General features: G+C 38.5%; 7 protein-coding genes and 2 long non-coding RNA genes across 13 annotated transcripts; 4 read left to right on the top strand and 5 right to left on the bottom strand.

The window, feature by feature from the left end:
* Positions 1-951: 951 nt before the first annotated feature.
* Positions 952-104,071, top strand: LOC137176924 (uncharacterized). Of its 4 annotated transcripts, XR_010925893.1 has the most exons (5): positions 954-1,147; positions 1,222-1,366; positions 91,655-91,798; positions 91,890-92,239; positions 103,523-104,068. It is a non-coding gene; the product is annotated as an uncharacterized lncRNA (long non-coding RNA). The 4 variants fall into 4 exon arrangements; XR_010925894.1 differs by lacking the exon at positions 103,523-104,068 and adding an exon at positions 92,382-94,914 and having other exon boundaries at positions 952-1,147; positions 91,655-92,239; XR_010925892.1 differs by having other exon boundaries at positions 953-1,147; positions 91,655-92,239; positions 103,523-104,071.
* Positions 43,686-45,672, bottom strand: sox1b (SRY-box transcription factor 1b). Its single transcript, XM_067582958.1, has one exon. It carries the CDS (start codon positions 45,285-45,287, stop codon positions 44,235-44,237), a length of 1,053 nt encoding a protein of 350 aa, XP_067439059.1. The 5' UTR covers positions 45,288-45,672; the 3' UTR covers positions 43,686-44,234.
* Positions 48,689-205,502, bottom strand: LOC137176923 (uncharacterized). Its single transcript, XR_010925891.1, has 4 exons — positions 205,339-205,502; positions 205,107-205,264; positions 80,977-81,067; positions 48,689-49,091 (listed from the first exon to the last, which is right to left on the bottom strand). It is a non-coding gene; the product is annotated as an uncharacterized lncRNA (long non-coding RNA).
* On the bottom strand, positions 59,453-64,943 carry LOC137177306 (restin homolog). Its single transcript, XM_067583484.1, has one exon. The coding sequence runs from the start codon at positions 62,472-62,474 to the stop codon at positions 60,018-60,020; it is 2,457 nt and encodes an 818-aa protein (XP_067439585.1). The 5' UTR covers positions 62,475-64,943; the 3' UTR covers positions 59,453-60,017.
* LOC137176920 (arachidonate 12-lipoxygenase, 12R-type-like) lies at positions 161,769-170,182 on the top strand. Its single transcript, XM_067582956.1, has 14 exons — positions 161,769-162,435; positions 162,747-162,951; positions 163,705-163,786; positions 163,939-164,061; positions 164,166-164,269; positions 164,681-164,847; positions 165,961-166,104; positions 167,333-167,536; positions 167,624-167,710; positions 167,812-167,981; positions 168,533-168,654; positions 168,752-168,852; positions 169,114-169,284; positions 169,461-170,182. The coding sequence occupies exons 1-14, from the start codon at positions 162,277-162,279 to the stop codon at positions 169,638-169,640; spliced, it is 2,019 nt and encodes a 672-aa protein (XP_067439057.1). The 5' UTR covers positions 161,769-162,276; the 3' UTR covers positions 169,641-170,182.
* Positions 177,719-185,660, top strand: LOC137176919 (hydroperoxide isomerase ALOXE3-like). The gene is made up of 15 exons (XM_067582955.1): positions 177,719-177,749; positions 178,759-178,957; positions 179,345-179,546; positions 179,686-179,767; positions 179,878-180,000; positions 180,092-180,195; positions 181,048-181,214; positions 181,445-181,588; positions 181,796-181,999; positions 182,251-182,337; positions 182,552-182,721; positions 182,866-182,987; positions 183,549-183,649; positions 184,301-184,471; positions 185,227-185,660. The coding sequence occupies exons 2-15, from the start codon at positions 178,778-178,780 to the stop codon at positions 185,404-185,406; spliced, it is 2,037 nt and encodes a 678-aa protein (XP_067439056.1). The 5' UTR covers positions 177,719-177,749; positions 178,759-178,777; the 3' UTR covers positions 185,407-185,660.
* On the top strand, positions 194,713-203,052 carry LOC137176922 (hydroperoxide isomerase ALOXE3-like). Its single transcript, XM_067582959.1, has 15 exons — positions 194,713-194,858; positions 195,868-196,066; positions 196,454-196,655; positions 196,795-196,876; positions 196,987-197,106; positions 197,196-197,299; positions 197,788-197,954; positions 198,193-198,336; positions 198,537-198,740; positions 198,999-199,085; positions 199,300-199,469; positions 200,365-200,486; positions 201,724-201,824; positions 202,073-202,243; positions 202,394-203,052. Exons 2-15 carry the CDS (start codon positions 195,887-195,889, stop codon positions 202,571-202,573), a joined length of 2,034 nt encoding a protein of 677 aa, XP_067439060.1. The 5' UTR covers positions 194,713-194,858; positions 195,868-195,886; the 3' UTR covers positions 202,574-203,052.
* A 732-nt stretch (positions 205,503-206,234) lies between the features above and the next one.
* LOC137176898 (1-phosphatidylinositol 4,5-bisphosphate phosphodiesterase delta-1-like) lies at positions 206,235-213,584 on the bottom strand. Its single transcript, XM_067582927.1, has 14 exons — positions 213,415-213,584; positions 212,529-212,757; positions 212,249-212,378; positions 211,657-211,885; positions 210,739-210,940; positions 209,943-210,087; positions 209,689-209,841; positions 209,327-209,578; positions 209,073-209,217; positions 208,303-208,419; positions 208,011-208,162; positions 207,749-207,881; positions 207,074-207,223; positions 206,235-206,882 (listed from the first exon to the last, which is right to left on the bottom strand). Exons 1-14 carry the CDS (start codon positions 213,569-213,571, stop codon positions 206,794-206,796), a joined length of 2,283 nt encoding a protein of 760 aa, XP_067439028.1. The 5' UTR covers positions 213,572-213,584; the 3' UTR covers positions 206,235-206,793.
* A 2,434-nt stretch (positions 213,585-216,018) lies between these two features.
* LOC137176897 (rho guanine nucleotide exchange factor 7-like) lies at positions 216,019-240,039 on the bottom strand. Of its 2 annotated transcripts, XM_067582926.1 has the most exons (22): positions 239,622-240,039; positions 236,971-237,054; positions 232,478-232,562; positions 231,958-232,082; positions 231,481-231,685; positions 229,249-229,340; positions 226,782-226,876; positions 226,403-226,498; positions 225,420-225,542; positions 225,143-225,281; positions 224,862-224,921; positions 224,244-224,390; positions 223,988-224,074; positions 223,350-223,428; positions 222,681-222,817; positions 222,322-222,546; positions 222,084-222,177; positions 221,601-221,690; positions 220,918-221,076; positions 219,448-219,544; positions 219,190-219,244; positions 216,019-218,769 (listed from the first exon to the last, which is right to left on the bottom strand). In XM_067582926.1, the coding sequence occupies exons 1-22, from the start codon at positions 239,784-239,786 to the stop codon at positions 218,647-218,649; spliced, it is 2,562 nt and encodes an 853-aa protein (XP_067439027.1). In that variant the 5' UTR covers positions 239,787-240,039; the 3' UTR covers positions 216,019-218,646. The 2 variants fall into 2 exon arrangements, with proteins under 2 accessions (XP_067439027.1, XP_067439026.1); XM_067582925.1 differs by lacking the exon at positions 220,918-221,076 and having other exon boundaries at positions 239,622-240,029.
* Positions 240,040-240,443: the final 404 nt, after the last annotated feature.

Raw genomic sequence — 240,443 nt, forward strand, 5'->3', positions numbered from 1 at the left:
CATTTAAACTAACACCACCGGATGGTTGCATGTCTAGGAACAAAAAAAACACACTTTTATTAAAAATGATTATTGTAGATTTGACACATGATAACTGCTATGCAATTAAAATACTCTTTCAGTTTTTTTCTGCTGTTTACTATACAATCATATGTTAATATATGTAAATACAGGCAAATAATGTATGTAAAAAGAGTGGATAAACATATGTAAATACTGTAAATTACCATTCAATTTCCAGCTGTGTTTCTTGAGCAAGAATAAAACTATGCGAGATGGTGCCGTATTGTCATGTATGTGGCTATTATGCTGGCACTAATGCCATCTCTGTTAATTTTCTTTATGTTAATAAGGTGTGTTTGAATATGACAGTATCTGGTACATTAACTGTTATCATGACTGTTTTGTGGAGTTTTCCCTCATCTGAATCAAGCATCTTATTATAGAGAGTGTCATATGTTGTTCACATAGTTAAAAAAAAAAAAAAAAGTGAAATAAATATGTGATTCTGCACTGTGTAAAATAAAATTGACTTGACTTGAGGTATCAAAGGCTGGTGTGAAACACATAATTTTCATATTGGACAATTCTTTACTAAATTTATGTCCAGTGACACTGCTCTGAGCCCATGTAAGAAGTAGTCAGGCATACATATAGCACAACGTTTAGAGATTGGAGAATTGTCCAATATCTGTTTGGTGAGTATCAGACAATTGGGATGAAACCAGTGTGACCCAAATTGAAAACGACCACTACCTGGACTCCCTTGTGGCCCCTTAAAATGCAGTAATTTTTTTTCAAGCATCAAGCAAGACAAGACTAATTCACTGTCCATGTCTTTGCAACACAAGAGACACTGAACAGACAGTATATTCCCCCTTTTCATTGAGTTTCCCCAAATGAGTGAAACAGCGCCCCTCTGGGTTGTAACGGCTGTTGCGTGTCAGCCAGTGTAAGCGGTCAAAAAGAGTATTGCACCCTTACCGACGCTTACAGAAAGGTAAACCAGGTGAAAGTTAACAACCTTTGATTAAAAATGAGCCAAGTATCAAACATTTCGATGCGGGCATTGTCATGGCACGACGACAACTGTGAATGGACACGTCTCTGGAAGAAGAAACGGAACTGTGAAGCTTGAAACACTCTGGTAAGACGACAAACAATAGAAATTTAACTTAATTTAAACAGAAAACAAAGTTAAGCTAGCTTGTTTTCCACCAGCTCACCTGCCGTTTGACTGAAAGAGAGGACATGAAGGACGTCTGTCAACAAGCAAACAAAAAGACTGTCAACGCAACAAGTGCAGTGGGACATTCATTCACGAAACTTCATTTCTGTGAAAGACGAGAACATGGACTTCAAAAACGTGAGTCAAATACACCCTCTCTATCTTTGTGTCTGTATCTTTGTCTCTTCGCTCGCTTCGGTTTCTTTCCTGCTGGTTAAATGTCCCGCCGTGGCTCTCTGTGTGTGTTTAACTCTTTGCTGTGTTGTTGTTGATGGTTTGGAGCTTGTTGTTTATTGTTTGTCTGGACGCTGAAGCTGTTGTGTTGTTGTTTATGGTTTGGAGCTTGTTGTTTATTGTTTGTCTGGACGCTGAAGCTGTTGTGTTGTTGTTGCTGCTGTCTGTGGAGCCCGCCGAGGCTTTGAATAAGTTGTGTTTGCTGGTTGTTAAATCACATGTTGCTGCTGCTGCTTGTCTGTGATTTGTGTTTGTTTGGGGCCTGTGCAGAAGCTCTGCTGGTTGGTCCTGAAAATGTCTTCATTCATGACTTGTTTTCAAGCTGTGTTGTATACATTTTAATAACTTAAGTAACTTACTATAGTGTTGCAGGCCTTGAGGGATATTTTTTGCAGGTCAAGCATAAATGAGGGTGTGTAAGTCATGTGTTTGATACATGCATTGATACTGTACTTTATGATGTCAGCGTAAGGTATCCTAGTATAAGCTTTGTTGGTCTGTATATATTTTGTATGCTACAAGTAAATAAGAGAATTGTGCAATAGCTTACATATGATATGTCGATTGCGTCTTTTTAATGTGAACATAAATCTATAGTCTGGACGTTTTCTCAACCACTCCACTACTAAAATGAGCACTTCTAGTTTCAAGGTTCATTTATCAGACCCCTTTTAAAAAGAACAGCTGGCCCTAGACTGGCCCCTGTGGTTCAAATGGGGCCACTGAAAAGAAGAGAAGTATGGCTTGTTTCATGTTGTGCAGAGGCGAAATAGGCTGTGGGACACAGACTGAATCACACCGCTGACTGTCTCCTTTTTATAAGTGGAGAAACAAACTAATCTGATTAGCGTGCATCCCCCCTTTTTCAGTACTGAATGGAGTCCAAGTGCCAGTGGCAGGAAGCCAATGTTTTTCTACTGTTCTTCCAAGCAGCTATGAACTTATTTCTTTTTTCTCAACAATAACTAATATACGATTAGTGATTTTCAAGTGTTTGTGAACTACCACAGAGAAACAGTGTGTTCGTACTCTCTCGTACAGTCAGCACTTTCTCCTATCAAGCTCCCATCTCCTCTTTTTTTTTTCTTTTTTATATTTAGCTGCCTTTTTCTGCTCTATGACATCCACTCCAGCCCTCTGTACTCTCTTCCTCCTCCTCCACTCTCAACCAATCAGGTTGATTGATTTTATGCCTCTTCTTATCAAGCAGAACAGCCGTTGTCAATAAATGTCGCCTGCCCTCTCCCCCTGCTTTCACACAAACACACTCACACGTACGGCAGGGTGAACAGCAGAATTCAGTCGTCTTGCTTTTCAGACTTCTCTAGTCGTCCATAATTTCCTTCGGATCATATTGCCTTTATCACCAATCGAACACAACTGAGCAGTGGTGAGGTGTAGTGATTAGAGACTACATATCTGTCAATCAGTTGATCAATAACATGTAACAAGTGTTCATGGAAAGACACTGAATGTAGCATCTCATAAGAAATTCCTTGAGTTTGCTTAATCATGTGGAACAATTTTTAAATCAATAATTTGGAGAAATTGTCAGATTTGAAGAAAGTCTATCAAAAACATTGATCTATACGTTTAGCAAAGTGGCTTGATGTTGTCCAGAATCATCTTCATATTAATCACACACTGTGCAGCAGGTGTAGTTCTTCTTCTTCTTCTTTTTTTTAGCATAAACAGCATTTGCTTTAAATAATAATGTAAATAATCTCATGAGAGTTGAGTTGTCATGGCTGAATATTTAGCTAATTTCAACAACAACTCTCATGAGATTTCAGAGCGAGACTTCTCCTACAGCCAATCCAAACAGACTGGATCAAGCAGAAAAGTAAATTTAAAATGTTTTATTTCTCTGTATGGTCCTTCCCATAATGTTGTCAGACCACGATCTGAGCCTGTCGTACATTGACAGGGCGCTATTGCCCCGTTGGATTACGTTGCAGCCCATTTAGCAGCTGCCAGCTGTAGCACTCTTGCCCAATACTGGACTGTTTTGAAAAATTGTTGTCCCCATTAGCACACTGATGTCAGAAGGCTGTGATTGGTTGATCACAATGTTGATCCAGGACTGCAATGTGGATGTTGATCCAGGAACGCGTTCTACTTGGCTAAATCACGTTGTGCTTAGTCACTTAGACACAAAAAGATTGGAAAACAGTGTCCAGGTTGAAAAAAACCAGAAGTTTCCCTTTTAAATTATAATTGTTAAGATTTTCATGAACTCAAACCCCATTTTTACATTATTTGTGGTCAACATTTTTGCTGCAATAGCCATTTAATATATTCACATTTAGCACTTATCTCCCTATATAGTAGTTTTTATTGTTTGTGGTGGAGTTCATGCTGGATTTAGATTGCCTACCTAAGCATGAGGGATTCACAGGAAAACACATGCCTGTATGTGTCCAGTGCAACTTTGTCTCATTGATAACAGCCTCACTATTCACTGTTTCTTCTCTTTACACCATATCAGAGGTGTATTGATTTTATTGCTAATGCAAACAGAACATCCCTCTGCCGCAGCTTCACATTAAACGTGTTCTACTGGTGGAACATGGGGCGACTTTATTGTGAAGCAGCCACAGGAAATGCACTATGTTCGTCACTGTGGTTAGTGCTGACTGTGACCGTGTGCAGCATGAAATCAGATTGTGGTTGTATTTATTATTATTGACTGACTTCTTTATTGACATGTTGTGAGTTTGCTTGGTTGCGGTGTAAACAGATAAACCACCATACTGCTCTTCTGTTTTATTTCTGACAAAGTAGCTGCTCAAGGAGAATTGGCTTTAGTCTTAAACTGCACTTACGGTTACCATGGCAACACTGTCATAGCTAAATCAACCAGGACTGAAATCTAAAGGATTACAACTTTCTTCATTGTTGACCGTTAAATATATTAATCAATCTATGTTGCATTTGTCTCAGATGATATCAGTGTTAGTCATGACTTCTATTTGGTTCCATTAGCATTTTGCTAATCTACACACCCACCACCAGTGGCATCTTGTCTCACAAACTGTAGTTTTATAAAACAGATGAATGTGCCTGTAAACATGTGGAGGGAGAAAATACTCATTAACCATCTTACAGTAACTGTAACCAAGCCAGAAACTGGGAATGATTGACGTAACATTTAGAAAACCCTACGTCTGTTCATTGTGTTCTGCAGCTTCTGTTGTCATGTGGTTCAAGGATGTTTCCACTCCAGTTTCTGTTAAAATGATTATGCTGCTACCAAACTGTCTGCTACCAAGACCCCTTTAGTTTGTCGGTAAAAAAATATAAACAACAAGATGTGGCCACATGCTGAGATAATGTTTTAAATCACCAAATAAATCCAGTTGCTGAATTTCACCTGAAGCTCTGCACACTGTCATTCAAATGAGTTCAGATATTTTACTATTTGAAAATGTGCCAATTGTTTCCCCTGCCAGGGTCTTTTCCTCAATTTCACACAACCACAGACAGAAAGAAAACATCATTTAGGTTTTTTTGTGGATTGCATTCCTGGTGGTAGCTTTTCAAAAGGTAAAACTACATTTTCAAAAAAAAAAATTGACAAAGAAGAGTAGCATGCTGAGAGTAAACCACCAAGCTGCAGAAAAACAAACAAAAGAACGCACTTGTTTGTGAGTGTGTTGGTTTATAAATTTCAAATGATTTCAGTAGAAAACCAAGTCAACACGTTGTTACACACACTCATCAGGGATCACAAAGGTTTTTAGCTGTAATGTGACATCGGCTTTTAAGCACAACTGCTCAACAAACCTCATGCTAACCTTAGCTACAGTGTCACCACACAGTTGCTGTCAAACATACCAATGATAAATAGACCAAGACACATGAGACACACTGTATCTCTATCCATGAGTACTCTGTCAGTCTCACTCTGTGTGTTTAAGTGTAGCTGCTATCGATCTCATATAATTGCTCTAACCCGCCTCACTGTTCAAAGGCCAGAGCTGTCACAAGGCCTGCTGATGGATGTTTGTGTGTGTGTTCTGGATTAAAATAGCTCGTACTTTAGCTACTAATATAACACAATGTTCTCTGTTTTTATTTTTATTTAAGCCAAGTAATTATTTTATGAGTCAAATGTATTAAACATTTGCATAGGCAACAATACAATGTAATATTTTTATTGTGTCATTATCAGTATTAAAGGAAAGCCCTTTTGTTCGACATACCAAAATTAAGTGCCTTCATGCCTATGAAGTGCATACTTTAAATTCCAGTTTAGCTTAAAAAAATGTGATTCATTTCATTATCAATGAATCTGGACATTATTATTATTTGATTAATTTATTAATTCTTTTATCTATGAAATGTCACAAGAGTCCCAGCTGATGTCCTCTAATGTAGAGCTGCAACAATTAGTTGATTATTTGCCAACTAGTAAATTAATTACCCACTATTTTGATAATCGATTCATTGTTTTGAGTCATTTTGTAACATAAAAAGTCAAAATGCTCTGATTCCAGCTTCTCAAATGTGAACATTTTCTGGTTTAATTAGGCTTCTATGACAGTAAACTGAATATCTTTTGGAAACAGTGATCAACATTCTTTCACCTTACATTTTATAGACCAAACAAGTAATCCATTAATCGAGAAAACCAATAATGAAAATAATCGTTAGCTGCAGCCCTACTATAATGTCTTGTTTTGTCTGACCAACAGTCCAAGACCCGAATATATTTACCTCACAGTGACATAAAACAGAGGAAATGAATGAAAGTTACGCCTTTTTTCACAATTTTTGCTTAAACTATGGCATAAAAGATTATTCAGTTATCAAAACAGTTGAAAAATATTATGTCAATCAACTAATTGATGGTGTTTCAGCTTTAAGCGAAAGTCTAAAGCCCTGATAACAGATTATAGAGGCTGCAAAGTTCAGTTTTCAGCTGACAATACAAAAAGTGGAAAGAACAAAATTTTTACTCTTCGTAGAGCTTCACTAAAAATATAACTGTGCAGTAGTGTACACGACAGGAAAAGACTCATATGTTCATTAGTATCGAAAGGGTTCATTAGATCATTGTTTGATCTACTGATTACATTATGAGTTGTATTGTTCAACATTTTGGCCTACAGGTGGAGCAACAGGAAAGGTCTTGAGGTCATGAAATGATTAACAATCATACTCGGGTGACCATGCATATTCACAATTTTCACAGAAGTTGTCAAGATATCTTGCTCTGGACCAAAGTCTGTGATGCATGAAACAAGTTGGAAAATACAGAACATTCTCATATATCTATCTACTAAAGGAAGGAATCTCTGTCTGTATGTTTGTATGTATGTCCTTTGCGTATCTCTTGAACTGTTCATCTGATTGACTCCACACTTGGCGGGTGCATTGCTGGGGACCCAAGGGAGTGCAGTGTTGAATTTGGTGCAATTTGTACAGGTGATATATTTAATATGTATAAACTTTGAATAAACCAATGATCAGTGAGTCGCTCCACTCTGTTCAGGGGCAGGACGGAGCTTCAGGGCTCTGCTGACTGACTCCAGTACATCAGGGAGAGACCAGACACGAAGCGCGACACGAGTCAGAGAAAAGTGCTCTAAAAAGGGAAAAGTAGGCAGCGAAAACAGAGCTTTTAGTCAAGAATGGACACACCCCATGTCTTGACGGAAAATGCAGCGTTAGCAGCATGTTTAGCAGATCAGCAAGTGACTACACAGGTGGCGTTCAGGTACATTGTTGAGTGTAGGTCACCCGCGTTTTGGAAGCACTCAGAGCCCAATACACAATGACTCTACATGCGTAAAACGGAACAAATACTTACAAAGGCAGTTCAAAACCAGTTTGTCTCATATGCTGCAAGACTGTGGCAATTGTGAAGCACCACTACAGACAATACACAAATCTTTGGAGCAAACATACATAAATGAGAAAATGACATGTATTTACTAGTAGAGTACTATTAGAGTGTATTATTTCTATAATCTGTGTATAATAGAGGTAAGTTTCTTTCATGTGGTTGGTGTATAGACTTATTCACACCTCACATTGACTGTATTCATTTTTCTATGAGTTGAAGTAGCGGCCAGAGGCCAAACAGTCGGCATGTTTTGAATAGGCACTGCACTAGTTTACGTAGAGTGGGTTCTTTAGTAAAAGGTATTTCTGGTATTTCTTGACAAGAGAATTAGCGAAATTTCCCAACTCCTGAATACAGAAACAAGCAAGAGGCTCCTGAACCCAGACCTCATTCTTCAGTTTGGTTTATTGACAACATATCAGATTTGTAAGGGATAGAACAATAAGTCCTGGGCTAACTTCTTGTCCTTGGTGTTTACAGTCAAGCAGCCTTCATCATGACGGTGACAAACATTCAGTGTCTCACATAAAGAAATATTAGAGAGTAGTATCTTAAAAAAATGAGAATTCTTTTTACAACAAGTGTACATTTTTTCAGGCAGCAGACATGGAGATAAAGTATCAAAGGAGCCAAAGTACCGAAGGTCTTGGCAGGAACAGCACATTTGTCTGTCGTATCACACTGCAGCTGTGACGCCATTTCAAGGTATAAGGCCATTTATCTGGTCGTTCTCCATTTACTGAAGCATCATTGTCTGTTTTGGAAATGGTTTGTGGCATATGAAAGGACTTATGCACACATTAACTTTTTTTTGGACAGACCGTACCGTTTCTATTCTATGATATTCTGTTCTAAAGGCCGCGTTGTTTCCACGTTGTGAATACAAGGCTGGGTCAAGTCTAATTAGTGGGTGAAATTCATTCCCTGCCGTCGCTTCTTTCAGCAGGAGGCTTTCTGGTCTTCTGTGGGAATGGGGAGGCCCAGTTTATTTGTGCGTGTGTGTGAGAGAGACAGAGGGAGATCCCCTTTCCCCCCAGGGTTATATCATTACATGGATAATTAGGCCAGGTCGACCAGAGAAAGAAGAAAGCAAGAGAGCAATTCAGTGAATTCAAGAGGACCTCTGTCTGAATCATACTGGTTTTGAAAAACGTCTATTACACACACACACACCAGTCATCAGTTCATGCCTCTAGACTCACTGATACCAAAACTATCAGTCTGTTTAGTCACTCTTTGTCCACTTGTACAGTCGGACATTTTAAGTTGACCAATTTTGGCAAGTTTCAAGATACTCGATGTTATGAGTCATGATGTCTTATGTCAACACATGATAGATAACTAAGGTAACTACAAATCTACATTATTCATATACTTTCCATTTCTCAGTCATGTTCGTACGCAGATTTTATCTTAAACCTGCATTCACTGATTGTTTTGCCACTTGGGAGCAGTGGAAACAAGTTGTAAACACCGACAAATCATCGCCTTTTTAAGTTGATATATTGAACTTGTTAGCAAACAGTTGCTTATTTATGGAACATTACCATTCATTTGGAGTCATGTCTCCGTCCACCTGGTGAATATAAGTCCAATATTTACTATCTTCTAGTTCTGATTTTGTTCTCTATCAACTCCTGAGGGAAATATCTGGCTTTTTAGGTGCTAAATGTTCCACTATTTTCACCAGCTAGTTTACAGCTAACTATGTCTGTTTGCTGTTTGGTGCTGAGCAGGTAGTGCACAGTGGGTGTTTAGAGCTTTGTCTCTGAAAACAGCTGCCTGCTGTGGCTAAAAGTGATGCTATGAGAGCGCTGAGAGTGAACTGAAAGAGTAAAGTTGCAACCAGACAGCTAAACAATGAACTGAAACTCACCATAAAGCTCTGTAAAGAGAGGAGCTGCAGAGTTGCTTATAATTCTCTATAGATTAATCACTACGAGCCACATCTCTGACATTACACATTGTCATTTCATACATTCTTATTATTAAAAATATTGATTGTAGCCACTTTAACTTGCATGCACAAACAAATTAAGAGCTTTTTGTGGGATTTTTTGATGTTTTTGGCAAAATGTGTTCAAGTACTTAGAGTATAAACTTCGCAGTTTGTTGGTAACTTTATTCTTGACGAGAAACTGGTACGTGCAGATTCTTATTGTGATTTGTGGTGGATCTTTGGCCCAAAATAAACTAGACTGGTTTCTTATCGAGCATTAGATGAGAAGATTGATACCAATCTGGTTATGTTAGCATAAAGACTGGAAACAAGGGGAAACAGCTAGCCTGGCTCTGTCCAAAGGTAACACGATTCATCTAAAGCTCAGTAATTAACACACTATATCTCATTGGTTACCTGTTGTTTATGAACTGTTTCCTGAAGTCCTGTTGTCACCAGGTGCAAAATGTAAAAATTTTAACAGCCTATGTAGTGATGAAGAGCAAAGAGTGACTTGTGGCTTTTTTACTAGATAATATGTTCATGTGACTGAACCTAAAGAATTGTTCGTCTCCTCCAAATCTGAAAAGATGATGACCACATTTCATGGATGAGCCTTGAGAATGAGACAGCCTGTTGTGGTGTGTGTCGTCTTGACATTTGGACTTTGAAGACCTCGAGCTACAAAGTCACAAGTCGAACTCATAGGAGAAGAGCTTGAAGTAGGCTGTTTTCTGACATCAGAACATTAAGATTTAGATTTGAGAAGTAACTGTACTGCAGAGGACAGTTTTGTACTGCAAAAGCACCTAATTGATTGATAAATAACTTTTTTTAATTGCTTTTTAAAGGACTTCAAAGGGGAAGAAATGAATATCAGCAGAATCTTTATTCACAATAATCCAAGACAGTAACATAGAAATGTGTGAAGGAGCAAGGACGCACAACCAGAGAACAGAGGATCTTGATATCATTGTTTTTCCTGTCTGTTTACCAGTCTGGCTATCTTAGATAATATGTCACTAACCTTGCATGTAATCAATTGGTTTGGACTTATATTGTTCATCCTCCCTCCATTTAACCGGGTTCACTTGAAGACAAAGACCACACTGACTGAATTCAAACTCCTACACTCTCTCTCTCACACTCACACACACACACACATATACCATCTAACATGTTTACCTCTCTTCACAGTTCCTCGCTCACTGTTGAATTGATCCAATCTGAGCAGCCTTGGAAAACTGTATTCACTTTTGTTAGCATTCGTTCTCGTTTTCCTCCACTCTCTACCTCTCCAGCTCTGTTTTTTTTTTTTTTCTCTTCCAACCTTGGATGCTTCTCAAAGCCGCTTTTCTCAAGTGGAGCTGTTGACAATAGGACACGTCTGGGAACCTGTGGTACTTGGTAAAGTTTTCTAGCCTTCAGGGAGTTTTCAAGGATTGCAGAGTTGAATAGTGTGAACACAGGCTGAACTGATAATTAGAACCAATTGGTGTCATCCGCTTCTTTATCGCAGAGCTTCCTCTTTGACCACAGCACATAGTATGTTTACTTTTACCAAATGTATAGACATATAATGTAAGTTTAAAGTGACTACAATACAGGTGTGGGAAGTAATAAAGGCCTTAAATCATTTCATACAAGTTCCACGTCTTCCACCTTTTCCACTGTTGCACTGTAAGACTAAAGTTCAAATCAAGTTGATCACTAAATGTGTCATTTTATAATAATAATAATAATAATAATAATAATAATAATGTTTGAAGAAGGATTTTCTTTCTGTTTCTTGGGGTCTGTGTTTTTGCAAAGATATACTGTGTATGACATTTTGATAAAATTTTGATATTTAGGGCTACAACTAACAATTATTTCAATTTCATTTAATCGCACAATTATTTTCTCAATTAATCCGTTAATCATTTGGTTTATAAAATGTCAGAAAATGGTAAATGATGCCGGTTACAGTTTCCTAAAGCCTATGTTCATGTCTTCAAATAGCTTGTTGTGTCTGAACAACAGCCCATTACCACAAAAATAATCGATTGTCAATCATGTAAGGTAAGAAAAAAAGAAGAAATCCTCGCTATTGAAAATGTTTGATGTTTTTGCTTGAAAAATGACTTAAACTACTGTATCAATTAACAATAGTTGCTGACTCATTTTCTGTCAAGTAGCTAATTACCCAATAGATTAATTGTTTCAGCTCTAATGGTATTTATGATGTATCTCTACATATATATCGAGGCAGACTTTACTCTGCGTTAGTGGTGGAAAGTGGTTGAGTACTGTACTTGAATAAGTTTTAGTTTTAAACTCTCCACTTGTTTTTCTTCCGCCTCTTCCCTTCCTGTCCTCGTCATTCATCCAATCATTGATTGTTTCCAAACATAGACTCCTCTCTATCCTTGAGCAGAAGTGAGCATTTGTATTTTTTTTTTTTTTATTGCACTTCTCGCCTGCAAGGACAACTCAATGCGCTTAAACGGTAGAAAACAAAATAATCTCCCTCGTTCCTTTCCCTCCGCCACAACTCCCTCCTCTCCTCTCAGCAGTCATCTGATAGGGGATGAAAGTTGCCTCTTTGATTTGGCATTCAGTCAGGCTCACTGGCAAAGACACACACACACACACACGGGTTCTGATGGATAGGGCAGTATTATGAGGACAATAAAGGTGAATAATTACAGCTTTAAACTCAGGACATTAATACGGCCCCACGCCCTGCCCTACATATACAGGTTGTAAGATGAGTTTAAGAGCCATCCTTGAACCATTCTTCAAGCAATGTGCATTGTCTTGCTTTTGGCATAACTCCAATGAAAATGAAACATGAAAATCTTTAAGTTTCTGAAGGTAAACCAAATTTGTGTTTGGGTTTTCTGTATTTTTGAACATTTGAATGTGGTCAAATGTCTCTGTGACCTTGGTGTATTTGATTACATTTTCCAGGAACAAAATTACAATATCCACAATATTGCATGCAACATGTAACACAGATGTTGTTCATTCATCATTTTTCATTTTATACGGACATAGAAACAACTGAAAACTTTTGGATAGTGTTGACAAAAAGAGGATATAACAGATGAGAGAAAAGGTAGTTGTTGTAATCACTATGTGTTTGTACAGATCTATTGAATTGTGCCGCAACATTTTAGACTCATGAAAGATGAGAATATTTTATATCTGTTTAAATTCCAGTCTTGTCCAAAAAAGTAGTCTTGGTAGCAGACTAACTCTCTCCATTTACCAGAAAAGATCCCCCAACATAGTGGGACATGGTGGAATAAAAGTCCCACTCTTGTTCTTCTGGATTTTCTTTTCATTTTGATAAACATTGCATTGGTTTCTTGTATTTGGATAACACATTTACATGCACTGTAATCATCTGGTTACCGTAAAATTTGCATAATTGCATTATGTTGGACTCACAGTATAGAGGCCTCTTAGAGTCTGTTTCTCTTCTAGTTGGATTATGAATTGAATTATTTTGAATAAGAGGATGCATTGCTACGTGTAATGATCTTCCCTTCCATTCCAACACGCTGTTGTCACAGCAGTAGCCCATTTCTGCCTGTAGTGCATACACATGTGCAGCAATCCAGAAAAAGAGCTCTACTTTTTCTTTCTTACACTGTTGTTGTTGCCTATTTTCACTTCCTAAGTCCTCAAACTGAATACATAAGTCATTTATCAGTGTCGTACCTTCCAAAAAGACCCATCTGACCCTTTCAAATGTGACTTATTTGAGCTTTTAGCTAGGGGTTTGTGATATGACAATATTAGATCGTGAACGTTTAAATGTCTCCACAATCTGCCTTTACAGAGAGATTGTTAGTATCGTGCTACAGTGCACATTGTATCAGTTCAGCTCAGTGACAGAGTGCAGTCTGCTAGCAGGAGGCTAACGGGTAACAGTACCGACATGGCGAGCACCTCACACCACATCTCCAATCTGCTGGAGAAAATGACCTCCAGCAACAAGGATTTCAGGTAAAAACAAACTCAAAGCAGAGCAAACTATCTGCACGGTTCACATCAGGAGCCCAAACTATTTGTTTTTAATGGTAAATGCTGAGCATCGTCACGTCACCAGCTCACCAGTTAGATGCTTGGTAGTGTGTTTGTGAAATCTAGAGCATGTCTTGTAAGGAAGCTCACTTGTTGCACATCATGTTAAACTGACAGCTGGGCTGCAGGTAAACACCATCGTTTAGCGGTTAGCTCGCCTGCTAACTGGCAGCACTAACTTCTGTCATGTGGCAAGCCAGTGTGATGTCAGCTCAGGTGTACTGTGTTGGTGTCTTTTTTTTAATGGTGCACATCCTGCTAGTTATCCGAACCGACACACTAATGCCTCTACACAACATCAACTGTTTGCTTTTCAGCTGTGAAATTAGTTTGGTTGAACTGTTAGTTTGGTTTCTCACTGCAATATCCATTTAAAACAAGGCCAAACAGACTCACTACTTTTAGATGCAGCTTTTTTAACGTCATTTTATGAGAGTCTTTCATGGGTGTATGTTTTTATGTTGTTTGTGAGCCCCTAACCTAAGACAAATTTCTATCATTATGGGATAGACAATAAACTTTTTTGAATCTTGAATGTTGAGTACTTTCAGTAACTTGCAAAATAGTCTTAAAAACCAACATGAAAATAATTGTGATAAGATTGTGGATCGAGATCCTGCCTGAAAGAAATTGTGATATGATATTTTTGCCATATTGCCCACCCCTACTTTTAGTGATCTGCCACCCCCAGTGGTTACATTTTGGGAACTAAAGTTACTTGTTTAAGCTTTGGGAAAGATTGCCTTCATGGTTAGAATAAACATTGGACTGTTTGTAGGGGACAAGTTGGTAGGATGCAAACTACAGTTTCATACATACTTTTTGTGACATGAAAATTTCATTTTATTTCGGCCGTTGCAAAGTGAAAATCAGCAAATGTTTCAGTGACTAATGCTATCGTTTTTCGGCGGTTTTATCATCCCATCGACTTCTAGTCAACCTGAGCTCCTTGAAGTCAGAGCTTAGTAGTGTCGGTGGTTGATTCCACACACACACACATTGACTCACACACATACACACTCAGATCCCCAAGAGACTGAACTTGATCCCTGGCTCTACTGGCTCGTCAATCGCTTGTGGGATTGGCTTACGGATAATTGACAGTTGTTGGAGCCGATCCCAGTGGCAGGTAAAGAACGCTGGAGGAGCTCGACAGGTGAGAGCTTGAGTGGGTGTGTTTGTGTGGACAAGTGAGTCCTGGGTACAGTGCAGGGCTGTGTTATCTGATAACAGTCAAACCTAGAGGTTAAGAGTGTTTCTATGAATGAGTAGGAAACACTTTAATGTACGCTACAGTAATTTTGTTTTAAGAGCACCTGAAGTGTTTACAAAAAGCACCTTTTCTGAAACGACATTCTGGGGAATATGCTCATTGGTTTTCTTGCTGTGAGTTAGATGAGAGGGCGGATAGCACTCTAATGTCAATACAATAAATATGAAGCTAGAGCCAGGAGACGTTTAGCTCTGTCAATCAGTTATTTTCATGCCAGTCATGAGTGCAAGAAGTGAGATGAATAAACCAGAGAGAGTTGAACTTTGATGCTGTACTGGCCCAAAAAACATGAAAGCCTAAAAAAACTTTTTTTGGCAAATGTGCCTAATGAGCAGCTTTCATTGAAATAAATCTTGGAACAAAATATCCAAATCCATACGTCTGTGTCACCACGCTACATACATTGTTTCCTGTATTTTCCAAAAAAAGCCAAATATTATCTTGTTCCAGCTTCCTAAATAGAAATATTTATTGCTTTTCTTTGTAACAACAGCAACACCATTATTTTCATTAATGATTAATCTGGTGATTATTTTCTTGATAAACTGATTAGTTGTTTGGTCTTTAAAATGTCAGAAAATGGTGAAAAATGTTAAAGCCTAAGGTGACGTCCTCAGATGTCTTCTTTTGTCTTGACTCCTGTCCAACAACTACAACCCAAAGATATTCAGTTTTCTGTCATCGACCAAAGAAACAAGAAAATATTCATGTTTGAGAAGCTGAAAACAGAGAACTTGGGCATTATTAAAAAAAGAAACCCTCAAAACTATTAACCAGTCATAAAAATAGTTGCCAATTCATTTTCCGTCAATTAACTAATCCACTAATCGTTGTAGATAGAATATTTTTGTCAGACAATAATAAGACGTTGGAAGGTGACACCTTGAGCTTTTTTTTTTTTTTTTAACATTTCATAGACCAGATGATTAATCAATTAGTGGGGAAAATAATCAGATTAACCGATAATGAAAATAATCTTTAGTTGCAGCTTTATTGTGAATTTTCTCTTTTAAGATGCTTTTGGGAGACAGTCGTCAGAGCAGTAGGTGAAGTATTTATTTCTACTGATAGACTTAAAGTTGTGGGGGCTTTCTTTGTCATGCCAGCTTTCAGTGGCAGTACGGAGCGTTGCAGGTGTGACAGATAAATAGCTCTGCAGAAAACCATTTTGAGAGTGACAGAACAAGAAATGAGTGCAGTTCATAAACTTCTGATTTCTTTGCAAGAAACTACCTATTTAATGTGTGAGTGCTCCTTCTGCCACAACTTTGTATACAGTAAATCAGGGTCCAGACAAACCTGTGAGGGAAATATAAAACGGCTTATTTTTTGGAAATAAACCGTTCAGACATCTCAAAATCAAAGTATTCACACTACAAATAGTTCAAACTTCTAACATTGACAGAGGAAACAGCATCACATTGACGGGTGGAGAAGCAACATTAATCAGAAACACACAAAGATCTTTTCATTTACAGTTTACGACTAAATGTTTGGAAAAGTACATCAAGCACTTACCAGTCCCTCCAGAAATTTCCTGCAATTTCTCAGCATTAAATGTGCTACTAGGAAGGTTTTGACATCAATATATCATCGGAAATTTAATGTCCATACCTTGCGATGAGAATGAAAGACAATTGCAAGTCCATCATTGGCAGGCATTATGGCACAAATTAAGCCTTTGCAAATAAAATCGCTTCATCAACAAAAATAACTCCTCATATACAGTTAGCAAGACTCTTCAACCTTTTCTCTCATCATCAAACAAACCCCTATGACGGTGGACCGGAAAAAACAAAAATGGCAAAACAGGATGTGACAGGGTTTATGAGAAATGTGGCCTTATCATGGTTCTTTAAGTTCAGAAAATAAAAAAAAAAGATGAGAACTGAAATACTTCCAGCTATTTATGTGATATACAGTATGCTTATTATCATAGCAAGTGATTACATATGATGCTTTCTTCATTAGGTATTAGTTTAAAAAAAAGTCGTAATTTTTTTCCTTGACTTGCAATTTTCGCCAATTTTAGAATTTTTACTGGCAAAAAAAAAAAAAAAAAAATCACATAAAACTGGAGAAAAGCCACTACAAAATCAAGCATTTTTGATTGCCACACTCATAAAAAAAACTCTGCGTAATTCTGACTTTCTGAGGGACTGACTTTCAAGGCAATCTATTCCTTTTCAAAATCTTATATTATTTTCTCAAAGCCAACAAACCTGCAAGGTTGTTCAAACCCAGCAGGTCTTTACTGACCAACTCTTCATTATAACGGTTAATAACAAGGTTATGTAGAGTCTTTTATGCTCTATAGATTTGGAGGTCAGTGGAAATCTTGCAGATATTTACCTCTTTACCTCTTGAACGCACAACTTTCTATAGTCTTCCTTTTCTTTTCTGGTAAATTCCCTTAAACCACAGTGCTCATCATTGCTCATGTTTGACCTACAGTGGATGAAGACAGTTACTGGCCTCCTATGAAACACATGCAATCAGCAGCAGCTTTCTCTCACCGGTCAGTTAGGAATTTTACAGACGAGGAATGTAGCAACAGGAACATCATCCCACTTGCAAACACTGCCAGTTATGTTTGGATAGGGTGGAAGTGGGAATTGAACTGTCCCCTGTGCCCAATGTTAAGGGTTGATGTGGCTTATTCATGGTCTAAATATAGTTTAAATTGATTTCTTTTTATTAATTGTATTGTATGTAGTATTTCTGTCCTCCTTGAAATAAATGTTACTTTACTACCTCAAAAAGCTACAATTAGTAATTTAGAGGAGATAAGTTGCATCAGAGCTCTATGGTTATCTGAAAATAATGCATACCCTGCAGCCAAAAAAATCAGCTTGTATCCCCATCCTCAAGACCAGACCTGACTGAACCTGACTGGTAGTGTAATAGGTTAAAATGTCAAACCCTGTAGTAAACTCTGGGGAGAGCTGGGGAGTTTAATTGAGCAACGTTAGCCTGAATGGGTGAACTGATAAAAACTGTAGAAACATGTAGATGCAGGGCCAAAAATACACCATGTGCCATCACTACGTGTGTGCCAAAATCGAGAAAACCAAAAATCTGAACAACAGTCACCTCTGATATTGGAATACAAATGTACTATAGGTAACACTCCAATGTTGAATAAGGTCTTCAGCAAGGTATTTTAACTGAGAAGCTACAACTAAACATGTCAGTGCGGACTCTTGTTACTCTTCGGAGACTTTTTTTTTATTTTTATTGATTGTTAGAAAGCACAGTGAGACTCTCACCCATTTCTCTTTCTTTTTCTCAGTCTCTCCCTCCTCCCTCCTACTCTATTGCTCAGCTATCTTCAAAGCAGCAGCATACATTAGTGTCAGTGTGTGAATGTTCCCAACAGCGTCTTGAAGAAACACTCAATGTGTGTATGTGTGTGTGTGTGTGTGTGTGTGTGTATGTGAGATGCAGCATGGAGAAATTTTCTTAAGAGCTTCGGTACACATATTATCTCACCCCAAATACACAACTGGAAATGTGTTCATCAACAAAATCAGTGCTAAGTGTTGTTGTTTATGCTTTTCCTTGTGGGAATAACATTTGATTTTTCACCTCAGTAAACAATTAACAAGTAGGCTACATGTGTACTTATTTTAGGCTACAGCTACTTACTAATTAAATGGTTTAATCATAGAATATGATAAACTTGGTGGAGGAAACATCTATCTGCTTCACAGTGTGCCTCCAGTTCATCATTTATCTGCTTCTATTGGATCATTTTCTTGTGTTTTATCATATTTTTCAGATGTTTTGTGGTGGGCAAAAAGGCGCAGGTGACAGGTGTTTATTGCAGTCTGGACAAACCAGAAATCCTCAAAATGTGATTACAGTAAGCAATGTTTTATGCCATTCCTATCATGCCTAACAAACTGGCGCCAAGCCCACATCAGGGCTTCTGGCCATGTCAGCTCAGTGTAGAATACATGTGTGTATTTCAAAGTAATGGAAATTTGACGGTATAGCCTATATGGAGCTGTGGTTCTCAAAGCAAAACATCGGTAGTGAATATTCTGGTTAAATGGTTTTGATTTTGGTTGGTCATGGCTCCTCACAGAGCCCTCAAAGATACCTCTGGTGCGATTCACGAACAGCTAAAAAAGCAGCTTTTTGGCTATCGGTTGTAAACCAACTGGTTTCAGATGAGGAACCAGTGATGTCAGGGGCAGAGAGAGCATCCAAGGTGTTGGTATGAGAGGACATGGACAAAACCTGAAGCTAAAATAATTAAGCAGATCATCAGCCAGAAAAGATATCCATAAATATGGAAATCTGAAAAGAATCTTTTCAGCATTTTGGGACACTATCCGGTTTGCATTTTTTCAAGTCTGTCAATACTCTCACATGCCTGTATGTACATTGAAATAGTTTTTGGTGGCTGTAATCATTCCTCTTGTTCATACTGGCCTCTCTTTATGCAATTTTCTTGTAATTAAAAGGGGCTACAAAATCCACAGACCTTGTTCAGTGTAAAAAAAGCATTCTGAAGTTTGGCTGAAGCTAATATAAAGCTTCAGTAGTCTAAGTTACACAAAAAACGTGGGAATCTTTTTAAATTTGCAGTCTTTTTTAGTATCACATTCCCTCTCTTTTTTGTTCTGTCCCCCCTACTGCAGCTCACATAAACAGGAAATATGGTACTAAAAAGACTGTGAAAGATGTCCACTTGATTTATCTAACACAGACTTTGTGTCGCTCTGGATGGCAGGGACCAAATTTTATGTCAATTGTGGATTTTGTCCCCCATCTCTTACATAAGAGTCATGTCAGGAATGGATCTCTTGATAGCCATTATGGAGAGGAGAAATGATGAGACATAAATCTCAAAATAACTGCAATAAACATACATGCATGTGAGAATTGTATTTAGATAGACTTGAAAAATGCGAACCTAAAATTCATCAGTTACAACTAATCCTAGAATGTATTAAAACTTAAACAAAAGCACAGTACATATAATGCCAAGGTTATTGTTTTACAATACAGTTGTTTGTTGTGTTACATTTGGTTACATGTAAGAGTAAGCTCTACAGCACTTGCAGCAGAGCTGGTGCCAAATCAAGTTTGTTTAAAACTCCTAATATTGATTAAAATAGAGAACTTCCAACTCAAACTATTGTGTAAGTGTTTTCTTTAAGTATAAAGTTTCTGTGTACAGCCATCACTGTACAGCGGCTGCTACATGTAGAGGTTCTTTGTAGAAGTGTATGATTGTATAAACCTAAAGAAATATTTTTAGGCATTGTATAGAACTTGTGCTGCCCGTCGTTCACTTAAAGGTTGCCCTCCTCTATTCATCTTCCTCTAATCTTCCCTCTTTCCCTGTAGTTGTCCATCTCCCTCCGTCTCACCCCCCCCCCCCCCCCCCCCCCCCATCTCTCTCTTCTCCTCCTTCAGTGACAGTAAACTGCCCTCCCGCTGCGTGGCTCCTATTACAGCCTCCATCCTGATTCCCGTCTTTCTTCCGTCCTTTCCCTCCTTTTTATCCCCTTTTCTCTCTAACCATCAGTTGCTCAGCCTAAAAGCTAAAGGCCCTCTCCAGACGCTGGCTAAAAAGATACAAGAGGTCCAGAACAATCAGCGGCCAAAAAGAGGAAAGTGACGACGAGGTCAGGATGATCAAGGGGACGACAACAGCAGTGATGATGATGATGATGATGAGGATGATAGTAAAGGTGCAGGTGATCACGACGATGGCAGTGGTGATAACGGCAGAAAGAAACCGCTGATGATGATGATGTTTATCATGATAAATGCAGCAATAATATAAAGATGAGTGATTTAAGTAGCACTAAAGCAGATCTTTTTATAAGCCACATGTTCCTAATGAAAAAACATGGATTTGGAATTTAAAAAACTGGTGATATAAACTGATTTTGTTGCCATTTGTGTAACAAGTCCTCCTAAAATTTGGTCCTTGCCCTCCTGAACAACACATATAAGCATTTTCTGATGTTACACGACATCGCCGTTTCAAATATAAAATCATTTTCTGATCTTAGACCACTGTGGTTAAGATTCAAGCACAAAAACAAACTGGTTAGAGTTAAGGCAAGGTATGGTTTGGGCTGAAATAACCACTTTGTTAGGGGACCTTTGTTGTCATGGTTACAATAATAAACACTTGATGTAACAGCTATGAATGTCCACGGACCTGGTTAAAAGAAACCAACGTTTTCCATTGGTTTGAAATGGGAAAGGAACAGCAGTCCTTCTTTTTAGCCAGACAAACGCGTCCACATGTGATTCTGTGGAGAAATGTGAAATGTAAAAATCTGTCGTACAGTTAAATATACCAATAATTTAAAGATTATATTTCCATATGGACTATTTTAGGCAGCATGTGGACGTTTTTGTCTCTCTGGCAAATATCAAAACAGATACCCATCTAGTCCACTGTGTTTGGTTCTGTAGCTATATGCGAACCTCACCTGGCTGTAACATTTAGATTAGGTGGCTGTAAATGGTCCTGCCTAGAAATTTATTACGACAAAGCCATTCCTGTACAGACTTAGTTCATCATTCTTCTTGACATCTGAATTGGTCCTCTGTATAACTGCTCACCTTGGATTACGCCACCATGATTTCCACATCAAATTCTGTGTATTAGGAAATGATTGATGGTTAACACTCCCCGTTCATTTTGCGCTGACTGGAATTGGAAACTGGAATTTTGGCAAAGGAAGAAAAGCTTTCCACAGAGCTGCAGTCTGCCTGAACCATCACAAAGATAATGTGTCCTGGATGCCTTTGCTACTGTATCGGTGTGCTGAACTAAACCATATTATAACAGCACAGGATGCTTCCATTCTTTTTTTTTTAACCATGACTCTCTAATACAGCATCCTTGTATGTCTGATAGCGTCTCTTTCTAGGGATATTAATATTATCAAGGCAGCATTGAGAAGTTTGTAGCTAGTTTCTTCCAGCGTCTGCTTTCAGTTTGGATTCACAACAGCTGCAATAGATTTCAATAGAGACGTATCAAAATGTATCAGTGTTCATAGAAACTTCTCAAACCACTCTTGCAACATTATCTTCTTCTCTTGTATTGGTCCATAACCTTCGCTTTGCTAATTAATCACTTATTCAGCCACTTTGGTTATTATTTTCAATATTAATTCATCTGTTATTGTCTTGATTAATTGTTTAGTCTATAATATGTCAGATAGTATGAAAAATTCCCCTTGTAATTTTTCCACGGCCCAAGCTGATGTCTTCAAATGTCTTGTTTTTTTCTGACCAACAGCCCAAATCCCAACATTCAATAACAAATACTCAATTTACAATTATATTAATCACAGAAAAGCAGCAAATATTCACATTTAAGAAGCTGAAACCAGCAAATGTGTGGCATTTTTTCTTAAAGAATGACTGAAACAATTAAATGACTATTAAAATAGTTGCCAATTAATTTTCTGTCAATTAACTGACTAATGGTTGCAGCTTGACTTACTGTAGGTGAAGCTTTGGAGCTTTGAAGAGCGATAACGAGACATTAAAGTGTTTTAAGGAAAACCGACATTAAGTGTGTCAGTAAGGTGTTTCCAGGAGGGTTGAATTTAGAGCAACTGGACCTGTAGATTCTTGAGGATGTTTTAACTTCTTCAGACTGACTGGTGGGGAGTCCCAGGTTGAGGCAAAATGTTTTCAAGAATCTACAAGAAGTCCAGTTGCTCTTGACTCAACTGTTTTTGATACACCATGAACTGGATGACTGAGAATCTTTAGACACTCAGTAAGATGTTGTTCCTGTTTTGGAGCATCTACTTTTGTTATGTTTTTCCACTCATTTGTTCAGGTTTTTTTCTTGTAATTTGTTATCTGTCTGTTTTTACTGTGGAGAAACTCTGAGTGTTTGGAACAAACAAACAGCGGAGAAGCAGATCATACTGCAGGAGTTGTTCAAGAAGTCTTAATAAATGACGCAGGAGCAAGCTACAAACTTTACAAACACCACTCAAGCCCAAAGGAGGGGGATTTCATACTTGTAAGACTTTGGAGTATGTGTTTAAGTACAAACTGAAAACACTGAAACTGCATGAAACAGTAATGAGCATCACATTATGGTGCTGATGAACAATGAAAATTCTGCCTTTTCTCCACCTCTGTCGTTTCCTGTTTTCCTCCTCCAAAGACTTACCAGTATGATGTTGATTAACTATTGATTGTGATCTCGAGCAATATTTGATGTTTATAGTAACACACAGATCCGGTTCTCATTTTTAAGTGTATTAGTTGTTCGATCTCACCTACTTTGACAAATTTACCACATACCAGGCGTGTGCATGTGTGTGTTTGTATGCATGTGCATATCAAAGCGTATGCAGTAGAAATGTAAAATGTGTGGCATTGCTCTTCAGAGGGGGAAAAAAGTCAGAACTCTGTGAGGGAAAATTACTCTTAATTCTCCTCATCTCACACTCTGTGGGACTGGAAGACATCCTGCAGGGCTCATGTACACGCACGCACACACACACACACACACACAGCACAACACAACACACGACCAGGTCAAAGCCCCGAAGCTTCTGTGGCAACTTGGAGGGCCAGAATAATGACTTCCATAATGTCTTCCTACAGCGAAGGAGAGAGAGAGAGTTACTGAGGAAGAAGGTGAGGGAGAGAAGAGAGAGGGAGCACTTTCCTTTCCTTGGCTGTAGGAGTTCTATTGTCGCTCGCCCTGCGGGAGCTTTTAGTCCTCGGCTCCAACTTATCGGCTGTCCAACCATGTGGGGTGGGTGGCTGAGAGGGTCGCAGGAGCTGGGGGGCGATTGATACAGTAAAACGCCCTAGACTCGGAGGGCTCAGAGGCTTTTTTTTTTTTTTTTGAAGGGAGGGGGGTGTTGGCTTTGTGTGTGCCGAGAGGTCAAAGCTACAGTCGATCGCCTCCCTTCCTCTTTCTGCCTTTCTTTTCATCTCTTTTTTCTCTCTCTCCCATCGGCATGATTGATCTATTTTTCAGCTCTCTCACTGTCGCGTGTTGACTGAGGTTCAATATGTGATTTTTAATATCATAGGCACCTGTCAATTGAGCACTATGTTGACAAGACACAAACACATACCTCTTTAAGTTGCCGAAAATTAAATTATATAAATAATTTGCTGTTTTTATGGCATGCATATAATGAAGAGTGAGATGGGGCCTTTCAGTGCGAGACCAACAGAGAGCTGAAATACGTTCACCAATGTGTCTTTCTGTGTGTGTGTGTGTGTATGTGTGTTAACTTTATTAATCATTTTTTGGGGATATAAGTCTGTTCACACAATCACATGATGCTTTTGGCACCATAAATCTTTAAATATAAGTCACAAATGTATAGTTTCACTTTTAAATTGATTTCCTGAAACAGCTGGGCACTGTAGTGTTTAGCAAATGTTACTCAAACAGAAGTTAATAGTGCATATGTTGGGGACTATTTTTTCCGCTGTGGATCAATAATAGTGCTCAAGTGACTATTTACAACAGCAGGAAAGTTTATGTGGGATTGATTCATGCTGGCAAAAAAAAATGAACCAACAAACGTTTTCTGTTAATACTTTTGTTTGGTGTATATAGGGTCTGACTTGGTCCACACTGCTTCCTGAAAAATAGCTACAGCCACGCACTCTGAGTCTGACAATGAAAAAGCTCAAAATGGAAGCATAACCACCTCAAATGCTGTTATGAAGTCACTGAAGTACCTTGTGATAATGAGCAGCTGTATGCGCTCGCTGCTGAGATCATTCAGCAAACCTGTATATTTAACGCAACATGACTTAGCTGCTGGTGGTTCCAGCCCCCGTATTTACTGACCGCTCACGACACTTCCTGTACGTGCAGAACTGTTACCTGCATAACGAAGGTTTCAGGGTTTGCCATATTTGTTTTAATACTTGAGTCAGAAAGTAGACTCACTGCTTGTTTGCCTGTGGATATTATTTCTGGCTGCCAAGGAGTTTTGCAAGACTCAATGCGGCAGTTTGATCGATCGATTACCTGTAGTGTGTGTGTATGTGTGTGTGATAGTGTTAATATTTGTTCTGTGTATTGATTTAACACATTAATTGCTACTGCTACTGACATGATTCAACATACAAATTTGTTTTGTAGAGTTTTGTTTATTTACACAAGTAGAATCAACACAATATCAATAAAAAGGAAATTAAAATACTCTATGATTTCTCTATGAAGTGGTCTGCCTGATGTAGACGACAACTTAATGTTATGGAAGGAAAATGAGGCATAAGTTGTACCTACACAACCTGTTTGCATTCCCTGCGCTCCTGTGGCCTAAAAGGTGCATCGCACATAATTCTAGAAAATGCCCAAAACTCTAAAGTTGAATATATTTAAAAGTCTGGACCCGGTGTATAACAAAGCAACATAACACTTGAACTTTGTGGCACTACTAGGATTGATTCAAAATAAACTACATAAATAAACTCAACAGGTTTCATATCAAAGAATTGCTGTTTTTTGTTTTTTCATGGGATTTCTTAATAAAAAATTAAATGTATGTGTGTGTGTGTTGTGCTCTTTGCATACATTATATGCAGAGAAGTTGTGTGTTGCGTGTGTGTGTTGCATTTTAATGTGTGCGTGTGTTTGTGTGCGTGCGTGTGTGTGTGTGTGTGCGCACGCCTGATTAGATGATTATTTCTAGACGAGATAAGTGGGTGAAACAGAGACTCTGTTGACTGTTGTTCAGGTAATCAACACACACACACACACACACACACACACACACACACACACGCACACACACACAAGTCATGCCACGCCATGCCAGATTGCATTACCTGTCCCTTTTCATAGGCACATAATGAGATCATGGAAACCCTAAACGGATGGATGGATGGAAGGAGAAAGAAAGACAGAGCGCCATAGAGACATAGTGTGTGAGAGAGAGAGAGAGAGCAGAAATGACAAACAATTATGAAAGTTTTATATTACATTTATATTCTTGAATCCAGAAAAATAAAAGAGAAACAGGCACAATACCTATCAAACTGTAGAGCTAAACAAATATTTAAAATGTCTAAAAAAATATGTTTCCATCATTAATTTTGTCCTCATCTCTTCACTGATAGAATATTTTTTTCCTCTTTTTATATGTACCTTTTCTGTTTTATAATCATCATAATAACATAGAGAGAAAGTGAGTGATGGGTAAACAGAAAAGGAGAGAGATGGAGATAAACAGAGAGGGAAATCTGGCTGCCTGTCAGCTCGGTTCACTGTGTCAATTTGTCCAAACAGAGGAGGCTCAGGTTGCAGTGGAGGGTCAGGTAACAGGAGATCTAACAGACCACACCTATGCAACAGGTATTAGCCTTATCCCCTTGCTTCACATGCACACACTTGCATACATACTGACTGTATAGACACCGGCTGGTTTATCTGTTTCATGAAGCTCAATAGATTTTAAAGAAATCAATGAAAAGTGAGTTTTATCTCCATTAACCTCAACTGTGTACGTCAGAAAAATAAAAACAGTTTCCCTTTATTTTGTGCATTCCAGACAGTTCAAGATGTCAGATTGATATTTGTTTGGTTTTTCTCAAGTGCATTTATGCGACTCTTGATATATTGAATTAGACAAGCTGAATGGGTGATGACATACATTAGATTTAGTTTGAGATGGGAAGTTTGAGATTTGCCTGATAAATAACAATGACCTCAGCTTGATTCAAGTATCTGTCTCTGCTTTTCACTTATTTCTCAGCCACTCATCATAGTTGCACAGCCATTAGTCGGTATGTTACAGCAGGAAATATGGCCAATATTAGTTGAAATTAAAGAACAAATTTGCTGATCTACTATTGAAAGAATTTTTAGAATTTATTGTCAATTAATTGTTTGACTCTAAAAAGCCAAACGAATCACTAAAGCGATGGACACAATTCTTAGTGGACTTTCAGGTACCACTTTCTGATAAGTCAACCTTTATAGCTTTAAGTTAATAAATCATAAGTCATTAAGAAAAATAACTCCTCCAGCATCAAACTTGCTTTTTCCTTTTGACAATGTATAAAGCTTTAGTCAATTATTAATTAACCATAAAGAAAGTCTTGAATTAATGCTTATAAACTGTAAACGTTGCAATGGTGAAATTTTCTGTGCCCTGTAACATTGTGGCCCTTGATTTTCCTGTTTTACACACATATTCTACATGTTTTTGGCATTTTAAGGTTGCAAATGCACAGAAGGTCCAACCCCGAATAGTCTATAGCTTAATTTATAAAAATCTTGACAGAGCAGTTAAACACCTGACTGTCCGAGTTGAAAAGAAAAATCTCCATCGCTGCCGGAGCCCCCAATCTGAGCCTCATGTCGTCAGTTTGCAGTCATTGTAAACAGAATCACACTAGATAACATCACAGCAGGCTAACAAAGTTTTACAAAGGTAGTCTTGTCTCAAAGTCACCCAACTGCAAATCTAACTGTGATGTAAAGAAGGTGAAGAGTGATGGAAAAGTATTTAGTTTCTTTTAGCCGTGACCAGGATCTTTCCCAAACCTTCGCCATTGTTCCCTAACCACAAAGAGCTCTGACTGTCAGTACAGAGAGAGCTACAGACAGCAGCTTCAGTGTCAAATAAAAACAAAAGTATATCCGAAAAAAAGCATAAAAAAGCACATGAATAAAGAAGAAGCTGTTATATTTAATTTCTGCAACACCCTCATCTGGATGATAATCTGTTCTACTCCTTATTACTGATTGATCTGCTGTTTTTTTTTTTGTTTGTGTGCTTGGAGTTAACAAAAGAAAAATAGACTGTCCTCCCAAGAAATGCAAACTAGAGCTGCAACTAACAGTTGTTTTAATTATTTATTAATCAATCAATTCTCAGCAACCAATGTGACATCTTCAAATGTCTTGTTTTGTCCGACCAAAAGTCCAAAACCAAAAGATATTCAGTTTTATTTTCAAATATGACAAAAAGAAGTAGCAAATCTTGTCATTTGAGATGCTGGAACCTGAGATTGTGTTGCATGTTTTTTAAAAATATTTTAACTTGGGAAAATGACTGAAAAAACACATCGATTATCAAAAATAGTTGCTGATTATTTTTCTGTCAATCGACTGGTCGATTAATGGACTCATCATTGCATTAAAGAGATATGTTTATGTTCAAGTCGCTGTAGAAATGATCTCATCTGTCTGGAGCAAACAAGAAGATAGTGTGACGTTGTTGACGGACGGGTCAACAAAAACATCTTCACGTCCCGCCAACAGTCGACGTTGGTTACTTAAACCCACACGCTGACCTTTCCTTAACCCTAACCTCGTCATTTTTGCGCATAAATCTAAAAACAGAAAATCCAGGAGACGTCACACATCTGATTGACAGCTGATTTTCTGTCGAAGTGCAGCGCAGAAACATCACACCATAAATAAACCGGGATCTCGAAGATTAGCAGTTTCAGCCGCCTGTGCGTCTTTTTAATCTTCAGTGTCGTGTGAACCGGGATGCCAAAACCTGCCAGACTTGCTGCTCTGATAGATTTTTTTTCAAACATCACACCAGAGGAGACAAGGTGGCTTCCTGGACACATTTCTACAGCTGCCTCCACGCTTCATTATACAGCTTATTCTCATCATATTGCCTTCGGTTAACAGGCTGACGCAACAGTCAGCAAGCTCACTCTTTCACTCCCTTCCTCTTCTTTCTTTCTTCTCACTCTTTCTTCCTCTGTTCCCTCCTTCTCTTTCTTTCCTCACTTCTGCTCCCTCGTTTTCCTCCTCTTTTAATAATCACCCCTTCCCCCCATCTCTCCTCTTGTTCCCACACTCATTGTTTCCCCTTCTCTTTACTTTCTTGTCATTTTACCTCTCCTTCTTCCTCCTTTTTTTTTCTTTCCCCGATCCTTCTGTCGCTTCTTTCCTTCCCTGCACTAATCAATTCTTTGCCCTTTTTTTCTAATTTTCAGGCCTCTTCCTTTTTCTTTTTTCCATCTCTCATTCCTTCTTTCCACGTTTCCTGTTGTCTTTTTTTCCTCAGCCCTGCCCCATCTTTTTTTTTCTGCTCATTTTCTTCTTTCAGTTTTTCTTTCTTTATTCCCTCTTTCCATCCTTCTTTTCTTCCCTTCATCTATCCATTTTTTTTCAAGTCCTTCTTTCCTTCCTTTCATTATTTTTCTTTCTTCCTTCATTTTTCTGTTTTTCGAGTCTCTCCTTCATTTTTCATCTTTCCACCTTTCTTTCATCTTTTGTTCTTTGTCTTCTTTCATTCATGTCTTTCTTGCTGTTTTTCCAGTCTTTCCTTCATTTCTTTTTCCAGTTTTCCCTTCATTTTTTCATGACTCTTTCCTTCCTTTTTTCATCTTTCTCGCTTTCTTCCTTTTATTTATTTCTGTCTATCTCTCTCTTTCTCCCTGTACTTTTTTTTTTCTGTTATGGAATGTGTGATGAGCCTCCAGCTAATCCCATCCCTAAAGCACCTTAGCAACGCTCGCTAAGGGAATTTGGAGGGAGCTACAAAAAAAAAGAAAAAAAAAAAAAGAAAAATTGCACACACACATACAAACAGACATGCACAAAGCCCAGTGAGCAGCCCCCTATTGGCAGCAAGTGGATTCAGGGATGCACTAATACATCTTCAAATGTGCTTTTTAAAGCATTTGGAAAGGCTCTGTCGTTGGGCGATAACTCCCCACCGGTTAAAGGATGGATGCTCCCGTTGTGTTTCAGCGCCGCTCTTTCCTCCCTCTGTTTTTTCTCATCCTTCCACATCCCTCGCCATCTCCTCTCCACCAACCAAGTTGTCTACTTTCAAAAAAACAAGAAAAAGTTTGTGTCTAAACAGCAACGGCATTGTGTAAAGTTTCCTCCCGAGGATGTTTGACATGAGTGCAGAGCCTGAAAAGTTGGGTTTGATCTGCCGCTTCTCTTCCGTGGCTTAAAATGAACACTGACATTTTACATCATGGTCTTTTAACACACAGCTGACTCATAACGGTGATCACATCCTGAAAGGGTTCAGTCGATGTTTGTTTTAGGAGGATGTCTGTTGTGAATAATTTGTGATATTCAGTATCTTTCAGTAAAATCGTTTCCAAGTTAAAAAGTTGAAGCTGGACTAATTAATATTTTTACATTAACAATGAATCAAATAACTACATGTCATGTCTCATCGCTCTTATTAATCTTGTTTCCAGCAGCGGCAGACAGCTGTTTTCATTGAAAAAGCTCTGATAAACTCGCTTTACGTTACCTGCCCAGCACCAAACAGCAGACGACAGACAGACAAAGTTAGCGACTAGCAGGCGAACATAGTGGAGCATTTAGCTCCTAAAGAGCCAGAAATTTACCTCTGGAGCTGGTGGAGACAAAAATAGTGAATATTGGGCAATTTACATGAACAGAAACACGGCTCCATGTTGCGAATAACTTTAAGATAGATTTATAAGTATCATAACACATCAGTGTTTTGTTTTCAGCTTGTTTTGCTGCCCCCAGGTGTCCAAACAATAATACTGCATTATAGAATAATTCCATTTTATTTCAACTCGTCTTATTTTCACAGTTTTTTCACATTATTTTTTATCAAGAATAATAATAAGATGTTCAACTTAATGTAATAACTGAGTTTGAACGTGGTGACATCTTCGTTAATATCTCTGCAACAATGGAGCGATCATGTAACAAAAGATGATATACTTAATTTTAAAGGTGCAGTGTGTAGAATTTAGTGGCATCTAGCAGAATGGACTTGCCAGAAATGGAATATAATATTCATAAGTATGTTTTAATTAGTGTGTAATCACTTGAAAATAAGAATCGTTGTGTTTTCGTTAGCTTAGAATGAGCCCTTTGTATCTACAGAGGGAGCAGGTCCACAAGAGGCCGCCATATTGCACCGACATGTTTCTACAGTAGCCCAGAATGGACAAACCAAACACTGGCTCTAGAGAGGGCCTTTTGCGTTTTTTTTTTTTTGCAAGTTTCACAGCCATCATAGGTTCTCTTACACGCTTGGAAGGGGAGGGGGAGTCCTATACACTGCACCTTTTAAGAAGCGGCTGCGACACAAGTGACATAGTTCATACTTTATAGTTGCCTGTGTACTGTGTATCCACTAGGGAACAGATCAGTGATGAATCATTCCTTGCCAACATGACTGTATTTTCCTTGTGATCTTTGGATTCTGCACATTAAAATAGCTAAACACGGTGACGTGTTGTTGTTTATATGTTGAGACGTCATATAAGTAAGAATAGAGGGCAAGCTCCATGAGATTATGATTAAAACTTTCCTCCGTTCCGTTTCCTTCCTCCTCCTCCAGTTTGTTCAGAGCCTGCTGCATACTGATATACCGTCGCCACCTTTTATGTACTTAGTTGCATCTTGCGGACCTGTAGTGATAATTTCTTAGGACGTGCACGACCAAAACTCAGAAGAAACACAGGATAGGATCTTGTGCCTGCAAATGCATAGCTAAGAGCAAGTGTATAAGCACTCGCAAGGCTCTAATATATTTCAAAACGGACACACAGTAGACATGCATGCAGCTCTGAACAGTGAAAGTATAATTTGAGTTTAAGAGTGAGATGAAAGACAAAAAAATTATATAATTGACAGAAACATTATGTATCAAATTGAGTAAGTAATTCCTATTTAATTATAAAAGCTGAAAGAAGGAGGACAAACTTATAAAAAGGTTCCTTCAGAACGATTTGAGATGAGAGGTCAGATGAGGTGCACAAATTATGTATTTGGAAGAAACAGGAATGTCATATGAAGTCATTTATTCATTGTTTTCTTGTTCAGGGCACTGGAGGACAGTAGAGTACAGACAGTAGACAGTAGAGTACATTGAACTTCAAGCAAAGAGACCTGGTTAAAAAAGTAAAAATATGTTACATTCAAATTCGGTCTAATCACGGTAAACAGATTAAGCTATATAGGTGATAAGATTAGTGTGTGTGTGTGTGTGTGTGTGTGTGTGTGTGTGTGTGTGTGTGCTCTCAGATTCGGAGGCTATAATGAGAATCTGTAAATACCCTCAGACTGAATCCCTCTTCATGTTTAATCTGAGTCCACAACTACTGGCTGCCAACACAGATCATCCTGCTGTACACACACACACACACACACACACACACACACACACACACACGTAGACACACACCTACACACACACACACACACCAAACACGGGGATATCAATATTCAATATGCAACATCCAAAAATGACACAGAAACAGGAAAAGCATGCATAGATGAAACCATATATCCCGACAGATCATACTCATTTACACACAAACACAAACAAACACACACACACACACACTAGCAGGCCTATATAAGTGGATCAGGGAGGTGGGTGTGTGTAGGAATCTTCAGCCAGGCTATCGCTAACAAGCATGCTCCTCTCTCTCTCCTTTATACAGCAAATCCCTCCACTCCACGCCGGAGATTAGCATATTGTTTTATCCAAACACACACACACACACACTCTCACACACACACACACACACACACACACACACACACACACACACAATCTACTACACGAACACTTAAAGCTACATTTCCCAAATGAAAATTTGGAGTCTGTATGGTCACTGGTGGGAAATCTTCAGTCAGAAAAGGATGAATTAAAACTCCATCGAGTGAGCACTCTGTCCAGGAAAAAGCTGAACTCACCTGCATTCGATCTTTTCTTCTTCTTTCTGGGTAGCGAAGTTCTTGAACTTCAAGCAGTTTCCTCTCGCTGCCATTTGGAGGTGCTAACTTACAAAGTAAACAGCTTTAATTGAACAGTAATAGTTTTAAAAGGAAAATTTGGCCTTTGTTTTGTAGTTTTGGCCATAATTATCAGTTGCTGAGACATTCGCTTAAAAGCACGACGGGGCAAGAAACACCAGCAGAGATGCGACGAGGTTGTAAACAAACCAGGTTAGAGAAACGTACTTGAAACAGAAAATGAAGGTGAGCAGTGAAATTATTACCCAGACTACCCAAACATCCATCACAAGTTACAGACTGACTGTGACCCACTGTGCTTACCTTACTGGCACTGTGTGCAGACAGTTATCTTCGGCAGGGAGGGATTTATCACTAACACTTCAGGTATACTCACTTTCAGTTTTACCTCCAAATGAAGTGAACTTTCCTGATGGTGCAGTAGCAGAGTCACTATGTTTCCAGATCTTAGCAAGTACTTTGGTGAGTACAATGTTATCATAACTGATGGAAATGACGGCCCAAACTACAGTGGTTTCAGATCAGTCTGAAACAGTATATTTTCTCTTAGTTACAAGTAAAAGAATAGAAGAATTATCATTAAAAGTGACAAAAGTGAAAGTACTCAATGCAGAATATCCACTTTATATAAATGTCATTATTGAATTATTATTATTAACAATACGGGTTAGGCAGCATTCTAAGTGTGGTTAGTTAAGTGTTGGTGAATATACTTAGTTACTTTCCACCACTGCCAAACTACCAAAGTAAGACCCAAGTCAAAATAAACTGGAATTGTCTTTTAGGGGAAAGCTAAAAGGCCATTTAGTGTTTTTTAAGTGACCAAACATGTCTAACTTTAACAGTTGTAGCTGTAAACAGAGTAATATTTCATTGTAACATGTACAGAAAGGGAGCGATCATGTACTGTACTGCAAGATGGAAGTATTTAGGATGTTGTGATGTTTGCTGCAAAAAACAAGCTGTTTATTCATTCTGCCTCCCTCTTTCTTACTTCTCTCTTTTTCCTTCCGTGTAAAACACACACACACACACACATACACACACACACACACACACACACACACATTCTTCTGCACTACACTGACAGACAGCTTAAGCAGTGTGACTAATGGCTCTCTGCCCTGTGCCTTGCCTTGGCTTCTCTTAGGATGAAAGTAGGTGACGCCATATTTGGTGCATCTATGGGGAGATACCCCAAGTATTACTGAGGAGGTAATAGGAAAAGTGTGCCCCTTTACTTCAGCTAACTATGAAAACACACAAACAAAAACTTCTCTATATAGTAGCTTGCATTGTCATGTCATTTTTTTGCATGTGCATATGTTACATGAAATGAAAGAGTGGAACAGCTGGTTCAGGGCATTTTGAAGAGAATATAAAATAGACTAAAACCTGCACAAAAAAAGTGTGGTTGTTTTAGAATCAGATATCAGTCTTGTCCACAATTCATGTGATAAATCTTCCTCCACAATCATAGCTGCAGACAATTTTCTTTATTGCCGTTACTAATTAATTTTTTGCTTGTTTCACTTGCTTGTAGAAAGTGCAACTCAAAATTCAACACTGTAGGTCCTTAGAAGCTGCTAATTTCACTAATCTGATTTCTAATGTGAGGATTAATCTAAATGTTGAGATGTCAATGAAACACTGAACACAGTCTATTTTTTATCATTTAAAACATCATTTAAAGTCACTGAGTTATGGCTTTTTGAAATTTCAGCACAGAATATGTCCGCATTTCCTGTTTAAAAACTCAGATCCGTTAAATATAACAATGCACGCACACACAGATCTCCCCATGTCAAACATCACTAAATAATTATTGCACCATAGCAGATGATTGGCACTAATTGACCAGTGTTTTTGGCGGCCAGACTAGTGGGAGGTTGGAGAGACGTGAACCAGATCTCACCTGCAATCTGCAAATGACAGAGTTCCCCTCCGCAGAGGTGAAAGGGAGCGAGCGGTTCGTTGGCCTCTGGGCTGGCAGGAGACCTTTTAACTCCAGTGATTACCTGAGCCTGAGCTACAGTTGTAATCATGTTAGTGTTTCCTGTTCTCTTCAGTTCCTTTCTCTTTTCTCTCCCTCTCTTTTCTTTCTTTATTTCTTCTCATAAGTGCCTTAACCCTCCTGGAAAAGTAGCATGTTGTTTGAGGTAATTGGTTTGAGGAGACCTCACTTTTGCTCCTGCATTTATAATTGGTTTAAATGCAGAAACACTGAAGCTTTTCTTGCTTTCCATTATCCAATATTATGTTTTCTCTTAGAACACTTGCTGGTACATTCATATCCTTGAAATAGTTAATTTCCCACACTTTATGTTCAATTTGTCTACATTTCAGATTTTCATTGGACATTAATAAATTTAAAATGAGATAAATATTCAGCTATCTCACTTTAGTGTCGGTTTTCAGGATTGAATACTCTCTGAAACAGAATTGAGACCATCATGGCACATCGCACTGGATTTGTTATGTTATGATGGGTTCAAGAGTTTTTCATGCCTTGAAAATACTGACATTTTTTAAAATTGAGGAACAGTGTCAATGAAAATGTTCATCCTTGAAACATGGTCTAAAGGTGGAGTAAATGACATTCTGTGAGATCCATGAGAACGTGTAGCAGTGGAAATATCATCTCAGCTTAACTTCTGGCATGTTGGAATTTGCTCATTTCAGCACCTGGACAGCTCCCAGTGAAAATGCCACAGGCTACATTCAGACCAAAAACAGCCCTGCGTTAAAACAGTGCAAGGGGCTGCATTGGTGGGGGCGTGTTGTAAGGTGCCGTTGAGACAATGTATTACAATCCAGGGTGTCGAGTTGGAGCCGCAGATTAATGCGTTTAAAGGTTTATCAAAAGCCAGAACACCGTTCAGCGGTTTGTAAAACTCAGACAGGATCTTACAACTCTGGAAAGTTATTGTGGTGGTGAGTATTTTATCTTTCATCGCAATGATTGCGAGGTAAGCAGTCAAAGACTCTGTTCACATTACAAAGTAATCCACCGGGAATGTGTGCTTGCATGTATGTCACAACCCTGTGTTGCCAGATGACGTCACAACCCTGCGTTGTTTTGCTGAGCCTTCTGCGTTGGCAGCCCTGCTGCGTCAATGCACTGCCTCCATTCAAATGAATGAGAGGGCTGCGTTCTTTCACACAGAGCTAATGTCGGTCTGAACGTTGCCTTAAGCTAGGCTCATGTTCTGTGCAGTGTCCCCGGCGCGATGGTGCGTGCACCAAAAATGATGTAATGGCGTCTTTTGCGTTGAGCATGAGGGCCCCACAAGTTGTTGTGGCACTTGGTCGTGCACCTCTCAATTTTATAACCAGGCGTGCGCTGCTAAAAAGGGACCTCCTAACGGAATAAAACAGACAGCTGCTCTTTTGTACATAGTTTTGATATTATTTTTTATTTATGTGTGTAAACACCTCTGTGCGTGCTCGTAGCTTGCACGCTGTCTGCAGAGGCCCACGCCAGGGTGTCTCGTGCAAGTATAAACAAGGCTTTACACCAGCTAGAATATCTCAACTGTCAGCACTAATGCTACATTACAACGTGGATCTGGGAACATGGCAACATTGCTAAAACATCTCTGCCTGTGCAAGAAACGTGATAGATGCAAACCCAACATTGTAATTGTTTGATCGTAAGGTTTTGGAGGGTAGGGAGGACAAGAGAAGTGTAGTTGTACAAGAGCTGTTGAAATTTTGATTAATTTCTGCAGTGAAACACAACCTCGAACTGTACAATCACTGGCTGCACTGGCCACTCTTTCACACACACGCCCCTCCTAATCTCACCCATCCTCCCTGCCCTGAAGCCCTTTAGGGTTTCAGGCAGGTCTTTTTGGGTGGCTCCCCCTTTGTCCCATGATCGGCTACAGATGCCTTGGGTGAGATGGGCAGGCAGAGGGCTCAGCATAGAAACTTTATTCACAAAGCTGTGAAGTGGGTTAATACTGGAAGATAGCGATCATTTGTTAATCCTGGATGGAAGAACATGGAAATCTGTGGAGACAGGGTTGCTTAAAGATGGAAGTAATATAATTTATTTCAAGGAGGATTTTCCTTGGTTATGATTTGATGCTGCAAAAAGTCAAAGTAACTGCCAACCAGAATGTCCTTGTTCAAATACCTATAATAGAAAGCATGCAGCCCTCTATAGCAGTCTTCAGCAAAAATTACTACTGGACCTTGGGTGCTGTTGAATACATCTATGAGCTGTTTAACCAAAGTTTTTTTTCTAAACTTCATATTGTTTCACTTGAATAACTGTTAAAGCCCTGAAGAAGCTTCCAGTATTTTGCAAAGAGCAAAGATTAGAGAAGAACCTGAGATTTATCCTGCACCTTCATTAGGGCACAAGGAAAAAGATTTTTTTAAAATTTATATTAATTATTTATTTTTGAATCCGTGATAATGCAGTTAGACGCAGATGCTGATGTCTTTACTAACAGTTACATAATGAAGTGGACTCCAGGCTCCTTGAGGTATTTCCCCATAAACCTGAGGAGGAATAGTGTTAATTAAATGCGAGACAAACCAAACCATCTGAGAACCCACATGTCTTTACAAAACCCTCATCTTCACTGGAGTAATCTAACTGTCCCTAATCAGGGAAAAAAATGAAGGAAATTGTGATTTTCTGGCACAAATCAACAGCTAACATGATGCAACAGACCTCCTCTGCTGTCATTGGAATAGATAATGAAATCCCATGTAAAATTAGAATCTGTACATTTTCCATCTTCTTTTTAGCTGCTCCTAAATTAGCCTAAATACCGGTTGCTCTTTCAGTGTAAGCTGTATGGTTTAATACAGTATGTAAATAATATTAAGCCTAGTTCTAGACTAATGTGGCCTTTTAACCCAGCTTAATTCAAATGGTCTCTCAGGGTTTTTGGCCTAGTTTTGATCATTTTCGACCATTTTTCTCATCTTTTGTGTGTTTCTCTTCCATTTAAATCTATAATTCAGCCCCAGGTTTTTACATTTTCATTTCATTCATTGAAGGAGAAGAAACCCTAATCCAAATGTGTTTCAGTAGTCCACTTTTTAAGTAACTATTCTAGATCAAGGTATAGTTGTGGTTTAATTTATACCCTGTTTAGCGGTTAACCGGCTCATAATCTAGGTTTCTTGTTTTGGGTGAAACCTGATATGAACACTAGTTATTTACTTAATATTCCTGTGTGAAACAGAGTAAGACACAGTGCAAAAAGGCACTTAGTTTGCACTCTAAATACACTGATCAATGCAGTTCCAGTCAATGCTTTAACCTCTGGATGTGATTACCAGCTAAAGGAATTAACCAAAAACATAAAAAAAAAAGCCTCAGTGTCTTCCTGGTAAACTGTAAATATGCAGGAAAATGGAGCAGACGAGCAAAATATAAAGGGGGGAAATCTACATTTAGTGCACATCCGCTACTGAAAAAAGAGCATAATTTGGAGTAAAATGCCTCGAAATAAACCACAAACTGTCTCTTCATGGCTCCCAGTTGCCCCATTACATTGCACTGAAGCGTCCTTGCTACTTGTGGGCGGGTCTCCCCAGTGCCCGTCTGAGCAGACGGTGTGTGATGATTATAGGCCCCCGGGGAGATCCAGGGGGTACTCCCTAATTGATTGTCATGAAAGGCTCTAATTGAATTGAGAAGCATGGTAGAACAACACACCATGCAGTCCGTTTGATGCCTGGTGACTTGGTTAAAAAACCTCGAGGCAGTGGAAACTGTTAAGTCTACATGGAGGTTTATATATGGAAAATGATTTAAGTTTTTACATCAGCTGTAAGTGAATCAGAGCTAAGTCATCTTTGACTTTTATTAGCTGCTATCGGAAACCAAGGAAATGCAAAAAAAACAAACAAAAACAACCAAAAAAAACCAAAACAACAAAACTAGACTGATCAGTTTATCATTGTCTTAATCACAATAATCAATGTATATGAGAAGCCAGTATATCATTACGCTAAATAGTGCTTTGTCATCTGCTTTGCCTGGCTCTGTTTCCTGCCTTTGAGCAGTTAAAAGTATATGAAGTTGAGGACCTATTATAGTGAGTTAATTCTATATATTTTTTTTATGCACAGTGAAATATTACATATAACTACATAATCAACAGAGGTCATGTCTTCAGTATTTTTAGCCACTTTATTGGTGCTAGTGGCTCTAGGGTATGGCAGTGTCAGTCGGACCACCAGATTGGTTCAGACTGAAATATCTATTGGATTGATTGCTGTAACGTTTGATACTTACAGTCATGGTCCCCAGCAGATGAATCCCATTGACTTTGGTGACTTTTCCTCTACAGTGCCATCAGCAGGTTGACATTTTTAGACTTTTGGTGACATGTCACTATTGGATGGATTTTGGTACCGACGTTCATGGTTCCCAGATCAGGTATCTTGATGTGTTTGGTGATCCCATAATTTTTCCTTTAGGGCCACCATGATATTTGGTTTTTTTGCCTTAACAACTATTGAATGGATAGCCATGAAATTTACACATTCATGTCCACTTCAGGATGAATTGTAATAACTTTGGTGATCCCTTAACTTTTCATTGTTGCGCCACCATCAGGTCCAAATTTTAGTTTGTCCAATAGTTTGATTTAGAGCTAAATACCTGGTCCTTCATGTTTAGTGCTAATTAGCAAATTTTTGCATGCTAACACTGCTAAACTAAGACAGTGAACATGGTAAACTTCAGCTTGCTCACTTCACAGAGCTGCCAGCATGGCTGTACACTCATACTTTACGTTGTACAACTAAAAACTTAAACATGGTGAGAATCTAAGATGCAGAGTCCAGTATTTTTAGGACATATATATTTGAATTTGACTACTTTTAGACCAACAAAATAAATAGGTAAATGCATAAATGATTCAGTAATTCTCTACCAGAAATGTGAAAAAATCTTGGCTATGGCCCTGGTGCCAAAACTGACAAAAGACAGTGGAACAATGTCGATACATAAGTCCCCTTTGAAATCCACCTACAGTATTTACACGTTTGTCGTCACAAAATAGGTTTATGGGAAAATAGTCATATACACACTGTTCTATTCATTATTTTACTTAACGTTTACTTTCTACAATGCTAAAAAAACAACCAGATGAAATTTAGACTGTTATCTGAGTTCAGTTAGATCCACATGACCTGAAGGCACGTATCAGTGTCTAATTTCCCTTTTTTAATGTAGCTATCAAAATTCATTTTTTATTCACAGCTCATATTTTAATGACCTTGTTAGACTTTGTAACTCTATGCTTGAGTAAACTTTCAACATTTATCTTCCTAATTTAAAGTTTGTAAATAGAAACAGAGAGACAGATTGAGACAAACTACGAACAACTCTGGTATATTTTCCTCTTTTTAAAGGTTGTGAAATATTTACAGTCGCTGATAAAAAGAGAAAATGAGGCCGACTTTTCAGACAGCAGCAGAGTGATGGAGAGAGTCAGACAGAGAGCAGCGAGGCTCCCTCAGCACCAATAGGTCTGCTTTTGGAAAGAGAAGGGGAGGGGAGGAGAGGAGGGGGCCCTCGGATTAAGAGGCTGAAAAATGGTTAAAACGTGTCAACGTGTAATTGCACGATAAGGCCCCCTCGCGAGGAATCCGTTGGCCCCGTTGCTATTTTCTATGGCGTCCCGGCTAATCTCCTCGCGCCACATTCGGTCTTGTGCAATCGGTCCCCCGTAATCTCCCATGACAGAACCGGGTCCAACGACGGAGGTGAGGGTTTTTATAGGAGGAGAGGGAGGGAAATATGCGGAGGCGTGATAAACTGACGCCGATTAGCCACGTTTAGGACACCGGGAGCACGCGGGATGGGGGGCGTGGGGGTGCACGGGGTTATGGGAGTGGGAAGTGCCAGAGCAGCGGTGTCCAAGCATGTGCTAAGCAGAACATGAGGAGAGGATGAAAACCTGCAGACACATGGCTGTGGATGGGTCCAGCCTCTAGCCTCCCTGATGGGACTATGGGAGCATCTGGGGCTACTGGGTACACTATGTTGACCAGACTGAACTGTATTTTTGACTGATCAGTCCCCAAAATCGCAGAACAGACACTGATATGTGTAGATATTTGTCCTTTGGGTATATTTTGTCTTACCTGAGCTTCAGTGAGTCCAAATCTCCTCCTGTCATCATCAAGTCACATCAGGACTTGATAATAAACCTCATAATTTGACTCATAACACTGATCACTTGATAATATCTTTTATTCACTCACTGTCTTCCCAGACACTTGATTTTTTTTGGGGGGGGGGAAGAAATCTCTAATCGTACCTTGAGGCTCCATGAATTGATGTTCCTCACAGTATTTGTTATAAATATGTGTTTCTGTGACAGAATCTGTAGCTGAAGGGATCATCTTTGATCTTCCAGTTTAGTATCATCGTACTGAAGAGCAGAGATCAAGCGCAGAGATACTTGTGATCAAGAAGTCAGTAATCAGATACAATGATCCTTCGGTGGTGATAAGTTTGGTAACTACATTGAGCAAAGAACATCCTTCAGAAAATTTGTTTTTCATCTTTTGATGGTTTAAATTCCTTTTTTTTTCCTCACTCTGAAATGTCTAAATTTCCTTTTCCTACTCAATAACCCTTAATAGGTGAAGAGAGATGAATCTTTAAACATCTCTTCCCTCTTTCTGTTTGATATGCACTTTGGTTAATGGTAAGATTAAATTTAGCGTTTTACAAATATTACCTGACACTCTTCAGTGCCAGTTTATGAATTACTAAGTCTGAGCAACAAATCTTTTTTCCAATCTTTCCAGAAATTTCCTCACCTCCACGTCCGATGAATCTATTGCATCGGTCAGTTTGCTGATTAATAAGCAGCCATAACTACTGACTGCTACCTAAGTTAGTCTTTTAAATAGTAGGAGATATGAATATAATGGAAAATCATCTAAAAACAATGAGAAAACAAGAATTCACATTTATTAATAGTGATCAGCCATGCAGTATTAAAATGCAGTGGTAAATAAAAGGTGGTTAAATATATCTTTACAACCACCACAAATCAGAAAATAACATATTTATGCATTTGAATTGAACCCTATTCATATTTATACAGGGTTATTTTTTCTGCTATGTTAATTTATAGATTATAGTTTTATATATTAAGGTAGTAAAATAATAAAAAAAGCATTAAGTAGAAGGTAACCCCCTCACACATTAATACAAATGTTATCTGTTCTTTTTTTTTTTTTTTAATAAAAGAGCAAAGACAATCCCGAGCAACCTGACATGAAATTAAACTAAAAAAAAACAAAAAACATCTGGGAACATTCAGGACAGGCGTCTAATAAATACCTTCAGTTTAAACACCTGACATCCCTGGAAACAGCTTTATTTAAAGCCTGTCTGATTTGCATCCAGTTGCCCTCTTGTTTTTAAGTCCAGGCCCGAGTGGGAATTAGTCTGATAAAACCAGGGGTGTTGTTTGCTGGGCTTTTTGTTGGGGGTGACCCCCGGGCTGCCCCAGCTTACACCAGGACTAATCCCCATTCTCCTCAACACAAAAACCTCCTCTCCTCGCCTTCTCCCTCCTCCTCCTCCTCCTCCTATTCCTCTGCTCTCCGCTCATTCATTCCTCCCTTTCCCACCCTGGGGGCCTCCAGTGATTCAGCCATCAAATTTAAAGAAGGAAATAATGTAACAACCAGGAGAGTTACACACAGATGAAGCCGTTTGATGCTGGGGAGGGGGGTGGAGGGGGGTCAGGAATGGGGGAAGATTTGAGGACCTGTGCGGATGTAGAGAAGGACCCAGGTGGAGGTGGGGTTTAAGTGGGCCCAACTGAGGCCAGATGAAGAATTAGTAGTTCATTGAGCACCGGATACTCTTGTTGTCGGATTTACTTTTGCTTGAGATCTAGATTACTGAGGTCATGACCCTGATGGCAGGTAAAAAAAAAAGAAAGGAAACTTTGCATGTTTGCATATGATTAAAACAGATAGAACCATAATATTTTAGCATATTAAAGTGGATCTGATTAAGGTTATAAATTTCAGATGATGCATGATCAAGTTGGCCAGAATGACAAAGCAGATGATAAATAATTGTGCCAGAATTTGAGGGGCAAAAAAAAACATCAATGAAGATGAAAGAAAGGCCTGAAGCTCTCATATTTGCAGGTGATTTAAAAATACAGGATACATTGAGGCTAACTCTCGTGGGAAATGTGATTTTAACTTTTAAAAAATATCCTACATGCATTTTCACAATTTTACTGCAAGAAACAGAAAATAAGAAACCAGCACATAACAGAAAGTAATACCTGAACATTTAACATATCCCTCATATAACTGGCTTGTTTTTTTATTTTGCATGTACATTATTTTGTATGTTTTGGCATTAATAGTAATAATAATGAAAAAAAAATGTGATAAAATGCTTTGTTTTTAAATCATAGGAGTAATTGAGAATGTGGCCCTATTTCATATTTTAAAAAATCCACAAAGGTGGTAAATTATTAACATTATTAGGTGATTATTTTGTGCATTACTCTGCTAGGAGAGAAGAGACCAACAAGTGTCAGAGCCACTGATAATATGTGACCATATGCTGTGTTATTAGCGCCTGGAAATATTAAGACTGTATTAAACATCATGCTACAATTATAGAGATCATAAACCCTAAGGCAGGAAAACTCAAATACGGACAAAAAAACTGTAATTTCAGGGACAAATGACCAATATCCATGAAAAGATCCTATTTTCAAAGAACTATTATCATCTTAATATAACATATTACTCACTATGTGAAGCACAACATGCATTTATAGTGATGCAATGCATATTATCACGAGTTATTCAAGCTTAAAAGATTGATAATTAAGCTGATTTTTTTTTAACTGAAAAAATAAATAAGATTGATCAGAATGGAAAAGGAAAAAGAGGATGGAAACATGATGACAAGAGAAATAATCAATTAAGAGCCCGACTGATAAATATCCTCTTTTCAAGGGCATCATGGTGGAAAAATGAAAACATATCCGCCTGCATTTGCATTTTGAGCAGATTTTTACTGTTTCACTGCTCTCACTAAACTCGTATTCAGCGACAATGAGCCTGTCGGCATTTATACTGTAGCCTAAATATATTTAAGAATAGATGTAAATAAACAGCAAACATTGGAGGTACAGGTCACCCAAGCCTACTTAAACCTCTTGCAAAAATAATTATCCCACAAACATTTTCTCCAAGAAAGAAGAAATTCTGCCAAATGAATCAAACTCAGCGCAAAATTGTTTCATCTTCAACCCGAAAATGGGGCTTGGTATTTTGTAAATTATGTACAATTGCATAAAAGCGTTTTCAGTAGGCCTATTTATTCACAATTTACAAGATTTTACAACAACAAAAACAAATTCAAATTACACCGACTGACTCACATGTTTACAAGCATTAAAACTGGAAATCAATTTAAATTGCAGCCTAGAAACTTTTTTTTTATTATTTAAAACACATCTTCCACACCGCCCTCCATTTATTATACGGCTCCCTCTTAAAACAGCTTTTTCAGGATGCCTCAAACACACAGCTGGTGCCTTTAATTCCACAGAAAAGTCGGAAAAAAAACCCTTCAAAATGCACCAGCCTTCACGGATTATAATTTAAATCGTGTCAAAACTTGGCATGCTCTGTTCCTGAGAGCAAAAGTAAATCAAATGCGCTTTTCCTTTAGCTCGGACAGACAAAAAAAATCCATCACTGAAAGAAAATAAAAATAATAATAACAATAAAAAAAGTTTGTTCAAAGTGATTGCATTTTTATGGCTATAACCGCCTATAATTTACATTTCATCAGCAGCCTGCGCCCACATCTAAGAGTTTAAATATTTGGTTGTGGTTTGTAGTGCTTATCGTACATTTAGAGATTTAAATATGAGTCAGAGGAACCGTCCCGTTTACCGGAGTGGAGCCGCTGCTCTGGTAGTGCTGCGGGTGGAGCACATGCAGTCTGCTCTGAACGGAGGAGTCCCCCGCTGCCTCGCCGGTCGGCAAATACATGCTGATCATGTCCCGCAGGTCCCCCGTAGGGCACGGCGGTGCGCGCGCCGTTGAGACCGGGGGGCTCACGCTAGGCTCAGATTTCACAAGGGACCCCAAAGTCCCTCCGATTGCTCCAGACACCGGGGAGACACCGGAGCTTTGGTGCTGGTGAGTGTAGCCGGTGATCCCGCCGTAGCCCGGCGGAGAGGCGCTCATGTAGCTCTGAGAGTTTGAGATGGGGCTGTAAGATAAGGCGCTCATGTCGTACCTGTGCACGGGCTGCGGGTTGTGCGGGTGGTGATGCGGGTGATGGTGCGGATGCGGGTGGTGCGGGTGAGCCCCGGTGCCCGGGTGTTGCGTGTATGCCAGCTGCGCCTCTTGCATCATGGCGTGAGCCGCCGCCGCCGCAGCCGCCACCTGGCCCGAGTAGGTGCCGTTTGCCCAGCCGTTCACGTGCGTGGCGTAGCCCGCGTTCGCCCCTGCGTGGCCCCCTCCGGGGCTCTCGAGCCGCTGCCCGCCGCCCATCCCTACACCCGCAGAGGAGCCGAGGAGCCCGCCGGCCAGCGAGTACTTGTCCTTCTTCAGCAGCGTCTTGGTCTTCCTCCGCGGCCGGTACTTGTAGTCCGGGTGTTCCTTCATGTGCATGGCCCGGAGCCGCTTCGCCTCGTCGATGAACGGTCTCTTCTCCGCCTCGGTCATCACCTTCCACTCTGCGCCCAGCCGCTTGCTGATCTCAGAGTTGTGCATCTTGGGGTTCTCCTGTGCCATTTTCCGCCTCTGGCCCCGGGACCAGACCATGAAGGCGTTCATGGGTCTCTTGATTCTCTCCTGGGGGATTTTGCCGCCGCCTCCTCCTCCCGCGTGTCCCCCCGGGTTGGATGGGTTGGTTTGGGGCACCACGGGGGAATGTAAGTCCGTTTCCATCATGATGCTGTACATTCACCTTGTCTTGGTAGAACAACACTTCTCAGTCAAACACACAGAAACATTCAGGCTGGCCCGCGCGCAGCTAAACCCTCCGAGGAAGCGACAGATAAAGAGTGAAAGAAACGGAGAGAGGGATGAAAAGGTGCTGTAGTCTCAGGATGAAATCCTCTCACAGGTAAACTTGCTCCTCACTTCCCCTTTTCGCCTTTTTCCTGTCATCCGCGGGCGCTGAGAAGAATAGAAACGCTTGTTTGAGCGCACTTTGGTTGAAGCTGTAGCCTACTGGGAAAAGTTACCGGAGCGTGCCCGGGCCGCGCGCTTTGACAGCAGCTAAATGAGCGAGAGACGGCCAATGGAGAGGCTCGAGCGCAGACGTGATTTGCATGCAGGGGCTCGAGGTTCTGGTGACGTCGGAGCGCGAGACCTAAAAATTACTCCCTCTGTCATCTGTTTTGTGTGTGTGTGTGTGTGTGTGTGTGTGTGTGTGTGTGTGTGTGTGTGTGTGTGTAGCTGAAAAAAAAAATACACACATGTAAACAGTTTATTTCCAATAATTTTACGCACGTCTTCTGTTTTAAACTGCAACATAAAATCAGTGTTTCCAATATTTTAACATTTTAGAATAGAAAAAAAAAATCCTATCACAGTAAATAAGTTTTTTTAAAAACTATATTTGCTCCTTGCACCAACAGAAAACAAGTAGACTACAACAAAGACACATTTTTAATGACAATCATGATGAAACGATCATTTAAAATGCGGCACGTGATTCCTAATTACCATCGTCATCATAACAATAATAAACAGGCTACAAAAAGCGCTGAACTGGGTATAAACAATAAGCTATTTTAGTTTTAAAAACATTCATTTCGCAATGAACAGACAACTTTTGGAGCATTAATGTTTGGAGTATTAATTAGGTTAGTATTAACCTAGGCCTAATCTAATTAGCGCGGGCTATAAAGTGATAAATACAAAATTAAACGTCATACAGGCTCTATGATTTCCAGATTGAATTATTTGGGGCGTTTTACTCCTATATATAAAAAACCTATATTTTTAATTAATCCATGTTTTTTTGGAAACCTATAGGCTACCCAGCCTCCCTATTCAGAGCCACAGGTGCTTTTCTGTTGTGCCCGTTGCTAGGAAACAGGTGACTGACGCCCGGAGCACGTGCCATTCAAAGCGCCCCTTTTGTTTGTTTCAGCAGCGCTGCAGAGCACAAGAGAGACACACAGAGAGATTTAACCCCCATGCAAAAAAACTACTGTAATCCTTTAATACATGTTAGAAATGTTTTAATAACACATTTTAATAATAAGTAAACTGGTGTAATGCGGCCGCTATAAAGCAGCTGCAGGCCTGCTGCAATAGGCCCGAGGATGCTTACAGGCTCCTGCTCTTATAACAAAAAAAAAAAAGGATCAAGGACAATTCTGCAAAGCAATTTTCCTGAAAGGTTTAATTTTATTGAGCCTGTCATGATCTGTAAAGGAGAGACTGCTGTTTTTCAAATGAACAATGCCTGGTTGAATTTAATATTTTGTTCATTCTTTCTTGGCATATTTTATTAAATTATTATTAAATAGTTGCGACATAATAACAAAATTAATGTTAATGCATGTTAACCTTATTTTAAATAGTAGACATGTGTTAATTTCTTTGCATTTGGCTCAGTATTTGCATCATGAAGCTATAGATGGATATATTTCATTTATTTGATGAAATTTGTCATTCAGTATTCCAGTCTCCTCCCCGCTTCCCGTCATGTGGAGGATCTCTTCAGCCCTCTGGGATTATGCTCCCAAGTGGCATCTGTCAGGTGCTGCCTGCCTCTCAGCGAGCTGGTAAACTATTGGCACGCTGGCACGGGTGGATTTTCCTCTCGCTCCCTTGTACTAGTTGGCTATAGTGCTGCTAAGTGGCTTATATGATCTGTTTTTTTGCGCACGCTGTGACAGTCTCGTCTCTCTGCCTCTTTGCATCCAGCACAGAAACATACGGAGACGAGCGCGTTGCCTGTTTGACACACAGAAACCAAATCACAGAATTGACAGACATATTTTCACATTGGCCAAATAATAATATCTTGTCAGTGATCGCACTTTGCTCTATTTTCTAATGCAGTTTCTGTTCATCTATTGATTTCATGGCAAACAGTACGGGGACTTACACATTCTAAGTAAATTATCTGTTGTTCAGTCTTGAGCTTTTTCATAAAGGATTCAGTTGACAGCTAATAAGGAGAATCAATTTTTTCAGAGACATTTGGTTTCATTTACAATACTGTCCAGAACATTGACCTTTTGTGAGAGACAAGCGCTTGTGTTGGCTTTTTGTTTGATAAGTGAACAGAAAGAGGGACACCACTCCCATCCTGTCTATCCTGTTACACCATCATCATCATCATCATCATCATCATCGTCAGACCATAGCTCTTAGTGTTTTATCGTTTCCTGTGCAAGGCTTTCTGCAGGTGACTCTTTAGATATTGATGGGACCACCTCTCCCAAAAATGGCTCCATATAAGGTGAATAAATTGTATCCATTTCTGAATTTTGACACCAGGCGGTTTACTAGAAACAATCACCCAAACCAGTGTAGTTGTGTGTTTTTAACACAGTCTTGAACAACCCTGCATGTTTCAGGATGCTAATGGCCTAATTAAAGCTTGTTTACATGCATATCAAAAGTGCAATTGTAAAATGATTTAAGGCAATAATGCAGATAAACAATATTCAGTAAAAACATGGGAATTACTCAGATTATAGCATCAAGTTTAGACATGTAAACGCTTTCATTTTTAAAAAGTTGATAAAATGCTCAACTTTGCAGTCAAAAACAATGACAGCCTTTTTTAAAATTTAAATTTATTGCAATTAGGTTTTTATTATTTAAAAAAAGACATTTGTCTCAGTGGCTAAAGGGGCGTGTCTGTGTTTGATTGACATGTCAGGGGAACAAGAGACAAAGTAAACAAACTTGCGCTGTAGCCTACAAGTCATGAACAGACGATGTGCTTTTAGGAGTGGCATTAATGACACACGCAGGTTCGTTTACATGTTGTTTAATGAGCTGAGCAGCTAATTAACTTTCTAACCTGCTGAGTAACTTTAGTGGTGCACTTTTCCCCACTGAAAGTTTGTTTGGTCCAACAAGAGAATGGTGCAGGACAAGGTGTGTGTTCATGTTTGTTTTTAGCAGGAAAGCTAACGTGGGTTGTTGTGTTGTGTAGCAGGACTGTTAGTACGGTGACATTGCTGCTTTATGGAAATATGGTGTAAAATGAAGTGAGTTGAGTCTCCATCTACGTAGACAAGGCATCATAATGACACCATAACATGTAAAATATAAATTTCTCAAAGGAGAACACAGGACATGTGATTTGAAGAACAGAAAAAAACATGCAGTTTGATTTCAGTTGGACTTTATGACCATATTAATCCGATGTTTGTCATCCACAAGCTGCTTCGATGATGTATGAAGGGCTTTTTCCTTTTAGCTGACAGAAGCTCAGGACACAGTGGTTTGTTCACAGTTTTTAAGTGGAGGTTTGTGTTGTGTAAGTACTCCAACTGGCTGTTGGTTGTAACCAAGGAAGGCTTTTCAGCACAGTGTCTGAGTTTGTCCGTTCAGTGCCATGGTCTTCATCATGGACTCAGTAGATGAACGGTGACACATCAGCTCCTCCTCTAGATAGCTGAAAGTCTGCAGAGCTGATCGTTTCCAACAATTCCGAAAAACACTGTGCTGCTGGGGAGGCTTTCTTCTTTCCAAGAGGTTTTCCAAACGAGGCCGGTACAGCAGAGGTTTCTGTAACAGCAACAAATAACAGTTTTGATAAAGCAAAGCTATAGCAGTGGGACAGGAATCAGTACTATCGAAAAACAAACAAAATTTCATTTCATTGGTACAATTTATTCATTATCCAATTTATACCATTATTTCTGGCTCAATGCTACCAACTTTGGAAGTCATTAAATTAAAGAACAATAGTTTTTTCCCTACTTTTTGAAATACATTTAGCTTTTTTCTTGAGAAATACTGAATATTTAAACATCTTCAGGCCTGAAATCACATTTAGTCGTTCCTTTTTGCAGTCAAACATAATGCCAATGTGTTTTTTAAAATGTACTGTTAATTGTTTTTTTAATATTAAAAGGAAAAGAAAAGAGGTTTTTGGGGAAATATTAGTCTCAGCCGACTGGAGCGTGGTGTTTGTGTTTGTTTGACAGTGGCTGGCAGGCTGTCAGAGAGCCGGTGTTACATAGTAGCGGGAAAAAAGTTTCACTGTAGCTACAAGTCACAGGCAGACAGTGTGTTGTTGTTACTATTGGTATTGAAGAGTATGGACTGTACTGAAGTGACATTTGCAGATACATTTACATGCTGTTTAATGTGCTGCAGCTGAGCAGCTAATTAGTTAGACTTCAGCAGGAAAGCTAATGTGGGTTGTTATTGAGTCTATGGCTCTAGTGTTGTGTAGGAGGATGTTGTTTGGCTCAGTGTGACTATCTGCTCTGCCTGTGATAGAGCGCTCACCTTACTGCTTTATGCAACGATTTGATTGGCTGGATTGAAATAAGGTCTTCATCTATGTAGACAGATAATTTACAGTATTCTGTCAAATAGGTTTCTGATTTATTTATTTTCTTTTCAAAAGAGAACAAGTGATATCCAGAGCAGATATGTATGTTGTAGCATATTAAAAAAAGCAATTTCATTTCATTTGGACTTTTAAATTTAGTTGAAAACTGGATACCTTCACCTCTTCAAACCTCTAGAAATCCTTAAAAAAAAGTTCAATAAAGCCCTTTTTGGTCAAAAAGTTCCAGGAACTATGAAACCAGAGAAACTAAATTAGCGGCTAAAAATCCTTTTTGTGCGTTCTGGATACTTTCACCTCTTCAAACCTCTACAGGTACATGTAAATGAGAAGGTTCAGGGTGTTTCCACTGCGGGAACTTTGTCTAAGAGACTAAGAACCTTTTGAAGAGCTAAACTGGCATTTCAACTGGAGGAATGAGAGGCTAAATTCAGTCCCGGTACGATGGTTTCAGGTGCTAAAAAAGTCCCTGCTGTGGGGGTGGTACTTTTAAAAGGTGGATGGAGGTTGGCGGGACTGACTGTTGCAGATTGGTCAAACACAGACACTACAGCTTCTTCAACTTGTGTACCACTTTATTCATAAAACGAGGATTTATCCTAGTATTGATTTTGGGATGAGACATTTCTTGTTGTTGGCTGTCTGACTCCTCATGACCTGAGAGCAAAGAAGAGAAGATACATAGTTTCATAGAAAGTTTCATTTAAAGCATAAATAACCATCAAACCCTCAGCAGGTTGTCTAGTGTGGAGATAGGCACGCTGGAGTTTGCAGTCTCATTTTCCATCTCTGCATTTCTCCTTCTCATCTAACTCAAGCAGCAGAGTCACACAACAGTAAATAGAAAGAGAAACAGGACGACTGTTGTTTCTAATGTGCTGTCCATTTTTAATTCACCAGTGGTCTAATTTTCCTAATATTGATGGTTCTTCAGATGCGGTGAAAATGCAAATAGGAATGCGCAAAAGAGAGTTCCTAGTTTAGATCTTCTGGGTCTTTAGTTCCTGCAGCTTTTTGGTTGAAAAGGGCTGGTTGGTGATTTTCTTTTCCATGAGTTAAAGCTGCACAGACGACAGGGACTTCTGACTCCTGTGTAGCTAACATTTTGTAGAGTTTCAGCGGACAGCGGTGTTGAGCAAGCCTGGTCTAACTGGAAATACCTAGAGTACACTGTGACATTGTTTGGAAGAGGACGGGACGGTGCTGGAAACACTGTCTGTACCTCTGCTGGCCTCGTTTACTGAGGTTTGTACTCGGGGTAGAGATGTTTGAGATAGGATTTTAATTGGTTATTTGGCTTTTTATGCTTATGACTGAGAAAGTAGAATAATGTAACATTGCCTACTCGCTTGAGCTACAGTGAAGTTATGAGTATATTGTTATGACATACAGATTTGATGAGAAACTGTAGTATGAGATAACAGCTTTTTATTGAAATCCCAAATTCTTATCAAATAAATTCACTTTACATTATGTGCAACACCGAAATCACATAAGACAAAAGATTAGAAGACATATTGCTTTTAGATAAGATTAACGGTCTGGATGCAATTTGAGAAGCTTTGGAAGGTGCTGTCCTAAAAATGATTTGTATCGCATAAAAAATATTCGCAGCTTCAGTGCAAACATTTAAAGTACAATAATCCATTTGAGTCAAATCATTGTTTCCATACATCAATAATCGCTTTTGACCTTTAGGAATAATGTATAGTAGGGATGCAAATTTCCTTAATTGTTGTCTGCCGCATTAACAATTAATAATTGATTAATCAGTAGTAATTTAAGAAATACGATGGATGTTTTTCCATAATAAAACCATTTTTTAACCACTGACGTGACCTATGTTGGCTGCAAAATCAGAGTACATTAAGAATTTAAAGAGCAGATTAGAAAAACATCAAGTTACTATATATATTAAATAACACAAAATAAGGAATTTATTTAATAGACGACATAAATGAGATCAAACTAAACAACAAACATGACCCATTTTTCCTTCAGAATTGCTGCAGCCTTCAACAGTAAATAACCTGTAATGTGATTGAATAAATATGAAACAGTCACCCTAAATCTCCCCAAAATGGACTTCACTCTGACTGTTTTTATATAGAATAAGATGCATATGCAGATCTACATGGTGGTGATGTGTATTGTTAAAAGTAGCTAACGTGAGTCCAGCTGCTGGAAACAGCTGCTCAGCTGGGACAGATGTTCACAAATACTGTCGCTCCAACTTCATCCGTCCAGGAAACCTTTCAGCATTTACTGCCAAATCAGGGGAGCATCACCTATACAGTCTAACACTTTAGTTTTAATTTGGTTGGAAACATGTAATTAGTGTCCTGCTTGTCCTGAACATTAGCTCTCTGCTGTCTGAAGCTCGTACTGTCTCACTGCTTCTATTGATAATAGTACGAGCCTCAGATAGCTAGCTAAACCAGACAGCTGGCAGACAACAACTCAGTGGAATTTTCACAGTGTTATGCTGCTGCGTTCATCAACACGATCGCCTCACTGAGCAGAGTGAGGCACGCTGCGACTTATTTCTTCCTTGGAAGTGCGTTTGTTTTACAGTTTGTGCGTTCTTTTTACAGGCGGTCAGCAAACACACCATATCAGACAGTAAGAGGCTCCACCTAGTGGAACAACCAAGTGCTGCATTTCTGACAGTTACGCCGCATGTGCTCGTCTTCTGTACTATTGGTTAATATATTTTTAATCAATTAAATTATTAACAGCGTGTAATTGATTATTGATTGATCACTGACATCCCTAATGTATGTTTAGAAAATCTAGACTCATGGTCTTCATTCAGTAAGTAAGTGATCCTTTTAGCTTCGATGCTGTAGTAACAATATATAGTCTTACATGACAGTATCAATTAATTACTGCTCATAATGTATCTATAATCCAACAATTAATCTACTAAAAATATATTAAGCGACAATGCAGAAAACGATGGACATGCAGTGTAACGGTCAGAAAATGTACGATAGTTTTGCTGTAGTACCCAGATGAACCACTAGGTGGTGCGTCAAATTTACAAATTGTAAAACAACGTCCTTGGTGTCCAATTGCAGCGTGCCTGGCTCTGCTCTCTGTGGCAATCGTCTTAATGAACACTGCAGCGTAAAGTTGTGAAAATGCCAGAGTTGTTGTCTGGTTTAGCAGCTATCTGAGGCTCGTATTGTCATCAGGAACAGAAGCAGCGGGCAGCTGCTCAGTTAACGCAGGCTGGGAGCCGAGTGTCAGACAGCAGAGAGCAGCGCTGTAGTTCAGGACAAGTAGGACTCAAGTTTTGATTTTGCTGGAAATGTATAATTAAAGTTTTGAACGGTATAGGTGACACTCTCCTGATTTGAGTTCAAATGCATTTTAGCGGCGGCAGTAAATGTTGAAAGATTTCCTGGACTGATGAAGTTGGAGCGACAGTATTTGGGGACATCTGTCCCAGCTGAGCAGCTGTTTCCAACAGCTGGTCTCATGATAGCTACAGTGAACAACACACATCACTTCACCATGTTGATAAAATATGCGTATTATTTTATATAAAACCACTCAGACTGAAGTGCGTTGTGGGAAGATTTGGAGTTTTATATTTATTCAATAACGTTACGAGTTATTTACTTTTGAAGGCTGCAGATCTATAGAAGAAAATTTGATTGAAATTGTCAGATATGTCCAACACGTTTAGTCTGATCTAATTTATATCCTGCAGTGAAGCTATGTTTAATACTTTGGAATTTGTCGCCAATTGTTGAAAAGCAACAGATGGGAACGGCGGCGACACAGATTTAAATGAAGTTATTATTTTGTGTCATTTCATTTATAATCTAAGTAGCTTAGTGTTGACTTTCTCTGTACTTCAAATTCCTAAATTGATTTTGCTGCAAGCATAGATCACATCAGAGGTTAAAAAACACTTATTATGGCAAAACATCTACTTTATTTCATTAACTGATATTGATTAACCGTCAATTGATTTGTGATGTGGCTGACTAATGATTAAGAAAAACGTTTAAAAATTTGCATCCGTAGACCAAACTAAATTGACAAGCAGAAGAACTTAACAGGTCATAATGCATAAAATATTACAACACACACTAATAGACAGAGCAGAAGATCAAAGACACAGCAGCAAGGATGTTATTCACATCTTCACCCTGCTATTAGGCCTGAAGTCTCCAACACAACAGGCATCGAACACACACACACGCACACACAGGCCTAATAGAATCAAAGGCATTTCTCCTGTGCAGCAGCCGACCCAGTGAGTTTGTTTAAGGCTCTCTGTCACAGCAAGCTGTCAACTCTACTGGAGTTCAGCCGCACTAACTGAGCAGACAGTGCACACACACGCACACGTATGCATGCATACAGTACAAATATACAACAGCAAGCCATGACATATGTCACATTAAACCAGAAAAACCGTTACTACATTCCTGTCAAGCCTAGATATGATTGCAGGACACATGGTTGATGAAAATAAAATAGTAACTTAAGACTTGCATTACTAAATTACTGTATTTTCTTACAGTGAATGAAGACTTTCTAGCATAATACAGCAGTAATACAGGTATTACCTAATCATATGAATATAGCTGTGATGACTTTTTATATAAAATGAGCTCAGTCATAAAGCCTCCTTTTCTCTCCATTTATAAAGGAAAGAAATATGCTGGACCTAATGCTGGATATTATAATGCTTTCAATACAGACACTCGAGTATTTCTGCTTTTTTCCTTCTGTAAAAGAACTGTTGAATGGTTGAAATGAATGTAAAGTGTAGATGTGACATCAGTGAATAGGAGAGGAAAGAAAAATTATAGTGAAAGAAAAGATTAGGGGACAAAAATTAGTTGTAACTTGATTAAAGGACGGGTTCACAATTTTTCAAGTCTGTCTCAAAACAACAGTCAGGAGCCCAAATGAACATTGAAATGTGTTTTTCTTGCTGTAATCATTCCTCATGTTCATATTGACCATTAGAAGATGCCTTCATAATACACTTACAGTGTAAGTGATGGGGGACAAAATCCACAGTCCTCCTCCTGTGCAAAAACGTATTTAAACGTTTATCTGAAGCTAATATTAAGCTTCAGCTGTCCAAAAGAGTCAAATCAAGTAGATATGTTTCAATGTTGCAGTCTTTTTAGTACCAAAGTCCCTCTTTTTGTTACTATACTTCAACCACAGCTCAACAAAACACAAAGAGGGAATTTGATGCTAAAAAGATGTAAATGTGGCAGATATTCACTTGATATGACTAACTCAGTCATATCAAGCCTCATATAAGCTTCACATCAACTTTTAAATGACTGTGTGGACACACTGTGGGTTTTAGCCTCCATCATTTACATTGAAAGCACATTTGAAGGGAATCTTTTAATAACCAGTATGAGCAAGAGGAATGATTACAGTGAGGAAAACCTCTTTCACTGTTCATATGGGCACCTGATTGTTGTTTTAAGATAGTCAAGATAGAAAAACAAACTAACATTAGATTCTCCTCATTTTTATGTAAGGAAATGTAAATCATGCAGTGTTGTGCATATTTTTCAAAAGAAGGTTAAAACTTTTTGAACATATTTGTGTAAATGGTGTTGGTGGGTGGGTGTTTCCCACAGCAGAGGTTAACTGACATGTGAGAGTCGGTGTTGCGAGAAGACACGTGGTCAACTTCTGTGGTGTGCTACTTACTATAGCATGTCACAGTTCTGTTATACCTATGAACGCTGATATGAGATGTTTTTGAGGGGAGGGAATCTGAGGATTCAATAAAAAGAAAAGGGGATACTACTAGTTTCAGGCTCTTACTACAATGAAGGCTGCAGATCTGCAGAAGAAAATACACCTGTGTGCCTTTGTTGACTGAAATGCAATATGAAACATAACTGGAGTTAACTGGTTGATGAAGGTCAGTGCAACTCTTTGATAACGTGGAAGCATCTTACAGTCGTCTGCCTGTATGAAAGTGTCATTTATTGTCTAACATATTCTGAAGTATGAGGGAAAAGACAAAAAAAACAGAGAGCTCTACAGTGGTGTTGTTCTGCTGCAATGTTAGTACCAGTGAAACTCAGTTATCTACAGCTCTGTATGTATGCAGGGATTTTGAAATGAAACAGACTTATAATTATTTTTTCTGCACCTGAATAGAGTTGGCAGAAAGTTTTGTAAAGTGTTACAGTGTTTCTTGGTTGGTACTGGAGTTCAGTGCTCCACGGTCTCGGTGATGACGTTAGAATAAAATATTTCACTTTCATTTATTATTAAATCCAACATGTGTGTCATCTTCTTTGACAAGATAACTCGTGTGTGTATGGCTGCTACACTGTGCTATTGAGTTCTGCCTTTGTTGTCCCGTCAACCTAATTTTTATTAACATACAAAAATATATATTTTTTAAAATCTGTGAATCAATTCAGGAGCACAGAAGATAAGAATCAAGTAAGATTCTCCCACCCCCTAACGTTTGTTCCCTTTTCAATAAGCCCACAGTTATGTACCTTCAGTGATTTAAGGCAACTGTCCCTTTTACAACATTTGAAAGAGCTCATGGTCACATTGTGGTTCTGAAAAGGATAACGCACATAGAAAATGGATGTACAGTATTCATTGATAAAGGACAATGTTGACAGTGCATACCAGATCCAAAACTTGGTTTTGGATTTTCACTTTTTGAGTGAGCCTACTAAATGCCTACTGATACTTACTGAGCTGTGTCATAGGAACAAAGCCTGTGAATTCCTAAATTGAGTATAATTTCACTATGATTACTGAGAGCCAACGCGTGCACTCTGAATTCCCTTTGCTCCACCAGCAGTGGAGACATCATCAAGCTTTGACTTCGAGGTATTTGAAATTCACTTTCTTTAATAACTTCCATGAATAAATTAACCAGTTGCAGCCATCCAGTTCCAGCCAGTTCCAGCCATCTACATGGAGCCTAACATCATCTTTCTTCCATCCATTTTCCCCCATTTTCAAGTGTCAGAGTAAAGTGGCCTGGTGTACCGAACACTGTTAAGCATTTGCACTCATCATTTAATCATCACACCTCGTCCTTTGATTGATGCCTAATGAATGCCCGGGGTCTCAGTTTACAAGACGATCGCTAACAGAGCCTTGCTAATGGGTTTTGCCTGTCTGCCAGAAAGCCCAGGCTTCAGGCAGAGAGGGCTGTGTTCACCCTGAAGCTTCAAGGCCATTTATTCTATCATTTCTCATACAGATGTGGCATATCTACAGCGTTCCTAACAGACCTAACCACCCCAAAAATACATATTCTGAGTTGTTCTTTCCTTATATGGACAGCAGTGACACGTTCACACCTGTTCCATGAATATGAAAAATGAAAAATTCAGCATTGAGCTCATAGTGTAAACAAGTAAATAAAAAAAATCTGTAAAAAGACTCAAAACGAATTCTCTGAATGCAGCTTCTCAAATGTGAATATTTTCTTGTTTCTTCAGTCTTGTATGACAGTAAACTGAATGTCTTTGGGTTGTGGACTGTTGGTCGGGACAAAACAACATAATGAGGATGTCACCTCGGACTTTAGGAAACAGTGATCGACATTTTTCACCTTTTACTGACATTTCATGGACTAAACAACTGATCGATTAATTGATAATGATAGTTATCATTAGTTGCAGCCCCAGTTATGAATGAAAAATAAAGATGTACGGCAGTGATTTTAGGGCTGCAACTAATAAGTATTTTCTTGATTAGTTGTTTGGTCCAGAAAATGTCAGCAAGTGGTGAAATATGTTGATCACGGTTTCACAAACCTCGAGGTGATGTCATCAAATGTCTTGTTTTGTCCACAACAATCCACAATTCAAAGATATTCAGTTTACTGTCATGCAAGACTAAATAAACAAGAAAATATTCACATTTGAGAAGCTGAAATCAGAGAATTCGGACATATTTTTCTTAAAAAAGAACTCAAAACAATTAGCCTAATCAATTCTAAAAATAGTTGGCGATTAATAGTTGGCAACTAATCGACTAATTGTTGCAGCTCTAATGTTTTTGCTATAACAACACATCTTCAGAACATATCTGGGGAAAAAGACAGCGGGCCCTGGCAGTTGTTCTGTAAAAACAGATCATTTAAAAAGTGAGTAATGATGATGATAATGCAGCGGTGATGATCAACGTCCTGCTTTGACCTTTAATACTTTCAGCTGAGCTCTTCACATCAAACCTTTGTTTCCCATCATTCTTCCATCTGCTGCCGGCAGGTCAACCGGTGTTGACGCCACAGCTACATTTTATTTGTGCCTCCCCGTCCTTCGTCACACACCCCCACCACACACACACATTTAATTTAATTAGAGCATATGCGGCCTCCCTCTCTGCCAGAATTGTCAAGGCGCTCGGGAGCAGCCAACACTATCACTGATTGCTTCTAGATAGGAAGAAATATGATTAGACCACGTGTTTGAGTTTGCCTGTTAATGTGAGTGTGTGTGTGTAGGAACTGGGGGGAAATCTGATTGTGGTTGGGTTAGTGGTGAGAGTGGAGGTAAGCTGAAGGGTTGAAAAGCATGAGGAGATGATTGGATAGAAGGAGGACATGAGGAGAGGAAAGGTGGAGGAAGGAGGAGTGAGACGATATATCTACAGTATTTTGGTGATGGATGTTGTCTTTTTTGGCTTCCTTTTTTTGGCATATATTGGTCATTTTATAGGAATACTTAAAACATTTAGACACTATGTTGCTCTCTGTTCAAGAGTGAAATTAGAGGATTGATATCAATTGCATGTTTGTGCTTTAAGTAAGGAGCTGAAGTCTGGATGTGGTTTGCCTAGCTTAGATTAAAGACTAAGGTTTTCTTAAGATTAAGTAAGGTTATAATGTTCTAAAAGTGATCAGACTGATTTTTAGAAGTGGTGCAATTTCATATAAAATCAATGCAAAGACGCAAATTTGCTTTGGGGCAAGTTAAAAACTGTTGAAATGATCCCAAATTGACAGGAACATGATGTGAAAAATAACAAACTTCCGTTCCTGGCGAATACAATTGGTTAATTGCGGCCAATAAACAGACCTCCAAAACACTCAAAGCAGTCAAATTTGTGTGAATAATACTTTTGTGTTCACTCTGAACACATATTAAAGGTGACTAATTAACACGTTGCATCTTGTTTATTTATTTATTTTTTTCAGAGAGATTACATTTATCTGACAGCTTTATAAAATATGATGAATTATAGATTAAACTACCCCAAAGTATATAAAGCAATTATAATGCAACAACATTAATACTGCTTACATTTCAATGTGTCATGATCCAATAATATAATACATACAGGGGACACTCTGTCTAAAGAGTACTTTTACTTGAGTTGAATTAATTAACCAATTAGGTCTGTTTGGTCTATAAAATGTCAGAAAATGGTGAAAAATCTTGATCACTGCTTTTCAAAGCCCAAGATGCAACCTAAAATGTCTTGTTTGGTCCTGACCGAACACTCAACAACCCAAAGATATTAAGTTTATTATTAGAGGACTAAAGAAACCAGAAAATATTCACATTTGAGAGAATTTTATCATTTTTCCTTAAAAATGACTTAAAATGGTGATTACATTTCTGTCGATTGAATAATCATTGCAACTCTATTAGTGTGGTATTTGTACTTTCACTTATATAAATGATCTGAATCCAGCAGTGGAAATAGGTCTAATAAACTAAGGAATCACTGTGTCCAAGAAGTAGCATTGCTGTATTTTTATTGATTCATGACAAGACAGTTACAAGCTATTGACATAGACATTGTTTACAATATTTAGCCTACTTTGAAAATATTGTAAACAATGTCTACTACACAATCACAAACAAACAATGTCAATGTCTACAACACAATTACAAACTAAACAATGTCTACTACACATACACACACAAAGAAAGAACTAAATGGGTGGCATGGCACTTAAAGAGTGGAGTACAGTGTGTGTAAAGCTGATTAAGTCTTGAGTGTGTGTTGAAAGTATTTGAGTTAGCTATGCATTTAAGTAAAGCTATTGAACATTCTACTGAAAACTTTTCTTATTGCTATTGATGAATTGTCTATTGCCTGCACATATATCTATCATTTTATCGCCCGGTCCTAATTTGAGATTAAACAGTGAATGATTCTACTGGGCGACTGAACATATTCCCATGGTAGCTGCTGTACTGAGGTGGGTTGAATCTCCTCTGGGGGTTGCTTTGTGTGTAGCTGAACGGAGGTGGGTTGAACTCTGGCCGAGGGTTTCCTTGTGCGTAGCTGAGCCGCTCGTATCTCACTCGGAGGTCGCTGTGACTTTTTAACAGTTCGCGATAGTTGGAATTGACGTCACTGTGCCTCCTCGCTAGATCGGCGTAGTCTTGTTGCAGCCCATTCAGAGCTGTTTTACTCTCGTCCAGGGCAGTTTTCTGCTGTTCACACTTGAGCTCAGTGTCGTTGAGTTGTCTGAACTGGTACGTTGCCTCTGCCTGCTGTTGTTCATGAAGCCTGGCATTGCTGTCTTGAGCTCGCTGGAGAGCCACGGACAATTTCTGCCGTTCTTCCATTAGTTCTATTTGCTTGGTCAAAGCTTCCTTGAGCTCAGCACGGTGCTTCTCAGAGGTGGTCTGTTGCTTTTGGAGAGCAGTGGCAATTTCATCAACTCTCTGCTGCAACTTTGAGTTTCTTCCCCTCTCTCGATTCAGGGTGTCTTCAAGCTCCTTCTCTCTCATCTTGCTCTCTGACTGGCACGCTTTGAGCTCATTCACTGTGATCTCAAACTTAACAATGGCGGCTTGATTCTCAGAGATGATGGCATTTTTTTTTGACACCAGTTCTTCATATTGGTCAGTAAGAGAGTGGTTTTTAGCCCTAATTTTGTCATATTCGGTCTCCATGGCCCTGTATTTAGCCCGGATATCTGCATTTTCCATCTGCAGTGTCTGCATGTCGTACATCATGCGCTCTGAGGATGCAGGGGCTCCTCCTAGTTGGTTACTGAGGAACATTGGAGGATTTGTTGCAGCCGGCATTTGTGAAACTATCTGCTCGAAGCGCTTCTTCTCATTTTCGAGGGAGGACTTCAAATATTTTTCAGCCACCAGGCTCTTTTCTAAAGCCACATTCTTCTCCTGGAGCTCTGCTTCCAGCATCTGCAGCTTGTTAAACGCTCTCTTGAACCGGAGCTTTTCCTTGTTAATGGCCTCTTTATTGCCATTGCAACCTTCTCTGGCTTCCTGAAGCTGATTTACAGCAATCTCCTTCTCATTTAGAGCGGCCTCAAGATCACTCTGCAGCTTCTTCTTCTCAGAAACCAGTTGTTGTTCTTTTTGAGTCAGGTGCTGCAGTTCCTCTGCCCCCTTCTGCTGCTGGGAGACTGCATTGTCACACTTCCTCTGGAGTCTACAGATCTTTGACTGGTTCTCCTTGAGGTCTGATTCCAACCGGGTGACCTTCTGTTGCAGTGAGGAAACAATGTTGTCCTTGGTTTCAATATCACCTTGAAGATTCTGAATACTGAGGTGCAAGGATTGAATTTCATTGTCTTTGCACAGGCTTTCATTCTCCATCTGGATGAGATGCTCCTCAAGTTCCTTGATTTGGAGAAGACACTTCTCCTCACACTCATCTTTTTCTTTGTCATGCTGACTACAGGACAACTCCAAATTATGATTGAGCTCCTCAAGCTTTTCAGTCCTTTTACTGTCCTCCTCATGATCAGCCACCATTTTACTAATTTTTGCTTGCAGCTTTTTGTTGCTGTGCTGGTGGTGTTCAAGTGACTTTGAAAGATCAGCCATTTGTGTCTTCAATTGCTCCATTTCATCATGAAGAGAAGCTTTTTCAGCTTTCTCCTTCTGCACAGCCTTTTGAAAAGTATCATTTGCTTTTACCACCTGCTCCAGAGCTTCTTTTAATTGAGATGTAACTTGTTTTTCTTGCTTTAAGGCCTCCTCAAGAGCAGCATTTCCTTTTTGCTCCCGCTCTAGAGCTGCTTTTATTTCAGATGTAACTTGTTTTTCTTGCTTTAAGGCCTCCTCAAGAGCAGCATTTCCTTTTTGCTCCCACTCCAGAGCTGCTTTTATTTCAGATGTAACTTGTTGTTCCTCTTCTAAGGCCTCCTCAAGAGCAGCCTTTGCTTTTTGCTCCCGCTCCAGAGCTGCTTTTATTTGAGATGTAGTTTGTTGTTCCTGCTCTAAGGCCTCCTCAACAGCAGTGTTTGCTATTTGCTCGTCTTCCTCCTCTAGATCTATACATAAATTGATACCTTTTTCCTGAAGCCAGTCATATTCCTGACTATTTTCAGCTTCCTCACCGGAGGGAGTGTAAGAGTAGTTTTCTCTGTTGGATGCAATGGACTGCTCCTGAATGCCCTCTTCAAGCATCAAAAGTTCATCCAACTGTGCTCTCTCTTTTCCCGTGAGGTATTTCAAGCCCTTCTTGATCTCTTCATCGATCTCTTCCTCGATCTCTTCCTCAATCTCTTCCTCGATCTCTTCTTCATTGTCCTCCACAAGGTAATCCCTTGTTTCTTTTGGTTGCCACATAGAGCCCAGGGCCTGCATAGTGAAACCTCTTCCTCTGTTCATTTTCTTATCGTTAAGAAATGATGACACCTTACTGATAATTTTGCTAGACGTTCGTTTAGACGAGTCGTTTGGCTAAAACCTGGCGTTTCGTAATCTTGCACTAACCAACTAGTGTCTGTCTTAAGACCTTAGAGTAAAGAATGAGAGCAAGCTATTAGCCTTTGTGACATCACAAAGTGACATGACAGTTGTCTTTGATCATTCTGATGTCATCATTCTGGAACCAGTTCAGGTTTGTTTTTATTTATTTATTTATTTTTAAATGTGTTTACATTCATCTTTCTCACAAAAACTTACTATAGCAACAAACAACTGTTAATTGTTTAACAGTCAGTGTGAATCTACAATAAGTAAAGTCAGCATAAGTCTTAATATCAAGACAAAGTGGCTTTAAATTCACACTGCAGAGAAAGAGTGAAGAACAAATAAATAGAGAAACAAATGAAATTCCCTAATCAATCACAGGCTGTTGATTATGTGTAATTAATCTATTGTTCTTCCTAAAGGACATTAATTAATATTAAAAATAAAAACATGTCTTGGTTAACTATTTGCCAGCTTATCAATAAATGTGAATATTTTGGGTTTTTTTTAGTCTTCTATAGTAATAAATTCTATCTTTGGTTTGTGGACTGTTGGTCGGAACAAAACAAGTTGCATCTTGTGCTTTGGGAAACAATGATCAACACTTTATAGATCATATGACTAAATGAGGATGCAAATAATCATTAGTTGCAGGCCTAAAATCAACACTTCATCTTTCCTCATAATATTGGTTGTTTCTCCCAATATACTCAATTTAGGACAGACAGAATTAACAATATTCAGATGTTTTATAATATGCAGAAAGGACTCTTTGTTTAATTTATCTGGGGTAAAGTAAAGTCAGTTTAATATTTTAAATTGTAGCAATTTATTGCTAGTGGACCCAAAAGGCTTCCTAAAATTGTTCCAAATCACAGTCCAGTTCAAATCTCCCTCATTTAAAAGAAGATCCAGTATTCTGCACATCTTTTAATAAACTGTGGTTTGTGGAGTTGAACAGATTGTAAAAAATCAAGTTTCACAATACTAATTTAATGATTCGACAACAAAGCTTCATATGAACTTTATTTACCTGTGTCTCTGTTTGTGCATATTTTAAATGTTATTTTAAAGTTCATAGTTGAAACTGCATACTTAGGCTATTGACTGAAGTATAAAATGGCAAAGAGTTATTATCCCTAATCACATCCTTAAGGTGGTAAATGCCTTTTGGCTTCCAGGAAGTCCAGTGTTGTGTTTTGTTATTATTTGAAAATGCAGAGATGTTTTTTATTTCTCCATATTAAACAAGTTAAATAACTATGAAGTGTTGAAAACCACTTCTTAGATATTACAGCAGGTAAAATTTTCAGTATATAGTTTATCTTAACAGTATCATCATTTTGATTACATTTATCCAACCCACAGAGATATCTGCTTGTCTTAAGCTATAAAGGAGCTGAGAACATTTTCCAAATTGTAGGAAATGTAATTTATGGCAGTCAGTTTCTCATAGATATACTTCCTGAAGAAAGCATGTCAGCTTTTAGATAAATGATATGATACCAACACATCAATAAAGATTATTGGCCATTTTCCAGTAAGAGTTTCCTCTTTGGGAAAAGTTTTTTGTGCCTGTTGAGAAATGTTCAGGGTTTGTTTCTTCTGTTTAGCTTTAGCAAGATCTTTGTGTTTGTAACGTTTGAATTTAGCAACAGTTGGCCGTGGCTGAATGCTTTTGCTGTTCCTGGCTCCTAAAGTATGCGCTGCACTCGCTGGAAAGTTAAGTCTTTTCTGTTGGTATTTTTAGCTGTGACTGCATTAAGTTTTTGATGGCCTTCTCAGGGCCGTCAGATGTGTGTTCTGGGATTCTGTGAAGTATTAGGCCTAGATTGATTGAGGATTGTTACTTTAATGTCCTTGTTATCTTTTTCTAGGGTTGATATATTAGTGATGAGTGTTTTTTGGGTTCGGGTTTAATCTGTGAGTGAAGCGACCTGTTCCTAGCTGAATTCCAGGCCTTCTTGTATCGACAGCATAATCAGTAGAAAAAATAATCATTAGTTTCAGTTCCTAGTAATTCCTGCCCTGCCAACGGTAGCATTAGCGTAGCCTCATCGGCTGCTATAGGAAATGAGAATGTACTTTAACGTACAGGCCAAAAACTGCAGACTGATTGGCTGTTGTCACGTTTATTTCTGCTGTGTGATAGGCTGTTAGATCTATCCATATCAATCTTCCTCCTCACATCCTATCATCTCTTCTTTCCTCCACCTGAACTCTGATAGTTTGAACATGGATCCAAACACACTAAAAGAATGTCTATTCTGAGCATTTTGTGCTGTTGTTAACCAATAAATAGCTTCTCCTAAAACCAAATATTTTAATTTTTACTTGGATTTACTAGGAACTGCAACTAATGATATCAATAAATATCAACCCTAGAGAAAGATAACAAGGACATTAAAGTAACAATCCTCAATCAATCTAGGCCTAATACTTCACAGAATCCCAGAACACACATCTGACGGCCCTGAGAAGGCCATCAAAAACTTAATGCAGTCACAGCTAAAAATACCAACAGAAAAGACTTAACTTTCCAGCGAGTGCAGCGCATACTTTAGGAGCCAGGAACAGCAAAAGCATTCAGCCACGGCCAACTGTTGCTAAAGCTAAAGAGAAGAAACTTAAAAAGGAACAAACCCTGAACATTTCTCAACAGGTGCAAAAAAATTTTCCCAAAGAGGAAACTCTTACTGGAAAATGGGCAATAATCTTTATTGATGTGTTGGTAAGCAAGCAAAAATAAAATCCTGAAGTTAGCAGGGCTACGACTATCTGGAGTGCCCGTCGTGTCTAAAGCAACATGACCCAAAAAAAGCTGCTCTAACTCACAGACACGTTTCTCTAGTAGAGACATCCTGTCTACAACTGCGGAACAGTCATCACACGCCATCATTTTCATGCACAAAGCTAACCGCTAAACTAGGCTAAGCTTGAAGCTAGTAACAGAGTAGTAACAAAAGGCTAGTTACCCACTAACACTAGTGCCGTTTCACAAAGAAAACTAGCAAATCTAATGAGATGTGAACTAAGCACAGAAACAGTGAGTAGGATAAATGAAGAGGTTACAGCACAATATATATAATGACTACATTACAATTTTGCACTTTTTACAAGATTTCTACCTTGAAAAAACATTTGAGATGTAAAACCAGTCTATAATTAAGATCTCTTAATCTTACAGTTGATTGTATGAATGTGCCAGGACCTTTGTGATTCACTTGTTTATTTACTATTTTTGTCATGTTTGCACTTCTACAAACATTTGAGATGTTTGCTGCCCTGCCAAAGGAAGTTAATGTGATAGTAATCACAGCTTTTAGTTTTATTTACATTATTTAAGTTAAAAGGCAAGCTAACTTGTTTTGTTACAGCAGATAGTTTGCACAGTTAAATGTTTATATTATGTTATTCTGTTTTTTATGCTAATAAATTACTCTAAAGTTTAAGTTCAAGCTTCAGTTGTTATCAGGATACTCTTCAAATAGCAGCATTATCAATTTATATATATTGTGAAAAATTATCTTGATCACATTTTTTTGCCTTATCGCCCAGCCCTTCTCCCATTATTAGTTTGATTTTCAAATGGACGGGAGGTAAACACGAAAGCTTTGATTCTCTGTGTAATAAGATTAGTGTTATTAAAGGGAGAAGGGCAGCTAGAGAGGGAGGGAGGGGAAGGAAGGGAGGATGGAAGAATGAAAGAGTAACCTTTTACGGACAGAGGCAAGGAGAGAGCCTGCTGAGTAGTGGTGAAAAGAAAAAAAAAAGGGAGAGAGGTGAGACAGAGAGAGGAGGGAGAGGTGGGGTGGGATGGAGTGACCCCGGCGAAAACAGATTAGCAGACCATGAAGAGGATTACCAGCGATGATAGTCCCTCTGAGGGAGCAGAGTCAGTCCGAGCCAATGCAAACACACACACACACACACACATAATGAACACATCAAAGTGATCAGCTGTCCAACCTGTCTGGCTAATGCAAACACACACATACCTGTCAGAATACACAAAGCACATTTTCCTCCAGCACAGTACAGATTTAATGTTGGTATACTACTGGCCAGGTTTTTGACTGTATACACTCGTATTTCCCTCTCCTCTCCCTCGTACCCATAATACTGCTGCATGAGATTATATTCCTGGTGATTAGCAGCTTTTTCCCCACAAAAGAATTATATATATTCCTCCTCTTGAAACTGTCTGCGCTCCAGTTTCTTTAAGGTGCAGAAAGCGACATTTTGGGGTGAGGTATGCTGAGGTATAGCTTAAGTTTTTATGTTTTATTAAATTGTGTAGTTAGGTGGAGCTTGTTCAAAGTTAAATATTATTTTTTTTTAAAACTCTCCAATTTAGCAGTCTTGATAGGGATGGGGGAAAATTATAATTTGCTGGCTGGATGAAGCAATAACTTCTTGGCCTTATGAAAATGGTAACAGTAGTTTGAAACCCTCAATCTAATAATCAGATTTACTGTTCTCGGTGCTGTTTGGATCAACTACAACATTAAAATGTGGTCATTATAAACCCAAATGTTGTGTTTGAATCTTATCACCTTGATGCTTCATGACTTTTCCTAATTTTACAATTACTGTTTAAAGGTATAAACATGATTTTGAACTGATGACATGTTTTAGAAATCTGAAAATGACACATTACCTCTCTGCTAGTCTCGCGATACCAGACAATCAGAGATCTCTGCCTACTGAAGTCTGGGGATTTCTAAATGCACGGTAGTAGCTTGACGGCAGCGATAACAAACCTACGCCCCTTACATTTGTCAAGGACACGCCTTACCAGAAATGATGCTCACCGCCCCAATATGAAGGGCCGCCCTAAAGACTTTGGATTGGTTCTGCTATGCAAGGTTGTTCTTTTTTTAACTCTCACTTGTTTCTACACAGTTTTAACAACAATAATTGGGAGATTGTCCTCAGTCTCTATGAGTGAAGCGTTTGCAGACTGACCTGTGAGTCTACCTCTCGGCTGTAAAACTGCTCTACCCTTCACAAATCACAAACAAGGCTATTTAGACTATATTTCTGTTATTTAAAACTCTCCCAAGAGAAGTAACATTACCTTCATCAAATGTTCAAGCCCAGTTTGTCTACATATTGGGTTTGAATGAGGTCAATAGAAAAGGAAAAAAGGTATTTGCAGGTAAAAATGAATAGATTTTACAATTATTATTACTACATAAACAGCAGTTGGGTCTATGATACCCCAAACAATGAGGAAGTAAAGCCAATATCAACTGAACACAAGGGTTAAAGAAATATTTATGTTTAACACATCAATAACTCTCTTTAAGGGACCATTCTTTGTAATGAGCACACAAAACCTAAAATTGCAGTGGGTTATTTTTCTATTGAGGTATTATTACTTTTACTTAAAGGGTACAATCAGAAATCTAGTTGAGAGACATTTTAGCCACACACACACACGCAGAAATTCAAAGCACAACCACCATTCTACTGGCAAGGACGGATAGAGAAGGAAGGACTAAGATCCTCGCTGCACTCCAAACAAGCCAAGTCTGATAAACATCAATCTATAGAAAACAAGGAACAACACAAACTGAGTCACACTCCCGAGGTGAAGAAGTTTAACCACAGACATGAAAACCAACTTCCTTTGCTCTCGGCCTTGTCCACTTAGACAGAAGTGTAACTTTTTTCAACTCACAAACACTGAACGGGGCTGATTCTTTCTGCTAATAATGACTAATCAAGGAAATTACCTGGTGAAAAGCTCAACACAGGAAACTAGTCTGCAAAAAGTGAATTATCTGCAAGTGTAAGGCAACATTCAGCACAACAAAAAATACTAAACAGACAAAAAACATCATGCCATCACACAAAAATGATTTTTATAACTATTTTACATAATGTTTGCATGGCTGTGAGCATCTGTTTCTGTCTCTCAAACACACACGCACACACACCACTCCTACATTTTTGCCATTTTGCACAACAGCAGAGAAAACAGCTGACTGTCAACTAAAGAGGTTAAACGTGCTGGGCTGACGTGTGTATGTGTGTGTGTGTCTTTGTCCAAAAGCAGCTAATCCCACTTCAACCACCACGGCTGATTTCAACTGACACATCTGAAAACATCTCTGCAGGGCAAAAAGTTCTGTCAGCTGAGACAAAGATTTATCAGCTCATGAAAACACAGAAGCTAAAGTCATAAATAAAGACAACAAATGTTCTCTGATGTTTCTTTTTTGCACACAAGACAAGGAACAGTATATTAGCTTCCTTCCACTGCAGCCAGTCTAGTCAAGCGTCTTTCTTGTGCGATTCACTTAATTTCCTCCTGAGATATTTACATTTTAGGTGTCCTAATAGACAAACTGAGTTTTTGAAGTTGTAGCAATCATATGTTAACATTTACTTACACAAGCAGTGCTAATGAAACTGGAAGCAATTAACACAATTGTATCAGGATTATTTTTTAAATAAAACCCAGCTCTGTATTCTGTACAACTTGTGTGTTTTAGATAATACGGCTACAAGCAGGGACTCATTTAAAACTTGTCTCATCGCTCGGGTTCAGGTCAGGGAGGGAGTTTACTGGCATTTTATCAGATCCGCTTATCAAATCTGAATCTTTGAATCCCTTATCAACTCTAACTCGGTTTAGCTTTTAACATTTATAAGTAACTAAAAACAAAACTCAAAGATTTAGTCTTCAAACTATAATTTTTAGTAACAGCCAGATTAAATACATGAACTATTGATTAGATCTGTAAGCTAGCATGATATTAGAATAACAGAAGAAGCCCCACTTACTTTTACACCTTTTATATCAAATATTGATATGATATGCATAAAGTTTAACAGGGAGATTCTCCTAAAATTGACGCTTGAAGGTCCTGATTCAGAATTATTAAACTTTAACTGAGAGATTCTTAAAGTGACGTGAGATGATCAGCTGATCATTTCTCTGGAGAAGAGTTTCCACTCTCTACAAAAACATACAGTGGACAAACTTTGGCTCAGTACAGACACCCTCCACTCCACCCTAAAGCCAAAAGTTTCATTTTAGCCGTTGTGGAATTAATGTTAAATAGCTATTATAATCTGCTGTTTCTACCACAACAGCGATGGTCAGTACTGCGTAACAATAAGAAGTTTGCAACTTGAATATTTACTACTTTGCTAATTAAAAAAAGAGGACGGAGAAATATGAGGTTTCCCCTTGCGTCTGAGCTCAACAAATCTAGCTATTTTACAGATTTGGAACTTGATACTAAATCTGAACCCAACCTGAGTTCAAATTGACTCTTTTTATAACTCTGTCTAGTGGTCTCACCATGTCTCTTATCATAAACAATAGGAATGATGGCCAAAACTAGGATGACAGGACGTTGACACCGTGTAACAAGCATATACACGCACACAAGTACTGAAAAGAAAAACTGTATGCAGACAGACTCGATATTTAGGCACTAAAATGCCGTGGTGGAAGAATAATTCAGATCCTTGTAAAAGTAAAAGTGCTGCATTCAAAATCCTACTTAAGTAAAAATAGAGTAATAAGTATTATCAGCAGAGTGTAGATAAAGTATCAATAGTTATGGAGAAAATTATTGTTATTATTATTATTACTGATGATAAATATGTACACAGTATTTTAATATTGTAGTTGGTTGAGGTGGAGCTAATTATAACTATTTTATATTTGATTGGGCAGCTTAATCTGATTTGAAAAACAAAATTCTACAAAGTAAGTAGCTGTTAAATAACTGTAGTGGAGTGAAAGTACAACGTTCTTCTGAAATAGTGGAGTAGAAGAGTAAATAGCAGAAAGTAAAGTTCAAGTACCTGAAAATTGTACTTTTTTTGCATCCTAACACTGCTGAGTTCAAGTGTCAAAGCCTTTAAAAAGATTTATTAGGAGGAAATGTTTCTAATATTTTACACTTTCACTGTATATATTTTGTTCTTATGACTAATCAGCACCATCTAAACTCTGCTCAAGTTGTGGAGACGTTTTTGAGAAAATTTAACGGTACCTGTCAATTAATAACAAACAACAGGTTGCGTAATTTTAAATTCAAGCTGCAACGCCACAAAATGCCAGAAAGGTCAAACGGGTGGATTACAAGCTTTGCTCACAAAATCAATATACAAGATAAAATGATAAAAGACACTAAACCTTTCCTTGTTGCTGACATTTCTCTCCATCCCTCTGAGGGCGAGGTTTGATATCAGGACCCCTCCCCCCCTAAGAGGAGGATAGGGGTCCTCTCCCTCTCTCTCTCTCTCTCTCTCCCCTCCACTCATCCTAAATGAGGGCTTTTTCCTGGTTTTTTGGTGCTGTTGGTGGGGGGGCGCCAGGCTCCTGGAAGAATGAGGACTTCCTGTGGAGGGCCTTTAAGTGCCTCTCTCTCTCTCTCTCTCTCTCTCTCTTTTACAGTTCCTCTCCAAGTCTCTCGCTCATCCTAAATGGGGTCAAGCTCCCAGCCAGGACCTGCTGCTTTCAAAGACCCTAAAGAGCAGCTTTCCTCCACCTGCCCTTTCCTCCTCACCCTCCACAACCTTTGCTGCCGCTTCTTCCTTTTTTCTACTCCATTCCTGTCCCCCACTTCCTCTTGTCTGCCTCCCATCTTTCTTCTTCTCTATCCTCACATCCTTCTTTTCTCTTTCTCATTTAGGTCTGAGGAAGAGATTGTGTGATTTTATACACCAGAGCCATGCCAACATCTTTTGCAGGTGCACTTTTCCAAAGATACCTGTGCTCACCTACAGTACTGTATCCATCTATCTGTCCATCAATGCAATGTTTTGGGTGAATAAAAATGTATATTTCCACGTGACGCAGGTCCAAACTGCACTCTGAAATATAGTCTTTCAACCAGTTTTGATCTAGGAATCTGGAGTGTTTAACCCTGGGGGTCGGGACACCCCCCAAAAGGTTCACAAGGTGATTAACAAGAAAAAAATAGGAAGAAAAAACATTTCTGGTAAGCAAAATGTTATTTTTTCTGAAATTTTACCTCTTGAGCAATAAAAATCTATTCAAATGACACAGTGTGAGAACTTTTTGATTGAACTGCTCACAGCTCATTGGCGTGCAATCTATGATGAGGGGTCACAAGTAGGCATGGCTCGTGGTCAAGACGCATTTTTGACCTGGAAAGCCCCAAAATAAGTCCTAACAAAAAATCTAGTCCTGTGAGGGTCAAAAGGCGTCTGAAAGCCCAGTACATGAGACTAAAACTATCCACTGAAACCAGAATCGAGACACCAGTTGTGTTAATAAAACATATTCATGCATTCACATGAGACCAACCAGGTAAAGAGCTTCCGCAAGGAAACATGTAACCAAGTCATCCAACTAAACCTGACGAGTGTTTTTCCAGCTAACAGACAGAAAATTCTCAATCAGCCATCAAACAGCCGAACTGCCCACAACATTTCTTCGGCTGCACATTCAGGTTGCACAGTAGCTCCGTGAAGAGCACCGCTGCTACAAGTGGATGCAATTATGTTATTATTTTTCCACCGATATTCAAATGACGTGCAATCTTTTTTTAATGGTTTCTGTGCACATGTAGTGGAAATTAGTCTGCGTCATGGTCAGAAGAGAACTCGTCTATTTTTTTCTAAAGCAGCGACGCTAACAGTGAAGGCCGATTTTCAGAGAGACGAAAATTTTCAGCTTCAGGTTAAACGTACAGGCTGATTTCTTGCATTAACTCCTAAAGAAACAGCAAAGTTTACAGTAAATACAGCTGATCAGTAGCCAGTGAACCTCAGCCACCTAACACACACAGACACACACCTTCATGCCTCAAAGGGCCCTCCCTTTTTCAGAAGTAGCAACATACCTTCCCTCCTTTTACTAGGCCTCCATCTATCCATGGGAGAGAGCAGTAGATGGGCAGGTTGAGAGCTTTTCCTCTACTTATCCATCATCCAGCATGAGATAAGCTCAGTCATTTCTACATTGCAGGAGAAAGGATGAGCAGAAGAAATGGATGCCACGCGTATAATCTCCAAGTGATCCAAGTTTCCCCTGACTCTTCATAAATTATCGCTCCTAGGTGCACATATTCTCCACTCACTGTCTCGGCCTAGCAGTGGCAGATAGTCCCATAGAATCACATCTTTAGTTTCATTCCTGCAGAACTCAATACGTCCATCACCAGCTCAAACTGAAGCCCTACCTGATGCCTGAACCCTCTCCCATCAGCATCTATGTCTTCTACTTTTTTGCCTTCCTTCCACCTTCCACCTGCGTCCCTTCCTGCCTTCCTCAAGCCTCCTCTGGCTTTCTCTTGTATCTATTCCTCTGGCTTTCCCTCCATGGCGTTCCTCCCATCCCAGACTCTCTCCAACGCCACCGTCGATGGCCAGCGTGGCTCTCTGCTCCCCTCCGACCCATACTGGGTTTTATTTAATTTGTCCGTATAATGGACGTGAATGAACCCCGGGGTTTAGGGCTACACAGGCAGAGAAAGCGACAGAGGAGGGAGGGGCAGGCCGCTCAGCAATGTGTGTCAAAAGAGAAACAATAAGTGCCATTATTTTTGATTGGCTTCCCCTTTTTGAAAATTACTTCCAAAGTGTGATGTCCCATTGTGGGGGAAGAATAACGCTGAACAATGCAGCAGGGGGCAGGGGGGGTAGTCTTATATATCCAGGCTAATATTCAAGGGGGCTTTGGCCAATGCCGGCTGGCCTGCACTGGATAACCCTGCAGCGCAGCGACTGGGCCCGGGGTTAGGCTCATAATGGGAGGCATTGGGAGGCCTTTAGTTCCCATTGTGGCGGCTGTGTCAACAGAGAGGCCGCTGGGAGTTGGCTGGCATGTGGAACGGAGAAAAGGCCCTTTATCCCTTTCTTTTTAGAGGGAAAGAGGGATAGAGAGAGACGTTATCACAGCAGCCCGTTGCACCATCTCTCTCTCTCTCTCTCATCTGCCTGTTTACCCTGTTAGAGTTTTTGGTAGATTGTATAAAGAGAACAAAATGTACCCATGGTGATTCCTTAGTTTCTTTGCTACATGCTAACACTTTCACATACTCTGTCTATAATGAGTGATAGCACCAAATATACAGTCTGGCTGTACTAAAAGAAACACAGCGACATCACTAAAAAGAAGTCACACAGAGCAAGAAACATGATCAGACAGGTTGTAAACAGACCCCGGGGTGAGCTTAACTAATCTGGAAGAGAAAATGAAGGCGAGCAGTAAAATTATTGCCCAAACTGTCCATCATAAAGTTTACAAACTGATTTCCTGCCTCAGATCTGAGCTACTGTGGTTTCCTGTGCAATGAGACATTTCAGGTCCTCTTACTTTCAGTTTTAAATATTAATTCATAAAGTGGTTCAGATAATCTTCATAAACTGTTGTGTTTAAAACCTGTGTGATCATCTGACCACTCCTGTTTCTCGACTCTTTAGACCTAGTTGGAGCAATGTTGTCATGTTCCTCAACAGTCTTTATTTCCTATCTTAAAGACAAGTTCACAATTTTTCAAGTCTGTCTTAAAACAACAGTCAAACAGGTTTTGCTTGCTCTAATCATTCCTCCAGTTCATACTGGACATTAAAAGATCCCTCCTAAAGCAATTTCAATGTAATGATGATGGGGGCCAAAATCTACAATCCTCATTATGTGCAAAAATCAGTGTGCAAAGTTTATGTGAAGCTGATATGAGGCTTCTGCTGTCTGTGTTAACCAAACCAAGTGGTTATCTCCCAACAGTTCAAATCCTCCTCTTTGTATCATTAAAGCCCCCCATCACAGCTCAGCATGGAAACACTGTTTGTGGAAAGACAAAGAGGACATTTTTTACTAAAATGACTATAGCTTTGGAAGACAAACATAATTTCACTAACATAGACAGCTGAAGTCTCATAGTAGCTTCAGATAAACTTTTAAATAAGTTTTGCACAGAATAAAGACAGTTGAGTTTGTCCCCCACTCTCACATATTGAAAGTACATTAGGAAAGGACCTTTTAATGTCCAGTATGAACAGGAGGAATGATTTCAGCAAGCAAAACCTGTTTCAATGTTCACCTGACTATTCATTTAAGACACTGTTGAAAAAGTGTGAACCTGAACCTAGCTGGTTAGTGAAAAAATTCCATGGCTATCCATAGGGTAAACTGTAGTGTAGAGCTGCAACAATTAGTCAAATAATCAATTAGCTGCCAACTATTAAATTAATCAACAACTGTTTTGATAATCGATTAACTGGTTTCAGGATTTTGTAACAAAAAAAGTAAAAATTCTTCGATTCTCTGATTCTCAAATGTAAATATTCTCTGGTTTCTTTAGTCCTCCATGACAGTAAACTGAATATCTTTGGGTTGTGGACTGTTGGTCGGGGAAAAACAAGACATTTGAGGACGTCATCTTGGGCTTTGAGAAAGAGTGATAGACATTTTTCACCATTCTCTGACATTTTATGGACCAAACAACGAATTAATCGAGAAAATAATTGATAGATTAATCGAAAATAATCATCAGTTGCAGCCCTACTGTAGTGTTGTTGAGCTTAAAACTGCAATATGGCTCAAAGGACAGAAAAAACATTTCAGTGCAAACAATGCATCGCATCTTTAGTGCATCACTTGAGAGCCCAACATACTGGTGTTAAAAAGACTTCAGTTGTTAGACAATAATCCTGATCCTTTTTCTAGTTTTAGCACACTGGACAAAAAATGTAAATAAACACTTGAAAAGACTGAAAAACTACTTGTTAGAGGTAATGTCTGAAAGAACATGACATCTAAATTTGGTAACATTTTCATTTGTGTTAACCCTCTACAGTAAGTGTTTTAAGTTCAACTTATTATTTACTCACATTTAAAACAACCTTTGTGCAGCACAGTTTTTTGTTTTTTTAATTACAATGTTGATTTAACTTGGCTTTTGGGGAAATATAATTTTCCCTTGTGATTCATTAAGTGATTAAGAGTAAAGCAAGTTACAGTTGTGAGATAATTATAAATGTTCAAACATAGTGTAAAAGTTGCACAGCTAGAGAAGAGTCAGTCAGTAACGTGTCAGTAATGTCAGTTTTACAGTAATATCCAAAGCTGCTGGTCACACCAGACCGAGTAAGGCTGCACAATAAGCACATGGTTCTCTGGTCTTTTGCCCAAAATGACTACAGTGTATTACACATATTTGGAAGCTGCTAAGATTTCTTATCAATAAGACTGAATCAACAACTGCAATTTCTGTATCAGAAACCCACTTTCTGATAAACTTTGAAACATTCATTCATCACCTCTAGGACTTTAATGACACACCTAAAATGTCAGTAATTGGCAGGTTCAGTCCAGAAAAAAATATGAGTAATGGTCTTAATAATGCATCTGTTATTTGTTTGACTGACAACTGTTGCTGGTGAAATAAAGAGCAGAAATGTGTACAAGCTAAACTGTGTGTGTCTATTCAGATCCCTCCCTTCTCTCTTTAAGACCAACACACACACACACACACACACACACACACACACACACACACACACACACACACACACACACACACACACACACACACACACATCCACACACATCCACACACATCCACATTAGCAGTGGCTCAGCTTGTCAATATCACTATCGGCCCATTCATTCATCCAACTCCACCTGGGAAAGAGATGGACACGCGTGTTTACTCTAGATTCTATTCCCCCAGGCAAACACACACACACACACACACCACTATTATACTTGTCTCCTGGCTGCAATGAGGCAACCTTGAGAAAGCAGGCGAAGCTGAACAAATAGTGGCATCCACACACACATGCGCGCACACGTACACATGTATGTAAATACACACACGCGCAGAACACCAGCACCTAAACAAACAGGCGCAGCGATGGTAGCAGCACAAGCCAAGCAGCTCTCATTACCAGCCAGCACAATAAGCTGATGTCCAGACACACACACACACACACACACACACACACAGAAAAGCTACACGGTCAATACCCAGCGAGAGTTTCATTCCACAATGAACTGGAGGGACAGGCGAGCGAGCTATTCAGCGCGGTGTCTGGAAATACACACTAAAACACACACACACACACACACACACACACACACATCCAGAGTCTAAAAACATCATGTACTTTAACCTTAGTTTAATTCCCTTTTTCTAAGCTAAAATTCATACAGGTTTTTAATATTTTTAAACATCGTAGAGGCTCACTGAAGATAGAAATGTCCATATTTAACCAGGCAAGACGAGACATTAGGAGAGGAGGGCGGTAAGTGATAAAATGGGAGGCTGGTGGACAGCTCTGGATGCCGTTTGTTTACTACAACCAGAGCAGCATCAGCAGTTTCCTATTGGTGCCTATTGTTGGGCTGACAGATAAAGCACGAGAGAGAGAGAGAGAGAGAGAGAGACAGAGCAACTAGTCAGCATAGAAAGCAACAGAAAGAAGGAAAAGCCTGGCAGTGTAACTCCATGTGTCAGGAAAAAAAAACCCCAAACTATAAATATCTCCATTTATATGGCATTTTAAATCTATGCAAAGTTATTTTTTATGATTTCCTTCCACTTTTAGAGCTCAATGCATATTCCTGTGCTGCTCTTCCCAGAGGTCATCTGTCAATCAAATAACTTTAGTTTTAATATGATGTCTCCTGTGCTGATTATCTGTAGGTGGCGCTCTGTTTAGTCTATGCTGGACAAAATAGTAGAAACACCTCTCAGTATGAGCCAATACAGTTCAACAGCACCACAAAATGACCATAAATTACACCAAAACCTCTCTAAAACAGATTAAACTGAAACACTGTTGTATTATACTGCATTAGTTTTATCAAAGTGTACCTAATAAACTGGCGTACTCACCATATTCTCATAATAGTAAATTCTTCCAGTTATTTTGCACATTATTTAATTTATATGTTTTACTTTTCCTTCTATTGTATCTTCTTAATTTGAATGATTTGTTCTCTTCCCCCTCTCTGCTACAATTTCCTCACAGTGATCATTAAAGGGCCTTGTTATCTTGTGTACACATGTACACACTTCACACGTGTGCACACATACGCGCACACTCCCAGCTAATGACAAGCCCTCCAGCTGACCCGCTGACCCTCATCAGAGCGACAAAGAGACAGATAGTAGCGGCAGGACAATAAGATGGAGAGGTTGCTCAGGGTGACGAGATAAAAGCAGTGACACGGCAGCGATGGAGGGATCAAGAGCATGACAGGAGGACAACGGGAGGAGTGAAGGGGTGGGAGGGAGTGATGGCACTGAACTCAGTCTGGTGTGACTCTATCCAGGTTGAAAGTGAAACGCTAAGGAGACGTTTGTTTCCTTTTTGGACCAACCACAAATAACAAAACTTTAACAAGGATGTGAGGTCAGTGCTTGAGGTACTACCCAAACAACCCGCTGCCAGCCAGCCTTCAACTTCTTCCATTTAGTCATTTTCTTCCACACACACACACTTCATGTTAGAGAGTAATCAGAACCTACAGAAGACACTAATAAAGAGCTGACAGTCTTTCCTGTAACACCAGCCATTCACTAGGTGAGAAAGTAGATGCTAAATTATGAATTATTGGTTCCAGTGGGTCATGTCCATTAAGATGCAGATTCTGTAATTTCAACAAAATGCTTTTGGCTCCAGAAAAACACACTATATTGAATTTAAACAATTACAATTACCTCATGAAGTCCTTACAGATTTAAAAACTCTCAACTCTCAACCCTCAAGTTTGGCTAACTTGAGGGTTTGTTTACAACCTGTTTTATTGTCTCACTGCTCGTGTTTGCTGCCCTTTTCTGACTTTTTTTTTTAAAGTGATGTCACTGCTTTCCCAGATCTCTGCAATTACACCTCGGTGAGTACATTACATTTCCACTGATAGAAATGATGGCCAAAACTATGAAAATAATCATATCTGTCTTTTTCGAACTACACTACTGCACCTGAGAAGAAACTGCGTACATCCACAAGCAAACATCTGGCCTGATGCCCTTGAACCATCAAACAAAGGTGTGACAATGTGCCCTGATGTTCATTAGCCTCAAAATGTCTAATTCTGCTCTTCAAGCATGTTTTTAGCAAGTACGTTTTCTCTGAAGACCACCATTTTGAGTTACTCTAACACATAATCTCTTCCTCTCCATCCCTTCCTACTGAGGTTGACTGTGGTGCATGCAGGGTGAAGACTGCAGAGCGTCAGCGCTCAGTCAGTCTAACTGGACAGATGATCAGGATAAGAGCAAGAAACATCATTCTGTCTGTCTTCAGCATGAAGAACATACATTATCATCTCATCATTGTGCTGTCAGCAGTCTATTCCATCTGGGCCTCTCACACACACACACACACACACACCGTTCTATGTAGTTGCTCATACTGTCACTCTGCACTGATAAAATGTCCATTACGCTTCTTTCAGTGTGACAGACAACATAAAGGTATTTTTAGGAGTCCTAGCACCGCTTTAGCATCCCTGCGTCGGCAGACAGATTACATATCTGAGCTGATCATTCATATTCTGATTAAACATGGACCCACTAAATGCTATTTCTGATCAAGTAGATGCACCACAGCAAAAAAAATCTTCCCTTCCATCAAAATAACACGTTGAATATTTTGTTATGTTTAAATTTGCTACTATTTCACGTTCAGTGAAGTTGGTATTTAGGAGCCACAATCACACATCTCAACTCAACTGAATATCAAGAACACGTCTTTAGTAAGCAGCATTTTCCTCTTTCATTCTTGTGAATAACTAAAGAGTACGTTTTTTGATGATTCATTTATTTATATTATTAATTTATTAAGCTAAAACTTACTGTAAAATACCTGATAAAGACAAGATTACCACAAGATATCTGAAAACATTAAAAGCAACTGCAACAAATGTAACTGTCTGTTGTCACATACTCTGTGGAGTTTACGATGGAAAAGAGGTCTTAACATGTTGTATGTTGTTGTTATAGCTGAAGTAGTCAATTAATTGATAAATTGATAAAAAGACAGAGATAGACATTAATCTGGAAGTATTTTGATAATCAGTAAATCTATTCAGTCATTTTTCAAGCAAAAATGACAAATATTTGCTTTTTGCAGCTTTTCAAAAGTCAGGATTATATACTTTACTTTACTTTATACAGTATGATTATAAATTGAATATCTTTGGGTTGTTGATCAGATACAACAAGCAGTCTGAATACGTCACCTTGGGGTTTTTCTGTTTTCTGACTTTTATAGACAAAACAAGTAATCGATTAATGGAGAAAATAATGTGCAGATTCATTTTTTTGAAGATGATTGTTAATTGCAGCCCTAATTGTCTTCTATTTCAATTGATAAAATAAAAGTTTGATGTTTTATATTAAAGTTTATCATGTCTTTATGGGATTTATTGAGAAATATAGTAAGAAAAATAGAGAATATAACTAAAGCTTACGTGTTTGCAGGTGTCTAAAGTCCTCAGACAAACAAAACATGCAGAAATTTCAGCCTCAACCAAACACGACTTAGAGACGTTCTCATTCAAAGGATCTCGAGTTATTAGCTGCTGATTTAAGGTGCAGATGGAGGTATTGACACTTCACCTCATCCATGCTGCGTGCACACATTCAGCTGCAGGGTTTGATTGGAAACTTTCCTCACTGAGGGGGAACAGAATACTCCTATTGTGGCAGAGCGTACAGAAAGAGTGAGAGAAACAATAACTCTGACCTTGGTATTAACCATTATAGATTTGCTTTAGTACAGAATCTGTAGCTCAAGTGTTTATCTCATTGAAAGCTCAAAAGACACACACATGTACACACACACACACACACACACACACATACATACTGGGGATCAGCCTTGGGAAGGTTGAAGGAGATGGAAAAAACTTTTGGTAAAGGGACGAATCAAAGCAAAGAATGACCACAGATGCATATAAATGCTTTTATATTAATGAGTTTGAGATGGTTATGATTTAGCTTCTTCAGCCAAAACTAGACCATTTTAATGTTAAAGTGAAGTTACTACTAGAACTTTTATAATACCAAAGTCCACAATTTATGCAAGGCTAATATTTATCTTTAATGGCCTTGGGGCCTGGTTATGCCAGAAAATAACTATTTCTTTCTAAAGCAGAGTGAAAAGCCAGTCGTCACATAAAGAAAGACGCTATAATCATTTAAATATGGAGATAACGGCGCATATTTTCAGACATTCATCGTCTTACGCTCGGATTTACACGCAAAAACGCCAGAAATAGCTGCGTAAAAAATTAAAACGGAGAGCTAGAGAGTTCCCTGCGTAAAGTGGGTGTGAATGTCGGATCGCCGGTTTAGGAAAGTTACAGAAATTGTCTGAGAAATGTGTCAAAATTCGGACAAATCTTACACAGCAGCGTTGAAATGTACGCATAGATCACACAACAGTGTCATAGATTTCTGACCTTTGGGATGCAGCAGATGTCAGAAGGTCAGCGTCAGGTCTTCTGTGCGTTCGTTGTCGTCTGCAGTGTAAGCTGTCATTTCATGTTTGTTCTGGAAAACAGGAATAGAAGCAAAAAAGATGGTTACTCACTCAGTGGTTTCTACAGCTGACCTCAGCATAAACAGCAGCAAACCAAAGAAGTGGAACATCTGAACTTTTTTGGGTCTAAATACAGCTTCTGAGCAGCAAAAAGACAATAAAAGAAAGAGGAAAATGATAGAGAGGAGGAAGAAAAACAAGCATGGGATCATCTATGTAAATGAATCATTGACCATCTATTCTGAAGAACAAGTATAGTTGTTATTTCATGGAGCTTGTAAACCAGCGAGGGATCAGATCACTCTGATCTGATCAGCTACAGCAACTCGTTTCATCAACAAGGTAAAATGTTTAAAAATACCAGAGATGCTATGGTCTGCTTTTCACCTGCCATCATCTCTCAGCCTTCAACAGACAAAGAATTATTTGCTTAGATCCATGATTGCGAAAAAAAAAGAAAAAGGGAAAAGGTTTTAACTCTATCTCTTCTGTCTTTCCTACACAAAACTTTAATAAAAGAAACTCTTAAGGTCAGACTGTGTGTCAGTATGAGTTTTTCTGTGCGTCCATGTGAAACAAACACTCACCACCTTTAATTTAGACCTGAGTATCTTGTAGGGCAGACACTAACGATTATTCTCATTATCGATTTATCGTTTTATCTACGAAATATCTAAAAATAGTGAAAATGCACCTTATAACTTCCAAGGTTATGATGTTAAATGTCTTATTTTGTCCGCTGACAGTCTTAAACCCAAAGATATTCAGTTTACTATCATGTATAACAAAGAAGTGTTAAATTATCACATTTGAAAAGCAAGACATTTCTTCTCTGACCTTCAGACCTCTCAAGCTGCTGCCTGAACAGGGTAAAATATCTTTTTTAAACTGTATTTGCTGAATTGATCACATTCAATCAAAAACATACAGTAAGTGAGAGTGAAAATGTCACTGCTGAATGAGATGTAGTATTTCTCTAGTGCAGTAAAGGTCCAAAATGATGGATCTGACCTGAAACAAACCTGAACAAAATCTGCACCAACGCACATCTGCCAGGTTTTCCATTAGGAGGCATAAGGACATCTTTTGTAACATTGTGTAAAGCCGCATAGTGGACATGAATTGTCCAAAATTCCTTTAGATTCTGACATAATGGGGCCACAAAAAACATCATCCAAGCTCTGGGAGTCACAGTAGAAATATCATGGAAACCCAACTTTTAAACTTTTTCAAAATACCTATAATAGAGTTGGTCAAGTTGGAACTTTGACCTAACATCGGTGCTAGAAGAAAGGTCGAAGGGTCAAGGCTGTTGTTTGGTCTCTAAAATGTCAGAAAATGGTGAAAAATATCGATCACAGTTTCACAAACCCCAAGATCGACCTAAAATGTCTTGTTTTGTCCTGATCAACAGTCCACAACCCAAAGATATTCAGTTTACTGTCATAGAAGACCAGAAACCAGAAAATATTCACATTAGAGAACCAGAGAAGTTGGACATTTTCTTAAAAAATGACTCAAAATGATGATTAATATGACATTAAGAATTAGCACAGCTGTTATCACTCTGTGTCTCAGTGGAGAGTTTCAGTGCCATGAGAAGAGGCTTTTCCACCATGACAGGAATAAACTGATTCACTTTTAAACCTGTTTTGTCACTGAACACCTCCCACAACATGTCTGACCTCCTGCCTCCTCCTCACCTCCTCTCTATCATTCATTCTAATATCTCACAGATGATTTCACTCATTAAACAGAAAAGTAAATCAATAGGATGTCGATGCCTGTCTGACAGTCCTCTTGTGGTGTGAGTTGGGCAGCAGGAAAAAAACTGATGGTATTAGTCAGCCAACAATCTCCTCTCTCACTCTCTCTGTCTCTCTCTGTCTCTCTCTCTCACACACACACACACACATAAAATCTCACAAGCGCTGTGTGGGAGCGACAAAGAGGCCGAGAGGAGTCGATGGTTATCAGCCGCTGTAGGAAATTAAAGGGATGGTCCAGTACTAATATGCAGATTTGCAGATTGGCGATACAGGTCTCGCTCACTGTCTGTCAAACATATGCCCACACACACACACACACACACACCTAGAAGCAGGTACAAAGTGTGACTATAGTGTGTGTATCAGTGTGTAACAGCAGAGGGGATGAGCAGGTTGATTAATCTCTGTGACATGAATACCAAATCAGAGGCTAAAATATCCGTGTGTGTGTGTGTGTGTGTGTGTGTGTGTGTGTGTGTGTGTGTGAGACTGCAGATAGCGATGATTGAGGTTGTGATGATGATGATGGAAGGTGCATGTGAATGTATGTATAATACAAACATCACTTTGTCAGCAAAATATCAGATCAGGTTTCAGACTGAATACATCATCTGCTGTACGTTAAAAGAAGCTCTAACTGCTCCTATTTTGTTTTCAGCATTAAAGTTTGGAGTGAGGAGGGTTTAGATTTCATGAGACAAACATGAGATACCCTCTGAGCATTATACGATCCTAAGAGATAAAAATGGTGAAGGAATTTGGTGAACGGTGAAGTTTTATTAAAGTATATCGTAAAGTAAAACTGGTAATAATACTACTGCAGTTACACAAGGATGCTGGGCCCAGACTGTTATGTAGTGTGAGGGAACAATCAGTTGCCTGGTTACAACATTAGTATTAATTTAGAGTCGTGTTTCCAATATTCACTCTACTTTTAGCTCTGGTTTGGTCTCCACCAGCTCCTGAGAAAAACATTTGACTCTGTAGCTGCTAGATGCTCCACTACATTTACCATCCAGTCACTGGGGGGATCTGCAAAGACCATGATAGTTATCTGTGGGTTTGACTACACCTTTCACATTACAGAGAGCCTTTTTTTAAGATTGTTAATATACAGAATTGTTGTTCTAACTCTTTAAGCTTTCAGTCCTGGTTGATTTGGGGACACCTATGGTTACTGGTGGTAACAGCAAGTGCATTTTAAAAGGGGACATATACACATTTCCAGGTCTTTATTTATATTCTGGGGCTCTACTGGAGTATTTTTTCATGATTTGCAGTTCAAAAAACAACTTATTTATCTTATACTGGCTCTTTATGCAGCCCCTCAGTTCAGCCTCTGTTTGAAACAGGCTGTTTTAACTCTTGTCTACTCTCTTCTGATTGGCCAGCTTCTGGAAACTGCCTCCCAACAGATTTCTGTCGGCTCAGGAGGCAACGTAAACAAACAGTAATAGTCGGATTTCACATCTTTTTCTTGTTCTTTACTCAAAATGTCAACTTCTCAAACACACTTTATACATATTCAAGCCAAAATCGGATCCAAAATATGTGAGAGGAAACATTTCAACATACATTTTGGAACTTTGAGCATGTTTAACAGAGGCATACGGCATCATAACAGCATATAAATCATCACAAAAAGCCTGTTATGTCCCCTTTTATTAATACAAGCCCCAGAGTTTTGTTCCTTTTACAGCATGTTTAATTATTTAGCCCCAAAACTACCAAACTAGATGATGTACACTACATTTCTAAGGAAATGTGTAGCAACAAATCTAAATTATTTGGTCAGTGTGAAAAATTATTCAAATCTCTAAACGAACAAACTCCTGATAACACTGATCCTGAGTGTCTCTCTGTTGTTGGGAAACACACATTCTGGTGATTCTTTTCTTGATCTTTACTTTCATTTGTTTGTGTAGGCCAACACAAACACAGAATACCATGTGTGCCATCATGTGCACCACTTCTTCTAGCTAAGCCTCGCATTATACACACTCTGTGTGCAGCAAGAAAACACACTCCCACAGTGCAAGAGCTGACCAAATAAACTGAAAGAATCTCAGCTGTGAGGTTTAATGAATTTGTTGGCATTGTTAAAATGTTTGGCAATCACAGTCAAACATTTAAGTGGCATCCAGCCACCAACAACTGGAAACACTGAATCCAGGTAAACAGCTTTTAAAATGAAAGGTAGTAGAACTTGTTTATTTTTATTTATATAAAGTTCTACCTGATGTCTTCTCATAATGAGGTTAATAAAGACTAAATTATTATTATTTTTGTCTTCCCAAGGAATAATGTTGCAAGTTGAAAACAATTATTTCATTAGCTGCTAAGAGGCAAAGATGGCAGAAATAGCTTTAATACAGTGATTCTCAATCTCTGGGTCATGACTCCTCCAATTACCATGGGGCATAGAATAAGAAATTATGTTAGTTTGTTGGACTCTTCTCTCATCTTTACTTTTTTCTGTGGAAATACTGTGTAGCTTTACCTCCTCAGGCTTCTACAAATGACACAAATCTATCTGATAAGAGAAAATCACTCAGAGACGTTAACTTTTTGACAATGAGTCACAAGTAAATATTGTTTTTTTTATATTCAGGGGTCACAAGCTGAAAAACTCAACATCTCGACATTATTTACATGATCTTTGAACGCCGGTACAAAAACTTTACTGACAGGAGAGAGCGTAAAAATGACACACAGTATGCAAGCCGCACTTAACAAAGACGTTTCAAATGTCAAACATAAGGAACGCGGGCACAAAAAGAAAATGAAACCCCTACTTGACACGGCTTATCTTTACCATGCGTGTCTCCATATGTTTCTTTAAAACAACTACTCCAAAAGCAGGGAGAGTAAAGTAACATGAGCGACACATTTAGACAGAGAGAGAGAGAGAGAGAGACAAAGAGCGAGTGAAAGTGATTCAGAGGAGCGGCGATAAGGAGAGTTGAAAAGAAAAAGCGAGTCCGGGCCACGATGTTGTTATTACAGATTGATATACTCTTCAGGTCCCTTTTATTCAAACAGCTCACCTCTCAAAATCAGATGCTCAGAGCTCTTTTGATGACTACTTTGAGCTGAATGCGTGTTATTGCAGGTATTACATGAAATTGCCCGTGTTAGGTGAAGGGGATTATGGTGCTTTTGGGTCAATACTTTCCTCTGAGCTGTTTGGCTGCCTGAGCTGAGGAGCGATTAGGCCTTTGTCTGTCAATCTGACTTCATAGAGGCAGTTATCACACACACACGAGTAGATACACATAACCACCACCTACTGTCACACACACACACACACACACACACTCACACTCGTGCAGAAAACTGCAGTGATTATGGCCTTAGGTGTATCAGGCCCATTCAGTGTGCTGTCAGAGCTGGTGGAGCTGCGGCCGTCCCACACACAGTCAATGGGGAGAATGTCTCGGTTTGTTGGCTGAAAGAAGGGCGACAGGTGAAAGAAGGAAAACGCAGAAGCTGAATCGAAATGATGACTGATCATATGTGCCTTTTTTTTTTTTTCTCCCTCTTCATTTTATTTCATAGCCAAAATTTCAGCGTGAAAGGAACTAAAGGAAAAGAGAGCACATTTTCTACACAGACAGACAGAAAATTAATTAAGCAACCGTTTTGATAATTGTCTTTTTTTTTTTTTTTTTAAAGCAAAAATGCTAAAAATTTGCTGGTTGTAGCCTCTTGAATGTGAGGATTTGAAGCTTTATCTGTGTCATAAATGATCATAAACTGAATATCTTTGGATTTGGGACTTAAATAAAACAAGATATTTTTAAGATGTCACCAAATGATGAATTCTAAAAATGATGAGCATTTTTCATTATTTGACAACAAAAAATCTGACCTAGAATCTGTAAGATGCACCTTTTGATCTAATGGAGGTCAAAATTTAACTATTTTCTCACATTTTATAGACAAAATGATTAAAATGAATCATTGTAAAGCGCTATATCACTCCTAATGAGCAGGTTGACAGCTTGCACGGTAGCCTCTACCATCAGTGTATGAACGTGTGTGTGTGTGTGAATGGGTGAATGTCAGCATGTGTTGTAGAACGCTTTGAGTGGTCGGTAGACTAGAAAATCATAATACAAATGCAGTCCATAAATCGTGAGATTAATCAATACTAAAAACAATCGTTAGTTGTAGTCCTAGTTCTTACCAGCATGCTGGGCACCCGCTGCACCCTGATGGTAGACTCAGCCCTGGAAGCCATATTTATCCTCTTCAGAAAGGACATAAATAGACTAATTAGATAAATTAGATTATCTTTGCAGGAGGACGCAGGAGGGTTTATAGAAATAAATGATACCTGTATCTACCATGCTGTCTTTTATTTACAATCATTTTACACAATGTTATCAGAATTAATTACAAAATGAAATATTGCCCTTTTTAAAATACATTTTATTAATGTACTTTTTGCAAGTCTCTCTTGTATTAATTACGCTCGAGCCAGAGCAGAGTGATGTTTCGGGGGCCTCGTCAGGCTCACAGTAGGGGCTGAGCTGACTGGGTATGGTGATTTCCACTTTACTTTTGTGTGGGTTAATGAAAAAAAAAAAAAAAAACCCTGAAAAACCCCTGAGCCTAATGGGATTTGGTGATAAGAAATTACCAGCGCCGGGTCCTTCTCTTTTGTCTCTAGCTGGGAGTTCAATGGCTGAGCCAATAAGAGGGAGCTCAGGGCCTCGGTTACCGTAGAGACGGGAGAACACAGGCCACGGCGTCGCCATGGTAAACAGGGGAGCTGTTTGTCAAAGTTCTTTTGACACACACACACACACACACACACACTGTACGTACACAAATGTAGTATGCACATGCACATTTTTCTCAGAAAACAATTACAATTTATACTGAATAGTTTTATTTTAGGACTAACACAAGCACTGTAGATAAAGAAAAAAAAAAAACTGTACGCTATAACAGCCAAGAATTCCCACAATGCTCCAGGGCAACAGTGACGCAAATTATATGTTGTGTGTAGAGCTCACACAATTATTGATTCATTTAAAGAAATAGAGAAATTAGGTTGTACCAAACTGTTCCTTTTTTTTTTGGTAATTCTTAACATATGTAACATGTTCAACACAAAGGTCTCTCCTTTAGTAGAAATAACTATTTGAGCCTTTTTAAGACAAGTAATTACAGCAAAAGCAACTAGCTACGCTGATCACACTTAATATGATCCTTATTGGACTGATGTGTATCCATTATATATTATTACATATATATTATTACATATATATTTTAAACTAAAAACTAACCATGTTAATCTGTCCCAGGCAGGAGTTCCTCACAATGCTTCAGGCTATCAGAGAAGCAAATGATTTGATTCATTAGAAGAAAAAAGAGGCATGAGTTGGCATTTTTTGAGTATTTTTTCACATGTGAAATGTGTAGGTATGAACACATGTTCTTTCATTCGGGTGTTAAATGAGCATTTTTAAAAATAACACAGAAATGACAGAAGAATTAAACTACATCAGCAGCTACACTGATGCTCTATTCATAGTTAGCTGCTTTACTGATCACATTTCAATCAAAGGATGATGCTAGATTTCACAAAAGATTGAGGATTAATAGTTTCAGGATTTGAAAAAAAAGGGGTTTCATACAGCTGTATTCATTATGTAGCTTTTATAGTTTACATTCATTTTCAGAAACCTGTATTCAAAGCCGTCAGAGCACTATGTTTTCATTTACACAGCAGATTTCATCGCTGTAGGACATTAGGCTCTGATTCCTGTTGTGGTTGCTGTCTGTGTTTTTCTTTTTTGCCTCGGAGGCCACAGAGCTGAGCTGAATAACACAATGACAACAATAGGAGAGAGAGCCAACGGGCGAGTGAGTAAGGAAAAGAGGAAGACGAGAGAGAGAGAGAGAGAGAGAAACACTCCTTGGCTTGCTTGCTCCTGCAGTGCGTCAGCTCTATGGCGGAGTGGAAAACAAGCAAATTACAGAGCACTGCCACAAAGACAGTGGCCTTGTCATCTCAACCTGCCAGTAAGGATTTCCTAAATTACCAGTAGTGCACTGGGAGGGCTGCCCTATAGCTTATCTGCCACTCCAGCAAAGAGACAGAGACAGTGCTCTTTCTGTGAAGGTTAGATCACTGCAGGACATGAAGCCAATATCAGGTTTTATTTGAAAAGCACATAAAATCCAGTCAGGGTGGTTCACCTCCGACAAGATGGAGTCATCAGTATCAGAGCTGATCGATCAATCAATCAACAATGGAAAGTACATTTCCTCGACTACTGTACAGTACTTAAGTATTCTTTATATCATATCATGTGTTCATACTTTTATTCCACTACATTTTAGAGGGAAACATGCTACTTTTTACTCCACTACTTGTATATCACAGTTATAGCAAGTAGTTACTTTGATTGAAATTTGAAAGAAACTATTATAACAACTTTAAATATTTATACTGTAAATTAAACTGTCCAATAGTACATTAAGCAGTTATAATAAGCTCCATGCAAATGCTGCTTACATGTAAATACATAACTGTAGTATATAATAATACTATTATTATTCATTATTCTACTCTTACCAGTAATCTTAATGTAAAATTTCAAGACTATTTATTATTAATTTGATGTTTGTATATTATATGTTTTGTTTATGTGCTTTGTGTTTCTATCTTGTGTTATACTGCTACACAAGAAATTGCCCCTTAGGGACAAATAAAGTAATTGATTAATTGATTTTTATTTATCTATTTTGTAACCTTTTTGGTCTTCTCCTCTGTGGCAGAGAGGTTTTGTTGTCCCACACCTCACCTAAACTGAACTGGTTTATCAGCTTCAATGTACAACAAGTGTGCAGTGTGTAGCCGTACAATATAGGTAAATATAAATATCAGAAGATACTAATGAAGTAACTTAGATCAGGGTCGGAGCTGGAAGGAGACAAAATGTTATATATTGAGCTTGTTCTCTCCTTTCTTAGTTTAATCTTCTTCATGATGACCAGCAGTCTGTTATATGACACTGTTACATTATATTATCACAGCCATAAACTGGTTTAGAAACCCTTCCAGCATATAATACTATATACAAATGTGCGTGTTTGTGCGCATGTATTTTCATATCCACCTTCCTTTATTAGTAATTGTCTTTTTTCTTCTATTTTCTCTTTCCTCCTCTTCCACAGACGTTCCCTTGGTTACACAATACACTTTCATACATGTACAGAAACTACTAAATACTCATACAAAATGTCAATATGTAGTTCCCCCATTAACACAACCAACTAAAAATCTCTTTAGGCTGTTTTTGTATTGTTGTATTATTATTGTATTGTAGTGTTTTTGTCTGTATGTGTCATATTTGTCACCTGTGTGCACCACATCTAATTGTACTAATAAAAAAGAGACAAGAAAAAAATAAACTTTTCCAGTATATCCAGGGAGTTTATAGCATGAAAACTGGCAGACTGTAAAATACTGAATTGTAGCAGAAGTATCAACTATTGGCTGCTTCAATCTACAGAAGGTGACACTGACTTTCTAAAGCCTGTATCCCTCATTAAATACTCTGTATTATGTGACACACTGTGAAGGAAAAACTAAATAATGGATTAAAAAAAAAAAAAATCACACAATGAATGTATATTACATTAGTGGAAAATGACTCCAGTTGTTCGCTGTGTCATTACGCTGTGACCTTTTGCTTAAAGAGTAAACAGCTGAGAACAGTGAGATGGACAAAAGGTTGAATTTATGTCTCTGAACAATAACTATTAAAAACTGAATATTGTTGCTTTTGCAGCATCAGAGCGTGAACGCTGGTAATTTCTCATTGTAGGAAAAATGACGAGACATGAATGGAACTTGTAAATGTAATGATCACACACACACACACACACAGCCCTACAGTAATGACATTTAAATGGCTCATTTGAAGATAAAAGGCCTGCTGACATCAAATGGATCCTTGTTATCATAATAGCAAACTACTAACAAGAAATGAAGCTGCATAAAAAGACATGCCTCATATTTGTCTCCATGAACACAATAACTAAGCAAACAAATATTGTTAACAAACAGCGATCTAAACTGTCTATTCACAGGAGCACATTATGCGAATGTTTGCCAATTTACGCTTCACCAATAGCTGAAGGAAATTAGTGTGCATTACAAGCGGCTCTGCACAGATTTTCAATTAATTTCTTTAAACAAGCATGACAAAACATGCTGTTGGTATTATAAAGCTTGAATTCTGTCAGCAAACAAAATCCAGATCTGAAAAGGAGATTTACTGAGTGAAGCTTCATATTTTGTTAACAATGTGACCCAAATTCAACAAAACATCATGAATGGCTCTTTGCAACTACTTAATGAACACTTATGGGGGCCTTTATGGGAACTTCCACTCATATACTTTTCTCCACAACACTTTCAATCAATGGATCCTTTTTGGAATTAAATCACACATAATTATACAAAAGTAAAGGATGATACAGAAAGACTTATTTCCAAGATAGCAATGATGCAAGAGTCAAGGTGACATCATTTATACCAACAAACCTACACAATAAATACCTTTATTATCATCAGTAAAATCATTCCGAGTCAAACATAACAAAAAAAATGTGTAAAATGACAACTTGGATGATAATCTATACTAAATACTCATGGACTCTGTTGTATACATACTGTATTACAGCACTGAGTTGAAGTTGTGTGGCTCTATTCTTCAAGGGTAAACAATTGAGCTGTTGGGATGCTGTTTGGGTTCAGAGACAACACAACGCTGCCTGATTAACTTTTTTTGACTTTTGTTGCAGATTTGTTTCCGGCTGTCACACTCGAGGCTTCGGTCTTTCAATACAGAGCACCCAAAGTTTGAACTCACGCTCTTGGAAGTTCAAACTCAGCAACTTGGGAGTCTTAACTTGCAAGAGAAAGAACAATGATAGTGACATCACCAGGTAATCACACTACAATGTGCAACAATACTACTCTACGAATCAGAGACATGGAGGACAACCAAGACCACAATGACGAAACATTCATCAAGAGCTGCCTGGGGTGGATCTTGAACATCCACTGGCCAGATACCATCAGCAACAATGATCTCTGGTGGAGAACGGGCCAACAACCTGTGCAAGAGGAGGTCAAGAAGATGGGGATGGATCGGCTACACACTCCAGAAACCCAATACCAGCACCACCAGGCAGGCCCTTAGATGGAACCCCCAAGGCACAAGAAAGAGAGGCTGGCCCAAGAACACCTGACGCAGGGACCTCGAGACGGACATCAAGCAGTGCGGGCTGACATTGAAACAGATGGAGAGGAAAGCCCAGGACAGAAGACTTTGGTGGACTGTGGTCAATGGCCAATACTCCATGAAAAAGCAGCGATAGGCATAAGTAAGTGAATTTATTATAATGTAATGTAATGGCCTGCCATTCACCCAATGACAACTAGGATGTACATGTGAGTATAGAAAATGGATGGATGGTAATATACTCTTTACTTCCTCTGTTTCATATTTATTATTTTTTATTGAAGTGTGGCAAGACCTGTACATATGAGGAGCCAGAAATACAAAGAGCCAACACTACTTCAGTTCAACACTTGGGGGTTTGGCTCATCAAAACTGGTTCATGTGACCCTGAGTTTCTACAAATCTGCTCCGAAAGCATCATCAAGCAAATGGGCGAAGCAAGAAATCTTGTGGTGATTTTGGCTCGTTCCTGGCTAAATGTGGACGTTTCAGAAATAGAGAAGTACACAAAAGAAGATTGAGAGAGGCCTTCAAAAAAACACCGAAGGCAGGGTGACAAAGAGGCAGTAGACATGTTTTGTATTGTCTTGTAATTTTGTTCATAAATACATGATTCATCACGACTGATAAACTGCTTCCATCAGATTTTGTCGGCATAAAAAAGTTTCCACACACACACAAAACTTTTCATTTTCTGCTCCTTCCCAGCTCCCCTTTCATCTTCCTCATCATCCTTTCCTTTTTTTCCCCTCATTCCCATCTCCTCCTCCTCCTCCTCCACCTCATTTCTTTCTCTCCTTCCTCCTCCTCTCCTCCCCTCTCGGAGGGTCTCACTGTAATAGGCAGGTAATTTCCCCCTATTACAAGACAGTACATTAGTCTCTGCCTGCACTATTTACACAAGTTAGCAGTCCAACCAAGCCATTTACAGACGATCATTATAGCATGTGGTGTCCCAATACGCTTGGGAATTCCGAGATGAAATGATGGCTTGAATGCATTATCCTGTGTGTGTGTGTGTGTGTGTGTGTGTGTGTGTGTGTTTGAGTGAGAGAGAGAGAAAGAGAGATCAAGGCAAGATCTCACAAGAGATCCTTTTAAAAGCCCAGCTCGAGATATATGATACTATTAAGATTTTTTGAGTACCAATTACACCACCACTACCTTAAGTGGCATTTCAGCCATTCAATTTTGATACATTATGAAGATGGCTTCATATATTATACCGGGATCTGCTTTAAGATGCTCGGCAGCTGAAGGCGAGGCCTCAAAGTGCTACAGGCAATTTGACAAAATTATCAATCCCCCTGCATTTGGCTGCTGCCCCTTTTTCTGCGAGTGATATCATCTTAAATGAGTGCATTCCCCCTTCCCACCTGACACTATCTTAACACCATTTACTGGTAACAATATGGTATCCAGCGATCTAATATGATATGGGACGACATCTGGCTAACATCATGTCCCAAAGATGTGAAGCGCTGGTCTGGTACACATCAAGCCAGATCTGCCAATTCTCTCATTTTTCTGCTGCATATGTGCTCCGACTCTGACCCTCAAAGAAATAAAATAAAGCCTCTTGTCACCTAACTATACTGACAAAAATCATGACTTTTGCAACCACTATAAGACGAGGAAACTTTCAACTTTTCACATTTCACCGTCTTCTCTGGCAGATGGAGTTTGCTCAGTTGTCATGGTAACAGTGTAGCTCAGTTGTGACCAATGAAAGCTGAGTGAGAATGAAAAGATTTGAACCAAAACTGTTGTTTTCATGGTCAAGAATGAACTTTTCTACTGTTTAGCTTTTAACTCACATGTTGTGTGTTTGTTCCCTACAATTTTTAGGTTACAAACAGTACTGTATATATTTTGAAGAAACATTATTCCACATGGATTACTCAAAGTTCTTGCTGCCTGTGAACAAAGACAAACATAAGAAAACAGTCATGCTTCAGTTACTATCACTATTACTATCATCATGAAAAAAAACATTGAACAATACATTTTTACGTAAATTTTGCATTGTTACGTTGCTACAAACATAACAAGGGGCTATGTACTGGTAAGAAGATGAAATATAATCTAAGAAGGCCGCTTTTAGTTATAAATTCATAAATTTGAAGTCTTATCTAAAGCCAAAACAAACTTGTATTACACTCAGAAACAACGCAAGCATTGGTGGGTTCTTGAATCAGGATTGAGTGGTTGTAAGACTCATCTGTATGTGATCATAGTGGTTTAGTTTGCATGCATGTGTGATCTTCTAAGAAGGCAGCTCTCGTGCTAAATGTCCTCCTGTAATAATGACTTCACTGAGGGGTTCCCTGTCTTTAAGGGGTGGGATAGACCCAGCACACACACACACACACACATACACACACACTGCTTCGCACTCTGAATGGTCTCCCATGGCAGTATCAGTAGGACATTGTCAGGCCAAACAAAAGGCCTTATCTCCCTTTTCCCTTTCAGTCTGGGTGATTGGCCAGGAGAAATGAGGAGAAAAGGCCATGTCCTCACCCGAGGCACCACAAATGTCAGCCACCTTCCTATCTCCATATAGCCAGTGTGTGTGTCTGAGTGTGTGTGTGTGTGTGGGTGCATGATGGGAGATCTACAACATTTATCTGTCTGACAAGGCTGCAGAGGCCACGGAAATCTTCCTGTCACTGTGTCAGAGTCATGAACACACACATTGAGGAGCACTCGCGCACACACACACACACACACACACACACACACACACACACACACACACACACACACACACACACACACACACACACACACACACACACCAGTTTAATACACACACACATACATACATACATGGATGCACTCAAACAGCTCACAGCTTCAAATACAATGCCTCTGATGCAGCCGTAACACCTCAAAGTTGCAGTTTGGGTGTGTAACAAGACATGTAAATATTGGTATAATTGTTACAGGATTATATAAAATTCCAGCAAATACATTTTTTGCCATCATGTCAAAGCAAGAATACTACATATGGTCCGAAGTCTCTACTGCACCAAGTCTGGTGTTTGCTCAAAATGTTCCAGAGAAAAGTCGGAAATACAAATCCCCAGAAATAACTTCTCAGCAACAACTTGAGTGGTTTACGGTGTATCGAGAGTAACAAAAACATGACTTACACAGATGGGAGCGACGCACAATTTGTTCCTTGCTTCAGTCCTGCCATTTCTTGATAAAAAGAAATAGACTCGTTTTCTAGAACAGGTGTCCAAATGGGTCAGTCTGTCTCTTCAGCATGAACAGAAAAATCAAAAGTATATTGAATTTTGTGGTGAAAATAACTTTTATCCATTGATTTAACCAGAAAAATGTGAGCTTATCTTGAAAACTGTCCTTGAAAATGAGATGTTTGAAATTCAGACGTGTTTGTTAATACTGTATGTTGTATGGAGATGGTATGGTGGCCACTGTGAACCTTTTCCCCATGTTCACTAAATTAAAAATATCCCTCAGAACTTTCTTTTCTTTCCCCTTATTTGGTTGAAGTAACTGCTTTAAAATCTCCTTCCTGTCTACTGTCCATCATGTGAGCTCTCATCCACCACTGCTCTCTCTTCATGAGCTTTCCATCACTAATTGAAGGATCATTTTAGCCACACGATATGGCTGAAGACATTAATCAAGACCTCGTTAAGGGTTGTTAAGGGACAATTGCCCATAATTCCTCTAATCCACTGGATATTTAATTAATTAACCAGCAATTAGAGACCAACAACTGTACAGCTGGCATGTTCAAGCCAGACAGCCAATTTCAGATTGGCTCTGCTGTGCCATTAATTAGTATTTGACGTAATTTTCAATTACAAATCTGTGAGTTATGAATCCTGCTGTGTCTGAGGCCAGGAGGACACTTCTGTAAGTTCCAGGGTTTGATCAGTAGAATCACTTTGCAGCCTTAAAACAGGACTACGTTGAGTGTAGTGCACCACCTACCCAAATATGTTAACGTTAGCCCAATAAGAACATGCTGACCTAGAAGTGTAAACATGGAAGTGTCTCAGAGAGTCAAGAGATTGATCTAAATACAATGTGAATTGTTTTTTTCTTAAGTATCAGTTTAACAGCTCTTGTTTTCCTAAATTATATAAATATTTTTTGAAATAACATCTAGACACTCCGCAACCAACACTCAAACCACCTCTCATGTTAGTCTTGGCCTTAATGATGCAGGAAATTCAGTTTTTCAGTTTTAATTTCCATCTTGCAATCATTATTATCTCCATTCCTTAATGTTACATCCTCTGCCAGTGTTAAAAGTAAATTAGCAATTCTAGGCTTCAACGTTAATGTTTTTTTTTCTCCACAAACCTACTCGCCCCTACACATATTGTTTTATTTATTAGCAGTTATCAAATAATAAGAAAATTGTCATGTTTAATCTTTATTTAAGTAAATGAAACAGAACAAGGACACGTCATACTACATGTCATAGATGCGAAGCAACAAACATTCTTGCATATCAAGAATGGTATGACCCATCCCCGATATTTCAGTCAACAGTGAATTCTTTTAATCAGCCCAGTTTCTTTCAAATAATCAGAAATCAAATCAATAATCATTTCTTCCACTCCAAGCTTCCTGATTTCCCTCTTTAATGTTAATGTTACCTGCTCCACTGATTCCTCTATTTGACAGATCTCACATAAACCTGAGGGATGTTTGTTTCACGCATCACACTAGGCTACTAAACTACTCAAGTTGTGATTGTCCAACAGCGCGTGCCAACACTCTGACGCATGCAAGGGGAGGGGTCTATGCTGCAAGACCATAATTTATGATATGATGATGATCGAAAAAAATGAAACATTTTTTATTTGATTACTTTTTCTTTTTTTTTTCCACTTGCCCGATCGGGCAGGTCAGTTGCTAGATTTATTAGCCCGATGTAGCATTGTACTTGTTGAACCATGAGCTAACCTGTCCTAGACCTGGCACTAGAAACCGAGAACAAAAACGCAGCTTTACGAGCGTCACATTACTGTCGCTGCTTAAGATTTTTACATGCATATTAGATAAAAAATTAGTCATGAACTAAGTTAAACTTTTAGAGCATCGTTTCTTACAGTTTACACTGACCTTTTTCCAGACTGAAACTATGGAGTAAATACCTGCAAGAAACTCTCTCATCACTCAGATCTTTGTATCACACTGCACTGTAACGTCTTCCAAAGTCATGAACATACATACTGTACATTATTTCATTATTTACATGTGGTGTCATGGACAAACTAGTAATACTATATTGGTCTGAGTCAAAGACAGCCCTGATTATAAGACAACCCCCCTTTTCCAACACCTCTTTTCAGAAAAAGATACAGCAGACTTTCCCAGACTTTGTGCTGTTTGGAAAGTTTCCCTTAGATACTATTAATTAAAAGAAGAAAGATCTCATCCTTGAAGCCTTTTCTCTCGTAAAAGTTCCATTAAAGCAGAACATAAAGCCCACATTTGTGTATCTTGTCTATCAGGCACTCTCTCTCCTGTCAGACTCTTAGAAGAGGTCAGAATTATTTTCTCTGTCAGTTAGCATTTTGTCTTTTTGTCTGTTTGAGCTCCTCATCATCTATGACAGCGCTAATTGTGACTGTTTGACAGACGATACAGACCCCGGTCTGTTTCTACAGTACAGACATCATGACTCGTTTCCCCTCGTCATGAATATATTTCCTCCACAGCAGAAAAGCTCTTTACATGAGCCGTCAGAAACTCCTGGAGGTTAAACTGAGCTAACCAAACACTTTTAGGGCTGATTAACTTTAAAAGACACTAATGGACTTTAAGACACTCGCTAACCTAACAACAGTAAAGCTACAAACAACCCATGATGAAACTCTCTCTGTAGAAGACAGTGTTACGAATCTGATGTTGTCAACATGTTATTGTCTAGTCCTTGAATTGAAGACGACCTTCACTTTTTCAAACGTATTTTCAAGAAAAAAAATATTGTCTTATATTCAGGCTAATATGGTCTTTAGGATGAATTTCAGTGGCCTCTATCACATGTCATGACCTTTGACCTTATATTTGGCATGAAAACTATTTTGCTGAGCTTGCAGGTTGAACATTAAAATCTTTTGTAAAATAAATGTTCAATGTTTCCCCATTATATTTTTATTAATTTGGGAAAACAGCATTAAACCATCACAAAAACACAAAAAACATCACTGAGATTCAGTTTCAAGCTACAACCGAAGGATAAGGAAGGATGACAAAGAAGTTAAAAGATAAATTTTGTGTAATTTCAACAAAATATCTCACCATACACAAAGTAGTGTTGATCATAGATTCTGTAGTAATCAAGAAATCCATCAAACTATCATTCATGACTGGACGAGAATATTGAAATCAGGAATATCAGCCCTGCTCCAATCAACCCCTAAACACAGTATGACACTAATGAAACATGATCAAATAAAACTGAGAATATATTATTGGAAAAATATTATGGAAATATATTCATATTGAGAAGTTTGACATCCTGGTTGTATTCTTAATATGCAGCCTGGCTGAGGACCAGAGGGGGGGGGATCAGTACACCTGGGTCGCTGGCTGAAAGGACGAGCAGTAAACAATGAATAGACGACAGCAGGGAGGGAGAAGGGGAGCGAGAGAGAGAGTGAGAGAGGCAAACAAGTCATTTGAGTGTGTTACTAATGTGTCTCTGCAGCAGGTGGGAAATCTATTACTGCTGTTTTCTAGACGCCTCTCAGCACAAACAATTAGAGGCAGAGAGGAAAAGAAAAAACAGAGTGTGTGTGAGGGGAAGACGGGGACGGATAAAGAGAGGCTACAGAATCAATTAGTCTTGTTAGGTGTAAGTTCACTTCACACACACACACACACACACACACCTGCCCTCCACCCTGTCCCTCCCGTGCAGAAAGGGCCACCCGCAGACCATACGCCATCACAAAAGAGCGTGCAGGGGCGGCGATTTATCTCCCCACTTTCTTTCTGCTCCCCTCTCCCTCTACCTCTCTCGCTCTGTCTGCTTCTTGAAAGTATGGGCTTCATCAGCCCCCCTGTGGAGATCATTCATCCACACGGTAACACACACACACACACACGCACTGTGGGATTTTTTTACGCTAATTAGTGCTCAGACCGCCTGCCCAATTATTACCAGCCGTGCTCTAATTAGGACTTATTTAAAGTGCTCGTCAATTAGTCTTTAACATCATTGTCTGCCTTAGGGAGCTGGACCGGTTAACACTTCCTGAACCAGAGGCAGAGCAGAGAGGTTCAGACTATCAACAGTTGGGGTCCAGGGTTTAATAGAATATACTTTATCTACTGCCGAGTATCGGGTCAAACAGACATCATGGAAATTCTCAAATTTACCTCGAGGCTTTTAGTAGAAACAGGCTTTTGTAACAAATCTTTCCTAGCACCACTGATTTCGCCAGTTGTGCTGCTTTCATTCAAATTACATGATCTTCTTCAGCACATGGAGTTTGCCCAGTTATGAAAATGTATATGTTCAAATTTCCTTTTTTTCTGGTCAAAGTTCATTTGATTTGACTTCATTTGATCATACCACATGATGAAGACTAAACTTCAACAAGGTCAACATGGATGAAACATCCTTAAAGTGGTCAGCTAAAATGTAAATTTGAACATCTACATTTCCATGACAACTGGCTGATGAAGGTCATGTGATAATTTGTAATTCTTTTATTCACTGTAAATTATTGTTAATGAAACTCACACATCCTGCGCCAAAGTTTCAGATAAGCCTTCCTGTGCCACAAACTGCATCATTTCTCTCCTTAGTAGTCTTTAATGTGAAACATCCGCTGGAAGAGAATTTACTGTGTTAAATGCAGTAATGATCCATTAAACATAACTTATATGGATATGCGAGACTATGGAGAGGCTTTTCTACTTTTTTTTCTAACAAGTCGACACTTTAGAGATGCACATGTTTCATGAGACATCAATGATTCAAAATAGAGACAGAGAGGGTTGGTTTGACTTGAGTGGAGGTAGGAAATCACTCACAAACACTGACATGTTGCTGCTCTGGATGAATTCTTTCAATGCCATAACTTGTCATTATTGATGTGTCCGTTGTTTGTCTGTGAATATACGGTACAACTTACTTCTCTGTGCCTTTTGTGTTCAACGCGTCCCCTAAGGGGCTGGTGGGGAGTTGTTCTCTGGCATGTGTTCAGTTCCCAGCTGTCTCACAGATTAATCAAACACTTTTCTTCAGTTCTTTTACTAATATGCTTTAATGCTGTATTAATGGCCTCCTATGATCCCATACTTCTAAATACTAACTACCTAAAAGGAACAGTCATACGCAGAGTCAAATTTGAAGATTGATACCAGTTCCATCTCTCTGTGTCTCATACAGACAGGTCCAGCATGTGGTTAGCCTAGCTTAGCACAAATACTGGAGTGAAACACCATATCTCCCAACAAATAACTGCATCTAAGACCATAATGTCTGGTTTTATGATTATTGTTTTAAGTAAGTTGAGATGCTCATACGACGACGTACACAACATTTAAATATGCAGTAAATATAAAGCCAAAAGAAAAAAAAAGTTGTGGCAACTAGTGTGTAAATCTTTAATTATGGCTCACTTTAGAGTGGAAATCAAACTTTTACACATATGTTCACCTTCTTCATAGAAACAAGTCCTAGTCATGACTGACATTACTAGAGATATGTGACAGAAAATTAGTCAAAAAAATGTCTGATTGTCTTTGAGTTTTGGGCTTCTGGTTGGCCAAAACAAGAAGTTTGAATATATCAACTTCGCTTGAGGAGAATGTGTCACTTTTCACTATTTTCCCACGTTTTACAGACTAGACGATTAATTGTTTAAATAAATAATAAATAACTGTTAATTGCAACTCTATCTGTATTCCACTTTACACTAATATCCAGAGTTTGGACAAAGGGAATAAAGCCACACATATGCCTAACATATCACTTAATTACTGTAAAAAAAAAAATCTAAAGACTCATCCTTTTAAGGAAATCCTCATTTAGTGAAATCTGAACTTAAGTATTTGTCTGCCATCAGCTGAAAACATTTCGTACATGTCGCTGCTCACTGAGAACGCTGCTTACTCACTTGTCTGTGATCAGGACTGCTGCTGTTTAACTGATACTGCAGATAAGACTCAAAAATGGCACCAATAACGAGGCCAAGGTTGCTATAATCCATGACATGCGGGGTCGTAGCAAGTGCATCAGATAGTTGTAAACTCTCTCCTCCTCTCCCTCCCTCCTCAGAGCAGTAATCTGTCTGTCAGTGTGTTGCCAGTGACTCCCTGTGGGCGGCTGTCTGTTTGAGGCTGTTTTAATTAATTTCCAATCAGAGCAAAGTAAATTCATTAAGCACTCACAGCTCTGTTTGAAGACACACACACACGCACACACATATTCACAAGCGTGTATGCAGCAGTGAGCATTAACATGAACCTATGAATGTGATATGCACTCATAGTACTGTGTCACTGTTTAATATACGTATTCAGTGGCATTTTAAACACAATAAATAAAACAAAAACTGTGTGTTTATTTAACTAGAGAAGAAAGGAATCAAAAAGAAAGAAAAAACACCTTAAAATGTGCTGTTTTAAAAGATACATGGCTTCCAACTTTGACCAGATTGTGGATGAAAATGGAAACAGAACAGCAAAAGAGGCTTAAAAACAGAGAAAAGAAGATATTTTGACAATGACAGAATACAAAAACTACTGAAATATTGTGTGAAAGTTACACACCTGCTAGACAGAAAGGAAGAAAAAGAACATTTATTAAGATGACAAGACTTACAGTCTAATTGACTTTCCTTTATATTCTGTTTTTATTCCAATAATCTCTTTAATCTGAAGCACTTTATTTGACATTGCCTCATTTGTTGTATGTAAATATATCTTTGATTCTTCTGTTTTCAATATCTATTTGAGTTAAATTGCATGAAAGCACTTCTTTGAAATCGTGAATTGTGCTATATAAACAAGCTTGACTTGCCTAAAAATAATACTGTGTGTTCACAGAGAACGCAAAGCAAATTTATAGGCGCTGTGATTGCATACAGTTTAAAATCAGTGGAAAGACGTGAGTAGACTCAAATTCACCCGGGCGGAGCAAATTGATGCGAGAGTTAAAAATGTTTCAATTAGATCGAAAAATCTGTGCGTATCCCGGGGCTTTATGGATGGATCTAATTCATAAACGTACAGAGACGAGACTGAAAAGAGAGACTAGAGGGAAATAACAGAGTTTCTGGTGAGTTCTGGATTCAGGTAGAGGCTTTGCGTTCTGTCTGAACAAACCATCAGGATTCATCCAATGATGAGCATCAATATCTACATCTATCTAAAGCAGTTCATGAAAATTTGACTGTTAGTGTTTGAGTTCCAGCACTATGGCCAAAGCAACGACAGCAGTTGAAAACTTTTGTCCTGGTAGCAGCCTAAAGGCCTCTATACACTGTGTGATTTTGATCTAACCAGATGAACATGAACGACATCTAGCAAATTATGGACATCAGTCCAAAACATTGGTCCTAAATCTCACTGTGAGACACGTCCACCGGTTTAGAGCTTTGGCAACCAAAGACAACCTACATCAAAACTGTCAGTGTCACAAATTTAGGACTCTAAATTTCTCAGTATCTGCTGCTACCCTGCATGCATCTACAAAGAAACCAACTGGAGTACGGCATGAATACATCTTGAACGGTAATCATCATTTTTTATTAAAATAATGATAAAATAGTGCCTGTGTTATGGCCGAAGCTTGTTTTTGCTGTTGCTTCAAAACAGGTGCAGAGTTGATGACGTTTCTCTCTACAATTCACCAGACATTCATGGCACAATCTGACATGCTTCAAATTCAATATCATACAGTCTGACATAGATTGTAACCAAGATGTAATTAGAGCCATCTCACACAGTGTGACATGCAAAGAACCTGTAAGAAGAATCATTAAGAATCATCCTCTGAGAATCATTAATATCCATCCCAAATGCCAGGATACCCCACTCTGTATCAAACTGTTAAAACACTTCAACCAAAACACCAAGAGACGTCGCCATCCTCTGGCAAAAAACAAGCCCTAAATATCAGCTAAGGCAGGATGCTTTACTCCAATAACAAGTCCAAAATTGGTTTCACCCTTCAGAGCTTAAAAGGCTTGAAATGAAACGTAAACCTGAAGGAATGCTCACATACAGACAGATCCAGAGTGTAGGTGGGAGGTGGCTGAGGAGGGAGGCTGGTTCGGTTTAAAAAGGAGGATTTATCAGGTCTAATCTGTCAGCAAACCAAGCAGATAAATCTACTCTTAACACATAGATATACACAAACACACACGCCATGTATATTTAGCTCAATGACTGTCTCTCTCTCTCTCCTTAGCCTTGTCCTTGTCAGTAAAAGTGGCAGAGGGAGAGAGCGGAAAACAATGTTGTCAAGCAAAAGAGAGGACGGAAGAGAAAGGCAGAGAAGAAGAATGATTGAGGAAGCGAGCCTGGAAGAGAAGGAGAGAAGAGGAGGAGGAGGAGGAGTCTTCTTAGAAGGCTAAAAGGATTAGTCCTCTCATCTCTCCTGGATCACAATGTTTCCTGGGCTATGTTTGATCAGCGATTGTGTGTGTGTTTCTGTGTGTGTGTGTGTGAGTGAGAGTGTGTGAGAGTGTGTGTGTGTGTGTGAGATGTTTGCTCTGATATTGACGCTGCCTCATCCTGATCCTATTACACGGCAATAAACATCAGCTACCAACATGGGGATTACTGAGTGTGTGTGTGTGTGTGTGTGTGTGGAGATGTGTGCTACACTCATCACTCATGGTTTTGGCTGGACCTTTTACACACACACACACACACACACACACACGTCATTTGGTTTGTATTACTATCCATGTGAGGGCTGGAGAAGCTTGATACATTTCAGGAAAAACTGACAAATTTAAAAAGAATTTAAACTGAAAGATCATGATTGAGATGTTGTTTATATCATCTATTTTAATACTATAGATATCAGCTGATAAGCATTTTTCAAGGCTGATACCAACATTTTTCAGTTGCTATTTTGTGCCAGTTTTCAGTATTTTATATTTGACTTTTCATGCCAAAAGATAACACGTTAATCGGAGCATTTTCACATCTACTGGACACAGCTGAAGAGACTTTTTTCTGGCCTTCCATCCACACTGAGTCACCTCTTTCAACCACTGAAAATTGATCATTTTAAAACATGCTCTCCAAAGTGAATGAATTTTAAAATGGAGGCCTTGTATCGCGGTGCGGACAATGGTAAGCTCTTTCAACAAGATGATTTGATTGTCATGTTGTCATGTGATACTTAAACCTTGAGGTAAAGTTATACTGTGGTCTTCTATCTTGCTCTGTAAATGAAAAGCTAAATATAAGCAATGGCCCGTTCAGCTGAATCCTAAACATTCAAACAGATACGTATGGGTTTATTTTAATCTGCCACCTCTTTCAACAGGATGATATTATATGTCTGTCACCAAAAGGATGCTCTTCAGCTAAACATACTTCCAGCAAAGGTTGAAGACAGCAGTTAGTTTTGGGGTTTTTTACAGGATACAGTTGTGAAACTGTGAAAACAGTAGTGGACGACATATTCATTGATAGTGATTACAAATCAGAAAAGGAAAAGATTCCACCAACATGAGTTGAATGAGTAATGAAACTGCATTCATAAGTACAACACAATATAGGGCTGCAACTAATGATTATTTTCAATTGCAACTACATTTATGGGTCTATAAACATCCAAAAATGGTGAAAAAATGGTGAAAAACTGTTTCCTTAAGCCCAAGGTGATGTCCTCAGATGTATTCAACAGTCCATAATCCAAAGATATTTAGTTTACCATTATAGAGAACTAAATAAACCCGAAAAACTAAGTGATTAATTGACTAATCACTAATGATAATAATAATAATAATGGTTAGCTTGGTTAGCAGTAAACTAACTGCAGAACAACTAAATTAAATCAACAATCGCAGAACAAGAGTAGCTACAGATAATGCTCTAACAACAGCATTCATTTTGGGGACTAGCTAGCTTTGATAAACGATACCTGCAAATATTTGCTTTTTACCAAAACTGACAAAATGGTGGATGTAACAACGATTTAACACCTCTATGGTTCAGGTTGGGCTATGTTTAGGCCACTGCAACTACTAACAGTAGCTCTTGTTTGGGAAAGATCAAGGTTAAAAGGAACCGATGTGACTATTGGTAGGAGACATGACATGGACCCAACCTCCTCCCTAACAGGTTTTGTGGGGCTTTTAAGTCAAACTATTTCTGCTCTAGAGAGAGAACAATCATTACTCACATGTGACCAAAAAAAACAAAACAAAACACAGGTAATTTAAAGCATTTTGACAAATAACTGATGCTGTTGTTTTTCTGGTGAGGATAGTTTCCCATTTCAGCCACCAAAAATGGATCTTTTCAAAAAAAATGCTCTCTAAAGTGAATGAAATTGAAAATGACGATTGGGCGCTGCAGCGCAGACGGGAACAATGAGCTCTTCCAACATGGTGACATTTGATTGTCATGTAATCCCCGATGTCTCATTGTGATCCATTTTTGAGAATCTTGACTTACTGTTGCACTCTGTTCTTCACATTTGCTCCGAACAACAAACAAAAATCGAGACAAAAGCACAACAGCCACTTGACAGAAGTGACATGAAGCTCTCCAGTTGAATATAGAAATTCCACCAAAATCTGGTATATTTACACCTCTGCAACAGCATTTGGACCATAAAACTCTCCATTAAAGCCAGAATAATGAATAGTTTTCACCCTCATACCACATTGGTCTGAATCCATGAGATCATATTTTTAAGAAAAAGCCAGTATTAGCTCTCGTATATTTTAAACCACTTTGTATTATACTTTTCTACCTTGATAAAAAGAGCAACGGCTCCTTAAACCAATCCGTTTGTCGTCACGCTCTTTCTCCTTTTCCCTCCCTCCTTCCTTCCTTTCTTTCTCTCCTCCTTTCTATTCCTTCACACCATCCCTCCCTCCCCCTGTCCACCCCCCATCCCTCCCATCGCCTTTCTTTCTTACAGAAAATCTAAAAGGCTGACATGCAAATGGGGCTTATTAAATCCTATTAGGCCGTCTGTCACAAGCCAGCAGAGAGAGGGAGGGGAGGAGGGGGGTAGAGAGAGTGTGAGTGAGGGAAAAACAGAGCGATATAAACTGAGAAAAGGGAGGTTTAGAGGATAGAAAGTGCCGAAAGAGGATGCTTTTTCACTACCAGCTGCAAGCCACTACGTTCTTGCAAATATCTACTGTACATGTTAATACAAAGAGTGTATACAGCATAAGTTAACCGGTTTAGTTTGGTTAAAACAAACTGGTGCATTTGCCTGTTCAAACCAGAACTAAAAGGCATCAGTGCATAATTTTTTTCTTTGGTATGGACAAAATTAACTGAACTACAGGTGTAAAAGGCCTCATGAAATCAAGAAAAATGCATTAGAGTATGAAGAAGAGAATTTTTACCCTCAAATCATCATCAAAACCAAATTTGTGGAATATAATTGATGAAGGTCAGCGTCTACTGAATGAAAAGAAGCCGCTATCCAGGTCATTTTCAATATGTTTTGGTTCTGTAGCACATTCACAAAGCTCTCAGTGGAGAAATGAGGAAGAGCAGGTAGTACAGTACTGTTCGTCTTTGTGTCTATCACTGGAACCATCTCTGATTTTGCGAGAAAGAATTTAAGCCTTTTCATTCTAAACTCAAGCCTCTGAGCTCAGGTTTTTACACATGAAAGCAACTTCTCATGAAATAGAGACCTGCCTTCTTATAGCTGATAACAAAAAGGTTTACCATGCTTTACGATCCTCTGCAAAATGAATAAAATGTAGTTGTATTAAGAGTAAATGCAGAAGATATGTGGACTCTCTAGCCGTTTACTGTACGATATCAAAGGAGACAAGGCACTTTCAAGGACTATGTTTTTCATGGTGTTTTTCTGCAAATCATGTGTACTTCTGTGTGTCAAAAGCGACCATTTTGGCAAACAATTCTGCTGTTTTAGAAAATTGACAGTATTTTCTTAACTTTTAAACATAAACGGTAGAAGTGCTAATTGGATCTGACTAATCAAACACAAAGCAGGTGCCCCCGATACACAGCTAGAGAGTTGGTGTGAGGGTCATAAACGTTGGTCTTGTTTTTAATTCTGTCACAATAATAAAGGCCTTTTAACTTTTTGTACTTTAACAAAGCAGTTTGCCTTGAATCTCTAAGCAAATCCATTCCCTTTCTTTGTGTCCAGTATTTTCTATACTGTTCCAGGCCACTACATTAGTTTGCCATTCAATTAGGGCTGCAACTAACAATTTTATTCATTTTCGGTTAATCTGACGGTCATTTTCTCAATCAACAGATCAACCATTTGGTCTATAAAACATCAGAAAACTGTGAAAGATGCCCATCACAATATGGTTAAGTCCACAGTGACATCGTGAAATGTCTTATTTTGTCCAAGCAACAGTTCTAAACATCAAAATATAAAATGTACAGTAATGTAACAAAAGCAACAAATTCTCACATTTAAGAGCCTTGAACCAGCATGTTTTTGCAGTTTTGCTTGATAAATGACTTAAATGATTAGTCAATTATCAAAGTAGTTGCTGATTCGTTTTCTGATGATCGACTAATCATTGCAGCGCTACGTTCAATTCAGTTCATTCAATTCATCCCCAATGGGGCAAACTTTTTTTTGTCAAAGCTAATTTATTGTTGTGAGGTAATGCAGAGTGAGTTTGCAAAGCAGTCCTCAATAACTTGGATCACCACACAAAGAAAATGTTCCTTTTACATAAATGAATGCAGACTTGATGTTCATTGTGATGACTGCACAATTCAAACAAGTTTCAAGCCAATTGATTTTCATATTGTACAGAAATGAATGGAAACCAATGGCTGTCTGGAACAGGAATAAGACTACGAAACTACAGCCATGCTAGAGGCTGTACTTGGACACAGCGGTGCTTTCAGCCAACACTAGCATGGAAACTCACTTGCAATGACAATTCTTACATGCTGATGTTAAGCAGATATACTGTTCACCTTGTTCACCAGCTTTGTTTAACCTATGGTATGTGAATATTTGACATGAACGACAACCCATCCCTAAAAAACATCCATAAAACTACAGAATACACCCTGAAATGTAAAGTATGTACATAATTTGTAGCTCGGAGCCACAACTTGCAAACACACTGGTTTTTACAGTTTACATCCCGTGCTGTAATGACTCATTAACAGCACTAACACAGTTACATGTACAGTGTGTGCTAAAAATACAGTATTAAGCCTTCCGTGGTACAGGACATCAGCAAGGTAATATGAAGCATTTAACAATTTAAGTTAAATTAGCCTTAATTAGATACATTTTCAGGTAATTAACATATGAGTAGACATATGACAGGTTAATGATGGAGGATGAAGATACTGAAAGTTAAAGTAAAATTAGCACCTCATTAAAATATAAGTTATGTGACTGGTTGGCCGACTTTTTGCAAACATCAAATCAAGTAATATTACGCAACATCAGAGCGTTCTCTTTGCTCTGAATCATGGCTCTCATCGTCTTTTCTTGGCCGTACTGGTGCTACTGGGCCAAAGTCATGTATGTGAACTAAACACTTCATGTAATCTGAATTTGCTCTGGGCAACATATTACAGGTTGTTACTCCTCTCCTCCTTGTTTTCCTTCTCATCCCTCACTTCTCCTCCTCTCTGCTGCTCTTTCTCTTTAATTTTCTTTTTCAATGATGAGACAGAGAGGAAGAAGGCTGCCTTTCTCCTGCCTGTCAATTATCCCCCTGTCTGTCTCTCCGTCCGGCTTAATTGGCGTTTGGGAGACGCTAGCGTCGTCCCAGCGGGCTCGGCCAGGACAATGGAGGCCCATATAGCTGACCGGCCCTCGACTCAGCCCAAATTGAATTGGAAATCTTCCATCTTCTCTTTAGCATAACAAAGGGGGTGCAGGGTTTTTAGACAAAGGGCCCGTTTTAATGGAGAAAATCAATCTTTGGGAGGAAGCGGTGGCATTGTCTCCCATCAGCTGTACAGGTGTGTCTCGCCCACGGTGGCCTTAATCAGAGGTGGCAGGGGAGAGATCTGGAAGCTACATCTCTGTCACTGTGGGGAAGACTGGCAGTTGGAGAGGGGGGGGGGGAAGAGGAGGAGGGAGGAAGAAGAGCATGTGCCTGTGTGTAACTGTAACATCCTGTGGCTCTGGCATTGACACCGCAAAGGTTACATTCCCTGTGAACTGGATGGACCCTCAGTAAGTAGAAAGAAATCTTCTTAGTGGAGTCAGTTTGGTTATAGGTCTTCCAGAGTCAACGGTCACGGTTTTACATGACATTGTTCATGAACTAGTAGAAAAGCATGTAAAGAAATATCTCAATGACCAGGAAAAGAAACAGGAAGGCTGTAAAGTACACCAGAACCTCACCAATTACAATTTGAACTGAAATATCAAGACTTGCACTGAAAGACTGACGCGAGACTTGTTGTGAAAGACCTGATACTTGAAAGGCTCTAGACTTGACCTTGGCGTAAGACTTGTGGCTTCAAATGAAGGGTTGAGACCTAACTTGAGACTTGACTTGACTTAGAATTGAATTAAAGGACTTATAGGCTTGAGAAGTGAAAGACTTGAGACCTGACTTGAAGGGCATGAGACTTGACTTAGACCTGTCTGGATTTGACCTAATTAGTTTTGACTTGATTTAGGACTGAAATGATGAACTTGAGACTTAACTTGGACTTGCCCTAAAAGACTTGTGACTTGATCTTGGGCTTGACAATTGAGATTTGCATTGAAAGACTTGAATTTGCCCAAAAAGGCTGAAGTGGTTAACAAAATAACTGGTGACAACAGACTCTTTCGTGGCCTTTTTGTGTTGTAAAATACAAAAATATTGCTCGCTAAAGTCAATATCAAATAGTACATGTAGGAGAAAACTGGGAGAATCGTGTGTAGTCTATGATACGCTGTTACATTGCGATGCTCTAAGAGGCAGAGCCTGATGAAAAGGAGGATATAAAAATCCTCAGAGCTCAGTTGCTTGCCTGTCTTCTCTTGAGGGAGCCAAAAAAACAAAACCTGACGCCAAGAGAGGAGATTTGGAGAGACATGGATTTGGTGGCTGAGATTGTTGTCTGACTACAATGTTGTGAAGGTACAAGTGAACACAGTGGATCGCCTGGAGCGGAGAGGATACTGTGGATTACACTGGCAAAGAGCTTACTGTCCTCCCTGCTTTGTGTATCTTTCACATGTGCATACACGGCAGTCAATCAAAAAAGCTTTGGTCAAGTTTCTTTTTTTCCAAAAATGTAAAAACCAAAAACTGACCAAAAAAGGCAATGAAATGTAATAAATGAGCATATTTTAGCAAGAAGGAGCCTGGTGCATCAGTGGTTTGTGTGGAGTTTGCCCACATCAGTTTGTGAGTGTGTCTATCAATATGCTTTACTCCTACAGACTGGCGACCAATCCAGGTGGACCCTACCTTTTGGCCCCCTGCGACGCTGTACAGGATGTGTGGGTGTAGAAAATGGACGGATGGATAAATGAACTACAAGGCATTTGTATTTTAAAAGTGTCCAACAGTCAATAATCTTGTGACCCTCAAAAAATATTTTAACAACAGTGGTTTAAATTTGAATTTTGGGGTCTTTCCTGTTGATAAATCAACTCAGGATATGCAAAAAATCACTAATTTGCTATAAAAATCTTGGCCTATATGTGCTGATGAGCACTGCTAATGCTTGCCCGATGTTGTCACTGATGCTACTGTAGCCAGTAAATAGACGGAGATGATGAAGTGCTTGTGTTTATGGCAGTATCCACCAGAGGGTCCCACTAAGACATTCATGTATCTGACTGATTATATTTTCACTTCAAGCATTATAGAAGTCAAGCAAGGCAACAGGAAATAAATGGCTGCACTGTAATTCCGGCTTATCAGCAAAGTCTTCCGATGTTCATGTGTTCTACAAATAAATAAAACTACCAGATCAAATTTGTGCTCTAAGTGCAGTTTTGTCACACCCAACTGAGGTCCATGAGAAAGCATTTTTTTGCATTAACTTGGACAATGAAGTCATACCTTTTGCATTAAAGTGTGATATGAAGTGATGGGTGTACCCTTGAATGATTTCTTTGTCCAAACAATATTTTTTGAATGAGGCCATAATCTATCACAGCTAACTGACATCTTTCTCTCTCGCCGTCTGTTTCCTGTTCTCTGTCAGTGTCTCTCAGCCGGTCTGTCGGTGCTGTTAAGGAGTAGTCTTTCAGGTCTGGGTGTTTTGATAAGGTGAGTGTTTGTGTTTATCTGCGCGTTCCCAGCTCCGCGCATTACCATGAGAATGGTTTAAGCCCTCTGCTAATCCTCTGTGTCTCTGTTGTAATAAATGTCTTCATTCACACACTCCGCAGCGGAGAGGGGACAGGAATACACGACAGCGGCAAACATATCGCCTTCCACGGATGATGCAGTCAAACATGTCACCTTGTACTGACCTGAAACTGCAGCTTCTACCTTGGCCCAATCAACACATTCTCAACAAAATACTACAATTTTTGAGTCACAGCCGATGAAAAGTGACGTTCTGGCTTTTCTGGCATGTCCGCAATTTGGACTCTTGCAGTTTGAGCAGTTCCACAATCTGATTTGCCACACGGGTGCTGTCAAAAGATCCATTATTAACTGTAGTTGGTCCATTTTAATATTATTTGAATAGTAATGTACATGCTGTGGCTAACTGGAGTCTTGATTGAGACTGTACTGTGATAGAAATAAAACTGAACTGCAGACCAGACAGCAGTGTTAATTTCATTAGTGAAAACTGTGACTAAATATGTTCGTCAATGACCTTTTTTCTATGACTAAGACAAGACGATAAGAAAGTGGCACAGACGTCATTAAACACTGACTGTGACTATATCAACATTCAACATTGGTGACGAAAAAAGATGAGACTAAAATGTAGTTTCAAAAAATCAAAACTTTACCAAAACCTCTCTTTATTTTCGTCAACCAATAAGAGGAGACAAAATATTATAGACTTTTTTTTTTTTTTCTAAATTACAATCTAAACATCCTGTTCATTGGATGTCATGTGCAGCAGTTCTGTTTCTTGTGCTGCGCCTGTCATATCAGGGCAGCAACACAATGAGCACAGTGAGGAGCACATCGACTATTTTACAGAAAGCAAGTTTAAGTTTGTCTTGTACTTGAGGTAACCAAAAAATTGATTTCTGTACGGCTCTTATTGTTTTATAATAGTCTTAAAGAAAGTACTGGGCCCCAGTTGTTGAATAGTGTTGGTTCAAAATAAATAATACAAATCAGAACATGTTCCATATCTGGATGTATTCTTTAAATTGATACCTTGTCCTCCATCAACTAGACACTTTCTGCAAAGCTACATTCTTAATCATTCAACCTGTGTTTTTCATCAGATAATAAGATAAAATCTTATGTGAAATAAGTTTGACCAAAATGAGACTAGACTTGATTGACTGAAATGTTCAATATAATCAGATGGCTAAAAAAGATTAAAGACAGTTTTCTTTGACTAAGATGAGACTAAAATGCCCACACGTTTAGTCAACTAAAACTTGACTTTAAAAAACAGGATGAGGTTGGCTGAATACGATAAAAACTGACAAGGACATTTGACACAGGACTAAGGCTAAATAAAAAAATAGCTGACAAAATTAACACTAACAGACAGATCACATTGTCTGTGTCTTTCCAGTCATCTATACAGTATTCTTGCTTCAAGTTGAATTGTACAAGGTAATGCTGCCATCTTGTTTAAGCAAAACTTAACTTATTAAACTTATTTTGTAATTGATAGTGTACAAAACCGATTGGGGGTTCTGTGTTTGAGCACCCACACCGATTGATCCATACCGAGTGAGCATAAAGTCATACAATTAAACCTTGTGTTGTGAATTAATAGTGTTAAAACAAGTACAGTGTCTTCCCAGCTTTACACAAACCTACATACACAAGTAATCCTCCTCTTCTTCTAATATGATGTGATTGTGGCAAAAGGCCTTCAGCCATGCGCTGTGTTCACTAATTGTTAGACATATAACAGACATATGTTCATGTTCAGACCTGATATGAAGTTTGATTTGAGTGATCAATCACAGCTGGACAACTAAATATCTAAAAAAAACCATTCAGAATCTGATCAGCCAAACTATATCTGGAGGTCAAGGACACATGAGACCACATCGTTTTAGTGTATGTGTGAATATGTTTAACTGTGAATCCTATTAACATCATCAAAACTCAACAGCTGAGTTTTGAGTTTCTCGAATAAAGACATTTTAAAAACACATGTTGATGTCACAAGTGTGAATACAATCAATCTAGATATGAAGGGCATGTCCTAAACCTTTTACAACAGGCACTTAAATACTAGACACAGTTAATAAATAGAGTGTAGTATAAATACAAGCCTGGATTCGCCTCATTTAATTTCATTTAACTTCATCCACCACACTCTTTCCAGAAAGGCCGTTCAGTGTGTGTGTGGGTGCCTGTTAGAAGAGCTATTTCAAACCTCTCTAAAGCCTGAATGTTGTGTAATCTCTGAGGAGGAAAAACAGAAATGAAATACAATGATGTTTGTTCTAAAAAGAAAAATTGCCAGAGCAACGGCAATCACAAAGCTGATGTCACAATGTAGTCAGTGTCCGAAAGCAGGTTATACTGTCGTGACAGCCTCTGTCACTTTCAGTGCTCCTCCTGCTGTCCTGTTTTTCCCCTTTCGCAGGTTGAGATGGGTGGAGCTATTGAGTCGATGTGTTGCACCTGAGCAGTACTGGGCCTAGGTTATTTAGGCTGGCTCCTCCATTCAGTCTCTCTCATCATCATCATCGTCATCGTCATCATCGTCACCTACTCTTCTGGTTTGCTTTCTTTGTATTTCCTACCCAAAACCACCCATCAAGTCAACACTTCACACACTTACAGACTACAGATTAATTTATTAGGATACTTTTTTCTTAGTTCTTATTAAAATATTATTTGAAATCTCTAAATCTCTTTGTCTAGCGCATTGAACCTGGGAAAATCTCTTTGTTTAGCTATGGTTTATGTCACTGCAAAGTTTTCCTTGTAGGTAATACATGCAAACCAGCGAGCTAAACTAAAAGCATCAGGTGTGTCCCAGAAGAATTTTCCTCAAAAGAGCCACCAGACAGGTAAGTAGCAAATGGGGACGCTTTAACAGCTATCATAATTACAAGCTGTGTCTGAAATGCGAAGGATCTAACCCTAACCCTTTTTACTGACACCTACGACCCCCTGATAAAACTCAAATTTTGTGAGGGTCTCAAAAATGTAATCATTTGGTTTGTACTTCTACTGTGCATGTAAATGTTAAAAAATGTTAAACCCTTTTCAAAATAATAGCAAAAGGAAAGCTACAGTGGGACAGTAGTAGCTATATCTATGTAGATTTCCATATATGTCACTCATCATGGGGTGAAGAGGAGCTAACACCTATTTTTATGAATGTAATTGTATTGTATTTTTTTAAAAACTCAAATAAAGCACTTAAATGTCTGCAAGGACCAGCGGCACAGCAAACACTGATTCTTCTCAATCTGTCTCCCAGCTTCCCTCTCCCTCTCTGTCCTCCCTCCCCCATGTCTCCCTTGGGACTCCCCCCTGTCACCCAGAGTTTTCCCCACACAAAGCAGTCTATTAAAAAGCCTTTAGCGAGGCCATTCACTCACAGTCTGCTTCCGCAGAGATGAGGAATGAGTTTAGGGTAAAGGTTGGAGTGTGTGTGTGTGGGGTGTGTGTGGGTTTGTTGATGTTTCACAATGTAAGGTCTAGGCCTTTGGGCTTGGGAACACCCGTACCCAAGGGGTTTAGTGTGGCATAATCCCATATAATGACACAAATACATACATAAATATACTACGAGTGCTAATGACTATAATAGAAACAGTGCAGAGTATTTAACTGTATTTTATTCCTTTTTCTTCTGGTTGTAAATCATGCGTTTCATGGGGAGACGAGTTATCAAAAGTTAAAATCCGTCACTGTACCACCCACACCGTTAGCCCCTCTACCAGATCAGCTGTCAGTCAGTTTAGAAGCAGTGCAGCAACGAGCTCTTAGCACCATAGATGGAGACTAAATAGAGAAACTGAGGCTCTAAAGGATTTCCACTTTAACGTTCAGCACAATAATAAAAGTGTTTGTCCATCGCTGTGCAGACAGGTGCTCGTACAGTACAGTCAGCAAACACACAGGACTGCTGTGTCTGTCGTGTGTGTTTGTGTGTTTAAACAGCGAAGAGCAGCTGCCAGGATCACTGGCTAGTCACCCTCTTACACACACTTACAGACTGTACACAGTCACATGAAAATTATTAATTTCAGTACTGTATCCCAAACCAAAGCCAGATGATATACAGCGAAATGTCAAGAAAAACAATGACAGCGGCATTTTTGTCTGTTCCTGCTGTTCACAAGTTTACGTGACTTTGAACTGTGGCTGTGGTGTGTTTATGTATGTATGTAGATATATGTCTGGTAAAGGAAAATCCTATTAAAGGGAAATTATTAGTATAGTATTATTATAAGCTGTGCGTGAACAGTAAGTTTTATGCAAATGCTTTTGACAGTTCTTCTAATACACAGAATGCTATTAAAGTTTCCCTGATTTTAGTGACCTCATGACCTTTCCTCTAACGCCACCTCTAGGACACATTTTAACAGTGACAACTGTAACAGGAGAGCCCAAATTTCTCTCCATACTACTGACCACATATATCCTTGCAATATATATATATATATCTATATCTAGAGAGAGAGAGAGAGAAATGTGTATGCTGTTTTTATTTCTATACTCAAATAGTTGAGTCTGTGGTTTGTCAGTGTTGCCAGTTTTCCACCCTATTGGGTTACATTTGATTGGACAGGTAAAGATGGTTTCGGGCAAGAACTATAATGAGATAATTTGGGCTGTTTTTCTTATACCATATAGGTAATTACCCCAAATTAAGACTTACAGTATTCATTAGATTACATTCCAGTGAATCAGCCCCTCCTCTCCTCCTGTTAGAATAGGTATGATTGGGCTTGACAGGGACCCTGTTGTAGTGTTGATTTCTATAAGCTTAACACAAAATGACTGCATGGCTGAACTTTTATTATGTCCCAAAGTCTTTTTTTTTCTGTTTATGTGATGTTATCCAACAGAGGTGGTGGAGATGATTTTTCATTATTGCAGCTGTAGCTTTGGGTTTGCCTAGACGCAACTTTATTTCTTCTTGGATTCAAAGAGCATAATAGGGAGGCTCTGATGGGAAATTCCTTCCCAGCGCTGCACAACAACAAACTTATCAAAGCAAGTCAATTATTTCATTTAAACTTTCATAACATAACTCCTCTCACTCTAGCAAACAGAATTGAGACTCCGTAGATCTGAGGGCCAAGATCATGCAAGTCTCAATCTGAGGATCAACTGTTTGTATACCCAGAGAGTGCTTCTGTCATGATACTTTACTAACAACAAAGGCTGGGGCAGAGGAGCGAGTGACAGACAGAAGATGTCTGAAACCCACGGTTAGCACCTTTGCACTTTCCTTCTGTTTGAAGAAGATGAAGGGATCTGTGGGGAGGAAGGTGAGATGGCATACCTCTTCAACACCTTTGATGCTCAAACGGCAGCAGGAGATCAGAGACGGACAGATGGAGAGAGGGAATAGAAGGAAGAGCAACAACATATTGCAAAGAGAGTGGAGAGAAAGGAACTAAGTGTTCCAGCAGTAGAAAGACAGAGATGGAGATACATGGGAGCAATAACTTCTATGTCAAAGATATTTCTCCCTTCCTGTGTTAAGTGCACTGCTATTGAGGTATGTCAAAGCAGTGCATTTAGTCTGGTGCTGCGCTGCATGCTTACACACACACATGAAAGGTACATAACAGCAAGAATCTCTATGCTAACATGTGGATGTGTGTGTGTGTGTTTACCACAATAAGTAGATTGTCTAGCCAACATGCATCTTTCTGTCCAGCAGCCAAATGGAAAATTACACCCTGGAATTGGCTCAGCTCTGTGCTGCGCACACACGCACATACACACACACACACACACACACACACACACACCATTTCTACAAGGACCCAAATTAACATACATTAACAGCCCTGCATTAAAAAAAACAAGAATCTGTTGGTGGGAGCATTTTGCTTCAGGTACCAGCGTGTTTGCGTGATACATCCACAAGTTTTAAGAGTTATCAGATGCCAAAACACTGCACAGTGGTTTGTAATACTATGAAGAAGGATTTTACAACTCTGGGAGTTTATCACAGTGACAATCATTTGAAACTCTGTCTTGATGATCGCCTGGCAAACAGCAGAATTACCCCATCCACATTACAAAGTAATCTAGCAGGAATGTGGGCTTGCATGTATTTAATTCCCATCGCCAGACAAAAATGTTACTATTGGACGATTCTGCAAAACCCTGGATTGTGTTATCAATGCCAGCGTTTTTAAAATGTTTCGCTTTCTACAGTATCTGCGCATGGCAACTATGGTGTGACTTAGGTTAGTGAAAGATTGTGGTTGTGACAAATAAACTGTGGTTATTGTTAGGGTTAGCTGACAAAAACACTCTGTTAAGGGAAAGGAAAAATTGTGGTAACACTTAATAAACAGGTGAACATTAATTCGAGGTCTTGTGGTGAGAGATGAACTCGGACTTCCTGCATGAAAACCCATCCACCACCCCAACCCCCAGACTTGTAACATATGGAGCACGCCACTTCCTGCCCTGACAAGGAACATTGTTATTCAGTGTAAATCAAGAGATGGAAAATCATGCAGTATGGACGTAAATCCTGTGGATTTGATTAACCACTAAAGTGCCTTGACAGATGATGTCACACTGTACTGCGGCAAAAGTTAGGCCGCCCTTAAATGGAGCGATGCAATGCTAACTCTAGTGCTAATTAGTTAGTCCAAACACTGTGTCTTTAAAAAGATGTTGTGTTATGCTGCTGTGAGACTCAGTATGTTCTGGTAGCCACTGGTTAGTATGGTACCAATAAATCACATTTTTGATATTGTTATGTTAGTCAGATATTATCATTAGTGGTACAGTAGTAGTAGAAGTATTTTACATCAGTACCCTACAGCAGATATTCACAAATAACAGTTTATTATTTTTCACCACTTATTCATAATTTTATATTGCTTCCAAACTTCTTTTGTCGAAGTGACACAAAAATAAAGTCTGAGTCACTATTGAAGCTTTGCAACACACAACCTCCTCTCTCTGAACCCGCTCTGATCTCATAAATCATAAAGATAAAGGATAAGGCAGCATATTATTATATTATTCAGTGTATTTTCAACAAATCCTATGAAAAGACAAAAACCAACAATATCCCCAGCTTTCTTCTTTATGAGTCAGTATATTATGGGGAAGATGGTAAAGTTTTGTACAGTACATGCAAAGAAAAACCCGGGTCACAGGTGGGCAAATAAACTTAAAATCAGAACGAAGCCTGACTTTCCCAGTTTGTACGAATTCACAATGAATTCCTTTGCAGAGAAATGTTATTTCATGTTTCATGTTATTTAAACAGGAGTGCCAAAAAGATGACACAGATTATCACAAGAGTCTTTATTCCCTATCTAATGATAAAAGTAAGCATTATTGAGATTCAGTCAGATTTTGAGGATAAGCAGAATATTCTTCAAATTATTTAGTCTTGAGTGAGACGTCAACTAAGAATGAAGATTTGACTCTCACTGCAAAAATTCTTAATTTCAAAGATTTATTTAAAACCTTTCACAGGCTTCATTTTGTCAGGATACAGTAGATGTGACCTTTCTGGTTAAAATGTCATTAATTTAATTTTGTTCAACGCAAACTCACACACACAGTTTACTACGAGCACACACGCTCATGGTTTGCAGTAGGATGAGAGATGGATGGGCAAATATTAAGCTGTGACAGAGTAAACAATGCCCTGGTAACCAGATGGCTGGACACACACACACACACACACACACACACACACATTTGACAATGTCTATCAAAACTCAATAGCTGGTGATTTGAAAGAAAAATCAGACACTGTAGAGGAGCCAGAGAGAGAGAGAGAGAGAGAGAGAGAGAGAGAGAGAATGAGAGGCTTGTTTTAAAGCGGCGATATCCTCAACCCATTTATCATCATCTCTTTCCAGATCTGAACAACCTTCTCTATAATCATCCAACACTTTTTCTACATTTCTTTATCTCATTGTCTCTTTCTGTCTGTCTTCACTGCTCCCTCTTTCCCTGCGTCCTCCGTCTTTCTGACAGCGGCTGAGGTGACACAGACTAGATGAAGTCTAAAGGATTTATTAATAAACCATAAATAAATCCATCCATTATCTATACCCACTTATCCTGTGTGAGTCGTGGGAACTGGAGCCACACAGAGCGGCGATGAACAGATAGCTACTGGTTCAGAACTGCGGACAGCTCCTTCGCTGCTGACAGTCTCAGCTTTAGCACCACGGCCAGCGACCCTCACACTCCTGCCTTAAACCCCTCCTCTCTTTCTTTGCTGTCTCTCCTCTTTTCACCCAGTTTTCCATCCCAGAACTCAATTACAGATTTTTAAGTCCACACGACACATTCATGTTCTGAAACTGAAGGCACAGATAAACCGTTTGTGTCCAAAATCCATACTATAGTCTACTTCTAAGCAGGTTTTGAGTATGTAGTGTGAACTGCAAGACATTTTTAATAAATTGTGAGTGTTGGTGAGACAAGTCCAGAAAGATTTTGGAAATCTTTCGACAGATATTTGGCTTTTTGTTGAATTGCCAGTGATTAGTTTAACTGTACCATATCCAACATTTCTGAGGTGGATTAAGACACCAGTATACTCTGATAGACATGCTTGTCGGATGGTCGAACAGCGTCTGAACCGCACCCCCCACCCCCTCACACACACTTCCCCGACGTCAGGTCCAGTGTGTGGAGGTGAGAAAGTTGGCGGGGTTTAAACTTCTCTTCCAAGCTCTATTTTTTCATTTCCTACTCAACCCTTAATTGGTCCAAAAGTACTTTTAACACCATTTCTGATACGGCGTCGGAGCACACACGTTTACAAAAAGATCCTATAATGCCCTGACTCTCGCACACACACAGACAGATCCACACAAACAACCCCACACACACATACACCTGTCAGCTGTTAAATATGCCGAACATCTATCTTCCTCCAGCCCCATCACAGCCGTATAGAAAGCAGGCTAATAGACCCATGATTACAGAGCACATCGCCCCCCTTTCTTGCTCTCTATCAGTCTCTATTGCTCTTTTTAAACCCCTTCACCTCCCTCTCTGCCTCTCTCTCTCTCCTCACATCTTCATTAGGAGTCAGACAGATGCAGAGTTTCTATACTGATAGTTTCAACTGAAGCTACAGATGTTGAAGCCTTCAAGTCTTCTATGTCCTGTCCTTTTCCCACAAATCCCTTTTATCCTCCACACCCAGAGATTCAAGTTGTCATAGTTATCTTCTGGAAGAGAGACATTCGGACCAATGTTGACAGGAAGAGACATCTTAAGAAGTAATAGAGACGTATTCATTTGATCAATTGACGACATGCATGTTCTTGAAACTGGTTGTTATTTCTTGCTGTTCCCAGACTGTGAACTATTGAATGCTAAGTGAGATTAGACTATGAACATATGTGTCAACTTTAAAAAAAAAAAAAATCTACAGTTTTCAGGATGGCATTTTTATTGTTACAATGTTATGTGTGTTTGTATGTGCACATATATGTGATGTAGCATGTGTAGGAAGATATTTACTGTGTGTATGTCTATATATACTTACATTGTTACCTTGTTATATATCTTTAGTCTATTACTATATTTGTTCTTGATTTTTTTTAGTGCTGTTGTCTTAATATTGCTATTGTCTTTACTTTTGTTTCATATTTTTATTGCCTTGTGAAGCACTTTGTAACATTTGTTTTGTGTGCTTTATAAATAAAATGTATTATTGTTACTATCACTGCTTTATTTTAGTTTTAATATGTGCTTTGGCATTTTGTTTAGCAGCACAGAAAGCTAATGCTAAGAAGCTCTTAACAGGGTGTGTGTGCGCTCGCTCTTAAGTGCTGCTTTGGGAAACGCTTGTTAAACCCTCATTGAAAACACAACTTCTGTTGAGAAACTGGGCTCTGGTTGATTTGATGACACCTGGCTACTGGTTGTAAAGCCAAGTGCATGTTAAAATCAGGTGTTACATTCATGATGACACATTTACTGACCATATTGAGCAGCAAACGCTTCCCCGTATTCAATGTAAATACTGTTACATTGAATATGAGCGTATATGGATATGAATATAAGGTTCTCCCAGCAACAACTGCAATACTGCACTGAGGTTAAGGCCTTCTCTTTCAATTGACGGCCACCATTAAACTCCTCATTAAGAACAAACTGCAGTACATGAGGTGAACCTCACTGACTGGCTATTTGATTTGTGATAAAAGGCTAAACATCAGCTCACAGAGCAATTTAACACTCCAACTCCAGAGCCTTTATCATTATTTCTCTGACATCTCTGGGTCACTGAAGTCTCCGTGTAGTGATGTGTACTCTGTGGCCTTGCCTTGACATGAGTCATCTGGATAAATGCTGGTGTGAAGGTTTTTTTTTCTCTTTCTCTCTCTATAACCTGTAGTTTGTTCTTTTGACTGAGCTGATCAATGCGAGCACAGCTGCTCTTAATCACAGAAAAGAAGGTGAGAAGGTTATTATTTCAGTCATCATGTTCACACTAGATCGGCCCTCATTGTCATTTTTGTTTTGTGCTGAGATGTAGTTACTTTCTAAAAGGATTTGTATTGTATGGTAGTCTGTTGGATTTAGTCAAAAATAACATGCTAGTGCTTGCTAATGAGATGGATATTCAGCTGCAAGTCAGAATATTTTTGCAGAATCATAACTGAAAAGGTCAGACCTTTTAAAACAGCTGATTTCAAAATATTTACATAACATTAAGTCAAGTGGACATTTAATACCCAGAGGGGAAATTAAGTTATCACAGGAGCAAATGTGATACACATTAAACTTTACAACAAATATTAAAACACCTGAACAAATGACCGACAAATGCAGTGTATGAATGAAAAGTGTAGAAAATATTTTGTTTTTCTTGCTTTATGTGTCTATAGACATGAATTGTGTGATCAACAATCAGCGGATCTCGTTCTGTCTTTGTAAAAACGCTTTGTGATGCAGCAGCAAAGTCTTTAGATTCATTAAAGTATTACAAGAAGATAATTATGGAATAAAAATCCCATCAGATGTGATAATGTATTCATTGTGTGCCACTCTCTGATAAGGCATACAGTTTAAGTAATGAATGTTTAATAAATCATTTACTAATTATTATGAGTAATAAGACATTCATTAAGACAACTTCTGGGTTTTCATGTTTTCAACAACTCCTTTGGTAGGTGTTTATCCACATGTGGAATGAATAGCTTTGTCTTTTTTATCTACCTTAGCTCTTTAATTTATCTCTGCAGAGAATCTGAACAAAAACCCATTAATTAATTAATTAATTAATTAATTAATTAATCTATCTATCCATCAGCTTTGACAGCTGTAGAGTAGATGGCTTATTGACTTTGAACAAATACACAAGCCAAATGGTTTTTTCATAAATGGAAAAATGGATACCAAAAATGTTGTTCTTAGTGGCCCATAATGGGTGTATTTACATGAATAAATGTAATCTTGTTAACTGTTAACAACCCAAACTCAAACCATTTAGTTAGTGTAGTTACTTTAGTATAGTTAGAAGTTAGTTTAGGTCCACAATTTGGAAAACAGCTTATTACAAAGTGGTACACACATTTTTATATATATAAACATGAATAAATTATTCACTAACGGTTAGTTAAGTATTAGTTACAACTCAAACCTCATAAGGCAGACAGTCACTATCAGTATGCAATGTGGAAAGTTTACTTTGTTGACTTTATTACACAGTTGTACTCAACATGGGTATAACATGGTATAAACATTACTAAATGATTTCTAAAATGCAATTAACTATTATATAAAGCATTAGTTACAACTTAAACTCTTTGGTAGTTACGAGGTATACATCACTAATTAACATGTGTACATTGTGAAATTTGTTATGGCACCAAGTTTACATGTTGGCTGATTCAAGTGTCATATGTACACACACTGTACTACTTTATGGCCAAAATATAAGGCTTTCTGAGTGATGTGTTACAGTGTTACCCATATTAAATACAGCACGCTGTAGTTAACTAAATATAAAAAGTACTTAGTCAAAGCAGATCCTTTGATGCCAACACCGTTACCACACATATGCACGCACGTGCACACTCATAATTACCATATGCTGTTGTGGCGTCTTTGTATTCAAGGCCTAACCTGTATAATAGGTGTCACATTAGCAAGACAACAAATCAAACCGTTCTTCATTTCCCAGGCCTCTCCTCTGCTCCACAGCTGTAGGCCTCTCTTTGTTGTCAGGGGAGTTTCTAATTAATATGATAAATAAGATGGCGGGTTCGACTCCCCGATGCTTTTTAATTGGAGGAAGCCTTGAATGGCACACGGGCAGAGGCAGAGATTAGCGGGTTATTTGTGAGTGTTTTGTAAGAGGAGGGGAGAGAAAGAGAGAATTTTTAGCCTCGCAATGATTTCCTGCCTCATTGTGATACTCAACTCAATGCTCAAACGCACACACACACACACACACACACACACACACACACACACACACACACACACACACACACGCGCAGCAGGATTTGATAGACAGCTGACAGTCTGGTTGCATGAGCTGCCATGTTAGCGCTTCCTGACAATCAAAACCACATTCACGTAGTTCCGTTTCCCCATCGGCTTCAATGACACAAACATCATTTACTCAAATCCAACATTTTTAGACCATCTGCAAGTGCGCCAACATGCAAAAAGTGAATATTTACAAGAATGTCACAGAAAGTAAAGCATATTTACTGACTTTGACTACTTTTTGTTCACTTTTTTTAAGAAAGAAGACAGAATTTGAACACAAAATTTCAGTAAAATTGGACATTTTCAACTATAACTTTTGTTTTTCGTAATTTTTTTCTGCAGTGCATGATAAGTGTGTGTGTGTGTGTGTATATCCTTCATGGTATACTATACACCACCTACGGAACAAGAAAATCAGTCGAATATCTGACAGCTTTGCCTCAAGCGTCTACGTATCACCAGCCCACTTCTCCTCGACACACACACACACACACACACTACTCTGATCTCCTCATCCTCAGCTAATCCTGCTCCATCTAAATCAGAGCAAACAGCCCGGAGGGGACTAACCGCTGTGTTTTTTTGCGCCCATCTAATCCTTCTCTCCATCATTCTCATCTCCTTCTTGTGTCTGACAAGGCTCCTCAACATCAGTGGAGATCAACAAAACCGCGTAAGTGTTTGTGTGTGTGGAGACAGAGAAAATGGTGAAACAACCACAGCGATCCAAAGGGATTTAACTCCAGTTTCTCCAGGCCTATTTTTGTGTCGCGTGTCAAGACTCAACAACTAAGAAAATCCTGTCTGGCTGGACAGTCAAAACCTCTCTATCTGTCTCTTTCTGAGAAATTAAGAGCGTGGATCTCCAGAATAAATTCCTCTTCCTGGCACCGCTGACGGTGTGAGAAAAGGAGGAAGGAGGAGAAAAGGAGGAGAAGGGGCTGAGACAAAGAAAGCAGACGAGTGGGGAGAAGAAGATAGGAAACGAGGGGAGATTATTGGATGAGAGAGGAGATGTAAGAGAGCATGTCATGAGAGGAGAGAGGAGGCCAAGAAAATGGAAGAGTGGAGAGAACAAATGAGGAGAAAAGGAGGATGAAGGAAGAAATGGAAGAGGAGGTGATGGAAAGACTGGACTGGAGAGGAGATGAGAGGAAGAGATGATAGAGAAGTGATGAATATGGAAGGAGCGACAAAGAAAAGAAGAGAAGAGATGACGAGATTATTGGACGACGGAGAAAAAAGGAGGTGATGGAAAGAGAGAGCAAGAGGGAAGAGGAGAGGAATATAAAGAAAGGAGAAAAGGGAGAGAAAATGAAAAGAAACGGAGATGAAAAAGGAGGAGAGGAGAGCTTTAATCAGTCCTTTAAACAAAATTACATTAGGAAACTTAATGATTTCATGGAACAAAAAGACAAACAAGCATTTGTCTTTTCATCAAGAACACAAAATGAGTGATTCTTGAACTACACTAAAGTACATCTCCAAGTCTCCAAATACAAACAAATTCACCCAGCTTAGACAACATTTAATTACATGCATGAGTTCAGCATCAACAGACACATTTGGATCCTTTTAGTGTGCCGGATGCTATAATTTTTTTACCAGGCCTATTAGGAAATTGACTCAATAAACGAGATACTTCAGAAAAGTACAAGAGGAGAAGAGAGTCAAAGAAGAAAAACCTGTGAAAAACAGCTGACAGAGGGGATGTAAGAGAGGAGGTGATTGGAGGAGAAGATAGAAGAAGGAAAGGGGAGGAAAGACAAAAAAAAGAAGAGACAAGGGGAAGTTAAAAGAGAAGAGGGGAGGAGGAACAAACAAAGAGAAAAGAAGAAATGAACAGAGATTATTGGATGACAGATGACGATGTGAGCAAAAAGAGATAAAAAAGAAGAGAGGACAAAATATATGAAGAGGAGAAGAGAGGAGAGGTAATGAGAGAGGAGAAACAGAAAGAGGAGAGGAGAGACAAAGAAGAAGTGAGGACAGGAGAGAACTAGGTGAAAAGAAGAGATGAAGAGATACTGGGTGAAGGAGAAGACATGAGTGAGGAGCCGATGGAAGAAAGGAGGCACGACGAGAAGAGTAGATAAAAAGCAGGGAGGAGAGGAAGAGAGGAAACAGGAGGAGAGGAGACACAAAGGAAAGATGAGAAGAGAGGAGGAAACAGAAAGAGAGGAGAGGAAACAAGAGGAGGCAAGAAGCGAGGTGATGAGAAAAGAGATGAAGAAGAGAGCGGAGGACGTAAAGAGAGGAGAGGAGGAAAAAAGGAAAGGAGGGAAGAAGAGAAGAGGGGAAGGAAAGTAAGGAAAGACAGAAGAGAGGAGAGGAGGAAAGACAAGAGGACATGAGATATAAGGAGGAAAGGAAAGGAAAGGAAAGGAAAGGAAAGGAGACATAAAGAGGAGAGGGAAAAGACACACACACACACACACACACACACACACATATACACACACGCACACAGTTGCCACTTTGCCACAGCAGCATTTAAAGCTGTAATGACAGGCCAGAGAGTGATAAGAGACTCTGAGTGGAGAGGCCACTATAGCTGCTCTCCTCTCCCTGCTAACAACTGTAATTATCCAAACTCCACACTCACTACTATTGATCTCTCCCTCTCCCTCCACCCTCCTCCCCCGGCCCGAATGTGTGTATGTGTGTATGTGTGTGTCTCTCTCTCTCTCTCTCTCTCTCTCTCCCTGACAGGGTGACAGTAGAGTGCGTCCCTCTCAGCACAAGAGTTGTTCACACCTGCTGCCGGTAGATTTGGAGAGCAGCGACAAGGACTTGGACAAATACGTGACAGCCGCAAAACACAAATGTTGGTCCGACGTTCCCCTCGCTGTGTGTGTTAAGCACGAGTGTGTGTGTCTCTCCATCTGTCTCTCACACCTGGTTTGGAGAACGTGGCTACAGCTTAGCAACAACGGTGTCATCACATACAGCGTTGTGATGTGTGTTAATGTGTGAGTGAGTTTTTCCAATCGAATGTCCTCACAAGGATAGAAAGATTAAGGATGTGGATAGTTCTTGTTTCTAATTTAGCTTGTGTTTAGGGTTGAGATATGAATGACAAAGTTTTAGTTTTACATATTGTTACGTGAAGGTTAAAATAATAAGTTGCTGCATGAATGAAGATCAGTTTTTTCAACTGCAACATGATGATATTTTGTGATTTGGAGCCCTAAAATGCATGTTACAGGATTAAAATTACATTTTCATCTCATTTATGACCATTTGAGCCACAAAAAAGTATCATTCTTTTCCTGAGCTGATCAATCTGCTGAAATACAAGATCAGTAGCTGCAATGATCCTAACCATAAAATCCCCAGGACGTGCTGGATGTGCTGGCCTACAAGTCAAGCATGCAAACTCCATTCACCGATGTGATATATTGGACAGCCCCGGAAAAAAGCTAGTAAGTCTCTAAAGTCATGAGAGAACTTTGAAGCTTACAGAATGGCTCCATGCAGTTTTATTACACTATATATGCAAAAACAGATCAGATTGATCTCTAACATTGTAACATAATGTTCAGAGGGTGTCTTCAGCCATTAACCTGACTGTACGGCTGCACTGTTGCACTGGGAGACGTGTTCCTTCATTACGAAGAGTTTGGGCACATTAGTTTGTTTAAAAATGGCTCCAAAGACTAATAAACAGTGATCACATTTTCAGTCTCAGAGAGTAGTTCTGTTTACAGAGCTTCACTGGTTTGCTGTGCTTACATATGACAACCTCTGACTTTGTACAATACATTGTAAAAAACTTTAGTAGCAGTCACTGGGACGGTTTGCAGCTGAATGTGAAGCAGTCGGGATAGAGTCAGCATCTCCAAATCTTAGGACATAGTGCTCTGCCAGAAAAAGGTGGACTGCTCCCTCTGGGTGGGGAGTGAGTTGCTGCTAATGCTCCGCTAACATGACAGTGGGGGTGGTGGGCAAGTAATGTAATCAGTGTATGCCCGAAGACCGTGTAACACCCGTCAACTACCACAACAAGCCTACCTGAAATTAAGAATCGCTGTGTTTTCGTTAGCTTAGAATGAGCCCTTTATATCTACATAAGGAGCGGGTCCTCTTCCATGGAGCCCTCCATGTTGCACCGCCATGTTTCTACGTTAGTCCAGAGGGGAAAAAAAACAAACACTGGTTCTAGAGAGGGCCTTTTCCCCTTTCAAACTGTAGGTTCTCCTGCATGCTTGGAAAGGGAGGGGAGATGTATTCAGTTGGTTGCAATCTGCAACCTCACCGTTAGATGCCACTAAGTCCTAAACACTGGTCCTTTAAGATATTGTATTTCCCCGGGTTTGAAATCAAGCCCCAGACAATGCCTGAGGATTTTTTTTTTTTAAATGACCTAGAACTTTTTTTTGTAATCAGTTTCTTTTAGTCCATTAACATTCAAATGGTGCTTTTATTAGGTAGAGTTTCTATAATCTACAATTTCTCCTTTTTATCTTATTTGTTATAGGACACATAGCTGCTTCAGGGTCAAGGCAAACCCCAATAGAGATCTAGGACATAGAACATAACCAAATATGACATAGACAATAGGACACAAACAAACAAACAAAAAACCCGTACACATACCCTTGAAACTTCTCTTCTCTACACATGCTTCATTGAGCTGATTACTCTGCTCCCCCCCATGGCGTAAACAATGGCCATGAAGAATCACATACCAATGGTTTCCAAAGTTTAACAATCAATCTGGTACTTCATCAACAATTTCATCATAATTTGATAATAAAGTTGAAATAAATATAAAGGGAACGAGGAAGAGGGAAGAGAAAAAAGAGTGAGAGAAAGAAGAGAAACAAGTGAGAAGGAAGGGTGATAGGTTTGAAATAAATAAAGTATATACAAAGCACCTTCAGTATACACATCCTCCCCCAGTATCTCATAAACACTAGGACACATTATCCCGACATCCTCACACATCCACTCCGTTACCCACCTGTCCATACACCCACACACATACTCACCCAACACTCTCCCACCCACATATCCCCGTCGTATACATTTTCATCCATTCTGTTGCTGTCCCTCCATCACGAACCTACAACCCATTCATACTCCTCCTCCTCATCATTATCATCATCTACCCCAACCCGTTAGGATGTCTGGACTTAGAAGACGAGAAATAAAGAAGATAGAAAAGGGATATCCGTAGACCTAACAAAATTGCCTTATAATAATGGGCCAACTTATTTTATGACTTCCACAGTTTAAACATAAAAAAAGGTCCACAGTTAACTTCTCAGCCTATTACTTTAATAATAATGTCCTTACTTGAATCTGATGTTTTTCTTGCATTTCTTCATCTTCAAACTCTTAAGGAGGGGACAAATGTTTCTTACGGAGCTCCAGTAGGGCCTCCTGTGGTGTTGCAAAGTCCATTCTCTCCTCATGAGAGGTTTTAGACACCCTGGTATCTAATGGTAATGCACTGTGTAGCATGCTAAAGCTCCAAAATCATTGAAATCAGGAGATAACAAACTACCTCCCTGACACTGACCAGAGATAAAGACAGTTATTTTTATTAGCACTTAAGGAGAGACATAAAGGGAAATTAATTTTTTGTCAAACCACTATAACCTTGTCAAATCCTTCACATGAGCTAAAATATAATCTGTTCGCCAGATTTGTTAAGTGGTTTGACCACCTGCTGTGCTTTTCTTTGGTTTTTCCTCTTTTAAAAAGGACACTTTCAAATTTAATGAAACATTTATTTTACCTTTTGATTTCTTCTTCTAAGCACATTGAAAATAAGTTTACTATTACTAATTAGAGAGGTACTCCCCTAACTAAAAAAAACAAACAAAACAAAAAAAAAAACAACATAAAAACAACAAAGCTTTCATGTTGGCTTTTAATGAGGAACGCTAAAACACTAATAAGTCATTATTAGAGGAGATAAAGGTGTACAAAATGTATTTCCCGCTGAGACAGACTGGAAGAAGAAAAATAACAGTGAAATTGAAAATGTCAGGGATTTAAGTGTTGAAACTAATCAGGCGAGCTGTCATTATAAAGGCAAGGTTAATAGCTGCTGACAGAATCACCTTCAGCAGACACCAAGATAAGAAAAGGTCTTTTTATTAGCACAACTGGGGCGCACACACACACACACACACCCACCCACCCACACATATACATACAGTATATATAGTTGTGTATCCGAGCAGCACACATAAATGCTCCACACATTCACAGAGGATCGATGTGGGAGCGCCAGTGGCCGTGCATCTCCTGTTGTAGCCATATATGCACCGTCAGATAGCGCCATTCAGCCGGGGGAAGGATTTACAAGTCGCGCTGTGGCCTCGACAACCAGACAAAACCCCTCTTTTGTTCCCCCATCACCTGTTCCAGATTTATGACGTCCAATTACAAGCGCGGATGCTAACAGTATTCCCCATTAGCCTATCAAATGCTTTAGTGGTTGTTCCCTCAAAGGGTTATCTGGCCTTTCAGCAGGGGCATAACCAATTTATGGCCCCCCCAAGAAGATCTGAACAAAAGACCTCCCTGGCTCTGCTTTTTGTTTGCCTGCACCGCTCCCCAAGACAGGTAATTAACAGGGAAGGAGTTTGTGGTTAATTTGTGAGATAATTATCTAAATTAAACTGCCTTTCGTCACACGGGGCTCTATCTCTCTCTCTCGCTTCTCTTACTCGCCTGTAATCTCTCTCTATCACTTGATGAGGGTGGTCAGGGTATTGTGCCGCTGTAGAAACAAAACCAGTAATGACATGTTCTTCTTTCTTTCCTTTTGTTTTCCTTGCTTTGTTTTGCTTTTTCTTTGTTTTTTAGTCAGAGAAGGAGTAAATGAAGAGGGTAAAGGAGCAGAGAGAGAGAGAGATATTTAGGGACACAGAAAGGAGCGAGAGATAACGCAGAGAATCAGTTTACTTACAGACTTTACCAGATGACAAAAGAGAACAGTGCCATTAACACACACTATAATCTGATCTGCGGCGGCTGTTATTTATCAGGTAGCTCTGAATAGCGGCGCTGATCTGTGAGGCACCGTTTGCCTCTCAGGAAAAGCTGGCTCAGGAGATCAGATTACTGAGGCAGGATCTGGAGTGGAAATCCAGTAACATCCAACAATTATTCAAGTTTAACATTTCGACAGCTTTGCATGACTGATGATAGTCCTGTTAAAACCCTTAAAAAACCATTGTGTGCGCCCACATTTGACATGAACTCTGCAACACATTTACTGCATATGTTTTAAGAGCTTAAAGTGTCCACTGCTCACCTGGCTGAAAGAGTCTCCACACAGTAGAATCGGACCTCTAATTAAATACAAGCTTTTTCATAGCATCATTATCTCTGAAGTATCGCAACTGTGAGTATTTTTAGCCATGCTAGTGTCATAAAGTGTTGCCAGGAAGCGAGTGTTTTACATGTTATTTTCACAGTGTGGCCTGAATATTCTTCAGACTGTGGTGTTTTTCTTTTGGTTGTCTTTTTCTGCTTTGACTGGCAGGCAATCAAGACACTCCCCAAATACACCTGAGGCGCATCACACAATTAAGAGAGACGCATAGGACTGGACGGGCATTGATAAGCGTTCTGCTCGGGCGAGAGATGGGCTGGCGAACGAGACCGGGACCTGGTCATGGAGAACAGTGGACAACCACTTGGATGTCTAGCACAACAAACAACTGGGCTGGCGTGGACAACACAGCCGGTGACTCAGAGGAGAACAAACTATCAGGCAATAAGGAGCATGGACTAAGGACATCTGAAAGGATGGGCATGCCAGCAAGGGGACGGTCTCCCCAACCAGGAAGAGTGTGCTGGTAAATGGACAACATCGACGACGCCCCCACAGGTTGCCCCTCTGTTATTGCTTGTGCAAAAGAAATTGTTAAATTGTTGCTGCCTCTTTTAAAGACATATAAAGACACTTTTAAAAACAGAACTTTGCTCTGTGTGTGTGTGTCAAGACTGGGGTCTTAAAAGTAATCAGGTAGTGTCTACTTTTTGACACTAGTGACATGCATCTAAGGATGGAAATGTTGAATGTCTGTTTGTCAGTCTACCACTTTAGGCCAGACTGACACATCTCCACAACTATCAGATGGATTGCCATTAAATTTGATACATCACTGACTTTGGTGATCCCCTGACTTTTCCTCTAGTGCCAGCATTAGCTTGACATTTGTGGTTTTAAGTGAAATGTCTCAATAACTATTGATAACAACTCATTTATTAATCATTTCAGTCATTTTTCAAGAAAAAAATGCCAAACACTTGATGGTTACAAGCTCTCAAATGTGAGAATTCACTGCTTTTCTTGGTTATACATTATAAACTAAATATCTTTGGGTTTTAGATTGTTACTCGGACTAAAGAAGACATTTAAAGACCGTAACCTTGAAGTCTGGGAAACTGGGATGGACATTTTTCACAGTTTTCTCATGTTTCATAGACCATTAATCAATTAAATAATTGTTAGTTGCAGCCCTGCATATTTTTGCATGCTAACATATTAAACTAAGATGGTGAACGTAGTGAAAATTACACATGCTAAACATTAGCACGCTGAGAGCGTCTTAACATTAGCATTTAGTTCACAGCACTACTATACAACTCTTAGTCTTGTTTAAAGACGTTTCCTCTTTCTCATTGTCTCATAAATTACATCCCTTATCCTGCTCCATTTCTGTAGCCCATACTTCAAATAAGACTACTTTACCCTTGAGTGTGATCTTGTGTCAGGAGTACACTAACAGTTTCACATTGGGGCTCATAACTGGAAGACAGATATACATATAACTTTCATACTGTTTGCCTGAAGGAAGCCTCTGACTGAAAGCTGGTATCTAATTAAAGAGTGTGGAGATCCTTGTATGAAGAAGTTCTTTGTTGTATTTACACAGAACACGATATTTTGTCATGATTGTTTGATTTATCATGACCAGCTGTGTTGACTTGACCCTCCACATTCTATATATGTGAGCAACTATCATTACATGCCGACTGAGCTGGTAAAGCTGAGCGCTTGCAGTCCATTCCTCATTCAAACACACACATGAACTCTGTTGATCGCTTGACCAATTCTTGAAATACAAAAGCAGAAAACGGTTTTATTTTTGTAACTTCTATGTATTACTGTTTTGGGCCAATATTGGGCACCAGGTCAGGAAACACTTAGTTGTGTAGTTCTGGAGGACAAATACAAACGTGTTTTGTCGATTAATTTGAATGACTTGTTGGGGAGTTAATGAGCAGAAGTCTGGACAGTTTGACCAAATTTGTCAGTATTTCAGACAGTGTTGAAGATGAAGAGAAAGAAAATAGAAGGCAAATACTCATTAAGAAGGAAACACACTGAAGTTTTCAATAATAACGATCAGTGTTAAGTGCAAACTATTCAGTGTTAAGCACTGAATAGTCAAAATTCTCATTTAATTGACAAGATTATGTTAGTTAGTAGGCACCCATGCTAACTGCACCCCACCTCCTCATCCCGATGGGCTACTGTACTGTACATTGTTAAATCCCCAAGAGTTGCAATGTAATTGAATCTGAATCAGCAATTTACCCCTTGATGCAAATCAGAAGTAGAATCACCTTTTTGTGAAAGCATTACGTGCGAATAGGAAAGAAAAAAGTAATGTGCTTTCATTATTTTTTTATCCGTGTTTTCTTGCACGACATTTTTGATAATGCAAAAGCGTCAGACCTTTCTGAGGTAAAAGTCTACAGTTGGTAAGCTACAACAAAAAGTTTGCAACAGGCTTAGTCACGATGCTCCTGACTTTCTTCAAGTGTACTTTATGCTTTAACATGTGGCCACCAGAATCACACTGAAGCTCTAAATGGACACATATAAAGCTGCGAGCAGGGTGTTATTGCATTTTAAGTTAAGTGACCTTTTGATGTTGGAGAAATCACTTGACAGGATTTTAATGAACAAACTAATGGACACATAACTACAGCAGGAGCCCATCTGGGTGCAGCAGCAGTCCATCATTGTCGAGAAATCGGGGTGGACAGATCGCATCAGCATGTATTTGAAAAATGGATTTCAATCACAGTTTCTCAAATCAAACTTCAAGGCTGGAGTAAAAAAACTTTTTTTTTTTTTTTTTTGGGAAGAAATTTTCATTAGAATTGGCTATTTCCATGCTGCTTTTCAAATTCGATACATCATAATTTGCATAAAAGTGCCTGGATGGAAACCCAGCTAGTGTGTCTGTGTGTCTGTCTTACTCTCTCCGTCCTCATCCATCCCTCCTCGCTTCCCCTCTCTCTCTCTCTCTCTCTTTCTCTGTACTGTATGAAGGAGGGATGATCGCTCCCTGTCACATCTGTTGGCACGTTGCCATCAAGCCTTGACAGGAAAATAACACTCTTCAGGGAAAATAATACACTCGTTCTGCCGTCGGCGCTCCCAGACACATGCCTTGGCGTGTGTGTGTGTGTGCGTGCGTCTAAAAGCCCTCGTCGCTGCTGTCAACCTGAGTACAAAGGATCACTTTATATGATTAGTATGCATCTCTGAAAAACATATTGAACAAAAAGCCCTGCCCCGAATGCTGCTCCACGCCAATTAATGGATTAAGAAATTATTTTGAGGCGAGGCTTGTTGTGAGACAGCTATGATACGTGGCTGGAGAGGCATTTCTGTTATGGTTATTGCCAGCTATAAGGCCCGAATACATTTTGATCATACAACAGCAACATATACAACCAGATATTTGTCTTTACTGAGTGACAGGGCCTATGAAACACCCCTCGGCTCTATTTAAAGCTATGAAAAATGACTTTGTTCCTCTCAAAAGGTTGTCCTTTCTGACATTAAACTCCCTCTTGAAAAGCAGCATTCGCAACCCAGTATCACGGCAGTTTGTGAAATAGTCACGAAATTTTGTCCATATTTTACATGGACATGAATTTTCCATTTTTTTGTGACACTCAGCAAGACTTTCAAACTAATGTATTTCAGTTGGAAGTATCTTTCATGTCTCCACCATGTTTTTTAGGACGTCATTTGTCCGTACTTTCCAAAACTGTTATTAAAAAATAATTATGTTTTATCGTGTGACAACATTGTGGTTAAGATTAGGTTTAGGTACAAAAACCACTTGGTTAAGAGATGGGAAAGATCATGGTTTGGGTTAAAATTGTCACCTGAAACGTGGTTGGAAGCAGGAAGTGAACAGTGGTCTCCTGCAGCAAAGTCCACTAAATCCACTTTTTCAAGTTACGTCTCTCCATCTACCCAACCCGCCACCTCTGAATATGGAAATATGTCACCTTATATAGACTGAGTGTGAAGAAGAAGAAGAGCATGTAGCTCAAAACGTCACTTGTGGATGTCCCATGAAACTGCATCTAAGGAAAAAGGGGGAGCTACAGTGTGAAGACTTTCTTTTTCACCTTATATAGACGTCATCTGAACTGTGCCACTTGACAGGCTCTTTGAAAGTTGTTACGAAAGTGTCATGAAAAAAATGGAAAATTCGTGTCCATGCACACAAATCTATAGATTACATTTCGTGACTAATTCACAAACTGCTGTGACACTAGGCTGGTACGCGAGCTACTTCTGCTCTCATTTACTATGTAGATTCAAACCGGCAACCTTCCAGATCACTTCAGGCTATGCTGCGTCCGCCACGCATCACCATCATCCCAGCACCTTTCAGAGGACAAAAGCCACTTTGACACGGCAGTTAACCCAAGCCTGACAGAGCCCCGGACCCCCTTTAACCCTCTGCTCATCCAGCTCTCAGTCCTGTGTTAAGAGCTGCGTTTATAGATTTTGGAAAAAAGCTGAAAATAGAGATTGAAATCGACTTGGCCTCGAGAATGACATTTGATTTCTTACTTAGTGGCACTCCGCTTTAGGTCTGCATGTGAGTGTGTCTGTCTGTGTGTGTATCAGGTGTGGGGAGGAGGGGATAAGTGCTGGGTTTGGTGTCTATTTAAAGCTCAGAAATGTAATCAACACATTTTTCATCATTCATTTATCTGTCAATTATTTTTTCTATTAATCATTTAGTCTATACAATTTTCCCAGAGTTCAAGGTTACATCTTCCATTTGCTTTATGGTCCAAGCGACAGTCCACAACCCAAATATACTCAATGTGCAATGATATAAAAACACAGAAAAAGCAGCAAATCCTCACATTTGAGAAACTGGAACAGGAGAATATGTGGTAATTTGATGTATTTTGTTTCACTGGACAATTTCAGCAGCAGTTTGTGCAACATCAAGAAGAAAGTTAAATGTAAAAAGTCAGAGCAAAATTCTGCATACTTAAAACACAAATCCAAAAAGGATTATTGTGTTGCTCCACTTGAATATTAAACATCAAATCCACAATCATCAGTGCAGACCAGGAGTTCCAAACTGTATAGTATGGTAATATAGATGTAAATTTACAAAGGATACTAACAGTTGGCAATGAGGAGTTTCTTAACATATTTATTTAAAAAGCTTTGAGAAAAAGTTTACAAAATTAGTGGGAAGTTAATTCCAGTTTCTAGGACCTCTCCGAGAAATTCAGAATTTTAAGTTGTAGAAAATGCAGGCTGGTCCAGGTTTGGTAGTTGTGAATGGTGCTAAGAGATAAGAATTTTTTTTAGCAAATTTCAGATCAGACTGGAAAAGATATATTTTTTTAAATTCAAAACTAGTCTGTAAAATGATACTTATGCCACACTGCTTCTCGCACTAACTCAGATCAAGCAATCGTGTGTTATATTGTGTCCTAATAAAAGAAAATAATAGACCAGGAGTACCATTATCTTCTATACTGGAATACCTAAGAGTGCATTATTGCTCTTATACCATAGCCACTTTAAAAAAAACTGTCTGTTTGAATACCAGTATTGATTCTTTAAAATTTTTGCTTAAATGTTGCATCAGTTATAGCTTGTATAATGTATTTCTGTGTGTCTGTATTGTAATTACTCTGCTGCTACTTCTGTCTGCTCTGTAGAATATGAATGAATATGCATGTAAATAAGCATAAAAACCAACATCAAGACACGGTCTGTGCTTTAGTTCTGAATATTCACAAACATGCGCCTTATTATTTTGCACTCTTTGCATGTCCGTAAAGAAGGATGCTTCCTCTGTTGTTCATCTATGTTTAAGGTTTTTTTTTAATTCATGTCAAGGGTCTGAGCACTCCGTACAGATTGTAAAGCCCTGTGACTTTTGGCAGATCTTTGGTTTAACTGTTTTAACATTATTAACATACGCAGCATAAAAATATCAGTAACGGTACTTGTTGCCTACTGCAGATTGAGTATTGATTTAGGACCGTGGTTAAACTGTTGGCTAGAATTATCGTTTGATGTGTCTTCATATTCTTCCAATCAGAAACTTTCCATTATAAAGCAGTTTGATCCAAATCGCACCACCAACCACACTGCCCTTTTTTCTACAGCACTAACACGCAGGACAAAAAAATACATCTGCTCATGTAATTAGAAATGTATTTGAAAAGACTTTCTAATGGTGTAAGTGCACGATGTGATACCTGGTCAAAGAGAGAGCGTGTAGAGTTACATCAGCCGGCTGATTGGTATTCTATCCATTATAGACCCTGAAGAGAGCTCAATTCTCAATTTCCACCCAACAACATGGAAAATGGCAGTCCATTTTCCTCCGCTAATGCAAACAACATAGCTCCTCTAAAATCAATGTAATTGGCTCGACCATTTAGTCTGACTGAATATCTTGTGTAATGCTTGTAGTGGTGTGATGATGGCAGGTAGTTCCTTCATAGTGAGGGGGTCTGAGTGATGGGGTGGGGGGCGGGGGGGGGGCACTGACGCACGGCTGGTTGGGAAATCTATTTAAGTGTATACAAAAAACAGATTTGCATTCATGATGCTTGTCAACTGGGCAGCTGGGAAGTTGACGTGTCACTTAGCAGATCAACTTGAATCAAGGTTGGAAGTTATTTGTTTTACAGTTAGAATAAATGTCAGGTTTTTGCCAGTTTACACACAATATTTACTTAACTGAAAGCTTTTACATTTACTGCTAAAGACACCAGAAGAACCACAACTAACCATTATTTTCACTATAGATTAATCTGTCAATTATTTTTGTGATTAATTGATAAATTTAAAAAAATCTTCAAATCTTCAACAGTTTTGTTCGACCAATAATCTAAAATCCAAAGTTATTCAATAATATAAACCAGAAAAGAAGCATTCAGGAAGCTGAAACCAGCAAATATTTGGCTTTTTGCTTGATTAAATGACTACAATGATTAACTATCAACTGTTTGTCAATTAATTTTCTGTTGAGCGACTAGTCAGTTAAAATCAACTAATTGTTTTAGCTCTAAAGTTAAGTTTCATAGTTAGCATGACAGTAATTAGCATAGTTAGCATAATTAGATAGCAACTATGACTAAAGAGTCAAAGAAAAAGAAACTTAAACTTAAATCAACAGATGCTCTTTGATCGACAGGTGACTTCTTTTCTGCTAAGTGCAGTGGAGAAAAAAAAATCCCCACAATGTGAGCGCTTCAACCCAAAAATGGATGCACACAATTAATAAATCAAAATAGTGATCCTGAGTGTGAGGCCTGTACAGTACAGGGGAGCACAAACGAATAGTGCTTGTGAATGAGGCTACGTGCCCTTTCGATGTGGTCTCATGAACACTTACACCTTACTCTTGCTAATAAAGACACTGACTGTATATTTTCTTGTTATTTGGGGGTTGTGATGACCTTAGCATAAGTTTACATTGTACAAATGACATAAATCTGGTGAGTTTTCTCCTTCTGTTATTTTTTAAGAGTCAAGATCCTTAAATTTGATTGTTTTTAGGCTCCTTGGTCCCAAAAAACATAATTACATTCTGGCACTGCAAACAAGATTCTGAATATTAGACAATATATCATTTAACAGAGAAAATGAATGGATGTAGAAAATAGACATTTTACAGACTTTTCTGACGGTTGGGGGAGATTTTCCACAGGTTTGTTTTGGATCAGGTCCAACATTTTGTTTCCCATATTTTAAAAATCCTAGCTACTCTGCTCTTGTTCATACTGAGTCTATTTTAACAACATACTGTTGCTCTTAAATACAAACAACTCATCTTCCTGCCAACCAGCAAGTTCAACCTTGATTTTTCCACACAACAGGAAAGACTGACCATGCACACCTCATATGCTCATTAGTGTTGGAATTTTCTTTCTAGTGCACTACAGAATAAAAAAATTAAATCATCCAGCTGAATAACCAATAAATGCTGTAAAGTAGATGTACAATAAACTAGCTAATTATGAGTCATGTGACTTCTTCAAAAGCTCAGATTGCGATTAGACACTAAATATACCACAAACAAAAAAATGCAATAAAGTGACCTTTTCCACTTCATCTGAGAGCGAAGAAAATACACAGAATACCAGAAATAGAAGAGGAGTGAGTCACTTACTTTTAGGAAATTGCCAAAATTGGGTTAAGGAAAGTGTGTATGCCTCCTTGTGTGTGTTTTACATAAAATGTACTTGAACCCAGGCTATATTTGTCGATGCATTAGAGGCAGAGAGCGCCTGAGCGGCTGCTCTGTGCTGCAGGCCCTCTCACCAGGATCTGTTTGTCAGCTCCCATGTTTACTGCGTGGAGAATGAATGCAGAATGCTGGATATCCATCACATTAACGCGGTTTGATAGCAGCCTGGCACTTTGAGGCAATTCAGTCCACAGGAAGGCTCTCGCATCCCACTGGTCCCTGCTTTTTTTGAAAATGGTTTAAAATGCTGCACGCCACTTATGTTTGCAGCTTTATTTTTAAAACAGTTTCAGTGTAGTCGTGTTGGTGGTAGATTTTGCTGTTATACTGAATTCTGCAGTAAAGCTGTTTGTTTTGGCTTTGTTATTGCCCTTACCTCTTTAGTGAAATATTAACGTGGGCCTACAGAGCCGCTTTTAACATGCGTTTATCTAAACATGAACTGGAAGTTAGGGCCAATTAAAAATCACATCTCTCATCTTCTTGATTCTGAAAATCTCAAGTCTAACAGAAGATGCACAAACTGATGACTTTCTGCAGGTGAGGACATCATCAGTGATCATGAACCAATTAACACTTTCTTCATTGTACCCGATGTTGTCAACACCCAGCTTTGCATTTTTATTAAAAAGCAACTATAATAACGGAATGACTTTATTTGTATAGCACAAAGTGCTTTATGAGGAAAATAAAATGCAAGCAAAAACATGCAAAGAAATCATAAAGATGTTGCTACATACATTAAAAAAAAAAAATGGCAAGAGTGCAAGGGTAAAACTAGAAGAAATATTAAATATTCACAAAGACCTTCTCACAAAAGAATGTCTTAAGAAAAGATTTCAAAGAAGTTAAAGATATGTGTCGAATCTAGAGCTGCAACGATTACTCGATTCATCAATTAGACAGAAAATTAATCGGCAACTATTTTGACAATTGAATAATTCTTCTTAAATGTGATCTAGGGGCTTTTTAATCGCAAAAGTCCCCATTAGTCAACAGCCAAAACAATAACCAGCAGAGTTTCATCCTATGATATACGGGGATCCACAAGCACAGAAAGAGTCAACAAATCAGTGATATACAGTATTTTGGTGCAAGGCCGTTAAACAGATTGAAAGTCGGCATTAAAATTTTACAACCATCTTCTTCCACTTGATCATCTTAAACAGATCTGCAGCAAAAATCACACTGACATTTCTTTCTCAGTTTGCTTGATGTTTTATTTCCTGTAGCCTACCCTGCTGTTTAAAAAGCTGCTGAAACTTGCTGGTTTAATGTTATTAAACTCTAGGACATTTTTGGGACATCCAGCATTTGGTATCATTGAGGAAGGCTTGAGGTTCGCAGTGAAACATCCAACAATTTTTACCTTTGAAATCTCTATATTTAACAAAGGCTCTAATCTGGATTAACCTCATTTATTAGGTTAGCCAGTTCACATAGAACAGGTTATTATGTGAATGTAGAACATGTACAGATCTAATATTTGACATCTAGGCTTTGACCTCTTCACTCCCCACCAGGAAACACCAACCTCAGCACAGCTGGAGCGAGGAGTGATGATATTACCTCTGAGGAACTTCACTACAACAACTACATCACAGGCTCACTTAGTGAAAGGACAAAGCATGCAGGATATTTTCTGCATGTTGGCTTAATTCAAGTTTAACATGATACAACTTTAAAATGTTCTACAACCAATTTTACTATTACTTGTTGATTTTTCTGGAGTATACTTGAATGCAAGAAAACCACTTTCACACTTTCACTTGTCATGCTATGTTATACACTCTTACTATGTTTTTTTCATTATGTTAAATTGATTTCATTAGTTATTAAGGGCCTGAGCAAACTCCATCCTCTGATGAAAATCATGAGATGTGGCTGAAATCTTGTGCAATCATATATATGCGTTTATAAATTCAAAATTTATAAGCAGTGTTACCAGTTTGCAGATTTTTTCCAAATATTATACTATTCTTCAACTTACTTCCAACAGGAACTTGCTTTAAATAAGCTCATATTTCCGATCTTTTTTGCTCCTGATCTGGTAACTCAATGGACTAATATGTGAAAATTTTAAAAAAAGAAAGAAATGTATCACAGGACAATAGAACACTTTTCTTAACAGATAATCTAACAGCAAAACTGTTCACATTTTTCAAGTCTTGTAGACTTTTTTCCCTGCAGCTTTTTGGGGTGACAACCATCTTATTTTTCTCCTCCTGTCTTTACACCCAGTTAACCTTAGTCTCTGCAAGGAGTGAAAAATACAGTCTAACAATCGAGTCGCATTTGAGAACTGAAGCTAATGGCGCATCAACAGGTTGAGACTCTGAGCTCACATAATGGCAGTCTTTATTCCACTCAGGCTCGTTTGGCCATTATGGTACAGTTAGTCTAAATAACAGCTGAAGAAATGGCATAATGTGCGCATAGTGAGAGCAAGTGATATTTCCAACCTGCTTATTCATATTTTAATCTCTCTGCCTCTGGAAAAAAACACCCATGCAGTGTGTCGTGGAGGCTGTTTGCTTTGTTTTCAGTGTGCGACCAGAAACCAATAGTATGCATGATTAATAGTTTACAGTATTTAACTGTAGAGTAAAGCTCAGTGGTCCTGCGGTGTGAACATGAACATTTCTCAATTAATATTCAAATCTTTTGCTCTGGGTTGATGCACATAGAGCCAATAAAAGCAGGAAGTTATTGTGTTTGTAAACTCTGTTTTATGATATTAAAAAAAAAAAAAAAGAAGTTTATGGATGCTCTGATTTTCAGGTTTTTGACATCAAAATGAACCAAAATTACAAGATTAATCAGATCATGTCGCTAATTTTGTGTGGGTGTTACATTTTCTGCATATTTCTGCAAGAGATGTTATTGTGAAAATTAAAATATTGTCTCCTGTTTACAATTTTTACAAACATCTATTCAGAAAACTGAATCAGATATCAAATTATTGCCAATCATATCAGTCTTACAATATGAATTATCTTTAAAAAAAAAATAACATTCAATAAACACACGTCAAATGAGAAGGAGGGGTTTTTTTGTCTCAAATTAAATATTAAACTACGGTCGCTTACTGTTCGTTTAATTCATAAACTGAGCAAAGTAAACAACACACTAAAAGTACTCAAATGTTTGACTCGCCAAGTCTCACACAGTATCACAGACATCCTCCTGATGTGAATTATTATGTCCTCCAGCTGTATCCCACAGAGGCACAACAACCTGTCAACCGATACAGTGAAGTGGGACAAACGATCACATCACGGAGGAAATCAAGAGGCTTTGATTCTTCTGCACACGGTCAGTTAGTGTCAGTAAGGGGGGGACTGACAGGAAAACTGCTGTTTGCAGGAGTTTATACACACACAGGGGTACAGTTGTCAAGGCTTCAGTGGCCTCACTGTGGTTTAAATGAGTGGTTTTAAGGTGGATATCAAGCTCCCTCTAGTGGAGAGTTTCTAAAGTGTCTTACTGAACGAAGCCCTGCATTTCATTTACTGCAAGTCACTTTCTCAAGTTACAGAAAGAACAATCTTGAGCACAAATATCTGTTTATCCAGCTACTGTATGATGAAACCTGTAGCACTGTGATGAAGTTTGTGGGCTTATTACTGGTGTAATATCAACTATGGAGGTCTGACCGCTTACTTATAGTAGATTTATTTAACTTAAGTTGTGTTTTCACAGCTGATAGTCTTCAAAAATGGCTAACAAGTTATATTTGGACTTCTAGTTTGTTTGTTTTTTATTTTCAGCTCGTCATGATATTGTAACTTGGCCAAATGTACAAGGTTGACAGTGATTGGTTGGTGGTCAGTTCTTCAATAAAGTTTGGTTAACATGCACCTCACATCTCTGGTGTCTTGGTTATAGTAAGAACACAACATGGCGTCAGAAGTGAGCGGACTGCAGTAATATGACAAAATGCAGAGTTTACAACCACCCACTGGACTTGACTTGAAGTCGGGTAACATTTCGGAAAATTGGGGAAGATTCAGACAGAGGAAAAAGATGCTTAGGTACATTATTTTTGCATGTTGTCACAGAAGAAGCGCTGGAAGTGTACAACACATTCTCCTTCGCAAATCCGGATGAAAAACAAAATTTGGCGGCTGTAATGCAAAAGTCTGAAGCGCACTGCAATCTGAAGAACTTAACATATGAATGATACATGTTTTTCCACATCTGTCCAGGAAGATGTAACTATCAGTCACTATGTGCCTGAACTCAAAACATGAGGAAAGCTGTGTGAATTTGGTATTTTGGAGGCGTCCCTAATCAGAGACAGAATATTGTTTGGGATCACATTCAAACATCTTAGACATTGCTGAGAGAAGGGGACATCTCTCTGGAAAAAGCCATAAACATTTGTCAAGCATTGGAAATGACCAAAGCACAACTGAGACAGATGCGTGAGGAAGACAAGCATGCACAGGAGAGCAAATATGTGGACGTAATAAAATAAAAACACAAAGCACAAAATACAGTCATGAGACGGAAGGGCAAAAGAAAGGCTTAAATGAAAAAGGTGTGGAGATGAACATGCACCACCAGCTGTCCAGCATTTGGCAAACAATGCAAAAGCTGTGAAAAAATGAACCACTTTGGTAGGATGTGTAATGCAAAGAATGTGCATGCAGTCACCATAAGTGTTGCTAGTGATGAGGAAAAAGAGCTCTTTACTAGTTAAGTTCATTCGGATGAAACAGACAAGAATGACACAAAAAATAGATGAGTGGACAGCAAATGTGAAAATGGAGAACAAAAGACAGGAACTTCAAACTTGACATTGGTGCTTAGGCAAATGTCAAATCATTCAGCCTGTTTAAAAAAAGCTGAGGAGAACACAGACAATGAGAAAGACAAAAGTTAGACTGTCAACCTACGCCGGACAGAGAATTACAGTCAAAGGAAATGCTCACATTCATTGTGGTTAAGAGGATGGTAAAGCCAATACAAGGCCTGAACGCCTGTGAAGAAATGGAGTTGAAGCAGTCAACAAAGATGTCCACACAGATGATTCATTCTCTGAATATAAAGATGTCTCTCAGGGCCTGGGCTGCCTAGAAGGACACACAGTAAGACTGGAAGAGACTGCTTCACCAAAGCTACATCCTCCAAGAAAAATGCTCAGGGATAAACTGAACGAGGAACTCTGCAGGATATAAAAAAATGGAGTTGTGAAGAAAATTGATGTAGGCAAGCCAACTGGAAGTCTCAGATTCTAGTCTTGATCCAAAAGATCTAAATTCTGCTATAAAAAGAGAATACTATCAGCCTCCAAATGTAGATGAAATCACATCCAAATTAGCAAATGCTAAATACTTCTCAGTCCTTGATGCTAGTTCTGGTTTCTGGCAAATAAAACTCGATGACAAAAGCTCTTGCTTATGCACATTCAACACCCCATTTGGATGCTACGATTCTTAAGGCTTCCATTTGGGATAAACTGCATCAGAGATTTTCCACAGGACGATGAAGCAGGTTTTTTACGGACTGGATGGTGTAAAAACATACATTGAAGCCATCCTGGTGCTGGGTAACACTGAGGAACAACATGATAAGAGACTGAAACAAGTTGGAAGAAGCCAGAGCTAAGAACCTGAAATTAAATTGAGAAAAATGTAACAAAGGACTGGAGGAAATTAAATATCTGGGACACATTCTCTCTGAAGGAGGAGAGCAAGAGATCTGCTCTTTTGGTGTTGATCTCTTCACGTAGTACAACAAAAATGAGTACTTACTCGTAGATTATTACTAGAAGTTTATGGAAGTGGAGTTTCTGAGAAAAGACAAAGCAAAACTGTCATTGCACATCTGAAATCACAATTTGCGAGACCTGGCATTCCAGATGTGATGATCTCAGACAATGCTCCTCAGTTCAGCTCAGATGTGTTCGAGAAATTCTCAAAAGAGTGGGGATTTCAACACATCACGTAAAGCCCATACTATCCGCAGTCAAATGGATCGGCAGAGAGAGCAGTTCAAACTGTCAAACTCATGCTAAAGAAAACACATGCAGATGATGGAGACCATACCTTCCCTTACTGAACCTCAGGGACATACCATTAGATGATGTAGGAGCACCATTTCAGCAACTAAAAAACAGTTACTTCCAAACACAGTAACTAAACCAGTCAAGGAAATACTGACGAAAAAACAGTGTTATGACGATGGTGTGAAACTGCTGGAGAAGCTCTCCACTGGATACAAGTGTGAGAATGTGGCAAGAAGGAACCTGGACTCGTGGAGAAGTGAAAGGAGCTGCTGCACCAAGTCATACTTAGTGCAAACTAAAGATGGACAAGTCTACAAGAGAAACAGATCATTCCTACTGAAAACAAGGGAGCTACAGAAAGCCAACACACATACACACACAAGAAGAATGAGACTGAAACTGAAACTGAAAGCATGACACAGGATCAAGATCCTGACAATGTCACAAAAAAAGTCACCTGTCAAACATCAAGTGGGAGAATAATTAAGAAACCTATAAGATAGAGAGATGACTAAATGTTTGTATAAAGGTTACAAAACATAAGGAGAAAAAAGTTGTGTTCCAAGTATTTTGTTCTGCAAAACAAATAAAAAAGTCACGAAAGACAAGTGTCACTTTTTTTGTTTTCTTTTTCTTTTTGTTTTGTTTCTTGTTTTCTCTGAAAAGTAAGTTGTTGTTTGATTGTCTTTTTTATTTTTTTTTGAAAGAAGGGGATGTCATGATAAAGTAACGCTCTGCAGAATAATGATATCACTCTTCCAAATAAACAAGGTTGTCAGTGATCGGTTGGTGATCAGTTCTTCAGTTTGGTTAACATGCAGCTCACGTCTGTGGTGTCTTGGTTATAGTAAGAACACAACACAGCTCACTTAAATTGGAAAGAGGGGGACTTGACCTCAATATCTGTCCTTTAATCCTGCAGATTATCTATACAAGTCAGATTGATGATATTTACCATGGGTAATATGTTTCAAAATTGTATTCCAACCTTTAAAATTCTGCAAAATTCTGCACTATATATATATATATATATATATATATATATATATATATATATATATATATATATATATATATATAAATAATTTGTACATATATATATATATAATTTGTACACAAACTTGTACACAATATAAAACAATGCTGTAAAGTGTAATTTAAATGCAACAGATGAAATTCAAAGAGAAAAAATATAAATTCAAAGAGAAAAATTATAACTTGTTCAGGTCCAAATTTGCACTTACATGTAGGAGAAGTGAAGGGGAAAATTAAAAAAAGAAAAAAAAGACATTTGACTGTCATGGCGGCACCACCATCACTGGCTTCCTGTTTGCTAGACTGTGCTGCCATCTAGTGGAGAAATCAGGACTTGCATTTTTTTTTCTCATCACTGTTTTCTGCTGTAGGATGTCAATCAGGGAAGAAGTGTCAAGTCAATTTGTTGAAGCCATTTGTATTCATCTAGGATTGTATATACGTACCGTTTCTACATTTACATTGAAATTAATTTTGTCAATTTGTGTTTTGATTTGATTAGAAAGACAATGAATCTCATCATGGAGAAACTAGATCGTTGCAGAATGAACTGAATGAAATTGCTATGTTTAGTAAATACATGAGAAGTTATGACTTTAAATGATCTAAAACATATATATGCATCAGCAAACGAAATCAAAAGTTACAAGAAGCATCCATCAGTAAACAAATGTTTGTTACATTAACATGTAGATCAGAACAGCTTCAACCATGCAGCCACAAAAGACTCTTTTAGTCCTCTTACTTCTGCCTCTTATTATAGCAACAGGTTCTGTTGTTCAGAAGCATTGGACACTCATCAGTCTGATACTGATAAGTTGCGGAGATTGTCTGGAGCGATGAGGTCTGGAGCATACTGTTACAGTATTACAAAGGAAGTTAAAAAGGTGCAGCAACTAACATTTGAAACTTGCAGCAGATCTTCTGTGGCAAAGTTGCACATCAGAAGCTAATCATATATTATCCTGGAGAAATTGCTGGTCTAGCTGCTGGCAGCTGTCACTTCAACAATGTCACGGCGATAGGTTAGAGAGGATTTGATCACATGAAGGGTTTCATACAATCACTATTATTAAATCTGTGAAAATTGCTACTCTACAAACGTTTTAAGATTCTAGTGTGAAATAACAGAATAACTATCAGGTTGTTCACATGAGCAGTGACAGCCGACATGGCTGAATAGAAAAGACCTCCACCTACAGAATAATCACTACAAAATAACCACTTTTTGCACAATTGCATAGAAGAAGAAGATGAAGCCCGTTTGGAGGAGAGATTCAACAGTTACAATAACTCACCCTTGTTTGAACATCTACCATTCGTAATCTGATAACTGAGAATCAACACTAGACTAAACAATCAAGCAGTTATCAACTTCTCCAGCATTTCCACCACCAGCAGCACCACCCGTATACTTGGAACTGTTAGTTTGTCAAAAACATCAAATCAAACCTATTGGAAACAATGAACTTGTTCCCTAGCTGATCTTTTCACCATGACGCAAGTGTTCAGTAAGATGCTCGACTGTCATCAAACTTCAAAAAAATTCAGATTGTATCAACGCGACAGCAAAACATGAACTAAAAACGTTTGCACATCTACATCTGCAAAGTGGGAAATTACAGGACTCAGAAAAAGAAAAGATGGCTACAGAAAGCATTTTGTGATTCATCAGACAAAAATTTGAGAGTCGCTAAGATCAAAAACGTCAATAATGAAACTGGAATCAGAGTCATTTGACTCCTTTCACTTTGACTCACACAACAGCAACAATAACAACAACAGATTGGTTTGTTCAGTCTAATGAAGAACAGTTACTGAGCAGCTCAACATCCCATCATAAGATGCTAGAGCACAAGATGAGGTCATCAAACCTCTTTTTGTCCAACCAACAGTCCAAAATACCAAAATATTTAATTTACTATAATGTAAGACCAAGAAAAACTGCAAATTCTCACATTTGAAAACCCAGAACCATCAAATTTTTGACATTACGTAAACAACTGATTATTAAAATAGTTGCCGATTAATTTTCTTTCAGTCCAATAATCGATTAATCGACTTATCATTGAAGCTCTAAATGTTCCTTTATTTTATAAATTGAAAAGGTCCAAAACAAACCACTTTTACTCATCCAAGCACTGAACTGTATTGGTTTTATTAACTGAATATTACACTTATAATAATCTCTCCCTCTTTGTCTTTCTCATTCAGCAGGCTGGGACTGTAGTTCTTTTAACTATAGTTCAAAGTAGCAACACATAATTATTCAAACTCATTTATCAACTTTAATTTCATAAAAGGACTTTCCCCTGAAAAAATGTTTTTTTTTAAATTTTGTCTGAGTGGAGCAAGTTTCTGAATATTGGAGGGTAAATTGTGGCTGAAATCACACATTAATGTCTCCACAGTCAGGGGCTTGTTGGGTTTTGCTACCTAAAAAGAACCTCATGTCATATTATTCTAACAGCACATTTACTGTTTTAAACATTTGAGAACAGAAATTAGAAGAAGTGGAAAACATGTGACTTTGTATTTTCTGTAAGGAGTTGGGTTGTGGGAGGGTTGCCATGGTGTTGCGGAGCCAGCAGACGAACTGTCTCTGCCAACATGTCTGCATTAAGAAGGGTCAAACTCATTCAAAGACACGCCCCCACACAACGGCATATGCTGTACGTCACATGACTGAAGAGTGCCGGAGCAAGAGAGCGCATAACTGCATATAGATGTACTCGCAGGGGTGCTGTTAGAAATTCTGGGCACCAGACAACAGCACAACAACAACAGGCTGCCACCTTCAACCTGACAGCTACCCTACAGTTTCTACTCATCTGTACTGCTTTAAATCTAAACATGAAGTCTCTCATATCTTTATGTCAGTCATACTGTGTTTTAAGAGTTTTTATAATTGTTTGTGTTTGTTTGAAGCAACCCTGTCTCAATTACATTATGTTTTTAATAAACAAAATGAGCAAAGGTGCAAAATTTTCACCAACAGCGTATTTCATTAATAATATCCAGGAAAATATAATAATTCCTGTCCAGGAGGCAGTTACATTTCCTCCTAAACATGCTTGGCAAAAACAAATTTGTAAATATAAACTTAATTTCTTGGTTTGGTTTAATGTCATCTGATGACAACCTATAACCTGATATGAGGTTAACATCTGGAAAATAAACGTCATAAACCGTGTTTCGTTGCTCACGTTTACAATTTCTCTTCATCTGATTTCGAGGAATATGAAACTTGCCGTCTGTTTTTCTTAGCCACCCCTTTTCTTTTATTCCTTCTTAGCATTAGCATGAACTTGAACAGTCTAGTCTTCTATGTTGTAGGGAGTTTTAGAGCCCCATTATGGTCTTACTCTGACAAGAGTTGTTATGTTTGTTTGGTACGAACAAGGTTGAATTACAAATATCCAGAAATATCAGTGCTGGCAGTAGCCTGGAATTTTTGCCCTCAAATTAAACATACTTCTCTGCTCTCGCTCTCTCTGGTGACTAATGACTGAAAGTAAAGTGAGGAAATACTCACGAAATATGCAAAAAGCAGCACTTACATCATGTTGGCTCATCCACATTTACTGGATGTAATTATCCGTATCAAATAGCATGTCAAATGTGCCCAGTTTTCATCCGCAAAGTTTGGTCCGGAGGGTGCACCATATGACAATACAAGCGTGTCAATGTCGACAGAAAGTGTCTTCTTAATCAAGCGCCTGAATATCAGCTTCTTAAGCCTGAAGACATTTCACCAGGCTGATTTCCAGACAGCAGTTTGGAGCTCCTACCATTATCACATCTACCTCTTTCAAGTGTATCTATGCAGTGATATTCCTATTTTATGTAATAAATGTACAATAAAATGTGTCATTGGGTGACACAGACATCCATTAAGTCCAGTGATGACAGCTGTTTCCATCCTCAGTCCATTTCTGTCCTTTCTTTTGGTTAAAGGGTTAAACTTTGCAGACAAATTCCTCCTCACATACTAAAGTGTTGCTTCATTGAAGTTAGCCAGCGCAATTTTAGCAGAAAACATTCAGGTATCCATGACTTTGATAGGAAAGAGTCCTGTTTTTGCTCAGTGATACTTTGGTGTCATCCCATCATGCTGCTGATGTTGCAGGTTTGTTGTCACCTCACAACCTGCATCACTTGTCATCCAGCGTGTATCTTCTTTTTCTTGTCATCCTCCAATGTTTAGTAGGAAATGGCATGAGGAAAAATGTCTCGATCATGTCACATAATCTTCTGAAAGAAGGAGAAAATCTTTCCCTGGTAAGGCAAGTGTGCTGAGAAAAGTGATCCATACACACCTGTTGGTCAGCCAAGAAAATCCAATTGAAGTTTGACTTTTTTGCTGAGAAAAAAAGGACTGAGAGGTGTGAGAGTTTCAGCAGAAACAGAGATGAGGAGGTTGACGGAGAGAACAGAGACAGAGAGGTGGAAGATGGAGAGTTGAGGAGCATCCTGCCGTCTCTCAGCCAGGAGGATGAATGGAAAGCCTGCCTCTCTGCCTCCTTTTATATTCTCTCTTTCTCTCTTCCCCTGCTGCCTCGCTTTGGCTTTTACCCTGGCTTCAATGTGTGTGTGGATGTGTGTGTGTGTGTGTGCATGTGTGTGTGTGTGTGTGCGCAGAGAGAGACCTCTTTCAGAGCAGCAGGAATATATTATAACCCAAACAAAAGGAGCTGGCTTATTGTTTATGAATTACCAGCCTTCCAAAGCCAACAAAGGCCCCTATTTTCATAGAAAACTCCATTTTCATTTCAGCTCCATTTGATTACCAGAGCAAAGAAAATAAAAAGGCCTCTCCGGTCGCAACGTCCCAAAGGGATTCATTCCTCCTTCTCCCGCTCATTCAACGCCACTGAAAAGGTTTCTTTATTGCTTTCTTTTCAGGACCAACGTCAAATGGGCTTTTAGGAGTAAACCAATGACAAAAAATTATTGCTTGGCTATTTTGTACAATAACAGGGCCGGGGGAAGAGAGGAGTCCTGTGTTGTCTTTGTCATCTTTCTTTCCCTTTTCTTTTGCTCCTTTCTGCTATTGGAGAGGAAAATTGCAGAGGCTGGAAATTAATGGCAAGGCTTTGAAGGGAAAGAGAGAGAGAGAAAGAAGAGGGAGACACAATGCAACAATACAAGTCAAATCTAAATTATCACTAGCTATTGAACACAGTGAAGAGACAGAGAGGTACTGTATGGCTCAAGAGGACTTCGAGTGTGTGTGTGTGTGTGTTGTGGGAGTGATTGTACCTTTCACAAAACAGAGACACCTGTTGGTTCCATGGCCAAAAACAATTCAACCCCAGTGACTCGCTGTCATTTCATTTACAATGGGCCTGTCAATAGAGAGTGTGTGTGTGTGTGTGTCTCTGTGTGTGTGTGTCCCATTCACCATTTCCAGACCTTTAGGTGTGTGTAGAGATGTAGACAGACTCAATTATTGGTTCACTACACAGTTCAGATCGCAGATCCTGGCTCTGATCTTCTCACTAACATTTTATACATTATTATAAGATGCTAGATTCTGGCTCCACAAAGTCTGACTCCCATTCAAAAAGCGTCAACTTCTCTCTAGAAATACTAAGTCAATCAATTTTTTCAACGAGTCATTATGGTCTTAATCACTCAATTCAGGCCCTCTAATAAGTGTGCTGGTGGTCATTTTGGAAATTATTGCTCCGTTAATAAGATTTAAAGACTTTTAGTAGCTTTGATGTCTGCCATGTGTGCGTTGACGGCTGTGATTGCCACTTCGCTCGCCTGCTGCTCTACACAGCTCCAGGACTCACACTGAGATGGATTTTCGGAGCTTTTGTTTAAAGAATAAACTATTTTTTCTGCAGAAATGCTCTGTTAGCACAGTTTAGCTAAAGTAGCTAACGTTAGTCCGAGTGCACACCACTCTGTGTTCCAGTAAGCTATCGTTCACTTCCGATCCAAATTTGCTTTTCAGTCATTTCAAATGAATTTAATGTTTACAACCCTGCCCACACCATTTCCTATTTCTTAAATGAATCTGTCAAATAAGTTGAAAGGTCACCAAAATGTCTGTTCCTGCTCTTTCAATCAAGTCTTTCTTCTAAAAGAAACATAAGTAGAGCCCATAAAACCAGTAGTCCAGTCATAAACCAGGTACAATCGAGATAACAAGAACACTTATTAATACCACATATAGTACATGCAAAGGCCTGATCAGATATAATTATCCAGATAACGTATCGAGACTTCCACAGTAGCGGCTGTTCAGCATAATTACATAGTCTCGCTTTAAACACTGGTGCTTACTCTACGCTGATTCTCTGATTGGCTACCTAGCTAGGCGGTTCATTTTGTAATATTTTACCAAAAATACATGAATCTGGGATGTAATTATCACTGCTGCTTAGATGTGTGTCAAGTTTGAACAGTTTTGATATCTTTTAGATTTTTGCATTTAATTTGAAATATCCACAACTGCTTGTCCAATGGGCAGATGACAGAAAAACTGAAGCCTGTATGAGCACTGAATAAATTGTAAAATATGAGGAAAAAAATTTTTAAAAATGAAAGAAAAAAGATGAACAGTGTCGGTACAAGTTGACTGTAGAAGATGCTCTTTCATCTTTTGCTTTGCCTCCTTTTTTTTGTCCGCCTGGATGAATATTTGGCTCGAGACAAAAGGTGAACCAATCAATTATTCCTCTTGCAGAGCCCCGGTGCTGTTGTGAAAAGCGTTGACATTTGAGCTTTCCAGACGACATCTGCAAATTTATATGCCTTCCATTGTGCGAGGCAGCCAGCCCTGTATCAAAGGCTGTAAAAGGCCTTGTCAATTTAGTAAGGACAACTCCACAAAGACTCCTTTCTCCTCTGTTGTTATGGGAATAATGCTTTTCACTGGTGTCCTGCCAAAACCTCCAGTTGGCAATTTGATCATGTGATGTTATTGATTGCATTGATAACAGACATCTACCATGGAAACCATCAAACTGTCTAATGCATTTTTGAAATGTTTCAAATGCATGTGTGGTGATCAGATTCAACAAAAACTTCTGTGGAGGCTTTGCAATTAATACGTACATCTTTCAACATACTGTAACTGCCTGAAACCATTGGTAATCATTGTCAAAATAAATTATCCACTTCCTGTGCATTGGTAAAGCAGATAAAAACAATAATATAGTTGACATAGTTGACTATTTTGTCATCCTTTTTTCCATACTGTAATTTTGTTATCTTGGTCTATTCTGTACACACTATTGCATGTCTGTCTGTTCTGGAAGAGGGGTTGCTCCTCCTCCTCCTAGTAATGTATATAATATTCCCCTTGTAATGAAGTACAAGTATTAAGTAACATAAAATGGGTAGTAATACTCAAGTACCTCAAAATTGTACTCAAGTACAATACTTGAGTAAATATACTTAGTTGCTTTCCACCACTATGTACCTGTAACCTGATCATTCCTCAGTTTGTTGGCACATTACAGTATTGTAGCAGCTGCAGCCTGAACCTTTTCCTCATTTTTTGTGCTAGACAGTAAGAATGTGTCAATAGTGTATTACTGTGTGAAAACACACACTTCACAAATGTAACACACCCATCAAATTCTTCTTCCAACTCCCAACAAAGTTGTTAATAACTTTTCTACTATACCATACCATCTAGTTGTAGACATAAAAATTAACCAGGACCACATAACTTTGCTCCTCTGTAGCGTTTTTTTTAAAACTAATTTTACTGGTATCTGAGTTCCTTGAATTATATACACGTCTTCACCTGCAGAGAACAGACAGATCAATGGAGAGGTGCAGTCTTTGAGCAACAGCAGCTTCAAAGTTTGATTTTAAAGTCTAAACATTAGTTAGCAAAACTTGCTATATCAATCTTGTCATATCGCTATTAACCATTTCCTCTTTTTTAAGATATGACCAACCACATTTACTGTAGCTGCGTGATGAGATTAGACTGGGTGAATAGCACAATATAGGTAAAAAACTTCTCACTGTTCCCTGTGGGGTGATACCAGATACATATCTCATTGGCTTATGATGCGTGTACCCTCCGTATGTCTGGTAACTAGCTTGAAGAGTGCTGTTTTGTTTTTTTTTTCTTTCTCCAATAAACACTCCAAAACAATCTGATACATCCACATGACCTGAAACCTTTTCTGTAAATCACATGAAGTTATTGACTGATTGGGCCACAACACATCACCTCAGTTGTATGATTAAATATTACAAATGCTGTGTACCATACCAAAGGCATAGATATTGCACTATGGAAAAAAAGAAACAAAAACCTGTCATGACCTGAGAGGACAAACAAGTCAACTACCTCTCACTCCTATTTTGGAAAGCAGCATATGAGGCTCTTATGGGTCCATTTTTCCATGAAACTTGTGCAACAGTATATTACAGGAACATATTGAGTAAGTGAGCGAACTAAACTGACAGTTAACGAACAAGGAACAAGGAAATGAATCACAAGAAAACTGAGTGGGATACAGGTGAAAGACTGCAATGTTGATTCATTTGAGAACCTGAAATCATCCACTAAAGTCAATAACCTATAAAAAGTTATTCTGTTTGTGAAAAACAGTCTTCTAAAAATTACATATAATTAATTTGCATCAGCAAATTAATTATATGATCAGATTCAACAAAAACTTCTGTGGAGGCTTTGCAATTAATATGTACATCTTTCAACATACTGTAACTGCCTGAAACCATTGGTAATCATTGTCAAAATAAATTATCCACTTCCTGTGCATTGGTAAAGCAGATAAAAACAATAATATAGTTGACATAGTTGACTATTTTGTCATCCTTTTTTCCATACTGTAATTTTGCTATCTTGGTCTATTCTGTACACACTATTGCATGTCTGTCTGTTCTGGAAGAGGGGTTGCTCCTCCTCCTCCTAGTAATGTATATAATATTCCCCTTGTATTGAAGTACAAGTATTAAGTAACATAAAATGGGTAGTAATACTCAAGTACCTCAAAATTGTACTCAAGTACAATACTTGAGTAAATATACTTAGTTGCTTTCCACCACTATGTCACTGTAACCTGATCATTCCTCAGTTTGTTGGCACATTACAGTATTGTAGCAGCTGCAGCCTGAACCTTTTCCTCATTTTTTGGGCTAGACAGTAAGAATGTGTCAATAGTGTATTACTGTGTGAAAACACACACTTCACAAATGTAACACACCCATCAAATTCTTCTTCCAACTCCCAACAAAGTTGTTAATAACTTTTCTACTATACCATACCATCTAGTTGTAGACATAAAAATTAACCAGGACTACATAACTTTGCTCCTCTGTAGCGTTTTTTTAAAACTAATTTTACTGGTATCTGAGTTCCTTGAATTATATACACGTCTTCACCTGCAGAGAACAGACAGATCAATGGAGAGGTGCAGTCTTTGAGCAACAGCAGCTTCAAAGTTTGATTTTAAAGTCTAAACATTAGTTAGCAAAACTTGCTATATCAATCTTGTCATATCGCTATTAACCATTTCCTCTTTTTTAAGATATGACCAACCACATTTACTGTAGCTGCGTGATGAGATTAGACTGGGTGAATAGCACAATATAGGTAAAAAACTTCTCACTGTTCCCTGTGGGGTGATACCAGATACATATCTCATTGGCTTATGATGTGTGTACCCTCCGTATGTCTGGTAACTAGCTTGAAGAGTGCTGTTTTTTTTTTTTTCTTTCTCCAATAAACACTCCAAAACAATCTGATACATCCACATGACCTGAAACCTTTTCTGTAAATCACATGAAGTTATTGACTGATTGGGCCACAACACATCACCTCAGTTGTATGATTAAATATTACAAATGCTGTGTACCATACCAAAGGCATAGATATTGCACTATGGAAAAAAAGAAACAAAAACCTGTCATGACCTGACAGGACAAACAAGTCAACTACCTCTCACTCCTATTTTGGAAAGCAGCATATGAGGCTCTTATGGGTCCATTTTTCCATGAAACTTGTGCAACAGTATATCACAGGAACATATTGAGTAAGTGAGAGAGGGAACAAGGAAATGAATCACAAGAAAAGTGAGTGGGATACAGGTGAAAGACTCGAATGTTGATTCATTTGAGAACCTGAAATCATCCACTAAAGTCAATAACTTATAAAAAGTTATTCTGTTTGTGAAAAACAGTCTTCTAAAAATTACATATAATTAATTTGCATCAGCAAATAAGATTTGTAGAAAAATAATGCTGCACTGATCATGTTTTTTAATCAACATAACAAGGAAACGTTTATTCTGAACACGTAAAATGTTTAGTCAACATATTTTATTTGTTCCCTCTGTAATATCCACTTGTAGCAACTACAGCATCATTTTTATTGTTATGCTGGGGCACCTCAAGGCACTTGGCTAAGTTTAGGGAAAGCTTGAGGTGTTGGTGAAATATTGAACAAGACTAAGTCAAAACCTAGTACATGGCTGGACTGTGTACGGTCAATGTGTGAAATCCCAGTCAGTGAAAGGGAAAGTCAGTGGTAGTGTCTATAATGTGAATTCCTTTATATTAAATGTTCATCTGCAGTTTTCTGTGGTGGTCCCAGTAATATTTGCTGGTAAAGTGTCCTGATGTAGCACATGACATGATTAAGCAACATTTGAGTAAAAAAAAAAAAAAAAAAGTTAAAAACGAAGTTGGAAGAACAATACTTTCCACTCATATCTTGGGATGTTTAATTTGAAAGAGAACTTATTTTAATTCTAACTATAACTATTCTAATTATCTATTAACTCTCCCTGCTCGGTCATCTGTTTCTCTCTGCGGATGTGTCTCATTTGTCACTCTGCATTGAGTGTTTTGTCAGAGTGATTGTTGTTTGGGGTGCTTTAACTGTGCAAGCACCTTTTTTTTCTACCTCTTTCCCAGTCGATGATCATGGAGGCTGCAGTGGAAATTACAAATGAAGTTTTGACAGCATTTTTGGTGCAAATTCAGGAGGCTTATCTATGCTCGGTTACCACAGTTACAGTCAAATCAAGTGCACCTTCAGAGCAACCGCCCCACACTAAACTGATTTAACAGCTACATGAGTCGCATGTTTTACCTGTAAGACTTGTGTTTTAATGCTGTTGTTCATTGATTGTGATGTGTGAAGTGCTTCTGACTTGACACAAGGATTATCTGTGGCTCAGACAGTATGAAGGACATTGCATGAAGTCAACCTCTACGGACGACGTCCAAAAAGAGAACCATTGCTCACAAAATGGCACAAAACTGCAAGATTAAACTTGACCAAAGAACATAATAGGAAGCCTGGTGAATACTGGCAGTACATTCTTTGGTCACATGAAATCAAAATAAATTAATATGGATCAGATGGGGTCCAGAATGTTTGGCATGGACCTGGCCAGGACCACCAAAGTGACTGCGTAGTGCTGACCGTGAAACATGGAGGTGGAAGTGCACTGATATGGGGCCGAATGAGTGCAAAAGGCGTAGGAGAGATGACATTTATAGATGGCACTATGAATGCAAATTTGTATATTCAAATACTGAATGAAAAGATGACTCCAAGTCTCAGGGAAGATTGGCAGGAGAGGAATTTTCCAACATGAAAATGATCCCAAACACGCTGCAAAAATCACATAAGAGTTTTTAAAGGAGAAAAAAGTGAAAACTATGACCTGGCCAAGTACGTCCCCTGACCTGAATCAAATAGAACACCTTTGGAGTATTTTAAAGAGGAAGGTAGAGCAACAAAACCACTCCAGCAAAGAGCAGCTGAAAAGAATTATCTGTGAAGAATGACAGAACATCTCTTCACAGATTTGGGCAAGACTGGTATCATCCATGCCCAGGAGGATCCATTCTGTCATCAAAAATAAAGGGGGGCATACAAAATGTTAAAAAAGAAAAGAAAAAAAAACAAATGCTGCATACCATACCAAATGTATATAAAACAAAAAATCCGATAAATAAATCAAGAAACAAAATTAATCTAAAGGCCTAAACGCATTGGAAGCGTCTGAAGTACACCTATTGTTTTTAATGGCCGAACACGCACTAAAAGCGTTATGAGGCGCGTCAAACTGTCTTGACGCCCCAACTCCGACCTTGTTTCGATTTTGGACCGTCAAATGAGGACACAGCGAAAAAAGCTGTTTTCTCTGCAGCCGAAAAAGAGAGAAAGAGCGCAAACCAGCTGAGCACCGGCGAGCGAGAGAGAGAGAGGGGCAGCGCGGCGGTGGTCGAGCAAGGAGAGCGAGCGGTAGTGAGAACAAAACCACTGAATGAGAGAAATACAACGTTATACTCTGATTATTTCACGGCTGTCACGTTTTAAAGCACAAATAAATAACCATCAAACAGTCAACAGATGATTTACTGTGGACACAGACGTTCTTAGTTTCAGTTTAATTTTCCTCCTCTGCATTTCTCCTTTTCATCCATTCATGACATCCAACTAAGGCAGCGGTTAATACAAAGAACAAAATGAAAAACCTGTGTTGGCATTTCAAATCTGATGTCTGAACTTTCAATTTCTTTCTACTATAAATTGTGACCTAGATGTTTTGACCACAGAAAAAAAAACCTACTGTTCTACTGTGTAAAATAAATAGAGTGTAGAGTATCTGGGAAATCTCTTCTGTTGCTAATAAAAGATTTCAAGTTTCCTTTTGAGTATCAATGGTCTCAACTTCAATGTCAGTAAATCCATTTTCTGGGAAACAGCACGTCTGTGACCACTTCCATATAAATGCATGTATAAAAAGAGCAAGTAAAGCTCATTGCCATCACTGAAGAAACCTCATCTCAAAGGAATCTCACCATCACACAAAAAGAGGTAAGAAATATACTGCTGCTAATAATTTCGAATGATAATAATACTCTCATATATTTATTCAAGACACTTGAACACTATGAATAATATACATTTACTATGAGTGTTTATATTGTTCAGATCCATTGAAGGGACATGGAAGAAAATATTTTATATTGGAGGAAAAAGACACAGTAAACTTGGGTGATATAAACCATACTGATTGCAATCGAAAAGTAGAAACTTCAATATTAATCATCACCAACTTGACTGACTAAAGCCAGATGAGTGGCTGCTAATCCAGATATGGCTGTACTGTAAGCATTTTTATTTGGTATTTAATACCCACTATTTACATACTGCTCATTTAAAGCAAGGACTATTGACTTGGGTCAGAAAAATATTGGAAATATTAAATGCACCATTTTAACTAGAGGCTACAAGACGATACAGGTCGATACAGGTCAGGACCGGTATTCTGACACAGTGGAAAAGGTATTGTACATGGGACACTCTCAGTTTGAGGGCCTGTATTTTTTTCTACTCATATTAAATGGTTTTGACATATAAATTGTGCATGTAGGTTTTGTCAGTCTGTTAACATTTGTGGCACTTTTAATTTCAAATATTTGGGCCAGGAGTCTTATTGTTGTTGTTGCTGCTGGTGAAACAATCAAAATATTTCTCTGGATAACTCAAAAATGTTCTCGGCAAATTGCAAAAGTTTTGCAAGACAACACACAAGTAGGTAATTTTTTCCCCTCCCACCTTTAATATTTTCCTCCATGTCCCGCCTGAGGTTCTGTGATGTCGAACATTCCATTCTTACTGAAAACTGACAACAAATGTGACCACTCCCATAAAAATATATGTATAAAAAGAGAAAGTAAAGCCCATTGCCATCACTGGAGAAATCTCAAGTCAAAGGAATCTCACCATCACACAAAAAGAGGTAAGAAAGATGCTGCTGCTAATAATTTCATGTAATAATCATAATACAATAATATTTATTTGAGGCACTTGAACACTAGGAATAATATACATCTACTATGAGTGTTGATGTTGTTCAGATCCACTGAAGGGACATGAAAGAAAATATTTTATATAGGAGGAAAAAAAGACAGACTTTTGCACTGGTTTGCAAGGTGTTTGTTGGCCTAGGCGATATAAACCAAACTGATTGCAATTGAAAAGTACACTGCTTGACAAAATAGTAATAACCCAATCCCAACACAGAAACAAAGTGGTTTTTAACCAATCTTATGGCAGTATTTTAGGAACAGAGGACTCTCCTTCCCAAAACAGGCACACACTGTTGTTTTGGTATCAAAAGTCAATGAAGCTGAAAGCTGTGTTAACAAAAGATGGGAAATACCGCTAAGTAAATCAACGGAAGCATCACCATTTAACATAGCCATGGGAACATGATTTCACTTAGGCGTGCTGACTATTTACTATGTTATGGTAGACTCTGTCATAAATGGGCAATATGCACTTGAAATATAGGTGTGAAACCATTTTTTTTCATTTTTAATGCCTCATAAGTCAGATTTTTTTTATTTCTTTCAGACATGCATCTAGTTGCTAAGAAAGTACGATAACATGAGCATTATATATAAAAATGTGAAAGATCTGATGCGGTTCCGTGTGAAGATATGGTGCTCCAAAGCACAAAATAATTTTTATACAATTTTCAGCAAGCCATAACTTGGCAAATATGCAACTGTGGGCCAACTATTTTACAAGTAAAAAAAATTCAAGCATCTAGCATGAATATTTCAAAACTAATGGACTTATGGAACTTTGTGATTTTTCAGCAACACTCATTTTTTGCAGGCCATGACTCCTTTTTAAAGCCTCCATATCTCAGACACAGCATGACAGGCAGTTGCTCCAAGGGTGACGGCCACGATGAAGCCACTTTTCAGCAGAGAATAGAGTAATGTTAAGTGCACCAAACTCTATTGAAAAAAACAACAATTAACATACCGATGATATTATTCTCTACTGATGGGGGCCCATTAGATGTATCAGATGCCCTTTATATTTTTCCACCCCTGCCCCTCAGACAGTCTGAGTCTGCCACTGGTCTATCACTATCTTAGCCTTGCTATTATGACTCCAATTCTATAGCACAGCCGTCTGTTTTCCTAGTAATCATTTAATTTAAGCGTCAACTGTGCAGTGTATTTAGCTGTTGCTGATTATTTTAAAGCTGCATGCTTTCACTTCTTTCATTTGCCACTGACATTACATTATGTTACGTCTGACTGTGATGGGGAGGGCCCACCATGACCATCTTGAACTGGGGCCCAGCACTGACTCGTTATGTCACTGGTCAACCAGGGCCGTGAGTTGCGTCTCACACCTGTTTTTTCCCCATTGCACTATCATTACGCAGAGGATCTATTTTTTCCCGGACCAGCTCCCACACGACAGAAAAAAATATTGCAATAACACAAATGAGCCTATAGCTTACCAGCCACCTGGATGCGGGGGTGCTGTACCTTTGGGTGGGGATGCTGCAGCATCCCTAGCATCTCTACTTCCTGCGGCTATGTAATATGACTTACAGTGCTAGCCCCATTTAGGAGTGTCTCATCTACTCTGTGGAAGACAGTCCTGAAGGCTTCCCATAGAAAAGTTTAGGGAAGCGGCTGTGCACTGATCTTTATCAGAGGTGGGATAGTTAACCAGATAGGCATTTGCCGAACCAACCAGTTCATCTTCTAAGTCATCATTCTCACAAAATATTGCATATCTGGTGAACCTCATGAACCCAAAAATAGTAACTAAAATTTTCTAACACTCCCCATCAGGATTCATCTACCCTTGAGAGTGAAAATGAATTCCATGTATGAAGTGACTGTAACCACTGGTGATATTAGTCAGGCCAACACTTACAACAAGGTCTTCATTACGCTGGTCGACACAGATGGGAAGAAGAGCGACCACACATGGCTCCGAAGCAAGAATGGGGTGGCCTCCTTCAGCATTGGAGCGGTGAGTGATGAACAGAATTGCAAAATGGGAGGAGTTGTTTGGGTGTCCAAGTTTCACCGAAGTAAGAAATAATACTTACAAAACCAGCAGCTTCTCCCATTTTACAACTCTATATCAAATGTACATTTCCTTAACTTCACAGAGTATGAGTTGCATGAGAATGAGTGCAAACAAGCTGTAGTGTTCTGTGGATGTCATTAACTGGCTAAAGCTATAGGATGTGAACAAATTCATGGTAGGAATGATGATGGGAAAATCTGAAAATACAGACTACCTGATTCAAGCCTAATTCAAACTCTCTCTTTCTCCAGGTGTCTACCTTCCCTGTGTCCTCTCCTGCTTCCCTTGGCAATCTGCTCTTGATAGAGCTAGACAAACAGCCTAACCCTCCGTTTCCCGAAGACTCCTGGTTCCTTTCTCAGGTGACAGTCAAATCTCCAGAGGGAGACACCTACAATTTTCCTGTCTATCGCTGGATCAGTGATGGCCAGGTTCACCAGTTCCGAGAAGCAAGAGGTTTGTGGAAACCTAAGTATTCTAGGGGTGTAACGGTAAAATTTCACAGTTCGATATGCATGTTTTCAGTACAGCAGGAAAAAAAAGGTAAAAAATAACATTCTGATCCTTTATTTGGAAAAATTTAAACATCCAACAATGGCTCATTGGCTGTAACTATTACTGAAATAGTTCAGTTGTGCTGCAGTGGAAAAGGAAAACAACCTTTCTGGACACCTGCTAACAGCTGTTTTACGATTTATGGTCGCTCAGATGTGGTTCTTACGACGTGCTGTCTGACCAATTCTGTATCAAATGTGTTTATAGAATAGCTTCACTCAAAAGCAGATGGGGATGGGGGAGACGACCATTACAGAGAGCAGAGGGGGGTGGGACACCCAATATTGTTTAAATACAGGGATAATGGTGCACATTTTAAATAATAGTGTTGCACTCAGTCAATGTCATGGGAGGATTGTCCCACTCTCGTTTATCATTCCAACGGCAGCATCACTACATGAGGTAACTGGGCTAGCATACATCCATGGCCATGCTACATGGATGCTACAGCTACAGCTTGGCTGTGCCAACAAATATTGCCATGTGGAACTCTACAACAATTGTTCCACATGTCGGAGTAAGTAGATTATTAATTTTTGACAGTAATCCACCAAACCGAGGAAAATAGAACCGAAAATCCTGTACCGAACAGTTTGGGGTGAATACACACACCGACTATTTAAAAACTGGCATGTTCTTATTTTTTCTCTTAAGCTTTGAGAGCATCCGAAGATATTACTGTTACTGGCATGGACTGGAGGAAGAATGACCTGACACAGAGAATGGACGACTACTCGTGAGAGTTTAAAATTTGCATATATTGCAGCATTATGCACTACACATTTAACATTTATTCAAATCTCCTCTACCTATGGCTGGGTATTTTAATGATTAATGATGATATGTAAACTACCATTCATCTGTCTGCTCTTTTCTACTTCTTCGCAGTTGGGATGTATATATAGATGGAATAGCCCACTGCATGAAAGCAGACAGCCCTCTTTCTCTGCCTTGTGAGGTCCGTTCCACCTTCACCAGGACTATACAGATGGGATACACTGTACTCAAAGGGTGAAGGCCTTACATTTTTTTCAGACGTTTTTGATAGTTCAAACAATCATCTATCTAAATAATAGAAATCCAAAATAATGCTCCCCTTTTTTTCTATGATCTAGATTGGTGGAACTGAAACTGAAGGGACTGGCTGACAACCAGGAAAACTGGACTCATATTGATGATATTGAACAAGTGTTCTGCTACAGATTTACACATTTATCAGGTACTGTGCTATCAGGAATGGTTGAAGTGGTTAAAGACTGAAAATTATATGGTGTTACTGCATCCATAAACTTTCAAACATTTCAGCTTTGCTTTGCTCTTCAGGTAAATTATATTTAAGTAAGTTTATGACCAAAACAATAGAAATAATGTCTATCCACTGCCATGACTCTAATTCTTTTGTCTAATAACGTCTTTCTCATTTAACCCATTCAACAGTCCACCAAATTAAAAAACAAAATAGATCATTCTTAATTGTCACAAACATTGGAAGAACAACACAACATCCATACATGTTTGAGTGGAAATCTGATTTGAAATATGCAAGTAGACATCTTGAACAATCTTAGCAACAAAGATAGACAGAGCGGCAGGTGTTTCACCTTGAGGTTCAAACTTGTTCTTTTTCCAGACCGTGTTCAAAACCTTTGGAGGAACGACGCCTTTTTTGGCTACCAGTTCCTAAACGGTGTCAACCCCATGATCATCCAGAGTTGTACAGTCCTGCCTGAGAACTTCCCTGTCACTGATGACATGGTCTTCCCCAGTGGTCAATGCAGATTAGAGGATGAAATGCGGGTGATCAATTCTTACTACTTAACCTCTTCCACTCCCCCCCCTCCTTTTTGAAGAACCAGAGAATTGTTAAAAATGGTCAAAAATCCATCCAAAATACTACATTAAGATACTAAGATCTTGAGGAACACCACATAAAAATCCATGCTGTGATTTGGTATCAAAAACATTTGACATTTGGAGATTTCTGTAAGAATTGCATTTTTCGGCAATTCTTACAAAAATCTCAGCAGAAACCCCCTTACTTTCAATATACTTAGGGAAGCCATACATCTTCTGAATTGGTTGTAAAGTTTCATGAGATTATCCCAGAGGTCACAATAGGTCATTTTATACAGTGAGGTCAAGTTTCAAAAAATTTCTCACTTCAATGAAATGGCTACTATGGTGACTAACATCATCACAAATTGGGCTCATTGAATCCACAAGTCTCAGCTTTCTAGTCATACCAAATGCATGCAAAACCAAGACTGTTTAGGGGCTAAGTATGCAGAAATATTCAAATACATCATTTCTAGAATAAGTAAAAATAACACATTTAATACCACATTCAAAAAACTGCATGGTTTTAGCCCAAAACTGCATGGGATTAGCATAAAGTGGGCATGTCTTTAAAAGGGGAGACTTGTAAGTACCCACCTAACACATTTTCATTCAGATATTTTGAGGGAAGAGGTCAAGGGACCCCTTTGAAAATGCCAGTTTTTCCCTCACCAAAATTTAGCCAAACATTGGAGCATTATTTAGCCTCCCTCCAAACAAGCTATCATGACATGGTACCAATGGATGCCTTAGGTCTTCTAGTTTCATATGATACCAGAAAAAAATTGAGCCTGCTACAGCCTTTGAAAGACAGTAATGTTGGCCAAAGACACCAGCGTCCTTGGGGAGTTTAAGAGGTTAAACTGCCAAATGTATCTCTGCAGCTTCAAGGGCTTTCAAGTTGATCTCAATATTAAAGCCAAAGTTTGACCCATAACAAGTTAAACTTGGAACTCACTTACATTTTGACATTTCAGTTATTAGATTTTGGCTATCTATGCAATGTGAGTCAGTTTATCATCCTTCTTTAAAAAGTGTTGCAATGCATGACAATTATCTTGATATTTCTAACAGAAAGGCAACATTTTCCTGTGTGACTACAAGCTTTTGGATGGAGTGATAACGAACGTCATTAATGACAAGAAGCAGTACCTGGCGGCTCCCCTCATCCTGCTCCACAGAACTGCCAATGATACACTGATGCCCATTGCTATTCAGGTGAGATTAATCCACAAATGTTGTCAATAATTGCGTTCTAAATTAATGTAGTGATTATGGAGGCCATCATTGGCTGCAAGGTGTAGGTGCCATCCCCGAGACAGACCAGAAAGTTTGACAGCAATCCACACAAAATAGGTGATGCTGAAAGTTTGGTGACATAGTAACTACTTAGGCTAGTTACCAAGCTACTGGCTGTTGAGGTAACCAGTAATATGCCAGCAAGCCGGTAACTTTCCAGCACTTGTCAGCCAAAATACCTTGCCAAGCTAGCTGACTTGCTACCAGTCAGCTAACTACCAGTTAGGAAGCGAGCTGGCACAGTTGCTAACCAGTCAATAAGACAATAAGTACGGTTCATCCAAGACTGGACTGACTGCAAATCATGCCAGTCTTTCATCTGTATTCATTTAGCAGTGGTGTACCACTACAGCAAGAACATTACCACCACTGCAAGAGATGAAGACTGTAATTTAGCCTTAATGTTATCTAAAACTAAAATGTAGTCCAGATGCTTTAGAAGTAGTGATTATATAGCAATTAAAAACATTTTTACCACTAGAGCTTCAACTTTAAACACATCTTAGATCCGAACAGCGACAGATATGGGACAAAACTAGAATTATTGCTCAAAGCACAGCTGTTTTAAAATTACAGAGGAAACACTGCATTCTGCATTTCTTTCATGGATACTAACAATTCAACTGGGAGGTAAAATATTTGGAACAATCTTCCATATAATGAACTACAATACACCACCACCACCACCCACTACAACCTAAATAATAAACATAAAATAGAATTTTCACCTTTCTGAAAATGTCAATAAAACCTGAAAATGTATAAGCTTTGTAAAAGTAGAATTAATGGTAGAGCTGTTGAATTGGATTGCATTAGATTGCACAAGTGTTCCTAATAAAGTGCTTGGTGAGTGGCAGCCATACAGTCTAGTCCAGATTTTTAAGCTAAGAAAATAGTTCATGCTAAAAAAAATAAAAACATAAATAAAAAGCTGTTTTTAGCAAGCAACCACTTTCTGAAAGGTAACTGAGAATCAAAATATAGAAATTTTTTTCCCAAACATTGAAAGTCATTTCATTACTATTGCCAGCATGCCTCTTCATGTTGCTTCCTCTTAATAATTTCATCAATTCCTCTTACATACTGGCCTCTTCTCTCAGATACAGTACTGTTCTCACTTTCTGTTCCTGTTCATTTTCTTCTGTAGCTGAAGCAGAAGCCAGCAGAAGACAATCCCATCTTTTTGCCTACTGACTCTGAATATGACTGGTTGACAGCCAAGATTTTTGTGAGAAGCGCAGACTTCAACATGCATCAACTCAATTTTCACCTGCTGCGCACTCACCTGCTGGCTGAAGTTTTTGCAGTGTCACTGCTGCGCAACCTGCCCATGGTACATCCACTGTACAAGGTAAACAGGATAGAAGATGTGATGTTTGTGTCTTTCCAAATGGTAAAAATATAAGAATTGTTTTTAAGATTTCCCTCTTTTCCTCAGCTCCTCATTCCTCACACACACTTCACTCTCCAGATCAACTTCTTAGCCCGACAACTACTGATATCAGATGACGGAGTTTTCACAAAGGTAGGAAAATACTAACAAACTGATTAGACCTATTTTATATGATTTTATATCACCTACAGTATTTCCTTCCAGCAATATTTACACATTTTACTGTCTCTTAGTTTGCAGCTTCTGGTGGAGAGGGTATGATCACAATCATGAGGAGAGCACAGTCCTCACTGACCTACAGCTCCCTCTGCATACCAGATGACATCACTGAGCGTGGACTGGACTCTGTACCAAACTTCTACTACAGAGATGATGGACTCAGGCTGTGGGATATCATCCACAGGTACAGCAGTACAGGCACTGTCTACTGTGCGTTATGTTGATTTATAAGATATTGTTGCAAAGTCCTGCTTGTTTTAGTGATGCGTAGTTGTCCTACTATACATTAGTATGGTGTATGTACCTAAAGAATACCACCCAGTTAAAATACAAGCAGTCTACATGTATTTAAACATTTATGAGTTCCTGACAAGAGAAAGACAATCTGTAATCTGTAAATTGTTAAGGATGACCAACACGACCGACATGAACACTCCTCTTCAACACTACCATAAACATATGATGAAACAAACAGCCACAGCCCCAAACACACAGTGCAAACACTTTTTTTTTTTTTTTTTTACTTTCATCAACTGCTGAAACACTCTAAATTTAATCCTCTATAACCTATCTCTCATTAATTAATTAATTATTACAACACAAGGAATGGGATTGGTACAGAGGAAGTGGGCTATTAAATTGTCCCAGGAAAGACTAACTACTACAGTGTCTGGTATTAAAATGCATAATTCAAGTAAGAATGTGATATTACAGGACTTATCCATATTCTTAAAGGTTTGTGCAGGGACTGCTTGGACACTACTACAAGAATGATGCTGAGGTCCAGAAAGACTCCGAACTGCAGAGTTGGATTCAGGAAATCTTTGAACATGGTTTCCTTTCCAAAGATAGTGCAGGTGCACTTAAACAAAACAACAATAATGAAAGTGCATTTTGGTGTTTACATTAACATTATGCATTTAATTGGGTAAATTTATTCTCTTTAATCTTCAGGATTTCCCAGAAATTTCAACACCGTGGCTGAGTTGGTCAAGTTTGTCACCATGGTGATTTTCACCGGCTCATGCCAACACTCTGCTGTCAACTCTGGACAGGTGAATTCTTGTAATTTATTGCAGAGATGCCTTGATGACATTTAGTCATTTTCTCTAAACTTGAGAGAGATGAACTGAGAGGTGAGCTGTGGTCAATAAATGACATTGGATTTTGAGGTTTGTTTGGAATCCTTGATATAAAATTACTACAATAAAAAAATAACATGATGACACAAAAGCTGACCAGCATGATCATAATGTTTCCTTTCAAATGATCATTATTAATCATCTATCAATAATGTATCAATGTATTCATTGCAGTATGACTACGGTGGTTGGATGCCCAACACTCCTACCTCCCTGCAACAGCCTCCACCCACCACAAAAGGGACAACGAGTAAGGCCACCATGCTGCAGACGTTCCCCGACATCAGCACAACAGTTCACGGCATGAGCACCTTGTGGCTCCTCAGCAGGCAGTATTCTGACTTCGTAAGTGCCCACAGTTTAATGAAAACAGGATACCTTAACAGGAATTACATTGAGGCTCTAGTGGTTTCACTACAGCCAGTTTACTTTATTTAAATGCCTGGAAAAAAAAGCTTTGCCTGTAAATCTTCCTTTTTTCACATTATGATTTAAACATTTTTGAAAAATTTTGTATTCAGATCCCTCTTGGCCATTATCCAAATAAGCACTTCACTGAGGAGATTCCCCGCAAGTGGATTCATGATTTTCAAGAAGACCTTAAACGTTTGAGTGATGATATCAAAGCCCGAAATAAGAGTCTGGACATCCCATACACATACCTGGACCCAGCAGTGGTGGAAAATAGCGTGGCCATTTGAATATCAGAGGGTGTGACCTCCTGATCAACTGTTGGTCTAATTCAACCTCACATTAACAATAAAGGAGGCATGATGAAAAAAAAATCTTTCTTTAGCTTGAGCTGATATTAAGATGGAAAGCAAAAATGTAATGTAATGCAAACATCATCATTGTATGCCATTTTTATGCAGCTGTATTTCATTGTGGTGTAAAATTCTGTTTAAGCTTCTTACATGTGAAATCTTCTTACAAGAACTAAATTTGGCATTATATACTTATGAGTTTCATTTGACCATTTCTTTAATTCTTTTCAGTCTCAATACAAGAATCAATAATTCATGTATTTTTTAGACCAACCTCTATGAATATTTTGTAGCTGCATGTAACCAATACAAATAGCATGATCTGTATATGAGCCTGTCTGTTCTGAGTTGTAGAAAACTAGAAAAAAAAAACAAAAACAAAAAAAATAGTGGTTTGTGCATTTGGTGATTTCATGTATTTGTATTTATCTTTTTTGCAAGTGGTGTTAACTGTTTAATTTCAATTTAACTTTTTCAATATCTACAACAAAAATCTTATTAAAATGTCACATACAGATTTTGGTTTAAGAGTTTCACATTTTTCAAATAAATGTTGAAGTCAAATAAACCGACTGCTCAAAAATTTATGTCAGTTTCACTTCTCTCCAGTGACGTTGTCCATGGTCCTGACACATCATCATGTAATATTTATTGCCACAAAAACACTGAGCTAAACAAGGCGCAAGCTCTCTTCTGAACTTGAACTCATAAAAGAAGAACATTTAAACAAACAGCCTTCTTGAAGAAAATCCGGAATATAAAGCTGCTGGACACCAGACGTTTCCTACTTCACTGTAAAGTGTGTGACTTTCAGACGAGCTGAGATGTCACAAAATCATGCTCGTACCTACACATCTTAAACTCTGATTTACAATGAGCAAAGAGAAACTTTCCCCCATCAACAGATGGATGTAAAACAATCTTCTCGTTTCAAACTCTGCAGATTCATCATTCTGCATAGTGAAGGTCACACATCCAAGTGAATTAACAACAAGAGTTTTGAATGGAGGGCAACTGTGAAGAGCATGCAGGCTTTGTTCCATGATTCTGCCACAAGATGGCACCCTTTCCTTATAGGAGCAGTGTCCTCAATGATTATGTATGTTTGTGTGTATGTATTAGTTTGTTTGACTCTATGAAAATGTGATTCACCATTTTCCAAGTTTTTTATTCTATGTAAGCATTGTTTAATGGACAGAAGTATGTCATGACATCATTTGACTCATCTCAGTTTAGAGTAAAGGTGGTGTCTTACAGTAGTTTCCAGCATGAGCAACAAGCACCAGATGACAGCGCTCTCAGTTCAGCGGCTCCTCTCTCTCTAAATGGTCAGCCAAATCAAGTCCTACTCTCTCTCTCTCTGCGGCTGTGCAGACCTTACATCACCTCTGTGAAGCTGGTTTCTCCATACCACTGAATGACAGGAAAGATTTTGTTTCAGAGATGGTTCTTAGCAACAGAAAACAGAGTTATCTGTTGACTCTCTTCACCTGCTCTTCAAGCCAAGATTCCAGTCAAACATGACACTTAAGCTGTGAGCAGAGGGTTTAATATAGGCAGCTAGAGAGCACAGCTCTCACAAGAAGTCAAATAATCACTTTTATATTGAACTGAAAATCTAATAAACTAAATTCATTTGATTGATCTCAATCAGTCACATCATCAATTCAAGAATTTACCATTTTTAATTTTACAACACATGTTGATTGTTTTGGGGACATAATGCATTTATAGGAAGTGAAATCAGTTTGGGAAGGGGCAATAGGGAGCTGAGGTGAAACTATAACTTCCAGGAAGTAGTAAAAAAAACCAAAAAACTCAAAATCACTTTGAAATATGAAATAACGCAAATTACTAAAAATCTGTCACTGGAACAAACTCAACAATATGTTTTGTGGATTCATTGATACATGTTTTTTTCCACTGTCCAATGTAATTGTTTATTTAACTTTTCCCTTTTTTGTGGTCTTTAACAAAAAAATTCCCACATGCCCAAGACCTTTGTGGCTTAATCGTTACCAACTTGACTGACTAAGGCCAGATGAGTGGCTACAAATATAAAAATGGCTGTACTGTAAGTATTTTTATTTGCTATTTAATACCCGCCATTTTCATACCACTCATTTAAAGCACAGACTATTAACTTGGGTCAGAAAACTATTGGAAATATTACATACACCATTTTAACTAGAGGCTACAAGAGGACACAGTGCAGGTCAGGACCAGTTTTCTGACACAATGGAAAAGGAATTGTACATAAGACACTAACAATTTGAGGGCCTGTATTTTTTTCCTACTCATATTAAATGGTTTTGACATATACATGTAATGAACGTAATCTGTGTTGACATGAGTTACTGTCATTTTCTTTTCAATTCATTTCTTCTCCCCAAGGCATGAATTTGCTACAGTTGACTACAACTGAGAAGCTGCCACCTACAGTATACTGTATGTTTTCTATTGTTCTTTGCTAATAAAAGAGAGTGAGAGGGAGAAAAAAAGGTCCGATAAGAGAAGATAGATTTGATAGTACAGGTGCACCTAAACAAAAACCAGACCATTATAACAATACATGTGGGTATAAAGAACTAATATGTAATGCAACATAAAGGTAATTTTACCAACAAAGTTTGATTCAATTAGTAAACTTTAAGCAGGTATTTGTTCAGAAAAAAATCCAATGCATGACTAAGACACATTTCTTATGCATTTTCTCAGCATACTAAAATATATAGCCTACTGTACTACAAAGTTCTGATACAGGTACAGTACAGATCAGTATTGAATACTGAAAAGATTGAATTCTACTAGGACTACAAATAATGATTATTTTCATTATTGTGTGTAGGAAATCATAATCAGAAGTGTACTGTTGGAGAAAAGACTGTATTATTATAATAATGTTTTGATGATTATTAATCTAGTATAGAAATGTATTTCAACTGATCAATTTATGTCCTTAAAGAACATGACTCAGTCTTGACTCTGTCTATTGGCCTTTAGCCTATATGTTGTAATCACATTATTCTCTTTTTAAGCAAGATGTCTCACCCGGACGTGTCACCAAGACGTCTCACACCTTGTTCGTGTAGGCAATGTCTAGTTTGTTAGGAAAGAAGGAACAGAAAAGGTTATCTTTAGATACACAGTGACCCTGATTCTAAGAAGTGATAGTTGAGGAAGGGGAACTAAATGCAAGAACTGGAAGTTGTACAAGACGGGCATGACGCCACATATGGAAGTATTATTAATTATCTTTGAGGAAAGCGGTGTCTGTAGACAAAGTATGACTGCAAACAAGGTGTTTGTGTGATGGTTGTGTTGGGCGGAGGCTGAAAGTATAAAATGTTTGTATGAGTCTATCAATGTGCTTCTCCCTTGCTACGGAGCTTGGGAGGCCTATATGCATATACTTTATTAAATCCAGTTGGACTGCAGGAAAATACTGCATCTCTGGTATTTAATTGCCTTTGTCACCTGACTAGACAGGCTGACTTTTCAGCTGCAAAAATGTATTAATTGATTGTTGATTAATTGTTTAGCCTATAAAATGTAAGATGAAAGTGAAAGATGCCTGTTGTAATTTTCCACAGCCCAAGGTGACCTCTTCAAATGTCTTGTTTTGTCTGACCAACAGTCCAAAATCCAAAACTATTCAATTTACAAGCACATAAAAACACAGAAAAGGAGCAAATCTTTGCAGGTGGGAAACTGGAACCAGCAAATATTTGGCATTTTTGCTTTAAGAATGACTAAAAGGATTAATCAGTTATCAAATAGTTGCCGATTATTTTTCTGTCGAACGACTAATCAATTTATTGACAAATCTTTGCAGATCTAAACTCTGCAAACACACACACACAGATCTAAAACCTTATGTTCACATCATAAAATATCAATAAATGTATCAAACACATGAATTACACACCTTCATTTATATGCTTGTCACTGAAAAAAATATCCCTCAAGGCCTGCAATACCATAGTTATTAAAATTCATGCAACACAACCTGACAAGAAGTCGTGAATAAAGACATTTTCAGGACCAACCAGCAGACCTTCTGCACAGGCCCCAAACAATCACAAATCACAGACAAGCAGCAGCAACAGGTGATTTAACAACCAAAGGGGTTTTCTGCTGTGTTTAAATTTATACAGTAGAAACCGCTTATAGTGATCACGGTTACAGTGGTCAACTGCTTATGGTGATCAAAAAGCTTGGGACTCATTCCTCTACAAAATTTATGCTGTCAGCGTAAAATATATGCTTACAGTGTTCATTCTGGGTCTTTTCATATGACACAATAAGCAGCTGTGACACCATTATTGCCTCATGGTAACCTGCAGTAAGTGAAATCATGATGGAAACAGAAAGTCATTTTCTCTCATTGACAAACGCAGTCTCCTCGAAGCTTATGACAATAAAAGGGGGGAAAGAAATCTAAGGAAAGGATCACTGCTCTCTTCACCTGTTCAGCCGCCGGGGAAAAGAAGGAACTTGTCATTGACAAAAGTCAATCAATGCTTCAAAAATTTGCACACACTGCATTTGAAGCAGCTGTACTGTATTTTGAGACAGTCAATAAAATTCAGCACATCGCAAAGCTCTCCATTTCATTACTTTATATTCATGTAGGTTAATAAATATACAAATGTCAATTAGATGGTATTCTGCATGAGAAATAAAGAAAAACAAAATTGGTGATAATAATCATCCTAACTTTTTACAACAGTTGTTAATAACTTTTCTACCATACCCTACCTGGTGGTAGACATAAAAATTATTATTTTTAATAAAGACTACATAACTTCTCCTCTGTAGCGTTTTTTTCAACTAATTTTACTGGCATCTGAGTTCCCTGAATTATATACACTTCTTCCCCTGCAGAGAACAGAAAACAGAAAATATTTATCTTGTCATAACTATCCATTTCCTCACTTTTTATATGTGACCAACTCCATTTACTGTAGCTGCGTGATGAGATTAGACTGGTTGAATAGCACAATATAGGTGAAAAACTTCTCACTGTAGAAGCAGAAGAAGAAGAAGAAGAAGAACAAAGAAACAAATCAGCTGCTTCATTTCCTTCAACACATATTCCATGAAACCTGTGACAGGATGATGTGCAATAAGTTAGTGAACTAAACTCACAGTTAAGGAACAAGTTACAAGGAACAGAAACCCACCTTCTAGATAAAATTGCATCTGTCACAAGAAAACTGAAGGAGATGATGAGTGAAATACAGGAATTTGAGAACCTGAAATCCTCCACTGAGGCCAATAAAATGCAGAAAGTTATTCTGTCCTCTAAAAGTTACAACTAATTTGCATCAGCAAATAAGTTTTGTAGAAAATGATCATGTTCTTTAATCAACATAATGAGGAAACGTTTATTTTGCAATTATTTGTTCCCTCTGTAATATCTGCTAGTAGCAACTAAAGCTTTTGCATAGTATCCTGCTAATGCTGGCCTTTTCAAACGATTTCACTGTCGCAGACAAATTTTCAATGTCTGAATAAAATCATGAGATTTTTGCTAGAGTTGTGGCATGCTCCTGTCATCTTGATCATTTGGTATAAGGTGGTCAAAAAAACTTAGTGTGAGCTTTCTTAAGTTAGTCTTTTTCTCGTCTTGATGTTCAGATAAAATCAAACATGTATAATATTATCATATTATCACTACATATTTTTAGTCTCGGCTCATGCAAATAGTGAAGTTCAATGATGTGAATATTGGCAACCAACAAGGGAGCACTCTCTCCAGCAGCAAATGGGAAGCAGCAAACTGGGTAGTTACTGTAATGTTGTGACTTGGTGTTTAATTCGGCGTGTATCTGATCTATCAACCAGCGCGTATTTTAGTGAGAAATTTCACTTTTGTAACAGTTCACCTCTCATTCCCACAGTCTTCTCCCACTAAAACAGCGCAGCTGACCAACGGAGGCTGATAGTGAGTTGAGGCGACAAAAATCCAAAATAATGTTCGTACAGAAATACAGTTTATCTTGATAGATTATATTAATACCAAACTGACAAGAAGACTGTCGACATATGACGCCTTTTATCTTGTGTTTCTAGAGTTATGTGTTTTTGTGGACATTTAAAGAATTGTTAATATGTCATATTTCTTAAAGGGAGTTTGGTGTAATATTTTCCCCAAAGAGTGAAGGGACCTTCAGTTTAATTCAATATTGCTAATATTTATATTTTTTAATGTTTTGTCACCACTACAGAATCACTAGCTAACTGCTAAAGTATGATAAGGTTGTAGTTATTGTTTTGATTAATGGTTTACAGCCTAATAATGTGTGTTTGTATTGATTACTGACAGTGGCTGATTGTACTCAGTTTCTCACAGCAGTATACAGTAAATGGTTGCCCTTTGTGTGTGTTTTTTAAACTACCTTCCTAGAAAGATGTGCTTGATGGTTTAATTAATGACTCCTGGTGAAACTCGAAAGCTCAACATTCTTGTTCCCCTTCAGCTTCCCTTTTTAGAAGTCACATTAACATTTATTCACCCAGAAAAAGCGAATAAGGCGACGCCTTTTATCTTGTGTTTCCAGAGTTATGTGTTTTTGTGGACATTTAAAGAATTGTTAATATGTCATATTTCTTAAAGGGAGTTTGGTGTAATATTTTCCCCAAAGAGTGAAGGGACCTTCAGTTTAATTCAATATTGCTAATATTTATATTTGTTTAATGTTTTGTCACCACTACAGAATCACTAGCTAACTACTAAAGTATGATAAGGTTGTAGTTATTGTTTTGATCAATGGTTTACAGCATAATAATGTGTGTTTGTATTGATTACTGACGGTGGCTGATTGTACTCACTTTCTCACAGCAGTATACAGTAAATGGTTGCCCTTTGTGGGTGTGTTTTTAAAGCATTCTCGTTCTCCGTCAGCTTCCCTTTTTAGAACAACTTTTCAAACGATTCCACTCACACAGACAAATTTTCAATGTCTGAATAAAACCATGAGAGTTTTGCTAGAGTACTTTCTTAAAAAGATGTGCTTGATGGTTTTATTAATAACTCGTGATGAAAGCTTGAAAGCTCAGCATTCTCGTTTCCTTCAGCTTCCCTTTTTACAAGTTACATGAACAGTTTTTCATCTTGTAAATTTCCACCAGAAGCAGGATGGGAAATAATCTCAAAAGGAATCTAGTTGTAGTTTTGCAAATAGTGACCCTGCAAGATCCCCAGTCTTTGCAAAATCTGAGTTTATGACTAAAAACTCAGAGACTTATAACACACTCTCTTTAGATGTGAGAGGGTGTCAAACTTTAGTCTTTTAAAAGTCTTTTCAAATTCTGTTCAAAGTCTTCTAGTGTATGGTTGACTTAACAGACACCCACTTGGCAAAGAGGTCAGTTTGGGCTCCAGGAGTGAGGCACTCTCCATGTACTCATTCACCTACTCAATTTGAGATTAAAGAAAGGTTGTTTTATCCAAGAAATTAGAGAAAAGGCTGTAGTGTCCTACACAACAAACAAAAGTAATCTAATTCTCAACATTTAATATAAATTGCTGCAGTTACAAACTGCTAACAAATCTGACAGGACTTGGGTATTGTCTAAAAACAGATAACATGTTGGTCCACCACTTTGGTGGACTGACCAACCAACACTGTCATCCCTATAGCCATGCCGCTAACTTTTAAATATTACACAAATGTCTATGCATTCCCAGTGACTTGGGCATTAAAAATCAAGGATTAAGGTAATTTTCAATTTCTTTCTGCTGTAAATTGTGACCTAGATGTTTTGACCACAGAAAAAAAACCTACTGTTCTACTGTGTAAATTAAATAGAGTGTAGAGTATCTGGGAAATCTCTTCTGTTGCTAATAAAATATTTTTAAGTTCCCTTTTGAGTATCAATGGTCTCAACTTCAATGGTAGTAAATCCTTTTTCTAGGAAATGGCACATGTCTGTGACCACTCCCATATAAATGCATGTATAAAAAGAGCAAGTAAAGCTCATTGCCATCACTGAAGAAACACCTCATCTCAAAGGAATCTCACCATCACACAAAAAGAGGTAAGAAATATACTGCTGCTAATAATTTCGAATGATAATAATACTCTCATATATTTATTCAAGACACTTGAACACTATGAATAATATACATTTACTATGAGTGTTTATATTGTTCAGATCCATTGAAGGGACATGGAAGAAAATATTTTATATTGGAGGAAAAAGACAGACTTTGCATTGGTATGCAAGGCGTTTGTGTTTAAACACAGTAAACTTGGGTGAGATAAACCATACTGATTGCAATCGAAAAGTAGAAACTTCAATATTAATCATCACCAACTTGACTGACTAAAGCCAGATGAGTGGCTGCTAATCCAGATATGGCTGTACTGTAAGCATTTTTATTTGGTATTTAATACCCACTATTTACATACTGCTCATTTAAAGCAAGGACTATTGACTTGGGTCAGAAAAATATTGGAAATATTAAATGCACCATTTTAACTAGAGGCTACAAGACGATACAGGTTGATACAGGTCAGGACCGGTATTCTGACACAGTGGAAAAGGTATTGTACATGGGACACTCTCAGTTTGAGGGCCTGTATTTTTTTCTACTCATATTAAATGGTTTTGACGTATAAATTGTGCATGTAGGTTTTGTCAGTCTGTTAACATTTGTGGCACTTTTAATTTCAAATATTTGGGCCACGAGTCTTATTGTTGTTGTTGCTGCTGGTGAAACAATCAAAATATTTCTCTGGATAACTCAAAAATGTTCTCGGCAAACTGCAAAAGTTTTGCAAGACAACACACAAGTAGGTCATTTTTTCCCCTCCCACCTTTAATATTTTCCTCCATGTCCCGCCTGAGGTTCTGTGATGTTTGGTTTCACTGCACATTATACTTATCTGTCAGATTACTAAATAATAATCATAAATAATGAAGATTTAACTTGTACAGCTTTTTCCTGATTAAAATAATTCAAAACCTTTATTTGATGAGATACATGTAATGAACATAATCTATGCTGACATGGGTTACTGTAATTTTTTCCATTCCCTACCAGGTTTCCATTTCACTCCAGAATGAAAATCTATAAATATGAAGTGATTGTAATCACTGAAAACATAAACCATGACAACACTTTCAACAACATCTACATCAGGCTGATTGGAACAGGTGGACAGATAGACACACACTCCTCCCTCCGCAACAATAAAGAGTGGGCACCCTTCAACAAGAAAAACAAGAAGACAGGGTCAAAGGTAAAAACTACTTACTACTGGAACCAGCAAGTCTACAGTATATCATACAATATGTTTAAATGTTTATCACTTACCAACACTTTTGTGACCGTGCAGTTTAGTGTTTAGTCTCTGTTGATGAGGGTGTACTGGTGATACTGCTGGGTGCATGTCATGACTTTTGACTTTTCCCATAGCTACAAGGTTATACAGTCTTTGCCAATGACCCAACAATGCTGATTTACCATGCATAAGAGAGAAGTCCTCTGAAACTCAATCTTTTGTGAGGGAGCCTTTTGTAACATCAAACCACCATAAAAAACAAAGAACACCAAGCAGCCAGTTCAGCCGAAAAAATTTCTCCAGCAAAGATCATCTCACATGTATTTAAACTCTCTCTTTCTCCAGGTGTCTATCTGCTCTGTGACCTCTTCTACTTCCCTTGGCAAGCTGCTCATGATAGAGCTACACAAACAGCATGACCCTTCATTATCTGAAGACTCCTGGTTCCTTGCCAGGGTGCAAGTCAACTCTCCAGAGGGAGACACGTACAACTTTCCTGTCTACCACTGGATTGATGACAGAAAGGTTTACCTCAGAGAGGCAACTGGTTTGTGGAAATCCACTTTGTGTTCTGTACATCCTCACTGACAACACAATTTCAATCACTTTAAACCTTGGCTTGGTTATTCTGTTGAAATGTTGCAGTCATTTCATGCCCATATTCTGTATATTCTCTTTTTCTTCAGCTCTAAAAGACTCTGATGACACTCATCATCTTAGCAGGAAGAGTAGGGAGAAGGAGCTAAACCAGAGAAAGGAGCACTATCGGTGAGAACGCTGAGTTTGCACATATTGTTGCATTATCAACCCCAGATTTGACATAAATCTAAACCTCCGTACCACCACTCACCCATGTCCTCCTCTCTACTGTCTCTCAGCTGGGATGTATATTTAGAAGGAATACCCCACTGTGTAAAAGCACATAGCCCTCTTTGTCTGCCCTGTGAGGTCCGTTTCTCCTTCACCAAGTGTATACAGATGGGATTCAATGCAGTCACAGGGTGAAGTTCTTATATTCTTTCCATTTATTTATCTGTAAAAACAATTAAAAAAAACATTAAAATAGTGACCCCCTTTGTTTATGTTATCTAGGATAATATGGCTGAAACTGGAAGGACTGTCTAACCGCAAGGACAACTGGACTAGTATGAATCAAATTGACCGAGTGTTCCACTCCAGGCGGACGGATATATCAGGTACCATACTATTAGGGATGGTTAAAGGGGATGTATCATACACATTTACAAGTCTACATTTCTATTTTGGGGCTCTGCTGGAATATCTTTGTATGACTGACAGTTCAGAAAGCTCCTTATTTATCTTATACTGGCTCTTTATGCAGTCCCTCAGCTCAGTTCAGCCTCTGTCTGAAACAGACTGTTTTAGCTCCTGTCTCTTTAAGGCCCCCCTCCTGATCAACCCACTCTGTTCTGATCGGTTAGCTTCCAGAGGTTGCTCCTCAGGAGTAAATAAACTGTAGTAGTAGGATTTCAGTTATTTTTGTCGTCCTTTCCACAAAATGTCAGCTTCTCAAATACATCCATGAATTTTCGAATGGAAATCTGATTCGAAATATGTGAGTGGACAACATGAACAATCTTAGCAAAGAAGCGGAGACAGACCAGCAGGAGTTTCACATCTTTATAAAATGTAGCAGAGAAGATTAGCGATGTTCGATAGAATTTTATCTCATCCAACAGTCAGCTACAAATGAGAAGCTGCCACCTACAGTAAACTGTATGTTTTCTATTGTTCGTTGATAATAAAAAGAGAGTGAGGGGAGAAAAAAGGTTCAATAAGAGAAGATGGATTTGTTAGCGTCAGAGCTTAACAAATCTGGGTATTTTGCTGACCGCAATCCAAAACAGAACCGGCTATTGAACCATCCCTAGAGAAGACAATCAATGTACACTATATAAAACAGGACCTTCAGAAAACCTGGTAAACTGCCAACTGTAATACATTACATTTAAGTAACAACAAATAATATCATTCCATAGCTGTGACTTGGTGTAACACCTTGAGGTTCAAATTTGTTCTTTTTCCAGACCGTGTTCAACAGCTTTGGAGGAACGACGCCTTTTTTGGCTACCAGTTCCTAAACGGTGTCAACCCCATGATGATCCAGCGTTGTACAGTCCTGCCTGAGAACTTCCCTGTCACTGATGACATGGTTTTCCCCACTGGTCGGTGGACATTAGAGGATGAAATGCAGGTGATTACCTCTGACAACTGATTATTTTTTATTTAATTATTCATTAATAGAAACAATAGTGACATTTTTAAGAAGAGATAAGCAGTTAACAAAACATCAAATTACTGTAACCCTAATTGACCCTCACCGTTTCACTAGACCTTTATAGTTGATCTCAGTAATTCATCATCTTTACTAAAATTATTCCAAGGTGTTGTGTAGGATGAGAGTTATTCTGATATTTCCAACAGAAAGGAAACATATTCCTGTGTGACTACAAGCTTTTGGATGGAGTGAAGACAAACGTCATCCATGACAAGAAGCAGTACCTGGCAGCTCCCCTCGTCTTGCTCCACAGAACTGCTGATGATGAGCTGATGCCCATTGCTATTCAGGTGAGTTGGAAGCTTAGAGCTCCTGGCTCGCTCAGTATTTATTAATTACCCACATGGGAATCATGACATCATATCCCTAAAATATAAAACATTTTTTAAAAAGCAAACATAAACTACTGTAACATGAAAAGTTCTTGAAGTATTGTTATGGATTATATAATCAATCAATTTAATGAATCAACCATGTTTCCCTTTTGTTTCCTATAGCTGAAGCAGAAGCCAGCAGAAGACAATCCCATCTTCTTGCCTACTGACTCTGAGTATGACTGGTTGACAGCCAAGATTTTTGTGAGAAGCGCAGACTTCAACATGCATCAACTCAACATGCACCTGCTGCGCACTCACCTGCTGGCTGAAGTTTTTGCAGTGTCACTGCTGCGCAATGTGCCCAAAGTACATCCACTGTACAAGGTAAATGAGATGAGAGACTGAACTTCTGGTGTTTTTCTATGAGCCAGGTGTAATCTGTTTTAGCCGCACCATGGCATGTAGTGCTATGATCTAATGCATGCTGTTGTGCTCCTGCTTCCAATTATTTCCTCTTTTTTGTGTCTTCCCAAGTTGAAGCCAGCTGTTTTTGTGTTTATTTTGCATGTGTCAAAAATTCTGTCTATGCAAAACAGACAATTCTAAATATTAAGGAATATCCATTTTTTCCTCAGCTCCTCATTCCTCACACTCGTTACACTCTCCACATCAACATCTTAGCCCGACAACAACTGATATCGCATGATGGAGCTTTCACAGAGGTAAGAAAACACCAACTGTACACATCAGTGCGGACGAGAGAGCTCATCTCGCAGCAACGTGAAAAAAGGCAAGCTAATGAAGAGAGCATCTTGACCAACTGAAAATACTGAAAACACAAGCATGTTTTAGACTATTGTTCATTGAGCTCTCTGGGGCATATATCACCTTCTGTATTTGCTCCCAACAATATTTACACATTTTGCTGTTTCCTAGTTTGCAGCTTCTGGTGGAGAGGGTATGATCACAATCATGAAGAGAGCACTGTCCTCACTGACCTACAGCTCCCTCTGCATACCAGATGACATCGCTGAGCGTGGACTGGACTCTGTACCAAACTTCTTCTACAGAGATGATGGACTCAGGCTGTGGGATATCATCCACAGGTAGTGACAGGGACTTTTATTGCGGTTTCACAGGTGGGGTCTATCACTTATATATGATGAATTCTTATCATTGGGGAGATTGAATTGGAATTATTTATTCAAGTAAGAATGTCATATCACAAACCGTATCAATGTGTCTTATAGGTTTGTGCAGGGACTGCTCCAACACTACTACAAGAGTGATGCTGAGGTCCAGGAAGACTCTGAACTGCAGAGCTGGATTGAGAACATTTTTGAACATGGATTCCTTCTCCAAGACAGCACAGGTGCACTTAAACAAAAACCTGACAATTATAACAATACATGTAGGTGTAAAGAAAAAATATGTAATGCAATGTAATGGTCATTTTACCAACAAAGTTTGATTCAATTAGTAAACTTAAAGCAGATATTTGTTTAGAAGAAAACAATGCACATATAGATACATGACTTACATGTGTTCTTTGCATACAAAAATATATACAGTACTACAAAGTTCTGATACAGGTATAGTACAGGTCAGTATTGAATACTGAAAAGGTTGAATTCTACTAGGGCTGCAAATAACGATTATTTTCATGATCGAGTAATTGTTTAACCTATAAAATAAGTTAATAAAAGATAATAGTGAAAGATGCCTGTTGTAATTTTCCACTGCCCAAGCTAACCTCTTCAAATGTCTTGTTTTGTCTGACCAACAAAATCCAAAATGATTCATTTACAAGCATATAAAAAACACAAGCAGTAGGCTAAATCTTTGCATCTGAGAAACCAGCATGAGTGAATGGGGCACTAAAATTGTATTATGTTCTGTATAAGTAATGTTATTTATTCTCATGAATCTTCAGGAATTCCCAACAGTTTCTGCACTGTGGCTGAGTTGGTCAAGTTTGTCACCATGGTGATTTTCACCTGCTCATGCCAACACTCTGCTGTCAACTCTGGACAGGTGAATCCTTTCATTTATACCATGACTAATTATAATGGCTTGATTATTGTGAAATGGTACTGATCTGAGGAGAGGAGTTCGTTTTGGAAGCCTTAATATAACATAAAACATGCTGCATCTAACTTAACTAATAATATAATAACTCCATAGTTCAACAATAAGGCTTGCCTGATTGCCCGATCAGGCAAGTGTGACGCATGAAACAAACATTCCTCAGTATTCCTAAATACTCTCGAGAACGAGAAACATTAAAGAGGGAAATCAGTAAGCTTGGAGTGGAAGAAATGAGTCTAAAAAATGTATTTTCCATCAGATTAGGGAGTCTATTCCATTATTTGAAAGAAACAGTCCAATGTCCTTGTTCTGATTCATTTACTTAAATAAAGAGAAGATTAAACATGACAATTAACTTTAGTATTTGTTATCTTTGTTATTTGATAACTACTATTAAATAAAACTATTTGTATAGGGGCAAGTAAAAATTGCCTTCAGGCAAGTAGATTTCTGACCAAGTTGCTGGACCGGGCAAGTGAAAAAAAACAAACATTAACTTTGAACCCTGCACTCTATCATTAACTGACCAGCATGATTGTAGTGTTACCTTTCAAATAATCATTATTAAATCAGCCATCAATCATGCATTCATTGCAGTATGACTACGGTGGTTGGATGCCCAACACTCCCGTCTCCCTTCAAAAGCCTCCACCTACCACAAAAGGGACAACGAGTGAGGAGACCATGCTGCAGACGTTCCCCAACATCAGCACAACAGCTCATGGCATGGCCACCATGTGGCTCCTCAGCAGGCAGTCCACTGACTTTGTAAGTGTCCACAGCTGAAAATGTATATTTAAAGTGGAAATAGACAACTTTCTTGCTATAACTTATCATTATAAAGGTAAATGTTGATTGCTCAGTGAAATGGCTATAGAATATTGACACCATCGCCGTTTAGATTGGTTCCCTATAAGCCTCACATTCACTATGCGATCCTGTCTCCCACCGGGTACGATCTCCCGAGAAAATGAAGGCTTGATTATGGCACAAAGGAAGTGCATAAACCATTGCGCAACCAAAAGAGGAAGAGGATAGTGCTTTTATTTTCCCCACTAGCTATGGGTAACTATCATCAGTAGAACATGAGCCAGGAGCTACAAGGAAGCCAGGACCAGCCAGAAACATCTATCGATATCATCAATCTATAAAATATCTAACTATGTTTGTTTTTGGCTGCTAGCGTTGTTGCTAATGCTAGCTATGCTAGCTAACACTAACATTAGCAGCCAGAAACAAACAAATGATCCATTGTCCATTTGATAAACTAAACAAAGAACATGCTTTCTTGCAGTGACCTTTCTAAAATGAGCAGTGGTGAAAGTTGCTACAGTATATTCTGTTATGATCAAGGAGTTGATAAGCAGACAGATGGTTGTCTTTGCATGCAAAGTTGTCTGTTTCCACTTTAAATCCTATGTTTTCAGTAGTTTCAATGTTTTGTCATTACAGCCAAATTTCAACCTCTTTTGCCTTTAAATGAGGCTGAAATAAATGATTGTAAACATATTGTTGATCTGCAGGTCCCTCTTGGCCATTATCCAGAGAAGTATTTCACTGAGGAGATTCCCTGCAAGTGGATTCATGCTTTTCAAGAAGACCTGGAATGTTTAAGTGTAGATATCAAAGCCAGAAACAAGAAGCTGGACATCCCATACACATTCCTGGACCCGGAAGTGGTGGAAAATAGTGTGGCCCTTTGAATATCAGAGGGTGTGACCTCTGGATTAGCTGTTGGTCAAATTCAACCTCACATTAACAATTAAGGAGGCATGATGAAAAAAAAAAAAATCTTTTTAAGCGTCTTACAAGTAATTAAACTTAATACTTATGAGTTTCATTTTACCATTTTTCTTATTCTTTTCAATGTCAACACAAGAATCAATAATTCATGTATTTTTTAGACCAACCTCTATGAATATTTTGTAACTGCATGTAACCAATACAAATAGCATGATCTGTATATGAGCCTGTCTGTTCTGAGTTGTAGAAAACTAGAAAAAAAAACAAAAACAAAAAAAACAGTGGTTTGTGCATTTGGTGATTTCATGTATTTGTATTTATCTTTTTTGCAAGTGGTGTTCACTGTTTAATTTCAATTTAACTTTTTCAATATCTACAACAAAAATCTTATTAAAATGTCACATACAGATTTTGGTTTAAGAGTTTCACATTTTTCAAATAAATGTTGAAGTCAAATAAACCGACTGCTCAAAAATTTATGTCAGTTTCACTTCCCTCCTGTGACGTTGTCCATGGTCCTGACACATCATCATGTCATATTTATTGCCACAAAAACACTGAGCTAAACAAGTCACGAGCTTTCTTCTGAACTTGAACTCATAAAAGAAGAACATTTCAACAAACAGCCTTCTTGAAGAAATATAAAGCTGCTGGACACCAGACGTCTCCTACTTCACTGTAAAGTGTGTGACTTTCAGACGAGCTGAGATGTCACAAAATCATGCTCGTACCTACACATCTTAAACTCTGATTCACAGTGAGCAAAGAGAAACTTTCCCCCATCAACAGATGTATGTGAAACAATCTTCTTGTTTCAAACTCTGCAGATTCATCATTCTGCATAGTGAAGGTCACACATCCAAGTGAATTAACAACAAGAGTTTTGAATGGAGGGCAACTGTGAAGAGCATGCAGGCTTTGTTCCATGATTCTGCCACAAGATGGCACCCTTTCCTTATAGGAGCAGTGTCCTCAATGATTATATATGTTTGTATGTATGTATTAGTTTGTTTGACTCTATGAAAATGTGATTCACCATTTTCCAAGTTTTTTATTCTATGTAAGCATTGTTTAATGGACAGAAGTATGTCATGACATCATTTGACTCATCTCAGTTTAGAGTAAAGGTGGTGTCTTACAGTAGTTTCCAGCATGACCAACAAGCACCAGATGACAGCGCTTTCAGTTCAGCGGCTCCTCTCTCTCTAAATGGTCAGCCAAATCAAGTCCTACTCTCTCTCTCTCTGCGGCTGTGCAGACCTTACATCACCTCTGTGAAGCTGGTTTCTCCATACCACTGAATGACAGCAAAGATTTTGTTTCAGAGATGGTTCTTAGCAACAGAAAACAGAGTTATCTGTTGACTCTCTTCACCTGCTCTTCAAGCCAAGATTCCAGTCAAACATGACACTTAAGCTGTGAGCAGAGGGTTTAATATAGGCAGCTAGAGAGCACAGCTCTCACAAGAAGTCAAATAATCACTTTTATATTGAACTGAAAATCTAATAAACTAAATTAATTTGATTGATCTCAATCAGTCACATCATCAATTCAAGAATTTACCATTTTTAATTTTACAACACATGTTGATTGTTTTGGGGACATAATGCATTTATAGGAAGTGAAATCAGTTTGGGAAGGGGCAATAGGGAGCTGAGGTGAAACTATAACTTCCAGGAAGTAGTAAAAAAAACCCAAAAAACTCAAAATCACTTTGAAATATGAAATAACGCAAATTACTATAAATCTGTCACTGGAACAAACTCAACAATATGTTTTGTGGATTCATTGATACATGTTTTTTTCCACTGTCCAATGTAATTGTTTATTTAACTTTTCCCTTTTTTGTGGTCTTTAACAAAAAAATTCCCACATGCCCAAGACCTTTGTGGCTTAATTGTTACCAACTTGACTGACTAAGGCCAGATGAGTGGCTACAAATATAAAAATGGCTGTACTGTAAGTATTTTTATTTGCTATTTAATACCCGCCATTTTCATACCACTCATTTAAAGCACACTTGAACACTATGAATAATATGCATTTACTATGAGTGTTTATATTGTTCAGATCCATTGAAGGGACATGGAAGAAAATATTTTATATTGGAGGAAAAAGACAGACTTTGCATTGGTATGCAAGGCGTTTGTGTTTAAACACAGTAAACTTGGGTGATATAAACCATACTGATTGCAATCGAAAAGTAGAAACTTCAATATTAATCATCACCAACTTGACTGACTAAAGCCAGATGAGTGGCTGCTAATCCAGATATGGCTGTACTGTAAGCATTTTTATTTGGTATTTAATACCCACTATTTACATACTGCTCATTTAAAGCAAGGACTATTAACTTGGGTCAGAAAACTATTGAAAATATTACATACACCATTTTAACTAGAGGCTACAAGAGGACACAGTGCAGGTCAGGACCAGTTTTCTGACACAATGGAAAAGGAATTGTACATAAGACACTAACAATTTGAGGGCCTGTATTTTTTTCCTACTCATATTAAATGGTTTTGACATATACATGTAATGAACGTAATCTGTGTTGACATGAGTTACTGTCATTTTCTTTTCAATTCATTTCTTCTCCCCAAGGCATGAATTTGCTACAGTTGACTACAACTGAGAAGCTGCCACCTACAGTATACTGTATGTTTTCTATTGTTCTTTGCTAATAAAAGAGAGTGAGAGGGAGAAAAAAAGGTCCGATAAGAGAAGATAGATTTGATAGTACAGGTGCACCTAAACAAAAACCAGACCATTATAACAATACATGTGGGTATAAAGAACTAATATGTAATGCAACATAAAGGTAATTTTACCAACAAAGTTTGATTCAATTAGTAAACTTTAAGCAGGTATTTGTTCAGAAAAAAATCCAATGCATGACTAAGACACATTTCTTATGCATTTTCTCAGCATACTAAAATATATAGCCTACTGTACTACAAAGTTCTGATACAGGTACAGTACAGATCAGTATTGAATACTGAAAAGATTGAATTCTACTAGGACTACAAATGATTATTTTCATTATTGTGTGTAGGAAATCATAATCAGAAGTGTACTGTTGGAGAAAAGACTGTATTATTATAATAATGTTTTGATGATTATTAATCTAGTATAGAAATGTATTTCAACTGATCAATTTATGTCCTTAAAGAACATGACTCAGTCTTGACTCTGTCTATTGGCCTTTAGCCTATATGTTGTAACCACATTATTCTCTTTTTAAGCAAGATGTCTCACCCGGACGTGTCACCAAGACGTCTCACACCTTGTTCGTGTGGGCAATGTCTAGTTTGTTAGGAAAGAAGGAACAAAAGGTTATCTTTAGATACACAGTGACCCTGATTCTAAGAAGTGATAGTTGAGGAAGGGGAACTAAATGCAAGAACTGGAAGTTGTACAAGACGGGCATGACGCCACATATGGAAGTATTATTAATTATCTTTGAGGAAACCGGTGTCTGTAGACAAAGTATGACTGCAAACAAGGTGTTTGTGTGATGGTTGTGTTGGGCGGAGGCTGAAAGTATAAAATGTTTGTATGAGTCTATCAATGTGCTTCTCCCTTGCTACGGAGCTTGGGAGGCCTATATGCATATACTTTATTAAATCCAGTTGGACTGCAGGAAAATACTGCATCTCTGGTATTTAATTGCCTTTGTCACCTGACTAGACAGGCTGACTTTTCAGCTGCAAAAATGTATTAATTGATTGTTGATTAATTGTTTAGCCTATAAAATGTAAGATGAAAGTGAAAGATGCCTGTTGTAATTTTCCACAGCCCAAGGTGACCTCTTCAAATGTCTTGTTTTGTCTGACCAACAGTCCAAAATCCAAAACTATTCAATTTACAAGCACATAAAAACACACAAAAGGAGCAAATCTTTGCGGGTGGGAAACTGGAACCAGCAAATATTTGGCATTTTTGCTTTAAGAATGACTAAAAGGATTAATCAGTTATCAAATAGTTGCCGATTATTTTTCTGTCGAACGACTAATCAATTTATTGACAAATCTTTGCAGATCTAAACTCTGCAAACACACACACACAGATCTAAAACCTTATGTTCACAACATAAAATATCAAATGTATCAAACACATGACTTACACACCTTCATTTATATGCTTGTCACTGAAAAAATATCCCTCAAGGCCTGCAATACCATAGTTATTAAAATTCATGCAACACAACCTGACAAGAAGTCGTGAATAAAGACATTTTCAGGACCAACCAGCAGACCTTCTGCACAGGCCCCAAACAATCACAAATCACAGACAAGCAGCAGCAACAGGTGATTTAACAACCAAAGGGGTTTTCTGCTGTGTTTAAATTTATACAGTAGAAACCGCTTATAGTGATCACGGTTACAGTGGTCAACTGCTTATGGTGATCAAAAAGCTTGGGACTCATTCCTCTACAAAATTTATGCTGTCAGCGTAAAATATATGCTTACAGTGTTCATTCTGGGTCTTTTCATATGACACAATAAGCAGCTGTGACACCATTATTGCCTCATGGTAACCTGCAGTAAGTGAAATCATGATGGAAACAGAAAGTCATTTTCTCTCATTGACAAACGCAGTCTCCTCGAAGCTTATGACAATAAAAGGGGGGAAAGAAATCTAAGGAAAGGATCACTGCTCTCTTCACCTGTTCAGCCGCCGGGGAAAAGAAGGAACTTGTCATTGACAAAAGTCAATCAATGCTTCAAAAATTTGCGCACACTGCATTTGAAGCAGCTGTACTGTATTTTGAGACAGTCAATAAAATTCAGCACATCGCAAAGCTCTCCATTTCATTACTTTATATTCATGTAGGCTAATAAATATACAAATGTCAATTAGATGGTATTCTGCATGAGAAATAAAGAAAAACAAAATTGGTTATAATAATCATCCTAACTTTTTACAACAGTTGTTAATAACTTTTCTACCATACCCTACCTGGTGGTAGACATAAAAATTATTATTTTTAATGAAGACTACATAACTTCTCCTCTGTAGCGTTTTTTTCAACTAATTTTACTGGCATCTGAGTTCCCTGAATTATATACACTTCTTCCCCTGCAGAGAACAGAAAACAGAAAATATTTATCTTGTCATAACTATCCATTTCCTCACTTTTTATATGTGACCAACTCCATTTACTGTAGCTGCGTGATGAGATTAGACTGGTTGAATAGCACAATATAGGTGAAAAACTTCTCACTGTAGAAGCAGAAGAAGAAGAAGAAGAAGAACAAAGAAACAAATCAGCTGCTTCATTTCCTTCAACACATATTCCATGAAACCTGTGACAGGGTGATGTGCAATAAGTTAGTGAACTAAACTCACAGTTAAGAAACAAGTTACAAGGAACAGAAACCCACCTTCTAGATAAAATTGCATCTGTCACAAGAAAACTGAAGGAGATGATGAGTGAAATACAGGAATTTGAGAACCTGAAATCATCCACTGAGGCCAATAAAATGCAGAAAGTTATTCTGTCCTCTAAAAGTTACAACTAATTTGCATCAGCAAATAAGTTTTGTAGAAAATGATCATGTTCTTTAATCAACATAATGAGGAAACGTTTATTTTGCAATTATTTGTTCCCTCTGTAATATCTGCTAGTAGCAACTAAAGCTTTTGCATAGTATCCTGCTAATGCTGGCCTTTTCAAACGATTTCACTGTCGCAGACAAATTTTCAATGTCTGAATAAAATCATGAGATTTTTGCTAGAGTTGTGGCATGCTCCTGTCATCTTGATCATTTGGTATAAGGTGGTCAAAAAAACTTAGTGTGAGCTTTCTTAAGTTAGTCTTTTTCTTGTCTTGATGTTCAGATAAAATCAAACATGTATAATATTATCATATTATCACTACATATTTTTAGTCTCGGCTCATGCAAATAGTGAAGTTCAATGATGTGAATATTGGCAACCAACAAGGGAGCACTCTCTCCAGCAGCAAATGGGAAGCAGCAAACTGGGTAGTTACTGTAATGTTGTGACTTGGTGTTTAATTCGGCGTGTATCTGATCTATCAACCAGCGCGTATTTTAGTGAGAATTTTCACTTTTGTAACAGTTCACCTCTCATTCCCACAGTCTTCTCCCACTAAAACAGCGCAGCTGACCAACGGAGGCTGATAGTGAGTTGAGGCGACAAAAATCCAAAATAATGTTCGTACAGAAATACAGTTTATCTTGATAGATTATATTAATACCAAACTGACAAGAAGACTGTCGACATATGACGCCTTTTATCTTGTGTTTCTAGAGTTATGTGTTTTTGTGGACATTTAAAGAATTGTTAATATGTCATATTTCTTAAAGGGAGTGTAATATTTTCCCCAAAGAGTGAAGGGACCTTCAGTTTAATTCAATATTGCTAATATTTATATTTTTTAATGTTTTGTCACCACTACAGAATCACTAGCTAACTGCTAAAGTATGATAAGGTTGTAGTTATTGTTTTGATTAATGGTTTACAGCATAATAATGTGTGTTTGTATTGATTACTGACAGTGGCTGATTGTACTCACTTTCTCACAGCAGTATACAGTAAATGGTTGCCCTTTGTGTGTGTTTTTTAAACTACCTTCCTAGAAAGATGTGCTTGATGGTTTAATTAATGACTCCTGGTGAAACTCGAAAGCTCAACATTCTTGTTCCCCTTCAGCTTCCCTTTTTAGAAGTCACATTAACATTTATTCACCCAGAAAAAGCGAATAAGGCGACGCCTTTTATCTTGTGTTTCCAGAGTTGTGTGTTTTTGTGGACATTTAAAGAATTGTTAATATGTCATATTTCTTAAAGGGAGTTTGGTGTAATATTTTCCCCAAAGAGTGAAGGGAGCTTCAGTTTAATTCAATATTGCTAATATTTATATTTTTTTAATGTTTTGTCACCACTACAGAATCACTAGCTAACTAATAAAGTATGATAAGGTTGTAGTTATTGTTTTGATCAATGGTTTACAGCATAATAATGTGTGTTTGTATTGATTACTGACGGTGGCTGATTGTACTCACTTTCTCACAGCAGTATACAGTAAATGGTTGCCCTTTGTGGGTGTGTTTTTAAAGCATTCTCGTTCTCCGTCAGCTTCCCTTTTTAGAACAACTTTTCAAACGATTCCACTCACACAGACAAATTTTCAATGTCTGAATAAAACCATGAGAGTTTTGCTAGAGTACTTTCTTAAAAAGATGTGCTTGATGGTTTTATTAATAACTCGTGATGAAAGCTCGAAAGCTCAGCAACAGTTTTTCATCTTGTAAATTTCCACCAGAAGCAGGATGGGAAATAATCTCAAAAGGAACCTAGTTGTAGTTTTGCAAATAGTGACCCTGCAAGATCCCCAGTCTTTGCAAAATCTGAGTTTATGACTAAAAACTCAGAGACTTATGACACACTGTCTTTAGATGTGAGTGGGTGTCAAACTTTAGTCTTCTAAAAGTCTTTTCAAAGTCTTCTAGTGTATGGTTGGCATAACAGACACCCACTTGGCAAAGAGGTCAGTTCGGGGTCCAAGAGTGAGGCACTCTCCATGTACTCATTCACCTACGTAATTTGAGATTAAAGAAGGGTTGTTTTATCCAAGAAATTAAAGAAAGAGCTGCTGTGTGTCTGCAGTGTATTTACTGGTTTTTCACGTATGATTTCATGCTAGTTGGAGGAGTTAAACCTGTGACTTTCTGCCTTTGTCCAGGCTGCTGCTGTTTCTACGGTATTTCGTGCAGTTTGCGCGTTTTCAAACAGAAATACTCCAACATCCAGCAGTTGAAGGTGCTGTGTCCAGTTAATGGTTGAAGGTGGTTTCTGTAGGCAGCTGTATAAACTGTGAAGCTGTTTTAAAGGTGTAAAAATACAATTACAGGACGACACCGTCTGAAATGTGATTGTCTTAGTTGATATTATCTAAGAAACGTTAACCCAAATATATTTTTATTTGTAAAAAAAAAAAACAAAAAAAACGTTAAATGAAAATGAGTTAATAACAGGAACAATCGGCATGTAGTGTCTGTTGTTTCTCTTCACAGTTGTTGTTGTTCAGTTATAACTGAATGAATTAATTGATTTACATTTTCTTTTTGGCTGTTTTTTCAGAACAAACCACTGCACACACAAAGGCAGCTGTGACCAAAAGTGGCCTCTGTTTCTGCTCCATTGATTGGTGTTTAATTCGGCGTATAATGTACTCAGTTTCTCACAGCAGTATACAGTAAATGGTTGCCCTTTGTGGGTGTGTTTTTAAAGCATTCTCGTTCTCCGTCAGCTTCCCTTTTTAGAACAACTTTTCAAACGATTCCACTCACACAGACAAATTTTCAATGTCTGAATAAAACCATGAGAGTTTTGCTAGAGTACTTTCTTAAAAAGATGTGCTTGATGGTTTTATTAATAACTCGTGATGAAAGCTTGAAAGCTCAGCATTCTCGTTTCCTTCAGCTTCCCTTTTTACAAGTTACATGAACAGTTTTTCATCTTGTAAATTTCCACCAGAAGCAGGATGGGAAATAATCTCAAAAGGAATCTAGTTGTAGTTTTGCAAATAGTGACCCTGCAAGATCCCCAGTCTTTGCAAAATCTGAGTTTATGACTAAAAACTCAGAGACTTATAACACACTCTCTTTAGATGTGAGAGGGTGTCAAACTTTAGTCTTTTAAAAGTCTTTTCAAATTCTGTTCAAAGTCTTCTAGTGTATGGTTGACTTAACAGACACCCACTTGGCAAAGAGGTCAGTTTGGGGTCCAGGAGTGAGGCACTCTCAATGTACTCATTCACCTACTCAATTTGAGATTAAAGAAAGGTTGTTTTATCCAAGAAATTAGAGAAAAGGCTGTAGTGTCCTACACAACAAACAAAATTAATCTAATTCTCAACATTTAATATAAATTGCTGCAGTTACAAACTGCTAACAAACCTGACAGGACTTGGGTATTGTCTAAAAACAGATAACATGTTGGTCCACCACTTTGGTGGACTGACCAACCAACACTGTCATCCCTATAGCCATGCCGCTAACTTTTAAATATTACACAAATGTCTATGCATTCCCAGTGACTTGGGCATTAAAAATCAAGGATTAAGGTAATTTTCAATTTCTTTCTGCTGTAAATTGTGACCTAGATGTTTTGACCACAGAAAAAAAACCTACTGTTCTACTGTGTAAATTAAATAGAGTGTAGAGTATCTGGGAAATCTCTTCTGTTGCTAATAAAATATTTTTAAGTTCCCTTTTGAGTATCAATGGTCTCAACTTCAATGGTAGTAAATCCATTTTCTAGGAAATGGCACATGTCTGTGACCACTCCCATATAAATGCATGTATAAAAAGAGCAAGTAAAGCTCATTGCCATCACTGAAGACACCTCATCTCAAAGGAATCTCACCATCACAAAAAGAGGTAAGAAATATACTGCTGCTAATAATTTCGAATGATAATAATACTCTCATATATTTATTCAAGACACTTGAACACTATGAATAATATGCATTTACTATGAGTGTTTGTATTGTTCAGATCCATTGAAGGGACATGGAAGAAAATATTTTATATTGGAGGAAAAAGACAGACTTTGCATTGGTATGCAAGGCGTTTGTGTTTAAACACAGTAAACTTGGGTGATATAAACCATACTGATTGCAATCGAAAAGTAGAAACTTCAATATTAATCATCACCAACTTGACTGACTAAAGCCAGATGAGTGGCTGCTAATCCAGATATGGCTGTACTGTAAGCATTTTTATTTGGTATTTAATACCCACTATTTACATACTGCTCATTTAAAGCAAGGACTATTGACTTGGGTCAGAAAAATATTGGAAATATTAAATGCACCATTTTAACTAGAGGCTACAAGACGATACAGGTCGATACAGGTCAGGACCGGTATTCTGACACAGTGGAAAAGGTATTGTACATGGGACACTCTCAGTTTGAGGGCCTGTATTTTTTTCTACTCATATTAAATGGTTTTGACGTATAAATTGTGCATGTAGGTTTTGTCAGTCTGTTAACATTTGTGGCACTTTTAATTTCAAATATTTGGGCCAGGAGTCTTATTGTTGTTGTTGCTGCTGGTGAAACAATCAAAATATTTCTCTGGATAACTCAAAAATGTTCTCGGCAAACTGCAAAAGTTTTGCAAGACAACACACAAGTAGGTAATTTTTTCCCCTCCCACCTTTAATATTTTCCTCCATGTCCCGCCTGAGGTTCTGTGATGTTTGGTTTCACTGCACATTATACTTATCTGTCAGATTACTAAATAATAATCATAAATAATGAAGATTTAACTTGTACAGCTTTTTCCTGATTAAAATAATTCAAAACCTTTATTTGATGAGATACATGTAATGAACATAATCTATGCTGACATGGGTTACTGTAATTTTTTCCATTCCCTACCAGGTGTCCATTTCACTCCAGAATGAAAATCTATAAATATGAAGTGATTGTAATCACTGAAAACATAAACCATGACAACACTTTCAACAACATCTACATCAGGCTGATTGGAACAGGTGGACAGATAGACACACACTCCTCCCTCCGCAACAATAAAGAGTGGGCACCCTTCAACAAGAAAAACAAGAAGACAGGGTCAAAGGTAAAAACTACTTACTACTGGAACCAGCAAGTCTACAGTATATCATACTATATGTTTAAATGTTTATCACTTACCAACACTTTTGTGACCGTGCAGTTTAGTGTTTAGTCTCTGTTGATGAGGGTGTACTGGTGATACTGCTGGGTGCATGTCATGACTTTTGACTTTTCCCATAGCTACAAGGTTATACAGTCTTTGCCAATGACCCAACAATGCTGATTTACCATGCATAAGAGAGAAGTCCTCTGAAACTCAATCTTTTGTGAGGGAGCCTTTTGTAACATCAAACCGCCATAAAAAACAAAGAACACCAAGCAGTCAGTTCAGCCGAAAAAATTTCTCCAGCAAAGATCATCTCACATGTATTTAAACTCTCTCTTTCTCCAGGTGTCTATCTGCTCTGTGACCTCTTCTACTTCCCTTGGCAAGCTGCTCATGATAGAGCTACACAAACAGCATGACCCTTCATTATCTGAAGACTCCTGGTTCCTTGCCAGGGTGCAAGTCAACTCTCCAGAGGGAGACACGTACAACTTTCCTGTCTACCACTGGATTGATGACAGAAAGGTTTACCTCAGAGAGGCAACTGGTTTGTGGAAATCCACTTTGTGTTCTGTACATCCTCACTGACAACACAATTTCAATCACTTTAAACCTTGGCTTGGTTATTCTGTTGAAATGTTGCAGTCATTTCATGCCCATATTCTGTATATTCTCTTTTTCTTCAGCTCTAAAAGACTCTGATGACACTCATCATCTTAGCAGGAAGAGTAGGGAGAAGGAGCTAAACCAGAGAAAGGAGCACTATCGGTGAGAACGCTGAGTTTGCACATATTGTTGCATTATCAACCCCAGATTTGACATAAATCTAAACCTCCGTACCACCACTCACCCATGTCCTCCTCTCTACTGTCTCTCAGCTGGGATGTATATTTAGAAGGAATACCCCACTGTGTAAAAGCACATAGCCCTCTTTGTCTGCCCTCTGAGGTCCGTTTCTCCTTCACAACTATTCAGATGGGATTCACTGGAGCCACAGGGTGAAGTCTTCAAATTCTTTCCATTATTTATCCATCAAAATGATAAAAAAAATAAAAAAATAGTACCCCCCATTGTTTATGTGATATAGGATAACATGGCTGAAACTGGAAGGACTGTCTGACCGCAAGGACAACTGGACTAGTATGAATTATATTTACCAAGTGTACCGCTCCAGGCGGACGGATATATCAGGTACTGTACCATTAGGGATGGTTAAAGGGGATGTATCATGCACATTTCCAGTTCTATATTTTTATTTTGGGGCTCTACTGGAATATCTTTGCATGATTTACAGTTCAGAAAACTCCTTATTTATCTTATACTGGCTCTTTGTGCAGCCCCTCAGTTCAGCCTCTGTCTGAAACAGGCTGTTTTAGCTCCTGTCTCTTTAAGGCCCCCCTTCCGATGAACCCACTCTGTTCTGATTGGTTAGCTTCCAGAAGTTGCTCCTTGGGAGACTTCCACCAGCTCTGGAGGCTAAGTAAATAAACTATAGTAGTAGGATTCACTTATTTTTCTTGTTCTTTACTCAAATTGTCAGCTTTTCAAATACATCCATACATGTTTGAGTGAAAATTTGATTTGAAATATGCAAGTGGACACCTTGAACAATCTTAGCAACAAAGATAGACAGAACAGCAGGTGTTTCACCTTGAGGTTGAAACTTGTTCTTTTTCCAGATCGTGTTCAACAGCTTTGGAGGAACGACGCCTTTTTTGGCTACCAGTTCCTAAACGGTGTCAACCCCATGATGATCCAGCGTTGTACAGTCCTGCCTGAGAACTTCCCTGTCACTGATGACATGGTTTTCCCCACTGGTCGGTGGACATTAGAGGATGAAATGCAGGTGATTACCTCTTACAACTGATTATTTTTATTTAATTATTCATTAATAGAAACAATAGTGACATTTCTAAGAAGAGACAAGCAACAAACCTGTTCCAGTTAACAAAACATCAAATTATTGTAACCCTAAGTGACCCTCACCGTTTTACTAGACCTTTAAAGTTCAGTAATTCATCATCTTTACTAAAATTATTCCAAGGTGTTGTGTATGATGAGAGTTATTCTGATATTTCCAATAGAAAGGAAACATATTCCTGTGTGACTACAAGCTTTTGGATGGAGTGAAGACAAACATCATCCATGACAAGAAGCAGTACCTGGCAGCTCCCCTCGTCTTGCTCCACAGAACTTCTGATGATGAGCTGATGCCCATTGCTATTCAGGTGAGTTGGAAGCTTAGAGCTCCTGGCTCGCTCAGTATTTATTAATTACCCACATGGGAATCATGACATCATATCCCTAAAATATAAAACATTTTTTAAAAGCAAACATAAACTACATGAAAAGTTCTTAAAGCATTGTTATGGATTATATAATCAATCAGTTTAATGAATCAACCATGTTTCCCTTTTGTTTCCTATAGCTGAAGCAGAAGCCAGCAGAAGACAATCCCATCTTCTTGCCTACTGACTCTGAGTATGACTGGTTGACAGCCAAGATTTTTGTGAGAAGCGCAGACTTCAACATGCATCAACTCAATTTTCACCTGCTGCGCACTCACCTGCTGGCTGAAGTTTTTGCAGTGTCACTGCTGCGCAATGTACCTAAGGTACATCCACTGTACAAGGTAAATGAGATGAGAGACTGAACTTCTGGTGTTTTTCTATGAGCCAGGTGTAATCTGTTTTAGCTGCACCATGGCATGTAGTGCTATGATCTAATGCATGCTGTTGTGATCCTGCTTCCAATTATTTCCTCTTGCTAATGTTTGTGTCTTCCCAAGTTGAAGCCAGCACATTTTTGTGTTTATTTTGCATGTGTCAAAAATTCTGTAGATGCAAAAAAGATAATACTAGATATTAAGGAATATCCATTTTTTCCTCAGCTCCTCATTCCTCACACTCGTTACACTCTACAGATCAACAGCTTAGCCCGACAACTACTGATATCGCATGACGGAGTTTTCACAAAGGTAAGAAAACACCAACTGTACACATCAGTGCAGACGAGAGAGCTCATCTCACAGCAACGTGAAAAAAGTCAAGCTAATGAAGAGAGCATCTTGACCAACTGAAAATACTGAAAACACAAGCATGTTTTAGACTATTGTTCATTGAGCTCTCTGGGGCATATATCACCTTCTGTATTTGCTCCCAACATTATTTACACATTTTATTGTTTCCTAGTTTGCAGCTTCTGGTGGAGAGGGCATGATCACAATCCTGAGGAGAGCACAGTCCTCACTGACCTACAGCTCCCTCTGCATACCAGATGACATCGCTGAGCGTGGACTGCACTCTGCACCAAACTTCTACTACAGAGATGATGGACTCAGGCTGTGGGATATCATCCACAGGTAGTGACAGGGACTTTTATTGTGGTTTCACAGGTGGGGTCTGTCACTTATCTATGATGAATTCTTATTAGGGGAACTAGTGCAGTGCCCTATCAAAATGTGCCTGTTCAGAATGGGCCGATTTCTCAATACCTAGAGAGAGTTGTGCCCCTCCCCTAAACGCCTCTTATGCAGACTATTAGCAGACGCTACAATTTACCGATGCTCCCTAAACGCCTGATGCCTGGGACACACAGCCTGCGTGAGCAGTGCATGTGCATCGCAGAACCTCTTTAATTTTGGCACCCATGTTAACAGATTAGAGCAGCCACACAGCCTGCGTGAGCGGCATGTCATCTAGAAATTCGGGGTCTCACTTATTTTTTTCCACGTGACGCATGTGGTTCTCAGCAAAAATAGACAGAGAAAATGATCTGTTGACAGTCATATTAACATCATGCCAGCAACATTACACCTTTCTCTATGGTTTCAGTGTCTATATCTGTAGAATATGTCACAGACATGAAGTGTCACCACTGCGGGTCAGCCTGCATGGTGCATGCCGGGGCAGGGAGCCTCTCAGGGAACTTAAGTACAGAGAGTCGGTGACATGCAGAGCTTCTTTTTTCGACTCCTGCCGCTTTCTGACTGAGGTCAGTGAGGAGTGTGGGACTCTCACTTATATATATGCTGTCTGCCTTTGAAACATGCAGGAATTTTACCGTACACGGGTATGAAGTAGATTGGATGAACAGTTCTCGAGATACGTGAAGGAGAAACCCACATACACATATACATACATACAGACACAGAGACAGACAGACAGAGATTCCCTGCTTTATATAGAGAGATTGAATTGGAATTATTTATTTAAGTAAGAATGTGATATTATAAACCATATCAATGTGTCTTATAGGTTTGTGCAGGAACTGCTCCAACACTACTACAAGAATGATGCTGAGGTCCAGGAAGATTCCGAACTGCAGAGCTGGATTGTGCACATTTTTGAGCATGGATTCCTTCTCCAAGACAGCACAGGTGCACCTAAACAAAAACCTGACCATTATAACAATACATGTGGGTGTAAAGAATAATATGAGAAATCATTTATCTCATAGGCAAGTGGAATACAATATAATGGTCCTTTTACCAACAAAGTTTGATTCAATTAGTAAACTTTAAGCAGATATTTGTTCAGAGAAAACAATGCACATATAGATACAGATACAGTGCTGCTTGAAAGTTTGTGAACCCTTTAGAATTTCCTGTATTTCTGCATAAATATGACCTAAAACGTGATCAGATATTTACACAAGTCCTAAAACTATATAAAGGGAACCCAATTAAACAAGTGAAACAATAAAAATCACTTTTTTCATCTTTTTCATTTATTTATTGAGGAAAATTATCTAATCTAACATATTTGTAGGAGGCAAAAGTATGTAAACTCTTGCTTTCAGTGACTGGTGAGACCCCCCTTTTGCGGCAATAACTTCAACCAAACGTTTCCGGTAACTATTTATCAGCCCTGCATATCAGCTTGTAGGAATTTTAGCCCATTCCTCCTTACAGAACAGTCTCAACTCAGGGATGTTGGTGGGCTTTTTTGCATGTCCTTCCACAGCATTTCTTTAGGATTAAGGTCAGGACTTTGACTCGGTCATTCCAAAACATTAACTTTCTTCTGCTCTAACTATTCTTTGGTAGAATGACTTGTGTGTTTAGTGTCATTGTCTTACTGCATGACCTACTTTCTGTTGAGCTTCAGTTCACAGACGGATACTTTGACATTTTCCTATAGAATGTGCTGGTACAACTCAGAACTCATAGCTCCATCAATGATTACAAGCTGTAGCTATAGGTCAGTAGAAACATTTTATTGTTCCAGGCTTTCTATTTCCACTCTGGTTTTAAAACAGAGCTTATAACAAACAGAGAGATCGTTTTCACCAGGTACTTGGCATCATCGTTTCACCTCATATCATATGAATCATATCATATCATATCATATCATATCATAGAGTTAAATACACACAGAGAGCCATGGCGGGACGTTTAACCAACAGGAAAGAAACCGAAGCAAGAGAAGAGACAAGGATACAGACACAAAGAGAGGGTGTGTTTGACTCACGTTTTTGAAGTCCGTGCTCTTGTCCTTCACAGAAATTAAGTATCATGAATGAATGAATGAATGAATGTCCCACTGCACTTGTTGGTTACTAAAGCTGTATTATGTTCTGTTTAAGTAATGTTATTTATTCTCATGAATCTTCAGGAATTCCCAACAGTTTCTGCACTGTGGCTGAGTTGGTCAAGTTTGTCACCATGGTTATTTTCACCTGCTCAGGCCAACACTCTGTTGTCAGCTCCGGACAGGTGAATCCTTTCATTTATACCATGACCATGAATGGCTTAATTCTTCTGACATGGTATACTGAACTGAGGAGAGGAGAGAAGCCTTAATATAAAATAACATAAAAACATGCTCCATTTATTGTCCTAGTTTTGACATATATCTTAACTAAACTAATAATAACTATCATTAACTTATCAGTATGCTCATAGTGTTACCTTTCAAATAATTATTACTAACCAGCCATCCATCAATCATGCATTCACTGCAGTATGACTATGGTGGTTGGATGCCCAACACTCCTATCTCCCTGCAACGGCCTCCGCCTACCAAAAAAGGGACAACGAGTGAGGCCACCATGCTGCAGACGTTCCCCGACATCAGCACAACAGTTCATGGCATGAGCACCATGTGGCTCCTCAGCAGGCATTCCACTGACTTTGTAAGTGTTCACAGCTGAAAATGTACATTTAAAATCATGTTTATGTGTTTACAGTACTTTCAATGCTTTGTCATTACAGCCAAATTCCACCCTCTATAACCTTTAAATGAGGCTGAAATAAATTATTTTAAACATATTGTTGATCTGCAGGTCCCTCTTGGCCATTACCCAGAGGACCATTTCACTGAGGAAGTTCCCCGCAAGAGGATTCATGCTTTTCAAGAAGACCTTAAACATTTAAATAAAGATATCAAAGCCAGAAACAAGAGACTGGACATCCCATACACATACCTGGACCCAGCAGTGGTGGAAAATAGTGTGGCCCTTTGAATATCAGAGGGTGTGACCTCTGGATTAGCTGTTGGTCTAATTCAACCTCACATTTACATTAAAGGAGGCATGATGAAAAAAAAAAAAACTTTCTTTAGTTTGAGCTGATATTAAAGTGGAAAGCAAAAACTGTAATGTAATGCAAACATCATCATTGTATGCCATTTTTTTGCAGCTGTATTGAGTTGTGATGCACAATTCTTTTTAAGCTTCTAACATACAAAATCTTCTTACAAGAACTAAACTTGGCAATTTACCATTTTTTAAATTCTTTTTAGTCTCAACACAAGAATCAATAAATCATGTATTTCTTAAACCAACATCTATGAATATTTTGTAGATGCATGTAACCAATACAAATAGCATGATCTGTATGTGAGCCTGTCTGTTCTGAGTTGTAGAAAACATTTGATGACTTCATGTATTTGTATTTATCTTTCTTACAAGTTGTGTTCACTGTTTAATTTCAATTTAACTTTTTAAATATCTACAATAAAAATCTAATTAAAATTTTATATACAGATTTTGGTTGAAGGGTTTCACATTTTTCTATCAAATGTTTAAATCAAATAAACCGACTGCTCAAAAATGTATGTCACAAAGATTTATACAGGGGAGGAAAATTTTTTATAGACAATGTTTTGATTGTTATTAACAAAAATCAAAAGCCCATATGATTAGTTTGATGTTGTCCTACTCGAAAATGGGTAATCCTGCCAGTCCTCTCTTATGACCCCTGACCTCTGACCCTAAGCCTGACCCAATGCAGGACTAGAGCCAGGGCTTAGATGCTCAAGGATCAGTTCCAGGTTCTACATATGCTCAGAGGTCACCCTAAAAAGGTGAATAACCTTAACGAAGACCACCTATGAAAATGCAGTATTTAAAAAAATAATAATTTTCCATCAAATATCATTATCCACCTTTAGGAGCCTACCCACCTTTAACTGATGTTACTGAGGTGAAATCTCTTGTTTTGTCTGTTATCTGCTGCCTAAAGTCATTCTCAAAAAACACTGTATTATCATATAATGTTTTAATGATTATTAATCTTGTATAGAAGTGTATTCAACTGATCAATTTTTGTCCTTAAAGAATATGATTTATGTCTAGTTTGTTAGGAAAGAAGGAACAGAAAAGGTTATCTTTAGATCACAGTGACCCTGATTCTAAGAAGTGATAGTTGAAGAGGAGGAACTAAATACCAGAGGTGAAAGTTGTGACAGACGGGCATAACAGGAAACGGGTGTCTGTACACAAAGTATGACTGTGCACAAGTTGTTTGTTTGACTGTTGTGTTTGGTGGAGGCTGAAAGTATAAAATGTTTGTATGAGTCTATCAATGTGCTTCTCCCTTGCTACGGAGCTTGGGAGGCCTATATGCATATACTTTATTAAATGCAGTTGGACTGCAGGAAAATACTGCATCTCTGGTATTTAATTGCCTTTGTCACCTGACTAGACAGGCTGACTTTTCAGCTGCAAAAATGTATTAATTGATTGTTGATTAATTGTTTAGCCTATAAAATGTAAGATGAAAGTGAAAGATGGCTGTTGTAATTTTCCACAGCCCAAGGTGACCTCTTCAAATGTCTTGTTTTGTCTGACCAACAGTCCAAAATGCAAAACTATTCAATTTACAAGCACATAAAAACACAGAAAAGGAGCAAATCTTTGCAGGTGGGAAACTGGAACCAGCAAATATTTGGCATTTTTGCTTTAAGAATTATTAAAACAATTAATCGATTATCAAAATAGTTGCTGATTATTTTTCTGTCGATTGACTAATGGATTAATTTACTAATCTTTGCAACTCTAAACTCTGAAAACACATACACACAGATCTAAAACCTTATGTTCACATCATTAAGTATCAATGCATGTATCAAACACATGACTTCCACACCTTCATTTATATGCTTGTCAGGCAAAAAATATCCCTCAAGGTCTGCAATACTATAGTTAGTTACTACAGTTATTAAAATGTATACAACACAGCTTGAAAACAAGTCATGAATGAAGACATTTTCAGGACCAACCAGCAGAGCTTCTGCACAGGCCCCAAACAAACACAAATCACAGACAAGCAGCAGCAGCAACATGTGATTTAACAACCAGCAAACACAACTTATTCAAAGCCTCGGCGGGCTCCACAGACAGCAGCAACAACACAACAGCTTCAGCGTCCAGACAAACAATAAACAACAAGCTCCAAACCATAAACAACAACACAACAGCTTCAGCGTCCAGACAAACAATAAACAACAAGCTCCAAACCCTAAACAACAACACAACAGCTTCAGCGTCCAGACAAACAATAAACAACAAGCTCCAAACCATAAAAAACAACACAACAGCTTCAGCGTCCAGACAAACAATAAACAACAAGCTCCAAACCATCAACAACAACACAGCAAAGAGTTAAATACACACAGAGAGCCACGGCGGGACATTTAACCAGCAGGAAAGAAACCGAAGCGAGCGAAGAAACAAAGATACAGACACAAAGATAGAGAGGGTGTATTTGACTCACGTTTTTGAAGTCCATGTTCTCGTCTTTCACAGAAATGAAGTTTCATGAATGGATGAATGAATGTCCCACTGCACTTGTTGCTTTGACAGTCTTTTTGTTTGCTTGTTGACAGACGTCCTTCATGTCCTCTCTTCTGTCCGTTTCAAACGGCAGGTGAGCTGGTGGAAAACAAGCTAGCTTAACTTTGTTTTCTGTTTAAATTAAGTTAAATTTCTATTGTTTGTCGTCTTACCAGAGTGTTTTAAGCTTCACATTTCCGTTTCTTCTTCCAGAGACGTGTCCATTCACAGTTGTCGTCGTGCCATGACAATGCCCGTATCGAAATGTTTGATAGTTGGCTCATTTTTAATCAAAGGTTGTTAACTTTCACCTGGTTTACCTTTCTGTAAGCGTCGGTAAAGGTGCAATACTCTTTTTGACCGCTTACACTGGCTGACACGCAACAGCCGTTACAACCCAGAGGGGCGCTGTTTCACTCATTTGGGGAAGTTGTGAAAATGGGAAAGACCGCCTTAAAAATTAAATAAGGAACAAGTAAAGTAGTAAAAGACTGTTTCTCCTTGGGAAGGCACTAAAGCTGTATTCTGTTCTCTAGTAATGTTATTTATTCTCACGGATTTGTAAACTGTGCCCTCGGATTTGCAATCCAAACGACTTTTTTCTTCAGATAACATAGATATAAATAATTTTATTTCATTAATTTGTGGAAAGTTTCTTTCCACACGCAATCCCACTTATGAACACTTAAATCAGACATTTGATGACAGGAAACAATCTCTGTACAATAACCATGTAGGCTATAAAAATATTCTGCACAGTGAAGCTAAAACAACAGAGGGAACAAGAAGGAAAACACATTTTTGTGTGGAGGAAGGACACTAGGTAATTTTATTCTGTGGAGCAGTTGAAGTGACTCAGCCTGTGTGGGGGTTGAAAATGGTTAAATTTCCTATTGCATGCACTGCAGACTATTACACTTTGTTATGGCATTGTTATATATTATTGAACAGATGTAATTACTCGGTACCACTGGATTAATAGCCTAAAAATTAATCTAACAATAAAACAGATTGAGACAGGTGTTCATATTGAAAACTTTTATCTTCATCTTGATTCACGAAAAGATAAATAAGTAGTCATTCTGATGTTACATGAAAAATGATTCATACTTGACTAAAAGTACTGATTAAAACAAAGCACATAGTTTATCCAGAATTCATGAACTGGTCATTTGAATAAAGAGATTTTAATACACAATATGTTAACTGACCAGAAATGAGGGACACATGTTGTCTACAAAAAAAAAAAAATCAATGCTATCACTAGTGCAACTCATACAAACCAATTAAAAAAGGTTGAATAATAGTTCCTGTAATGTGATTCATATGCAGCATTGTGAAGTGTGTGTATGTGCAGTATTTGCATGCATGTACCCACCTACCAACACTACTTATTTCCAGTTGTAGATGGAGAGTTTTAGTTTAAACTGACACTACTGTCCCATGAGAAGAATGTAATCTTTCTGCTTAAACTACTAGATTAAGCCAACAAGTTAATTATGGACTACAGCTAAAGAGCATTTAAAAAAAAAAGAATACAAAATTCAATTAAAAATAGCTAAAACATAGCTATGTGATGGAAGTCCTAGTGTCCTGCAACGAGACAAAGCCAGGCGGTAACATTTTATTCAACATCGAGGACATTGATGCGGTACGAAGAGTCCAGCTGAGGGGAGAGGGTCTCCGTTTTTATCAAGCAGAGGCACATGTCTGTATCCTGTATGGGAGCACAAAGTGGATGCAGTCAGAAAGGTGAATATAAAGAGCTCTTTGCGCAGCGAGTTCTTGAGCAGAGAAGAGATAGTTCCTATCTCTGATTATTTATGAAGTAAGAAAACATGGAGCTATTGATGGTTTTGTATCTTTGGGTTACAGTGTGAAGAAGGTTGCAAATGTCCATGAACTCACCCATTTTTAAGCTGTTGAATGGAAGTGTGTACTGTGCAACAAACTCATTAGCAGACATGGAGTCATGGTCTTTCACAACAAAGCGCACCAGTGCCAGCTCTGGCACGTGCACATCAAACTGGAATTTTGTGTTCCACTTTGGGTTAAAACCTACAATGGAAAAGAGTAGAAATATACCGTCAGTAATCTGACATCTCATGGACGTTCTGTGTCATTATTTTTCTCATGTTTAGCGCATTCCAGGAGTTATTTTGTGCTTCTTTAACCTGCTTCGTCTACCTCAGAGGCTTCCCATATCTCCCAGAATGCCTTTCAACTACCCCCAGAAAGCGAGCCACAGTCACCTGACTCAAAATGCAACATTTGTTTTGTGTGCGCAATTGCATTCTGGTCCATTGAGGCTACTATTGGTATATGACATGTTCAAGCATGGCTCTAGAAAGAAACCATGCTGTTAAATTCTAAGTCATATGATATTTCCAGTTCATGTTTCAGAAAAATATTGAACTTCACTGTAGCTGTGTTGTGGCTATGTTCAGCTAAAAATCAGCTAGAATTAGGAAAATACTACAGCAAAAGTATAAAATGGATGCAGGAACACAAAACGCGTATATGACAATTATCTGATTTCGTAAGCTGCATTGAAAAATAATGTTTTAAAAGCGAAGTAAGTACCATTGTTTTCAACATGACTGGTCTCTTGCACTTGTTCATCATCTGGCACTCCGTAGACCTCCACTTTAACCAGCGGGTCAACAATGGAAGATTTCTTCTGGTTCACTTTGGGGAGCTGCTGGGCTGATATAACCTGGTGACAGGTGGAGATGCATCACATCAGATAATACAGATCCTTCTCGATATGAAGTTTTTACTGCATAGGACACAAATGCTTGGGAATAACACCTACAGGTGTATCTCTTCACAGTGAAAGCCTCACCGTGATATAGAGCATCTTGTGCTTGGGGTTGAATTTTGTGGATCTGCCCCTCATATAGGCCGGTTTCAGGATGTAGCCGCTTTTCCCGTTGATCAGGAATCTGCCCTGGTTCAAATCCATGTTCTTGCAGGTCGTCTGGAAGTTTAAGGCCACTGGGAGGGAATAGATAAGATGATGCATGGACAGTGTAAAATACATAATTGTCTCATTTTCCAATGGTGATTGCTGGATTATCAGACAGGACTGAGTATGTGACAGGTTGTAATCTCCTCTATGTGTCAGCATTATGTACCGATTTGGCAGCCAGCGTTCCACAGGGGTACTGGGTTGTAGTTGGACGAGTTAGTCCTGGTGCCTTTTGGATAGATGCGGCTCAGCTTGTCCACATTATGATGGATGTAGGCATTAGCTGTTGAAAACAAGACCAAATAACAGAGTTTCTACTTTCTATTTGGTAACACAAGATACAGAATACTGACACTTGATCCTGAGAAAGATACCATTATAACTGGAATCACAACAGAAGGACAACAACTGTTTGTGAGTGTTTCTTTCTTGAGTATATTTAGAGTTAATGATGTATGAGTGGAAATAGGATGATTTGAAGTAACATGACTTGATATTTCTCAAAATAGCTCTACAGGTTTTTAAATGAAAATGAGACATTTAAAAGTGTAAATTCGCAAATTTAGAATAAACTTCCACTTATATATTATTAGAAATGTTAACACATATTTAAACAATGAGGCAGGTTTTTAAAATTTAGATTTCCCATACTGTAGATTACATTTTATTGTTGTGTAACTATATTTTAATTTACTAAGGGATTAGGCCAATATCTTGACTAAAAGGTCATTGTTGCCATGGAAGAAATTGTGTTTACACGGTTGTTTCCAGCTCAGCCATATATGTGAGCTTCATAATAAATCAAAACGAGGCTTTCAAGAGACAAATTTACAGGAATTTTACAAAGCACCAATAAGAAATCTATAAAATATCCTCACTGGTATCTTCTTAAAATAAATCATGACACTAAAACACCTGTCACAATGTTTTCCTCACCCCATTTCTCTGCCAGATCCATGGCCTTTCCTTCCTGGAAGGAAGACATCTCGTAGAAGCTCTGGTTCTTTCTGGCATGCTTAAAGCCGTGGAAGTGGACGCTCTCACAGTAGATCACCAAGTTGGACAGCTCTTTCGCTAGTTTCTACACATTAAATGGAGGATAAAGGCAATACAAAAATAAATATCTGATAGTTCTAAAAAAACATGTTAACTGAGCCAATTCATTAACTTTCCCTTGATGTCACCCCCACCTTCCTCTTTTCTTCCTCCTCCAGTTCATCCTCATCACTGAACTCTTCCTCCTCCTGTTCATCCTCATCACTGAACTCTTCCTCCTCCTGTTCATCCTCATCACTGAACTCTTCCTCTTCCTGTTCATCCTCATCACTGGACTCTTCCTCCTCCGTCACATTGGTGTCCTCATCAGTGGCCGCCTCAGTAGCAAAGCAGGTCTCAAGTTTGTTTAACCTCTTCCCTTTAATCAGGAACTTCCGCTTTAGCTCCTGGAGGTAGGCAAGCACATGAAAACATTGCAGCTCTGTGAATTACTGGTATCATCTCAACCATCTTTCAGTCTTGACAAGTACCAAAGGACAAAATAAATAAAGAAAACCTCAGGAGAAGGGAAGTTTGTGGGCATTCCTTCCCCCAAAGGAGAGGTGACAAGTGCACTGCCCAGGATGGAGGTCATATGGTGGGCCATAACTCTCTGCTGCTTCACACTGCAGTGGTTCTCCAGGGAGAGGATCACTGGGTAATCGGACGTCTGGGACAGGAAGACCAGACGCACGGAGAGAGCAGAGGAGTATTCACTGGAAATTTTATGATAATACTTGAGACTACTGGAAACTATAAAGATAAACACACCTTAAAGGCATACTCCTTGATGACTTCGATCACGTCTTTGAAGAGGATCTTGGAGGTGAGTGTGTGGCCATGAGAGATCACTGGCTCGTCATCTGATCCGTCCCAGCAGTCCAGCTCCACACAGCGGCAGCCCTTCTTCAGAGCACTGAGAGAGTCACAGCTAGCATGAGGTGACTGAATATCTGAACCAAAAATGGTTCTATATAGTAATCAGCATTTTTACTCTACTGACTTGATTTTAAGATGCATTATGGAGGAAATTTCATCTGACTACAAAATAATACTGCACATGCATAAAAATGCTTAAAAAGTCAGTGTAAATTGCTTTAATTTAAATCATATAAAGCTCAAATCTCATACTTTGTTCCTATTAGTGGAATACAGAAGTGGATTTTTCTGCATCTCAGTCTTCATCTTCCACACCTCCATTGTGCAATTTTTTCTGTCTGATATTTGTTTTTTTTTTTGGGGGGGGGGGGGGGATGCAGTGGTTTGTTTCTGACAGGCATATTTTTTACTAATTCTGGACATTTCTGATGTTAACATGTTGAAATGCAGCGCACTCCTAATCATTAAAAGACATGTGTTTGCATGAACTTAACAGCATCCTCAATCTGCCTAAGAACAGGTGCTCAAACTGAGACATCCTGCAGCTCTCATCCTCCTCCCACAGAGTGAAATGTTGAATAAATATCTGCAGACTGCAGTGATTTTATCAGTATATAACAGCTACAGCACCTGAAACGACTGAGGGACTTCACGGACAGATTCTTAAAGGTGCAATGAAAGCTGTTACTTGATATAAGCCTCGGTGCTGCTGGGCCCTTTGAGCTGATCCTCCATGAGATAGGTGTTATGCGAGGAGGAGATGAAGTAGTGGTTGAGAGGCTGGTTCATGTCCTGGTACACCTTCTTGTGCTCTGGATTGAGGACCAAGGCCTCTGGATTTTGCAGGTACATGAGGAAACCATCTTTGGACAGCAGCTTCTTCTCTTTGGCTGAATGAGGACAAGGCGGGAAAATAGTAACAAGGCGTTTATCAAAGATTCAAAGTATGTCAGAGATATAATGACTCCCTTTAGAGGATGTGATTTCCTCCTGTGCTCATTTCATATCGGAGTCTAAGCTAACAGATCCTTGTTGAAGAGACGGTACGCACTAAAAAGTGAAAGAGCACAAGAGGCTCTGCAAACCCGATTTAACATGTCCTCATCATGTATGTAAAACAGAGATCTAATACATTACTTATTCCTAAGAGCACTGCTGACACTAAATACAGTGTTATCATTCTGTTTTGCATAGTTTTTAAGTTTATCTTGAAGGTTAAAATTAATAGCTGCCATTCAAAAGGCTGGCTGGTTAGCTGGCTCCTCAGTGTTATATTTGACTTGGAAAATTCTTTCTTACAGTCAATTTCTAACTTGTAGTAGCACATTAGCATTTACCTACTGAAGTTACATGTTATATAAATTTTTTGTGTTATAGAAACCGGTGTTTAATGTAGAATTATTTACATTTTTTGTTTTGTGTTTAGACACCAGATTGATGCTGCACACATACACAGAGGGAGACAAAAAAAAGAAAAAAAACAACCCACCTAAACAAATGATTCTAAATTTGTAAGAATTGAAATACAAATGCAAAGAAAACACAGTCTCCATCACTTCCTTACAACCAGAAACAGAAACGTGTCATCTCAAAATACGTTTCTAACCTCTTTCATCCGGCTCATGCTTCTTAATAATCTTGTGTGCGTCAGCCAGCGTTGTTTTCTCTCTCTGTTCTTTCATCAGGAACTCCACCAGGTTTTCAGGGCTCATGAAGCCTGTGGTTGTAGCATACCTTCTGTAGAGCACCCCAATTTCCTTCCGTTGGGTCAACAGGTCATAGAAATGTTCGATCTCTTCTGCAGACAAGTATCCAGATTTTGATTTGTTGGACTCCTGTATGATGGAGATGGAATATGAAAGTCAGTTCACACTTCATATTTAACTTGCTATAAACTTCATATTAAAAGGTGACACACACATTTATTATTTTATTGCAGAGAACTCTTGATAATTACCACATTTCACCCAAAATATCAATTTAACAACGGTTTTCTTTTCAGTGAGAGCTCTGCCTAGCCACTTTCAAACAGATTGGATTATTTCAGTTTAGGTGAGAAGACTTAAAATGTAATTTGGTGTTAAATTACATCCACTCACTGACCCTGCTGCAATGACTTATCTGTTTTTAGAGCTCCTTGGGACATCTACAAGTGATTTTGATCATTAGAAACCATCAAAAAGCTCTGAGGGCTTCACCTTGAAGAGTGTTTCTGCATAGTTGTCGTCCACTTCGATGTTTATCAGTTGCAGGAAGTTCTTGACCTCTGACTGACTCCACTTGTCATCTTTGTTCTCATCTGACTTCATCAGGCAGCTGATGATCCAGCTGAGAAGTTTTCAATGTAAGGATTGGATATGTGCATGTACAAATAGGTTTTCATTCACCTCACATGGGCACTTGTGGAAGCTGAGCACTGATACCAATTGTAAATCAGTCAGATTCATAGAATAACCTCCACTGTCATGACAAGGATACTGGTCTGCCTTCTGCTGGTCGCTGAGGTTGTTTATGTTGGAGACCATTTTCTGCAGGCTGCTGACCCACTGCTTGGCCTCCTCTTCTGAGCTGGCAATGAGATCCAGTTTCTTGCGGCGCCCCTTGAAGATGATGGAGAAGCAGCGGCCCTCCATCTGCTCCTCTATGTACTTCTTCAAGCCCTCCGACTGACGGCCCTCTCGAACCTCCTCGATGTCATCAAGTGAAACTGAGGACATATAAACGAGGACGTATAAAGGCCATAAAAATAAAGGACTTTACTGCCGTTGGGTCAGGTATGAAGCATGCCATTTGCAGTTTACTGACGTCTCTTTACAAGTTTCTGGGAACTGAACTTTACCATTTTCAAACAGCTGCTGTTTAAGATAAGTCATTCATATAAAGACTTGTTGGATGTATGTTATCACACATGGCGACAGCAATAAAAGCATCATCATACTTCAGTTATCAGACTGTGACTGCATTAGAACAGTTTATGGATGTAATGTAAGCAGAAATTATAGCCAAGGCTATTTTAAACTACTCCTCCATGCACTATAATATAAAAAACTATTTCCATAAACACACCCACAAAACATATTGCCATCACAAGCAGCCCAGTTATTTATGTTATGGCCTTTCAGACAGAAATAATCTTTTATAGCTCTATGATCAGTCCTCCACTTCACCATCAAAGATGGTTTTAGTTGTATCGGTACTTAAAACGCACATATGTTGGACATTGTTAGGTAACAATTGTATGTGTAAGTCACAGGTAAAGAGGAGACGTGAGACATGTATCCACCACAACACCGGACAGATGTGTGCAAGAAGTTTATTGGCAGATCTCACAGACATGCGGCTGGGATGCTGGGACAGCACTCACAGGTCTGCTTTGTCTTGAAGGTTTTCTTCGATTTGTACCACATGGTCCTGCAGTCCTCCTTGAGTCTGTAATGGCGGGTCTTCTTCCAGAATGAGGAGCGGACCTTGAGTAGGTCTCCTCCCCGTAGAAGGAACTGGAGGTCCGGGTCGTCCTCCATACCTGACAAACAGGGAGAGAGAAACAGCAGAGAGTAACGTTCAACAGGTTATACGCTAGATTTCTGCAAAGCTGAAACCCATTTTACACGATACATATGTCAGTTGACTGACATATTACTCTCTTGCCTCCTCTTTAACCTGCATTTATCTCATCAGACAATTCAGAATGAATGTCAAACCATGCCATGTTTTGTCAGGTAAATGCAACCATGGCAGGCTGATCAAAAGCCCCACACCATGCAAAGTTTCAAAGCATTAAACATGAAAACAAGTCGAGGTCTACGCTGTGACAACAAACCATATAGCCTGACCCCGCACAACCTTATGGTCACATCTGCAACAAGATATCATGCAAGTTAGTGCTGTGCAATCATGCAAGTAAGTGCTGTGCAGCCTACCCAGGAACTCTGCGCTCATGTCTATCATCGACTGGCTCCTGGCAGGGGAGCCCGGCTCCTGGAGTAATTCCACAGATCTGCTGATTTTTTTCTTTCTTTGCAGACGTTTCATGGTGTCCTCAGGTGCTGAAACACTACCAGATTCAGACCAGTGCTCATAAGGTGCTGGGACTGACCAGTGTGTGGGAGGGTGAGTACTCTTCATCTGTGTCAGGCCTCCTTTTATGCAGTCAGCTGACAGACAGACACAAACTAGAGCCACTACGTTTTGTCAAGTCTGCGTAATGCTGGAAAGAGTGGTTTAAAACCTCCTTTATCTTAAATGGGATATTACCAGTTGAGAATTAATCGATTAGCCTACGTCTAGGGCAAATAATCTAATAATCCGTTATTTGGTCTATGAAATGTCAGGAAATTGTGAAAAAGTCACTCAGTTTCCCAAAGCTCCAGATGCAACCTAAAATGTCTTGTTTTGTCCCGACCAATAGTCCATAACATAATAAAGTAATAATCATAGAGGACTAAAGAAACCAGAAAATGTTCACATTTAAGAAGCTAGAACTGTAGAATTTTTGCATTTTTTCTTAATTACCAAAATAGTTGGTGATTCATTTTCTGTTGATCAACTATTCATTGCAGCTCGAATTAAATCGATTAATTATACACTATATACAAATCACATTCAGTTTATATATCATTCAATAAACAAAACTGTTAGTGACTGTACATACTGGACAAATTTGTGTACATATCTACATGTCTATTCACCTAAAGTAACTTAGTACATTACCAATAGTATTTGTGCTATATACATAGTTTACTGGGATAGTTTGACCTGTATAAAGACATCCGTGGGCATGGATTCGTAATTTGAGGGCACAGATTACAGTTCATAAACCGCACACACTGATTTCTGAAACGAGAATACAGATTTACACGTGGATCTTTTTTATCCCAGTTGAACCCAGTGGGGGTCTGTACAAATAACATAAAAACATGCTACATTTAATGTCCTAGTTTGACATGTAACATGACTAAACTAATAATAACTGACCAGCATGATTTAGTTTTATCTTTCAAATAATCATTATTAATCAGGCTCCTCAGCAGGCATTCCACTGACTTTGTAAGTGTTCACAGCTGAAAATGTACATAAATCATATTTATGTGTTTACGGTACTTTCAATGCTCTGTCATAAGAGCCAATTTTCACCCTCTATAACCTTTAAAAGGAGGCTGAAATAAATTATTTTAAACATATTGTTGATCTGCAGGTCCCTCTTGGCCATTACCCAGAGGACAATTTCACTGGGGAGATTCCCCGCAAGTGGATTTGTGCTTTTAAAGAAGACTTGAAACGTTTAAGTGAAGATATCAAAGCCAGAAACAAGAGTCTGGACATCCCATACACATACCTGGACCCAGCAGTGGTGGAAAATAGTGTGGCCCTTTGAATATCAGAGGATGTGACCTCTGGATTAGCTGTTGGTCAAATTATAAAGTGGAAACAAAAATGTTTTCAATGCAGCCTCATTAAATTGTGGTGAAAAATGACAAACTGCGTTAAATAATAATCCTCTTCAACCTGCTTAAATATAAAATGTTCAATGAATGTTCATGAACACACCATGTAACCAGCCTCCTTTGCACATCTGGTTTTCACCTTTTTATAGTTTTAAATCTTTTAAATATGCTGTGCCACTTTACTTACCACAGATCATTGTGTTTTATCATGTTCAGTGTCATGTACATATGGAGATTATGTGCCTATATTATGTGAACCTTATATTTTTCTATATGCAGCTGTATGCAAAACTTGAGCCCGAGACCAATTCCCGTCAGGGACAATAAAGTACATCTTATCTTAACCAATAAAGGTTCAATGTTTGGTTTGTGCAACTGCTACTTGTATTTACCCTTTTTATAATATATAGAAACATTATTTACAAACAAAATATATGTCTTGAATTTTAGTGTTTTTTTGGTATAAGTATGGTTTGAATGTTTGTATATTTTTATCTGAAGAGAAATATAGATCATGAGATTCATGAGATTCAACATTTTATTCACAGACAGACAAATGGGTGAAATAAATAAGAGGGGGGGATGATTCTTGTCGTTGTAACTACTGTTATCACCTTCATCACCGTAACATTGAAACACACAAAATATTTACTGTACATCAGTCACTTTCAGTTAAATACATAAGTTAGAGTCATACTTCATTCTATAGCTTACAATTGTGTGGTTTCTAATTTCAGTGACATTTAATTTGCAGGTAAAGTCATTAGGCTTAATAGCTTTAGCAAAAGAATATTTCTTCTCCCCAAGGCACGCCTCCTGACGTTCATGAGAAATACGCTGCATTTCTGTACAAATCATCTGTAGTGTGATCAACCAGGTCAAGTATAGAAAATAACAAGTGTTATAAATCAAAAGCAGTTGTTAAGAATAAAAACACAATCACAAATATAAAAATAAGAAATCATTCTGCAGTAAGTTGCATATTGACATCATAAAAATCATGTGTTGTATTGCTTGGACTTTGGTCTTGAAAAAGAAAAGAGCATCGAGCTGGCGAACTGTGAATATTTTGTTTAGCTCCTGAAAGTTACAGTAAGAGGAACTAAAAATGCACTACGATTGTATCTTTATACCATTTCAGTGACACAGTGCTCTCTTCCTATATAATGCAACACCTCAGGATCAGTTCAGTAAAACCAAACTGGCCTTGGACATATTGTTTTAAAAATGCATTAGAAACTAAAAATGCTATTTGCAGATTTTATTTAATGACATATTTTTCTGATCATGTATTTTAAGTTGTAACAAACAGCAGGATGTTACATTAAGAGTTTTTATTACTTTTATAATACAGTATGCATATTATAAACTGCTACAAGACATGATCCTACATTACTTCTGACATGTTTTCTTGTATATTTGATTGTTAAAGTTTTCCCCTTTAACTTAAAGCTACAAGAAACTCAAAATTGTTAATTGTGTTGTTTCATTACTTAAATTAACTGTATCATCTTCATCCAACAAATTGCCGGTAAAGAAGTTCAGTTCAGGTCATTTAATGGTTCATCTGGATTAAACATACAGTTTATGGGAGGAAGATTCCTCTGTTAGTGTTATGTTGTGTGCCATCTTTGCATATTAGCAACTTAAGCCATGTGGATTTGTTGTGGTTTGAGGCTTTGAGGTCATCTGCATTTTTCTGTGGTTTTCTAGTAGTAGGGTTCTCTCTTTAATCTCTCTCTATCCTGGCATCTGGACATATTACCTTTTATTTTATGTTTTCTCTAACTTCAAATGCTTTGGGAAGTATGTCACATGCATAACTATATTTGAAAATAGTGCAACTCTAAATCATGTTTCCTGCATCTTTAAATATTGCTTTGAGGGTCAATCCGCAAGAATATGAAATCTGAAAGTCAAGACTAATTCCTGAGAAAATCTCTCTCCATCTTCCTTTGACACTAACCAGATTTTCCATTTACTCCACATTTAAATCATCTTCACTTTTAATTAGAGCAGATAATTGCCGAAAGTCAATTTATCTTTAGCTTTAGTCTCCACACAATCATTTGTATGCAGAAGTGGGGTAACTGCCACAGTATAATCAAGAAATTAATCAACAAGGATGTTCAAATTTAGTCCAGTTCTCTGTAACAACTCACTTGTAGTTCATCCATCGGGGTTTAAAAAATTAGTCAAATAAAAATATATATATATTATTCAAAATAATTAAAGAACAAAAAATCTTTGCTGCCTTCTACATATCATATGAAGTCTTGCTTTGGCATGTGAATCCATAAAGTAATATAGCGGTCTGTTTAATCGTAGCTGTTATAATGTTCAAACCAAAATGAGAACTTCTGTTTCAACCTGAAAAACACACAAGGTCGCTCACAGTAAGTGCTGGTAAATTTAGGTTTAGTTTAAGATGTAGCGACTGAGCATGCTCACTGAACTAGAAACACAATGCCCTGTTATTACATTTTGTATTTATACCAATAGATTCTGCATGTAAGCATGTATCCGAAAATATATTTTAAAAGATGCGGATTTAACATAAAGTATCACATTTCAAATTGAGACAAAAGTGCTGCTATTGACTGTGAGAAGTGTGAAAAAATGTATATTTCAATTTCATTCACATAGCGCTCTGATATCTTTCTGAAATGTATAAACACACGTAGCGTTCTTATTCATGCACCAGGTCAGTAAAATAATACTGAAATATTACACTTTATGCTCATAATCACGATGAGGAATGAAAGATGACGTTACAAGTAAACAATAAAAGTGATTCTTCTTTCAGTGCTCTGAAGATTGAAAAAGAAATGGAGACAAACAGGAAGTGATGTCGTCATGCCTACCAGCTCATTTGGTTTCACAGCTTTATGGTCAGTTGGGATGGTTTTGCTGATGGCTGGCAGGCAGCTTCTCTTGGTCCACACTTTGGTACACAGGTCACTGAGAAGGTCAAAGCAAGTGGAAATGGTGAAGAGATGTTGAATAAGGGCATGAAATATTGGCAGCTTCTGTCCATAAATATCATTATTGGCCATCAGATCCCACATAGGTGGAACAACGGTTCATTAGTCATTTGGTCATTTAAAAGTCAGAAATTGGTCTTGTCCATGATGATCAGATGTGTATTGATCTCAGAGGTTAGTCTCATCCCAGGTTGGATCGTTCATGTTCTTCAGAACTCTCCTAATGATCCTCTCCAGCTCTTTCCTCGCTCGCTGCTCCTCCTCTAGCGTCCTCTTCATCCTCTTGTTGTCCTGGAGGAGGAGAGGGAGTGAGAAGTACAAAAACTGAGTATATATTTGTAAACATACAGGCTGGTGATGAAGATAGAACCACAAGTTGACTGTGGGCATACAGTATCAATTAGTGATGTAACATTTCTGCAAATGTATGTTTTACTTGTTTAAAAGGTGTTTGCTAAATTGCTCATACTGTGTCCTTTACAGCCGGATTTTGTTGCACTTATAGCAGCAAGAATTGTTATCATCAATAACGACCCGCTCACTATACATTATCCCTTACTTAATTTATAATGCCGAGCTGGTTAGAGATGCATTGAAACCAATAATATCATCCTTATCAACACCTCTATGTGCTCTTGGACCTCAGTTTGAACCCTGTAACGTCGGACATTTGAACAGCAAACTCAGGTTAGGAATAAATTGCAGACTCACCTGTTTGAGTTCCTGGACCTCATCTTTCAGACTGTACACCGTGTCCACCAGACTCCTGCAGGATCAGAACATCTCTGCTTTACTTTAACACACATACTGCAGCACGATATTGACAGAATTGTACCACTGAGTGCTGTATTATTTTATTTTTTGTTCTTTGTCCCCCCAGGGATCACTATCACAGCCTAAGTTATCAGCGTTTGCACACATTAAGTATACACCACACACTGAAACACACCTTCATCTCTCGTCTCTCACCTCTCCTCCATTACAGTTTGTCCGTTGCTCCTGGTCTCCTCCACGATAATCTTCTCCTCCTCTGGAAACAACATATGAACATCCTTCCTGCTGGAGCCTGATCGAATAATGAAAACAGTGTAAGTTATTAACCCTCCGTCACACACGACATGACAAATACACAAACACATACACGAGCACACAATCATTTCATTTGATGAACACAGGAGTCAAAGAGGAATGACGTTACAGAGGGGCTTAGACACTAATGGGGTGCCTGACAAACTACAAGCAAGCCAACACCGGATGATACTGAACAATGCTGCTCAGAGACAAAGTAGAACCTTAGTCAAAAAAAATGGTCAGTATGAACACTTTTTCTGAAGCCAAGTGCAGACCAAGAAGCTGTACCAGAACAAGGAGGTCTGAGATCAGTTCTAGTTGAACTGTGGTGCAGTTTGTGTGTGTGTGTGCATGTCATGATAACATGACTAAGCAGATAAGTTGCTTTAGTGACGTATAAGCGGAGAATTTGGTGCCCTGCAATAATTTACCTTCTTGAGAAAAGTTATTGTTGTTTCAGCTGTACATACGGTGCCTTTGAATTGTTCAGTATTTATCCTGCATTCATCAAAACGGTGCCACCACTATTTCATGGTGATGGTGGTAAACGCCTTCATTTTTGATGGGGGAAGCATTATGCTAAATGTAGAGCTGCAATGATTAGTTGATGATTAATTAGATCGTCAGAATATGAATCTGCAACAGTTTCGATTCATTGTTTAAGTGATTTTTTTAAGCAAAAATTCACTGGTTCCAGTTTCTCAAATGTTAATATTTTCTGTTGTTTTTATTCTTCTATGATAGTAAATTGAATACTTTTGGCTTTTGACTTTTGTTTGGACAAAACAAGACATGTGAAAAAGTCACCATAAGCTCTGGGATCTTGTGATGGGCGTTTTTCACAATCTGCTGATATTTTATAGACCAAATAATTAATCAATTAATCAAGAAATTAATCTGTAGATAATGTCGATAATCATTAGTTGCAAACTTTAATGAGAGAACCAGCAGAAAAACTGAAAGCTGATATGTGATAATACACAAAGAGGATTTTATGTGTAAGAAAATGTCGCTGCATGTTTTGTTAGTGTTGGTGCTATTTTATGGTTCACTTGCTCATCACTCTGTATATTAAATAACTGGTAATCAGACTATCCTGTTATCTTTGTCCACCTGCTTGTTTTGTTTGCATGCAGTCGAACACACAGCCATTAAATATACTGCTCTACGGGGCAAATGCTTACTGAAGAGGGAATCTGCACTGGCTGAGACACAAACACAAACACTATGTATGCACATAACACACACATGTACACACAGTAGGTGAAAGATGCGGACCAAAATATGGGTATAGAGTATACATCTATCCCTACTTGTGAGCTAGCTGGTTTACCAGTATGTCTGTGGTTTGTGACACCAATATCTTACGAGAAAATGAGGCAGTCCTGTAACTATGGGCGGTCCACAGACTGTCATAATCCGAGTCTTCTGATTGGTCAGAACATGGCAGGTTTCCAGGGAAACCAGCGACGGTGAGGCTGGTGTCAGCGAGCACATGGTTGTGCATGAGGTCAGTCCCTTGCCAGGCTGTACCATAAAGTAACCAGCAATAAATGGGGGTTGGAGCAAATCAAATTCAATGGAGTGATGGGAGGAGTTCAATACATATTGAACGGAAGTTGAGGTGTGGGACAAACCATATTAAAATGTGGACCGAAAAATTAAAATAAAAATAATTTTGAGATTCAAACCAAATACCAAACACAGAAGGAAAAAAATGGTTGGGTGGGATAAACCATATTGGATTTGAGAAAAAAATAAAGAGATGCATGTCAAGCCACACAGGAAATCAGTGAAAGATGTAAAGATGTGAAGAGATACGTTGGATAAAAAAAGAAGAAAAAAAGAAGAGAAACAGGAATGAAGGGATGACATAAAAAGAGAGAAGAGAGAAAAACATTGTTAGAGCTGAATAAGAAACAGTGGTTAGCAACAAGACAGATAGCAGTGTGTGAGCATGTGTGTTCATGACGACGTGTTTATGATGCTTTTATATATAGTATAAATGTACTGATGTGTGTGTGTGTGTGTGTGTGTGTGTGTTCACTCACTGGAATTGAGAGTCTGCCGTGTCTTGGCGCTGGTACAGTAGGCCTCGATCACTTTCAGTATCTGAGCGTCCTCCTCTAGAGCTGCTGTACCTGAGAGACAAGAGACAGGTGAGATGGTATAAAAAGATGGAGAAAAGAAAGCGTTCAAGTCTCCGTAAATGCAGCCAAATGAGGACTTACACACCCCTTGGCAGTCATATTAGATTAGTACAGTGTTGGATTTTTGTGGAAGTAAAGTACATATATTATCTTTTAAAGCCTGGATTTCTACTGTAGACCTATGCAATTTGGTATTTAGTCTGCTAGTGAATATTTGAGGTATTTTAATTGTTAGATTTGTTGAAAATGTGACTAGAATGGACCAGTAGCTGTCTTCAGTCTGTGATATGAATTTATGCAAACTTTACCAGTTTCATTTAAGTTTATTATGACCGATAATGAAAAATAAAATAGTGTATTTCAGTTTTTGAGTTGCCTACTTACTCTTTCTGACGGTGAAGTCTTCTTCTGAGGGTTTCCTCTCCGGCTTCCTCTTAGGGAGCAGCTTCTTCATGTTCTTAGGACTCTTACTCATATCCTACAAACAAAGACACATAAATGTGTAAAGTAATTTTAATTCCAATTTCATAGAACTCAGAACACAGATAAGATTTCAGCACAACATACAGTAAACCATAAAATATAAGTTTGATTCAGTTTTTAGTATGCAGGTGAACAGTACGTCTTTGTTGCTGAGAGCAGCAGAGGGCCGTAGTGGAGGCGCTGGGCGAAGGCAGCTCAGGCTCCAGGGTTTGGGGGTACTTGGTGGCTCCAGGGGCCCCCACATGGGGCTGCTGCTAAGGGTTGTCCCAAATGATGAAGGATGGGGAAGGGTGTGGTAGGCGTTTCCACTGCTCCCTGCACGAGACTCTGAGTGTCTGGAAGGAGTGACGGGGTGGGAGGGCAACTGGGAGGAAGAGAGGAGTGATTAAAGAAAGAAAAGAGGAGTGAAAAGGGAGAGATAAGGGCGTAGTAAGGTGGATGAGTATCAACTGACTAACTGGTCAACTGACTTATTCTTTTGAAAAAAGGAGGACTTACTGTGTGACAGACAGACTGAGTCCTGTGCGAGTGTCTGTGCGTGCCTGAAGTGTGTGTGTGTTTGGTGAGAAGGTCCAGCCAGTCTTGTAGATCCTGCTGACTGTTGCACGCCACCTGCATCCGCTCACACTGGCCGCCTGCACAACAACACGCACACAAACAAATGTATAAATGTACACGAAAGCAGGCACAGGCCACACAGACAAACACACAGCTGTCACATGTGATCAAAAGACAAAAATGGGCAAGTTTGGCAAGACTTTGTTTGTCCAAAGACTATTTCTCATAGTAAGCTAGTGATTTCCTACATTTCCTGTAATGCCTTTGCACAATATGCAGAGAAAAGACATGAACTTCTAGCTTGTGGTCTAGCTCGTGATTGATGGCAATGATGTAATGTTTTTACCTCATTGAGATGTTTTCAGGTGGGGTTTCTTACTTGACTATTATGTTGCACTTTTAACAGCTACAGATTAAATTATAAAGGAGTATAAATTTAGGCCAATTGGACTCTGCCTGAAAACCAGTTCAGCTAGGAACCTTGTAGGCGTTCAGTGTGAAGATACTAAAATCATAGTGATGTGATCTTGTCTTTCACAGCGGGATTCTATAAATGAGCTCAGTAGGAAACGAGAGGGGTCTACAAGCTAAATGAGAGCGAGGGCTGACCGGATATTTCAAAAGCATTCCTCAGGTTTTCTCCGTCTTCTATTCTGGAGATGAGCATTCCTGACAGAGGCATCTTCCCCTACAGAGACACAAACGCACAAATACACAGTGTTAATTACTGGAGCAAAGAGCAGAGCTAATAATGCACACACATAAAACTTTTCCATATCTACAGTGTAAACATGATTTGTACTGTATGTAACTAAAGTGAACATACAATGGTGTCATTTCCACCAGGACATTTCTTTGAACTTTAACAGTTTTAGTTTGATTTGCTGACTAAAATCTGTCTAACATTGTCCTCGGACTGTCTAGCTGCTAAAATCCAGATGAGACAAGAGAGATAAACATATTGATATGCATATCTGGGTCATCCTTCAAATATTACTGTGTGCTCACGGCAATAATCTTTAATGGCAGCAGCGAGAAATTTACAAATGCTTTACTGACTTTTTTTTAGGGCTGAAAAAGCAGTTTTGCATCTTCTGCATGTTTGTTGGGTAATTTAATCTGTATTTTGATTTACAGCACAGTTAAGGTTCTCCAAAAAAGATGCTGGAATTGAACATCAATCACAAAATAGGCAGTTTTTGAAGACCTTCTGACTTGATCTAAGTTTCACTTCATGAAAAACGTACCTGGTAGATGAATCCGCTCATCCTCAGGCTGGCAGAAAGCACGACTAGAGTGTGAGGGAAGAGCACGAGGTAGCGTTCATTTAACTCCTAAAAGACAAAAAAAGTATCTCTTACGTACTCTTCTATGGTCACTCGAACTCAACAGTCTTGTGTATAAACAAACACGCCCTCTGATAAGTGTGTCTTTTATCTCATAGACAGTATGGATTTGAGAAAGATGGTCTCAGTGTGTAATTGAAGTTGCTGTGATCAATACCTGACAGTTCTGAGTGTGGACTGTGGCCTGGGACATATGGAGAACAGGGCCGAGGGTTTTGATGTCATCCCCCTCCCAGTTTCTGATTGGCTCTGTTAAAATCTGTAACTCCAGGTCCTTCTTCTTCCTCACCTCCTGGCACTGAGCCTGGAAACACAAACAGAAACAATCAAAGAGACATAAATGCACAGAAAGTCAATGTGATATTTCTGTCGCCTGTTAGCTGGTGTGATTACACATAAAGGTCAGGACGCGGGTGAATTTGAACATATTACAATAAGCTACTGTCAATAATGCTTCATTGAAATAATAAAGAAAGTCGTGCCTTGCTCTATGAAATACAAATGTCTTCCCACACTATTCGGGAACAATTTTCTTTTGTTTCAATACAGTTACCCTCATTTCTAAAGAGTTCCCTTTACATTGGTAGTTACCAGCAAAAGTTCTTGTTTTGGCTTTTAAAGAATACATCCTGATGTTTTATAAGAGCTAAATGTGGTACAGTAGGTGGTAGTGACTGTGAAACAAAAAAAATATTTTAAAAGCATATTTAAAACCTCATATGTGCTGTGTGTGTGTGTGTGTGTGTGTGTGTGTGTGTGTGTGTGTGTGTCTTACTGCAAGGGTTTTAAAAGAGGTCATAGAAGCGTGGAGGTCAGCTCTGTCAGGGTGTTGGTCCTGAAATGAAAAAAATATAACAATAAAACATGAAAATGAGTCCTACCCCTCACACCATCATGCTTGTTAAGAAGAAACGTAACACTCATCAGTTGATTGGTAAGTCTCTGTTAATTAATTTTTATCTGTGGTTTTCCTGGATAACATCAGTCATCAGTTTTAATAAGCAGTACTGGAGTAAACCAAAGGAGGCTCAGACAGACAGAGAGATTCTGGCTAACCTCCATGTGTCTGTCCAGTTCTTTGAGCAGGGTTGGGTATCTCTCCAATCTGGTGAAGGGTTTACTCAGACTGGTGGTCAGAGTCAGGATCCCCGGACTGGACGCCCCCTTTGACTCCATGTACTCCCCCAGCTCCTCACTATGATGCACACACACACAGACAGGCACACAAAATGCTGTATATTCAGACACGTATGTTTTTATTTTCTCTTTTGGGCAGAGAGTTTTGTTTTAGTGGTTTACACAACCTGCACACACAGTGTTTCTGTGACTGTACCTGTGTTGGGTGAGTACATTGACAGCAGCTGGATGGGTGGAGCAGTAGGCCACGTAGAGGATCTTCATCTGGGGCATCAGACTCAGGAAGAACCCCCCTATCCTCTGCTGGCTCTCTGGAAGTCTGCACACACACAAGTGACATGTTACGCTCGATTACAGCTGGCATATTTTATTACACATATAAAGATTTGAATACATGATAAGTATGAGGATTAATTTAGTCCTCCAGGATTCAAAATGTATAGAATGAAAAAGCAAAAAAAAAAAAATCACAGAAAGGCTGCATTTAAGATTATCTTGGTTCTTCTTCTACTACATTGATAATTTGGTGACTAAAATCAAATAATTTATTATAAATACTAAATAATATTTGTATATATTTTCTCTGTTTGTTGACCATCTTTTAAAATTTTCTTTACAAATTATCTTAAAAACTTTGTTGCCTGATCTCTGCTGCCCTTTGATGGACTGCACTGCAATGACTGTGTTACTTCACTCTACCACTAGATGTCTCTGTTGCTATAATAACGGACTGCATTCACACTCAAAGTATTGTTAGATAAACAGGATGTTAGCATTATTGTGTGGGTTTAAGAGGGTCAAGTTTGTGAAAGGATAAGTGAACGGAAAACCAATTTGTATTTGTAAGAATTGTAAGTGTCCTGAGACAATTAATGTGTCAGATAAAAGGACATAATAATTGCTGGAGTACTGGAGTGAAACTGTATACATATACTATTGACTATGCTCTATACAATATTAATCTATGAATACCACATGTAGTAGGAAACCTGTTGTTACTGTGTCACAGTGAAAAGCTTCTAAGAGAGCTTCTAATGTTTAATATATCTTATGAAAAAAATATTAAGACTGTCAGACTGACTTTCAGCATGCAAATTTACAACACATTTCAAAAACGGCCTGTTTTAGGCAGGTACTGTAAGTGAATTTGTAGAAGACAAAAAAGAGGGGTGCACTGACTTTGTATGCTCCTCCAAGGACTGAACCAACATCTGCTGGAAGGTTGAGATCTCCTCCAGATTTCCCTGAATGTGACTGATGTCAACACTGCTGAGTCTGCATTGACAGAGGAGAGCAGCAGAAAGAATAGTACAAATAAATCAATATATTTGCCAAGCTGTAATATATATAGGGACAGTCATTTGTGTACAATGAATTTGCTATTATGTGTATATGTACTAGTATATAATATCCAGTATGCATCTGAGACTGTATATTTGTGTCTGACATTCTGTGCAAGTTGGACAGCTTCTATTGGTATTACAATAGATATGCTGGTGTGTGTACCTCTGAAATCCTATTCTGTTGAATAAAACAAATGGTGTAAAAATAACTCCACCTGTCTGTCGGGTGGAGTGAACGCAGGTATGATCCCAGGAGACTCTGTAGCTCCCTCGAATATTCACTCTCTGCTTCCAGGATGTTCTGTAGGACCTGTCAGAGACACACACACACACACACATACACACACACGCACACGCACGCACGCACGCACACACACACACACACACACACACACACACACACACACACACACACACACACACACACCCACACACACACCCACACACACACACAGTTCTATATTATTTATAGCGGATGATGTAATGCATGAGTAATGGAAAAGGATATAAAAGCAGTTTTACTGTGTATTTTTATCCATAAAAATCTATCTTCCCATAACAACAAAATTTATTTTACAGGTCTCATATTTCCCTTTAATTTCATAGAAAATAGCTGATATTTAAGAGTTTTGACGGTAAGAAGTAGAGCTGAAATTAGTTGATTAATCGATGATGAGTGATGGAAAATTAACCTCTTTTGATGATCGCTTTACTGTTTTACCATCTTTACTTTTAAAGCAAAAATGCCAAAAATGAAAATAAAATGAAAATTGTTTTATATCACTGTAAACTGAATATATTTGGATTTGGACTGTTATTCGTAATTTTATCATTACAGAGGAATATATTAATCTTAGAGTAACAAGTCCTACTTGGAAATTAAAATGGGTTAACAGACATTTCCATAAAATGTGTTAAAAATGTGAAATGTCATGAACTTGGTTATCAGCTTGACAAAAGCAACCTCATTGTCAGCCACTCACGTCACAACAATCTATGACAACCTATGTCAGATAAGACTCAAACACAACATCTGGTGAGTTGAAGTGACTCCATAAACTGTTTATTTGTCACTGGGTGGTGTATTTTGTAATAAGCTAATGGAGATAGTGATCAGATCCTGTTGGGGCTGTAACACTGGCTCAAGTAGCTTTCCATGAGTTGATTAGACAGGCTAATTGGCTAATTGCCTCTCGACAATATCAGAAAGCTCTGATAATGCGGTTTCTGATAATGAATATAATATATAAGTAAAAGCTGAACTTCAGATGAAACAACTCCAAACACTTATCTATAATTCATTTGTACATATTTATTTTTGATTTAAAATGTGTATCTCTAAGAGGAAACAGAGTGGATGTGAGTGCAGGCATGAGCAACAAGAATATTGTGAAAACATGAGTATTTTCAGACCTGAAACAAAAGCATACACAGACCACACACACACACTCACAAATAAAAAAGCCCAAAAGCCTAAAGCATGCATCTTATTTTTATACGTGCTGCTGTTGTGAAGCTTTTTGGGTAAAATCCATTGAGGGAAGGCAAAAACGCTTTTATTTATAACTTTTTCTTTGACATTTCTGTCTGGGAACAGCTCTGACTTCAGGCGGGGTCTGTCTGTATGTGAGAGAGACTCAGGTACCCCAACCAAAGATGGACTGCCTAGGGAGATTGTGGCAGCTTGTTGCATTATTAAAGCACACACATACACACACACCAACAGCAGCAACCCTGGGGCAAGGCTGCCCCAGAAACCACTGGAATGGAAGAAATAACCTACATTACATCTGCTGCACTCTCACACACACACACAGACGGGGAGCCATGCATGATCCACAAATTATTACATGCTCACACACACACACAGACATAGCAATCTAGTGTTCCCCGGTCATTAATTGGATGTGTGGATGAAAAATAATTGATTTTAACAGTCTAGAAAAGCAGACACACATGTGACAGTCATCCATTAACTCGGTTCACTCCATCAGTCTAATCCCTAAAACTGTGCCAGGAGACATTGAAAGCGTCTACAGTAAAATGGAGATATTCAACTTCAAAGTTCACACTGTTACCTGTGAATTTGCCCTCTGCATTTTTAACAGCTGAAATAAACCAGGCACGGACGTGAAGCATCATGTAGGCAGGGCGGAGCAGGGTTTTCTACCTGCTACACCAACTCTGTCTCCATCACCACGTGCATATTGAATTTTGCCGAGTGATAATGCAGTTGGTTATGCAGGATTTGGAAGTGTATGGTCTATTAACTGGTACTGCATTAATTAACTAGATTGTTTTAACTGCATGATCATGGATACACATTGATTTGATTGATTTATTTTAATGTAAACCCTGCAAGGTTCCACTGTTGCATCACATTGCCTCTTGTACAATGAGGTATACCTCATTTAGAATGAGGTATGTAGAAAAAAAAAAAAAATAGACCAGCTGCGTAAAAATAGAGATGAGCTGCACTGAGCTGCTCCTATGTGTATGCTGACCTAAATTTATTTCATATATTGAATCCTAATTATAAGAGCAAAATTAAAGTGAGAACCTGTAGATTTTCTTCTTCTTTCCTCACTTGTTTTGGATCATTTTTGGTCATCATAAAATAATAAGCACAGTACACACACACGCACACACACACACACAGTATTTTAAGAGTGTGATGCTCACCACGTTGTAGTAGGTTTTACTGATGATAGTGGTGTCAAAACCTTTAGGGGGACTTCTCAGTGTCCCAGACTTTGGCTTGTCTGATGACTTGTCTACAAAGCAAGAAAGAGGGAGAGAACAATTCAAAGACCATGAACAGATGGACACAAGATCAACATGTAAGATGTTACATCAAGTTATACTGAATGTCTTCTGGTTTGTCGTTCAGAGTGATATTTTGATTTGGTTTGGAATAAAAAAAAGTACTGGGAAGTCAGCTTGAGCAGAAGAGGCGAAGGTAAGTGAGCAACCTATAAACCTCAGACTTTATAAAAAGGATAGCATAATTAGCTACATTGTGTTTTTTTAAAAGGAAAAACACATCTTTGTGAAGGTTTTTTCACTGTCAGACAGAAATATAAAAACAATATTAGATTTAAAATTGAATGAAGATAAGATTAAAAAAATATACATTAATACAATTTCCACTGTACTGTGGTGCACTGTTGTGTCTCAGAGCAGAAATCACAACTCATTACAGCAGCTGAACTGTCATCTGAATTCAATAAAAGACAAAAAAAATCTCTCATATAAAGTCCCAACGTTTTTTAACTGCAGGACAATGTTGTGGCTGTTACATCTACTGTATGTAGGACAGCCAATGATTGAATGCTTTAATTTACAGACTCCACAATGTCACATCATTTCACTGTCCTGGTTATTGTTATTTCTGCATTGTTTGGCCAATAATGACACATTCTGTCATATCCTCCAGTTCACTATTGTCCTTTGCAAACATTACAATGTAAAGCCAGAAGACTAATAAGCATTCTCTACATCATGGGAAGCTTAATGTACTTTTTAGATCTATCTGACTGAGTACATAAAGTAAAGAGACATTCTTTTTCTTGCTTTTCTTTTGATTTTAACTCAAATTTCAGTCCTGGAAGGTAAGCAATTGGTTCTTCAAATAGGAGTGCAACTGCTATATATGCTATTGTTCTTTGCTTTCTGTCATTGTGACAAAGGCTCAGTCTCAACAACAATGATTTGCGTCAGTAACCCAAGATAACAGACACGTGCTGCCTCCCATTCACCACTATTAACCTGACAAACAACCACCACCATCATACTGTAAGTTTGGGTTTCTCAAGTGCATATCCGCTATCTCACACATCAAACAACTCCCACTGGCCATATGGATTTGCTGCCATTCCTCAGTGCACTGGTTGTTGTTTTCATCTCTAAACTTTAGGTCAGGAAGTTCCTTTCTATACAGCAGCTCTGTAACTTCCTGTCTTTGTGTGCTTGGGAAGCTTCCTTCCTTCTTTCCTGCGTTCTCTCCTCAGAAAGCTGCACAACTAAGCAACACAATCAAACAAGCCACAAGGATATGGCTCGTGCAAACACAGGGGGCAGCAGCTAACACCCTCATGGACTCACAGTGGTCAGTTTGAGGTCAGACTGAGAAATAAATCTAGCTTTTCAGTACTTCCCTCATAGTTTATATGAATCATTAATAAGATCTAAAAAATAAGAGGAACAACCTTGCAGATACCAACCTTTCCATAAATATGTTACTCAAGTTATTACGTCGAGTAAAGCAATTATCTCACATTTCTGGTGATAACATGTGGTTTGTGCATAATATCTTGTTTTCTTATCTTTATTCACATTGTAAACAAACCTAATACTTGACAAAAATCCATCACAAAGGCTTAAAAATGCCTTCTCTGCATCTTCTCTCAAAGTAATCACAGACTCGTGGGTAATATAAACTCAAAGGTCTTCGAATATAATGCTTCAAATTTCCCTTCATTTGCAAGATTAGCGGACAGGCCGCTTCAAACAGCCTTTAATAAAGTTATTAAAATCTGTAATCCCTCATTCACATTTCTGATCTAAACTTATGAGCAAAAGCTGCACACAAATTAGCTTGTGGCGAATTAGCAAATTAGCTATGTTTCAAGGATGTGTTGGCCAGTTTTCTTCCTTAAGAAATCATATTACAAGTAAAAGAGTTCAGTGAGTTATTATCTGTAAGAATAGACCTGCAGGAAGTCTGTTTGTTTATGTGTATCTGTGTGTGAGTTTTCTCTGTGACACTTGCACATTTTCAGAAATTCATATAGAATGATATGGAGTTTATTTTAATATATGATACAGTATCCAGTGGTATGTGCTTTATCTCCCTACTGTTTTGAACAATGACAGTGAAAATACTGATGCTGAAGGAATAAGAGCTGCACCCACCGCTTCCTTTCAGCTCCCGTACATAGTTACTGGGAAACCACCCAGTCTTGCCATTGAACGAGCCCTCCCACCAGCCCCCCTCCTCCTGCCTGCTCACACTGATGATGTCGCCCTTAGAGAAAGAGAGTTCGTCCTCATTGGTCTGCTGGAAGGCAAAGCGAGCCTTAACCAACAAATGGCCACACCCACTGCCCTCCGACATGTCCTGGGGGAAAAGGAGAACAGGGAAAACAGAGGTGACTTAATTTGTGCATAATGTACTTGCAGGATATATGAAAACAGATAAATGTCAGTTTATTTACAAGTTGTGGTCAGAGAGGAGCAGCGCTGTACAAGAGCACACTCCTCAGAGGATGATATCTGAGTTTTCATGACAGACTAATATCAGCTTTGTCTATATCTAAACCTGATCTGTGTTTGTCTACAGTGCTGTCATTACTTGTGACATGTGTTGGTGTCGTCACCATGGTAACTCACCAGGCTGCGGTACTGAGGCTGCAGCAGTTTGGAGGAGCGACTCTGAGTGTTCAGAGAATCAAATGACTTGATCCTCAACGTTGAGGAGTGTGGCACGCACACGCTGTCTCCAGGACCACCTGATTCTGCACACAATGATTCAATTAACAGTCAAGTTCAACAATTAAAATATCTTGATGATATTTCTTGATGAATGATACTAACAATGAACCTAAAGAGCATTACTGTATTAAAACAAAAGTATTCTGTATAATATAAACTATAATATTTTCATTAGTTGTCCATATGATACTAATACATATTAATTAATATGAATATAATCAGAATAAAACTATAAACATAGAACAAAAACTATGTAAGGTGGACAAAAAAGGGACAAATTCCTAAAAAAAGGAAGAAAAAAAAAGACTGTAGACATGAATTTTGAAAAAAGACAGACACAAAAAATATAAACATAAACAAACACACACACACACACACACACACACACACACACACACACACACACACAAAGTGTTACCTTCAGTCGCTTTGTTAAGGGCAACCAAGGAGTTTAGGACCTTGGAGAAGTTCAGTCCCTGCAGGAGGTCATTAACCTCAAAAGGCTAAAGGAAAGCAAACAGAATAAAGAATATGGAATCAATTTTGGAACAGCAATAAAGCTTTGAGGCGGGAGAGAAAAGACGAAACACCTACACACACTCATAATAAATTTATAGAGCGTGACTTCCTGACATTTCCATGCGTGCATCTCCCACAGAGATGTGGTGATGAATAGAAAAGGATGTGACGCCCACCACTACACCACTGCTTTCTGTTTGGAACAATAACATTTACTGAATGCATTAAACCAAAAAAAAAAAAATCATATTTTATTTAGAAATGATGGTTTTGTTTCTTCTAATTTCACATTATGTAGATGTACTTCAGCCTGAAAATGAAGAAACCCTGAGTTTAGTGGGGGTTTTACATCCTTGCTCCAACTGCAGTCTGGAGCAGGATTACTCAAAGTCTGAGCTCCCCCTTGTAATCTCTCCATCACACACACACACACACATGCACGCACACACACATAATCAAAATACCTCTGAAGCCCCTAATCTTGTGTATACAACACATTGACAGACTTCTACATTCTCAAGGCGTGAAGTTGGAGCTATTTGGGACATAACAGTCAGTCAGGACATTTTTAATCAAAAACTATTTCACATTAAATGGCGAGAGCAGATAAAAATAGTAAATCTACACTTCTGAACAGATTGGATTTCTTAAATTTAATGACAAAACTACACTGTTCTTTGATGTCGCCTTCCTTTCAAGCATCCACTTAGTTTGATTTAAATACACAGGCTGATTAGTATTCAAAGCAGTATGGACCCAACTGTGTACAGTAATACACACTTTCACCTCTCCAACTGGCACTAAACCAAAATACATGATGACTTTGCTGCAGTAGAAAAGTACCAGTGCTGATTCGTTCTTTTACATTAGCTGCTATCAAGGTACAACAACGTATCAATGGTCTTGATCAATCCTGAAATCTGAAACCATATGTGGCATGTCAGAGAGGAAAATAGCTTCTTACATAACAATCTTACAGTAATAGCTCACTAATGGAGCAATAGTGCATTTGATATTGAAATTTAAGATGGAACTATATTGATTCCTGAAATAAAATTGGTAAAATTTTGTGACATATTTATCATTATGTGAGCAATGACCTCAAGAAGCCCAGTAAGACAGAGGACATCTCATCCTATACATGTCTCTACTTCAGCACATAAATTAATCAGAGTCATCAGAGTCCGATATTATAATAGATTATTTATCATGAAGATTATTTCCTCGTCTTTCGGAACAAATTTAAATGAAGTGAAGATACTCTTGTCTGCAGCTGTGGGAAGCAGAGAGCACAAACTGTAATCACAGCATGCTTGAAACAAACGTCTGTGATTGGTCAGACACCTTACCTCATAATAGGGAGTGCTTGATTTAATGCTGCAGAGAAGACATCCCACCCGATTAAGTTTAATTATTGGCGGAAGCCAAATTCAATTGTTATCTGATTAATTGTGCAGCCCTCACAGAGTCAGAACTCATCTCCAGTCTTACTGGCACTTGTCGTCCACTCTGTAATCCTCCTTTATTGGACGGACAGCCTGGCTCGCCTCGGCTTGTCCGATGACTGTCTGGGAGAATTACTACGCTGATGTCGGTCAGCCTGCTGGTAATGGAGGCCTTGGCTTCTAGCTACATGGCTGACATGCCTCTAATCAACCTGATTGGAAAATCCACTGGCTGCCTGACGTGTTGCATTACATCAGCCCACACTTCTCCTGTCTCTCTCCTATACTATAAATTCAAGATTTTTGTTTTTTTGAAGAGCCATCCATCATGGAGCTTTTCGGGAGGTCCAAATAATTTTCCTAGTTTGGAGCAAAACCTCTTTAAAAGCCTGCAGCCCAGAACTGTGTTGCATAATCTGCTGTTTTCCATTATGATTTCATGGCTTTTTCCATGGCTAAGATCAATAGTGTGTGTGTGTGTGTGTGTGTTTGTGTGTGTGTATGTGTGGTGTGATTTCATACTACATTACTCACAAGTCCTCTCTTCACACCCGCTGTCGGGCAGGATATGACCTGGCTTGACACACTGTAGTGCAAACACACACACATACACACACCCTGATATGTGTTATTTTAGTCTGATAACAGTATCGGTATTTTTTAAATAAACATGCCAGCAGCTAAACATTTTGTACAGTCCTGCACTTTGATTTCAATATCCTCAAGTTGATAACAACTCTGCAAAGTGTTGTGTATTGCTTCCTGCAGTGATTTGCCGTTATTCAAGTCAAAACATTTTTGCAAGAGCATTCAAAACATAACATGATATTAAAGCTCTAGTGAAAGCAAGGATAATAACAACTACAGCCTATAATCATTACCATCATCAATAACAATATTCATGCACAATATCATCAGCCACCTCAACAATGTCCCTGCAAAACTGATCGAAATATCTCATCCAAATTCATTTTAGTCACAAGACTCCCATAGACGACCGCAAATCACAAATAAGCATGTAACAAATAAACAAACTGTATCGTATCTCTCATCACAGAAAGGCAGTGGACTATATTTATCTCAAATACAGGGACAACACCTACCAAATATATTCTTGGGAAATGAAAAAAACAGCATGTCCATGCTTATCTCTGCCTCTTGTTTCCATAACTACAAGTGAACCATAACTGATCCTCTGGCAGCTTTAATACATTTATGCCTGCAGTTTTGAAAACAGACGTACATCTTTTTTGAAAAGGCAACTAAATAGTGCAGATTGAACAAAAGCTTTGTATCATAAATTCATATTAAATACAATAGTTTGTAGTTTCAAGCTTATGTAGCCTAGAGGAGACTCTTCCTTATCTTTATGGTACCACTCTCCACTAAGGTAACATTTATACAGAGATAAAATAATGGCTTTATTATGGATATTAATGCATAATAGATAATTTATGAGCCATTAATAGGAACAACTGTTGGGTTGCTACATGGGTTGCTTTAAATGCTAAATAGAGAGATAGGGCAGATCCTCACAATATGGCAACCCAAATGTTGTCATTTTATGCATTTAGCTGATCTATAAAGCATATTGTTTACTTATCATTAATAAACCCATTAGTTACATCTTATAAACTCTTTATAAATATTAGAAAGTGATAGCACAAAAACTAACATTTTTTCTAAAGATAAAAGTAACATTGGCTTATATTAGTGTCTATTTGCCATATGAGAATCATCTGAAGCCTCATATAAGCTTCACATCAACTTTTAATTGCATTTTTAATTGCATTAATTTGCATAAAATGACTATGTGGACACACACCATCACTTAGATTGAAAGCACATTTGAAGGGGATCTTTTCTGACCCAGCTTAAGTATTCCTTTATAATTAGTTTCTATACCAAATATTGAACCACAAATGTATTTTGCATCCATAGATATCTTGTCAGTCATTTATAAATGGGTGATTGATCCCTCATTATTGTCTCAGAGGGCAGACAGAGAATGTCAATACAATCACAATCACACTATATTATCATGTTATCTAAAACAAGAGAACATAACAGTCATAATTATTTCTATTAATTGATTGAAAGTGAAGGATGCAACAACATTTGAATGGTAGGTTTCATTAAAACCATCAATCAACATTATATATATATATATTTATACATACATACATACATACATCAGTTGCACAAATAAATAAATAAAATAATTTTCAAATATTTTCATTGTTGTATATTCTGTACCACTGAAAAGCCATACAATTTCAGGCTTAATGGATGTATTTAAGAGTTTTTATTAGTTTTAGTCTAATTTGACCAGGGCAGTGTGTAAGGGTTAAAGCAGACTTGAAAACTTGTGAACCTATCCTTTAAATCAGTGGTTCTCAACCACGGACCCCCATCTGATAAGATTTTTGTTTTTAGCTGTTTTATTACAGAAAGTGCATGAAACCCACCACCAAAATAGTCACACATTCTGTCATTGTGTTACTTATGGATGGAATAGTGATAATAAATGATTCTCCTTTTTCTGGGGACTCCCCTCAAAGACTACTGGGGGTCCCCGAACCCCACTTTGAGAAACACTGCTTTAAATCGTAAAATGACTGAAACAACTAAACACATCCACGTTGTATGTATTTTAATGGCTCAGTCATAAATAAATTTCCCGCCACAGCTACATTTACTCTTAAATGTGACTTCTCCAGGTTGCTCGTGAATACAACTGTTGCTGTCTCGTGCCGGTGAATGGACTAACGGCTAAAGAGTATCAACAGGTGTAAAGACGTCACTGATAAACAGTCGGCTTCATAAGCTTTAAGTTAACCAATGCTTTAAACGATAAATAAACAAGTTTAGGTATTATGTCATCTGTTTTCTAGGCTTCATACCGTCTAAGTGCATTAATAAATACATTATTGATAAGTCCACTCACCTCCACACCGAAAGCCCCGCAGCCGTTTATAAACTCGGTAATGTTCCTCTGACACTCGCTGTCGCTCCTCGGTTCCTGGAAAAACTACACACAAAAAGTGACAAAAATGAGCTGCAAGCACTCAGCCGACGTGTCAGCAAACTGTCGATGCAGGAGGTTTAGGATTTTCCCGCAGGAAAACAACCTGACGCCGGGCGTTGCTGACTGTTGCACTTGCTGCTGCTTAACGTCATCAAGCCTGCCAGAACAATACGTCACACTTCCGGGTTCAACTTTCAGATTAAAACTTTAATTAAGCGACGCATTAATACATTTTAATTTGAAATTGTTCTTTTTCCATAAATTTTCATTCATATATTTTTTGTAGTTAGTAGTAAAATGAATTGAGCAGTTACAAAAAAAACCCTCCTCTGTGTCTTCATTTGTGCCAGTTACCTCCAAGTCTCTGAGAGGGATAGTTTGTATTTTTCAAGCTGGGGTTGTATGAGGTGTTATCTATAGTCAAGAGTATTACTTGCAGTAGATGGAGATACTGTATTACCCCAAAGCAGCACTTTCTGACCAAACAGCTGAACCACAGCATAATACAGTGCTCGGCATGTGTAGGAAGATGAGAAGATGTAGTGCCAAAGGACAGGGCTGTCTGATGGCAAGGTAAAGTGGTGAAAATATTCTAAATATAGCGCACTCTTAAACTGATATTGATTTTTTTTTTTAGGTGGGGCTTTATTTAGGGGGCTAAAATATGTTTTGCTGCTGGCCCCATCCACAGCAGTACATTGATTAGCTTCTGTCTGCTTCTCCAAACTGGGAGCATGCAGACCCAAATCTACTGCAGGTAATACACTGACTATGTAAAAGTACCTCAAACAATCTCACTTCAAAAAATACAAACTATCCCTTTAAGGTGGTACATTTTTCATTTAGTCTAACAGTTGACTAACTGTGAAGCTGTTACTATAGAAGTAAAATCAGAAGTATGATGTGTGAGCCATACTGTAGCAGCTGGCATGTTAATGGCCTTATTTTGAAAGCAGCATTGTGTCATTGTGTGTTGAGTCTTAGCTGACAGAAGATCTACAGTCTCCAAGGGAAGCTGGATAAGCCTTAAGAGGATATGACGTTTGCAGGTTCATGGTCCTGTGTGTGTGTGTGTGTGTGTGTGTGTGTGTGTGTGTGTGTGTGTGTGTGAGAGAGAGAGAGAGAGAGAAATAAAGAGGACCATCTCTTTGGAACAATCTACTTCCATCACTACAGTCAACAACAATTATCATTACTCAAAAAGCATCTGAAAAGGACTCTCATTAGCAAAGATTTATAACACTTCATTAGTTTCATTGTAATGTATCACAACTTGTTGTTTTTTTCTTTTTTAAAGTATGACTATTGATATCTATATAGGGGAGGTATCTTCATAAGCCATTTTTGGCTTCCAACCTCTCCTGCACAATGTTCAAACTTATAAAATACTCTGAATAATAATGTGTGTCTGTCATGTTTTTTCCACAAAAAAAGTTAAATTATCTTGTTAAAATCCTTAAAATAATGTTCTCCTTCTCCATTATTAAAAACTGTAGAATCTAGAAAAATCCATTCTCAGTGTGTGCGCACATCACACTTGTTTAAGTTAAATATTGGACCAGGATTGGCTCCAAACGAGCTGTGATGTCACAATGTGTGATGGCCCAACACTCAAAAAGAGATTTTTTAACTTTCAGCAGATGAATGTGAAAACACCCCTCTAATATCTAACATCATTCTGCACAGTGAAGCTCACACATTCAACTGTAGGAACAAGAATAAAAACACATTTTTGAGTGGAGGGGGTTTTAAATTCAAATTTTTGGCATGCAAAAAAGCCTATACGAGCCATGGGTCTAGCTATGGACTGATACAATATGGTAGCAGGCTATTCACACTATTAATCTGGTTACCAATTAGTTTTGGTGACCAGTGGACCAAAACATATAGTCCATTCAGTCACAGAATGAATAAGACATCAAATAGAAGTAGTTGTATTACAGTAGTCCTTTTAGCATTATTTGTATTACAAAATTACAATTTCATTTATGCAGGAATCAGGCCACATTTACATATTACTTGTTACGTTTTCCTATCGTTTTTTTCATCCAAAACAAAATAATAGATACATAAATTAAAAACTGAGAAAAACAAAAACAACGGGTATCTATAACTGTGAGGATAAACTAAGTAGAAAGAAAACAATAACTAACATCATCACCATCACCACCAGCCTGTTTCAGTAAAGAAGTATTGTTGTTATGCAGTAAATAGTACGTCTATCAGCATAGACTTATACAATAATGTAGTATTCACCCTTTGACTTTAGATTTATTGAAATTAGAAGAAAACACGTTGTCAAAGTGGAAAAAAACAAGTCTGAATATTTGCTAATGAATGATGTTTGGAAATTGAGGTTTTAATAGCCTTCTTTGTTATTATTTGTTATTCTATTATTATTGCAAATACTATAATCTAAACCTCTGGATCCTTAAACTCCGTTGGATGAACAGGCTGATTGGATTTATATATTTCTCATGAATTTTATCTTCTCTTCAATTTTTTATATACTGAATATATTTTTGATCTTGTTTTTTTTTCCCCCTTTCCACATCCCCCCATCCACTTACTTTGTCCAGCGTCCCGGGTCTGAGTCGCTCCAGCAGCCTGCACAGCACGGCTCCATCCTGCAAAGACGTTTGGAGGAAAGCTTCTGGATCAGAGATGCTTTTCTTGGGAGACTCCAGGACCCCCAGTGTTATGAGCCATGTTACCGTCTGTTCGGCCGAATTCATGCCTGGGTCTCTAATGTCATAAACAACAGCAGCAGCAGCAGCAGCAGCACTCTGGATGTCTGCGCTATCCTTCTTGTGGTGCGTCCGAAATGAGACAGGAGAGTCAGCCCCGCCTTGTCTGAACGTTACAATCAGATAGAAAAAAATAGCTATGGATGTGGAAATGAGAAATAAAGGTGTTTCCTTCCTTTGACAGCTCCGTATTGTCCCGCACTGCTCTGTCTCACACTGCTCTCCCTCTCTCAGCGGATGTTGGCATCACTTTTGCACAACTGTAGCAGAGGCACTAGTGTCAAGTCAGATACTGCAGAATACAACTTCCTTTAAGAAATTTCACAACTAAAAACCTGCTTGCAGGTCCATTGTTTTCTAATTGTTTGTCCACTATTTTTATTTTCAGCGGTGGAAGAAGTACTCAGATCCTTTACTTAAGTAAAAGTACAATACAGAAATGTAAAGAAGTAGAATTTAATAGAATAGATTTAAGTAAAATTCCTGCATAAAAAAAAAAAATCCCATTTAAGTAAAAGTACATTAAGTATTAGCAGCAAAATGTACTTAAAGGATCAAAAGTCAAAGTAGGCTCCTCATTATGCAAAATGGCCCAATTTAGAATGTCATATTTATATCTATTTATCATACGTATAGTTTATACTG

This window comes from Thunnus thynnus, chromosome 24, assembly GCF_963924715.1.
Source record: "Thunnus thynnus chromosome 24, fThuThy2.1, whole genome shotgun sequence".
NCBI lineage: Eukaryota > Metazoa > Chordata > Actinopteri > Scombriformes > Scombridae > Thunnus > Thunnus thynnus.

Excerpts from the sequence above, each read along its gene's own strand:
- sox1b (XM_067582958.1), bottom strand. The coding sequence starts at position 45,287 with ATGTACAGCATCATGATGGAAACGGACTTACATTCCCCCGTGGTGCCC.
- LOC137177306 (XM_067583484.1), bottom strand. The coding sequence starts at position 62,474 with ATGAACAGAGGAAGAGGTTTCACTATGCAGGCCCTGGGCTCTATGTGG.
- LOC137176920 (XM_067582956.1), top strand. The coding sequence starts at position 162,277 with ATGAATTCCATGTATGAAGTGACTGTAACCACTGGTGATATTAGTCAG. Across the intron at positions 163,787-163,938 it reads CAGAGAATGGACGACTACTC|TTGGGATGTATATATAGATG; the intron begins GTGAGAGTTTAA and ends ACTTCTTCGCAG. Across the intron at positions 168,853-169,113 it reads CTGCTGTCAACTCTGGACAG|TATGACTACGGTGGTTGGAT; the intron begins GTGAATTCTTGT and ends TATTCATTGCAG.
- LOC137176919 (XM_067582955.1), top strand. The coding sequence starts at position 178,778 with ATGAAAATCTATAAATATGAAGTGATTGTAATCACTGAAAACATAAAC. Across the intron at positions 180,196-181,047 it reads CAGGCGGACGGATATATCAG|ACCGTGTTCAACAGCTTTGG; the intron begins GTACCATACTAT and ends TTCTTTTTCCAG. Across the intron at positions 181,589-181,795 it reads TGATGCCCATTGCTATTCAG|CTGAAGCAGAAGCCAGCAGA; the intron begins GTGAGTTGGAAG and ends TGTTTCCTATAG.
- LOC137176922 (XM_067582959.1), top strand. The coding sequence starts at position 195,887 with ATGAAAATCTATAAATATGAAGTGATTGTAATCACTGAAAACATAAAC. Across the intron at positions 198,337-198,536 it reads TGATGCCCATTGCTATTCAG|CTGAAGCAGAAGCCAGCAGA; the intron begins GTGAGTTGGAAG and ends TGTTTCCTATAG. Across the intron at positions 202,244-202,393 it reads GCAGGCATTCCACTGACTTT|GTCCCTCTTGGCCATTACCC; the intron begins GTAAGTGTTCAC and ends GTTGATCTGCAG.
- LOC137176898 (XM_067582927.1), bottom strand. The coding sequence starts at position 213,571 with ATGGAGGACGACCCGGACCTCCAGTTCCTTCTACGGGGAGGAGACCTA. Across the intron at positions 209,218-209,326 it reads AGGAGGAAGAAAAGAGGAAG|AAACTAGCGAAAGAGCTGTC; the intron begins GTGGGGGTGACA and ends TTTAATGTGTAG. Across the intron at positions 207,224-207,748 it reads CAGTCATGTTGAAAACAATG|GTTTTAACCCAAAGTGGAAC; the intron begins GTACTTACTTCG and ends TTTCCATTGTAG.
- LOC137176897 (XM_067582926.1), bottom strand. The coding sequence starts at position 239,786 with ATGAATTCGGCCGAACAGACGGTAACATGGCTCATAACACTGGGGGTC. Across the intron at positions 225,282-225,419 it reads AATGTACTCACCCAACACAG|TGAGGAGCTGGGGGAGTACA; the intron begins GTACAGTCACAG and ends TGTGCATCATAG. Across the intron at positions 223,429-223,987 it reads TGAGCGGATTCATCTACCAG|GGGAAGATGCCTCTGTCAGG; the intron begins GTACGTTTTTCA and ends GTGTCTCTGTAG.